The sequence below is a fragment of the Pseudophryne corroboree genome, chromosome 11 (genome assembly GCF_028390025.1).
Source record: "Pseudophryne corroboree isolate aPseCor3 chromosome 11, aPseCor3.hap2, whole genome shotgun sequence".
Classification (NCBI taxonomy): Eukaryota; Metazoa; Chordata; class Amphibia; order Anura; family Myobatrachidae; genus Pseudophryne; species Pseudophryne corroboree.
Window position 1 is genome coordinate 311,597,131 of NC_086454.1, and position 226,741 is coordinate 311,823,871.

At 48.0% G+C, this 226,741-nt stretch overlaps 2 protein-coding genes and 2 pseudogenes across 6 annotated transcripts in view; 2 read left to right on the top strand and 2 right to left on the bottom strand.

Moving 5' to 3' along the window:
- The window catches only part of LOC134969576 (fatty acyl-CoA hydrolase precursor, medium chain-like), a 52,367-nt gene extending 765 nt beyond the window's left edge, over positions 1–51,602 (top strand). The window contains exons 2-13 of the mRNA XM_063945621.1: positions 11,286–11,490; positions 11,708–11,846; positions 15,004–15,137; positions 15,719–15,872; positions 16,422–16,532; positions 18,730–18,825; positions 48,141–48,281; positions 48,363–48,440; positions 49,782–49,929; positions 50,208–50,357; positions 50,910–50,982; positions 51,080–51,602. Coding sequence (XP_063801691.1) covers positions 11,286–11,490; positions 11,708–11,846; positions 15,004–15,137; positions 15,719–15,872; positions 16,422–16,532; positions 18,730–18,825; positions 48,141–48,281; positions 48,363–48,440; positions 49,782–49,929; positions 50,208–50,357; positions 50,910–50,982; positions 51,080–51,257 — 1,607 coding nt within the window. The 3' untranslated portion in view covers positions 51,258–51,602. The remainder of the gene's footprint in view (positions 1–11,285; positions 11,491–11,707; positions 11,847–15,003; positions 15,138–15,718; positions 15,873–16,421; positions 16,533–18,729; positions 18,826–48,140; positions 48,282–48,362; positions 48,441–49,781; positions 49,930–50,207; positions 50,358–50,909; positions 50,983–51,079) is intronic.
- Positions 51,603–82,828: 31,226 nt separating this feature from the next.
- On the bottom strand, positions 82,829–213,992 carry LOC134969577 (fatty acyl-CoA hydrolase precursor, medium chain-like). Of its 5 annotated transcripts, XM_063945622.1 has the most exons (13): positions 213,833–213,992; positions 163,501–163,696; positions 136,106–136,244; positions 132,801–132,934; positions 131,382–131,535; positions 129,109–129,222; positions 112,591–112,686; positions 110,706–110,846; positions 103,377–103,454; positions 101,657–101,804; positions 100,689–100,838; positions 87,242–87,314; positions 82,829–83,539 (listed from the first exon to the last, which is right to left on the bottom strand). In XM_063945622.1, exons 1-13 carry the CDS (start codon positions 213,894–213,896, stop codon positions 83,353–83,355), a joined length of 1,674 nt encoding a protein of 557 aa, XP_063801692.1. In that variant the 5' UTR covers positions 213,897–213,992; the 3' UTR covers positions 82,829–83,352. The 5 variants fall into 5 exon arrangements, with proteins under 5 accessions (XP_063801692.1, XP_063801693.1, XP_063801696.1 ...); XM_063945623.1 differs by lacking the exon at positions 103,377–103,454; XM_063945626.1 differs by lacking the exon at positions 163,501–163,696 and having other exon boundaries at positions 213,833–213,913.
- On the bottom strand, positions 142,718–142,836 carry LOC134970546 (5S ribosomal RNA; annotated as a pseudogene).
- Positions 153,894–154,012, top strand: LOC134970559 (5S ribosomal RNA; annotated as a pseudogene).
- Positions 213,993–226,741: the final 12,749 nt, after the last annotated feature.

A 226,741-nucleotide genomic window follows, 5' to 3' on the forward strand; every position in this document is an offset into this window, starting at 1 on the left:
AACAGTCACCCACTCCTGGCCTTTCGGATCGTCTGTGGCATCGTCCCTGTCTTCAGGGGGTGGTACCGACCACCACCCAACAGTGGAATCCTCCGGGGCATCCGTTTCCTCCTGGGCAACAACCACCGTTTGCCGCATCTCCTCGTGGGGCATCTCCAAAGGTCCCCTGTCTTCCTCTGAAACGGGTCCTCCCACGGCATCGCGATCCTCTCCCCGTATGTCCGTCCATTTCGGCACTTCCGGCAGATATTCTTGCTCCAGGACTACCTCCTCCTCTTCACGGAGGGCATTCAACTGGGAGCACGACTCCACCCGATCCTGCCAGTCACTCTCTTCGGCGCTTCCGATGCCAGAGTCGTCCTCCATCTGTTCTTGGAGGGATTCGTCGGCGGACAGCTCACCGTAGTCCGAGTCCTCCTCCGATATCTGGACTGGGGTATTATTTTCCTCCTCAGCGTACTTCTTCGCTTCCGCTGGCACCTCTGCTTCCTCAGCGTACTCCTTCGCTTCCGCTGGCATCGTGACCTCCTCAGCGTACTCCTTCGCTTCCGCTGGCATCTTTACTTCCTCAGCGTACTCCTTCGCTTCCGCTGGCATTGTTACTTCCTCAGCGTACTCCTTCGCTTCCGCTGGCATCTCTAGGTACCCAGGACACATCTGTTCCGCACGTCCTGGACGTGGACGGTTCCATCACGGGGAGATCCCGGACGTCTCAGTCACTGGGTCTTCACGCTTTTCTTCGCAGCATGGTCTCTTCTCCTCCCAGTAGTCCACCTCCGCCTGCTGCGGGAAAGTATCCTTCGTTACTGGGGTCACTTTCTTGGGACAGAGTAGGTCCGCGGCATCTTCCCAGGGGCACTCACTGGCCGCATGTCCTGGTCGCCGACACTTCCAACAAGGAAGGGCCACTGCCACCTTCTCCAAGATGGGTTCCTGGTCGACCTCCTTCACTAGGGAATCTTCACCCGTTGGTTCCGGCTCAGAGGAAATGGGCACCTGTGAACTAACTTCAAGCAAGGCCTTCCGCTCCATTTCCCTGGTTTCCTCCTCCCATCTCTGGGCGCGACCATCCGCAATCATCCGGTCTTCATTCCACGGACAATCGGGAAGCGCATATCCTCTCGCCTCGCAGAGCGCACACACAGGCTCTGCAGCCACCCGGTCCCAAAGTTGCTGACGAGACCCCGTCATCTGCTTCACCGTGGCCTCTTAGTCCGTCCTGTCTTCCGTCCATGGACATTCCAGGAGCCGATGTCGGGGATCTCCACAGTTTTCACACCAGGAATCAACCTCGTCTTCGCTCAACTCTTCGTCCCAGGGACAACTGTTGTGCTCATGCCCGTAGTTTCCGCAGAGCAAACACCAGGACTCCTTCTTTGCTTGGCCCTTCTGACGTCTTCGGTCCGCTTCCTGGACCACCTTCTTTGGGGACGTCTCTCGCCAAGTACACTCGCTGGCAAAGTGCCCTGTTTGCCGACATTTCTCGCAGGGCATCACAGCGGCTTTCTTGCGCCCCTTCTCCCGGCGCTCTTCCTTTCCACGCTGGACCGACCGCTGCACCATCTTCAGGAGGTCTGCCCCAGATACCGTCACCCATTCGCTCTGGTCCGCACACATCCGGGGGTGAGTCTTCTCCGGAGCCGTCCGCAGGGAGGTCTTCTTGGTGGCGTTCCACATCGTGTCCGTGATCCGGTCTCTTTGATCCTGCCGACTACGCCAAATGTGAGAGGTGCGGCTGCTGTGCGTGTGGTGCCTGCTGCCGTGCAGGTGTAGACTCGGTACTCACCAGGCGCCGCTCTCTCTCACCTTCAGGTACCGGAACCTTCAACGGTCCTGGCAACTCTTCCGTCGGACCCGGACACGACGACCTAGGAGGAAGGAAATTTCTGAGTGCTGTCCTCCGGACTGTGGACCGAAATGCCCTCCGTAGTCGAGGAAAATAGTACTTTCGGGCTAGGTGAGGGTCATCCCAGGCGTCCGCCTCAGAGCCCGAATTTCACCTATTGGCACTCTCGCGCCAGGTGGAAATTCTACCTTGCACCGGCGTGCAAGGCTCACCGTTCGCCCTGAAGGAAGGGAGACAGATAGGGACACACGCAGAAGGAACACACAGACCGATGTTACTCACCGTCCTACGTCTTGTACTCCGATCTTCTCCACTTACAGGTCCCTGTAAGGAGGCAAAGAGAGAAACAGCCGTGCAGGGCCTAGAACTACCCTAGTGTGCGTCCGCTACACTAGCTGCATAAACAGAGCCCTCAAACTAGCTCGTGTGAGTGGTGCAACACAACTGTGCACAAACTTAAACACAGACACTCTGCCCTGCACGGTAACAACATACATCACAATATCGGAATACAAGATCACACGGTGTTGTCCCTTTTAAATCCCTACCTGCCGCTGGAAGGGGGTGGGCGCCGCACGGCCTACCCACCTCCTGTACCTTCCCTTATGTGGGCCTCAGGTCTGCCCTCCTAAACACCTCGGGGTGGCCTGGGCCTAGCGCCCAGGGCCACCTGTGCTCACCTCGGGGGCTCTTATTCACTGGGCCTAGCGCCCCCTAGCTGCCCCCTGATTTCACCCACGGGCCTAGCGCCCGCCTAACCTGTCACACGCGGGGTGACATGGGCCTAGTACCCAGCGTCACCTTTAGATATCCCTAGCTGGCCAAAATACTCTAGGGCCTAATGCCCTCTAATGCCCCGCAGGCCTATTGCCTGATATGCCCCCGGGCCTAACGCCCGCCTAACTGTGCCGCTTTGCGGTGGCTTGGGCCTAATGCCCAAACCACCTACTCCGATGGTGACCCCCAAACTCCTAGCTGCGCCACAGGCCTAGTGCCTGAATTGTGCCCTCGGGCCTAATGCCCGTCCCTGGTGGTCGAGGGAGGAAGAGGGGAGGGGGTGAAGGTTGCCTCACCGAGGCCTCACCTGCTCCAGGGAACTCCAGCGTCCTCTTCTGCCGCTGACCCGTCCTGGCCAGCAGCGTCGCCTCCGCTGCTCCGCGTCCAGCCGCCGCTGGACATCTTCTTCCCGGAGCCCGACCGCTTTCCTCCTCTTCGCGCTCTTCCGCACGCGCACTGACTCCGGCACCCGCCCGGCGCGACTTCTCCTCGCGCTCCTGCGCGCCGTCCTTCTTTTTGGCTCCCGCCCGGCGTCTGACGTCAGATGCCGGGGGCGGGGCCTATGACGCGGCGAGCGCCGATTGGCTCGCCGCGCCCCTCTCCTTTGGCTGCCGCTCCGGGAGCCGCGATTGGCTCCCAGAGGGCGCCAACATTCAAATGCCTCTGGTCCGGTGCAGGGAAAAGGGTAATCCCTGCACCGGACACCCGCCGCCACGCACCCAGCGCTGGGGACAGACAAACTGCCCCAGCGCTGTCCCCAGCTAGGGACAGCACCACAGATGTACCCACAGGGCACATTTCTACACTTATGCAAATTCCAGGATTTTTTTTTAATGGAATTTTGGCCCCTCAGCTAGAGGTAAATCCAGAGGGGGTGGTCGCTCCCCCCCTACACACCCGCACAGGCAGAAGAAAGCAGGGAGACTGCTGCCTCCCTGCACCACCACAGACCTGCCAACACGTAGCAGCGTGTGGTGACTGTAGCACAATGCTGGTGCTGTTGCTGGCAGGATGGGGGAGCTTCTGAGCTGGGACAGAGCTACTCCAGCCAGGGGGCCCCATAAAACTGTGGGGCCCATGGTACATACCCCCTGCCCCCCCTTAATCCGGCTCTGCTGCTGGAACCCCCCCTTAATCCGTACCCCCTGATGCCCCCTCTCCCTCTGTCTCCACTAAATTCACCGCTGCTCTAAGCAAAACAGAGAGTACAGGAGCTACCCAACTGCCCCCACCCCCAACACCACCACCACCGCAGGACACTGTGGCCCACGGGTGGGACAGCGGGACAGACCCTAAAAAATGGGACTGTCCCGCAAAATCGGGACGGTTGGGAGGTGTGGGGGTGTGTGAGGGGGTATGCCGTACAGACAGACGGGCACCGGCTCACTGTGTGCTTGACCCCCCACATCAGCATACTCAGCAGGGTCTCTCAGGCGCGAAGGAGCGGCACTTTCTGGCACACTCCACGCTTCTTAGCTGCAGTTTTGTGTGGCACCTGCCGCTGTGCAGGTTCCGTACTGCCTCTGTTATCTCCAGCCCCGGCAACCCCACCGCTAGCTGCAGTGCTGCCGCCCGCAGTGAGGTGCGCCCAGCTCCTTCACACACTTTAGCTGGCGGGCAGCGCTGCAGAAGTCTGCGCTGCTTGCAGGCTCCGACCCCCTCCTCCTTCCAGCCACAGCATCTCCTGGGGGCTAACCAGTCACTCCCAGTCTCCCCTTACCACAGTGCCCGGCAGCTGCTTGAGGTCTGCGGTGTGTGACTGAGGAGGGGGGGAGGGAGGCGGACGGGCAGAGGAAGCAGGACTCCAGCCTGAGAGAGTCAGCCATGCCAAGTCTCCACCAGCAGCAGATCCCAACAGGTTGGAGTGGAACAGCAGCAGCCAGCAGCAGTGACTCCGGTAAGACACATCTGTCTGTCACCACTGTTCTGTCCCTAATACCAATCTCTCCCATGCCCTGTGTTCTGTCATGTCCCTGTCACCGTTATCCTGGTCCTGTCACCCTTATCCTGGCCCTGTCACCCCTGTACTTGCCCTGTCAACCCTATACTGGCCCTGTCACCCCTGTCCTGGTCCTGCCGCCCCTACCATGGCCATGTCACCCCTATCCTGTCCCTGTAAATTCTGTCCTGGCCCCGTCGCCCCTGTTCTGGCCCCGTCACCCCTGTCCTGGCCCTGTCACCCCTGTTCTGACCCTGTCACCCATATTCTGACCCTGTCACCCCTGTCCTGGCCCCGTCACCCCTGTCCTGACCCTGTCACCCCTGTCCTGGCCCTGTTACTGCATACCCTCCAACTACCTTTTTGGCAGGTACAGTACCCGTAGCGCCTCCAGACCCCTCCCCAATGCACCACACCTCCGCTCCTTCCCCTCTACCACATGCGGCACCCCTCCCCCACACGCTGTGCCTCCAGACCCCCTACACCACCCGCGGCTTCCACTCCTCTGCCCCTCCACCACCCACAGCACCTCCAAACCCCCTCCACCATCCACCCCCCATATATATCTCCCCCCACACCTGCCCCCCTCCACCCGCAGCATCTGCAGACACCCTCCTCCATCCGCGGTGCCCCCCTCATCCACCCCTCCCCCACCTGCCCCTCCACTACCTGCAGCACCTCCGGACCCCTTCCCCATCCGCCGCACCACCTGTACCTGCCCCTCCGCTACTCACGGCACCTCCGGACCCCCTACCCCACCCCCGCACCTTCCCATCCCACAGCACCTCCGGAACCCTTCACCCATCCGCAACATTCCCGCACCTGCCCCTCTCCCACCCTTGGCACCCCTGCCCTTCCCCCACTGGCAGTGCCTCCGGACCCCATCCCCCATCTGCAGCCCCCACTCCTCTGCCCCTCCCCCACCCGCAGCATCTCCTGACCCTTTCCCATCCGGGCCCCCCCGCTTCCACCCCCCCATCTACCCGCAGCATCTACGGACACCCTCCCCCATCCACAGCCCCCCCCTGCACCCGCTACATTCTGTACATTGTGCCCTGCAAGTGCTGTTCACGCCGTTGCAAGGGGCTGCGCCTCCTTCACCATCGCACGCCCTTTCATTGTGCAATATTTAACCACTAACAAAGGAATGCAGGTAATACTTCATATAATACACATATTGAACCCCAGAAAGGCATGCAAGGGTTAAGGGGGCGTAGCCCCTTGCGACGGTGTGAAGAGCGCCCGTAGGGCGCGATGAAGCACCTAGTATATATATATATGATCTGCGTTGCTTTCCCATTAGGGATTTGCTATGTGTTTTATTATATTACATCCAGCAGGAGGCAGTGTTGCTATCGTTGTTTAGAAAGTAAGTTCATGTGTGGTTAAATGCTCCACACAAATACAAAGCTTCCAAATACTATACCCAACCAAAGCTTGAGCAAATATTAATTCATGCTTGCCTACCTGACCCTCTCCATGAGGGACAAAATACTCTGTTCCTGGACTTTCCTGGTAATGTATGATTGCCATCACCTGTGGTGAAACACTTTTCTTATCCATTAACTAGCTCACCACAGGTGATGGCAATCATACATTACCAGGAAAGTCCAGGAACAGAGCATTTTGTCCCTCATGGAGAGGGTCAGGTAGGCAAGTATGTATTAATTGTATGATGAAAACTATATGGTGACGTTTTCTATTAACAAATCTGAGATGGAATTTGCCCCAGCACAGATCTGGTTTCAGCATTTAAAGGGAAATCATCAACTAAAAGTTACATTTAGGGGCCTATGCAATTTACGGCACAAATATAGTTTTAAATGACATTATAAAATGCATCTTATCCTGTGACTGCTGAGTATGCAAAATGCATATTTTCTGTAATGTACACAAATTGAGCAAGGTACGCAATTTCCGTAAGCTACGCTAAAGTGTAAAGAAATACCTTATACCAAAGGTTCCCAAACGCGGTCCTCAAGGCACCCCAACAGTCCAGGAATTAGGTATATCCATGGCTCAGCACAGGTGGTTAAATCAAATTGACTGAGGTGCTAATTAAGTCACCTGTGGCCAAGCATGGATACATTTAAAACCTGGACCGTTGGGGAGCCTTGAGAACCGCGTTTGGGAACCTCTGCCTTATACTGCACAGGACTATGGTGAATTTTCTACAGTGCATTGCAGTTATTAATCTGGTACATTATCATGCATGCACTAGCAGTATTTACCAGAGACACACACCCACCCAACCCCTCAGAATCATAATCATACTTGCCTACCTGACTCTCTCCATGAGGGAGAAAATGCTCTGTTCCTGGACTTTCCTGGTAATGTATGATTGCCATCACCTGTGGTGAAACACCTTTCTTATCAATTAACTAGCTCACCACAGGTGATGGCAATCATACATTACCAGGAAAGTCCAGGAACAGAGCATTTTCTCCCTCATGGAGAGGGTCAGGTAGGCAAGTATGGTCATAAATATAATGTGCATGCCTTGTTGGGAAGGGGCATGTCATATACACACACATTTATAGCAAAATGCTAAAAAATGGATTTGGACACAAATCCTCTTTTTACCACAATCATGCACCCAATCCAAGAGCTTGCCACCATTTAGCCACATTACCCCTCATTAAATAACACATTTCAATATACTACCACACCCAGGACTCAAATCCACAACCTGCTGCATCCCAGCCAAACACCCCACTATGTAAAAAAATAACCAGCACCATAACTGAGCAGATCCATGCAGTGTGGAGCCACACATCCAATCCCTTACAGCCACACACTACATAGATCTGCCCAAATGCAACACTGATCACCGCTTCACAAAGTAAACAGAGCATTTTCTCCCTCATCATGGAGAGGGTCAAGTAGGCAAGTATGGCTTCAAATACTTCATACTCTCCAGCTTGGAATTCTCTAGCTTTCTATGCAAGGGCAGATAGCTCAATGAATAGAGTGTCCGACTGCAATATCATAGGCAACTGGTTCTATTCCTGGGGACATCAGCATCCCAAAATGTAATAAAGAATACTGCGAATGAACAACAAGGAGCTCCCAAGTCATGTCAATGAATGTTGTATAGGTATTAGCGACAAAAGGGGTGGGGGTAGAAGGGTAGTCAGGAGATGCTGGGCCTCAAAAAGGGAGGAAGCTGCAAGTGAAAGTAATTAGATAATTCATAATTGACAAATGCGCTATGTGCGGAGCACACTCCGCACACACCTAGTTACGGCCCTGGTATTTACTATATATATATATATATATATATATATATATGTATCCAGGGGCCCAGGCCATGCACTCTCTAATGGTTAGGCAAACCAATGTGGTGGCTAGCCACACCCACTATGGAGAGTGGTCACACCCTTAAACACGGTTGCCCTACCACTGCATTCCCCTGGTGGGCCAGTCTGACACTGAATTACAGTATGTACTGTATATCATATAATGGGCGGGATGTACTAATGTACATCGCTGCCCATTGCCGCCCTGCGCCACGATGCTGATCGCATATGTACTAACATATGCGATCAGCATTGCGGAGGACAGCTCTTCCGATAAGAGCTTTCCTCCGCGATGCGCAGCGGCAGCCTGTCTTCTGGGATTCGGCCTCAGGAGTCAGTCTGCGCATGCGCTGGGTGACGGGGGCGGCCGCAGGGCATGCTGGGAGGGATCCGATCGGATCCCTCACACAGCGCCGCAGAGCTAAAGCTGGTGTACCCCGCTGCGGCGCTGTCCTGCCGGCCGGGGTTAGTACATCCGGAAAATGCGGTAAACAGGGAGTTTACAGCATTTTCCGCTTAGTACATCGCGCCCAATATATAAATAATACACACACATTTATAGACCACTGCAAGAAAATGGATTTGGACACTAAACCTCTTTATATCACATTCATGCACTTAACTTGAGAGCTCGCTGTTATTCAGTTAAAAATACCCTTTATTAAATAACACATTTCAATGTACTGGCATGCCCAGAATTCAGACCTAAATCCTGTTGAATTCTAATTAACCACCTTACTCATTGAGTTACTTGATCCTGCATAAAAAGTAGAACTATGGGGGTCATTCCGAGCTGATCGTAGCTGTGCTAAATTTAGCACAGCTATGATCATTCACACTGACATCCGGGGGGACGCCCAGCACAGGGCTAGTCTGCCCCGCATGTCAGTGTCGCCCCCCCCCCTCCCCGCAGAAGTGCAAAGGCATCGCACAACGGCGATGCCTTTGCATTTCAAGAGTAGCTTCCGACCAGCACAGCTTTAGCGTGGAGGCTGGGAGCTACTCATCGCCGTGGCCTGCCCCCCCCACGCAGCCGCAGCGGCCCGCCCCCTAAATGGCGGCTTAACGCTGCCGTCAGACCCTTCCCGCCCAGTGACCGCCTCTGCCTCAGAGGCGTTTGCCTGGCACCAATGGCTGGCATGCGTCGGTGCACTGCAGCGCCGGCGCATGCGCAGTTCTGACCCGAACGCTGCACTGCGAGAAACTGCAGCGAGCGATCGGGTTGGAATGACCCCCTATGAACACTATATGAAGCTAATGGTACTTTGTAAATAAAATAATCAGCATTGTAATTGATCTACAGTATGTACTGTGCAGCTTCATATCCAATATCTTGAGCCACACACAGGGCTGTTTCTAGCCAAATGTCCCAGTGCACCCCCCCCCCCTTCATTGACATTACAAAAAATGCGCCCCCCCCCCCCCCCACATAGATATAAAAAGAAAAAGGTATGCGCACGCTCCTGGCAAAGGGGCGCGGCCTCGATACAATGAGCGTGACCTCGTCTGAAAAGACTACCTTACACCCCAGTTTTTGACCTTGCACCAGCAGATCACGGCGAGCACAGGAAAAAAAAATAAAAAAATATATATTTTGCCATACACTGCAATGCCCTTGATACATTAAATCCCCATTACAGCAGGCAAGAGTCCCCATTTTACACCTTATGGCAGGCAAGAGTCCCCATTTTACACATGATGGCAGCCAAGTGTCCCCATTTTACATATGATGGCAGGCAAGTGTCCCCATTTTACATATGATGGCAGGCAAGTGTCCCCATTTTACACATGATGGCAGCCAAGTGTCCCCATTTTACATATGATGGCAGGCAAGTGTCCCCATTTTACACATGATGGCAGCCAAGTGTCCCCATTTTACACATGATGGCAGCCAAGTGACCCCATTTTACACATGATGGCAGGCAAGTGTCCCCATTTTACACAATGGTGGGGAAGTGTCCCCATTTTACACATGATGGCAGCCAAGTGTCCCCATTTTACACATGATGGCAGCCAAGTGTCCCCATTTTACACGATGGCAGGCAAGAGTCCCCATTTTACACATGGTGGCAGTGGGGGGGGGGGGGAAGGAGAGGCTGACTTACGTTTGAAGCAGTTCTTCCCGCTCTTCAACAGCCTCTCCCTCATATGCGTGGCGCTTGGCTCCCCCTGCAGCTTGGCTCGGTTGGTTCCCTTGCCTCCCCCTCGAGTCCTCGCCTCCTCCCTCCTCCTGAGTGCATTGTGACGTCATGACGCACCCGCGTCATTCCGCGAAACTCCGCCCCCCGAGCTGGGTACTCGCGAGGAGGGGGAATCACAGACCACAAGAAGTGCTGCGGCAGGCCCCCCATGCGGTTGCACAGCTCACCCACCGCAAGAAACGGCACTGGCCACACACAACATAGATCTCCTCAGCCACAACCCATGCTGATAATTTTTTCACAAAGTACAATGTAGGCCTCAAATCTTTAGCTTAGAATTATCTACCTTTCTATGCAAGGGCAGATAGCTCAATGAATAGAGTGTCTGACTGCAATGCCACAGGCAATGGGTTCGAATCCTGGGTATGTCAGCATCTTGAAATGTAATAAAGGACAGTGTGACTGAATAACAAAGAAATCTCAAGTTGAGTTCAAGAATGTTGTATAGGTAGGTATTAGCAACAGAAGGGGTCAGGGTAGGAAACAATGGTGGTCAGGAGATGCTGGGCTTCAAAGAGGGGGGCAGCTGCAATTGAAAGTAATTAAAACAGATAATTCACAAGTGCCGCCAACAGTGCCCCCTACCCTGTAGTGCTATGTGCGGTGCACCCTCCTAGTTATGGCCATGCAGCAGGGAATCCTTATACCTGCAATTCAGAAACTATGCCATGGGGTCTGGGCTGGTGGTATCAGGTTAATGTCACCTACCAACTCAATGTTCTACTTTGGATCTTCAATGACAAGGGGTCACATCTCCTGTTAAGATGGCCAGGGACCATACCAGTGATCCCATGCCCAAAGCCTCCAGGGATTTTGCCACACTGTGAATCCACAGAATGCGGAAGATTGTGGACATCGCTCCGAGGGAGCCAGTGACTATAACTCTGTTGGGCAGGGTGCTAGTAGCTTCTTTGAGTGGTGAACCTCCAGACATATATTACTGACAACTCCAATTAAATATTTGTGTTCCAACTGTATGCTAATTTACCAGCCTACCTTGGTAACGGGGGTTTAATCAGTCGCTCTTACCAAATGCTATCCTGAGACTAAAATTCCTGCAGTCTGGCTTATAAATTGATTCCATGCCTGCCACCGGCACACATTCTCATTCTCACCCATCTGTGATAATGATGTTGCCTGCTATACGGTATATGTACATTTCTCACATTACACAAAATATCCCCACGAATAAGACTGAAATGACAAATTCTTGCCACTTACAGGAGCAGAGGATGACAGGCCACTTGTGGACACAAAGTATGGGAGCCTACGGGGACGTTTGGTGACGGTAAAGAAGACAAATAGAACTGTCCATGCTTTTTTGGGGGTCCCTTTTGCGCAGCCGCCGGTTGGTCCATTAAGATTTCAAAAGCCGGAACCTCCTAGGCCCTGGAGCTCTGTCAAAGACGCCTCCAAGCATTCCCCTATGTAAGTTTCCAATAAGTTGGTTTTGAATGATCTTTTTTTTTAGCATTGGATGTTGTGTGAGAGTCTGATAGAGTGTGAGAAGGTTCCATAGAACAGTGGCATCAGGGAGGCATGTTAGAGGTGGAGGTGAGAGACGGTTATCAGTGAGGAGGAAAGGCTTATAGGATAAGACCTAGCCAAACATACTGTGTGACCTTCACATCAATCTCCTTCCCAGATGTCTGCAAAATCCAAAAGCCCTGAAAGGGATAAAAGCTCAATTCAAGGGGAACATTGAGATACCACCAGTATCAGAGGACTGTCTCTATCTAAATGTCTTCACTCTGGCGGATCGAGAAGATAATTCAAAACTGCCGGTAAGTGCTGATCTGCTGCATTGTAGAGCAGGAGTTCATGTCTATCTCCTACTGGACTAATGCAGTCACCCCTACAGCAGTGGTAAGTATCTGACAGCATCACTGTGACATGGACAATGTCATGATTATCCAGCTCCTGACTTTGACCATGACTGTTTAATCAAGTTATGTTGTGCTTATTTGGAATATAGGGGGTCATTCCGACCCGTTCGCATGCAGTGGTTCTTCGCTGCAGTGCGAATGGGTCGGAACTGCGCATGCGCTTCATTGGCTGGCGACGGCTACAACAAAGAAGAAAGTGATCGCTAGCACGATCGCAAGAAGATTGACAGCGGGGAGGCGTTCTGGGGCGTCTACTCACCATTTTCTGGGCGTGGAGATTCGAACGCAGGCGTGTCCAGGCGTTTGGAGGGTGGATGTCTGACGTCAATCCCGGGACCTTCGTTGCTGGATCCATCGCACAGGGTAAGTCTGACCCTGGTCTTGTTTTGCAGGAATCTTTTTTAGCATAGCAGGGCTGCACAAGCGATCGCAGCCCTGCTATGCTAAAATCCACTCCCCCATAGGCGGCGTCAAGTTGATCGCACGAGAAGCAAAAGTTGCTACGTACGATCAACTCGGAATGACCCCCATAATAATGATAGTCTTAGTGACCTAGGTGAGCCATAAGTAGAGATGTGCGGCAGGCACTTTTCATGTTTTGTGTTTTGGTTCTAATTCCCCGCTCGTGTTTTTGGTTTGGGTTGGGTTTGCCAAAACCACCCTTTCGGGTTTTGATTTTGGTTTTGGTTATGGATCTGTAGGATTTTTTAAAAAAACATAAAAACAGCTAAAATCACGGCATTTGGGGGTAATTTTGATCCTACAGTATTATTAACCTCAATAGCATTCATTTCCACTCATTTCTGGTCTATTCTGAACACCTTAAATTTCACAATATTGTTTTTAGGCCAAGAGGTTGCACCGAGGTGGTTGTATGACTAAGCTAAGCGACACAAGTGTGTGGCACAAACACCTGGCCCATCTAGGGTTGGCACTGCAGTGGCAGACAGGATGGCACTTAAAAAAACTAGGCTCCAAATAGCACATGATGCACAGAAGAAAAAGAGGTGCAATGAGGTAGCTGTATGAGCAAGCTAAGCGACACAAGTGTGCGGCACAAATACCTGGCCCATCTAGGAGTGGCACTGCAGAGGCAGACAGGATGGCACTTAAAAAAACTAGGCCCCAAACAGCACATGATGCAAAGAAGAAAAAGAGGTGCAAGATGGAATTGTCCTTGGGCCCTCCCACCCACCTTTATGTTGTATAAACAGGACATGCAGACTTTAACAAACCAATCATTTCAGCGACAGGGTCTGCCACACAATTGTGGCTGAAATGACTGGTTTGTTTGGGCCTCTACCAAAAAAAGAAGCAATCAATCTCTCCTTGCACAAACTGGCTCTACAGAGGCAAGATGTCATCCTCATCCTCAGATTCCTCACCCCTTTCAGTGTGTACATCCTCCTCCTCACAGAGTATTAATTTGTTCCCACTGGAATCCACCATCACAGGTTCCTGTGTACTTTCTGGAGGCAATTGATGGTCAAGGTATTCCTGGAGGAATTTATAATTCATTTGGATGAACATCATCTTCTCCACTTTTTGTGGAAGTACCCTCCTACGCCGATCGCTGAAAAGGGTACCGGCTGCAATAAAAACTCTTTCGGAGTACACACTGGAGAGGGGGGCAACTTAGGTAAAATAAAGCCAGTTTGTGCAAGGCCATCCAAATTGCCTCTTTTTCCTGCCAGTATACGTACGGACTGTCTGACATGCCTACTTGGATGCTGTCACTCATATAATCCCCCACCATTCTTTCAATGGTGACAGAATCATATGCAGTGACAGTAGACATGTCAGTAATCGTTGGCAGGTCCTTCAGTCCGGACCAGATGTCAGTACTCGCTCCTGACTGCCCTGTATCACCTCAGCGGGTGGGCTAGGAAATCGTATCCTTTTCCTTGCAGCCCCAGTTGCGGGAGAAAGTGAAGGAGGAGTTGTTGATGGGTCACATTCCGTTTGAGTTGACATTTTCTCACCAGCAGGTCTTTGAACCTCTGCAGACTTGTGTCTGCCGGAAAGAGAGATACAATGTAGGCTTTAAACTTAGGATCGAACACGGTGGCCAAAATGTAATTCTCTAATTTCAACAGATTGACCACCCTTGGATCCCTGCAAAGCGAATGAAGGGCTCCATCTACAAGTCCCATATACTTTGCAGAATCGCTCCATCTTATCTCCTCCTTCAATTTCTCCAGCTGCTTCTGCAAAAGCCTGATGAGGGGAATGACCTGACTCAAGCTGGCAGTGTCTGAACTGACTTCACGTGTGGCAAGTTCGAAGGGTTGGAGAACCTTGCACAAGACAGAAATCATTCTCCACTGCGTATAGCGTGTTGAATTCCACCTCGTTACCACTTCTTGCTTCAGGTGATGGCAGGGCAGGTTCAGGTGTGTTTGATGGCGCTCCAGTCTTCGGCACATGATGGCTGAATGCCAAAAGTGGTCCACAATTTTTTGGCCACCGACAGCATCTTCTGCACGCCCCTGTCATTTAAAAAAAAAAATCTGCACCACCAAATTAATTGCTTGTGCAAAACATGGGACGTGCTGAAATTTGCCCAGATGTAATGCACGCACAATATTGGTGGCATTGTCCGATATCACAAATCGGTAAGCCATTGTGCAATGATGTCCAGTAGCGGATCTTGCCACGGGCAAGCAGGACTTTTGCCCGGGGCGCCGCCTTTCGGAGGGCGCAGGGCGCCGTCCGGAGGGCGCTGCACCAGGGCAAGATCCGCTGCTGCTGTGCCCCCCGCTGGCCGCCTGCCCCCCGCTGCCGCTGTGAAGGGAAACTAGACACGTCTAGTTTCCCTTCGTGGAGAGGTCCTTTACTGTGCGCTGCGCGATGACGTCATCGCGCACCGGACAGCAAAGGTCCTCTCCACGTATTCCCTAGCCATAAGCATTATGTGGTCCTAGCCATAAGCATTATGTGGTCCTATATAACTTACAGATAAATAGGTAACAACAGTGACAGGTAATAGGAAAGCCTGTGTTTGTCATTTATCTGTGGTTAGTTGTCTCATCCATGGTGTTATTGTTGTTTTCAGGTGATGGTCTTCATACACGGAGGTGGATTTATGATGGGAAGCTCCATCCAGTTTGAGGCATCTGCCCTGAGTGCCTATGAGAGTGTGGTGGTGGTGACTATCCAGTATAGGCTGGGGCTACTGGGATTCTTCAGGTACCTACTAGCACCCTGCACTGTATAACCATGGATATAATATGTTCCATGCTTTCCCTGGTACTGCACAGCGTTTGTCTTTACAGTGCATACTGATTATTATCATGCAATGTTCTCCTGTGGGCATAATGTGTACCTCAGTCTCAGGTATCAGGCAGATCAGTGTTCATGGGGTTTTCATTGTCCCTCTAAATGGGCAATGTAGGGTGCTGTCATGGCTGTATATGTATTCATTAGAGGTCATGGTACCCACATGTACTTCTGGGTCATTCAGGAAAAACACACACCCTACACAATGGACACTGCTGATCTCTTGCTGCCATGTAGTCTTCTTGATTCGGGATTAAGTGAAAGCCAGAATGGTCTGGACTCCGGAACGATGGACCAGACAAGCTACCTGCTGTAGGGAGCCGGTCCGATCCGACGTTCCAGAGTCCAGACTGCTCCGGCTTTCACCCAATCTGCTCAGATTCAGCTTTATAAGGGTGTATAGCATCTACCATGTGGCGGTACATTACTGCAAGCTGTTTAATGACCCTAAATAACAGCAATCTCTTACTCACCTCTCATCCATGTCTCAGTACCGGAGATGAAGCGGCACGCGGTAACTATGGACTGTTAGACCAAGTGGCAGCTCTGCAGTGGGTGCAAGAAAACATTAAGGATTTCGGAGGTGACGCCCAGTCTGTCACCATATTCGGCCAGTCTGCGGGAGGAGTCAGCGTCTCTGCTCTGGTGAGTGTATAGGGCAGATCTATTCTCCATTCCCATTCTCTCCAATTTATGCTGCTCTTAACATTGTTGCTCACTCGCGTCTCCTTCAGACTCTCCATTCCATTGGTCTCCGTGTCTTCTTCCTGCCTCTCTGCCACCTCATCTGGATGTTCCAGCATTTACTCAAATTAAATCATGGGGGCTGCCATTTTGTGCATGGGGGCAGCCATTTTGTGGGCTGAACCAATTTTATGCCAATTCAATTCATTACAAACTAAGCTCATTACAAATGATGATTTATGTTAAGGCATTAGAAATCTGAGCACAATAAATATATTCTGTCTTTTATGGTTTAAATTGAAATAATGACTGTTCTTTAATTTACACATTTACCCATCCTCACTCCTATTCTCGGCATAAAATATTTCAGGACAGTCACTATATAATTCTTTGGTTACCCGTTACTGGTCATTATAACCATGTAGAATTAGGTGATACATAGGAACACATAAAATATTACTCATTTAACAAAGCCTGTATTAATCCTGTCAATATTAATTTTATCTCTAGGTATTATCGCCGTTACCCAAAGGCCTGTTCCACAGAGCCATCGCTGAGAGCGGAGTAGCACTGCTTCCTGGCCTCTTCACCAATAAACCTGTAGATGTATTTATTCAAAATGTGAGTAGTCTGTTACACAACGAAGTGAATATATCATACCGGGAAATATTAGTATAAGTGTAGACACAATTGGGTTGAGAAATTCTGAACCAGGGCCTATTGTTTTGAACATTCAGATTTGATTTTTATAGGATTATTGTTTTTTTTTCTAATGCAGGGGTGAAGAACCTTTGGTCCTCCAACTGTTGTTGAACTACACATACTAGCATGCCCTGCTACAGTTTCAATGTCATATCTTGATAAGTGTATAACTTGCAACTTTATGTTCATATAATCATATGTTGCAATGGTTCTATAAGTAAAAGTCTTGTGCTTTATCTTGACCTAAACCACAGCTTCTTTTAATGCCATCAGTAGTCTTGGATTGAAAAAGCAAACAGTGAAACGCGTGCAGTGTTGCCGAGGTACTAATTACCCAGGCCCAGGTCTGATGGAGGGGCCCAGTTCCTCCAACCCTCCACCCCTTAAATGGCAGCAACAGATGCAGCTCTTCTTCTCAGCTGCAGTGTGCCCCCCCCCCCCCCCCCTGAGAAGTACCTGGGCCCTGTCAGGCTCCCTACTGCCATAAACACATGTTGCATGTTGCCTGCATATGTCCTCAACCTGCCCTTTACTCTCACAGTGAATGCCTATGTTTTGATATATAAATTTTCATCGGGGGATATGCAGCTGGAGGCAACTGATATTTACTCTATGCCAACGATAATGGGCAAAAAGTGGGAGCATTGTACACGCAGTGAGTCTGAGAAATCAGCCAGCAGAAAGAACAATGGAAGCTTCACCATAATTCTCAGGGGTAGTCCTTATAGGATGATGTGTTGTACGGCAAGAAACCATAAATGTGTCGCCAATACTTATAGCTAGAGACCTAGAATGTAAATAGAGACCGTTAACAACTGCAGACCGATTGAACGGCTGATGATGATGATAAGAGGAGAGACTGCAGTAGTTTAGTGACCAGAGTTCTATGGGCTACAAACGGTTCTAGCAGAAAGATTGAAACACTTAATGAAATCTGTAATATCTGAGAAATGTTTTCTGGAATACTAGTACTGGAGAAAACTCCCTTCATCTGTAATCATATACTGTGTCAGCAGGCATTTTACACAAGTGTTACACACTGCAACAAACATTGCCAACAACAAAGCAGAAGGAGCTGGGACCCGCTAGTGAAGGCTTTGAGGGTCACCTGTTGCTAAGCATGGCGGATATTTGCTGGTGTGCTGAGTTGTACACATATGTTTGTTCATGTCTATGGGAGCCCGGGTCAGAGCTAGATTTCATGTTTATGGGAGCCCGGGTCATAGCTAGAGGTTATATTTATGGGAGCCTGGGTCATAGCTAGAGTTCATGTTTATGGGAGCCTGGGTCATAGCTAGGGTTCATGTGTATGGAAGCCTTGGTCATAGCTAGAGTTCATGTGTATGGAAGACTTGGTCATAGTTAGAGTTCAGGTTTATGGAAGCCTGGGTCATGGCTAAAGGTCATGTTTATGGGAGCCTGGGTAACAGCTAGAGGTTATATTTATGGGAGCCTGGGTCATAGCTAGAGTTCATGTGTATGGAAGCCTTGGTCATAGCTAGAGGTCTTGTTTATGGGAGCCCGTGTCATAGCTAGAGTTCATGTGTATAGGAGCCTGGGTCATAGCTAGAGGTTATATTTAAGGGAGCCCGGGTCATAGCTAGAGTTCATATGTATGGAAGCCAGGGTCATGGCTAGAGTTCATGTGTATGGGAGCCCGGGTCATAGCTAGGTGGGAGCCTGGGTCATAGCTAGAGGTCATGTTTATGGGAGCCTGGGTCATAGCTAGAGTTCATGTGTGTGGGAGCACGGGTCATAACTAGAGTTCATGTGTGTGGGAGCCTGGGTCAGTGCTATAGCTCATGTTTATGGTCTTTGTTTATATCATATATTTAGATTTTAAAATTAGTTTCAAAACATTTTTGATACAGTAATAGCAGTGTAATAGTATCTGGTGATACACAAAAAATAATAACTGTGGAGCATAACAATACCTGAGGAAATACAGTGCACTGGTCATTATATACCGAAATATTACATAGTTTCAGTTTGGGACATTATATGGCGAACACATTTTGAGCACTATTATTTCTTATCAACACCTTTGTTACTTTTTTAAATGTTTTGATTTACACAGAGGATCCTAAATTTCCTTATCTGCTTGTCCACACTGTAGGCGGTGGTTAATATCTCTGGTTGCCATCCTGACGCTGTGGTAGAATGTTTGAAGAAGAAAACCGCAGAGGAGATCCTGACGATATCTTCGGCCATGGTAACGTTTTATTGTCCATTTGGGAGGAATGTGCAGAATTAAGAGGGAATGTTTTGTTTACACTTCTAAAAGCTAAATAGCAGGATGCATTATAATGAATGACAAATGTTGTGGCATCAATGCAGAAAGCGTATTCTCTATAGTGATGTGCACTTGAAATTTTTCGGGTTTTGTGTTTTGGTTTTGGGTTCGGTTCCGCGGCCGTGTTTTGGGTTCGACCGCGTTTTGGCAAAACCTCACCGAATTTTTTTTGTTGGATTCGGGTGTGTTTTGGATTCGGGTGTTTTTTTTAAAAAAACACTAAAAAACAGCTTAAATCATAGAATTTGGGGGTCATTTTGATCCCAAAGTATTATTAACCTCAAAAACCATAATTTACACTCATTTTCAGTCTATTCTGAATACCTCACACCTCACAATATTATTTTTAGTCCTAAAATTTGCACCTAGGTCGCTGGATGACTAAGCTAAGCGACCCTAGTGGCCGACACAAACACCTGGCCCATCTAGGAATGGCACTGCAGTGTCACGCAGGATGTCCCTTCCAAAAAACCCTCCCCAAGCAGCACATGACGCAAAGAAAAAAAGAGGCGCAATGAGGTAGCTGTGTGAGTAAGATATGCGACCCTAGTGGCCGACACAAACACCGGGCCCATCTAGGAGTGGCACTGCAGTGTCACGCAGGATGTCCCTTCCAAAAAACCCTCCCCAAACAGCACATGACGCAAAGAAAAAAAGAGGCGCAATGAGGTAGCTGTGTGAGTAAGATAAGCGACCCTAGTGGCCGACACAAACACCGGGCCCATCTAGGAGTGGCACTGCAGTGTCACGCAGGATGGCCCTTCCAAAAAACCCTCCCCAAACAGCACATGACGCAAAGAAAAAAAGAGGCGCAATGAGGTAGCTGTGTGAGTAAGATAAGCGACCCTAGTGGCCGACACAAACACCGGGCCCATCTAGGAGTGGCACTGCAGTGTCACGCAGGATGGCCCTTCCAAAAAACCCTCCCCAAACAGCACATGACGCAAAGAAAAAAAGAGGCGCAATGAGGTAGCTGTGTGAGTAAGATAAGCGACCCTAGTGGCCGACACAAACACCGGGCCCATCTAGGAGTGGCACTGCAGTGTCACGCAGGATGGCCCTTCCAAAAAACCCTCCCCAAACAGCACATGACGCAAAGAAAAAAAGAGGCGCAATGAGGTAGCTGTGTGAGTAAGATAAGCGACCCTAGTGGCCGACACAAACACCGGGCCCATCTAGGAGTGGCACTGCAGTGTCACGCAGGATGGCCCTTCCAAAAAACCCTCCCCAAACAGCACATGACGCAAAGAAAAAAAGAGGCGCAATGAGGTAGCTGTGTGAGTAAGATAAGCGACCCTAGTGGCCGACACAAACACCGGGCCCATCTAGGAGTGGCACTGCAGTGTCACGCAGGATGGCCCTTCCAAAAAACCCTCCCCAAACAGCACATGACGCAAAGAAAAAAAGAGGCGCAATGAGGTAGCTGTGTGAGTAAGATAAGCGACCCTAGTGGCCGACACAAACACCGGGCCCATCTAGGAGTGGCACTGCAGTGTCACGCAGGATGGCCCTTCCAAAAAACCCTCCCCAAACAGCACATGATGCAAAGAAAAAAAGAGGCGCAATGAGGTAGCTGTGTGAGTAAGATAAGCGACCCTAGTGGCCGACACAAACACCGGGCCCATCTAGGAGTGGCACTGCAGTGTCACGCAGGATGGCCCTTCCAAAAAACCCTCCCCAAACAGCACATGACGCAAAGAAAAAAAGAGGCGCAATGAGGTAGCTGTGTGAGTAAGATAAGCGACCCTAGTGGCCGACACAAACACCGGGCCCATCTAGGAGTGGCACTGCAGTGTCACGCAGGATGGCCCTTCCAAAAAACCCTCCCCAAACAGCACATGACGCAAAGAAAAAAAGAGGCGCAATGAGGTAGCTGTGTGAGTAAGATAAGCGACCCTAGTGGCCGACACAAACACCGGGCCCATCTAGGAGTGGCACTGCAGTGTCACGCAGGATGGCCCTTCCAAAAAACCCTCCCCAAACAGCACATGACGCAAAGAAAAAAAGAGGCGCAATGAGGTAGCTGTGTGAGTAAGATAAGCGACCCTAGTGGCCGACACAAACACCGGGCCCATCTAGGAGTGGCACTGCAGTGTCACGCAGGATGGCCCTTCCAAAAAACCCTCCCCAAACAGCACATGACGCAAAGAAAAAAAGAGGCGCAATGAGGTAGCTGTGTGAGTAAGATAAGCGACCCTAGTGGCCGACACAAACACCGGGCCCATCTAGGAGTGGCACTGCAGTGTCACGCAGGATGGCCCTTCCAAAAAACATTCCACAAACAGCACATGACGCAAAGAAAAATTAAAGAAAAAAGAGGTGCAAGATGGAATTGTCCTTGGGCCCTCCCACCCACCCTTATGTTGTATAAACAGGACATGCACACTTTAACCAACCCATCATTTCAGTGACAGGGTCTGCCACACGACTGTGACTGAAATGACGGGTTGGTTTGGACCCCCACCAAAAAAGAAGCAATTAATCTCTCCTTGCACAAACTGGCTCTACAGAGGCAAGATGTCCACCTCATCATCATCCTCCGATATATCACCGTGTACATCCCCCTCCTCACAGATTATCAATTCGTCCCCACTGGAATCCACCATCTCAGCTCCCTGTGTACTTTGTGGAGGCAATTGCTGCTGGTCAATGTCTCCACGGAGGAATTGATTATAATTCATTTTAATGAACATCATCTTCTCCACATTTTCTGGATGTAACCTCGTACGCCGATTGCTGACAAGGTGAGCGGCGGCACTAAACACTCTTTCGGAGTACACACTTGTGGGAGGGCAACTTAGGTAGAATAAAGCCAGTTTGTGCAAGGGCCTCCAAATTGCCTCTTTTTCCTGCCAGTATAAGTACGGACTGTTGGTATAGTGCGATGGATCGATACCATAGGTGTGCAGTGGGGAGCCTTAGATAAAGTATTACCTCAGGAGTTACCTTGTATACAGACAGAACGAGACTTGAGATGTATATCTTGTTTATATAGTACTGAAATAGCAGGATCAATACAACAGGTTTCAGTATCATCAGCTTATCTCCTTCTCCCTCAGAGACTCTTCTAGAATAACACATGTGAGGTAAAACAAACAAGTACATAACATATGCAACAGACAAACACTACATCTCTGTAACTATACAGCGCCATCTGCTGCCCCTGTACGGTAACTACATGCATATAAACGAAACCATAGTCTGTTGTCCATATTTCAACACCCCTTCTCAACAGACTGGGTTTCTTCAGTTAGACCCATCTTTGACGTAAGTCTCCAATGTCTCTCTCTGGTAAGAGGCTTAGTCATGATATCAGCTGTCATATCTTCTGTTGGGCAATAGTTCAACTCTATAAGACCTTGTTCCTGTAGATCCCTCAGGAAGTGATGCTTGACATCAATGTGCTTGGTTCTTGGGTTCACTCTTTCTGTTTGTGCTAATGCAATGCATCCTTGATTATCCTCATATATCTTGATAGGTTCTTCTTGAGGCATTCCTAGGTCTGATAGTAGTTGCATTAACCATACCACTTCTTGACTGGCGTGAGCTGCTGCAATATATTCAGCTTCTGTAGAAGATAGTGCTACGGTAGACTGCTTCTTGCTTGTCCAGCTGATTAATCCTTCTCCAATAGAGAATAGATATCCACTTGTGGATTTTCTGTCACTTGTGTCTCCAGCCCAATCTGCGTCAACATATCCTGTTAACTTGTGACTTGTGTTTGCTGAGAGCTTAAGCTTCTTGTTAATCGTTCCCTTTAAGTAACGAATTACCCTCTTAACTGCGTTCCAATCCATCTTTGTTGGTTTTGAGACTTTTCTGCTTAAAATCCCGACTGCTGTGGAGATATCTGGTCTGGTGACGGTTGCAATGTATAGCAATTTTCCTATGGCTTTTCTGTATAGATGGTTATTCTCTAACAGGTTGCTCTGATCATTTGGTTCCTTTTCATAACTTGTCTCCATAGGAGTGCTTGCTGTCTTTGCATCTTGTATACCAAATTCCTCAATGGTTTCCTGAATTTTGTATTTCTGACTTAGTGTGAATGTTCCATCACCTTCTCTTGAGATTTGCATTCCCAAGTAATGCGTTATGTGGCCGAGGTCTTTTGTTTCAAACTGACGGTTTAGTTCTTGTAACAATTCAACTTCGTCCCCTTCTTGTTCGAAACAAACTAGCAAATCGTCCACGTAAATTAATATATAGAACCATCTTCCCTCTATCAACTTTGTATAGAGACATGGGTCTGCTTTGCTTCTGATGAATCCCTTTTCTGTCAGAACTCCATTTATCTTTGTATTCCATGCTCTTGCTGCTTGTTTAAGACCATATATACTTTTGTTCAGTTTACATACGTGATCTGGGTTCTGAGAGTTCACGAAGCCTGGTGGTTGTTCCATGTATATATCTTCCTTTAGTTCACCATGTAGGAAAGCCGTCTTTACATCGAAATGTTTCACTTTCATACCCTTTATGGCTGCTGTTAGGAGTAAGGTTCTAATGGTAGTGTGCTTCACAACTGGAGCAAACGTTTCATCATAATCTTCTCCAAATTTCTGTGAATATCCTTTAGCAACTTCTTCTCGTGATGCAGGTTCTTGCATGTTAATGGCTTTTGCTTTGTAAGATAAACGTGTAGGTGCTTTTCCCTTATTTTCTCTTGAAGAGCATCTCACACCCTCGGATGCACTCTCATGAGTGTCGCTGGTATTTGTCTTGTGTTGTACTTCAACTTCTTGAGTGATCACTACTTCATCTGTTTCTTTGGATTCAGTGCTTTCTTCTTCTTCAGTAGAGTCTACTGGAGTTATGACATCATCTCGTGTTTCTTCTATGAATGTCACACTGTTGCTTATAACTACTTTTCCAGTTCTTGGATTTAAGATTCTGTAGCCTTTTGAATGTTCACTATAGCCGACTAGAACTCCCTCTTCTGCTCGGTTCTGCAACTTGCTTAGTTTTTCAGCAGGAATGTAAACGAAGGCTCTGCATCCAAAAACTCTAATGTGCTTTAAGCTGGGTTTCTTACCGTGCCACAGCTCATATGGTGTCTTCCTTACTGCTTTGGAAAGTAGTCTGTTTTGAAGATAGGTGACTGTTGCTGCTGCTTCACCCCAATATTTATCAGGTAGTCCTGAATCTGTAAGCATGCACCTTATCATTTCTGTTAGTGATCTGTTTTTCCTCTCAGATACGCCATTTTGCTCTGGTGTATATGGTACTGTCTTCTGATGCTCAATACCGAGTCCTCTTAAGTACCGTTCTATTTTCTGTCCTGTGAACTCGCCTCCATTGTCGCTGCGTAGAGTTAGCATATTCCTCTTGAACCTGTTTCTGGTCATGTTCACATAGTCTTGCAGCTTTTCAAAGACTTCATCTTTACTTTTTATTAGATAAGTGACTGTGAACCTGGAGTAGTCATCAATGAATGTCAGCATATACCTTTTGTCTCCTACGGTTCGCGTTTTCATAGGTCCGCATACATCACTATGTACCAGGTCTAGTGGTCTGGAAGCTCTGGTTTCACTTTTCTTAGGTATTGTTGTCCTTGTCGCTTTCGCTTTTATGCAGCATTGACACTTCATCATTTCTGAACAGTCTGACACTTTGAGATCCCTGGCTAGGTCTCTCTTCTGCATTTCCTTTATGCAATCTGGGTGTCTGTGTCCTAATCTTCTATGCCACTTGTGAATACAGTCAGCGTGTTTCTGTGTACTCAGCTTTGCCTGCTGTGCTGCGATATCCAGACAGTATAAATGTTCTTTTATTCTGGCTGTAGCTAGTGTTTCTCTTCCGTTTTGGATAAAACACTTATTATTCTGAAACTTTACAGTAAGTCCTTTTTCTACTAGATTCTTTACTGATAGCAGTGCTCCCTGACAATGCTAAATTCCTTTTGTCGTAATTATAACCCTTTATGAAGTCTAAGAACACTGTACGCTGTTTGCTTAAGAAGTACCGTAATGGTACGCTAGTTGCGTAACGATCGCTCAGCCGTAGGCGAGACGCTCAAGCGTCACGTTCGCTCACGGCCCAGTGATCACAGGACACGTTATTGGCTATGACTAGAGTAATGATTCGCTATGGCGTAGCATACGCTCGAGACCACGAGGAGGTCACCAGCGGCGCAGACGCTCACAACGCTATACCTTAATGTTTAAACCTTATACCAATGAAATACACAGAATAACTTAATGTGAATACAGGGTGTAAGTGCAACCTTGTGTAACCTGACTAACTACAAAGCTGCTTGAGCGTCACCGACGCTCAAGTGAACACTTAATACTATAGAAAATACACAGATACTGGTTTAGGTTCCAAAGCCTATTAACTGTATTATATCTAATATATTTGTAAAAGGGGATAACAGTACAAATGATACACTACAATATAACAGAGACTTCCTAACCACAGAACTAAACAATAAATACAAAAAGACAATACTACACTGACCTAAATGCAATACAATACAATACTATCTAATACAATACAATACTAGCCTAGTCTAGGGGAGATATGAGAGAACAGAACAGGGAGAGAGAGAGAGAGAGAGAGAGAGAGAGAGAGAGAGAGAGAGAGAGAGAGATGAGAGAAATTGGCTCACAGAAAGACAATGATTACGGAGAGAAACTTACGCACAAAGGGTATGATCGCCTGCGCCTCGATATCCAGCTCCCGGCTATCAGCAGATAACCGTTGATGAGAGAGTGAGAGCTGGATGTGGTCGGCCTGCCTATTTATGCCCCACACACAATGCAATCTCCTGGTCCTACAATCCCATTGTCCATTGGCCGAAGGAATTCGGCCCTGCATCATAACAAAAGGTCATAGGGTGATTCATACAGGTGGGCTGTGACGATTTCCAACAGCTCAGGTGGGTGGGAAACTGGGTTTCCCGCCGCATACCTGAGTATGTGTAAATAATAGAAATGGACATAAACTTCTTATGTCCATAACTATTCGCACGAGCGATTAATACGCTCCAAACCAACACCGGAATATTACTAATTAAATACTCTTCCGATGGGTACCAAACACTGCTGTATGATTCCTGTCAGACCCTTCGTACGATACAAAGAGGGATTCCTTTAACCAGGGACCTTCTATTTTAACCAAACTTTCAGAATCTATCAAGGGGACCATGATCTACAAACTACATTAATTGTGAAAATATGTAACGAATGAGTCGCACGCTACGACTACATAAACTCTACCGTAAATACGCATACCGCGCCTGCGAGTGCACGCTATCGCGGGTATGCGCCTTCACGGGAGAGCGTACGCATGCGCAGCGCGGACCAGTGTGCGGTGCAAATATGGCAACGTGCATAGAGACATTTTTCTGACTTTGACAGTCCACCCTTTGGCAGTCAATAATAACTGCCACCTTCTAAAATATTTAAGGAGAAAAATGTAAGTCAGGGGTTAATTGATTTCCATGGTTGGGTAGGGGAGAAGAGTGGAGTAGGTGTGAAGAGGGTATGACCTAGTGAGAAAGCAGAAGCATGTGTGTATGAGTCCATGTTTGGAGGGTCATGTATCATCGTGCCGTACGTGTGGTAAATCAAGCTTCGAGGTATTGCGAAGTATACATTTGAATTCCTTCTTATCCTGTGGTACAGGTCTGTGGATGGGCTGTCAAACTCTACCGAGCTCATTTCGGCTGTGGTTGTAACAAAATGGGGATGCACATTTTAGTTGATGATACATGAATGGGGGAGGTATGTGGTTGCTGCTATCTGTGCCTGTATTCCCTATCGTCTATGTGTGTCGTTACCTGAGGGTTGTAGAGATGAAGATAAAGAACACTTACGAAAAATGCAATGATATTCTATGTCAGGGAAATGTACATCTGTTGTTGAAGTTGTGTTCGGTATCTGTTGAGAGTCGTCTTCTTTGCGCTGTATTGCTCCTTAGGCATGAGCAACAAGCTTTGTCAGTGCCATCAGATTTACAAAAAATGTTGGGCTAGCGTGAGTTTAAAAGTACTAGGGAAACTGGGGATCCATGGCAAAGTTCATCAAGTGTCCATATTTAAAGTTGTCAAATCTTCTTCTTTGGTCAATCCGTTGTCTGTATACATCTCGTCTCGTCAGCTTCCTCGTCCAAGGGGGTCTTTGTATCTGGGAGAAAAGCAGAAAAACAGGTGAAAGAAACGGACCGTATAATCGCATTTTCATCACATTCTGGTTTCTATCATTGGGTCATAAATCAAATCCAGGTTAATTACAGTTTCCTCGCTCCTCAAGCTCATCACTTTTGTACTTTGTTTGCACCTCATTAAAGCCTGCCCGCATCTAAATATCAATCCAATCGATATAACAACACCCAAGATACATAGGAGAAACTTTCCAACATCCATTATGACTCCTTGAGCCCAGTCTCCTAAACCGGAGAACCAATTTCGCGGGTTCAACCATGACACCCAACCAGTCAGCTCATTACCTACAGCAGCAAGGGTGAGATTGTGTTTTCGACGAAATTCCCACTTCAATTGGAGAATATCGTCCATCTTTTGGTCTATGACCTCTACCGGATCCTCGGTGCTATTTGTGATATACGTGCAACACTTTATGCCGTACTGTGTTGCCAATGTAACACAATATCCGCCTGTTACTGCTGTAAGATAATTAAGAACCATCCTATGCTGAACTAGTTCTGTTTTGTAAGCTTGAAGTTCTCTTCCAGTGTATCTAAACGTGTCATCATACATTTCAGTGATATTATCTAACAAATTGGCGAGTGCGGAAATGTATCTATAATTCATCACACCTCGAGCGGTGCGAGTGAAATCTAACGCTACCAGAACCTGAATCCCGGTGGATTCATGGATAAGATCAGAGGCCGGATGCTCTAACCTTTCTGACAGTTGTCTTTTAACTCGGTGCTCGTAATGAGTGTGAGTATAAGGAGCTTGGGCACCACGGTGTATGTCCTTCATTTTGTCATGTGTAACAGTCATCACTTCAGGCAATACTTTTCCAATATAACACAATCCTTCAGAGTTTGGGGCAAGCCACTTGTACGCCTTTCTCCCGCATATGAAATATGCATCATCGGGGAGAACATAAGGGACGGAGAAGGACATGACCATGTTACAAACCTTCCAGGTGAAATCTCCTGACCCTAATTCTTCCATCTGCTTAATGCACGTATCAGTTTGTACGATATGTGCACAGTATCCTGGTGATACCTCTCCAACTCTAGTAATCCTATTTCCTAAGGTATATCGATACCGGAAAGATTTTCCTCTACTGGCTATGTGGCGTACGAGCTCTGTATCTGTAGGCATTCTATCTGCTCTGTGTGAAAAGGTCATGGTAAGGTTGCTCCATGACACTTCCCAATTTCCCGGTTTTCTGGGATTGGAGATGTTAAAACATATGAGGGACCTATCCACATGGTATTGGTGGAGCTTCAAACTAGGAGGGCTGGAGATGTTAAACCTCCGATCCACCGGTCTCCCACCACTTAGCTCAAGTACCTCCCCTAACGTTAAAGGAAATGGTACTAGCCCTGATTTGCTGTGACCCTGAGGTACTTGAGAGCATACCCAACAATCTGTTTGGTTTAACACGTTACCCACTAAGGAGTGATAGTCACTCAATGGATGCCGGTCCATATGGATATTAAAACTAGATTGGCATTTCTTTATGCATCCATCTTCAACCAGATTATCACAGAGCCTACAGATACAATTTTCTTCAGCTAACAATCCATCACAATTTCTTCTATCGGATCGTTTTCTGATACTCGCCTTTGCTTGTTGGTTTGGTTGATCTTGGAAAACTACGCCTCCATCATCATAATCGGAACCCATTCCAGAACCTCTTTCGACCTCTATGGTACTCTCGCCGGAACAGACTGCTCTGGTCAACATCATGGTTAACATCAAAATCCGGATCACAGTCTCTTGGGGCAAGTCCATCTTTGAGGAGGAAATAGAGAAGAATGAGAAGGGGGAAAAAGAAATTTTTAAGGGAGAGGGGCTGGGAAGTGGAGAAAAACAATAAAAGGGAGAGGGGAGTCGACAACTGCTTCCGGTCTTCAAGGCTCAAGTGCCGCCTCAGTCCTCCTGGAACAGACACTCTAGTGATACAACCTCTACCGTCTGTTCCTTATCACGGGACTTCTCTGGATCAGCAACCTTTTTGCAGTGGGATGAATGGACCCAAGTCTCTCTCTCAGCAACCTTCAATGCTGTGGTGCTAGTCAATAAGACCTGGTATGGTCCTTCCCATCTATCAATAAGACAACCTGAGCGTAGAAAATTTCGTATCATTACATAATTCCCAGGTTCAATGTCATGACAATTACTATCTGGTAAATCAGGAATCATCAACTTCAGATTATCATTTTGACTCCTCAACTGCTTACTCATGTTAATCAAGTACTTTACAGTTACTTCATTGTTACATTTCAAATCATCCTGAGGGTTAATCATGACATGCGGTTGTCGACCAAACAAGATTTCAAAAGGAGACAGATTAAGAGGGGACCTGGGAGTGGTTCTGATGCTATACAAAACAATGGGTAAAGCTTCTGGCCACGTCAATCCTGTCTCTGTCATTACTTTACTCAATTTATTTTTAATAGTGCTGTTCACTCTTTCGACCTTCGCACTCGCCTGTGGACGGTACGGAGTGTGCAGCTTACTATCAATTCCCATCAACTTACACATTCCTTGAAAGACATCACCTGTAAAATGGGTACCCCTATCACTTTCAATGATTCTAGGGATACCATATCTACATACAAATTCCTGCACAATTTTCTTAGCTGTAAACATAGCGGTATTTGTAGCTGCTGGAAAAGCTTCGACCCAATTCGAGAAAACATCTATACAAACAAGTACATATTTCAAATTTCGACATGGGGGTAATTGAATGAAGTCAATTTGTATTACCTGGAAAGGGCCGCCGGCAGGTGGGATATGGGATGGTTCTGTAGGTATTGCTTTTCCAATATTCTTTCTCAGACAGGTAAGGCATGACATTGCTCTTTTACCCGCATGAGAGGAGAATCCTGGGGCGCACCAGTATGCTCTTACCAATTTGCACATCCCCTCCTTGCCTAGATGAGTCAGCCCGTGAGCTGCTTCAGCCAGACATGGAAGGTATGCCCTGGGGGCCACTGGTTTACCATGTCCATCCGTCCAGAGCCCTGAGGACTCCTGGCCATATCCCTTTGCCTTCCAGACTGCTCTTTCCTGTGTGGAACACAAATTCTGCATCTCACACAACTTTTGTGTGTTGATGGTATTAAATACCATCAGTTGTGTGGTGTCTGTCTGTATGGGGGTAGCAGCTGCAAGCTTTGCGGCTTCGTCTGCTCGGCTGTTACCAAGGGATACTGGGTCTTGACTATATGTATGTGCTTTACATTTGATAACAGCCACTCTGTCGGGTTCCTGTATCGCTGTTAGAAGCCTTTTTATATGAGCTGCATGCGCTATCGGTGTGCCAGCTGCCGTCATGAAATTTCTGAGCCGCCATAGGGCTCCGAAATCATGTACTACCCCGAAGGTGTATCTGGAATCGGTGTAGATATTGGCTGACTTACCCTTAGCCAATTCACATGCTCTGGTTAGGGCGACCAGTTCAGCAACCTGGGCTGAGTGAGGTGGGCCTAGCGGTTCCGCTTCTATGGTGTCTTGGTCATCTACGACTGCGTATCCAGTACACAAGTCTCCCGAGTCTGACTGTCTGTGACAACTACCGTCCGTGTAGAACGTGAGTTCTGCATCTTCCAGTGGATTGTCACTGTCAGGCCTTGCGGTAAAATTTTGGGTCAAATATTCCATACAATCATGTGTATCTTCCTTTGCATTAAATCCTCCTTCCCCATCACTCTCACCTTCCACCCTTTGTGCCTGACCAGGCACACCTGGGAGAAATGTTGCAGGATTTAATGCACTGCATCTCCTTATGGTGATGTTTACTGGGGCCATTAATGCCAATTCCCATCTTGTAAACCTTGCTGATGAGACGTGTCTGGTTTGGGCAGAATTCAATAAGGCAGATACCGCATGCGGTGTATGGATTGTGAGGTTGTGGCCTAGCACGACATCTTCGCTTTTTGTCACTAGCAATGCTATCGCCGCAACGCTACGCAAGCATGTGGGGAGGGATCGCGCTACCGTGTCTAGCTGAGCGCTGTAATATGCAACTGGCCTGCTGGCATCACCGTGTTTTTGTGTTAGTACACCTGCTGCGCACCCAGCACTTTCTGTTCCGTATAGTTCAAAGGGTTTCCCATAGTCTGGCATACCTAGTGCTGGTGCCTGCGTTAGGCATTGTTTGAGTCTCTCAAATGCTGTTTCGGATTCGTCTGTATGCGAAATCCGATCAGGTTTGTTTGAGGAGACCATTTCCTGCAAAGGTAGCGCCAATATGGAAAACCCTGGGATCCAATTACGGCAATACCCACACATTCCTAGAAACGTCCTGATCTGTTGCTGGGTTTGTGGCAGTGTCATGTCTCTAATGGCTTGGATTCTATCAGCGGTCAGGTGTCTCAGTCCTTGTGTTAGACAGTGTCCCAAATATTTTACCTTAGTTTGGCATAATTGTAACTTGTCTTTGGAAACCTTGTGACCTGTGTCTGAAAGATGAAACAGGAGCTGTTTCGTATCCTTCAGGGAAGCTTCCAATGAATCAGAACACAGTAGTAGATCATCCACGTACTGTATCAACACTGATCCACTCTCCGGTTGGAAAGACTGTAAACAATCATGCAAAGCCTGAGAAAATATACTTGGACTATCTATGAAACCTTGGGGTAACCGAGTCCACGTGTATTGGACTCCTCTGTATGTGAATGCAAACAAATATTGGCTGTCAGGGTGCAGAGGTACCGAAAAGAATGCGGAGCAGAGGTCAATAACAGTGAAAAATTTGGCAGTGGGAGGAATTTGCATTAGGATGACAGCTGGATTAGGCACTACGGGGAACTGACTCTCAACTATTTTGTTAATCCCCCTTAGATCTTGCACTAGCCTGTAACCCCTCCCCCCACTCTTTTTAACAGGGAAGATGGGACTATTTGCTGTGCTGGACGTTCTTACTAGAATGCCCTGTTGTAGCAAGCGCTCTATTACTGGGAAAACTCCTAACTCCACCTCTGGCTTCAGAGGATACTGTGGGATTTTTGGAGCTATCCTACCATCTTTTACTTGTACAACTACTGGAGCTACGTTTGCCATTAATCCAGTGTCCTGTCCATCTTTTGTCCAAAGTGACTCTGGTATCTGAGATGTCATCTCTTCTACTTGGGATGGATTCCTATTTGTCATAATGGAATGTGACATTAATTTTGATGGGGAGTCTAACATGTCTCGTACTTCCTGAGCGTGATTCTCAGGTATGTCCAAGAATACACCTTCAGGAGTACAATAAATGACGCAACCCATTTTACATAGTAAGTCTCTTCCCAGGAGATTAGTTGGTGCCGATGCAGCCAGCAAAAAGGAATGCTTGGTATGCAAAGGCCCTATTGTAATCTCGGCTGGTTTGCTAACAGGGTAGTGCTGGACTACTCCTGTTACTCCCATGGCTGGAATTGTCCTACCAGTGGTTCTCATGCCCACTGTCGAATTTATCACTGACTTGGCCGCCCCTGTGTCTACAAGAAAGTTTAAAGTTTTACCAGCTACATTGATTGCAATCTCTGGTTCGCTTCCAAGACTAGCAATCAACTTAACTGGGTGCAGATTACAGGTATGGCCACACCCCTATTGGGTATGCTGACCTCCCTGAATCCCGCTGGCAGCGACTACTTGTGAGGGAGTTAGCTGGGAACTACCAGAGGCATGCCAATCTCTGTTCGGGGGATATCTTTTTGTTTCCCCTGTATGTGGCTCAAAACTCCGCCTCTGTGGACCCTGCTCCCAATGTCGTGTGTTGTGTTGTTGTCTAGGGGGTTGAAAAGATCTTTGTACATTCTTTGTTCTACATTCTCGTGCAAAGTGTCCCGGTCTGTTACAAGAAAAACATGTTATTACACTTGCCTTACCCACAGGATTCGGTGGTACATACGCAGGCTGCCTTGTGGTCAGCGCCTGTATACTTACGGACATCAACTTATCACTTTGCGATTCCCTGTGCCTAGTGATGTTTCTGTCGTGATCAATAGCAGCCTCTCTCAATGTGGACACTGACAGACCTCGCCAGCATGGTTGCGTGGTCTGTACCCTAGCTTTCAATGTTTCTTTCAAACCATCCATCAGTACAGATACTGCTACTTCTCGATGGTTTGGGTTGGTCTTAATGTCTTCTATACCAGTGTACTTTGCCATTTCTAATAGTGCCCGGTGAAAATATTCTGTTGCCGTTTCGGACTCCTTTTGCTTAATGGAAAATATTTTATTCCATTTAACAACGGCTGGGAAATACTCCTTTAGCTGTAAATTTATCCTTTTTACATTATCCTTGTTGTACACGTCTGTAAGCGGTACATCTTTATCCAATGCACAGTCAGCTAAAAATTGAGTTGCGTCAACATTGGAAGGTAAACAAGCTCTTAGCAGTATCTGCCAATCCTTGTTGTTGGGTTCTACAGTGTTACCTAGATCCCTGATGTATTTTTGGCTAGCAACTAAATCCTTCCTGGGGTCAGGAAATTCGGACACTATTGTTCTTAATTCCATTCTGGAAAATGGAGTGTACATGGCAATGTTCCTTATGGGAGTGGCTCCAGACACATCTGTTTTTCCATTGGGAACTGCTATTACCCTTACAGGAGCAATTCTAACAGCCTCTTCCTGTGTAGATTCTACTGCTTGTTGTGGTACAATTGTTTCAGTGTAGTGCATGGTGCCGTACTTACCCGTTGACACGACCTCACCTATCCCTCCGCTAGGGGCTTTCACTAATCTCGTGGGTGTCGCTGTGCCTACTGTGGTCTCTGCTATGGTGGCTGCAAGAGAGAGAGCTGAAATTGTTGCTGAATCGTCTTCTTGATCACACTCCTGAGGAAGGTTCAAAACAGGGTACATCTTGCACGGGTTAATACTTGCATGAGTTATTTGGTTAACATCATTAACATTTACAAGGTTACTAAGAGTTTTTGTTTTACAACCCAGTGTGTTTCTCTCCGTAATCAACTTCTCTCCTGCAATGTATGGTGGAGGAGGAGCTGTGGCTATCAGCTTCCTGACTGCCCCAGATCCTGCCGCCAGAGCCAAACCTCTCTGTATCTCACCTTCCTGGTGCCATAACTGTAAATAATCATGATGCTGAATTCGTCTCTTTGCTGATTTTACGAGACATATCCTCCTCCTTAAATTTTGTAACACTTCTGGACTAAAGCTACCTATTCTTGGGAATTTGTCCCTGTCTTGTACAGTCATTCTCTCCCATTCATCACATAAAGATTCGGTGTGACTTCCATATTTTTCACACATTACATATCGTGCCGACCCAACTGGTCGGTTCACAGAATCAACCTGAACCAGGGTTGATCGCCCCCTACCTGAGCAACTGGCCCCCATAGTCTGCAGGTGTTGCTTAGTCCTCCTTGGATCTCTGTATCAAGGTTTTCAGCAAGCCTTTTCAGACAACCAAATTACTCCACAGTAGGCCGGCGGTGGCGGTTTACCGAGTACCCCACTCACTCGCCCACCTCGACCAATACGACCTGATCACACCGACGTGGTGCTGGCGTACTCGATACAGGGCCCCTATGGAACCTTCAGTTTACTGGAACATATGAGGGTTACCCGCAGGACACTTACTCTTTCCAGTAAAGGTGGGGTTGTTAGATAGTTCCTGAGTGACCAGCGAACTTCCCTTCCAAAAATAAATAATTACACAAATCACGTCAGAATGTACAAATAGCGTTTGTGACCACTTTACTCTAATGGTATTAGGTCAGATTACTAACTACTGCACACAATTACGTGTGGTCCAATCGTTCAGTACACAAGCACTACTTGTTATGTACTGAAAGATCAATGGAATCGATGTTTCCGGCCGCGATTCCTTCAGCAAGAGCTTGTATGGCCTATATGGGTTCTGCACCAACACCCCAGGCGTTGTGCCACTGGACTTTTATAGCGGACCTTTTACCTTACGACCTCCTGGTCTTGTTACCTTATGACCTCCTGGTCTTGTTACCTTATGACCTCCTGGTCTTGTTACCTTATGGTCCGCTATACTCTAATGCTCAAATATTATTTAACCAGGGATGCCTCCCTAGCCACCGTATATGTCACTTACACGTATGTCCCTTGACGAGTACCCGGCTTTCCTTTTGGTTCCACCTTAAAGTTGTATAAACTTATGTATACAAAACCACACTCACTCAACACATGTACACTTTGTTTCTATATCTATTTCTGCGCAGAAATTGTCTTCAGTCCAACAGTGTTACCAATTAGGAGCAGGATCTGTTAAACTAAATTTCAGATTTTTCCAAAAATAGATTTGCGTTATTTACCGCGTCGCGTTATCTACCGCTGTGCGTTACTTATCGCCTTTGCGCTAATTCAACTTTTCGTGACGAGCTACGTGAGCGTAACCGGACGCTACGTTGCGTAATGTACGCTGCGTGCGTCTGCCTTTTGGATTGCGTACGCTAGTCTTTGTTAGCGACACGTGTACGCAATGCAAAGATCCACCGTAACACAATATATACTTTTATCAATGTAAATGATCCCTGATCATCTACCGCAATCCACACTGACTGCCTTATCTCCCAGGCAGATCGTGTGTTGTTCTATACTTGAACTATTACCTTTACTATGAAATGACAGCAAATCTCTTTTTAGCACTTTCTATCAACTATAAAAATTGGCAAACAGGAATAGTGATATACGAAATTGAAAAAAAAGAAATGCAGATAAATGTATGCGTGCGTGTATACGCAAGACAGAAGAGAAATAAAACAGTTTTTTTTTTAAAGACACAAGCGTTTTGTTCTTACTTCCGGTTCCCGGATTCCTTCAGCACTCTTTATCTAAGCGAAGCAGACGCTTATCCCGTCAGCACTGGGAGACAACCTCCCACCCTTTGCTGGGGGATAATGTCTGCTGATCTACCTAGTGCAGATATGAGAAGGATAGGACGAGTCCCCAATTGACAATGCTAAATTCCTTTTGTCGTAATTATAACCCTTTATGAAGTCTAAGAACACTGTACGCTGTTTGCTTAAGAAGTACCGTAATGGTACGCTAGTTGCGTAACGATCGCTCAGCCGTAGGCGAGACGCTCAAGCGTCACGTTCGCTCACGGCCCAGTGATCACAGGACACGTTATTGGCTATGACTAGAGTAATGATTCGCTATGGCGTAGCATACGCTCGAGACCACGAGGAGGTCACCAGCGGCGCAGACGCTCACAACGCTATACCTTAATGTTTAAACCTTATACCAATGAAATACACAGAATAACTTAATGTGAATACAGGGTGTAAGTGCAACCTTGTGTAACCTGACTAACTACAAAGCTGCTTGAGCGTCACCGACGCTCAAGTGAACACTTAATACTATAGAAAATACACAGATACTGGTTTAGGTTCCAAAGCCTATTAACTGTATTATATCTAATATATTTGTAAAAGGGGATAACAGTACAAATGATACACTACAATATAACAGAGACTTCCTAACCACAGAACTAAACAATAAATACAAAAAGACAATACTACACTGACCTAAATGCAATACAATACAATACTATCTAATACAATACAATACTAGCCTAGTCTAGGGGAGATATGAGAGAACAGAACAGGGAGAGAGAGAGAGAGAGAGAGAGAGAGAGAGAGATGAGAGAAATTGGCTCACAGAAAGACAATGATTACGGAGAGAAACTTACGCACAAAGGGTATGATCGCCTGCGCCTCGATATCCAGCTCCCGGCTATCAGCAGATAACCGTTGATGAGAGAGTGAGAGCTGGATGTGGTCGGCCTGCCTATTTATGCCCCACACACAATGCAATCTCCTGGTCCTACAATCCCATTGTCCATTGGCCGAAGGAATTCGGCCCTGCATCATAACAAAAGGTCATAGGGTGATTCATACAGGTGGGCTGTGACGATTTCCAACAGCTCAGATGGGTGGGAAACTGGGTTTCCCGCCGCATACCTGAGTATGTGTAAATAATAGAAATGGACATAAACTTCTTATGTCCATAACTATTCGCACGAGCGATTAATACGCTCCAAACCAACACCGGAATATTACTAATTAAATACTCTTCCGATGGGTACCAAACACTGCTGTATGATTCCTGTCAGACCCTTCGTACGATACAAAGAGGGATTCCTTTAACCAGGGACCTTCTATTTTAACCAAACTTTCAGAATCTATCAAGGGGACCATGATCTACAAACTACATTAATTGTGAAAATATGTAACGAATGAGTCGCACGCTACGACTACATAAACTCTACCGTAAATACGCATACCGCGCCTGCGAGTGCACGCTATCGCGGGTATGCGCCTTCACGGGAGAGCGTACGCATGCGCAGCGCGGACCAGTGTGCGGTGCAAATATGGCAACGTGCATAGAGACATTTTTCTGACTTTGACATCCCTCAAGCTTGGGAACATATAGCACATCTGTTACGGGTATTTCTGTATAGCTGCCATTACCCTTGGAGCATAGGAATTGACCATTCCCTTTCCCTTCTGCAATGATATTTGTTCCATCTGCTAGGTAGATTGTTTCTTTATGGTTCAAATCAAGTTCAGTAAAGAAGTCCTTGTTATTTGTCATGTGACTAGTCGCTCCTGAGTCTACATACCACTTTTCTGATAATTGGTTTACTGTCGCTTTAAATGTTCCATTCCACTTGTGTGCTCCTGTATCTGTAAGTGTGGCTTTGGCTCTTTGTTTGTGTAATCTTTCTGGTGGTTTGTGCTGCTCTGTCTTCCATATGGTGCAATCTCTTTTCAGGTGACCCACTTTCTTGCATCTGAAACATGCTCTTGTTTCCCTGGTGTGTGGCTTAGTGTCCGCCATTTTAAGTGCTTTCTCTGTGTCACTTTCAGTATTGCACTCTGTAAGCTCCTTTCTGCGTTGATACTCCTCTATGAGCCTGTTCTTCACAAAGTCTAGTGTGATTTCTGCTTCAGGTCTCATTTCTAGTGCGTTTATTAGTGCACTGTATGTATCTGGTAAACTGCAAAGGAGGATGGTTACTATGTGGTTGCTTTTGATTTCTTGTCCCATTGACCTGAGCTGTATGGTTATCTCTAGTAGTGCACTGATGTGTTCTTGCATTGTCTTGCCTTTATTAAATCTCATTTGATATAATTTTCTTAATAGGAATAGTTTGCTGTTCAAACTTGCTCCTTCATGCACTCTCTGCAAAGCACACCACATGCCTTTAGCTGTACTCTCTTGTCTTATGTGTATAAGCTGTTCATCTTCCACTAGTAAACTTATAGTGGCTCTTGCCTGTCTGTCCTTCTTAATCCACTGCTGATCCTCTCCTTCAGGTCTGTCTGCATTTATAACATCCCATAAATCATCTCTGGTTAATAGCATTTCTACTTTAAACTTCCATGTTTGATAGTTCTCATTAGAAAGCTTGCTTGCAGTTAGTCTGAGATCTGTGTAATTTGCCATAACCCTTCCTTGTATAGATCTCTCTATTCTTCTGTGGTATTAAACTTGTTTTACTCACAGTTTTCTTTCCAAGGTTCTCCTGGGTTGTTTCTTGTGCGTTACACAGTCTGCTGTCTGCGCCTGCTGGGACTTGCAGTGCGACTCGTGATCTGGATGCTGCTTGGGATGCACTCCTGAAAACTTTATCTTATACAGACTCCAGTCTGGGCCCATAACCTGTTGGTATAGTGCGATGGATCGATACCATAGGTGTGCAGTGGGGAGCCTTAGATAAAGTATTACCTCAGGAGTTACCTTGTATACAGACAGAACGAGACTTGAGATGTATATCTTGTTTATATAGTACTGAAATAGCAGGATCAATACAACAGGTTTCAGTATCATCAGCTTATCTCCTTCTCCCTCAGAGACTCTTCTAGAATAACACATGTGAGGTAAAACAAACAAGTACATAACATATGCAACAGACAAACACTACATCTCTGTAACTATACAGCGCCATCTGCTGCCCCTGTACGGTAACTACATGCATATAAACGAAACCATAGTCTGTTGTCCATATTTCAACACGGACTGTGTGACGTGCCTACTTGGATGCGGTCACTCATATAATCCTCCACCATTCTTTCAATGTTGAGAGAATCATATGCACTGACAGTAGACGACATGTCCGTAATCGTTGTCAGGTCCTTCAGTCCGGACCAGATGTCAGCATCAGCGGTCGCTCCAGACTGCCCTGCATCACCGCCAGCGGGTGGGCTCGGAATTCTGAGCCTTTTCCTCGCACCCCCAGTTGCGGGAGAATGTGAAGGAGGAGATGTTGACAGGTCGCGTTCCGCTTGACTTGACAATTTTCTCACCAGCAGGTCTTTCAACCCCAGCAGACTTGTGTCTGCCGGAAAGAGAGATCCAAGGTAGGCTTTAAATCTAGGATCGAGCACGGTGGCCAAAATGTAGTGCTCTGATTTCAACAGATTGACCACCCGTGAATCCTTGTTAAGCGAATTAAGGGCTCCATCCACAAGTCCCACATGCCTAGCGGAATCGCTCCGTGTTAGCTCCTCCTTCAATGTCTCCAGCTTCTTCTGCAAAAGCCTGATGAGGGGAATGACCTGACTCAGGCTGGCAGTGTCTGAACTGACTTCACGTGTGGCAAGTTCAAAGGGCATCAGAACCTTGCACAACGTTGAAATCATTCTCCACTGCGCTTGAGACAGGTGCATTCCACCTCCTATATCGTGCTCAATTGTATAGGCTTGAATGGCCTTTTGCTGCTCCTCCAACCTCTGAAGCATATAGAGGGTTGAATTCCACCTCGTTACCACTTCTTGCTTCAGATGATGGCAGGGCAGGTTCAGTAGTTTTTGGTGGTGCTCCAGTCTTCTGTACCTGGTGCCTGTACGCCGAAAGTGTCCCGCAATTCTTCTGGCCACCGACAGCATCTCTTGCACGCCCCTGTCGTTTTTTAAATAATTCCGCACCACCAAATTCAAGGTATGTGCAAAACATGGGACGTGCTGGAATTTGCCCATATTTAATGCACACACAATATTGCTGGCGTTGTCCGATGCCACAAATCCACAGGAGAGTCCAATTGGGGTAAGCCATTCCGCGATGATCTTCCTCAGTTGCCGTAAGAGGTTTTCAGCTGTGTGCGTATTCTGGAAAGCGGTGATACAAAGCGTAGCCTGCCTAGGAAACAGTTGGCGTTTGCGAGATGCTGCTACTGGTGCCGCCGCTGCTGTTCTTGCGGCGGGAGTCCATACATCTACCCAGTGGGCTGTCACAGTCATATAGTCCTGACCCTGCCCTGCTCCACTTGTCCACATGTCCGTGGTTAAGTGGACATTGGGTACAGCTGCATTTTTTAGGACACTGGTGACTCTTTTTCTGAGGTCTGTGTACATTTTCGGTATCGCCTGCCTAGAGAAATGGAACCTAGATGGTATTTGGTACCGGGGACACAGTACCTCCAACAAGTCTCTAGTTGGCTCTGCAGTAATGATGGATACCGGAACCACGTTTCTCACCACCCAGGATGCCAAGGCCTCAGTTATCCGCTTTGCAGTAGGATGACTGCTGTGATATTTCATCTTCCTCGCAAAGGACTGTTGGACAGTCAATTGCTTGGTGGAAGTAGTAAAAGTGGTCTTACGACTTCCCCTCTGGGATGACCATCGACTCCCAGCAGCAACAACAGCAGCGCCAGCAGCAGTAGGCGTTACACGCAAGGATGCATCGGAGGAATCCCAGGCAGGAGAGGAATCGTCAGAATTGCCAGTGACATGGCCTGCAGGACTATTGGCATTCCTGGGGAAGGAGGAAATTGACACTGAGGGAGTTGGTGGGGTGGTTTGCGTGAGCTTGGTTACAAGAGGAAGGTATTTACTGGTCAGTGGACTGCTTCCGCTGTCACCCAAAGTTTTTGAACTTGTCACTGACTTATTATGAATGCGCTGCAGGTGACGTATAAGGGAGGATGTTCCGAGGTGGTTAACGTCCTTACCCCTACTTATTACAGCTTGACAAAGGCAACACACGGCTTGACACCTGTTGTCCGCATTTCTGTTGAAATACTTCCACACCGAAGAGCTGATTTTTTTGGTATTTTCACCAGGCATGTCAGTTGCCATATTCCTCCCACGGACAACAGGTGTCTCCCCGGGTGCCTGACTTAAACAAACCACCTCACCATCAGAATCCTCCTGGTCAATTTCCTCCCCAGCGCCAGCAACACCCATATCCTCCTCATCCTGGTGTACTTCAACACTGACATCTTCAATCTGACTATCAGGAACTGGACTGCGGGTGCTCCTTCCAGCACTTGCAGGGGGGCGTGCAAATGGTGGAAGGCGCATGCTCTTCACGTCCAGTGTTGGGAAGGTCAGGCATCGCAACCGACACAATTGGACTCTCCTTGTGGATTTGGGATTTCGAAGAACGCACAGTTCTTTGCGGTGCTACTGCTTTTGCCAGCTTGAGTCTTTTCATTTTTCTAGCGAGAGGCTGAGTGCTTCCATCCTCATGTGAAGCTGAACCACTAGCCATGAACATAGGCCAGGGCCTCAGCCGTTCCTTGCCACTCCGTGTGGTAAATGGCATATTGGCAAGTTTACGCTTCTCCTCCGACAATTTTACTTTAGATTTTGGAGTCCTTTTTTTCCTGATATTTGGTGTTTTGGATTTTACATGCTCTGTACTATGACATTGGGCATCGGCCTTGGCAGACGACGTTGCTGGCATTTCATCGTCTGGGCCATGACTAGTGGCAGCAGCTTCAGCACGAGGTGGAAGTGGATCTTGATCTTTCCCTAATTTTGGAACCTCAACATTTTTGTTCTCCATATTTTAATAGGCACAACTAAAAGGCACCTCAGGTAAACAATGGAGATGGATGTATACTAGTATACTTATGGATGGACTGCCGAGTGCCGACACAGAGGTAGCTACAGCCGTGGACTACCGTACTGTGTCTGCTGCTAATATAGACTGGATGATAATGAGATGAAATCAATATAATATCACTAGTACTGCAGCCGGACAGGTATATATATTTATTATGTAATGACTGATGACGGACCTGATGGACACTGTCAGCTCAGCAGCACCGCAGACTGCTACAGTAAGCTACTATACTATAGTAGTATGTACAAAAAAGAAAGAAAAAAAAAAACCACGGGTAGGTGGTATACAATTATGGATGGACTGCCGAGTGCCGACACAGAGGTAGCTACAGCCGTGGACTACCGTACTGTGTCTGCTGCTAATAAAGACTGGATGATAATGATATGAAATCAATATATATATATGTATGTATATATAATATCACTAGTACTGCAGCCGGACAGGTAGATAATATATTTATTAGGTAATGATGACTGATGACGGACCTGCTGGACACTGTCAGCTCAGCAGCACCGCAGACTGCTACAGTAAGCTACTATACTATAGTAGTATGTACAAAGAAGAAAGAAAAAAAAAAACCACGGGTAGGTGGTATACAATTATGGATGGACTGCCGAGTGCCGACACAGAGGTAGCTACAGCCGTGGACTACCGTACTGTGTCTGCTGCTAATATAGACTGGATGATAATGATATGAAATCAATATATATATGTATGTATATATAATATCACTAGTACTGCAGCCGGACAGGTAGATAATATATTTATTAGGTAATGATGACTGATGACGGACCTGATGGACACTGTCAGCTCAGCAGCACCGCAGACTGCTACAGTAAGCTACTATACTATAGTAGTATGTACAAAGAAGAAAGAAAAAAAAAACACGGGTAGGTGGTATACAATTATGGATGGACTGCCGAGTGCCGACACAGAGGTAGCTACAGCCGTGGACTACCGTACTGTGTCTGCTGCTAATATAGACTGGATGATAATGATATGAAATCAATATATATATGTATGTATATATAATATCACTAGTACTGCAGCCGGACAGGTAGATAATATATTTATTAGGTAATGATGACTGATGACGGACCTGCTGGACACTGTCAGCTCAGCAGCACCGCAGACTGCTACAGTAAGCTACTATACTATAGTAGTATGTACAAAGAAGAAAGAAAAAAAAAAACACGGGTAGGTGGTATACAATTATGGATGGACTGCCGAGTGCCGACACAGAGGTAGCTACAGCCGTGGACTACCGTACTGTGTCTGCTGCTAATATAGACTGGATGATAATGATATGAAATCAATATATATATGTATGTATATATAATATCACTAGTACTGCAGCCGGACAGGTAGATAATATATTTATTAGGTAATGATGACTGATGACGGACCTGCTGGACACTGTCAGCTCAGCAGCACCGCAGACTGCTACAGTAAGCTACTATACTATAGTAGTATGTACAAAGAAGAAAGAAAAAAAAAACCACGGGTAGGTGGTATACAATTATGGATGGACTGCCGAGTGCCGACACAGAGGTAGCTACAGCCGTGGACTAACGTACTGTGTCTGCTGCTAATATAGAGTCTAGACTGGATGATAAATTATTGATAATGAGATGAAATCAATATAATATCACTAGTACTGCAGCCGGACAGGTACTATATATATTTATGATGTAATGACTGATGACGGACCTGCTGGACACTGTCAGGTCAGCAGCACCGCAGACTGCTACAGTAAGCTACTATAGTAGTATGTATAAAGAAGAATTAAAAAAAAAAACCACGGGTAGGTGGTATACAATATTATATATATATATATTATATATATATATTATATACAATTATATATATATATATATATATATATATTAAACTTGTGGTGATTGATTATTAAACTGGTGGTTAGGTCACGTTGCAACTTGCAACTAGTACTCCGAGTCCTAAGCAGACAATCACAAAATATATTATTAATTATACTGGTGGTCAGTGTGGTCACAACAATGGCAGTGTGGCACTGACTCTGGCAGCAAAAGTGTGCACTGTACGTTATATGTACTCCTGAGTCCTGCTCTCAGACTCTAACTGCTCCCCACTGTCAGTGTCTCCCCCACAAGTCAGATAATACAATACACTTACAGTCACACTATCTAATCTATATCACTTCAGCAAGTAGTATAGTAGTATAGTAGTACTCCTCCTAATAATGCTCCCCAAAATTACTACTACTGTGTCTCTCTCGTCTCTACTGTGTCTCTCTCTCTTCTCTAAACGGAGAGGACGCCAGCCACGTCCTCTCCCTATGACTCTCAATGCACGTGTGAAAATGGCGGCGACGCGCGGCTCCTTATATAGAATCCGAGTCTCGCGATAGAATCCGAGCCTCGCGAGAATCCGACAGCGGGATGATGACGTTCGGGCGCGCTCGGGTTAACCGAGCAAGGCGGGAAGATCCGAGTCGCTCGGACCCGTGAAAAAAAACATGAAGTTCGGGCGGGTTCGGATTCAGAGGAACCGAACCCGCTCATCTCTAATTCTCTATACTGTATTTATATATTTTTTTATAATATATAAATCTCAGAAAATACATTTGGGTGCAGCTACAATTATAAGCAAGGAACACATCCCATGGAAACAATATCCATGCAACGATGGAGTGAAGTGACCTGCACAATAATGGACTTGTAGTACGGCCTAATTTTGTCTTGGATTTTATGGAAAAAATAAATTATGACTGAAGGTGGACTGGGGTGGATAGAAGGACATACACAGACGAAGGAGGGGATCTAAGAGGGCCATCACTACTCAGCTTCATCTTTGCTTATACACACCATTTCTCAGCTTCCTCTTGCTTCCATCAGTTCTCTGCTTCCTCCTGCTCATACCAATCACTTCTCAACTTCCTCCTTCTTATACCCAGCACTTCTCAACTTCCTCCTGCTTAGACCCATCACTTCTCTACTTCCTCCTGCTTAGACCCGTCACTTCTCTACTTCCTCCTGCTAATATCCATCACTTCTCTACTTCCTCCTGCTTATACCCATCACTTCTCTACTTCCTCCTGCTTAGACACATCACTTCTCTACTTCCTCCTGCTTATACCCATCACTTCTCAACTTCCTCCTGCTTATACCCATCACTTCTTTACTTCCTCCTGCTCATACCCATCACTTCTCGACTTCCTCCTGCTTATACCCATCACTTCTCAGCTTCCTCCTGCTTATACCCATCACTTCTCAAATTCCTCCTGCTTATACCCATCACTTCTCTACTTCGTCCTGCTTATACCCATCACTTCTCAAATTCCTCCTGCTTATACCCATCACTTCTCAACTTCCTCCTGCTTATACCCATCACTCCTCAGCTTCCTCCTGCTTATTTCAATCACTTCTTAGAATCCTCCTGCTCATACCCATCACTTCTCAACTTCCTCCTTCTTATACCCATCACTTCTCTTCTTCCTCCTGCTTATACCCATCACTTCTCAGCTTCCTCCTGCTCATACCCATCACTTCTCTACTTCCTCCTGCTTATACCCATCACTTCTCAAATTCCTCCTGCTTATACCCATCACTTCTCAACTTCCTCCTGCTTATACCCATCACTTCTCAGCTTCCTCCTGCTTATACCCATCACTCCTCAGCTTCCTCCTGCTTATTTCAATCACTTCTCAGAATCATCCTGCTCATACCCATCACTTCTCAACTTCCTCCTTCTTATACCCAGCACTTCTCAACTTCCTCCTGCTTAGACCCATCACTTCTCTACTTCCTCCTGCTTAGACCCGTCACTTCTCTACTTCCTCCTGCTTATATCCATCACTTCTCTACTTCCTCCTGCTTATACCCATCACTTCTCTACTTCCTCCTGCTTAGACACATCACTTCTCTACTTCCTCCTGCTTATACCCATCACTTCTCAACTTCCTCCTGCTTATACCCATCACTTCTTTACTTCCTCCTGCTCATACCCATCACTTCTCGACTTCCTCCTGCTTATACCCATCACTTCTCAGCTTCCTCCTGCTTATACCCATCACTTCTCAAATTCCTCCTGCTTATACCCATCACTTCTCTACTTCGTCCTGCTTATACCCATCACTTCTCAAATTCCTCCTGCTTATACCCATCACTTCTCAACTTCCTCCTGCTTATACCCATCACTCCTCAGCTTCCTCCTGCTTATTTCAATCACTTCTTAGAATCCTCCTGCTCATACCCATCACTTCTCAACTTCCTCCTTCTTATACCCATCACTTCTCTTCTTCCTCCTGCTTATACCCATCACTTCTCAGCTTCCTCCTGCTCATACCCATCACTTCTCTACTTCCTCCTGCTTATACCCATCACTTCTCAAATTCCTCCTGCTTATACCCATCACTTCTCAACTTCCTCCTGCTTATACCCATCACTTCTCAGCTTCCTCCTGCTTATACCCATCACTCCTCAGCTTCCTCCTGCTTATTTCAATCACTTCTCAGAATCATCCTGCTCATACCCATCACTTCTCAACTTCCTTCTTCTTATACCCATCACTTCTCTGTTTCCTCCTGCTTATACCAATCACTTCTCAATTTCCTCCTTCTTATACCCATCACTACTCACCTTCCTCCTGCTTATACCCATCACTTCTCTACTTCCTCCTGCTTATACCCATCACTACTCAACTTCCTCCTGCTTATACCTATCACTTCTCTACTTCCTCCTGCTTATACCCATCACTTCTCTACTTCCTCCTGCTTAGACCCATCACTTCTCTTCTTCCTCCTGCTTATACCCATCACTTCTCAACTTCCTCCTGCTTTTACCCATCACTTCTTTACTTCCTCCTGCTCATACCCATCACTTCTCTACTTCCTCCTGCTTATACCCATCACTTCTCAGATTCCTCCTGCTTATACCCATCACTCCTCAGCTTCTTCCTGCTTATTTCAATCACTTCTCAGAATCCTCCTGCTTATACCCATCACTTCTCAACATCTTCCTACTTATACCCATCACTTCTTAGCTTCTTCCTGCTTAATCCCCATCAGTTCTCAACTTCCTCCTGCTTATACCCACCAATCCATAGCATCCTCTTGCTTATACCCATATTTCTCAGGCAGAGGCAATCGCTAGGGAACGACAGCCTTAGGCCGACGGGCATGCACCAGCGCACCGCGGTAAACTGCAGCGAGCGATCGGGTCGGAATGACCCCCTATGTGCGATTTTGGCTAAGTGTCAATTTTGACTATCTGTTCTATAGAGATAGTCAAAATTGACTTGCCTGCACTGTCTATCTATTCTTGCGATGCCGACAGCGCGGGACCTCGCTTCGGCATCGAATCGGGATTGCAAGGTGACTTTCACCTTGTGATCTGCACTAACTTTTCTTACAGTTTTGACTATATAGTCAAAATCGTAAGAAAAAATCTGACCGTGTGTACATACCATAAGAGTGATAGCATAACGCTTTAATAAGCAGCAGATGTCTCACTGAGAAGTTCAGGGCTTGGCGGGAAATATTTTTATTGGTGAAGCGTGATACAAGCCTGCAGGTGTCATCTATGAAGAGGTCACCACAACAGAAACACTGCAATGGTGTAAGTGTGGTTACCAAACATACACCTAACCCATTGGTTCCTAAACTTTCTTGAATTAAGGTGCCCTAGATTAGGCCAAAGGCTTCTTATTGATGAATTTGGAAAAACATTAAATTAAGGAAATTGTGCCTACCTGGCATCCTTAGGATCAGTTATGTGGTGATGGACAGGGTTGTACTTCTGATTGTCCACATGTTTTATGATTGGCAGCCACTAGCACTGGTTTTGCCTATCACTTTGACCATAAATAACTTGATTTGGTCCTGGACCCCCAGTCTGTTGCACCCCTGCAAGAGCCTCGTCATTCGTGGCACCTCAGGGTGTCAACCACTGACCGAACCACAAATATAATGACTGCCACACCCATGACATAAGTAAAGTGAAATTCTCAACTATCTTCTTAATATGACGTTGTGATGAAAGTTGGAACATAAGACTTCTTTATTAACACTATACCAGCAGCATCATAAGTCAGTACACTGTGGCTCTTGACAGAGAAAAGACTCCGAACCCCCGAAACCTGGGAAAAATAAGGGAATGGCATCACTGAGGAATGGCTCCATGCTATTAAATAACACCTACAAGTCTGCATAATGTATACAATAGTGAATATTTATGATTGCCAGTAAAAGTAGCTTTCATTTATTTTCACATAGCCAATACCTGCCTTTCCGATCTGTGTGGACGGCGTCATTTTACCCAAACCGCTGGAAGAGATATTGGCGGGACATGGAGGCAGCCCTGTCCCCTTTATGATTGGAGTGAATGAACAGGAATTTGGTTGGATGATTCTAAGGGTAAGAGGTCGGTATGTGTTTCCTACAAGTCGTATTGTAGGAGAAATGTAAATTAACTGATCCTCTCTGTTTTTGAGCCAGACCTTGAATCTAACTGGACTAGCTGACGGGATGGACATGGACACCGTTGTGGCAACTTTTCGTCGGCTTCCTCTCTTAGTAAGAGTCTTGCTTTTCGCAAAACAAAAAAAATAATGAAATAGCTACAATATGTATTCAATAAGGCATAAATCTAAAGACCTGCTTATAAAGAGCTGAGAAATGCACAAAAATATTACCAAGGGGGGAAGGACAGGAGGCTTAGGAAGACACACAAGTCTTGTAATTGGCACCATGGTCTGCTGCGGGACTGGTTTATTTTGTTGACAGTCATCATTTCAACATTCATGAATGTCAACATATCAGGCAGCTCCAGTGTTGTTTTCTGGGTCTGGTGGTGACATCATGATGACTTCCGGTGGTTCCTGCGGCGCTTCTGGCAGTGAGTGCCATTAATCCTAACTACTAGCCCTTTCCTACCACAGCCTAACCCTTCCCTTAGTGCCTAACCTCACTCTCCCCCAGTGCCTAACCCTCCCCTTCCCCTACCACAGCCTAACCCTCAACCTAATGCCTAACCCTAACCCTCACCCTAGTTCCTAACCCATCCATCCCTCAGCCTAAGCCTCCTCTTAGTGCCTAAAACTAACCCCTCCGCAGCCTAACCCTCCCCCTAGTGCCTTACCCCAACCCTTCCCCTAGTGCCTTACCCTAACCCTCCCCTCCCGCAGCCAAACCCTTCCTCTAGCAGTGACGTGTGGTGAGGTAAATGGTTGGGGAGGCACTGGCTAGTACCAGAGCCAGATTTACTCGTAGTATATAAGCCCAAAGGGATGGTTCATGTGGGCATTATACACAGGTGCAGCAGTATATACTGCACAAAATTTGTCGAGTTTTGAACAAATGTGCAGAAAAGATTGGCAGGAATTGGGGGGGGGGGGGGGGGGGGGGGGGGGGGGCAACTCCCCTTTTTACTCCCGAGTTTTGACTATAATAATCATTAGTATAATACAGAAAATATATTCTTTGTATATTTCATACACTGACACTCACTCCCTCAAACACCCTCTCTCTCCCTGATGACCTCTCTCTCTCTACCCCTATCACCCCTATTTCTCTCTTTCACCCTGACACACTCTCACTTACTCCTTTCTCTCTCTTATTCCCTCCATTTTCATGAAACCCTCTCTCCCTCCCTTACCCCTCTCTCTCCTTCTTTCTTGCTCCTCTCTCCCTTTCTCTCTCTCTCTCTTCCCCTGACACACTCGTTATTTCTCTCTCACGCTCCTCACTTCTCTCTCTTATTCCCCTACGGGACATTGTACTGACAATTATGGGGGATCTTTTGCTATGGGGCCTTCATTGTTCTAGTTGCGCCCCTGGTAGTAGGCCTTGTCACTTTTGTGATTTACTTACTAGAAGTTAATTGGTTCCTGAGTGTTCTCTTTGTCAATTTTGCAGAATTTTGTTTTCAACTTTATGTCGCTGGTGATGGAGGAATACTTTGGTGACACAACTGACCCTCACGAAATACGAGACCGGTTTGTGGATTTGTGTGGCGATTTGGTGTTTGTTATACCAGCCCTGAAGACTGCTAACTATCACAGAGGTAAGAGGTAGCTACAGTGTGCAGGCTTCGTTAGGGGCCCCCAAGTGAGTTCTGCAACGGTGCTGCTGCGCCACAGGACGCCAGAGGGTAAGTACGCACCACACACACTGCACCCATTATAAATACACCAGTGTACAGCTCATCATAAACTTGCTGAGGAGGTCATGTATCATTATGGTAAATGAGAATTGTAGCGCGGGATCTAGGGCAGGAGAGAAGTGAATGTCCTGTATTACAGTATACTATATGTACTGTTCCTTATACCTTTTACACGCTAGACGCCGGGCATCCTGTGTTCATCTACGAATTCCAGCACCGCCCCTCGTTATTCCATGACACAAAGCCGGACTTTGTGAAAGCAGACCACAGCGATGAGCTCATCTTTGTGAGTGGCGCTCCATTCTCGACAGGAGAACATGTATATAAAAGTAGGTCATTTAATGTTACACCCTTGCTTAAGGTGCATACACACGGATAGAGTTGACAAACGATGTGGGCGTTCCCGATCGATGGGAACGTCCAATCGTTCAAATCGTTCCGTGTGCATGAACGATGACAATGCCAATGCGTGCTAGGGACAGTCTCAGATCTTTTGGACATGCAAAAATATCTGAGGCTGTCGCTAGCGATGCCATGCTGCCAAATGCAGCATGCCCCCCCCCCCCCCCCGTCGTTGCTCGTCGCCGCCGGCAACTGTGTATGCACATGCCGATGCCAGCCCTGCCGCCGGGTCCCGTCGATGACGATTTTTTTATCGTCTCATGTGTAGCCACCATTAGGCTTTGTGTGACGTCATTAAATCTATTTCATTGAATGGACTGATGGCAAACACAGGGCCTGACTGATGCTGATTGAATATTTTCACCCCAGATTAATGACTTTCGCCTCCTAAGTTTGTCTTCTATGATCACTGATTACAATATAAAACAATAATCCTTACACAAATACACTGATTCTCATACCCCTGCTGCTCTCCCGAGGTGAGTTCACAGAGGAAGAAGAGGTTTTAAGCAGAACAATGATGAAATACTGGGCTAACTTTGCACGATCTGGGTAAGGAGCTTGCCTTATGTTTTCTCTCTTTAGATAGACAGACAGACTGTGTATTTAGTTACAATGCAACATCCACTGATATTCTCATCACCCGCAGGAACCCCAATGGACCTGACCTGGTACAGTGGCCGGCATATGACGGAGATGAAGGGTACCTTGCAATCAGCTTAGAGCAGAAAGCAGCTACGAGGCTAAAGAGAAACAGGCTCAGATTCTGGACAGAGACCTTCCCTCAGAAGGTGTCGGTGGAACAAGGAGACCACGTAGAGTTGTAGGTTGGAGATTTGTGCAACCTGTGGTCTCTTCCGTTGTTGAGGAAATGCAAGTGCTATAGCGGCACAGCTGCTGGGGGGGGACACAGGTTACCTGCCTTGGATATATTTAGATATGGGAAAATTACCAATGGATTCAAATATTTGTCAAGTTTGGTAAAGCTCACAGCGTTCCCTGTTATTTAGATTTAGTCAGCACAGGTCATGTCATTTAAAAGACAAACAGACAAATGGACAGCAGTTTTGAGAATTCAGAGAAAAAAATTCTAATTCAGTCTTTTATAAAATATTTTTATGACATTTTAAAATTTTTATTAAATTATAATATAATTAAACATTGAATAAAAATGTGTATATATTTTATTGTTGCGCTTGTATGACCTGTAGGTGTCGCTGTTGCCACCGCTGTTCATAATGAGGCAGATTGGAGGCTGGAAACAAGCAGTGGGGCCCCTGATAATACCCCTGGCTGGTGGGTACCAGGGTAATACTCAAATAAATAAAAATAAAAAAGCTCACTCTTGTGGCTTTTCAAGTGATTTTCTTAGATTTGTTCCCCCATTGAAGAATAAATAAGTCATAGTGTCCTTTGATGATTAATTATATTTCCCCTATTATATATATATATATATATATTTATTAATAAATCAATATTGCTGTGTTAAAGAAATTAATATGGGCCCAGTAATTTCTAAGGAAATGTTGATCCCAAATAATTACCTTAAATCTTCTCTCCTTGTTGTGAGGTCATTTTTAGTGAAGATGGATAATCCATTTGATTTGTGTACATGTGAAATGCTTGCCTTCTTCTTCCCTACCTGGAGACCAGTCTTCCAGCTCGAGCATTTTCTCTATGTCCTCCAACCCATGACACTCATGCATCTCCTCAACAGGTTACTTAGGCATTTGCAGGAGATCTGCACAAGCATAGATCCTCGAAGGTGGATGGCTGACATCAGTAGCGGATCTTGCCACGGGCAAGCAGTACTTTTGCCCGGGGCGCCGCCTTCCGGAGGGCGCAGGGCGCCGCCTTCCGGAGGGCGCAGGGCGCCATCCGGAGGGCGCCGCACCAGGGCAAGATCCGCTGCTGCTGTGTGCCCCCCGCTGCCCGCTGCCCCCCTGCTGCCGCTGGGAAGGGAAACTAGACGCGTACGTGTCTAGTTTCCCTTCGTGGAGAGGACCTTTGCTGTGCGGTGCGCGATGACGTCTTCGCGCACCGCACATCATTTCAGTCTGTACAGGGGGCGTAAATGACCACACCCCCTGCACGAAGCCACGCCCCCTAATGCCGCCCGGGGCGCCAGAAGCCCCTGAACCGGCCCAGGCTGACATGGGTTAATATTGGAGGTAAAGAGATGATGAAGTTGCATGTATTGGTAAAAGGTAGTCCATGGGAGGCTGCATCGCTCTCTGGTGGTCATTCCGAGTTGATCGCTAGCTGCTTTTGTTCGCTGTGCAGCGATGATGCAAAAAAAAACGGCACTTCTGCGCATGCGTATGTGGCGCAATGCGCACGCGCGACGTACTATTACAACGAACGATGTAATTACACACAGGGTCTAGCGATGCTTTTCAGTTGCACTGGTGACCGCAGAGTGAGTGACTTGAAGTGGGCGTTTCTGGGTGTCAACTGACCGTTTTCAGGGCGTGTCAGGAAAAACGCAGATGTGGCTGGGTGAATGCAGGGCGTGTTTGTGACGTCAAAACAGGAACTGAACAGTCTGAAGTGATCGCAAGCGCTGAGTAGGTTTTGAGCTACTCTAAAACTGCACAAAAATACTTTGTAGCCGCTCTGCGATCCTTTCGTTCGCACTTCTGCTAAGCTAAGATACACTCCCAGTGGGAGGCGGCATAGCGTTTGTACGGCTGCTAAAAACTGCTAGCGAGCGATCAACTTGGAATGACCACCTCTGTTCAGAGAACTCAGGAAAATGGCTAAGGGGATGATGTCCAGAAAGAATCTTACATCATGCTTCATCCCAGGGCCGGCCCCAGGCCTATTAGCACCCTGAGCGAGAAAATGTAAAAGCGCCCACCCCCCCATGCGCGCGCCGAAGGCGCGCGCTCCCGGAAAAGTGGGTGTGGCCTCTGGAAAAGTGGGCGTGGCCTCGACTTCATATCATCAAACTATAAACATATTTTCACACAATTAGCAGCCTTACACATAGCCACAGTAGTGTTCCTTACACACAATGTCTCCAGTATAGTGCCAGATACACATAATGTGCAGTGCCAGATAGACATGACATGCCCCCCAGCAGTGCCAGCTACACATGACATGCCCCCCAGCAGTGCCAGCTACACATGTTCACTTTTTAGGGCATGGTGCTGATCACAGGGAGGGCACATTTTTAAGTTAGGAGGGCAAAATGATGTACATACTGCTTGTTGTTCCCATACCCAAACGTTAAAGCATGGACAGTGCGCGCCGAAGGCGCGCAGCAAAAATTAAGGGGAGTTACTTCGTGGGGAAGGTACGTGGCCACATAATAGTGGCAATTTGCATTACACCACACAGTAGTGCAGCTAATACACACTGCACCAGGTAGAACCTCCTATACACTTTGCGCCAGGCACAGCACTGAGACACATTGCACCAGGGAGAGCACTGAGACACATTGCCTAGCCACAGACGCCTAGCGGGAACACTACATGACATGCTCCCCAGCAGTGCCAGCTACACGTGACATGCCCCCCAGCAGTGCCAGCTACACGCGACATGCCCCCCAGCAGTGCCAGCTACACGCGACATGCCCCCCAGCATTGCCAGCTACACGCGACATGCCCCCCAGCAGTGCCAGCTACACGTGACATGCCCCCCAGCAGTGCCAGCTACACGCGACATGCCCCCCAGCAGTGCCAGCTACACGCGACATGCCCCCCAGCAGTGCCAGCTACATGCGACATGCTCCCCAGCAGTGCCAGCTACACGCGACATGCCCCCCCCCCAGCAGTGCCAGCTACACGCGACATGCCCCCCCCAGCAGTGCCAGCTACACGCGACATGCCCCCCCCAGCAGTGCCAGCTACACGTGACATGCCCCCCCAGCAGTGCCAGCTACATAAATGGCCACACAGTGCCAGATATGCCCCCACAGTGCCAGATACATTAATGCCCCCACAGTGCAGATATACCCCCACAGCGCCAGATACATAAATGCCCCCACAGTGCAGATATGCCCCCACAGTGCCAGATACATCAATGCCCCCACAGTGCAGATATACCCCCACAGTGCCAGATACATAAATGCCCCCACAGTGCCAGATACATAAAATGCCCCCACAGTGCAGATATGCCCCCACAGTGCCAGATACATTAATGCCCCCACAGTGCAGATATGCCCCCTCAGTGCCAGATACATAAATGCCCCCACAGTGCAGATATGCCCCCACAGTGCCAGATACATTAATGCCCCCACAGTGCAGATATACCCCCACAGCGCCAGATACATAAATGTGGGTGGCTGTGACTAAGCAGAACTGGTCTGGACTGGTCTCTGTGTGACTCACGTGTTAAGCAGCTGCAGCAGGAGGAAGGGAAGGCGGCGGCCAGGCAGTCTGCAGCAGCGTCCCGCCTCTAGGCTATCAGTGGCTGCCTGTGCCGATGACTCATCTCTGAGGGGGAGTACTGTGGTCTGTGGGCGGTCCGCAGACGGCAGAGGCAGAGACTAAGCTGTAAGGTCTGATGATCGATTCGGCTATGTGCGCTGTGCAGCGGCACCCGGCGTCTGACGTCAGACGCCGGAGCCGCTGCCGCCGTATAGCGTCAGCGCGCACAGCCTGTGTAGTTTACATTCAGTCCGCGACCCGCCCACAGGCAGCACTCCCCCCTCATGATGAAGAGTCATCGGTACGGGGCAGCAGGGCGGCACGCACACACCACACACAGTCAGCCGCGGCCGTCCACTGCTACTCGAGGCTACTACTATACTACCACTATTAGGAGGCGGGCGGGCCGGGCCAGGAATGGATAAAGGGACGGATCGCTGTGTGCTGCAGTCACGGGTGCTCCAGCCAGGTTCCAATATGGCGGCGCAAGCATGCGGCGCCCATTAAGGGTGGCGCCCTGTGCGGCCGCTCTATTGGAACATGCCTGGAGCCGGCCCTGCTTCATCCAACAATCTGAGACAGGACGGTTGGTAGATGATGTATTTGGAAGCAAAGTAACTGAAGAGCTCTTCCCCTAGCATGCCTGTAGATCCCCAGGCTGACCATATTATCCATATACCTGGGACACTCATGAATTACACAGATTCTGTAGCTGGCTGACAACAAGCCTGCATTTCACCTGGTTTTGAACAGACACAGAACCTGTGTAATTCATGAGTGTCCCAGGTTAAAGGGATAATATGGTCAGCCTATTAGAGGACTCTCAGATTGACTATCACCCTCCTACCAACCCGCTGAACCATGAGTTTCTTTTCTGGAGACCTCTAAGAACAGTAGAGATGAGCGGGTTCGGTTCCTCGGAATCCGAACCCGCCCGAACTTCATATTTTTTTCCACGGGTCCGAGCGACTCGGATCTTCCCGCCTTGCTCGGTTAACCCGAGCGCGCCCGAACGTCATCATCCCGCTGTCGGATTCTCGCGAGGCTCGTATTCTATCGCGAGACTCGGATTCTATATAAGGAGCCGCGCGTCGCCGCCATTTTCACTCGTGCATTGAGATTGATAGGGAGAGGACGTGGCTGGCGTCCTCTCCGTTTAGAGAAGAGAGAGAGAGACACAGTAGAGAGAGAGACACAGTAGAGAGAGACGAGAGAGACACAGTACTAGTAGTAATTTTGGGGAGCATTATTACTTAGGAGGAGTACTACTATACTACTATATAATATACTACTTGCTGAAGTGATATAGATAAGAAGATTAGATAGTGTGACTGCAGTGTATTGTATTAATTATCTGACTTGTGGGGGAGACACTGATAGTGGGGAGCAGTTAGAGTCTGAGAGCAGGACTCAGGAGTACACATATAACGTACAGTGCACAGCACATTTTTGCTGCCAGAGTCAGTGCCACACTGCCATTGTGTGACCACACTGACCACCAGTATAATAATATATTTTTTATTTTGTGATTGTCTGCTTAGGCCTCGGAGTACTAGTTGCAAGTTGCAACGTGACCTGACCACCAGTTTAATAATCAATCACCACCAGTTTAATATATATATATATATATATATATATATATAAAATTGTATATAATATATATATATATATAATATTGTATACCACCTACCCGTGGTTTTTTTTTTTTTTTATTCTTTATACTATTACATACTACTATAGTAGCTTACTGTAGCAGACTGGCAGTCTGCGGTGCTGTGCTGCTGACCTGACAGTGTCCAGCAGGTCCGTCATCAGTCATTACATAATAAATATATATAGTACCTGTCCGGCTGCAGTACAGTGATATTATATTGATTTCATCTCATCAATAATTTATCATCCAGTCTAGACTCTATATTAGCAGCAGACACAGTACGTTAGTCCACGGCTGTAGCTACCTCTGTGTCGGCACTCGGCAGTCCATCCATAATTGTATACCACCTAGTACCTACCCGTGGTTTTTTTTTCTTTCTTCTTTATATATACTACATCTCATTATCATCCAGTCTCTATTAGCAGCAGACACAGTACGGTAGTCCACGGCTGTAGCTACCTCTGTGTCGGCACTCGGCAGTCCATCCATAATTGTATACCACCTAGTACCTACCCGTGGTTTTTTTTTCTTTCTTCTTTATATATACTACATCTCATTATCATCCAGTCTATATTAGCAGCAGACACAGTACGTTAGTCCACGGCTGTAGCTACCTCTGTGTCGGCACTCGGCAGTCCATCCATAATTGTATACCACCTAGTACCTACCCGTGGTTATTTTTTTTCTTTCTTCTTTATATATACTACATCTCATTATCATCCAGTCTATATTAGCAGCAGACACAGTACGGTAGTCCACGGCTGTAGCTACCTCTGTGTCGGCACTCGGCAGTCCATCCATAATTGTATACCACCTACCCGTGGTTATTTTTTTTCTTTCTTCTTTATATATACTACATCTCATTATCATCCAGTCTATATTAGCAGCAGACACAGTACGGTAGTCCACGGCTGTAGCTACCTCTGTGTCGGCACTCGGCAGTCCATCCATAATTGTATACCACCTACCCGTGGTTATTTTTTTTCTTTCTTCTTTATATATACTACATCTCATTATCATCCAGTCTATATTAGCAGCAGACACAGTACGGTAGTCCACGGCTGTAGCTACCTCTGTGTCGGCACTCGGCAGTCCATCCATAATTGTATACCACCTACCCGTGGTTATTTTTTTTCTTTCTTCTTTATATATACTACATCTCATTATCATCCAGTCTATATTAGCAGCAGACACAGTACGGTAGTCCACGGCTGTAGCTACCTCTGTGTCGGCACTCGGCAGTCCATCCATAATTGTATACCACCTACCCGTGGTTATTTTTTTTCTTTCTTCTTTATATATACTACATCTCATTATCATCCAGTCTATATTAGCAGCAGACACAGTACGGTAGTCCACGGCTGTAGCTACCTCTGTGTCGGCACTCGGCAGTCCATCCATAAGTATACTAGTATCCATCCATCTCCATTGTTTACCTGAGGTGCCTTTTAGTTGTGCCTATTAAAATATGGAGAACAAAAATGTTGAGGTTCCAAAATTAGGGAAAGATCAAGATCCACTTCCACCTCGTGCTGAAGCTGCTGCCACTAGTCATGGCCAAGACGATGAAATGCCAGCAACGTCGTCTGCCAAGGCCGATGCCCAATGTCATAGTACAGAGCATGTCAAATCCAAAACACCAAATATCAGTAAAAAAAGGACTCCAAAACCTAAAATAAAATTGTCGGAGGAGAAGCGTAAACTTGCCAATATGCCATTTACCACACGGAGTGGCAAGGAACGGCTGAGGCCCTGGCCTATGTTCATGGCTAGTGGTTCAGCTTCACATGAGGATGGAAGCACTCAGCCTCCCGCTAGAAAAATGAAAAGACTCAAGCTGGCAAAAGCAGTAGCACCGCAAAGAACTGTGCGTTCTTCGAAATCCCAAATCCACAAGGAGAGTCCAATTGTGTCGGTTGCGATGCCTGACCTTCCCAACACTGGACGTGAAGAGCATGCGCCTTCCACCATTTGCACGCCCCCTGCAAGTGCTGGAAGGAGCACCCGCAGTCCAGTTCCTGATAGTCAGATTAAAGATGTCAGTGTTGAAGTACACCAGGATGAGGAGGATATGGGTGTTGCTGGCGCTGGGGAGGAAATTGACCAGGAGGATTCTGATGGTGAGGTGGTTTGTTTAAGCCAGGCACCCGGGGAGACACCTGTTGTCCGTGGGAGGAATATGGCCGTTGACATGCCTGGTGAAAATACCAAAAAAATCAGCTCTTCGGTGTGGAGGTATTTCAACAGAAATGCGGACAACAGGTGTCAAGCCGTGTGTTGCCTTTGTCAAGCTGTAATAAGTAGGGGTAAGGACGTTAACCACCTCGGAACATCCTCCCTTATACGTCACCTGCAGCGCATTCATAATAAGTCAGTGACAAGTTCAAAAACTTTGGGTGACAGCGGAAGCAGTCCACTGACCAGTAAATCCCTTCCTCTTGTAACCAAGCTCACGCAAACCACCCCACCAACTCCCTCACTGTCAATTTCCTCCTTCCCCAGGAATGCCAATAGTCCTGCAGGCCATGTCACTGGCAATTCTGACGATTCCTCTCCTGCCTGGGATTCCTCCGATGCATCCTTGCGTGTAACGCCTACTGCTGCTGGCGCTGCTGTTGTTGCTGCTGGGAGTCGATGGTCATCCCAGAGGGGAAGTCGTAAGCCCACTTGTACTACTTCCAGTAAACAATTGACTGTCCAACAGTCCTTTGCGAGGAAGATGAAATATCACAGCAGTCATCCTGCTGCAAAGCGGATAACTGAGGCCTTGACAACTATGTTGGTGTTAGACGTGCGTCCGGTATCCGCCGTTAGTTCACAGGGAACTAGACAATTTATTGAGGCAGTGTGCCCCCGTTACCAAATACCATCTAGGTTCCACTTCTCTAGGCAGGCGATACCGAGAATGTACACGGACGTCAGAAAAAGACTCACCAGTGTCCTAAAAAATGCAGTTGTACCCAATGTCCACTTAACCACGGACATGTGGACAAGTGGAGCAGGGCAGGGTCAGGACTATATGACTGTGACAGCCCACTGGGTAGATGTATGGACTCCCGCCGCAAGAACAGCAGCGGCGGCACCAGTAGCAGCATCTCGCAAACGCCAACTCTTTCCTAGGCAGGCTACGCTTTGTATCACCGCTTTCCAGAATACGCACACAGCTGAAAACCTCTTACGGCAACTGAGGAAGATCATCGCGGAATGGCTTACCCCAATTGGACTCTCCTGTGGATTTGTGGCATCGGACAACGCCAGCAATATTGTGTGTGCATTAAATATGGGCAAATTCCAGCACGTCCCATGTTTTGCACATACCTTGAATTTGGTGGTGCAGAATTTTTTTAAAAACGACAGGGGCGTGCAAGAGATGCTGTCGGTGGCCAGAAGAATTGCGGGACACTTTCGGCGTACAGGCACCACGTACAGAAGACTGGAGCAACACCAAAAACGCCTGAACCTGCCCTGCCATCATCTGAAGCAAGAAGTGGTAACGAGGTGGAATTCAACCCTCTATATGCTTCAGAGGTTGGAGGAGCAGCAAAAGGCCATTCAAGCCTATACATCTGACCACGATATAGGAGGTGGAATGCACCTGTCTCAAGCGCAGTGGAGAATGATTTCAACGTTGTGCAAGGTTCTGATGCCCTTTGAACTTGCCACACGTGAAGTCAGTTCAGACACTGCCAGCCTGAGTCAGGTCATTCCACTCATCAGGCTTTTGCAGAAGAAGCTGGAGACATTGAAGGAGGAGCTAACACGGAGCGATTCCGCTAGGCATGTGGGACTTGTGGATGGAGCCCTTAATTCGCTTAACCAGGATTCACGGGTGGTCAATCTGTTGAAATCAGAGCACTACATTTTGGCCACCGTGCTCGATCCTAGATTTAAAACCTACCTTGGATCTCTCTTTCCGGCAGACACAAGTCTGCTGGGGTTCAAAGACCTGCTGGTGAGAAAATTGTCAAGTCAAGCGGAACGCGACCTGTCAACATCTCCTCCTTCACATTCTCCCGCAACTGGGGGTGCGAGGAAAAGGCTCAGAATTCCGAGCCCACCCGCTGGCGGTGATGCAGGGCAGTCTGGAGCGACTGCTGATGCTGACATCTGGTCAGGACTGAAGGACCTGACAACGATTACGGACATGTCGTCTACTGTCACTGCATATGATTCTCTCACCATTGAAAGAATGGTGGAGGATTATATGAGTGACCGCATCCAAGTAGGCACGTCACACAGTCCGTACTTATACTGGCAGGAAAAAGAGGCAATTTGGAGGCCCTTGCACAAACTGGCTTTATTCTACCTAAGTTGCCCTCCCACAAGTGTGTACTCCGAAAGAGTGTTTAGTGCCGCCGCTCACCTTGTCAGCAATCGGCGTACGAGGTTACATCCAGAAAATGTGGAGAAGATGATGTTCATTAAAATGAATTATAATCAATTCCTCCGCGGAGACATTGACCAGCAGCAATTGCCTCCACAAAGTACACAGGGAGCTGAGATGGTGGATTCCAGTGGGGACGAATTGATAATCTGTGAGGAGGGGGATGTACACGGTGATATATCGGAGGATGATGATGAGGTGGACATCTTGCCTCTGTAGAGCCAGTTTGTGCAAGGAGAGATTAATTGCTTCTTTTTTGGTGGGGGTCCAAACCAACCCGTCATATCAGTCACAGTCGTGTGGCAGACCCTGTCACTGAAATGATGGGTTGGGTAAAGTGTGCATGTCCTGTTTATACAACATAAGGGTGGGTGGGAGGGCCCAAGGACAATTCCATCTTGCACCTCTTTTTTCTTTAATTTTTCTTTGCGTCATGTGCTGTTTGGGGAGGGTTTTTTGGAAGGGCCATCCTGCGTGACACTGCAGTGCCACTCCTAGATGGGCCCGGTGTTTGTGTCGGCCACTAGGGTCGCTTATCTTACTCACACAGCTACCTCATTGCGCCTCTTTTTTTCTTTGCGTCATGTGCTGTTTGGGGAGGGTTTTTTGGAAGGGCCATCCTGCGTGACACTGCAGTGCTACTCCTAGATGGGCCAGGTGTTTGTGTCGGCCACTAGGGTCGCTTATCTTACTCACACAGCTACCTCATTGCGCCTCTTTTTTTCTTTGCGTCATGTGCTGTTTGGGGAGGGTTTTTTGGAAGGGCCATCCTGCGTGACACTGCAGTGCCACTCCTAGATGGGCCCGGTGTTTGTGTCGGCCACTAGGGTCGCTTATCTTACTCACACAGCTACCTCATTGCGCCTCTTTTTTTCTTTGCGTCATGTGCTGTTTGGGGAGGGTTTTTTGGAAGGGCCATCCTGCGTGACACTGCAGTGCCACTCCTAGATGGGCCCGGTGTTTGTGTCGGCCACTAGGGTCGCTTATCTTACTCACACAGCTACCTCATTGCGCCTCTTTTTTTCTTTGCGTCATGTGCTGTTTGGGGAGGGTTTTTTGGAAGGGCCATCCTGCGTGACACTGCAGTGCCACTCCTAGATGGGCCAGGTGTTTGTGTCGGCCACTAGGGTCGCTTATCTTACTCACACAGCTACCTCATTGCGCCTCTTTTTTTCTTTGCGTCATGTGCTGTTTGGGGAGGGTTTTTTGGAAGGGCCATCCTGCGTGACACTGCAGTGCCACTCCTAGATGGGCCAGGTGTTTGTGTCGGCCACTAGGGTCGCTTATCTTACTCACACAGCTACCTCATTGCGCCTCTTTTTTTCTTTGCGTCATGTGCTGTTTGGGGAGGGTTTTTTGGAAGGGCCATCCTGCGTGACACTGCAGTGCCACTCCTAGATGGGCCCGGTGTTTGTGTCGGCCACTAGGGTCGCTTATCTTACTCACACAGCTACCTCATTGCGCCTCTTTTTTTCTTTGCGTCATGTGCTGTTTGGGGAGGGTTTTTTGGAAGGGCCATCCTGCGTGACACTGCAGTGCCACTCCTAGATGGGCCAGGTGTTTGTGTCGGCCACTAGGGTCGCTTATCTTACTCACACAGCTACCTCATTGCGCCTCTTTTTTTCTTTGCGTCATGTGCTGTTTGGGGAGGGTTTTTTGGAAGGGCCATCCTGCGTGACACTGCAGTGCCACTCCTAGATGGGCCCGGTGTTTGTGTCGGCCACTAGGGTCGCTTATCTTACTCACACAGCTACCTCATTGCGCCTCTTTTTTTCTTTGCGTCATGTGCTGTTTGGGGAGGGTTTTTTGGAAGGGCCATCCTGCGTGACACTGCAGTGCCACTCCTAGATGGGCCAGGTGTTTGTGTCGGCCACTAGGGTCGCTTATCTTACTCACACAGCTACCTCATTGCGCCTCTTTTTTTCTTTGCGTCATGTGCTGTTTGGGGAGGGTTTTTTGGAAGGGACATCCTGCGTGACACTGCAGTGCCACTCCTAGATGGGCCCGGTGTTTGTGTCGGCCACTAGGGTCGCTTATCTTACTCACACAGCTACCTCATTGCGCCTCTTTTTTTCTTTGCGTCATGTGCTGTTTGGGGAGGGTTTTTTGGAAGGGCCATCCTGCGTGACACTGCAGTGCCACTCCTAGATGGGCCAGGTGTTTGTGTCGGCCACTAGGGTCGCTTATCTTACTCACACAGCTACCTCATTGCGCCTCTTTTTTTCTTTGCGTCATGTGCTGTTTGGAGAGGGTTTTTTGGAAGGGACATCCTGCGTGACACTGCAGTGCCACTCCTAGATGGGCCCGGTGTTTGTGTCGGCCACTAGGGTCGCCCAGCTTAGTCTTCCAGCAACCTAGGTGCAAATTTTAGGACTAAAAATAATATTGTGAGGTGTGAGGTATTCAGAATAGACTGAAAATGAGTGTTAATTATGGTTTTTGAGGTTAATAATACTTTGGGATCAAAATGACCCCCAAATTCTATGATTTAAGCTGTTTTTTAGTGTTTTTTGAAAAAAACACCCGAATCCAAAACACACCCGAATCCGACAAAAAAAATTCGGTGAGGTTTTGCCAAAACGCGTTCGAACCCAAAACACGGCCGCGGAACCGAACCCAAAACCAAAACACAAAACCCGAAAAATTTCAGGCGCTCATCTCTAAAGAACAGTAGAGGGAACGCTTACTCGCAGAGCTTAGAATTGGTAGAGAAGTCACAGAATTGGCTATCTCATGTGTGGAAATCCTTTTTAAGTGTATTCATTAGAAAGGGGCGGGGGCATACTTGCCTACCTGACCCTCTCCATGAGGAAGAAAATGCTCTGTTCCTGGGCCTTCCTAGTAATGTATGATTGGCATCACCTGTGGTCAGAGGCGGATTGGCCATAGGGTTTACAGCATACTTGCCTACCTGACCCTCTCCATGAGGGAGAAAATGCTCTGTTCCTGGACTTTCCTGGTAATGTATGATTGCCATCACCTGTGGTGAGCTAGTTAATTGATAACACAGGTGTTTCACCACAGGTGATGGCAATCATACATTACCAGGAAAGTCCAGGAACAGAGCATTTCCTCCCTCATGGAGAGGGTCAGGTAGGCAAGTATGGGCGGGGGGGTTGCATCGGACACTATAGTTCTCCAAATACCTGAGTATTTTTGTATTTGGAGTTGCCACCTGAAGTTAGTTATACATTGTTGCCCATCTAGCGGAGTATATAGCCAAAATAAATTATATTTTGAACACATTATATTTTCAGAAAATAGCATTGTTCTGCTTATTTCTCCTCACATGGCAAAGACAGTCTACCCAGAATGAGAAACTTGTTTTTTTTTTTTCAATTGAAATTGCAAGAAATTGAAATAAAAGCAAATGTGAATTTTCTTTTTTGTGACAACCACTACAAAGTACTTTGTTATTTTTGCAGGGGTTTTACCTAGAACTTTGTTCTCCACAGCAACTTTTTGAAAGAGCCCCCAGTGCTTCTAAAGGGACACTCTCTCCACAGCGGTTATTCATTTTATGCCACATAATAGTTCCCAAGTTGAATTAATGCCCCTTAGTAGTGTCCTAGTTCAGTTCATACCCCAGATTAGGGCCATAATTCACATTATGCCACACAATGTCTCCAGCTCAAATTATACCACACTGTAGTGCCACCAGTTTCGGGGAGCTGGTGCCGTTACTGGACAGCAGGTGTACTGTATGAGGTACCAAAGGGGTTTGTGAGGTGCCAGTCACAGGCTATACTATAAGGCTAGGTACGGGTACTTTGCGCCCGCGGCCAAACACATGATGCGTCTATTGATACGGAGGGTGGCACACAGCAGAGAGGCCAGCCGTTCTGCCAGCCTTCCATCTCCTTTGTAATTGCTGCTGCATTGCTGTTGAAGATGCTGTGTGCTGTGGCCGGGTATGGCGGGCGAACTGACTGATGCCGATGTGAGTTGGGTTATAGATGTACTGTAAATCAGGTAATACTCATGGACTCTGGAGTGCTGAATAACACATTTACTTGGTTTCACATCAGGAACTGAACTGACTAACAAACAACACAAAAGATGATAATATATTATCAGAGAGCGCATATAACTGTATATTTCAATTTATTACATATATAATAAAAATAGAATAAACACATGTACATATAAAAATAAATAATCAATTAACAAACAGGAAACACCCTCCCATCATGCATAGCCCCAGGTAGACTCCCATCCTGCAGGGTCCTAGCAGGATACACATCTACATCCCTCCCTTCATTAACATAGTAAAAGGGCAACAAGGTGTAAGGAGAATAATGAAGAGGAGGAGAATGGGTGAGGGGAATTTATGTAACATAGTCCTGGAATCGGGAATTAGGTTTGCATAAACGTCCTGACTTGGTGGTATATAGGTGTGTCATGGGTGGCTGTTCATTGAGAGTACTGGCTGGAGGTGCCATTGAGTCAGACGGTGTTTCACTATCGACTGAGGAAGACATAGCTGACAACCCAGAATGTGGTGTGGTGTGAGTAGGGTCTCTGACATCCACTGTTACACTTGGTGCAGTAATAGTTTCCTCAGGTAGATTCAACAGGTGGCAACGATTACGCTCATACATAGGCCCCTATTTATCAAGCATTGGAGAGTGATAAATTGCACGATGATAAAGTACCAACCAATCAGCTCCCAACTTCCATGTCACAGGCTGGGTTTGAAAAATGGCAGTTAGGAGCTGGTTGGCTGGTACTTTAGCACTGTGCTATTTATCATTCTCCAAGGCTTGATAAATCTAGGCCATAGTTCCATCTGCCTAAACAACATAACTGTTGGGCCGGCTGGCTTCCTTTAAGATGGTGGCAGGCTTGTCATATCCTCGAGTGGTCTGTATTCGAACAGCTTGCCCTGGAAGCAGCTGAGGGAGGGCATCATTTATTTTATTAGACATGCACTTAGAGGCAAGCTCCATCTGCACTTGCATCTTGTAATTGAGGTTGTAATTGATGTATTAATAATTGGAATTTGGGTTCTGGTGCAACGTGATAATAACCGCTGGGCAGGGGATGGTATTCTGTCCCATGGTGTGTTGCGTAGGTTTAAGAGCGCTAAAAAGATGTCAGTCTGGTCTCATGTGCATTTCTCCAATAGATGTTTGGCTGAGTGGACAGCTCTCTCTGCAAGCCCATTGCATTGAGGATATAGTGGACTGCAGGTGATGTGTGTGAAATCCCAAGTGCGAGCAAACATCTTAAACTCATTGCTCCTGAACTGTGTGGCATTGTCTGTGATAAGTTTCTGAGGTATTCCATGTGTAGCAAAGTGTCCTTTGGGCTTGGTAATAATGGTGGTGCTTGTAAGAGTGGGCAAATGATCAATCTCGAACCACCTTGAGTAAGAGTCTACAAGAACTAAGTACTCCTTACCCCTCCATACAAAAACATCAGCTGCAGTGATGGACCACGGAAGACCTGGGATGTCATGTGGATGCAGAGGCTCATGTGGTTGGTGTACATGAAGTGCCGCACATGGGCCACAAACAGAGAACTCCCTCTTAAGGTCATTGAACATGACCTGGCCCTGCGTTTGGTGGCCTCCAGGTTGGGGGTGTCCTTGGTGCAATTGCTTGGTATAGTACTTTTGTAAGGTGTAGGGTATATCAAATCTCTGACCTCTCAAGATGATCCTGTCTGACAGAGATAACTCATATCTCATGGCAAAGAATGGGCATAAGTCTTGGGGAAGTTCCTTGAAGGACTGAGGCCATCCTTGCAGGACAACCTGAGATAGACATTGACACAAATCATCTGCCAGAGATTCTCTTTGCAGCTACTTCAGTTGGGCAGGGGACAGGATTTGCACAGACATCACATCATAGTCATCGTCAACCTGTAGAGGAGCAGAATGGGGAAGGAATGCTCTGGACAGGGCATCAGCCACAAACATTTCTTTGCCATGCTTGTAGATGATGTCTAGGTGGTACCTCTGTAATTTGAGCATCATCCACTGGATACGGGCAGATGCATTGTGCAGAGGCTTTCGCATGATGGTGATGAGCGGCCGTAGATGAAGTCATGGAATTTGTGGGAAGCAGAAACCAGCGCCAGCAGCTCTTTTTTGATCTGTGCATAACGGGATTCTGTTTCCGTCAGTGCCCTGGAATGAAAAGTAATTGGTCTATTCTTTTGAAGGCAGACTGCACCCAATCTGTGCTGTGAGGAATCAGCTGAGATAACCACCGGCAAATGTACATTAAAGTACTGCAGTACAGTAGAGCTGGGGAGCATGCTCTTCAAACTCGAAACCGCAGCATGGTGTGGTTCCAACCAACACCACTCTGTATCTTGGTGTAGAAGTTGTCGTGTGGGTGCAGTGATCTCACTACAATTGAGGATGAATTTGGATAGGTAATTAGTCATGCCTAAGAAACGTTGGAGACTGAGTTTGTCCACTGGCAGAGGCATGTGCTGGATGGCTGCCGTTTTGCAAGGGTCGGGTTTAACACCTTGGTCTTTGAGGAGGTGACCCACGTATGGAACTTCAGCCACTTTGAGGGCAGGATGTATTAAGATACATCGCCGCCCCTTGCCGCTTACCGCAGCGATGTTGTTCGCATATGTACTAACATATGCGATCAATATCGCAATTTGGTGACGGAGGCCCCCCACGATACCTGTGAGGTGGTCTGCTGGGGGTCTCCATCACCTCCCTGGGATCTTCACACTGCCTAGACGCCGGGAAGCAGCAGCAGGCTGCCCCGGCATCTCCTCCTCCCCTCTGCAGCCGGAAGGACGTACGGCTGCGTTTCTAGGAGGAGGAGGAGATTACCTTCTGGGTCCAGGGCAGCCTGGTGGAAGGTATGCCCGGAGGGAGGGGGGTCGGCGTCTGCGGCGGGTTGCAGCGGTCGGCGATAAGTAGCCCATAGGCTTCTATAGGGTATCACCATCCAAAGATGACGATAGCCTGGATGGCAAAAACGCGGCAGTAGGGTCTTAGTTAGAGATGAGCGCCTGAAATTTTTCGGGTTTTGTGTTTTGGTTTTGGGTTCGGTTCCGCGGCCGTGTTTTGGGTTCGAACGCGTTTTGGCAAAACCTCACCGAATTATTTTTGTCGGATTCGGGTGTGTTTTGGATTCGGGTGTTTTTTTCCAAAAACACTAAAAAAACAGCTTAAATCATAGAATTTGGGGGTCATTTTGATCCCAAAGTATTATTAACCTCAAAAACCATAATTTACACTCATTTTCAGTCTATTCTGAATACCTCACACCTCACAATATTATTTTTAGTCCTAAAATTTGCACCGAGGTCGCTGTGTGAGTAAGATAAGCGACCCTAGTGGCCGACACAAACACCGGGCCCATCTAGGAGTGGCACTGCAGTGTCACGCAGGATGTCCCTTCCAAAAAACCCTCCCCAAACAGCACATGACGCAAAGAAAAAAAGAGGCGCAATGAGGTAGCTGTGTGAGTAAGATTAGCGACCCTAGTGGCCGACACAAACACCGGGCCCATCTAGGAGTGGCACTGCAGTGTCACGCAGGATGGCCCTTCCAAAAAACCCTCCCCAAACAGCACATGACGCAAAGAAAAAAAGAGGCGCAATGAGGTAGCTGTGTGAGTAAGATTAGCGACCCTAGTGGCCGACACAAACACCGGGCCCATCTAGGAGTGGCACTGCAGTGTCACGCAGGATGGCCCTTCCAAAAAACCCTCCCCAAACAGCACATGACGCAAAGAAAAAAAGAGGCGCAATGAGGTAGCTGACTGTGTGAGTAAGATTAGCGACCCTAGTGGCCGACACAAACACCGGGCCCATCTAGGAGTGGCACTGCAGTGTCACGCAGGATGTCCCTTCCAAAAAACCCTCCCCAAACAGCACATGACGCAAAGAAAAAAAGAGGCGCAATGAGGTAGCTGTGTGAGTAAGATTAGCGACCCTAGTGGCCGACACAAACACCGGGCACATCTAGGAGTGGCACTGCAGTGTCACGCAGGATGTCCCTTCCAAAAAACCCTCCCCAAACAGCACATGACGCAAAGAAAATAAGAGGCGCAATGAGGTAGCTGTGTGAGTAAGATTAGCGACCCTAGTGGCCGACACAAACACCGGGCACATCTAGGAGTGGCACTGCAGTGTCACGCAGGATGTCCCTTCCAAAAAACCCTCCCCAAACAGCACATGACGCAAAGAAAAAAAGAGGCGCAATGAGGTAGCTGTGTGAGTAAGATTAGCGACCCTAGTGGCCGACACAAACACCGGGCCCATCTGAACCACTAGCCATGAACATAGGCCAGGGCCTCAGCCGTTCCTTGCCACTCCGTGTGGTAAATGGCATATTGGCAAGTTTACGCTTCTCCTCCGACAATTTTATTTTAGGTTTTGGAGTCCTTTTTTTACTGATATTTGGTGTTTTGGTTTTGACATGCTCTGTACTATGCCATTGGGCATCGGCCTTGGCAGACGACGTTGCTGGCATTTCATCGTCTCGGCCATGACTAGTGGCAGCAGCTTCAGCACGAGGTGGAAGTGGATCTTGATCTTTCCCTAATTTTGGAACCTCAACATTTTTGTTCTCCATATTTTAATAGGCACAACTAAAAGGCACCTCAGGTAAACAATCGAGATGGATGGATTGGATACTAGTATACAATTATGGACGGGCTGCCGAGTGCCGACACAGAGGTAGCCACAGCCGTGAACTACCGCACTGTACTGTGTCTGCTGCTAATATATAGACTGGTTGATAAAGAGATAGTATACTCGTAACTAGTATGTATGTATAAAGAAAGAAAAAAAAAAACACGGTTAGGTCACTGGTATATACAATTATGGACGGGCTGCCGAGTGCCGACACAGAGGTAGCCACAGCCGTGAACTACCGCACTGTACTGTGTCTGCTGCTAATATATAGACTGGTTGATAAAGAGATAGTATACTCGTAACTAGTATGTATGTATAAAGAAAGAAAAAAAAACCACGGTTAGGTGGTATATACAATTATGGACGGGCTGCCGAGTGCCGACACAGAGGTAGCCACAGCCGTGAACTACCGCACTGTACTGTGTCTGCTGCTAATATATAGACTGGTTGATAAAGAGATAGTATACTCGTAACTAGTATGTATGTATAAAGAAAGAAAAAAAAACCACGGTTAGGTCACTGGTATATACAATTATGGACGGGCTGCCGAGTGCCGACACAGAGGTAGCCACAGCCGTGAACTACCGCACTGTACTGTGTCTGCTGCTAATATATAGACTGGTTGATAAAGAGATAGTATACTCGTAACTAGTATGTATGTATAAAGAAAGAAAAAAAAACCACGGTTAGGTCACTGGTATATACAATTATGGACGGGCTGCCGAGTGCCGACACAGAGGTAGCCACAGCCGTGAACTACCGCACTGTACTGTGTCTGCTGCTAATATAGACTGGTTGATAAAGAGATAGTATACTACTAATATTATATACTGGTGGTCAGGTCACTGGTCACTAGTCACACTGGCAGTGGCACTCCTGCAGCAAAAGTGTGCACTGTTTAATTTTAATATAATATTATGTACTCCTGGCTCCTGCTATAACCTATAACTGGCACTGCAGTAGTGCTCCCCAGTCTCCCCCACAATTATAAGCTGTGTGAGCTGAGCAGTCAGACAGATATATAATATATATAGATGATGCAGCACACTGGCCTGAGCCTGAGCAGTGCACACAGATATGGTATGTATGTGACTGAGTCACTGTGTGCTGTGTATCGCTTTTTTCAGGCAGAGAACGGATTATAAATAAAAGTGGTGGTCACTGGTCACTATCAGCAAAACTCTGCACTGTACACTACTGAGTACTCCTAATGCTCCCCAAAATTAGTAAATCAAGTGTCTAAACGGAGAGGACGCCAGCCACGTCCTCTCCCTATCAATCTCAATGCACGTGTGAAAATGGCGGCGACGCGCGGCTCCTTATATAGAATCCGAGTCTCGCGATAGAATCCGAGCCTCGCGAGAATCCGACAGCGTCATGATGACGTTCGGGCGCGCTCGGGTTAACCGAGCAAGGCGGGAAGATCCGAGTCGCTCGGACTCGTGAAAAAAAACATGAAGTTCTGGCGGGTTCGAATTCAGAGAAACCGAACCCGCTCATCTCTAGTCTTAGTAAATTTTAAAATGCAGTAAAACCCCCGTTTTTGGGGGTTTTACGGCAGTTTTTCTTTAGTACATCCCACCCTGAATCTGCACTTATCTGGGTTGAGCTTTAAGTTGATTGCACGTATTATTTCCAATACCTGGTGGAGACGCTCATCATGCTCTTGCATATTACGGCCCCAGATGAGTATTTCATAGACTATAATGTCACAGGGGTATCCTGCAAACAATTGTTCCATACCCCTTTGAAACACCTCACTGCCAGAAGTCAGGCTGCATGGCATGCGTAAGAAGGCATATCTCCCAGCTGGTGTCATAAAAGCAGTGAGAAGTGACGATTCTTTGTCCAACGGAATTTGCCAAAATCCACATTTGGCATCTAATGTGCTGAAGACCTTGGCTTCTGGCATGTCAGCAATGAGTTGTTCCACAGTTCTCAATTGGTGACGGGGTCTTAGTAATGCTTTATTGAGGTGCACGGAGTCTATGCAGATCCTTACAGTCCCATCTTTTTTTACAGCAGCTACCAATGCAGATGCCCACTGGGTTGCTTCTTCAATAGGGGTTATGACGCCAAGTGCGATCATACGCTTCAGCTCAGGTAGGACTTTCATAGCGATTGGAACCCGCCGAGGTGCACACACTGTAGGGATAACAGATTCATCCAAGAGCATGTGGTAGATAACAAGTAGCTTTCCAATGGTGTCACAAGTGAATAAGTCAATGAAAATCTCACCTTGTTTTGCAATTAGATCTATGCTTTCACAATATATGGTCTCAGCAGTGTGTGGTGTGGACTCCGTGCCCACGTGATTGACTTCAAGCATTTGTCTTTCTCCCTGCATCACATGTGGCTCACTGTGTGTCATGGTATGCCTGGATCTGCAACACTTTGCAAAGTGGTTGAGCTTGTTGCAGTGGTTGTAGCGGTTGCAGTGTTTGTTAAAAGCATGGCAGATCTCCCGTGCAAATGCATGGCGTCCCTCACAGTCAGGGCCGGTGCCACCATTAGGCAGCTTTAGGCAGCTGCCTATGGGCGGCGGCCACTGGAGGGCGGCACTAAACACTGGCGATGAGCGGATGCTGTCTTTATTATTATACAGTGTGACTCTATCCTCAGCTCAGTCAGCCACGCTCCACCTTTTTTTAAAAAGACGAGGAGCAGTCATGGATGTCATCACCGCCAAGCTGCCACTGGGTCTGTGAAATGTGAGTGAAAAAGTCAGGTGAAAGCATTGTGAACACTGACTCTATCCTCTCTCTGCCATCCTGCCACCCACCTCCACGATAGCACTTGGCTGTCTCGGCATATTGCCGCCCCGCGCTTTGACTGCACCTGTTCTCGAATAGTCAGACTACCCGCATATGCATCCCCCCACGATTGGGCTCCTCATATATAACCCTTCCCGCCCTCCGTTATTGGGCTCCCGCACAGTGCATCATTATGTCATCAACCGTACCCCACCCCGCGATTGAGCTCCCGGGACTCCCGTATGTCACCTGCTCCTCCTCCATAACTGAGCTCCCGCATGCCACATCTTGTAATCCGCTCTCTCCCCCCCCTCCCCCTTCCCCTGCACTCCTCTCTCTCCCCCCGCGACTCTGCTCTCGCTGCCTGTTACCCGCGCCCACGTACCTCCCCACTGGGTTCCTCATCTTGTAAGTTGTAACCCGCACCCGCAACATCTTGTAACTCTCTCTCTCCTCTTCCCCCCCCCCCCCCCAACCCCCCCGCAACTCTGCTCCCCCTGCTGCTTGTTACCCGCACCCACTGGGCTCCTCATCTTGTAACTCGCACTCCTCTCTCTCCAACCCCCCCCCCCCCCGCGACTCTGCTCCCTCTGCTTTACCCGCACTCACTGGGCTCCTTTATCTCATAACCCGCATTCCCCCCACCCCCCACCCCACGCGACTCTGCTCCCCCGCTGCTTGTTACCCGCACCCGCTGGGCTCCTTCTACTCATAACCCGCCCCCCCCCCCCCCCCCCCCCCTCCGCGACTCTGCTCCCACTGCCTGTTGCGCTGTAGTAAGTCTTCAGGGAAGAAGGGACAGACAGAAGAAAGTGTGCAGTCTCTCTCTGTCCTGTGCATGGGTCATGACAGCCTGTCTTTCCTATCAACAAAGCAAAAGCCAGGCTGTATTATGGTTTTGTTCTCCAGTCACCAATTACATTTGAATATCAGGCTCTGGGTTTATATATATATATATATATATATATATATATATATATAAAATAATACACACACATACAGTGCTCAAAGTGGTCAGGCATACCGGCACTTCTTCGAGCACTGAGGGCGGTATGTACTAAGCGACGCTACTTTTACAAATCTGCTGCGGAGCGGCCATGCTGGGAGTTCGGGGGGAACGATCCAGTTACCCAGCTGCCCAGCTGTGGCACAATGTACGTCCCGTGTACTCGGGGTGGCGGGGGCGATATGACCGTGCCGGAGCTGGGCACCTGTAGCTGGGTGCAGAGTGAAGCTGTGCTTGTAATACGCCGGACACTGCCCAGCTACCTCTACACTGCTGCCCCTGCCTGGGTGAGAGTAGCATAAGGGCTCCTGGCAGGGTGCTGCTGATTTTATGTAGTGTGTGTCATTTCCTGTGCATCTTACTGTGTCATATTTTATACTGTGTGTGTCACTGCATAGGTTACTTTGTGTGGGTGTCACTCTATAATCTACTGTATAGGTTACTGTGTGTGTCACTGTATAGGTTACTCTGTGTGCTATAATGTAAATTTCAGCTCATTCTGTGTGCTATAATGTGAATTTCGCTTGTACCGTGTGCTATAATGTGAATTTCGGCTCATACTGTGTGCTATAATGTGAATTTCGGCTCATACCGTGTGCTATAATGTGAATTTCGGCTCATACCGTGTGCTATAATGTGAATTTCGGCTCATTCCGTGTGCTATAATGTGAATTTTGGCTCATACTGTGTGCTATAATGTGAATTTCGGCTCATACCGTGTGCTATAATGTGAATTTTGGCTCATACTGTGTGCTATAATGTGAATTTTGGCTCATACTGTGTGCTATAATGTGAATTTCGGCTCATACCGTATGCTATAATGTGAATTTCGGCCCATTCCGTGTGCTATAATGTGAATTTTGGCTCATACTGTGTGCTATAATGTGAATTTCGGCTCATACCGTGTGCTATAATGTGAATTTTGGCTCATACTGTGTGCTATAATGTGAATTTTGGCTCATACTGTGTGCTATAATGTGAATTTTGGCTTATACTGTGTGCTATAATGTGAATTTTGGCTCATACTGTGTGCTATAATGTGAATTTTGGCTCATACTGTGTGCTATAATGTGAATTTCAGCTCATACCATGTGGGGTAATGTGTATTTCGGCTCATACTGTGTACTATAATGTGAAAGGGTCATCAGTACTAGATAGTATAATGGGTCCTATGTGTATAAGGGGTATATGGTGTGGTAAACTACACTGAAGGACATGCCCCCTTTTGAGTGGCCACGCCCCCTTTCTGGAGCACACGTGCGCTAAACTACAACCTTCACTTTTCCATACCCCCACTTCAAAATTTCCACTTTGACCACTGTGTGTATATGAGTATATATACTGTGTATATAGATATGGATATATATATATATTACATGTGTGTGTGTGTAGCTTTATATATATATATATATATATATATATATATACTCATCTACACAGTATATATAGCTGGTAGCAGGTCCGGATTATAAGAAGGGCAACAGGGGTGGTAGCGGTGGGGGGGGGTTATGGCTAAAGTTTTGCCTAGGGCGCAAAAAAAAACCTTGCACCGCCCCTGCTCACAGTTATAACATGGCCTGTGCTGCGTTTGTGTGCGCTGCAGACTGCATATTCCAGCTTCCCTCCGTAACTTCTTTGTGCCCTGTTCTGATTGCTCGTGCAGCATGCATATGTGATTAGCAGAGTCTAAGGTCAGATTCTTTTCCCGTACTAAGGGGCTAATCAGACCTGATTGCTGCTGTGCATTTTCGCACAGTGGGCGATGAGGTCTGAACTGCACCAGCACATGCCAGAGATGCGATCAGCATCTCAGCCCAGCGATCGCCTCTGCCTGATTGACAGGCAGAGGCAGGGTCGGACTGGCCCACAGGGGCACAGGGGAAACCACCGGTGGGCCCCACTGCCTGTAGGCCCACCTTCTCCTTTAGGGATTAGGTTCCAAGGATGTATTCTAGTGCACTTTAATGATACATTATAAATATGTTACCTTATACTGCACAGGACTATGGGCCCAGCCCATGCACTCTCTCACGGTTAGGTGGGCCTCTGCGGCTGCACCTGCACTATTGCCTGGCCACATCCTTAAGTATGGGCCCGTACCACTGTATTTACCCGGTGGGCCCTTCTTGCCCCAGTCCCACACTGGGAGGGCCGGCAGCATTTGGCCACCGTTTTGGGGGAACCATGCGGGAAGGGGGCTGCCTGCAGCTGCTGCGACCCAGAGAGCGACGGGTAGCTCCCTGCCAGGTACAAAATCATTGCCACCGTGCAATGCTTTTGTACCTGTGCGGCGGGGGAAGGCCAGACATGCGGGGCGGTCTAGCTCTGTGCTGGGCGTCCCCCCACATGTCAGGGTGGCTGATCGCAGCTGTGCAAAATTTTGCACGGCTACGATCAGGTCTGAATTAGGCCCTAATTGTGCACGGACTGCGTCACTATGGGTGCTACATACAATGCGTTCTCTGATCAGCTCATCGGTTATGGTTCCAAAATTTAGTTTTTGCTAACAGTGGACCATACTTGCCTACCCTCCCGGAATGGCCGGGAGGCTCCAGAAAATCGGGTGACCCTCCCGGCCCCCCGGAAAGGTGGGCAAGCCTCCCGCTTTACCCCTCGGCCGCCCGCAGCAGAGAACAAGTGGGCGGCCCGAGGGGGTCCGATGACGCGATTGCGTCATCGTAGCTCCGCCCCCCGCTATGCAGAGCCTCGTTTCTCGGCACAGCACAGCGGGGGGTGGAGTCATGATGACGCAACCCTGATGCAACGCCCCCGGACCGTCCATCCTGCTGCCCGCCACGCCCCTATGCACCTACAATGCTGCCTCCTCCCGGAGGAGGAGGCAGCAAAGTAGGCAAGTATGCAGTGGACACATATGATTGTATATTTTCCCCAGTTTTCTGATTCATAGAATTAAATGTGTGTCTGTCCATTATTACGTTTTTAACAGGCATACAAATCTCTTCAAACTTTGCAAGCAATATATCTGGGTCTTCCTTGTCTTCCTCCTGTGCATATGTAAATGTGTCTGCTTTAATAACTGCTTCTGCCCCTGCCAAGTTTAGCAGTGTGTAGGCTTGTACCTTATGTGATTTGTCAGACTGTCCAGCAATGCGGTACACAGCCTATTCTCTCCCGAACTGCACCCATCTGTCAGCGATGTTTTCATCAAACACAAGGGGGTCAATCCGGTGAAGTCTTTGAGCCATGGTTTCCCACTTCTGTCACCATGTAGATGTACTGTAAATCGGGTAATACAATACTCATGTACTCTGGAGTGCTGAATAACACATTTACTTGGTTTCACATCAGGAACTGAACTAACAAACAAACAAACAAACAAACAAACAAACAGGAAACTCCCTCCCATTACACATAGGCCCAGGTAGAGTCTCATCCTGCAGGGTCCTAGCAGGATACACATCTACATGGGTGCAGTGAAGGTAGGCCCCTACGCCTCCAAGCATCATTGCAGCAGCACCCACTATGGTTATACCCTTCGGTCTCATAGGCAAATGCAGGGGGAGGAGGGGGTTCTAGTTGCCTGGAAACCCCCCTCTTCTTGGCGAGCAGCTCTAATTATGACCACAATAGCAATAGTATATGATAGGGATACACTAGCAGCCGCCACATCATGCAGTTTGAGGGACAGAGTTGAACTGCTGCACATGCCCAGTGTAGCAGCTCCTTCTAACAAGTTTTCCGTGTGTGGATCTGAGTCCTCAGTCAGTGCACTGGACCGGGCAGTAGCTGCCAGGAAGAAGAGACAGGAGCCTTACCATGACTGTGTGGTTAGAAAGTGCAGTGGCGCTGCGAGGGAAGGGGGTAAGTGGGTCCTAATTACCAGGGCCCAAGCTGCTGGAGGGGCTCAGCGGGGTCTCGGCTCTGCTGCCCTCCCTTGAGTATACTTATTCCTATGGCCGGTGCCATTTTTCCAGTGACATCTTTGAGAAAATAGCGCCACACATTGAAAGAAAAGACTCTGGCACCAGAGTCTTTGCTCTATAGCGCACAGGCGCCAACTTCCCAAATATCACTGGGAAGGTGGCTCCGGTCATAGTGAGGGACACATTTCTTGGAGCAAGCACAGTAGGAAGCAGGTGCTCCCCCCCCCCCCCCTCCACCAGTATGAGAAAGGCGGCCATCTCAGCTTCCCCTGCATGAGAATTATTATATTTTTTAATGACATACAGTAGTGCCTAATTCCGCATGGATTGCAAATCAGCAAAATTAGCACCAAAAAAAAACGTAAAAATGCAAATTCTGCAACTTAAATAGCAAAAACTGAGAAAGAAAAAACAATTTCTGAGACTTAGCAAAAACTGCGTATGCACAAAAGTAGGCGTGTAGGGGGCGTACTAAAGGGCTGGACTCGCAAAAACTACGATCAGAGGCGTGTTGTGAGCGTATGCTAATGGTCGGTGGGCGGTGCATTCGCAATTTTTACAACAGATTGCACATTTCTGATGTGCAGTTTCTGAGTAACTACAGGTCTACCTTAAAAATTGCACAAGCTGACCTCAGTTGCAGACTGCAATCATTGCTTCATTACATCCAGCTGAAGAAGCTCACGCCTCAGACCACAAATCACTTCATTCAGCTGTATTGGAACTTAGAAACATGTAAGGTATTATTTAACTCTGTAACACATGTTGATTGTGAAAAAATATGTTACTAACCGATTTGTGTTTACACTAATAGGCCCTACACATTCGGCGATGTGCCGCCGAGCTACCCGACCACCGATACGGGCGACGGGCGACCCGGCGGCGGGGGGGCAGTGACGGGGGGAGTGAAGTTTCTTCACTCCCCCCGTCACCCGGCTCCGTAGACTTGCAGGCAAATATGGACGATCTCGTATAGCCGACATGGCCCCAGCGATGAACGAACGTGGGGCCGCACATCGTTCATCGCTGGTGCCTCCACACTGCACGATATGAACGTTATCTCGTTCATTAATGAACGAGTACGTTCATATCGTGCAGTGATATCGGCATGTGTGTAGGGCCCTTTACTAACAATCGAGGTTTGACAACCACACTATTTGATAGAAACAAATGTAAAATAACCTTTACAAGCATTTTGCTTAGTAGTATCTGCTGAATGACATTTAGCTTCCTAACATTTTTGTGGTTTTTTTTAAACAACCAACATTTTTTTGTTAAACAAAACATACCCACATACATTTTTTTATTTTTTAAATTTGATTTGTGCACTACACACATAAACATATGTTGAAGAACAGCAACGCCATCTTTTTATTTTCAAGTTTTGCAAATTCTGCTCCGTTTGTATACTTATTGAAACAAATATTTACACATAATTCCTTAAAGTAAGGTTCTGTATGTAATACCCCTTTCACACCGCAGCTATAACCCGGTAAATTGACGGTTTTTAAGCCTTCCAAAACGGGTCTAGCTGCGGTCTGAAAGTGCCACATTGAATTTACCGGTTACAGAATACTGGTATTTTAAAACGTGCAAAAAGCAGGGTCCTACGCGGTTCAAACCCGTTTTATTGTGCAATGTGAAAGTCTCAGAAACGGTATTTCCAAGCCACAGAAGGTGATAGGCTGTCTCCATGTGTGATGTCACCAGGCAGAAGCAGGAAATAAACTGGAGGAAACACATGAGAGTGAAGAAGCATTTTATGCTGTTTTATTATACAGAAGAGAGTTTAAAATGGCAAATTGGAGTGATGAGGAGGTTAGGGAGCTGCTTAGGATCAGGGGATGAAGAAAAGGCTAGACAAATCACTGGGACAGTGAAGGATACAATAATGTACAAAAACTTGGTAAAGATGCTTGAAGCTGCTGGGTTCCAGCGTACGACTAGCCAAATTATTAATAAGTTTATTGTGTAAAATTGTCATATGTGTGGGCCAGAAAAGTCCATTTAAAATGACAACCACTGTTTTCTATGGGTGAAACGGGTTCAGTGTGAAAGGTACCAAAATGGTAATGAAACGGTAATATACCGGTTACAACATGCGATGTGAAAGGGGTTTAACTGCTCAGACCTGTTTTAAGAAACGTTTTAAAAGCAGGGTTTGCGATGTGAAAGCAGTATCAATAAAAGCAAAGAAACAATAATATGTAATGTTTGACCACTTCACAATAAAAAAACAACACTTTTTTTATATAAAAATGTTACTATTTTTTCCAAATTAAAATATTTTGACTCCAAAAAAAGTGTGTTTGTTAAAACATATACCAATAATTGCTGTTGCGTAGGGTTTAGAGCAGAGGTTCTCAAACTCTGTCCTCGGGGGCCCACACAGTGCATGTTTTGCCGGTCTCCTCACAGAATCGCAAGTGAAATAATTAGCTCCACCTGTGGACCTTTTAAAATGTGTCATTGAGTAATTAATACACCTGTGCACCTGCTGGGTTACCTGCAAAACATGCACTGTGTGTGCCCCCGAGGACAGAGTTTGAGAACCTCTGGTTTAGAGGCTAGAATTCACACTCTCTCTAGTTGAATATATTTGAACACAATGGGCATTAGTCAATGTTTGAAGAAAAACACTATGGTGTCTTTAAGATAATAATTGCTAAATTACCACAAGATCATTTGACCAATTAAGTGATGATTGCATTGATTTACAATTGTTGAGTAGTTTCTTTAATTTGGGTGCAGGAAAGTAGGTTGTGCAATTTTTAAGGAAAAAACAGTTGCTAGCAAAAAATGCAACATCAGAAACATGTACACAAAAATTGCAATTATTAGGATGGTTTTCAAAATATTTGCACATTTCACAAGGCCACCTTCTTTTTGTTAAATTAAATTAGTGTTGCAGTTTTTCCGTTTGGGCGTGCTTTCGCAATTTTGCTTTTGCTCGCAATTTTTGCTAATTTGTAATTTTTGCAATCCTTACTGAATTTGCCCCATTATTTTTATTAGATGCGGACATGCCAATTTTATAGGCCATGCCATCTATTAATTACCGGGGCTCTCTACGCCCCTGAGAGAGTGCAGTTCTGTCTCCTACAGGTTCTATTATGTTTGTATATTTACTTATTATGGGATGTTTAACCTTTTGCTGACCATGCATATTATTTATGTTAGTTCATACTTGCCTACCTGACCCTCTCCATGAGGGAGAAAATGCTCTGTTCCTGGACTTTCCTGGTAATGTATGATTGCCATCACCTGTGGTGAAACACCTTTCTTAGCAATTAACTAGCTCACCACAGGTGATGGCAATCATACATTACCAGGAAAGTCCAGGAACAGAGCATTTTCTCCCTCATGGAGAGGGTCAGGTAGGCAAGTATGTGTTAGTTTAATATGTTTGATACAGTCTATATACCATACACTATCTATACTGCTCATTATTAAAACAGGACTGCATACCAGGGGCGGATTGGGAACAAAAAGCGGCCCTGGAAAAATTTGTACTAGTGGCCCCACATGGGCAGCACCAGAGGTGTAAGGCATACTTGCCTACCTGACCCTCTCCATGAGGGAGAAAATGCTCTGTTCCTGGACTTTCCTGGTAATGTATGATTGCCATCACCTGTGGTGAAACACCTTTTTTTTATCAATTAACTAGCTCACCACAGGTGATGGCAATCATACATTACCAGGAAAGTCCAGGAACAGAGCATTTTCTCCCTCATGGAGAGGGTCAGGTAGGCAAGTATGGTGTAAGGTCTAGCCATGGGCCATGGCAGCAGCACCCTCCCCCCAAGACTTTCCAGATAGTGGGCATGTCCAGCATCAAGGGGGAAATTAGAAGGAAATAAAATTAAATATTATGAGCACATTATATGATTGTTATGATTCCAGCACTCCTGGCCAGAGGAGATCTTATGATAATGACCGGAGCACTGGAATGGAATGCTGGTAATGGGAGCAGGAAAGAATAATAGCCCCTGGCGCCCTAACTCTGTTGTCTCACCCGTGCTATCGGAAATCCCTTGCGAGACTATGGTTTCTTGAGCCCTTGGCAGCCACGTTTGAAGGGCGGATTATGTCTGCCCAACTCCGGTGCCCCCCGGTCTTAATGAGAGACAAAGGGAAATCCGAGGCAGGATGATAACAAGAGGACCTCTAACTAACAAACAGGCCAGGGGCTACGAGCTAACTAACAAAACCTAAAGTATGTGCGGAAAAACCGCCAGGAAAAAAGACAACCAAAATCCACTTGTCCAATACTCCTACCCAGCACCGCCGGATACCAGAGTGGACCTGTGGAAGCTGAACCCTCCGCAAAATGCTCCAAACACAAATAATAAAGGGTAAAGCGGCCAAGCCGCTACACACGGCAAAGCCGCGACTCACGAACACCACTGGATGTTAAACGGTGATCAGTCAGGACTCCAGGGACGAGATGACTTCTCCCAAGTACAGGACTTCAGAAGACTGGAACGACCGGATACAGCAGGACTGGATACAGACTCTCAGCAAACAAAGGCAGCATGCAGGAAGCTATTACCGGCGTCTGTGAGAAGCCCTGAGAGTGTATTTAAACAGGAGTCCTCCAATCAGCTGCTGACAGAGCTGATAGCATAAATGCCGTGCAGCTGCCTTGCTGCACGGCCAGAGAACAGGTGCACCATAAATTCAAATGGACCCAGCAACGGGGAACGCGGTCCGCCAGTGGCGTCCCCGTTGCTAGGGTCCGTGCGGCTCAGCGCGCCCGGCGTCTAGCGTTGCCAGGGAGCCGGTGGCTGTACGCGCACGGCGTCCCTGGTTGCTAGGCGCCGGGCCGCGCAGACGAGCGGACCCCGGCGCCTAACAATGATACACATTTAGAATTTAGGAAACTATATCATTCTGTAGAAAGATATATTTTCTTGCTTATTACACCAACAGTATCTCAATCACTATTCCCTCAATCTTATATGTCAGCCAAGCAGGCAGACAGAGCATACACTAGATCACAGGTTCTCAAACTCGGTCCTCAGGACCCCACACAGTGCATGTTTTGCAGGTCTCCTCACAGAATCGCAAGTGAAATAATTAGCTCCACCTGTGGACCTTTTAAAATGGGTCAGTGAGTAATTAATACACCTGTGCACTTGCTGGGTTACCTGCAAAACATGCACTGTGTGGGGTCCTGAGGACCGAGTTTGAGAACCCCTGCACTAGATCATCTGCAATCACAGGCTAAGTGGCAAAGTAATTTTCATATATGCAAATTATTTAGCATCTTATTCATTATGTCTATAAAAAGGACCACATGTTCTCAAACAAAACAGGCCCCACAGGTGCGTCGGCCCACCGGGAATCTTCCCTGTAAACCCTATGGCCAATCCGCCTCTGCTGCAGACACTACCCAGTATATAAAGAAAATAGGTGTACATATATGTCCAGGGTCGGTACTAGGTTCTTCTACCACTCCCCAAACTCCTGCACTTGCTCCAAAGTTCCGCAGAGGGCGAGATTGTGGAATGTATTTTCAAATCTTCCTCTCGAAATCCTGCGTTTGCCTCTGGGTTTTCGCTACTGCGTTAATGAACATTTCCATAACAACAAAAGCACGGATTTTACACATCTGTTTCCATAATAATATCTGCACTTTAAATTTATTATGCAATTTTCTTTATTTTAGGTGTTTGTATGAGACGCATAAAATGTGTAGTTGAAAAATAGACAAAAAGACAACTTACTGCATCAAATGTGCCTTTATTGACGTCAGAATGTGCAAGATATGGACTCTATAATTCCCCATCCCTGGACTACATAATGATCTCTGCAGTGCTGGACTATTATCAGCAGTCACAATGTGTAAAAGACGAGTCCTTACCCCAAGTCTGTGGGTGCCAGAAAGGGGGAGATAGAGCACTTCTAATGCTTTCTCCTACAGTAGATGACTTTTCAAAATGTTTGCAGGTTTCCCTAGAAGGGGCAGGGCTTAGTGATGTAATCACATTCCTGATGCAATGACATCATCAAGTCCCTCTCCTACCAGATCTGACCGACAGCAACTATAAGAGGGGAAAGCTTTGTTTCCTCTCCTATTAGATTAGTTTCCGCTATTATTTGAATCCTTTCAGTGCTTAGGACAAGTCCCACTCATCCTTAGCAGTGAACGAGTTATGATAACAGTTTCACTTTAAAAGTATCCCATATTATAGTACAGACAGACAAGGATATTATAATAGAAATAAGCAAGGATCACGGAGAGATCTACAGTTCTGTATGGTCTCCTCTTTCCCCTGACAGTGCTCGGATTTTCTCATTAAGGATCTCGGTCCAGAATTTAAACTTGTCCTCCTTTAGCCTCTTAGATGATTTCTGTTTCTTGTTAATTTCCAGATAGCCTTCATCTATGTTGTAGAGTGCCCATTTTACCAGGCCAGGCCCATTCGGATCGCTGCAGACAATAAAGGCAATCACTTTCCATTAATCTTGGTTCTATTTTGTGGCGTGAAGGATAAATGTGTATAACACTTGATGAAGAAGGTGCAACGGATAAGATGCGTAACACAAGAGTTACAGTGGTACTGTGGTGTCAGTGGTACTGTATGTCGGTGGTACTGTAGTGTCAGTGGTACTGTATGTCGGTGGTACTGTAGTGTCAGTGGTACTGTAGTGTCAGTGGTACTGTATGTCGGTGGTACTGTAGTGTCAGTGGTACTGTATGTCGGTGGTACTGTAGTGTCAGTGGTACTGTATGTCGGTGGTACTGTAGTGTCGGTGGTACTGTAGTGTCAGTGGTACTGTATGTCGGTGGTACTGTAGTGTCAGTGGTACTGTATGTCGGTGGTACTGTAGTGTCAGTGGTACTGTATGTCGGTGGTACTGTAGTGTCAGTGGTACTGTATGTCGGTGGTACTGTAGTGTCGGTGGTACTGTAGTGTCAGTGGTACTGTATGTCGGTGGTACTGTAGTGTCAGTGGTACTGTATGTCGGTGGTACTGTAGTGTCAGTGGTACTGTATGTCGGTGGTACTGTAGTGTCGGTGGTACTGTAGTGTCAGTGGTACTGTATGTCGGTGGTACTGTAGTGTCGGTGGTACTGTATGTCGGTGGTACTGTAGTGTCAGTGGTACTGTATGTCGGTGGTACTGTAGTGTCGGTGGTACTGTAGTGTCAGTGGTACTGTATGTCGGTGGTACTGTAGTGTCGGTGGTACTGTAGTGTCAGTGGTACTGTATGTCGGTGGTACTGTAGTGTCGGTGGTACTGTATGTCGGTGGTACTGTAGTGTCAGTGGTACTGTATGTCGGTGGTACTGTAGTGTCAGTGGTACTGTATGTCGGTGGTACTGTAGTGTCAGTGGTACTGTATGTCGGTGGTACTGTAGTGTCAGTGGTACTGTATGTCGGTGGTACTGTAGTGTCAGTGGTACTGTATGTCGGTGGTACTGTATGTCGGTGGCAGCTCTATGTCCCCACACTACTAGTTTATATCATAACAGCTGGAGAGCCGCAGATCCAGGGCTGGGACAGGGGCAGGCAGAAGAGGACCAGCCCTGAATACGTTTTCAGGGTTTTATCGCATTTTCGTATGTATTAACACCACCGCGTTTTCACTGCACAGGGTATCGCCATCTGTGTGATAACGCTCATGGTGCATATCGCAGTGTGTACCCTCCTTTACTCCTATTAACAATTACACACACACATTGGGGGTCATTCCAAGTTGATCGCAGCAGGAACTGTGTTAGCAGTTGGGCAAAACCATGTGCACTGCAGGGGAGGCAGATATAACATGTGCAGAGAGAGTTAGATTTGGGTGTGGTGAGTTCAATCTGCAATCTAAATTGCAGTGTAAAAATAAAGCAGACAGTATTTACCCTGCACAGAAACAAAATAACCCACCCAAATCTAACTCTCTCTGCACATGTTATATCTGCCTCCCCTGCAGCAGTGACGTGCGGTGAGGTCAGGGGCTGGGGAGGCACTGCAGCTAAACCCCCCCCCCCCCCCCCGGGAAAAAAAAGTGCAGTCCCCCCACACCACTGAAACCAGCACCAGGCAGAACCAGCCAGGGGGGATAATGCCATAGCAGGGGAGACACTAAGTGTGGGGTCCCACTGCCACGCCATTAAACACCCCCCAAACCAGTCAGCCCAGGGCTGGAATTCCTCGGAAAGTGGGGCCCCCAAAAAATCAAAATGGGGTCCCCCCTCTCGAGCAACAACCGCTATGCCCCGCACCCCTGGTGGCGGTGGGTGCAGGGTTCATTGTATGCTTATACTGTTCTTTACAGGTGGCCTACAGATCCCAGCAAGCCTGCCCCAGCACGCTGGCACTTGGAGAACCACAAGTGCCAGCATGCCCGGACATAAATGGCCCACTGGCACCTGTAGTCCACCTGCAAGGAATAGTAATATTGTTCTTTACAGGTGGCCTACAGGACCCAGCAAGCCTGCCCCAGCATGCTGGCACTTGGAGAACCACAAGTGCCAGCATGCCCGGACATAAAGGGCCCGCTGGCACCTGTAGTCCACCTGTAAAGAAAATATATATAAAAAAAAACACTACACATTCTTTAAAAAAACCTTTATTAAACTGGGTCTTCACCTGGGGGTGGCGGCCTTTAAGCTCTTTTGCGTGGCCGCCGCCTTCACAGGGCTTCCGGCGTCTTCACCTGGGGGGGCGCCACCTCCCCAGGGCTTCTGGCGTCTTCCTCCGGCGTCTTCACCTGGTGGGCGGCGGCTGCTAAGCTCTTTTGCATAGCCGCCGCCCATCCAGGACTTCCAGCGTCTTCACCTGGTGGGCGGCGGCTGCTAAGCTCTTTTGCATAGCCGCCGCCCATCCAGGACTTCCACGACGTCTTCGATCTTCAGGAGCTCTTCTCTGCTCCTCCTCCGCCATCGGACTGACAGCCGCTGCCTCGCGCTGACTTATATAAGTCAGCGGGAGGGGGCGGGGCGATGACGCGGCGAGCCATGATTGGCTCGCGGCGGCCATCTTGAATTAAAAAAATTACGCTGAGGCGCCATTTTTCAAATAGGTACCGCTTCCACTGCCAAACTCTGCACATAAGCCTGAATGCCGCGTCCCGCTGCTGCATCCCGCACCTCCGTCGCCTGCACCTCCGCCGCCACCGACGCCCACACAGTGATTGACAGCGGATCCAGTGACGGATCCGCTGGCCAATCACTGTGGCCTCACTCACAGGGACGTGCTTTCATAGGTTGAAAGCACGTCCCTGTTGGAAAGCCGCACCTCTAATGGTGCCGCTTTCCCATGTTATTTCAATGGGCTTTTCCTGCCCATTGCTAGGCCCCGCCTGCGCCCGCCCCTTGCTCCCATATATTTTCCCAATCACTACGGGAGGCACCACGATCGGTGCCTCCCAAACTGATTAGGAACACTTTAATGATGAGCAAAATAATAAAGAAGATACTTATGTGTCATAAGTATCTTCTTTGTATTATTTTACTCATTAATGACAGGGGAGGCACTGCCTCCCCTGACTGCACGTCCCTGCCCTGCAGTGCACATGGTTTTGCCCAACTGCTAACAAAATTCCTGCTGCGATCAATTTGGAATTACCCCCATTGTGCCTAAATCCCAGTTGATCGCAGCAGCAAATTTGTTAGCAATTGGGCAAAACCATGTGCACTGCAGGGGGTGCAGATATAACATGTGCAGAGAGAATAAGATTTCGGTGGATTATTTTGTTTCTGTGCAGGGTAAATACTGGATGCTTTATTTTTACACTGCAATTTAGATTTCAGTTTGAACACACCCCACCCAAATCTCACTCTCTCTGCACATGTTATATCTGTACCCCTGCAGTGCACATGGTTTTACCCAACTGCTAACATATTTGCTTCTGCGATCACCTCAGAATTAGGCCCTAAATCTCATAAAACAGAACACCAATCCCCTCGCTCCCAACAGAGCCTATACTGCTAACACTGCGTATGTGACCCTCCAGTTTCTCCTTCTTAATGTAAGATGTGAGCCATAAACCATAACTGTAATATATAAGCCCCCCAATGTAACATTACGGCAGCAGCTATGAGCGGTTTGGCATATTTGCCCTGTTTCGGCATTGCACAGGCGGCCTATGCCTGGCGTACAGACAATGATATAACAGCATTAAGTTCTACGCTCTTACCCATTACGGGCAAAGTTTGCCCAATAACCCATGATTGTTCTGCTTAGGGCTTTTTCTTCATCGGTAGCGTCACCTTGGGAAGAAATGAAAAAGATTTTTTAGTGGTTAAAATTCTAATAACTATTAAAAGGACTTTAAAAAGGAACAGATATAAACCCCCCCCCCCCCCCCCCCCACAATACAGGTTTTTTCTAAACGCATCTGTTTCAGTGCGGCTTAAAACATTTATTAACATTTGTTGGTGTCAGTTATGAAACCCCTGTAAAGGGGAACTGCCCATTCATACTGTGACGTCTGCACCGGTCCCTGCACCTGCCGGATTCACTGCACAGGTGCTGGGACTCTAGGACTGGCTGTCTCCTCTCCGGGCAAGGGGGCAACAACAGCCCCCGTACCAAACGTATGTAGGAGCCGCCACTGGAAAATATCAAAGATGTGCGGCGGGCACTTTTCATGTTTTGTGTTTTGGTTTTGGTTCTAATTCCCTGCTCGTGTTTTGGTTTTGGATTGGTTTTGCCAAAACCACCCTTTCGTGTTTTGGTTTGGATCTGGATGATTTTTTTTAAAAACATAAAAACGTCTAAAATCACCTAATTTGGGGGTAATTTTGATCCTATGGTATTTATTACCCTCAATAACATTAATTTCCACTAATTTTCAGTCTATTCTGAACACCTCACACCTCACAATATTGGCCCTCATTCCGAGTCGTTCGCTCGGTAATTTTCATTGCATCGCAGTGAAATTCCGCTTAGTACGCATGCGCAATATTCGCACTGCGACTGCGCCAAGTAATTTTACAATGGAGATAGTATTTTTACTCACGGCTTTTTCTTCGCTCCGGCGATCGTAGTGTGATTGACAGGAAATGGGTGTTACTGGGCGGAAACACGGCGTTTTAGGGGCGTGTGGATAAAAACGCTACCGTTTCCGGAAAAAACGCAGGAGTGTCCGGAGAAACGGGGGAGTGTCTGGGCGAACGCTGGGTGTGTTTATGACGTCAAACCAGGAACGACAAGCACTGAACTGATCGCAGATGCCGAGTAAGTCTGAAGCTACTCTGAAACTGCTAAGTAGTTTGTAATCGCAATATTGCGAATACATCGTTCGCAATTTTAAGAAGCTAAGATACACTCCCAGTAGGCGGCGGCTTAGCGTGTGCAACTCTGCTAAAATCGCCTTGCGAGCGATCAACTCGGAATGAGGGCCATTGTTTTTAGGCCAAAACGTTGCACCGACTAAGCTAAGCGACACAAGTGTGCGGCACAAACACCTGGCCCATTTAGGAGTGGCACTGCAGTGGCAAACAGGATGGCAGAATTAAAAAAAGGCCCCAAACAGCACATCATGCAAAGAAGAAAAAGAGGTGCAATGAGGTAGCTGTATGACTAAGCTAAGAGACACAAGCGTGCGGCACAAACACCTGGCCCATCTAGGGTTGGAACTGCACCAGCATAGTTGTTATGGCCTCAGTAAACCGCTTTGCAACAGGGCATATATATATATATATATGGGTGTGGTTCATCAAATCGACAGTATCTAGGTCGACAATGTGTAGGTCGACCACTATAGGTCGACAGTCACTAGGTCGACATGGATGGAAGGTCGACAGGGTTTCTAGGTCGACATGTGCTAGGTCGACAGGTCTAAAGGTCGACATGAGGGAACTATGGCGGGATGCGATGACGGGGGAGGAGCAGGATGACCCTCGTTTTACACATATGATGGTGAGCACCTGGACACTGATTGAATGGACAGGTTTTTGCACTTTGTTAATTGGTGATTGTATTGGTATATATATATATGTGGTGTTTGGCTATGGCCGAGTACACTGATGGCTATTCCCATGATGAAGGTGCTTCAGCACCGAAACAGCTGTAGGAGCTGCCACTCGTTTGATGCATTGAACTGCTAAGTATCATTTGATTATCTATGCCTATGCTTGCACATTGGACTTTTGGAAAATTGATATGGATTAAATGAATTAAAATTTTTGCTACTTATGGTTTATGTGGAAGGTCCACAAACTACTTTATACTGATTGTCTCACCGTGTACCCAGCAAAAGATTGGAAAGTATGTGCGATTTATCTCGCTTCTTATATATATATATATATATATATGGCAGTATCACTGGAATTATATGGCAGTACCACTGGACATATATGGCAGGATCCCTGGACTGGATTTATACGCCTGTACCACTGGAATTATACGGCAGGATCACTGGAATTATACGGCAGGATCAGTGGATTTATACGGCAGTATCACTGGACATATACGGCAGTATCACTGGACTGGATTTATACGCCTGTACCACTGGAATTATACGCCAGTACCACTGGAATTATACGTCAGGATCACTGGATTTATACGTCAGAACCACTTGAATTATACAGCAGGATCACTGGAATTATACGGCAGTATCAATGGACATATACGGCAGTATGACTGGATATATGCGGCAGTATCACTGGACTGGAGTTATACGTGAGTACCACTGTAATTATACGGCAGGATCACTGTAATTATACGGCATGATCACTGGATTTGTGCGGCAGTACTGCTGGACATATAAAGCAGTATCAATGGACATATACGGCAGTATCACTAGACATATACGGCAGTATCACTGGACTTATACGCCAGTATCACTGGAATTATACAGAAGGATCACTGGATTTATATGCCTGTACCACTGGAATTATATGGCAGGATCACTGGAATTATACGGCAGTACCGCTGTTCATATACGGCAGTATCAATGGACATGTACGGCAGTATCTCTGGAATTATACGGCAGTATCTCTGGAATTATACGGCGTTATCACTGGACATATATGGCAGTATCACTGAATTTATACGCCAGTACCACTGGAATTATACGGAAGGATCACTGGATTTATACAGCAGTACTACTGGAATTATACGGCAGGATCACTGGAATTATACAGCAGTTTTATTGGACATATACGGCAGTATCACTAGACATATATGGCAGCATCACTGGACTGGATTTATACGCCAGTACTACTGGAATTATACGGCAGGATCACTGGGATTATACGGCAGGATCACTGTGTCACGATCCAGGTAATTCCTTATTAGTATTTACCTTCCAAATGCCTCCTGAGACTGTCCCTGTGGTCGCTGTGCGTGTCTGGGTGCATGTGATTCTGCTACTGCGGCCTTCATCACCATTGTTACACCTTTCCTATAGTAGTTTATTCCCCTTCTGTGTGTGTGTTCATGGGCGCAGCCATGTTGGATGCAATCACATGTTCCAGCTCCTCCAATCTACTGGCTCTGAAATCTGCATAATTGCCCAGCCAATGCCTGCATAGCTGCAGGTATAAGTATCCTGTGTCTGGGCCAGATAGATGTCAGTGCTTCAATGGTCTTCAGTGTTTCCAGTGAGCAGTTCTCCCATGGACTTTCTCTGCAGTACAGCATGACTCCCTGGTGATTACACTCTGCAGGGTAACCCGACTCTCCAGTGATTAACCCTCTACAGTCCACCCTGATTCACCTGGGTCAGAACTTTGGCTTTCCAGCAGCCTTCCTCCATTTACATTCTCTGTATTCCTGCGCACTCCAGCTTCATTACTCATCTTCCAGCGAACCCCAGCTTAATTTATTGTTTACAGAACTTTCCTCCATATTCCAGGTTACTGGTCTTTACCAAATGTGCACCTAATTATCACGTGTGACTTTCTATTGTTCTTTTGCACGTTATTTGACTTTTTATTTAATAAAAGCACTTAAGGCATTTCCAGTTGTCGTGGTCACGCCCTCGGGCATTCATTGCTGCTGTCATTACGCATGTCCAGGAGTCACATAGTTCCTCCTAAGTTCAAATACCCGTCAGCCCCTACAACTGAGGCTCCCAGTCACGGTCTCCAACCCTCAGTTGTGACAGTAAGCACTGACCTAATGGATCTGGCCGGAGACCAGGCCCAAGCGTTTAACCCGATGCAACGACTTGCAGCACGCTTAGAACTTCTGGAGGCTGCACAGGGTCAAGTTTTTCGCTGTCTCCAGGGCCTTTCCACCCGGCTGGATGTAATCCAAGTAACCCTTAATGGTTCAGGGGCATCCAGTGTCCTGACTCTCAGTCAACTGTTGGTTCAGTTACAAGACCTTCTCTCTAGCATCGTTCCAGTAATTTCAAAGTGTCTCTGTGATACTCCTATTATCTCTGCTCCCATCTCCATGAAAGCCTACCCACAGTTTGCTGAGAACACAGATGCAACAGCTGCCAATCTCTCTATGTCCAAGTCGTTTCCCCTTGCTCCAAGTAAAGATAAGTTCCAGCGTAAGCCACGGTCTAGACTTTCTGAAGAGGAACGCAAGCGTCGCATGCAGTTTCAACTCTGCTTCTACTGTGGGGGTTCTGATCACTTTATTAAAGACTGTTCTCTCCGTAAGCCAAGGAAGTGGGATAGATCTCCACATCACAGCATTCATAGTTACAAACCTTCCTATGTGGAATCTTCAGCTCCTTCTGAGCCAGTCAAGAAAAATATAAAAGTTGATCAAAGAAAAACCCAATTCTACAATTGGGGTCCTGTGTCCAGGAGCCCCATTTCCAATTCCGGGAAACAAAAGAGATTTAATGAGACTTTCTTCACCAAAGGAAAATCTAATTCCGCAGCCCAAGACGGGGTGTCTGTTTCTGCAGCCCAAGACGGGGCGTCTGTTTCTGCAGCCCAAGACGGGGCGTCTGTTTCTACAGCTCCAGGAAAGGTATCCAATGTTCAAGCTCTACTAGGGGCATATGAGTCTTCTCAAAAAGGAGTTTCTGATCTGTCAACCCCAGGAGGGGTGCTGGAGAAAACAACCCTGAGAGAGGTGTCTGATTCGTCAACCCCAGGAGGGGTCACCGAAATTTCAGCCCCAAGCGAAGTATCCAGAGCCGAGTTCCCAGATGGAAATTTTGTGCTACAGAAGCAGTTATGAACTCCTGTTTGCCATTTTCAGAGAGCACCACCCTGTTGGCATCCAGCATGGACCAGGTCCAGGATGGTCTAACTGAACACTTGGATACCACTCATTCCGGTTCCAACCGGATTCTGACTCCTTCGGTTCCAGCCGATTCCAGTAAGCCTCCTTCGGTTCCAGCCGATTCCAGCACCTTCGAATCTAATCAAGTCCTATCCGTCAGTCCAAAGACTCCTCTGGTTCCAGCCAGTTCAAGTTCATCAGGATTCAATTCACATTCCGAAGGTGAATTTGTTAATGACTCAAGCTACATTATGGGAGGTCCTGCTCTTTCCTGTTATGCCTTCACGCATGAAGAGGTTCCAGAATTACCAAAAAGCTCTACAGGTCTCTGTATGAAAAGTCCTCGTTCTAGAACAAGATTTAATTTAAGCCTTAGTGGAGTGCTAGCTTCAAAAGCACAATTTTCTCGTACTTCTAATCCAGGAAAGGAACCTTCTACAGGTTATTCCTCAGTCCTTTCAGATGAAGAAGATTGGGAGGACTTCTAGCAATCCAGTTGCTTCAGGATTTCCACGCCAGATTTCCTCCTCAAGCCTAAGAAGTGTCCTGGGGTCACTCCTAAAGGGGAGGGTACTGTCATGATCCAGGTAATTCCTTATTAGTATTTACCTTCCAAATGCCTCCTGAGACTGTCCCTGTGGTCGCTGTGCGTGTCTGGGTGCATGTGATTCTGCTACTGCGGCCTTCATCACCATTGTTACACCTTTCCTATAGTAGTTTATTCCCCTTCTGTGTGTGTTCATGGGCGCAGCCATGTTGGATGCAATCACATGTTCCAGCTCCTCCAATCTACTGGCTCTGAAATCTGCATAATTGCCCAGCCAATGCCTGCATAGCTGCAGGTATAAGTATCCTGTGTCTGGGCCAGATAGATGTCAGTGCTTCAATGGTCTTCAGTGTTTCCAGTGAGCAGTTCTCCCATGGACTTTCTCTGCAGTACAGCATGACTCCCTGGTGATTACACTCTGCAGGGTAACCCGACTCTCCAGTGATTAACCCTCTACAGTCCACCCTGATTCACCTGGGTCAGAACTTTGGCTTTCCAGCAGCCTTCCTCCATTTACATTCTCTGTATTCCTGCGCACTCCAGCTTCATTACTCATCTTCCAGCGAACCCCAGCTTAATTTATTGTTTACAGAACTTTCCTCCATATTCCAGGTTACTGGTCTTTACCAAATGTGCACCTAATTATCACGTGTGACTTTCTATTGTTCTTTTGCACGTTATTTGACTTTTTATTTAATAAAAGCACTTAAGGCATTTCCAGTTGTCGTGGTCACGCCCTCGGGCATTCATTGCTGCTGTCATTACGCATGTCCAGGAGTCACATAGCTCCTCCTAAGTTCAAATACCCCACAGCCCCTACAACTGAGGCTCCCAGTCACGGTCTCCAACCCTCAGTTGTGACACACTGCAATTATACAGCAGGATCACTGGAATTATATGGCAGGATCACTGGATTTATACAACAGTACCACTGGAATTATACGGCAGGTATCACTGGAATTATACATCAGAATCACTGGAATTATACGGCAGTATCAATGGACATATACGGCAGTACCTCTGGATATATGCGGCAGTATCACTGGACTGGATTTATACACCAGTACCACTGGAATTATACGGCAGGATCACTGGAATTATACGGCACGATCACTGGATTTATACGGCATGATCACTGGATTTATACGGCATGATCACTGGATTTATACGGCAGTACTGCTGGACATATACAGCAGTATCAATGGACATATACGGCAGTATCTCTGGAATTATACAGCAGTATCACTGGACATATATGGCAGTATCCCTGGATTTATACGCCAGTACCACTGGAATTATACGGAAGGATCACTGGATTTATACGGCAGTACTACTGGAATTATACGGCAGGATCACTGGAATTATACAGCAGTACTGCTAGACATATACGGCAGTATCTCTGGAATTATACGGCAGTATCACTGGACATATATGGCAGTATCACTGGACTGGATTCATACGCCAGTACCACTGGAATTATACGGCAGGATCACTGGAATTATACGGTAGGATCACTGGAATTATACAGCAGTACCACTGGACATATACTGCAGTACCACTGGACATATACGGCAGTACCACTGGACATATACGGCAGTATCAATGGACATATACGGCAGTATCACTGGACATATACGGCAGGATCACTGGACTGGATTTATAAGTCAGTACCACTGGAATTATATGGCAGGATGACTGGAATTATACAGCAGGATCACTGGACATATACAGCAGTTTTATTGGACATATATGGCAGCATCACTGGACTGGATTTATACGCCAGTACCACTGGAATTAATACGGCAGGATCACTGGAATTATAAGGCAGGATCACTGGATTTATACACCAGTACCACTGGAATTATACAGCAGATATCACTGGAATTATACATCAGGATCACTGGAATTATACAGCAGTATCAATGGACATATACGGCAATACCTCTGGATATATGCGGCAGTATCACTGAACTGGATTTATACGCCAGTACCACTGGAATTATACGGCAGGATCACTGGAATTATACGGCATGATCACTGGATTTATACGGCAGTACTGCTGGACATATACAGCAGTATCAATGGACATATACGGCAGTATCACTGGACATATAAAGCAGTATCACTGGACTTATACGCCAGTATCACTGGAATTATACGGAAGGATCACTGGATTTATACGCCAGTACCACTGGAATTATATGGCAGGATCACTGGAATTATACGACAGTACCGCTGGACATATACGGCAGTATCAATGGACATATACAGCAGTATCTCTGGAATTAAACGGCAGTATCACTGGACTGGATTTATACGCCAGTACCACTGGAATTATACGTCAGGATCACTGGAATTATACAGCAGGATGACTGGAATTATACGGCAGGATCACTGTACATATACAGCAGTATCAATGGACATATACGGCAGCATCACTGGACTGGATTTATACGCCAGTACCACTGGAATTATATGTCAGGATCACTGGAATTATACGGCAGGATCACTGGAATTATACACCAGTAACACTGGAACTATACGGCAGGTAACACTGGAATTATACGTCAGAATCACTGGAATTATACGGCATGATCACTGGATTTATACGGCAGTACTGCTGGACATATACAGAAGTATCAATGGACATATACGGCAGTATCACTGGACATATACGGCAGTATCACTGGATATATACGGCAGTATCACTGGACATATACGGCAGTATCACTGGAATTACACGCCAGGACCACTGGAATTATACGGAAGGATCCCTGGATTAATATATGCCAGTACCACTGGAATTATACGACAGGATCACTGCAATTATACGTCAGTACCGCTGTACATATACGGCAGTATCTCTGGAATTATACGGCAGGATCACTGGACTGGATTTATACGGCAGTACCACTGGAATTATACGGCAGGATCACCGGAATTATACGGCAGGATGACTGGAATTATACGGCAGGATCACTGGACATATACAGCAGTATCAATGGACATATACGGCAGTATCACTGGACATATACGGCAGCATCACTGGACTGGATTTATATGCCAGTACCACTGGAATTATACGGCAGGATCACTGGGATTATACTGCAGGATCACTGGAGTTATATGCCAGGATCACTGCAATTATATAGCATGATCACTGGATTTATACACCAGTAACACTGGAATTATACGGCAGGTATCACTGGAATTATACGTCAGGATCACTGGAATTATACGGCAGTACCGCTGGACATATACGGCAGTATCAATGGACATATACAGTAGTATCACTGGACATATACGACAGTATCACTGGACTGGATTTATACGCTAGTACCACTTTATATATACGGCAGGATCACTGGAATTATACGGCAAGATCACTGGAATTATACGGCAGTACCCATGGACATATACAGCAGTATCAATGGACATATACGGCAGTATCAATGGACATTTAAGGCAGTATCACTGGACATATACGGCATTATCAATGGACATATACGGCAGTACCACTGGACATATACAGCAGCCCAGGGACACCACCACTGGACTGATGCAGGACAACACAGCACCACTGCAGTGGACTGGACTTATACAGCAGCACTGGACATATGGCAGCAGAGGACACCACCACTGTGACTGGACTGATGCAGCACAAGACACCACTACTGTATGATGCAGGACAACATAGCACCACTAAAATGGACTGGATTTATACAGCAGCATTGGACATATGGCAGCAGAGGACACAACCACTGTGACAGGACTGATGCAGCACATGACACTAACTCTGAACTGATGCAGGACACTGAGGACGGAGACACGTCCTCTCTCTACACTCTCCAATGCTGTGGTGAAAATGGCAGGGACACGCGGCTCCTTATATGGAATCCAAACCCGCGAGAATCAGACAGCGGGATGATGACGTTTTGCCTCATTCTAGTTTCCGAGTCAGGTGGGAAAACTGTACCCGCTCATCTCTAATCCTCCATTATACGTCACCTGCAGCGCATTCATCAGAAGTAATTGTCAAGTTCAGAAACTTTGGGTAATAGCGTCAGCAGTCCCTCAACGTCAATTTCCTCCTCAGTCAGGAACGTCGGTAGTCCTGCAGGCCATGTCACTGGCATGACTGACGAGTCCTCTCCTAACCGGGATTCCTTCGGAGGATCCTTGAGTGTAATGCCTACTGCTGCTGATGCTGTTATTGCTGCTGGGAGTCGATCGTCATCCCAGAGAGGAAGTCGGAAAACCACTTGTACTACTTCAACTAAGGAATTGACTGTCCAACAGTCCTTTGCTAGGAAGATGAAATATGACAGCAGTCATCCTGCTGCAAAGCGGATAACGGAGGCCTTGACAGCTATGTTGGTGTTAGACGTGCATCCGGTATCCGCCATTGGTGCAGTGGGATTTAGACAATTGATGGAGGTTGTGTGTCCCCGGTACCAAATCCCATCTAGATTCCACTTCACTAGGAAAGCGATTCCCGGACTGTACAGGGACATTAAGTAAAGGTTCCTCAGTGTCCTGAAAAATGCGGTTGTATCCAGTGTCCACTTAACCATGGACATGTGGACAAGGGGAACAGGGCAAACTATGGACTACATGACTGTGACAGCCCACTCGGTAGATGTATTGCCTCCCGCAGCAACAACAGCAGCGGCACCAGTAGCAGCTTTTCATAAATGCCAGCTCATTCCTAGGCAGGCTACGCTGTGTATCACCGGTTTCTGTAAGAGGCACACTGCTGACAACCTCTTACAGAAACTGAGGAACATCATCGCACAATGGCTTACCCCACTTAGACTCTCCTGGGGATTTGTGATATCGGACAACGGCACCAAAATTATGCGTGCATTACATCTGAGCAAATTCCAGCACGTCTCATGTTTTGCACATACAATTAATTTGGTGGTGCAGAATTTTTTTTTTAAATTACAGGGGTGTGCAGATGCTGTCGGTGGCCCTAAAAATTGTGGGCCACTTTTGGCATTCAGCCACCTTGTGCCAAAGACTGGTTCACCATCAAACACTCCTGAAACTGCCCTGCAATCACCTGAAGCAAGAGTTGGTAACGAGGTGGAATTCTATGGGGGTCATTTCAAGTTGATCATAGCTGTGCTATATTTAGCACAGCTATGATCAGGCACTCAGACATGTCAGTGCCGGCAACCCCCTTCCCCGTGAAGTGCCAAGGCATCACACAGTGGCGATGCCTTTGCACTTCAAGAGTAGCTCCCAACCAGCACAACTTTAGTGTGCTGGCTGGGAGCTACTCGTCACTCCCTGGCCCGCAGTGGCTCCCCGCACTGCCCGGCCACGCCTGTGTTGGCCAGACTTCGCCCACAAAACGGCGGCCAAATGCCACCATTCCGTCCATTCCCGCATCGCGATTGCCTCTACCTGTCAATTAGGCAGAGGCGATCGCAGCCCTGCTACGGCCTTCGGCCGCCTGGCATGCGCTGGCGCACTATGGTGCCGGAGCATGCGCAGTGGGTACCCATTTGCTCGGCTGCGATAAAAAGCAGCGAGCGGGTCAGAATGACCCCTATATGCTTCAGAGGATGGAGGAGCAGCAAAAGGCCATTTACGCCTATACATCCACCTACGATATAGGCAAAGGAGGGTAAATGCACCTGACTCAAGCGCAGTGGAGAATGATTTCCGTCTTGTGCAAGGTTCTCTAACCCTTCGAACTTGCCACACGTGAAGTCAGTTCAGAAACTGCCAGCTTGAGTCAGGTCATTCCCCTCATCAGGCTTTTGCAGAAGCAGCTGTAGAAATTGAAGCAGGAGCTAAGACAGAGCGAAGTATGTGGGACTTGTGGATGGAGCCCTTCATTTGCTTTTCCAGGATTCAAGGGTGGCCAATCTGTTGAAATCAGAACACTACATTTTGGCCACTGTGCTTGATCCTAGGTTTAAAGCCTATGTTGTATCTCTCTTTCCGGCAGACACAAGTCTGCAGAGGTTCAAAGAACTGCTGGTGAGTAAATTGTCAACTCAAGCGGAACGTGACCAGTCAACAGCTCCTCCTTCATTTTCTCATGCAACTAGGGCTGCGAGGAAAAGGATAACATTTCAAAGCCCACCCGCTGGCGGTGATGCAGGGCAGTCTGGAGCGATAGCTGACATCTGGTCCGGACTGAAGGACCTGCCAACGATTACTGACATGTCTACTGTCACTGCATATGATGCTGTCACCATTGAAAGAATGGCAGAGAATTATATGGGTGTCAGACAGGCATGTCAGGCATGTCAGACAGTCCGTACGTATACTGGGAGGAAAAAGAGGCAATTTGGAGGCCCTTGCACAAACTGGCTTTATTTTACCTAAGTTGCCCCCCCCCTCCAGTGTTTACTCCGAAAGAGTGTTTAGTGCAGCCGGTCACCTTGTCAGCAATCGGCGTACAAGGTTACTTCCAGAAAATGTAAAGATGATATTCATGGATATTAATTATAAATTCCTCCAGGGAGACATTTACCAGCAATTGCCTCCAGAAAGTACACAGTGACCTGTGATGGTGGATTCCAGTGGGGACAAAGTAATAATCTGTGAGGAGGAGGAGGATGTACATGCTGAAAGGGGTGAGGAATCGGAGGATGAGGATGAGGATGACATCTTGCCTCTGTAGACCCAGTTTGTGCAAGGAGAGATGAATTGCTTCTTTTTTGGTGGGGGGATTAATTGCTTCTTTTTTTGTGGGGGCCCAAACAAACCAATAATTTCAGCCCCAGTCGTGTGGCAGACCCTATCGCTGAAACGATTGGTTTGATAAAGTGTGCATGTCCTGTTTATACAACATAAGGGTGCGTGGGAGGGCCCAACGACAATTCCATCTTGCACCTCTTATTTTTTTCTTTGCATCATGTGCTGTTTGGGGCCTAGTTTTTAAAAGTGCCATCCTGTCTGCAACTGCAGTGCCACTCCTAGATGGGCCAGGTGTTTGTGTCGGCCACTTGGGTCGCTTAGCTTAGCCATCCAGTGACCTTGATGCAAGCTTTTGGCCTAAAAACAATATTGCGAGGTGTTCAGAATAGACTGGAAATGAGTGGCTATGAATGTTATTGAGGTTAATAATACAGTAGGATCAAAATTACCCCCAAATTCTGTGATTTTAGCTGTTTTTATGTTTTTTTTCAAAAATCATCCAGATCCAAAACCAAAACCCGAAAGGGTGGTTTTGGCAAAACCAAATCCAGATCCAAAACATAAGCGAGGATCCAAATCCAAAACCAAAACACATAACACGAAAAAAGTGCCCGCCGCACATCTCTACATAGAACATTAAAACAACAAGATCTTTTTTTGCATGTTAGTCCATTATTATCACAACCAGTAACACTTGGTGGGTTTTGCACCTGGGAAATACTATCCAATCAGCGACCACTTCCTGGTGCCCTCAACAAGCCGCAGACAGTTTACAGCTGAATGAGGATGAAAGGGTATGGTTGGGAACCTCTGATCAAGCCTCGCCCAGTGCCCTGACATACTACATCAGCCTGCGCACCCTGAAACGTGTGGAGGTTTTACTAGATGGACAGGGGCAGATGAAACAGGGAGGTGACCATTACAGGTATAGAGTCATGGTATCTCTTTTAGGGGGAGATGTATGAAGCAGTGAAAAGAGTGAGCCAATGGAGACATTACCCATGGCAACCAATCAGCTACTACCTATAATTGTATAGAATGTACTTGATAAATGCTGCTTCAAAGCTTACTGGTTGCTATGGGCAACCTCTCCACTATTTTCACTGCTGATACCGCTCCCCTATATGATAAGAAGCACGCCATTTTCCATAAAACAATGTGCTCTGTATAATGCTCCTCCTGACAGTCTAGAACAACATAACTGATCGTCGTGTGTCTTGCTGCTTACGTGACTTACCAGCGAACACCACACCGTTCCTCAGATAAGGACCTCCCATCACATAAATGAGCTCGTCCGTGTGATCGGCTTTCACAAAGTCTGGTTTCGTGTCCTGAAACATTGATGACCGGTGCTGGAATTCATAAAAGTAGACGGGGAGGCCAGAATCTAACAGGGAAGGATAAGAGCAGGCGTCAGGTGCGATGCGGGATCTGTGTCCATAGAACGTCAGCAATAATAACTAAAATACATGTGTATATAACGCTATGATGACAATACCCTTGCTGGAACCCATTGCTCATCATTACCACCTATGTCCATACACAGTGGGGGCATCACTGGGGGTTTATCACACGAACGTGCTGTTTTCCCAAATGCTTTGCGTCATCCATACACTTGGGCAACGGCAATCAACAGGCAGTATTACATAACCTTGGGGGGAATAATGGGGGGAATTCAGAATTGATCATAGATGTGCTAAATTTAGCACATCTACGGTCATTTACTCCGACATGCGGGGGGACGCCCAGCACAGGGCTAGTCCGCCCCGCATGTCAGGCCCTAACCCCCCCCCCCCCCCCCCCGCACAAGTACAAAAGCATCGCACAGCGGCGATGCTTTTGCACTTGATAAGTAGCTCCCCACCTGCGCAGGGAGCTACTTGCCGCATCTCGGGTCACAGCGGCTGCGTGTGACGTCACACAGCCGCCACGGCCCGCCCCCCGCATGGTACGGGCACGCCTGCTTTGCACAGATACCGCACCCAAAACGGTGGCAAAATGCCGCCAGCCCGACCCCTCCCGCCCAGCCAACGCCTCTGCCTGTCAATCAGGCAGAGGTGATCGCTGGGCTGAGATGCCGATCGCATCTCTGGCATGCACATGTGCATTGCGGCACACGCGCAGTTCAGACCTGATATCATATAAACAGTAATGGAACAACAGGAACATAATGAGCATCACTGATGTCATAGCTGTGCCTCGTACCTCGGTGGTATTTCGCAGCCTTTAGCACAGGTATAACAAACATCACATCTCCGCACGCGTCAAGCAATCGGTCACGGAGCTCAGACGGATCGCTTGTGCCACCAAAGAACTCCTCCATAACAAAAGGAATGCCACTGGAATTCAAACCCTGCAAAATTGGTGGTTAAACATACAGAGTACACAATAAACTGGTATGTAGTGAACTAGTAACACGCCACCGCGTCCTAAAAATACCTGAAAAGTACATACAGTAGAAACAGAACAGCTCTATATAATATATATAATTGTATGAAATGCAACTAGTGCATTGTGTAATTTAAGTGTTATTATTACACATCATGGGGGTAATTCCAAGTTGATCGCTGCAGGATTTTTTTTAGCAATTGGGCAAAACCATGGCCCTCATTCCGAGTTGTTCGCTCGGTAAATTTCTTCGCATCGCAGCGTTTTTCTGCTTAGTACGCATGCGCAATGTTCGCACTGCGACTGCGCCAAGTAAATTTGCTATGAAGATAGTATGTTTACTCACGGCTTTTCCTTCGCTCCGGCGATCGTAGTGTGATTGACAGGAAATGGGTGTTACTGGGCGGAAACACGGCGTTTTATGGGCGTGTGGATGAAAACGCTACCGTTTCCGGAAAAAACGCAGGAGTGGCTGGAGAAACGGAGGAGTGTCTGGGCGAACGCTGGGTGTGTTTGTGACGTCAAACCAGGAACGACAAGCACTGAAATGATCGCACAGGCAGAGTAAGTCTGAAGCTACTCTGAAACTGCTAAGAAGTTTGTAATCGCAATATTGCGAATACATCGTTCGCAATTTTAAGATGCTAAGATACACTCCCAGTAGGCGTAGGCTTAGCGTGAGCAACTCTGCTAAATTCGCCTTGCGAGTGATCAACTCGGAATGAGGGCCCATGTGCACTGCAGGGGAGGCAGATATAACGTGCAGAAAGAGTTACATTTGGGTGGGTTATTTTGTTTCTGTGCAGGGTAAATATTGGCTGCTTTATTTTTACACTGTAAATTAGATTGCAGATTGAACACACCCCACCCAAATCTAACTCTCTCTGCACATGTTATATCTGCCTCCCCTGCAGTGCACATGGGCCCTCATTCCGAGTTGATCGGTCGCAAGGCGAATTTAGCAGAGTTACACACGCTAAGCCGCCGCCTACTGGGAGTGAATCTTAGCTTCTTAAAATTGCGACCGATGTATTCGCAATATTGCGATTACTAACTACTTAGCAGTTTCTGAGTAGCTCCAGACTTACTCTGCCTGTGCGATCAGTTCAGTGCTTGTCGTTCCTGGTTGACGTCACAAACACACCCAGCGTTCGCCCAGGCACTCCCACCGTTTCTCCGGCCACTCCTGCGTTTTTTCCGGAAACGGTAGTGTTTTCAGCCACACGCCCCTGAAACGCCGTGTTTCCGCCCAGTAACACCCATTTCCTGTCAATCACATTACGATCGCCGGAGCGAAGAAAAAGCCGTGAGTAAAAATACTTTCTTCATAGTAAAGTTACTTGGCGCAGTCGCAGTGCGAACATTGCGCATGCGTACTAAGCGGATTTTCACTGCGATGCGATGAAAAATACCGAGCGAACAACTCGGAATGAGGGCCATGGTTTTGCCCAAATGCTAACAAAAATCCTGCTGCGATCAACTTGGAATTACCCCCCATGTAATTATATAAATGTGATTATTGCACATCTTATCTTACCAGCATGGGAATACTTCCAAGTGCCGATGGCAGCAATTCTCTGTGTATTTTTTTTGTTACTGATGTCATTTTAAACATCTGCACGACAAAAAATAAAACAAAAAAAGACAATACAATATACTGTAAATTAATAATATCAAATTCTAAGTTAATAAAATATCTTTCTCTTACGTCCTAGGGGATACTGGGAATCCATTTAGTACCATGGGGTATAAACAGAGCCGGCCCTACCCAATATGATGCCCTAAGCAAGATTTTGGCTGGTGCCCCCTAGCACCAACGTTAGTTCCCCCTCTGGCCCTGCACCCCTTTCCCAGCACCATCACCCCTCACCCATAGCAGTCCTTTTTTTGGTTTTCCTACCCCCTGTAACTTAAATAAGAACAATGTGCACATTCGGCGCACAGCCCAAAAAGGTATGTGTTCTTGCTGGGAAGGGGTATGGCCACACAATAGAACTACCAATTAAAATTATGCCACACAGTACTGCAACTTTGTTCACAATTATCATGCGATAGTGTCCCTTATTCACATTACATCACACAGTAGTACCACTTTACCTTATATACATTACTCCTCACAGTAGTGCCCCTCATTCACATAAGATCATACTGAATTGCTCCTTATTCACATTACACCACACCATATTGCTCCTTATTCACATTACACCACACCATATTGCTCCTTATTCACATTACAACACACCATATTGCTCTTTATTCACATTAGGCCACACAGTAGTGCCCTTTCTATATGTTACGCCACACAGTAGTGCACCTTATACACATAATGCCACACATTAGTAATGCATTTATACACATAATGCACCATACAAATTATGCCAACCCTTATTAATGCCCTTATACATATAATGTTCCTTACACATATGACGCACAGTATTAGTGCCCTTATAAACATAATGACACACATAGTGCTCTTTACGCATTTGCTGCACATAATTAATGCATTTATACACATGAAACGCATAATGACCCTTACATATATGCTGAATACTATTGCACAACTAACCCACACACACACACACACACACACACACACACACACACACACACACACACACACACACACACACACACAGCACTCACACGGCCGCTAACACTGTGACCTCTGCTTCTGCTTGGATACAGATGTGTCCTCATAAATCTTGTCTCCATACACCATGCAACAGGAAATGCCTGATGCGAGTCAACTGGTAGCTCTGCTAATGTCGGGTGCCTGTTTTTGATGGAAATGTAAATTATTTGCATTGCTATGTGGCTAGGATTCACAAGCAGCTTCTCCTGATTAAAATGATATGTGGCATGCCTATATACTGTGTGTGACTGTGGCTGTATCTGCATACGAAATGCTACACACAGAATATAGGCATGCCGCATATCATTTTAATCAGCAGAAACTGCTTGTGCCCCTAGGCATACCAGATGCCCTAGGCAATTGCCTAGTTTGCCTATACCTAGGGCCGGCTCTGGGTATAAACGGGTCCACTAGGAGCCATGGGCAATTTAAGAAATTGGTAGTGTGCGCTGGCTCCTCCCTCTATGCCCCTCCTACCAGACTCAGTTTAGAAAATGTGCCCGGAGGAGCCGGTCAGGTCTATGGAAGCTCCTGAAGAGTTTTCTGCATTTATTTTCTGAGTTTGTTATTTTCAGGCAGGACTGGATGGCACCAGCCTGCCTGCTTCGTGGGACTTAGGGGGGGAACGGCCCAACCTCTTCAGGGTTAATGGTCCCCTTTCCCCGCTGACAGGACACTAGCTCCTGAGGGAACTATTCGCAAGGGAACCACCACAGCGAGCGTACATTCCCGCAGCATGCCGCCACCCCTAACAGAGCCAGAAGAATGAAGAGTGGTGAGTACTAACCCAGCGTCCCGGTTAGCGGGTTGCTGGCCATTATGGCGGCATGAGGGTACGGAGACACACAGCCTCTAAATGGGGCAGACTGCGTCTCCCGCTGTGTACGGACACAGAAGCTGAACAGCGGACACAGTACCCAGACTGGCAACATAAAAGGAGTATGTCTCCATTTTATGCACAAGACACATACAGCCAGTATAAAACAGAGCGGAAAGACCGTGCGCCATTGAAGGGGCGGGGATTCACTATGAGCGGGTCCAGCAGCTCACCAGCGCCATTTTCCTTCTGCAGCTCACACAGACGCTGACTGACAGGGATGCGCAGCTCCTCCGGAGAGACTCCAGATTACCTCAGCGGCACCAGGGGGCCATAGCGGGAGGATGGGGGGGAGGGGGAGCGATTATTAGTGTACTAAGGGGGACATTTACTAAGCAGTGATAAGAGCGGAGAAGTGAGCCAATGGAGAAGTGGCCCCACCAACCAATCAGCAGCTCTGTATCATTGTATAGTATGCAAATTATAAATGTTACTTCAGTGCTGATTGGTTGCCATGGACAACTTCTCCACTGGCTCACTTCTCAGTTCTTATCACTGCTTAGTAAATGTCCACCTAATTCCCTAATCTAGATACGTAGTCTTCGATCTGGCTAAGCTTGGCATTAGCGTTAAGGGCGCTGTGTGCTGGGTCTATACTCCCTGGAAGGGCTCTTTGTAGGTTAATTGTGCATTTAACCTTTTCCTGCATGTGTGCTGTCACTGTTACAGTATGTGTTTCATGTAAGGCACAGTGTTCCTCGTCCCCAGGGGGTTCACTAGTGTGTACTCAATGTAGTGTCCCTTCCTAGCTAGTGGAGCAGTACCAGCATGGCTGGACTCCATTTAGGGGAATGATTTCCACAATCTCTACTAAGTTATCTCAGAATGAGAAAGAGACGCAATACTTAAGACAATCTATGACTGAGTTTATGAAAAGAGACTCCGTACCCAAACCAGCGTCTCAGTCCCCTGCCATTTGTCCGCAAAAATGCACTGTGGCCCATATCCTGCAGTCTGACTCAGATAATGAAGGGTCAGACATGGAGGAGGGTGAGGTGGACTCAGAGGTGGGGGAGGGTACACTGTCGCAGGGAATAGAGGTTTTTATAGAAGCTAGCAGAGAAGTTCTGAGTATCCCTGATAAGGTGACAGAGGAGAGTGAGGAATCTTATTTTAATATAATAAAGAAATCCTCAGCCACTTTTCCTGTGTCAAAGGAATTAAATACCCTGTTTGAAGAACTGTGGGTTAATCCTGATAGGAAATTTCAAATCCCTAAACGGTTGTTATCATCCTTACCTTTTCCTCTGGGGGATAGGAAAAAATATGGGAACATCCACCAATAGTGGATGCATCAGTATCCAGGCTCTCACGGAAAATTGTATTGCCTGTCCCAGGTGCAGCCTCCCTGAAAGACGCAGCTGACCGCAAAATGGCGACTATGCTCAAATCTTTATATACAGCTGCGGGGGTTGCCCAGAGACCTACTATAGCATGCGGGTGGATTACACGAGCCAATGCTATATGGCCGGGTAACCTAATTGAGGGGTTAGATACCTTACCTCAAGGGGAGATTGTTTTGCTCCTGAAACATATACAAGGATCTGCAAACTTTATGGTAGAAGCCATAAAAGAAATAGGCTTGCTTAATGTACGCACTACAGCTAGCAGCTGCACTACGCAGGGGTCTATGGCTACGCCAGTGGACTGCAGATGTTGACTCCAGAAAAGGCGTGGAAGGCCTACCTTTCACAGGCAAGGCCTTATTTGAAGATGAACTAGACAAATGGATCTCCAAAACTACTGCGGGTAAGTCCACATACCTTCATTCTGCAGCTCCCCCAGCTAGGAAGGCCTACTCTGGACACAATTTGCAGTCCTTTCGGACTGCCAAGTTTAGGGGTAAGCCCAGAGGTTATTCTACCGCCACCAGAGGCACTATAGGTTAACCACGCAAACCAGCAACTGCCAGTTCACAGGAACATCTGCTTCCTCAAAACCTTCAGCATGACGGTGGACCGAGATGCCTGGAAGACTGGCAGGTGGGAGCCCGACTAAAATTCTTCAGTCACATCTGGACAACATCGTGCCAGGATCCCTGGGTCATAGATCTTATATCCCAGGGCTACAGACAGGGGTTCCAAGAGCTCCCACCTCACAGATTCTTCAAATCAGGCTTACCAGTTTCACAAGAGGCAAGTATAACTTTACAGGACGCCATTCAAAAACTGGTACAGACCCAGGTAATTGTTCCAGTTCCACCTCATCTGCAAAACATGGGTAACTATTCCAACTTGTTTGTAGTACCGAAACCGGACGGTTTGGTGAGGCCGATTCTGAACCTCAAGTCGTTGAACTCATACTTACGAGTGTTCAAATTCAAGATGGAGTCTCTGAGAGCGGTGATCTCAGGTCTGGAGGAGGGGGAATTCCTAGTGTCTCTGGATATCAAGGATGTGTACCTTCACATTCTGATCTGGCCGCCTCATCAGGCTTATCTACGGTTTGCACTGCAGGACTGTCACTACCAGTTCTTGGACCTGCCTTTTGGTCTCTCCATGGCACCGAGAGTGTTCACCAAGGTGATGGTGGAGATGATGTTTCTACTCCGCAAACAGGGAGTGAACATAATTCCGGACCTGGACGATCTTCTGATAAAGGCACCGTCCAGGGAGCGGTTGTTGGACAGCATTGGCCTCTCAACCAGACTACTCCTGGATCACGGGTGGATTCTGAACCTACCAAAATCTCACCTGGAACCGACACAGAGGTTTCCTGTCCTGGGAATGATACTGGACACAGAGTCTCAGAGAGTGTTCCTTACCTTGGAAAAGGCTATGGTAATCCAGTCGATGGTTTGGCTGTCCTGAAGCCAACCTGGATCTCTGTGCATCTGTGCATTCGCCTTCTGGGGAAAATAGTGGCCTCTCAAGGCGCTTCAGTATGGAAGGTTTCATGCGAGGTCCTTCCAGCTAGATCTAATGGACAAATGGTCCGGATCGCATCTTCACATGCACCAGAAGATCCGTCTGTCGCCAAAAGCCAGGATCTCCCCTCTGTGGTGGCTACAGACTTCTCATCTCATCGAGGGTCGGAAGTTCGAGATTCAGAATTGGATTGTGCTAACCACAGATGTAAGCCTCAGAGGTTGGGGAGCAGTCACCCAGGGGGTGCAGTTTCAGGGAAGATGGTCAAGTCAGGAAGACATCCTTCCAATAAACATCCTGGAACTCAGGGCTATCTACAATGCCCTTCTGCAGGCCTCATCTCTACTTTGGAATCAGGCCATTCAAGTCCAGTCGGACAATCTGACGTGGGTATCGTACATAAACTGACAGGGCAGAACAAAAAGCAGAGCAGCGATGTCAGAGGTGTCAAGAATTGTCCTCTTGGCAGAAAAACACACCGTGGCATTGTCGGCGGTTTTCATTCCGGAAGTAGACAACTGGGAAGCAGACTTCCTCAGCAGACACGATCTAGAACCGGGGAAGTAGTGCCTTCACCTGGAGGTTTCCGGAGGTTGACACGTCGGTGGGGATATCCACAGATCGGCATGATGGCCTCTCGACTCAACAAGAAGCTCAAGCGGTATTGTTCCAGGTCGAGAGACCCACAAGCAGCGGCAGTAGACGCTCTGACATCTCCGTGGGTCTACCAGCTGGTGTACGCATTTCCTCCACTTCCTCTGATCCCAAGAATTCTAAAAATAATGAAAAGGGAAAAGGTTCAAGCAATATTCATTGCTCCAGACTGGCCTCGAAGGGCCTGGTATGGGGATCTTTTTGAGATGCTGATCGAAGATCCATGGCCTCTACCTCTGCGCGAGGATCTTCTGCAACAAAGCCCGTTCGTCTATCAAGACTTACCGTGGCTATTTTTAACAGCATGGAAGTTGACCGGCTGATTCTAGCCAGGAAAGGGATTCCTGATAACTTCATTCCGACTATGATCCAAGCCAGGAAGGGGGTAGTGTCTAAATATTACCATCATATCTGGAAGAAATATGTCTCTTGGTGTGAGAGCAGACAATATTCTACGGTGGAATTTCATCTGGGACGTTTCCTGCTCTTTCTGCAGTCGGGAGTGGATGTGGGCCTACGTCTAGGCTTCATTAAAGTCCAGATTTCAGCCTTGTCCATTTTCTTTCAGAAACAATTGGCTTCTCTCCCTGAAGTCCAGATGTTCTTGAAAAGTGTTCTACACATCTAACCTCCCTTTATGCCTCCCACGGCACCTTGATCCTCAATTTGGTCCTCCAATCGGACTGGTTTGAACCGTTACAGGAGGTAGGAGTAAAGTACCTAACGTGGAAGACCGTCACACTGTTGCCCTTAGCTTTAGCAAGACATGTGTCGGAGCTAGGGGCATTGTCTCACAAGAGCCCCTACCTAATTTTTCATGAGTACAGAGCTGAACTCAGGACTCGTCAGCAATTTCTTCCTAAGGTGGTGTCCGCGTTTCACATCAACCAACCTATTGTGGGTCCGGTTGTTACGGACACCTCTGCTACTTCAAAGTCTTTGGATGTTGTGAGGGCTTTGAAGCTCGTCACAGGAAATCGGACTCACTGTTCGTTCTCTATGATCCCAATAAAATTGGGTGTCCTGCTTCAAAGCAGTCTATTGCACGCAGGATGAGGCTCACTATCCAGCATGCTTATTCCACGGCAGGCTTGCCAGTTCCAAAATCTGTACAGGCCCACTCTACTAGGTCGGTGGGTTCTTCTTGGGCGGCTGCCCGGGGAGTCTCGGCTTTACAGCTCTGCTGAGCAGCTACTTGGTCAGGTTCGAACACGTTTGCTAAGTTTTACAAGATCGATACTACATGAGGACCTTCAGTTTGGTCAATCAGTACTGCAGGAACCTCTCACTCAGTTTGGGAGTACTTATCCATGGTACTAAATGGATTCCCAGTATCCCCTAGGATGTAAGAGAAAATAGTATTTTAATCACCTACCGGTAAATCCTATTCTCGTAGTCCGTAGGGGATACTGGGCGCCCGCCCGGTGCTGCGTTCTTCCTGCATGGATACTTGTTTAACTACTGTTGTTTGGATCAGCTGATGCTGTTCCGGTTTTCAAGTTTGGTTAGCATGACTTTCCTCTTGTTCTGTGTGTGCTGATTCGTAATCTCACCACTTTCCTCATCTATCCTTCTCTCAAAGTATGCCCGTCTCCTCGGGCATAGTTTCCTAGACTGAGTCTGGTAGGAAGGGCATAGAGGGAGGAGCCAGCGCACACTAGCAATGGATCCGTCTATACCCCATGGTACAAAATGGATTCCCAGTGTCCTCTGAGGACTACGAGAAAAGGATTTACCGGTAGGTAATTAAAATCCTATTATTTTCACACATAAACTCTGATTTTTTTGTGCGTAGGCATTTTATGTTTTTCCGTATGTGCCCCCACAGTGTCCTACCTGAGGCAGTGTCCAGCCAAACTCCTGACTGTTCACTCCAAGGAGAAATGGGACCTTATTGCTTTCCTTGCCGACCAAAATCTCTTCTGCTGTTTTGGGTAAAAAGACGCCGTCCACAGAAACAGGAAAGGGCAGGAATCCCTGTGCAGAGACAGCGGCATCTATTGTACATTATTACATTCTACAGCAGGGGTATTTAACATGTAGAACTACACATCCCAGCATGCCCTGCCACAAACATGCTGCAACAATACGGCATCATATTACAGGTAATCAATTGTATTTTATAACAAACCACTGTTGTGCATAAAAACACATATTAAACATTATTCCGTAAGAGCTAAATTAACAGAAAGCAATGTAAGCCCAAATTGACATTTTGGTCTTTCCAATTGGACTCGCACCTCAGAAATTTTAGAAACCTATCACCACCATGGATTGTAGCCATAAGGAACGAAGATTGTGACAGCTTGTGCAAAGTGCCATACAACAGACTGATCACGGGCTGTGGGGGTCATTCCAAGTTGTTCGCTCGCTAGCAGTTTTTAGCAGCCGTGCAAACGCTATGCCGCCTCCCACTGGGAGTGTATTTTAGCTTAGCAGAAGTGCGAACGAAAGGATCGCAGAGCGGCTACAAAATTATTTTGTGCAGTTTCAGTGTAGCTTCTGACCTACTCAGCGCTTGCGATGACTTCAGACTGTTCAGTTCCTGTTTTGATGACATGAACACGCCCTGCGTTTGCCCAGCCATGCCTGCGTTTTTTCGAAAACGGTCAGTTGACCCCCAGAAATGCCCTCTTCCTGTCAATCACTCTGCGGTCAGCAGTGCGACTGAAAAGCTTCGCTAGACCTTGTTTGAAACTACAACAGTCGTTGTAACAGTACGACGCATGTGCGCATTGCGCCGCATATGCATGCGCAGAAGTGCCATTTTTTTGCCTGATCGCTGCACAGCGACCGAAAGCAGCTAGCGATCAACTTGGAATGATCCCCTGTATACAACAGTGTTTCGGTATACGATACAATTGATTACCTGCAATATGATGCTGTATTGTTGTAGCAGTGATGTGAAGTATTGATGTGCCCTTTTTATACCATTGTGATACTACTGCTGTATTTATTATTGTTTTATATTGTTGCTTTATATTGTTCCTTTGTATTGCTCTCTTAAACTTTGCTCGGGTGATGTACATTTATTTAGATGTTAATGTGATGCATATACAGTATAGCTGGAGCGATTCTGGTTTTTAATAATTCTGGCTAAGGGCACCGTCATCTGTGGGCGTCATGATCCGGATCACGGACGCCGCTGATGCATGTGTGGTATGTGTGGGGTCAGTTTGTATATTATGTTTTATATCCTGATGATGATGGAATAAAACATTGAAACGTTGACATACTTCTGCATTTATGGGGGGGTATTCAATTCAAGTCGGAACTGCCATCTTGTCGGAAAGACAGCGATTTCCAACTTTTTTAGGTCAGAAACTGTCCCACCTATTAAATTGGGCTGCCGCACCCCCCGCAACCGGCTTGTGACGCCACAGCCCCTGTATGTTCTTATTACCTTATGTAACCCAACGATAGTGATAATGCAGCCGTCTGGTGATTGTGACTCTATAACATGTCATGACTCGGTCAGATAGAGAGAAATCTACAAAGGTTCTACAATACAGCAACATTAATTGCAAAAACTGAACCGTCATCATACTGCTTCTGTCTACACTGCATCTAAAAAAAAGCAGAACCAATCCTACTTTCCTTACACTTATGTGTAAACCTAATTACAAGCGTACACAGTTACGGTAATGTCCTGATAATTATAATCTGTTTATAAACTTTGCATTTATCATTGTAGTCTGGATGAAGCAATGAAAGAACGTACCGTTTGAGTCACAATGGAGAGAAGTTCCTCCTCTGATTTGCTCTTCAGGCACTCTGCCACCGAGGCCGGGTCACAGCCTGAATGATGAGCCACTAACTGCGGATAGAAATATAGATTATATTTACATGGGGCCCTACAAGACATGAGCCAAATGCTTCATCCAAGACTGAGGCCAGATGTAATATCCTGCGAATTGAAACAAGTGGCAAGTTTGCAAAACCTGGTTGGTTTTGCCTTTAAAAAATTGTCCGCTTTACATCTTGCTGCTAAATGCCAGCCTTTAATACAAGCACTTAGTACAAGCTTCACAACTAGCGATATGGAACAAATACTGGAAATACTGGACTGTCTTTAAGCAGGGTCGGACTGGCCCACAGGGATACCAGGGAAACAACCGGTAGGCCCCACTGCCTGAGGGCCCACTCCTTCCTCTAGGGATCAGGTTCCAGACTGTGCACTTGTATTATACATGGTAGATATGTTGCATTAAACTGCACTAAACTATTGTGTATTTCAAGCATCTGTGGAGGCTGGCCACACCCCCTTTGTAGGCTGGTCACACCCCTAAGTATGGGCCCCTATAACTGCATTACCCCGGTGGGCCCTTCATGCCCCAGTCCGACACTGTCTTTAAGCATACTTGCCTACTATCCCGTATCGGCCGGGAGGATCCCGAAAATTGGGTGGTGCTCCTGGCACACTTGGTAGGACAGGCAAGTCTCCTGGAGCCAGCATCACCTCCCCGCAGCTTCCTAGACCCAGGGCCATCTTATCTGCAGTGTAGGCCCCTGGGAAAAGCAATGCACTGGGGACCCTACCAGTCCCCCAGCAGTAGGGGTGGGGGTAGGTGCTATCAGCAGCAGCTTTGATGTCCTGCGGGCAATAGGGGGTGTTCTATCTTCTGCTCAGCATGTAGGACCGGGAGCAGTAATTTCTGCTAATTACTCCTTTACTGCACAGATGGTGGGAGATGGGGCGGGAGGGAGAAAAGTAAACTGTAAAAATAAGATTTTACTTACCGATAAATCTATTTCTCGGAGTCCGTAGTGGATGCTGGGGTTCCTGAAAGGACCATGGGGAATAGCGGCTCCGCAGGAGACAGGGCACAAAAAGTAAAGCTTTTCCAGATCAGGTGGTGTGCACTGGCTCCTCCCCCCATGACCCTCCTCCAGACTCCAGTTAGGTACTGTGCCCGGACGAGCGTACACAATAAGGGAGGATTTTGAATCCCGGGTAAGACTCATACCAGCCACACCAATCACACCGTACAACTTGTGATCTAAACCCAGTTAACAGTATGATAACAGCGGAGCCTCTGAAAGATGGCTTCCTTCAACAATAACCCGAATTAGTTAACAATAACTATGTACAATTATTGCAGATAATCCGCACTTGGGATGGGCGCCCAGCATCCACTACGGACTCCGAGAAATAGATTTATCGGTAAGTAAAATCTTATTTTCTCTATCGTCCTAGTGGATGCTGGGGTTCCTGAAAGGACCATGGGGATTATACCAAAGCTCCCAAACGGGCGGGAGAGTGCGGATGACTCTGCAGCACCGAATGAGAGAACTCCAGGTCCTCCTTAGCCAGAGTATCAAATTTGTAAAATTTTACAAACGTGTTCTCCCCTGACCACGTAGCTGCTCGGCAAAGTTGTAATGCCGAGACCCCTCGGGCAGCCGCCCAAGATGAGCCCACCTTCCTTGTGGAGTGGGCCTTTACAGATTTAGGCTGTGGCAGGCCTGCCACAGAATGTGCAAGTTGGATTGTGCTACAGATCCAACGAGCAATCGTCTGCTTAGACGCAGGAGCACCCATCTTGTTGGGTGCATACAATATAAACAACGAGTCAGATTTTCTGACTCCAGCTGTCCTTGCAATATATATTTTTAATGCTCTGACAACGTCCAGTAACTTGGAGTCCTCCAAGTCACTTGTAGCCGCAGGCACTACAATAGGCTGGTTCAGATGAAATGCTGACACCACCTTAGGGAGAAAATGCGGACGAGTCCGCAGTTCTGCCCTGTCCGAATGGAAAATCAGATATGGGCTTTTGTAAGATAAAGCTGCCAGTTCTGACACTCTCCTGGCCGAAGCCAGGGCTAGAAGCATGGTCACTTTCCATGTGAGATATTTCAAATCCACCTTCTTTAGTGGTTCAAACCAATGAGATTTTAGAAAGTCCAAACCCACATTGAGATCCCACGGTGCCACTGGAGGCACCACAGGAGGCTGTATATGTAGCACTCCCTTAACAAAGGTCTGGACTTCAGGGACTGAAGCCAATTCTTTTTGAAAGAAAATCGACAGGGCCGAAATTTGAACCTTAATAGATCCCAATTTGAGACCCATAGACAATCCTGATTGCAGGAAATGTAGGAATCGACCCAGTTGAAATTCCTCCGTCGGAGCACTCCGATCTTCGCACCACGCAACATATTTTCGCCAAATTCGGTGATAATGTTGCACGGTTACTTCCTTCCTTGCTTTAATCAAAGTAGGAATGACTTCTTCCGGCATGCCTTTTTCCTTTAGGATCCGGCGTTCAACCGCCATGCCGTCAAACGCAGCCGCGGTAAGTCTTGAAACAGACAGGGACCCTGCTGAAGCAAGTCCCTCCTTAGAGGTAGAGGCCACGGATCTTCCGTGATCATCTCTTGAAGTTCCGGGTACCAAGTCCTTCTTGGCCAATCCGGAACCACTAGTATCGTTCTTACGCCTCTTTGCCGTATAATTCTCAATACTTTTGGTATGAGAGGCAGAGGAGGAAACACATACACCGACTGGTACACCCAAGGCGTTACCAGCGCGTCCACAGCTATTGCCTGCGGATCTCTTGACCTGGCGCAATACCTGTCCAGTTTTTTGTTGAGGCGAGACGCCATCATGTCCACCATTGGTCTTTCCCAACGGGTTACCAGCATGTGGAAGACTTCTGGATGAAGTCCCCACTCTCCCGGGTGAAGATCGTGTCTGCTGAGGAAGTCTGCTTCCCAGTTGTCCACTTCCGGGATGAACACTGCTGACAGTGCTATCACATGATTCTCTGCCCAGCGAAGAATCCTTGCAGCTTCTGCCATTGCACTCCTGCTTCTTGTGCCGCCCTGTCTGTTCACATGGGCGACTGCCGTGATGTTGTCCGACTGGATCAACACCGGTTTTCCCTGAAGCAGAGGTTCTGCCTGGCTTAGAGCATTGTATATTGCTCTTAGTTCCAGAATGTTTATGTGAAGAGACGTTTCCAGGCTCGTCCATACTCCCTGGAAGTTTCTTCCTTGTGTGACTGCTCCCCAGCCTCTCAGGCTGGCGTCCGTGGTCACCAGGATCCAATCCTGTATGCCGAATCTGCGGCCCTCCAATAGATGAGGACTCTGCAACCACCACAGAAGAGACACCCTTGTCCTTGGAGACAGGGTTATCCGTAGGTGCATCTGAAGATGCGACCCTGACCATTTGTCCAACAGATCCCTTTGGAAAATTCTTGCGTGGAATCTGCCGAATGGAATTGCTTCGTAAGAAGCCATCCTTTTTCCCAGGACTCTTGTGCATTGATGTACAGACACCTTTCCTGGTTTTAGGAGGTTCCTGACAAGCTCGGATAACTCCTTGGCTTTTTCTTCCGGGAGAAAAACCTTTTTCTGAACCGTGTCCAGAATCATCCCTAGGAACAGCAGGCGAGTTGTCGGCATTAACTGGGATTTTGGAATATTCAGAATCCACCCGTGCTGTTTTAGCACTTCTTGAGACAGTGCTAATCCCATCTCTAGCTGTTCTCTGGACCTTGCCCTTATTAGGAGATCGTCCAAGTATGGGATAATTAATATGCCTTTTCTTCGAAGAAGAATCATCATCTCGGCCATTACCTTTGTAAAGACCCGAGGTGCCGTGGACAATCCGAACGGCAGCGTCTGAAACTGATAGTGACAGTTTTGTACAACGAACCTGAGGTACCCCTGGTGTGAGGGGTAAATTGGAACGTGGAGATACGCATCCTTGATGTCCAAGGATACCATAAAGTCCCCCTCTTCCAGGTTCGCTATCACTGCTCTGAGTGACTCCATCTTGAACTTGAACTTCTTTATGTACAGGTTCAAGGACTTCAGATTTAGAATAGGCCTTACCGAGCCATCCGGCTTCGGTACCACAAAAAGAGTGGAATAATACCCCTTCCCTTGTTGTAGAAGAGGTACCTTGACTATCACCTGCTGAGAGTACAGCTTGTGAATGGCTTCCAAAACCGTCTCCCTTTCGGAGGGGGACGTTGGTAAAGCAGACTTCAGGAAACGGCGAGGTGGATCTGTCTCTAATTCCAACCTGTACCCTTGAGATATTATCTGCAGGATCCAGGGATCTACCTGCGAGTGAGCCCACTGCGCGCTGTAATTTTTGAGACGACCGCCCACCGTCCCCGAGTCTGCTTGAGAAGCCCCAGCGTCATGCTGAGGCTTTTGTAGAAGCCGGGGAGGGCTTCTGTTCCTGGGAAGGAGCTGCGTGTTGCTGTCTCTTCCCTCGACCTCTGCCTCGTGGCAGATATGAATAGCCCTTTGCTCTCTTATTTTTAAAGGAACAAAAGGGCTGCGGTTGAAAAGTCGGTGCCTTTTTCTGTTGGGGAGTGACTTGAGGTAGAAAAGTGGATTTCCCGGCTGTAGCCGTGGCCACCAAATCTGATAGACCGACTCCAAATAACTCCTCCCCTTTATACAGCAAAACTTCCATATGCCGTTTTGAATCCGCATCGCCTGTCCACTGTCGCGTCCATAAAGCTCTTCTGGCCGAAATGGACATAGCACTTACCCGTGATGCCAGTGTGCAGATATCCCTCTGTGCATCACGCATATAAAGAAATGCATCCTTTATTTGTTCTAACGACAGTAAAATATTGTCCCTGTCCAGGGTATCAATATTTTCAATCAGGGACTCTGACCAAACTACCCCAGCACTGCACATCCAGGCAGTCGCTACAGCTGGTCGTAGTATAACACCTGCATGTGTGTATATACTTTTTTGGATATTTTCCATCCTCCTATCTGATGGATCTTTAAGTGCGGCCGTCTCAGGAGAGGGTAACGCCACTTGTTTAGATAAGCGTGTTAGCGCCTTGTCCACCCTAGGAGGTGTTTCCCAGCGCTCCCTAACCTCTGGCGGGAAAGGGTATAATGCCAATAATTTCTTTGAAATTATCAGCTTTTTATCAGGGGCAACCCACGCTTCATTACACACGTCATTTAATTCTTCTGATTCAGGAAAAACTATAGGTAGTTTTTTCACACATAATACCCTGTTTAGTGGTACCTGTAGTATCAGCTAAATGTAACGCCTCCTTCATTGCCAAAATCATATAACGTGTGGCCCTACTGGAAAATACGGTTGATTCGTCACCGTCACCACTGGAGTCAGTGCCTGTGTCTGGGTCTGTGTCGACCGACTGAGGCAAAAGGCGTTTCACAGCCCCTGACGGTGTTTGAGTCGCCTGGACAGGCACTAATTGATTGTCCGGCCGCCTCATGTCGTCAAACGACTGCTTTAGCGTGTTGACACTATCCCGTAGTTCCATAAATAAAGGCATCCATTCTGGTGTCGACTCCCTAGGGGGTGACATCCTCATATTTGGCAATTGCTCCGCCTCCACACCAATATCGTCCTCATACATGTCGACACACACGTACCGACACACAGCAGACACACCAGGAATGCTCCTAACGAAGACAGGACCCACTAGCCCTTTGGGGAGACAGAGGGAGAGTTTGCCAGCACACACCAAAAGCGCTATATATATATCAGGGATAGCCTTATAATAAGTGCTCCCTTATAGCTGCTTTGTTATATCAAAATATCGCCATAAATTTGCCCCCCCCTCTCTGTTTTACCCTGTTTCTGTAGTGCAGTGCAGGGGAGAGACTTGGGAGCCGTCCTGACCAGCGGAGCTGTGAGAGGAAATGGCGCCGTGTGCTGAGGAGATAGGCCCCGCCCCTTTTCCGGCGGGCTCGTCTCCCGCTATTTAGAGAAATCAGGCAGGGGTTAAATATCTCCATATAGCCTCTGGGGGCTATATGTGAGGTATTTTTAGCCTTTATATAGGTTACATTTGCCTCCCAGGGCGCCCCCCCCCAGCGCCCTGCACCCTCAGTGACCGCGTGTGAAGTGTGCTGAGAGGAAAATGGCGCACAGCTGCAGTGCTGTGCGCTACCTTTAGAAGACTGCAGGAGTCTTCAGCCGCCGATTCTGGACCTCTTCTGACTTCAGCATCTGCAAGGGGGCCGGCGGCGCGGCTCCGGTGACCATCCAGGCTGTACCTGTGATCGTCCCTCTGGAGCTTGATGTCCAGTAGCCAAGAAGCCAATCCATCCTGCACGCAGGTGAGTTGACTCCTTCTCCCCTCAGTCCCTCGCTGCAGTGATCCTGTTGCCAGCAGGAATCACTGTAAAATAAAAAACCTAGCTAAACTTTTTCTAAGCAGCTCTTTAGGAGAGCCACCTAGATTGCACCCTTCTCGGCCGGGCACAAAAATCTAACTGGAGTCTGGAGGAGGGTCATGGGGGGAGGAGCCAGTGCACACCACCTGATCTGGAAAAGCTTTACTTTTTGTGCCCTGTCTCCTGCGGAGCCGCTATTCCCCATGGTCCTTTCAGGAACCCCAGCATCCACTAGGACGATAGAGAAAGAGGGCATTGAGCTGAACGAAGGGGCCCCAGTACATGACTTACAGGGTGGTAGGTGGTGTTTAATATGCAGGGAAGGGGTGGATAGTGGAGTGTGCTTAATATTCATAATTTTCCAGTGGGAGGGCAGCTTACTTGACTGCAGATATCTCCAGTTTCTGGAAATAGTTTTCTCTGACGTCCTAGTGGATGCTGGGACTCCGTCAGGACCATGGGGAATAGCACAATAGGGCACAAAAGTAAAAGCTTTAGGATCAGGTGGTGTGCACTGGCTCCTCCCCCTATGACCCTCCTCCAAGCCTCAGTTAGATTTTTGTGCCCGGCCGAGAAGGGTGCAATCTAGGTGGCTCTCCTAAAGAGCTGCTTAGAGTAAAAGTTTATTAGGTTTTTTATTTTCAGTGAGTCCTGCTGGCAACAGGCTCACTGCAACGAGGGACTTAGGGGAGAAGAAGTGAACTCACCTGCGTGCAGGATGGATTTGCTTCTTAGGCTACTGGACACTAGCTCCAGAGGGACGATCACAGGTACAGCCTGGATGGGTCACCGGAGCCGCGCCGCCGACCCCCTTGCAGATGCTGAAGAGAGAAGAGGTCCAGAAATCGGCGGCTGAAGACTTCTCAGTCTTCATGAGGTAGCGCACAGCACTGCAGCTGTGCGCCATTGCTCTCAGCACACTTCACACCAACGGTCACTGAGGGTGCAGGGCGCTGGGGGGGGCGCCCTGGGCAGCAATGAAAATACCTATACTGGCTAAAAATACATCACATATAGCCTCTGGGGCTATATGGATGTATTTAACCCCTGCCAGGTTGTCAGAAAAACGGGAGAAGAAGCCCGCCGAAAAGGGGGCGGGGCCTATTCTCCTCAGCACACAGCGCCATTTTCCCTCACAGAACTGCTGGTGGGAAGGCTCCCAGGCTCTCCCCTGCACTGCACTACAGAAACAGGGTTAAAACAGAGAGGGGGGGGGGCACTTATTTGGCGATATGATTATATATTAGGATGCTATAAGGGAAAACACTTATATAAAGGTTGTCCCTGTATAATTATAGCGTTTTGGTGTGTGCTGGCAAACTCTCCCTCTGTCTCCCCAAAGGGCTAGTGGGGTCCTGTCCTCTATCAGAGCATTCCCTGTGTGTGTGCTGTGTGTCGGTACGTGTGTGTCGACATGTATGAGGACGATGTTGGTGAGGAGGCGGAGCAATTGCCTGAAATGGTGATGTCACTCTCTAGGGAGTCGACACCGGAATGGATGGCTTATTTAAGGAATTACGTGATAATGTCAACACGCTGCAAGGTCGGTTGACGACATGAGACGGCCGGCAAACAAATTAGTACCTGTCCAGGCGTCTCAAACACCGTCAGGGGCTTTAAAACGCTCATTTACCTCAGTCGGTCGACACAGACACAGACACGGACACTGACTCCAGTGTCGACGGTGAAGAAACAAACGTATTTTCCTTTAGGGCCACACGTTACATGTTAAGGGCAATGAAGGAGGTGTTACATATTTCTGATACTACAAGTACCACAAAGAAGGGTATTATGTGGGGTGTGAAAAAACTACCTGTAGTTTTTCCTGAATCAGATAAATTAAATGAAGTGTGTGATGATGCGTGGGTTTCCCCCGATAGAAAATTATTGGCGGTATACCCTTTCCCGCCAGAAGTTAGGGCGCGTTGGGAAACACCCCTTAGGGTGGATAAGGCGCTCACACGCTTATCAAAACAAGTGGCGGTACCGTCTCCAGATAGGGCCGCACTCAAGGAGCCAGCTGATAGGAGGCTGGAAAATATCCAAAAAAGTATATACACACATACTGGTGTTATACTGCGACCAGCGATCGCCTCAGCCTGGATGTGCAGCGCTGGGGTGGCTTGGTCGGATTCCCTGACTGAAAATATTGATACCCTTGACAGGGACAGTATTTTATTGACTATAGAGCATTTAAAGGATGCATTTCTATATATGCGAGATGCACAGAGGGATAATTGCACTCTGGCATCAAGAGTAAGTGCGATGTCCATATCTGCCAGAAGATGTTTATGGACACGACAGTGGTCAGGTGATGCAGATTCCAAACGGCACATGGAAGTATTGCCGTATAAAGGGGAGGAGTTATTTGGGGTCGGTCCATCGGACCTGGTGGCCACGGCAACAGCTGGAAAATCCACCTTTTTTTACCCTAAGTCACATCTCAGCAGAAAAAGACATCGTCTTTTCAGCCTCAGTCCTTTCGTCCCCATAAGGGCAAGCGGGCAAAAGGCCAGTCATATCTGCCCAGGGATAGAGGAAAGGGAAGAAGACTGCAGCAGGCAGCCCATTCCCAGGAACAGAAGCCCTCCACCGCTTCTGCCAAGTCCTCAGCATGACGCTGGGGCCGTACAGGACCCCTGGATCCTACAAGTAGTATCCCAGGGGTACAGATTGGAAATTCGAGACGTCTCCCCCTCGCAGGTTCCTGAAGTCTGCTTTACCAACGTCTCCCTCCGACAGGGAGGCAGTATTGGAAACAATTCACAAGCTGTATTCCCAGCAGGTGATAATCAAAGTACCCCTCCTACAACAAGGAAAGGGGTATTATTCCACACTATATTGTGGTACTGAAGCCAGACGGCTCGGTGAGACCTATTCTAAATCTGAAATATTTGAACACTTACATACAAAGGTTCAAATCAAGATGGAGTCACTCAGAGCAGTGGTAGCGAACCAGGAAGAAGGGGACTATATGGTGTCCCGGGACATCAGGGATGCTTACCTCCATGTCCCAATTTGCCCTTCTCACCAAGGGTACCTCAGGTTCGTGGTACAGAACTGTCACTATCAGTTTCAGACGCTGCCGGTTGGATTATCCACGGCACCCCGGGTCTTTACCAAGGTAATGGCCGAAATGATGATTCTTCTTCAAAGAAAATGGACGATCTCCTGATAAGGGCAAGGTCCAGAGAACAGTTGGAGGTCGGAGTAGCACTATCTCAAGTAGTTCTACGACAGCACGGGTGGATTCTAAATATTCCAAAACCGCAGCTGTTTCCGACGACACATCTGCTGTTCCTAGGGATGATTCTGGACACAGTCCAGAAAAGGGTGTTTCTCCCGGAGAAGAAAGCCAGGGAGTTATCCGAGCTAGTCAGGAACCTCCTAAAACCAGGAAAAGTGTCAGTGCATCATTGCACAAGGGTCCTGGGAAAAATGGTGGCTTCTTACGAAGCGATTCCATTCGGCAGATTTCACGCAAGAACTTTTCAGTGGGATCTGCTGGAAAAATGCTCCGGATCGCATCTTCAGATGCATCAGCGGATAACCCTGTCTCCAAGGACAAGGGTGTTTCTTCTGCGGTGGCTGCAGAGTGCTCATCTACTAAAGGGCCGCAGATTCGGCATTCAGGACTGGGTCCTGGTGACCACGGATGCCAGCCTGAGAGGCTGGGGAGCAGTCACACAAGGAAAAAATTTCCAGGGAGTGTGATCAAGTCTGGAGACTTCTCTCCACATGAATATACTGGAGCTAAGGGCAATTTACAATGCTCTAAGCTTAGCAAGACCTCTGCTTCAAGGTCAGCCGGTATTGATCCAGTGGGACAACATCACGGCAGTCGCCCACGTAAACAGACAGGGCGGCACAGGAAGCAGGAGGGCAATGGCAGAAACTGCAAGGATTCTTCGCTGGGCGGAAAATCATGTGATAGCACTGTCAGCAGTGTTCATTCCGGGAGTGGACAACTGGGAAGCAGACTTCCTCAGCAGGCACGACCTCCACCCGGGAGAGTGGGGACTTCATCGGGAAGTCTTCCACATGATTGTGAACCGTTGGGAAAGACCAAAGGTGGACATGATGGCGTCCCGCCTGAACAAAAAATTGGACAGGTATTGCGCCAGGTCAAGAGACCCTCAGGCAATAGCTGTGGACGTTCTGGTAACACCGTTTGTGTACCAGTCGGTGTATGTGTTCCATCCTCTGATTCTCATACCCAAGGTACTGAGAATTATAAGACGTAGAGGAGTAAGAACTATATTCGTGGCTCCGGATTGGCCAAGAAGGACTTGGTACCCGGAACTTCAAGAAATGCTCACAGAGGACTCATGGCCTCTGCCGCTAAGAAGGGACTTGCTTCAGCAAGTACCATGTCTGTTCCAAGACTTACCGCGGCTGCGTTTGACGGCATGGCGGTGGAACGCCGGATCCTAAGGGAAAAAGGCATTCCGGAAGAGGTCATTCCTACCCTGGTCAAAGCCAGGAAGGAGGTGACCGCACAACATTATCACCACATGTGGCGAAAATATGTTGCGTGGTGTGAGGCAAGGAAGGCCCCACGAAGAAATTTCAACTCGGTCGATTCCTGCATTTCCTGCAAACAGGAGTGTCTATGGACCTCAAATTGGGGTCCATTAAGGTTCAAATTTCGTCCCTGTCAATTTTCTTCCAGAAAGAATTGGCTTCACTTCCTGAAGTCCAGAAGTTTGTCAAGGGAGTACTGCATATACAAACCCCTTTTGTGCCTCCAGTGGCACTGTGGGATCTCAACGTAGTTCTGGGATTCCTCAAATCACATTTTAAACCGCTCAAATCTGTGGATTTGAAATATCTCACATGAAAAGTGACCATGCTGTTGGCCCTGGCCTCGGCCAGGCGAGTGTCAGAATTGGTGGCTTTGTCTCACAAAAGCCCATATCTGATTGTCCATTCGGACAGGGCAGAGCTGCGGACTCGTCCCCAGTTTCTCCCTAATGTGGTGTCAGCGTTTCACCTGAACCAGCTTATTGTGGTACCTGCGGCTACTAGGGACTTGGAGGACTCCAAGTTGCTAGATGTTGTCAGGGCCCTGAAAATATAGTTTCCAGGACGGCTGGAGTCAGGAAAACTGACTTGCTGTTATCCTGTATGCACCCAACAAACTGGGTGCTCTTGCTTCTAAGCAGACGATTGCTAGTTGGATGTGTAGTACAATTCAGCTTGCACATTCTGTGGCAGGCCTGCCACAGCCAAAATATGTAAATGCCCATTTCACAAGGAAGGTGGGCTCATCTTGGGCGGCTGCCCGAGGGGTCTTTACAACTTTGCCGAGCTGCTACTTGGTCAGTGGCAAACACGTTTGCAAAATTCTACAAATTTGATACCCTGGCTGAGGAGGACCTGGAGTTCTCTCATTCGGTGCTGCAGAGTCATCCGCACTCTCCCGCCCGTTTGGGAGCTTTGGTATAATCCCCATGGTCCTGACGGAGTCCCAGCATCCACTAGGACGTCAGAGAAAATAAGAATTTACTTACCGATAATTCTATTTCTCGTAGTCCGTAGTGGATGCTGGGCGCCCATCCCAAGTGCGGATTGTCTGCAATACTTGTACATAGTTCTTGTTACAAAAATCGGGTTATTATTGTTGTGAGCCATCTTTTCAGAGGCTCCGCTGTTATCATGCTGTTAACTGGGTTCAGATCACAGGTTGTACAGTGTGATTGGTGTGGCTGGTATGAGTCTTACCCGGGATTCAAAATCCTTCCTTATTGTGTACGCTCGTCCGGGCACAGTATCCTAACTGAGGCTTGGAGGAGGGTCATAGGGGGAGGAGCCAGTGCACACCACCTGATCCTAAAGCTTTTACTTTTGTGCCCTGTCTCCTGCGGAGCCGCTATTCCCCATGGTCCTGACGGAGTCCCAGCATCCACTACGGACTACGAGAAATAGAATTATCGGTAAGTAAATTCTTATTTTCTTAGGTTTCAATGGAATACAAACTAGATAGTCCCACCTTTCAGGAGGTACTGGGGACACCTTTCAGGAGGTACTGGGGACTTGGGGAACAGAGTTCAGGAGCCGCAGCGATCCACCGATGAAAGTATAAAACTGCATACCAGGCGTGTGGAGCTGGAGCAGGGACCAGCTGCTGGAAGGCTGATATCTCTGTTTCTGGGCATAGTAGAGACAAGCTACCAGTATCCACTGAAAGGGAAGAGTCACAGCTTTTGGAGTCTACCCTCAGAAAAACTCTAATACCCCTTAGCTCTTAGCTCTTAGAAACACAGGTAAATGTGCGGGGGCGCGCATTTACCCGGGTTTTTCCCTAGTGGAAAAGGGTCCCTCTGCAAATTCCCAGATCAAGTGATCCGGGAATCCTACCCGGGTAGCTAGCCGGGTTGAACACTTGTTCAACCCGGCTAGCTGTCTAGTGTGAACGGGAGCCGTGTCGAGGCGGCACGGCTCCTGTTCACAGTGTGTGGAAGGGCGGCGCTGGGAGATCATGTGATCTCCCAGCACCGCCCCTGCCGCGTCAGCAGCAGCGTCACCAACCCGGTGATATGCCAGGTTGTGAGCGCCGATGAAAGGGGGCTGTAGCACGGGTCGCAGCCTTGTCAGGCGACACGGCTGCGACCCGTGCTGGCAGTTGAAAAGGGGTATAAGTCAGACAGATCCCGAGATATCTGGATGGGAAGAGCAATTAAAAGGCTCAGATGGAGACCACTGCTTTCAAATCCGACATCTCCGGTTCCCTAGGGACGATTTTCAAAAATCTGGTACCCCTGGAAAAAGGGGACCTTCAGCTATCAGCCTAAGACCCTTATACTCCTGGAGCCCTTGGGTAACTGTCCATTGAGCCCATACGAAAAGGCAACCCTGCCCAGACTTCCCCGCAGCTGTCCTTGAAAGTGGAAGGTTCAGGGACACTGATGACGCGATTCACGCTGAATTGCGTCATCGTAGCCCCGCACCCTGCTATTCAATGCTGGTAATCTGGGCATTAAATAGCTGGGGCAGGGCTACAATGATGCAATCGCGTGTTCATGCCTTCATGTCCATGCCTTCACTCCGCCCACACCCACTATTATACCGACCTCACTGCACCCTCTCGCATGGGGCAGCCAGAAAGTCGGTAAGCATGGGTATTTAAGCTCGTAGAAAGGTAAAATTGTGAGAGATAAAGTACTAGCCAATCAGCTTCTGTTTTACATTTTACAATGACAGTTGTGATCTGATTGGTTGGTACTTTAACTCTCAAAAATGTTTCTCGTTTTGATAAATAAAATTTTTATTTTTATTTTTATTAACAATACATTGGGGAGGGGAAGATGGAGATGTTATTGCAACAACGGCAGACAGTTCTTAGACCTTGAGCCTTTACATCTAGAGCACACAGGGCAGGTACAGGCTGATTGCAAATCACAAATGCAGAAATGTGTACATAACTATTGCTTAGTGCATGCATTGTCACCTTCACTGGAACATGAAGGGTCCAGCTTCAGTGGTAGGTGTTCACAGTTACGATGAGTGGCCAGCCACTGGATGACGTGTGGTCAGCCCCCACAGATACATTTAGCTAAGCAGTACAGAGGAGAATAGGATCACTTTATAAAGGAGTCATGTATCAGGGCCACCCACTCTGATTGACAGGATAGTTAAGCTTGGTTTAATTTTCATAGAAGTAAACCAAACACCCAAGTTCATCTATGATCCTGCTCCCCCAAGTTATTGACCCCTAGAGGAGAATGAGGGGCCCTCAGGCAGTAGGACCCACTGGGAATGTCCCTGTACACCAGTGGACCAGTCCAACCATGAGCGCAGGTATACACAGGCTAGTGTAAAAGGAGATGCATATGAATGTACTGCCCCAGCTCTCTATAAACAACACATCCTCCATCTTATGTGGTATAGCCACCGGCTAAGAAAATTTGTGGGGCAGTCATGTGACATCTTATATATGCAATGAATTGGTCTGTTTGTTTGTCCGCTTATGCATTCGGACATCCTTGGACCTATTGGGGCGACACCAATGTGAAGTGGTCCAGTTTCATCTTGACCAGATTTTAGGTGGGTTAGTGTCCCAGTCGGACCTCCCGTTGGTGTACGGTGGGCAGCACTTTGACACAGGAAGCCTGTTCTGGGCCTTCCACTGGATGGTTTTGGATAAAAGCTTTAATGAACTGTAATAACTGACAGAAATAACCATAATTCAATTAACTAAGTTGACAGAAATGGAGGTGGGAAGACAAAAAATGTTGTGTACCCAAAGGCCTCGGAATAGCAACATTGATAACAGAAGGAAAACTTTAAACCCATCTTGCAATGTAAAAGTTGTTATAAAACTGAACAGAGGAAAGCTGGGGATCAGGGCTACTGACAACACCCCAAAAATTACACTGGGCAGCTGCCTCATGGGTGTGTTGGGAGAGCTGCTAATTATTTTTAAACTGTTGACTGTTCCATCCAACTCATTGTAGGAAAAAACTGTGTTCCCTAATGCACACCGAGTGAAAAATATTACTACATAATAGTCAGATAATACGGAGATCTTAGTTGCGTATAACTGCAGATATAGGGTTAAGCCCCCAGGCCGATCGACAAGGCTTCTCCGTCACTGGGGGTCCCTAATACTAGGTATGGGTCCGGGGTGCAGGACCCCACGATGTTGGCACAGGTCGGCCACCCCAGGTCAGCACACAGGTGAGAATTAATAGGGGTTAATAAGAAGCACAGAAGTGCTATGTAAGTGGTGTGATTAAAATAATATATACAAAGTGACAGGGAAAATCATAAGTGTTAATAAAGTGTTAGGGTGTGCCGACCTGAAGCAGCCCAGCCATACCGATACAGGGGCCACCGCACCCCACACCCACCCCATGAATAATTACAAATATGTCTGGGTTAAATTCCCAGTGTAAGGCCACATGGTAATGGCTCCTATAGCATCTGAGAGCCAGCTTACCTGGGGATACCCCTGGCTTCCCCTATGGCACTCGGGACCCATACCTAGTATTAGGGACCCCCAGTGACGGAGAAGCCTTGTCGATCGGCCTGGGGGCTTAACCCTATATCTGCAGATATACGCAACTAAGATCTCTGTATTATCTGACTATTATGTAGTAATATTTTTCACTCGGTGTGCATTAGGGAACACAGTTTTTTCCTACACAGAATTACCCCTCCCTTTTAGCACCTGAGTGACATTACAATCTGATTGAGCAGCTTTCCATTTTGTGTATTGTATTTAGAGAGGTATAGATGGGTCAGCATTAGGAGGGATTGCTGACTCCCGAGTGCCATAGGGGAAGCCAGGGGTATCCCCAGGTAAGCTGGCTCTCAGATGCTGTAGGAGCCATTACCATGTGGCCTTACACTGGGAATTTAACCCAGACATATTTGTAATTATTCATGGGGTGGGTGTGGGGTGCGGTGGCCCCTGTGTCGGTATGGCTGGGCTGCTTCAGGTCGGCACTCCCTAACACTTTATTAACACTTTTGATTTTTCCTATCACTTTGTATATATTATTTTAATCACACCACTTACATAGCACTTCTGTGCTTCTTATTAACCCCTATTAATTTTCACCTGTGTGCTGACCTGGGGTGGCCGACCTGTGCCGACATCGTGGGGTCCTGCACCCCGGACCCATACCTAGTATTAGGGACCCCCAGTGACGCAGAAGCCTTGTCGATCGGCCTGGGGGCTTAACCCCATATCTGCAGATATACGCAACTAAGATCTCCGTATTATCTGACTATTATTATGTAGTAATATTTTTCACTCGGTGTGCATTAGGGAACACCGTTTTTTTCCTACACAGAATTACCCCTCCCCTTTTAGCACCTGAGTGACATTACAATCTGATTGAGCAGCTTTCCATTTTGTCCATCCAACTCATTGGTCAACTTAATAACTGGGAAATTTAAACCCGGGCAATGCCGGATACTTCATCTAGTTATGAATAACGATCTTCATCTTTTTTCCTGGCCTTCTCACAAGACAATTTTATCACTTTAAACACACATGAGGACACACTGGCTTCTATCTAAGTGACTGTGGGATTAGTACCGTGGATGTTACAGTGCACCACATGATTAATAAGACATAGAAAGGAGTACTCACATTTCTATAGAAAATGAGATCTTCATCCTTGCTGGCCACTAAAACAGACATGGTCATGGCCCCACTCTCAGCGATGGCTCTGTGGAACAGACCCTTAGATAGAGGCGACAGCACCTAGGAGGAGAGACAGGAATGATTATGTGTCACACGTATGATCAGAGGGCCAGGATGGAATACTGACATACTGTACAGCCCTATACCCATGGATATGGGAAAGGACCTGGTGCTTTCAACACAGGGGAGCCACATTTTGTTTTGTGGACCAATGCCCCCAGTAAATTCAGTCCTATGCTGACCAAGCTGGAGATGGTTAATATCATGACTATGGGACCTGACTACCTTTGTTATAACATCACCAGCCCAGGCGGTCATTGCCTAAAGGTACTTGAGGCCAGAGGCGTCACTTGGTGTGGGGACACCTGGTGCGCACAATGTCGCCACCCAAAAGTGGGCAAGTGGTGTGGCCTCACAAACACCCACTGTTTTCATCATTCCCGGGGCATGCCCAGTATTCCCTGAGATTCTGTCTGCACTGCCAGCTCGTCCTCAATGACAGGAACCGGGCACTGCAGATAATCCCACAGTGCAGCCCCCACCTCCCTATCATTGTGAAGGAGACACAATTTTGGTGTCACCCCCTTCAAGGATGACACCTGGGTGTGGTTCGCGCTCCACATAGTGACACCTCTGCTTCAGGCATTTGGGGTTCCCCATGGCATTTACCTACCATATCTTGCTGCCAAGGAAGGCCCTGACCAATTTGGTGCCTTAGCCAACGTCTTGTCCGGATGTTCCCGGGCAACAGACCGGCATCTGACCGCATCCGTGTGTACAGTACTCAGGCTACATGTACCCACCCCCCTTCATCCCCATAGGAGCCAATCTGCATTCCCGTACATGTGTGCTGCCTCTCTTTCTGGATAATTCAAAGTTGTGCGCCCTTTTGTGAACATGCGCAATACAAATTCACACATTTTACACTAGGCAAATTGGCGCACTACTGACTCTGCAGTAACCCCAGTGTCTTGTAGTAACATTGGTGGTCATTCCGAGTTGTTTGCTCGTTATTTTTCTTTCGCAACGGAGTATTAGTCGCTAATGCGCATGCGCAATGTCCGCAGTGCGACTGCACCAAGTAAATTTGCTACGCAGTTAGGTATTTTACTCACGGCATTACGAGGTTTTTTCTTCGTTCTGGTGATCGTAATGTGCTTGACAGGAAGTGGGTGTTTCTGGGTGGAAACTGACCGTTTTATAGGTGTGTGTGAAAAAACGCTACCGTTTCTGGGAAAAACGCGGGAGTGGCTGGAGAAACGGAGGAGTGTCTGGGCGAACGCTGGGTGTGTTTGTGACGTCAAACCAGGAACGACAAGCACTGAACTGATCGCAGATGCCGAGTAAGTCTGGAGCTACTCAGAAACTGCTAAGAAGTGTCTATTCGCAATTTTGAGAATCTTTCGTTCGCAATTTTACTATGCTAAGATTCACTCCCAGTAGGCGGCGGCTTAGCGTGTGCAAAGCTGCTAAAAGCAGCTTGCGAGTGAACAACTCGGAATGAGGGCCATTGTTATTACTGTAAAGTGGTTTGTGTGCAAATCACCACAGGACTCTGGAGAACTGCAGAAGTATAACTTTACTAGCTGCAAGTCATGCAGAACAATGGCTGCAGAAGCACTTCCTATATAGCAAACACTTCTTCTTGTATAACAAACATTTCCTATATATATATATATATCAACAATCACGATGTGGATTTTCTAAATACTAGTATTTACATTTAAAACATAATACTAAAAAAATCCAAATGATGATGTAATTTGCACTTTTGTGGCAGGTTCTTGCGATTTGTGGATGGATTTTGCGCTGTAGCTTAGCATATGTAATTACATGCGATTAAGACTGGTGCGCAGATAGCGATGGTGCGCTATTTTAGTAAGCAGACAGACTGCGGCGGTAACCTCTGAATACAGACAGAGACTTATTTCGGAGCACGCAATAGGTCCACATCTGCGGCCAACTCTGAAATCAGTACTTTGTGAAGATGCAGCAAGAAAATTCACGCAATTTACACTAGGCAAACTGGCGCAGTGCTCATGCTGCAGTCGCCCCAATGCATTTCATACAATAACATTGTTAAAAAAAAACAAAGATTTAATTTGATGATGTAATTTGCAATGTTTCTTTAACGCAACTTTTAAACGTTATTATTTTTCTTTTTACCGATCTTTACCAAGGAGCCCCATTTAATATACTGTATAATAGATAGGACTCACATGAGCTGAGACGCTTGCTCCACCGGCTGATTCACCGAATATAGTGACAGACTGAGGGTCACCCCCGAAATCTGCAATGTTTTCCTGTATCCACTGGAGGGCGGCAACTTGGTCGAGTAGTCCATAATTGCCGTGTAATTGGCCGTCCCCTGTGCTGACACACAGAATGACACAGTATATTTACAAGCGCAGATGGACAAATAGAAGACGTGTGGCATTGTGAGACCACAAAACTTACAATGAGTTGCCCTATGTATAGTGTTAGTACTGAAGCATTCATAAATACACTCAATTGCATTCCATGATAGTAGTCCAGCCTCTTGGATCTCAAACACGGGTGTGGATCATAGGGTTGACAGTAACTAGGTCGACAGTCATTAGGTCGACCACTATTGGTCAACAGTGACTAGGTCGACACCTGAAATAAGTCGACACGGTCATTAGGGGGGCAACATGGAAAAGGTCGACATGGACAAAGGTTGACATGAGGTTTTTTTATATATTTTTGGTGTCGTTTTCTTTGTAAAGTGACGGGAACCCCAATTAGTGCACCATGTGCCTTGCTTAGCTACCGCCGGCTCGGCACAGGTTACTATTCCCAATAGTAGTCCAATAGTAGTCCACGTGGATCGCAAAGTATGTAAAAGTAAAAAAATAATAATAATTTAAATGCATGTCGACCTTTTCATGTGTTGACCTTTGCCATGTCGACCTAATGCCTGTTGACCAATACTGGTCGACCTAATGAGTGTCGACCTAATTGCTGATGACCTAAAGACCTGATACCCCACCACTAGGACCCCCCTGTCACAAATTGTGCCACTACTCAGTGGGAGACTGGGCCACGAATCACAGTACCATGACCTCTCAACTCCCGGTTCTACATAATCCTGGAGGAGAGAATTTGAAAGCAGTCAGGATGGTTTCTCTTATGCGTAAATGGGAGACTGATTTAGGTTTTCTCCAAGATGATCACTGGCCTCAGAACTTGGCTTGGGACATCTCTGGTAAAGATCCCCGTGTTTCCAATGTCAACAACTTCATTATTTTATCTTTCAGAGATCTTTCCGTACTCCTGTTGCTCTTACCAGGATAGTTGCTACTAGTCCTTCCACTAATTATCCTAAATGCCAGGCTCTGGGTGTGACTTTTAGCTTTATTCTTTGGGCTTGCCCTGGGGTTCAAGATGTTTGGTTTAAGTTTGGTTTGATATTCTTGGCCATCCTGACAGTGTGCCATGTCTAAGTTGGGATGAAGCATTTTAAGCAAAGGGCAGATACCATAAAGGGATCCGGTCGGAATACCGACGCCGAGGAGGCTGACTGCAGTGCATAGAGAAATATCTACCCTCACAATCACAATTCAATATTAAAGTACTGCTGCATGATGTAGCATACAACACAATGATGGTAATTGTACCCGAGGAAGCCCAGGATTCCCAGCCTGTACTGTATAGACACAAATACGACATCTTCATAGGAGCTGAGCGCAGACCCATCATACATGCTGGCTAATCCGGTCATTAATCCTCCGCCGTGTATGAAGACCATCACCTGGGTAAAGCAGAAGAGTGTATGGGCCCAATTATACTTTATAAACAGCTGCAACAATTCCCATATAATCTGTAATTATAGTGACATCACACGTCTAGCCTTAAGGTAGAACTGATCATGAGAAATGATCTTAATATGCTGCAAAGGATAAAAATCTGCACTATTATTATATTACACTTCCGTAAATGTATATAAACATGGAGTGTAATATGCATATACAGTAAGTTGTTGTTGTCCCCCCTCCCAGACACACTCCACCACATTATCTGTAATACATACTTGGTAACTTTTGAAAAGTAGTTTCAGGGAGATTATAGTTGGAACTTGGTAATAGAATGTGTTGCCCCTTTAAGAGGGCATGTCTCGCTCCACCCAAAGGGTGTGTCTAGCTCCACCTATGGGCGTATTTATTGCCACTCAGTAAATAGAACAATTGTACGTTATACTGATTATTTTTAATGTTAAAGCTTTAATGACGTATGGTTCCAAGAATGTACCTGTCATGATGAATTCATGGCTGACTAAGAGGGGAGCTATACTAAGCCTTGGAAAGTGATTAAGTGGCGAGAGATAAAGGGGCAGATGTATTAACCTGGAGAAGGCATAAGGAAGTGATAAACCAGTGATATGTTGCAAGGTGATAAAGGCACCAGCCAATTAGCTCCAATGTGTAAATTAACAGTTAGGATCTGATTGGCTGGTGTGTTTATCAACTTGCACATATCACTGGTTTATCACTTCCTTATGCCTTCTGCGGGTTAATACATCTGCCCCAAAGTACCAGCAGATCAGCCCCTAACTGTATTACAGGCTGTGTTTGAAAAATTGTCATTTAGGAGCTGATTGGTAGTTTATCTCTCTACTATCAGAAGCAGGCCCGACAATAGGGGGGGACAAAGGGAATACTTGTACTGGGCCCCAAGATTCCGAGAGGCCCCAGACCCTCAGGAATCTCCTGTGTCCTGTATCCCCTTTCCTGTGGGTGCCACGGTTATTAGCAGAAGAGCCAGCTGGCCACCGGTGGACAACAGTAGCAAAATAAAAAGTTTATTTTGGGCTGACTCACGCTCGTGACGCCATGATGTTGCGCTGGGACAGCACAGCCGACAAGCTGACCGAGCCGCCAGTCTGTCCGAGAACTGAGCATGGAGCAGCAGGAGGTAAGTGTGTGGCTGAAAGACACGGGGGGGCTGAGAACACATTGCCAGACTGAGAGACAGGAGGAGGTTAAGAGACACAGGGGGAGACTGAAAGTAATGAGAGACACAGGGGCAGGCTGAGATGTACAAGGGGGCAGATGGGGAGACTGAGAAGAAACATGGGGATGGGGAGGCTGTGAGACATGGGGGTGTTGCTGAGAGACATGGGGGAGCTGAGAAGTGGGGAGAGAGACAGGGGAGGCTGAGAGAAACGGGGAGGGGGGATGAGGAGGCTGAGAAACATAGTAAGGGTCGGGGGGAGAGGATGAGAGACAAAGGTGAAATGAGTGCTTGGCTGGAGATGGAGAGACATGGGGGGGTGAGGCTAGAGACACAGGGATGGAGCTAGAGAGGCACAGGCGAAGATGAGGCTGGAGCGATTTGGGTGAGGTGTGAAGGTAGAGAACAAGGGGTGAGGCTGGACAGAGATGGGGGATGAGCCAATTGCCAACTGACCTGTACCTACCGGGGAGGGATGGGGGCCCCAAAAACATTAGTGTACTAGGCCCCAAGATTTCAGTTGCTGACCCTGATCAGAAGAAAGTCAGAGCCAAGCCTTGCTGTCACCACCATGAGAGATTTTTATTTCTTCTCTCTTTCAAAAACCCCATGCAAGTCTTGATTCAACAGGACTGGCTGTAAGACAGTACCCAGGGTTGCCGAAATTCCTGCTTCTCCCTGTGGGAGAGGGCAGCCAGCTCTGTGCTGCTGGGGGTGGGGCGGACTTGATCCAGCATGGGAGAATGTTGTGGGTGTGGCTCAGTTCAAGAGGCAGCACAGGGGGCGTGGTGTTCACAGTCGCTTCACCGTGGCCACGCCGCTGCTACAAAGAGCATTGTACAGTACGATGATGCAATTCAGCACAAATCACATTATCGGTTCCCCTTGGACCACCCACCTGCACTCTGTAAGTGGGTGGCCAATGGGGTGTGTGGGGATGAGCGAGACTTGCCCACTTTTCAGGGAGGGTGGGAGTGGCACCCGATTTTCGGAAGCCTCGCGGCTGTTCTGGGTGGGTAGGCAAGTATGACAGTGACTTGGTGGAATGTCTGTGAGGTGCAGAGGCTAAGTACAGACAGAGAGTGGGAAGTGGATATGCTTTCTCCCAGGCTCGGACTCCAGAGTCGGTTCTGCTGGGTGAGGCGGCCATCGCTACCCACACAATCTGTGGTAGCTGTCTAATACTGTAAGTATACCAACGTCACGCGTTCAGACCCCACCCTCGTCACATCCAGATTTGTGCATGCGCTGTCCGGAATTCCAATGGGGCAGTGGGGAATCCTGGGTTATAATTAACTTTCTGGGACAGCAGGAGACTCTACGCTGAACCAGGAGTCTCCCGCAGTATGTGGGATTATTGGCAAGTATGCTGTAATGTATTACTCCACCACTCCATTATAGATAAGCTGCATCTGCTCCCAAATATTTAGGACAGTGAGATGCCACACAGCCACATCAGTAGATGCCAGCGAACCAGGATCAGAAGACTGGTGCCAGACAGCAGAGGAACAACACCTGACTGCTATACAGCAACAACTGCTTGGGAGGAAACACCGCTCTGCCGGACCCGGAAAGAATGTTGCGCTTATCAAGCGGTCTTAATCACACCATAAAAGAAAACGGGTAATGTCTTACAACAAGAATATTGCATACATTCACCACTTAGGTAGAGATTTATCAAATCTTGGAGAGAGACAAAATGGAGAAGTTGTTTATGGCATCCAATCAACTTCTGTCATTTTTCTAAAACAGATTGCAAAATGACAATAATAAGATGATTGGTCGCTATGGGCAACTTCACTACTTGTCATCTAAGATTTCATAAATCTCTCCGTTAATATTGACAAAATACAAAGATAACAGGAAAGGTTCATCTGATTACCCCCCTGAAATGTGGCTAGATGTAAGAGAACTGAAAGGCAGCATCGAGATACCTCTGGGGCAACCGGTTATATCACAATACTGTACGTACCGGCAGTGGAGAATTCCTGGCTCTGTCGGTTGGGGTGAAGACGTTCAGGTACAGGCAGTCTTCTGAAAGTGGGGGCAACTCAAATGGAGTTTTGTACATTTTTATCCATTCCTCTACAGAGTCTCTGGGCTGCAAACACCTAATTCATAAAAGATACAACACTATAATGTAAAAGTGATACACACGGTGAGATTCGGGCTAACCCCTAATCTCACTATGCGACAGGGGCTAGGTCCGTATCGCAAGCACATATTGACTGTGCTTGCGATACTGACTATGGGGGTCATTCCGACCCTATCGCTCGCTGCAGTTTGTCGCAGCGCAGCGATCGGGACGGAACCACGCATGCGCCGGTGCCGCAGTGTGCCGGCACATGGCAGTCGTCGCTGCCTAACGATCCCCTCTGAGACAGAGGCGGCCACTGGGCAGGAGCCTTTTTCAAATGCTTGTGACCAACCTTTTGCTTGCCACTGTCTGGTGGCAAAGCATGGGGTGACAAGTATTATAGCCATCCTCATTGACCATACTCCCCCTACTTTGAGGGGTGGCAACAGGGACCGACTGCTCTTGCAGAAAGAGTCTAGGTGGATATTTAGCTTGGGCACACTGTCCCCTGGTGGTCTTAACGAAAACTTAGGATTGCATTGTTTTTAATAAAGTACTTCTAGCTTTGTACTCATGTACGACTTTAGTATATATACTTATCCTCCAGGACAGGGTTGTTATTTACATATATATATATATATATATATATATTCCCTCATACAGTAATAATTACTTGGCTTTGCCATTTAGAAATAGCCAATTATAAGGATTATCATGTTGATTAAAACCGCTATGTAGGTGGTTATTAATAGTTGCTAAACATACAGATGCACTATTACGTTGTTTTATGTATATTTTAAATGTATTGTCTTTTTGTAATTTTGGTTTCACGCAGGCTTCGAAGTTCTGACTGAGCCGGTGGATGTTGTTTTGATGATCACTATGGAAACCTCCCTGCCGCATGGTGCGTCGTGCCGTCATGACCCTGCGACGCGGATGTGAGCTGTGCATGCTGGCGGGCGGCCGCGCCGTGTGGACAGGTGAGCACAGTTAGAGCACTAATGTCTTTGTATGTGTACTGTATAAATGCTTTGTGTGTTGGTTAACATGGTTGTCTGGCCCTGAGGACGGGGAGTTTCCCCGAAATATGTAGGCAATAAAAGGACACTTTTCTTCATACTACTGAAACAGCCTGCTTGAGTGCCGCCGACTACTCTCTACATTATATATACATATTATACATATATATAACATACAGTATCTCCATACATACAGCGCTCCAGTTTCCCTACTCAACTTTTGGCTCCTGCTGCACTGCTGTATGGATGTTCTTTTGCTGTATAACCTTGATAAAGGTCCCGGTGAGGACCGAAACGTTGGACATTACCTGGAAAACTGTGAGATAAAACTTGAAATAAATATTCACTTTTTTGATTTTCAATTTGGAGAGTGCTGTCTTTCCACATAGTGGAGATACTGTATGTTGTACTATGGGCCCCATCCCCTAGGGATAGGACTCTGATTGGCACCCCACCATTTATTTATATGAAGTGAGAGTGCAGAGACCCCCCAATATATATATATATATATATATATATATACACACACACATACATATATATATATATATATATATATATATATATATATATACATACACATACACACACATACATACATACATATATACACACACAAGCTTTTTACTTTCACAAATTGCCTCCAGTGCCGTTCTGTTTGGACCATGTATGTGTATATTATATATTTATTCCATACAATACATTTCCAACATTGACCAGCTTCTTCAAGACCGAACCACCTATCAGCAGCTCCCCCATAACCCCACGGTGGGATTCAAGCGTGACCTGGATAACGTCCTTTTGGAAGCTCATCAAGCAGGACATTTAGATAAAAGAATCTACAACTCATTAATCACCAATTTCCCTATCACTCCTGTGTTGTACACAATCCCCAAACTTCATAAAAATCCAGTGGACCCTCCACCCCGACCAATTATTTCAGCCAGGGGGTCACTCCTTCAGCCAATCTCACAGTTTCTCGACCAGCTGATCCAGCCATATATCATGGAACAACCTACGTTTCTTAAAGATACCACACAACTCCTTAACAAATTGAATTCCATCAAAACAGTACCGACCAACATGTTGTTATGCACCCTAGACGTCAAAAATCTTTACACAGTGATTCCTCACGACAGCGGCCTAGCAACCATGGAACTGTTCTTGTTCCGACACCATTTTGATGCCATTCCTATTCCTTTGTTCCTTTCACTGTTGTCCAAAACTTTAACACAAAATTATTTCATGCATAACGGTCAGTACTTCATTCAAACCACCGGGTGTGCGATGGGGTCCTCAGTGGCCCCATCGTTAGCCAACGTATATATGTTTCAGCGAGAAGTCGAATTCTTTTTTTCATCCACTGAGATAGTGAAGAAAATGGTGCTATATACACGGTATATAGACGACTTGCTGATCCTTTGGTCTGGCACTGAAAAATAATTAATCACCCTCATAGAACACATTAACACAGCTGATTCACTTATCAATTTTACGTATCTGACGAGCACCACAAGCATTAATTACCTGGACGTTACCATTGAGATTAAAGACAACCGCATTCACACCAAATTGTTTTCAAAACCCACAGACCGTAACACGCTTCTGCATCACAGTAGCTGTCATCCTTCTGTATTAATACGTGGATTACCCAGATCACAAATGCTCAGGGCAGCACGCATCTCTAGTGACCGAGCCACTCTAGTCACGACGTTGGATCACATGATCCACAAATTCGCCCATAGAGGCTACAAATTACGGGACCTCATGCGCTCTAGGGACGAAGTACTTAAAATCCCTAGAGAACAATTGCTATACAAAACACCACAACAACCGTTGCAATCTCGTATCCCATTTGTCACTCGTTTTTCGACAGCCAGTAAAGTCATCCCACGCGCCACTAAAGGCCTGTGGCCCATTGTGACGGGCGATAAAGAATTGCCTTGTTTCAAAGGCACCTCTCTTATGCCCAGCTACAAGAGGGGACCCAATCTCAGAGACCTTCTGGTGAAAACCAACATCACCTCAATTCCACATGCCTCTTCTATACAAGTTAAAAAACCAGGGTGCTACCGGTGTGCCTCTTGTACCACATGTAAATATCTAGAAACCGGTCACAGTTTCAATAACCCACATACTGGTCAGCAATATGAAATTAAACACATGCTCACGTGTACGACATCATTCATTGTGTATACCATCATATGCCCATGCGTCTTATCATATGTGGGACAGACCATCAGAAACCTCCGTGACAGGATGGCGTTACACCGATCGGCCATCAAAGCATCGCTTGATGGCAAACCAGTGGACCAACCGCTCGCACGCCACTTCAAACAACAGGGCCATCCGCTATCCAGCCTGCGGTATAAAATCATCGATCCCATTCCGAGCCCAGTGAGAGGAGGCGACCGTCACACAGCATTATCCAAATGTGAATCCAAATGGATTTTTTTACTGGATACCGTGTCACCGAATGGACTAAATGAAAAATTAACTTGGAATGTATTCCTCTAATACTTGCCAACAGATTTGACGGTCCTGGTCCAGATTTTGTTCCCTCCCCTTCCCTTGTTTATGCCTTTCCTCTCCCCCCCCGCTTCCCCTTCCCCTTCTCTTATTCTCCCCCCCCCCCCCCCCAACAAACCCCCCCCCTCCCTCTCCCCGTGATGCCGTGAAGTGACAGATTTGCAATCCAGTTCATTTACCCAGTAACCCCGTTAGTCCAATAACTGATTTATTTTTCAGATGCTATATGATTTGTCTTATATGTTGCCATGGTAACCATTTGGGCTTCTCTCTTTACACTGACTATTCTTCAGCTGATGATAAGTAACTTTTTTAACCTCTATTTAAGTTTTAAATGTCATGCACTTTTATACACTAGTCGCCTTCCTTTGGGTGTCATATGCATGTGTTGTACATGCTCGATGTTCACTGTTTTTAGCTCTCCACAGCACCTTGACCGGTTCTCCCGGCGCCTGTCAGCGCAACCGTTGCTTGGCAACGGACGCGTCACCTATGCGCCGGCCACGTGATGCACCCGGAAGTCCCGCACTCAAACGCCGGGAACACCTGCTCCTGCACATCTCTTAAATAGGTGAGTGATTCACACTTCGGTTTTGGTTCTTTTTCACTCTGTATATTCTCACCGCACATGGGTATACTTACCTGAGGAAAAGGCTTAATGCCTTGAAACGTCGTAAGCCTGCCATGTTTTGTTTTGTTTTTTTATGAACACGATTGCCTTGTTTGCACCATGATTTGAATACAAACGTTTGCTAAGACCTTGGAGTGCCGCCTCTGTTCCTTTGCCGCACACACCTGAGCCACAGGTGGGGAAGGAAATATAACTATATATATATATATATATATATATACACACACACATACATACATACATATATATATATACTAGATGCTTCATCGCGCCCTACGGGCGCTCTTCACACCGTCGGAAGGGGCTACGCCCCCTTAACCCCTGCACGCCTTTCTGGGGTTCAATATATGGAGTATTACCTGCATTCCTAGTTTTGTTAGTGTTTGAATATTGCACAATGATAGGGTGTCCGATGGTGAAGGGGGCGTAGTCCCTTGCAACAGGAAGGGGTTTGGAGAGTGGGGACCGCGGATGGGGAGGGGGTATGAAGGCGCTGTGAGTGGGGTAGGAGCAGGGGTGTCACAGGTGGGGGATGGCAGCTGCAGGGCTGTTGCGGATGGAGGAGGGGTTCCGAAGGCGCTGCAGATGGGGAAGGGGTGGGTGCGGGTGTGCAGTGGATGGGGGAGGTATCCAGGGGGCGCGGTGGGTGGGGGAGGGGTGGATGCGAGGGTAACGTGGGTGGGGGAGTGGCGGGTGCGGTGCTGTTGCGAATGGTGTAGGCGATGCGGATTGGGAAGGGCCTGCTGCGTGGGTGGGGTAGGGGATCCAAAGGTGCAGCGGGCTGGGGAGAGCCAGATGCGGGGTGTGGCGGATGGGGGAGGGGCTGCTGCAGATGGGGGAGGGGTTTGGAAGACACTGCAGGTGGGGTAGGGGGTCCGAAGGCGCAGTGGGTGGGGGTGCCACGGGTGGTGGAGGGGCAGGTGCGGGGGTTTGCGGGGGATGGGGAGGGGTCCAGGGGCGCTGCAGGTGGTGGAGGGGCAGATATCAGTGCACATAGGCCCTCATTCCGAGTCGTTCGCTCGGTAATTTTCATCGCATCGCAGTGAAATTCCGCTTAGTACGCATGCGCAATATTCGCACTGCGACTGCGCCAAGTAATTTTACAATGAAGATAGTATTTTTACTCACGGCTTTTTCTTCGCTCCGGCGATCGTAGTGTGATTGACAGGAAATGGGTGTTACTGGGCGGAAACACGGCGTTTTAGGGGCGTGTGGATAAAAACGCTACCGTTTCCGGAAAAAACGCAGGAGTGGCCGGAGAAACGGGGGAGTGTCTGGGCGAACGCTGGGTGTGTTTATGACGTCAAACCAGGAACGACAAGCACTGAACTGATCGCAGATGCCGAGTAAGTCTGAAGCTACTCTGAAACTGCTAAGAAGTTTGTAATCGCAATATTGCGAATACATCGTTCGCAATTTTAAGAAGCTAAGATACACTCCCAGTAGGCGGCGGCTTAGCGTGAGCAACTCTGCTAAATTTCGCCTTGCGAGCGATCAACTCGGAATGAGGGCCATAGTCTCTGTGGTAGTTTGTGAGGGATGGTGATGGTGTGAGAGGGGTGAAGGCCAGTACACAGACAGGCAGTTAGAGAGCAGGATGAGGGTGACAGGGCATAGTGACGGGGAGTACTTAGCAGATATAGGGGTGGGCTACAGGTGTGATGTCACAGTGTGTGTACCTTTGCTCTCATGTGTGAGGTATGTGAGGTAACCTCCAGGCTGCTGCTGTGAGATGGTGACTGCAGAGGGAGGGAGCTCAGACCCAGCAGCAATGGGTCGTGCTTAGGAGGGAGAAAAAGAAAGCTCTTGTGTGGGCGCACTCTTATAAAAAGATTAACAATGAATTATGACAGAAACATTAAAACGTATGTTTATTAGTCAACTTTAAAATTGAAAGATATTCCCTATGTGATCCTAAATAGAGGTGTACAAATTAGAAAAATATGAGAGAGAAAAATAATTGATATAGATTATCTATATAGCCTTAGAGAGATAAAAATGTTCTGGTCTGTTGAATCACACAAAAAGGATTTTAGAAAGGTTGCAGACACAAGATAGTCTAGCAGCCATTTCACCTGACCAGTACAGATAATCTGTATTGATGAGACCAACCAAGGAGATCAGTGATAGATATTGGAGAGCCGCTTGGATTGGGTTAATACCAATTAATTAGATATTATCCCGTTAAGGAATTTTATTCAAGCAAATTAAGAATGTTAAGATCAGACAACCCTGGACACTAGTAGAAATGAAAGAAAAGAGTTGGAAATAGTACGTAGTGGTGATACTGCTGTTGGTGTCCACCCTTAAAAAAGGGGAATAGTTCGTACTCTACAAAACCGGGTATTCCCAGGGAGTCTCCTCTCAAGGTACTGACCTGGCCCGACGCTGTTTCGCTTCCAAGATCGGACGAGATCGGGCATTAGCAGCGTGGTATGATAGTAGAGAGACTATCTACCAATGAGAGTGCACCTATATAGGAATAATAGGAGGATTTATAGAAAAGATAAGACCAAAAAGGTGTATGGATCTGCTTTCCACGTTAGGCAGGGTAAAAGGGATTGCCACACAGTGGCACCCTTAACCCTGGATCGAGGATGAGAGTCCACAGAATATTAGTAGAGATGAGGAAAGAGTAAGATATAGATAGAGAAAGAGCTAAACGATAAGTTAGAATAAATTGATTTAATCTGCAATCTGAAGGATTAATGAGCTGTAATAAACACAGAGAATCCTAGCTGTATAAATCACATATACCTTTCTGTTTTCATTAACCATTCGTGGGGGCAGTATTGCAGAGGTAATAATTATGACTGTAGTTGGAAAACGATATCCAATTATTTAGTGTACCCCACTGTTTCTCATGCTGAAAAATGGGTGTAATATTGTGAAAATATCTAGTCTGCAAACTAGAGGATAATCTGACTATAATAGGCACAAAAATTCTAGCAGCCTGATATACAGTATAAATCAGAATGTCTAAATAAGGTATGCACTAATGACGAAAATAATAATGTAGACTCCAAAGTCATATATATGCATAAAAGGAGTAAACAATATTCCAGATGTCAGGTATGGAGACAGATGGCAGTAAATACTGCTCCAAGGAAGGTCTCGTCCTGAAATCACAAAAATTCTAACAGCAAGATGTGCAGTATAGATCAGAGTGCCTGAATAGAATAGGTACCAATAGCAAAAAAATATAATAATAAATAATGGAGACTCCAAAGTCATATAAAATTATGAAAAGAAAGGAAATAAATGATACTCAAGATGTCAGGTATGGAGGCAAATGACAGTAAGTACTGCTCCAAGGAAGGTCTGATCATGAAGTCCGTGGAAGGTATGGAGACAGATGACAGTAGGTACTGCTCCAAGGAAGGTCTGGTCGTGAAGTCCGTGGAAAACGCGTTTCGCCCGTCGGGGCTTGTTCACTTCCGGGATCTCACTGTAGAAATAGCAGATGGGGTTTAAAAACCCTGCTGATAGAGGTCGCAGCCAATGAGGTATGAGTGGGGGCGGGAGTATGAATAAATTCGGCGTGACGTCGAATGTGCGGCGTGTCTTGACCAATTGGCGCAGACGGTGCGTCGGTGTGTGGGCGGGGAGAGGCGTTCTGTAGTAAAGGTATCCGGATGTCCGTCAATCCAGGGATTAGGGGAAGATCAGCTGAGTGGAGACTGGCCATCTTAGAAGAGGGATTGCCCTTATGTCTCTTTCGATAATGACTGTTGCATATAATGTTTTCAATAAAATATTAATTATTGAGGGTCCGATTATTGCTGAATGGGGAATGAAAATGCTGTGCTGCGGACAGGGGGTTGCCGGCTGGAAGCTACTACCATAGGAGACGGAGGAGTTACTTATTGGTGATTAGGGGCGAATGCAAAGCGCCTCTGCCAGTAAAAACATAACTATATATAAATAGGAGGAAACTATAGATTATTGTCAGGGGAGTGTGTCCTTGTAATACCTGAATGTTATCCGATAACAGGAAGGAGATCACGGGATAGGATGCCGTGGGCGCCATTTTGGAAAAGGGAAAACAGCCCTTATAATGGGAATAGGGGCTGAATTATTGTTGGGGGCGGAGGAGTTATTCCCTGGTACTTAGGGCTAATGCAAGGCGTCTCGGCCAATGAAGAGAGAGGATATTCTTGACCAAAATTAGGTGGGTGTGTTGTGTAGTGCTTGGATATTGTCGGATGACATGAACATGGTCACGGGGTGCCGGATGACATGAACAGGGTCACGGGGTAGGATGCCATGGGCGCCATTTTGGAAAGGGGAATGACAGCCGTTGTTGTGAGGGCAAGGATGACGGTGTTTGGAGAAAGTGTGAATTATATTGGAAAACAATTAGTGATAAGTGATGTGAAGGCTGGAATGTGAGAATGAGGAAAAATGGGGTTTATGAGGTGAATGAGATGGGAGTAGAAAATGAAATAGATGATAAAAATTTAGATGTATAAATAGTAAAATATAGGACATTGGGAGTTCAAGAATATGGGGGTACAGAAAATAAGAAATAAAAAGTAATAAAATGGAGGATAATGAATATTAGAATATGCCTGGTTGATGGGTGAAATTAGAATAGTTCGTATTAGTAGTGGGGTGACTGTGAAAAAGGAGGTGTAGGAAAGCAAATAGTGGATTATTGATGAAATATCGTAAGGCAATTGGATATAATAGATGAGTTCATGAGGTGTAAGAAATCACATATTTGAAAAGAAGTTAGTCAAATTTTGAGTGGAAAAGGAAAAATGGTGAGGTGAGAATATAGGTGAGTACAATAGATGGTGTAGGAGGTGTTGGTGAGTAATTGATTGTTCTGGGATTTGTGATCTCTCTGTGGGGCTGATCATCACACTGATACTCGTTGTGTGAAGAGAAACAGAGACAGGCGAGTGAAAAGAAAAGTTAGGAGGAGTGGATATTGGTGATGAAGTATGTAGGGAGAACTTGGTAGTAGGATTTGAAGCAATGTTACAAGAACACACCATAATTTATATTTTCATTCAACCCGAGTGGTCTAAGGCTCCCGAGGCGAAAGATCCATTCGCTCTCTTTCTTATATAGTTCTTTGGTTATGTTACCTCCTCGAATACCCAGGTAGATACGATCTAAACCAAAGACTTTTAGTTCCTTGGTGGATCCTTTGTGTTGTAGATGAAAGTGTTTTGCAACCGTGTTTTCCAGCCTTCACATCACTTATCACCGTCATCCTTGCCCTCACAACAACGGCTGTCATTCCCCTTTCCAAAATGGCGCCCATGGCATCCTACCCCGTGACCCTGTTCATGTCATCCGGCACCCCGTGACCATGTTCATGTCATCCGACAATATCCAAGCACTACACAACACACCCACCTAATTTTGGTCAAGAATATCCTCCCTCTTCATTGGCCGAGACGCCTTGCATTAGCCCTAAGTACCAGGGAATAACTCCTCCGCCCCCAACAATAATTCAGCCCCTATTCCCATTATAAGGGCTGTTTTCCCTTTTCCAAAATGGCGCCCACGGCATCCTATCCCGTGATCTCCTTCCTGTTATCGGATAACATTCAGGTATTACAAGGACACACTCCCCTGACAATAATCTATAGTTTCCTCCTATTTATATATAGTTATGTTTTTACTGGCAGAGGCGCTTTGCATTCGCCCCTAATCACCAATAAGTAACTCCTCCGTCTCCTATGGTAGTAGCTTCCAGCCGGCAACCCCCTGTCCGCAGCACAGCATTTTCATTCCCCATTCAGCAATAATCGGACCCTCAAGAATTAATATTTTATTGAAAACATTATATGCAACAGTCATTATCGAAAGAGACATAAGGGCAATCCCTCTTCTAAGATGGCCAGTCTCCACTCAGCTGATCTTCCCCTAATCCCTGGATTGACGGACATCCGGATACCTTTACTACAGAACGCCTCTCCCCGCCCACACACCGACGCACCGTCTGCGCCAATTGGTCAGGACACGCCGCACATTCGACGTCACGCCTAATTTATTCATATTCCCGCCCCCACTCATACCTCATTGGCTGCGACCTCTATCAGCAGGGTTTTTAAACCCCATCTGCTATTTCTACAGTGAGATCCCGGAAGTGAACAAGCCCCGACGGGCGAAACGCGTTTTCCACGGACTTCACGACCAGACCTTCCTTGGAGCAGTACCTACTGTCATCTGTCTCCATACCTTCCACGGACTTCATGATCAGACCTTCCTTGGAGCAGTACTTACTGTCATTTGCCTCCATACCTGACATCTTGAGTATCATTTATTTCCTTTCTTTTCATAATTTTATATGACTTTGGAGTCTCCATTATTTATTATTAGATTTTTTTGCTATTGGTACCTATTCTATTCAGGCACTCTGATCTATACTGCACATCTTGCTGTTAGAATTTTTGTGATTTCAGGACGAGACCTTCCTTGGAGCAGTATTTACTGCCATCTGTCTCCATACCTGACATCTGGAATATTGTTTACTCCTTTTATGCATATATATGACTTTGGAGTCTACATTATTATTTTCGTCATTAGTGCATACCTTATTTAGACATTCTGATTTATACTGTATATCAGGCTGCTAGAATTTTTGTGCCTATTATAGTCAGATTATCCTCTAGTTTGCAGACTAGATTTTTTCACAATATTACACCCATTTTTCAGCATGAGAAACAGTGGGGTACACTAAATAATTGGATATCGTTTTCCAACTACAGTCATAATTATTACCTCTGCAATACTGCCCCCACGAATGGTTAATGAAAACAGAAAGGTATATGTGATTTATACAGCTAGGATTCTCTGTGTTTATTACAACTCATTAATCCTTCAGATTGCAGATTAAATCAATTTATTCTAACTTATCGTTTAGCTCTTTCTCTATCTATATCTTACTCTTTCCTCATCTCTACTAATATTCTGTGGACTCTCATCCTCGATCCAGGGTTAAGGGTGCCACTGTGTGGCAATCCCTTTTACCCTGCCTAACGTGGAAAGCAGATCCATACACCTTTTTGGTCTTATCTGGCGCTACTGTTAAATGGATTTCCTTTGTCATTAATCCTCCAATTTCTCAATCTTTCAAATCGTATCCACCCAAAAACAAAATGGAGTTTGGATATAGTGAAGTACAGTTTTTAATGTATATTACATTGAGTGTCACATAAAAAGGCACAATAAAATGTCACAATAAAAATCACATAAAAGCTTCACACATAACAACATAAAACAAGTGTTAGCCTTAATGCTTGTGATTTATAATGAAATTACCAGAAGTAGCGAACTGACAAAGCAGTTCAGTCACAGCATGTTAATGTGAGTCCCGGGCTCCCACCGATGTTATAGCCACGCTGGATCAGCTTATCTGGATCTCATCAATCACAGTCACGTCCGGCTGCCCAAGTTATCAATGTCCCTGCATCCAACGCGTTTCCACCCCTGCACTGGGGTCTTTTTCAAGGAGTTCCAGGATGTATGTGTGAAGCAATCCTCCCAGACTATTTAAAAGGGGCATCCCCCAATAGAAACCCTTGTTTCCCAGCTGATACTGATAAAGTGATGAAACTACATTTCCCATGATGCTTCTAGTGTCAATTATCTACACCTGTTTTCATGATGTTATTTCCTCTCCATTACATCACTTCCGCCCTGATCTCTATATAGATGGTTCTAAAATGGTATTTGGCCTCTACAAAATACACTATATTAAGCCCAGTATAATGATACATGTATTCTCTATCTCTGGACAGTGTATAAATTCTGAATTTTAAGCTATTCATTGCTCCTACAGTGCTCATTGTAATAGCCACCGCATATTATGTCCGTCGCGTCATTTCCGGTTTTGTTGCCTAGCAGCCGTTATATCGGGCCGTGATAGACTCAATAATTCCTTATATGCAGGTCAATTTATTGCTGCAGATGTTCATATTAGGGTCTGCCCGCTCGTAAATATAAATATACTACTTGTCGCCCTGGTGCGTGTCACCATGGCAACCGCACTCACCGTCCGTTACATCACTTCCGTTTTTGGTTGCCCCGGCAACCACCATACGCGATCGCGGTGGACTCAATGTCCTGAGCCGTCTTCCCTTGCTGTCACTAGATCTGTCTGACCTGTGCAGCAATAATACTTCCTATTTCCAACATAAATGTACATACCCATAATGATAATATCCCTCGTGTCTGTCATCTCAGTTTCCGTGTCAATTACCTTAATCACAATACAGTTATAAACATAATTAACCCTTCACATCTGTCCATATAGATCTTTCATAGTATAACGAGAGAGTCATATTCTTTCAGATTTCCATATGATTGCTCTTGCCAACCCATCGATTCTGATATAAATTCTCCGTCATGAACTCCATGGTGAATCTGTATTGATGTAGTCCATTCTATATCCATGTATAGGATCAGGATATATTATCTCACAGTCCAGAACTTTCATGTATAAATATCATAATATGTCCATAGCTTCAGGATACTAAAAAGGCAAAACATATTATGAATATATAAATTCAATAATCAATCTCAATATAAACATAATTAGCCTCTTATATTGTCCTCACATGGATCCTATCTATATGGTTATACGCCCACCCTTCTCGATGACAAAAAAGAAAAGAAAAATAAATATTGTGATTGGAAATCATGAATTATTGAAAAATTTGTCATGATACGGGCCCCCTTTACAGAAACCACTTTATATCGAAGTCTTTGTTGAGTCCACCTGGTCTCAGGGTTCCCAACTCAAAAATGGTTTGCATTTCAGACTTGGCTAGCTGACTAGCCAAGTCTCTATGTCTCCAATGTCCTGCCACCCATTTCAGACCACAAAAACTTTTTATTCCTGATATATCACTACCGTGTTTCTGTCTAAAGTGTTCCGACAGAGCATGGGTCTGTAGACCGTTATTTATATTTCGTAGATGTTCGCCTATGCGAATTTTGAGAGCCCTAGACGTTCGGCCTATGTAGAACAGTCCACAGGTACACTCTATACCATAAATCACATTTTTTACATTACATGTGATGAATTTATTTATCTTAACTGTCTTCCCATTTATAACTACTTCTGTTAGTTTCCTACTATCTCCCTTTATTCTTTTACATCCTAAACAGGATCCGCATCTGAAAAAACCTCTTGTTCTCACCATATGTCCCATTTTCTTTGGTGGGCACATACTCCTTACTATTTTTGAACCTATGTTGGGTGCTTTTCTGTAAATGCATTTAGGTTTAGCTGGTATTACTTTTCCGATGATGGGATCGCCTCTCAGTATGTTCCAATGTTTCTTGAGAATCCCTTCTAGAGTTTTATACTGACTGTTGAAAGTTGTTATAAATGCCCAGTCTTGGTTGACAGTCTTAGCGGATGTTTTGGTTCTCTCGGTCAACAGATCCTCTCTGTTGAGGGTTTCTACTATATTTACAGTTTTATCCACGTTTGTTTCTCCATATCCTGAGGCCGTGAATTTGTTCTTCATCCGAGAAGCCTCTTCATTATAACTCTGAGGTTTGGAGCAGTTGCGCTTAATTCTTCTGAATTGTCCCCCAGGAATAGCACTTATCCAATTTGGGTGATGACAGCTATCTGCTCTCAAAAAAGTCCCTGAGTCAGTGGGTTTGGTGTAGCATTTTGTCTGTAGAGTATTGTTTTCCACATATATGGTTACGTCCAAAAAGTTCACAGAAGAGGTACTCTTTTCGAAAGTAAATACAATATTCAGCTCATTATGATTGAGGTATGTATAAAAGTCCATAAGTATGTCCTGCCCACCTCTCCAGATAAAAAACACATCATCAATGTATCTACGCCATGCCACCAGGTTCGCCCCAAATGGGTTATGTTTCCAAATGTGCTCGTTCTCCCAGGCACCCATGAAGATATTGGCGTAACTTGGGGCGAACCTGGTGCCCATGGCGGTTCCGACTTTCTGGAGGAAAAATGTATCATGAAATAAAAAATAGTTGTTGGACAAGATGAAATGTACCGATTCTGAAAGAAAGTCCTGTAATTTCTCATTCAATGTACTATTCTCTAAAAAGGACTTTATCGCTTTTTCTCCTTTGTCATGTGCTATAATAGTATACAGGGATCGGACATCCGCAGTGACCAGAATCATATCCTCCTCCCATCTGATTGTATTAATAAAATTTAGTATATCTCTTGTGTCTTTTAAGTGGGATGGATTGGATAATACAAGGGGTTGTAAATAGTGATCTATGTATTCGGACAGGTTTGATGTTACAGAACCAATGCCCGACACAATAGGCCTGCCTGGGGGATTCGTTGGATTTTTATGGATCTTTGGAAGGATGTATACTGCAGGAGTAGTGGGTTCCTCATTAAATAAAAATTTATATTCCTTTTCTCCTATCACTTCCAAGTCTCCCCAGGTTCGCCCCAAGTTACGCCAATATCTTCATGGGTGCCTGGGAGAACGAGCACATTTGGAAACATAACCCATTTGGGGCGAACCTGGTGGCATGGCGTAGATACATCGATGATGTGTTTTTTATCTGGAGAGGTGGGCAGGACATACTTATGGACTTTTATACATACCTCAATCATAATGAGCTGAATATTGTATTTACTTTCGAAAAGAGTACCTCTTCTGTGAACTTTTTGGACGTAACCATATATGTGGAAAACAATACTCTACAGACAAAATGCTACACCAAACCCACTGACTCAGGGACTTTTTTGAGAGCAGATAGCTGTCATCACCCAAATTGGATAAGTGCCATTCCTGGGGGACAATTCAGAAGAATTAAGCGCAACTGCTCCAAACCTCAGAGTTATAATGAAGAGGCTTCTCGGATGAAGAACAAATTCACGGCCTCAGGATATGGAGAAACAAACGTGGATAAAACTGTAAATATAGTAGAAACCCTCAACAGAGAGGATCTGTTGACCGAGAGAACCAAAACATCCGCTAAGACTGTCAACCAAGACTGGGCATTTATAACAACTTTCAACAGTCAGTATAAAACTCTAGAAGGGATTCTCAAGAAACATTGGAACATACTGAGAGGCGATCCCATCATCGGAAAAGTAATACCAGCTAAACCTAAATGCATTTACAGAAAAGCACCCAACATAGGTTCAAAAATAGTAAGGAGTATGTGCCCACCAAAGAAAATGGGACATATGGTGAGAACAAGAGGTTTTTTCAGATGCGGATCCTGTTTAGGATGTAAAAGCATAAAGGGAGATAGTAGGAAACTAACAGAAGTAGTTATAAATGGGAAGACAGTTAAGATAAATGAATTCATCACATGTAATGTAAATAATGTGATTTATGGTATAGAGTGTACCTGTGGACTGTTCTACATAGGCCGAACGTCTAGGGCTCTCAAAATTCGCATAGGCGAACATCTACGAAATATAAAGAACGGTCTACAGACCCATGCTCTGTCGGAACACTTTAGACAGAAACACGGTAGTGATATATCAGGAATAAAAAGTTTTTGTGGTCTGAAATGGGTGGCAGGACATTGGAGACATAGAGACTTGGCTAGTCAGCTAGCCAAGTCTGAAATGCAAACCATTTTTGAGTTGGGAACCCTGAGACCAGGTGGACTCAACAAAGACTTCGAAATAAAGTGGTTTCTGTAAAGGGGGCCCGTATCATGACAAATTTTTAAATAATTAATGATTTCCAATCACAATATTTATTTTTCTTTTCTTTTTTGTCATCGAGAAGGGTGGGCGTATAACCATATAGATAGGATCCATGTGAGGACAATATAAGAGGCTAATTATGTTTATATTGAGATTGATTATTGAATTTATATATTCATAATATGTTTTGCCTTTTTAGTATCCTGAAGCTATGGACATATTATGATATTTATACATGAAAGTTCTGGACTGTGAGATAATATATCCTGATCCTATACATGGATATAGAATGGACTACATCAATACAGATTCACCATGGAGTTCATGACGGAGAATTTATATCAGAATCGATGGGTTGGCAAGAGCAATCATATGGAAATCTGAAAGAATATGACTCTCTCGTTATACTATGAAAGATCTATATGGACAGATGTGAAGGGTTAATTATGTTTATAACTGTATTGTGATTAAGGTAATTGACACGGAAACTGAGATGACAGACACGAGGGATATTATCATTATGGGTATGTACATTTATGTTGGAAATAGGAAGTATTATTGCTGCACAGGTCAGACAGATCTAGTGACAGCAAGGGAAGACGGCTCAGGACATTGAGTCCGCCGCGATCGCGTATGGTGGTTGCCGGGGCAACCAAAAACGGAAGTGATGTAACGGACGGTGAGTGCGGTTGCCATGGTGACACGCACCAGGGCGACAAGTAGTATATTTATATTTACGAGCGGGCAGACCCTAATATGAACATCTGCAGCAATAAATTGACCTGCATATAAGGAATTATTGAGTCTATCACGGCCCGATATAACGGCTGCTAGGCAACAAAACCGGAAATGACGCGACGGACATAATATGCAGTGGCTATTACAATGAGCACTGTAGGAGCAATGAATAGCTTAAAATTCAGAATTTATACACTGTCCAGAGATAGAGAATACATGTATCATTATACTGGGCTTAATATAGTGTATTTTGTAGAGGCCAAATACCATTTTAGAACCATCTATATAGAGATCAGGGCGGAAGTGATGTAATGGAGAGGAAATAACATCATGAAAACAGGTGTAGATAATTGACACTAGAAGCATCATGGGAAATGTAGTTTCATCACTTTATCAGTATCAGCTGGGAAACGAGGGTTTCTATTGGGGGATTCCCCTTTTAAATAGTCTGGGAGGATTGCTTCACACATACATCCTGGAACTCCTTGAAAAAGACCCCAGTGCAGGGGTGGAAACGCGTTGGATGCAGGGACATTGATAACTTGGGCAGCCGGACGTGACTGTGATTGATGAGATCCAGATAAGCTGATCCAGCGTGGCTATAACATCGGTGGGAGCCCGGGACTCACATTAACATGCTGTGACTGAACTGCTTTGTCAGTTCGCTACTTCTGGTAATTTCATTATAAATCACAAGCATTAAGGCTAACACTTGTTTTATGTTGTTATGTGTGAAGCTTTTATGTGATTTTTATTGTGACATTTTATTGTGCCTTTTTATGTGACACTCAATGTAATATACATTAAAAACTGTACTTCACTATATCCAAACTCCATTTTGTTTTTGGGTGGATACGATTTGAAAGATTGAGAAATTGGAGGATTAATGACAAAGGAAATCCATTTAACAGTAGCGCCAGATAAGTTTACCCTTTTTTTCTGTGTGTATTGACTTGTGGTGGAGGTGACGGGAAACCCTCCGTTTTGGGTACGACTGTCCGGCTGCACACTGTTCTCTAGCGCACCTGCAGTGATCACATTACGATTGTATTTACCTTTTTGGTCTTATCTTTTCTATAAATCCTCCTATTATTCCTATATAGGTGCACTCTCATTGGTAGATAGTCTCTCTACTATCATACCACGCTGCTAATGCCCGATCTCGTCCGATCTTGGAAGCGAAACAGCGTCGGGCCAGGTCAGTACCTTGAGAGGAGACTCCCTGGGAATACCCGGTTTTGTAGAGTACGAACTATTCCCCTTTTTTAAGGGTGGACACCAACAGCAGTATCACCACTACGTACTATTTCCAACTCTTTTCTTTCATTTCTACTAGTGTCCAGGGTTGTCTGATCTTAACATTCTTAATTTGCTTGAATAAAATTCCTTAATGGGATAATATCTAATTAGTTGGTATTAACCCAATCCAAGCGGCTCTCCAATATCTATCACTGATCTCCTTGGTTGGTCTCATCAATACAGATTATCTGTACTGGTCAGGTGAAATGGCTGCTAGACTATCTTGTGTCTGCAACCTTTCTAAAATCCTTTTTGTGTGATTCAACAGACCAGAACATTTTTATCTCTCTAAGGCTATATAGATAATCTATATCAATTATTTTTCTCTCTCATATTTTTCTAATTTGTACACCTCTATTTAGGATCACATAGGGAATATCTTTCAATTTTAAAGTTGACTAATAAACATACGTTTTAATGTTTCTGTCATAATTCATTGTTAATCTTTTTATAAGAGTGCGCCCACACAAGAGCTTTCTTTTTCTCCCTCCTAAGTACTTGTACTTTCTGGCTCTGGGCGCACCACCAAAAGGGACCGTAATTGAAAGGTTAATTGTCCAACTTTGGTTTTTCATAATTCTTCTGGAATTTATTGTATACCAGTGCCTGGTCGCTCTTTCGCTTGGTAGCAATGGGTCGTGGTCAGCATTCCTTCCTGGCCCCGTTCCGCCGCACACTGTCCGCCCCGTCTGACGGGCGTCATTCCTCCATCCTGCATGGCAGCGTCAGCTGCTGTGATCGCGGAGCATATGTAAGCGTCCGGAGCCCTGTGGGCGGGCAGGCATGGTGTTTCCCTGGAGAGGTGCGGCGCGCGTCCTTAGGCTGCAGACGGAGGGAGCTCCGGCCCAGCAGCAATGTTGATTAGTGCGTGTCCCGTCCTGGCGCTGTCCCGCTGCACATGCTCCGCACCGCTTGCCGCTGAGCACGGCAGCCCTTGTCTGTATGCTGCAGATGCTGATCTAGCGGTGCCTGAGCTAGCGCCCTCTCCCTGGGGTGTGGGTGTCAGGCGGCAGGTATGGTGTGTAGGTGGGAGAGGAGCTGCGGGCGGCGAATCGCTGCCTGCAAGTACCCTCCATATCAGCGCTGTTCCCCTCCCTGCAGATAGTGTCAGTGGCCGTGGTGTACTTTTGCTACTGGTGGCCAGGGCCGGTGCTAGGGTGTTCGGCGCCCCCTGCAAACTATGAATTTTGCGCCCTCCCATATTCCTTTGTTGTGCATCGGGAAAAGTGGTGTGGTCTCACAACTAAGGGGCATGGCCACACAATAGTACCCCCATTTAAAATTACGCCACAATGTAGCACAATCTTATTCATCTTATACGTAATGCCCCACCCGTAGTAGTAGCGTCCTTATACGTAATGTCCCACCCGTAGTAGTAGCGTCCATATACGTAATGCCCCCCCAATAGTAGTAGTGTCCTTATACATAATGCCCCCCCCAGTAGTAGTAGCAGTTATAATAAGATTTTACTCACCGGTAAATCTATTTCTCGTAGTCCGTAGTGGATGCTGGGAACTCCGTAAGGACCATGGGGAATAGCGGCTCCGCAGGAGACTGGGCACAAAAGTAAAGCTTTAGGACTACCTGGTGTGCACTGGCTCCTCCCCCTATGACCCTCCTCCAAGCCTCAGTTAGGATACTGTGCCCGGACGAGCGTACACAATAAGGAAGGATTTATGAATCCCGGGTAAGACTCATACCAGCCACACCAATCACACCGTACAACTTGTGATCTGAACCCAGTTAACAGTATGATAACAGAGGAGCCTCTCGAAAAGATGGCTCACTACAACAATAACCCGATTATTTTACAATAACTATGTACAAGTATAGCAGATAATCCGCACTTGGGATGGGCGCCCAGCATCCACTACGGACTACGAGAAATAGATTTACCGGTGAGTAAAATCTTATTTTCTCTGACGTCCTAGTGGATGCTGGGAACTCCGTAAGGACCATACGGAATATACCAAAGCTCCCAAACGGGCGGGAGAGTGCGGATGACTCTGCAGCACCGAATGAGAGAACTCCAGGTCCTCCTCAGCCAGGGTATCAAATTTGTAAAGCCGAGACCCCTCGGGCAGCCGCCCAAGATGAGCCCACCTTCCTTGTGGAGTGGGCATTTACAGATTTTGGCTGTGGCAGGCCTGCCACAGAGTGTGCAAGCTGAATTGTACTACAAATCCAACGAGCAATAGTCTGCTTAGAAGCAGGAGCACCCAGCTTGTTGGGTGCATACAGGATAAACAGCGAGTCAGATTTTCTGACTCCAGCCGTTCTGGACACCTAAATGTTCAGGGCCCTGACAACGTCTAGCAACTTGGAGTCCTCCAAGTCCCTAGTAGCCGCAGGCACCACAATAGGTTGGTTCAGGTGAAACGCTGAAACCACCTTAGAGAGAAATTGAGGACGAGTCCTCAATTCCGCCCTGTCCGAATGGAAAATCAGATAAGGGCTTTTACAGGATAAAGCCGCCAACTCTGACACGCGCCTGGCCGAGGCCAGGGCCAATAGCATGACCACATTCCATGTGAGATATTTTAACTCCACAGATTTAAGTGGTTCAAACCAATGTGACTTTAGGAACCCCAAAACTACATTGAGATCCCAAGGTGCCACTGGAGGCACAAAAGGATGCTGTATATGCAGTACCCCTTTTACAAACGTCTGAACTTCAGGGACTGAAGCTAGTTTTTTCTGGAAGAAAATCGACAGGGCCGAAATTTGAACCTTAATGAACGCCAATTTCAGGCCCATAGACACTCCTGTTTGCAGGAAATGTAGGAATTGACCTAGTTGAAATTCCTCCGTCGGGGCCTTCCTGGCCTCGCACCACACAACATATTTTCGCCAAATGCGGTGATAATGTTTTGCGGTTACATCCTTCCTGGCTTTGATCAGGGTAGGGATGACTTCAACCGGAATGCCCTTTTCCTTCAGGATCCGGCGTTCAACCGCCATGCCGTCAAACGCAGCCGCGGTAAGTCTTGGAACAGACAGGGTCCTTGCTGGAGCAGGTCCCTTCTTAGAGGTAGAGGCCCCGGATCCTCCGTGAGCGTCTCTTGAAGTTCCGGGTACCAAGTCCTTCTTGGCCAATCCGGAGCCACGAGTATAGTTCTTACTCCTCTCCGTCTTATAATTCTCAGTACCTTGGGTATGAGAGGCAGAGGAGGGAACACATACACTGACTGGTACACCCACGGTGTTACCAGAGCGTCCCCAGCTATTGCCTGAGGGTCCCTTGACCTGGCGCAATACCTGTCCAGTTTTTTGTTGAGGCGTGACGCCAACATGTCCACCTTTGGTTTTTCCCAACGGTTTATAATCATGTGGAAGACTTCTGGATGAAGTCCCCACTCTCCCGGGTGGAGGTCATGCCTGCTGAGGAAGTCTGCTTCCCAGTTGTCCACTCCCGGAATGAACACTGCTGACAGTGCTATCACATGATTTTCCGCCCAGCGAAGAATCCTTGCAGCTTCTGCCATTGCCCTCCTGCTTCTTGTGCCGCCCTGTCTGTTTACGTGGGCGACTGCCGTGATGTTGTCCGACTGGATCAACACCGGCTGACCTTGAAGCAGAGGTCTTGCTAAGCTTAGAGCATTGTAAATGGCCCTTAGCTCCAGGATATTTATGTGAAGTGATGTCTCCAGGCTTGACCATAAGCCCTGGAAATTCCTTCCCTGTGTGACTGCTCCCCAGCCTCGCAGGCTGGCATCCGTGGTCACCAGGACCCAGTCCTGAATGCCGAATCTGCGGCCCTCTAGAAGATGAGCACTCTGCAACCACCACAGAAGAGACACCCTTGTCCTTGGTGACAGGGTTATCCGCTGATGCATCTGAAGATGCGACCCGGACCATTTGTCCAGCCGGTCCCACTGAAAAGTTCTTGCGTGGAATCTGCCGAATGGGATTTCTTCGTAGGAAGCCACCATTTTTCCCAGGACTCTTGTGCATTGATGCACTGAGACTTGGCTCGGTTTTAGGAGGTTCCTGACTAGCTCGGATAACTCCCTGGCTTTCTCCTCCGGGAGAAACACCTTTTTTTGGACTGTGTCCAGGATCATCCCTAGGAACAGAAGACGAGTCGTCGGAATCAGCTGCGATTTTGGAATATTGAGAATCCAACCGTGCTGCCGCAACACTACCTGAGATAGTGCTACCCCGACCTCCAACTGTTCCCTGGATCTTGCCCTTATCAGGAGATCGTCCAAGTAAGGGATAACTAAAACTCCCTTCCTTCGAAGGAGTATCATCATTTCGGCCATTACCTTGGTAAAGTCCCGGGGTGCCGTGGACCATCCAAACGGCAGCGTCTGAAACTGATAGTGACAGTTCTGTACCACAAACCTGAGGTACCCTTGGTGAGAAGGGTAAATTGGGACATGAAGGTAAGCATCCTTGATGTCCAGAGACACCATGTAGTCCCTTTCTTCCAGGTTCGCAATCACTGCTCTGAGTGACTCCATCTTGAATTTGAACCTCTGTATGTAAGTGTTCAAAGATTTTAGATTTAAAATCGGTCTCACCGAGCCGTCCGGCTTCGGTACCACAACAGTGTGGAATAATACCCCTTTCCCTGTTGCAGGAGGGGTACCTTGATTATCACCTGCTGGGAATACAGCTTGTGAATGGCTTCCAAAACTGCCTCCCTGTCGGAGGGAGACGTTGGTAAAGCCGACTTTAGGAAACGGCGAGGGGGAGACGTCTCGAATTCCAATTTGTACCCCTGAGATACCACCTGAAGGATCCAGGGGTCTACTTGCGAGTGAGCCCACTGCGCGCTGAAATTCTTGAGACGGGCCCCCACCGTGCCTGAGTCCGCTTGTAAAGCCCCAGCGTCATGCTGAGGGCTTGGCAGAGGCGGGAGAGGGCTTCTGTTCCTGGGAACTGGCTGATTGCTGAAGCCTTTTTCCTCTCCCTCTGTCACGGGGCAGAAATGAGGAACCTTTTGCCCGCTTGTCCTTATGGGAACGAAAGGACTGCGCCTGATAATACGGCGTCTTCTTATGTTGAGAGGCGACCTGGGGTAAAAACGTGTATTTCCCAGCTGTTGCCGTGGCCACCAGGTCTGAAAGACCGACCCCAAATAACTCCTCCCCTTTATAAGGCAATACTTCCATATGCCGTTTGGAATCCGCATCACCTGACCACTGTCGTGTCCATAACCCTCTTCTAGCAGAAATGGACAGCGCACTTACTCTTGATGCCAGTCGGCAAATATCCCGCTGTGCATCACGCATATATAGAAATGCATCTTTTAAATGCTCTATAGGCAATAATATACTGTCCCTATCTAGGGTATCAATATTTTCAGTCAGGGAATCCGACCACGCCAACCCAGCACTGCACATCCAGGCTGAGGCGATTGCTGGTCGCAGTATAACACCAGTATGTGTGTAAATACATTTTAGGATACCCTCCTGCTTTCTATCAGCAGGATTCTTAAGGGCGGCCGTCTCAGGAGAGGGTAGAGCCCCTTGTTTTTACAAGCGTGTGAGCGCTTTATCCACCCTAGGGGGTGTTCCCCAACGCACCCTAACCTCTGGCGGGAAAGGATATAATGCCAATAACTTTTTAGAAATTATCAGTTTTTATCGGGGGAAACCCACGCTTCATCACACCTCATTTAATTCCTCAGATTCAGAAAAACTACAGGTAGTTTTTCCTCACCGAACATAATACCCCTTTTGGTGGTACTCGTATTATCAGAAATGTGTAAAACATTTTTCATTGCCTCAATCATGTAACGTGTGGCCCTACTGGAAGTCACATTTGTCTCTTCACTGTCGACACTGGAGTCAGTATCCGTGTCGGCGTCTGTATCTGCCATCTGAGGTAACGGGCGCTTTAGAGCCCCTGACGGCCTATGAGACGTCTGGACAGGCACAAGCTGAGTAGCCGGCTGTCTCATGTCAACCACTGTCTTTTGTAAAGAGCTGACACTGTCACGTAATTCCTTCCAACAGTTCATCCACTCAGGTGTCGACCCCCTAGGGGGTGACATCACTATTACAGGCAATTGCTCCGCCTCCACATCATTTTCCTCCTCATACATGTCGACACAAACGTACCGACACACAGCACACACACAGGGAATGCTCTGATAGAGGACAGGACCCCACTAGCCCTTTGGGGAGACAGAGGGAGAGTTTGCCAGCACACACCAGAGCGCTATATATATACAAGGATAACCTTATATAAGTGTTTTTCCCCTTATAGCTGCTGTATTGTTAATACTGTGCCTAATTAGTGCCCCCCTCTCTTTTTTAACCCTTTCTGTAGTGTAGTGACTGCAGGGGAGAGCCAGGGAGCTTCCCTCCAACGGAGCTGTGAGGGAAAATGGCGCTAGTGTGCTGAGGAGATAGGCTCCGCCCCCTTCTCGACGGCCTTTTCTCCCGCTTTTCAGTGTAATCTGGCAGGGGTTAAAATTAATCCATATAGCCCTGGGGGCTATATGTGATGTATTTTCGCCAGCCAAGGTGTTTTTATTGCTGCTCAGGGCGCCCCCCCCTTAGCGCCCTGCACCCTCAGTGACCGAAGTGTGAAGTGTGCTGAGGAGCAATGGCGCACAGCGGCAGTGCTGTGCGCTACCTTGGTGAAGACAGGATGTCTTCTGCCGCCGATTTTCCGGACCTCTTCTTGCTTCTGGCTCTGTAAGGGGGCCGGCGGCGCGGCTCTGGGACCGGACTCCATGGCTGGGCCTGTGTTCGATCCCTCTGGAGCTAATGGTGTCCAGTAGCCTAAGAAGCCCAATCCACTCTGCAAGCAGGTGAGTTCGCTTCTTCTCCCCTTAGTCCCTCGATGCAGTGAGCCTGTTGCCAGCAGGTCTCACTGAAAATAAAAAACCTAAAACTAAACTTTTCACTAAGCAGCTCAGGAGAGCCCCTAGTGTGCACCCTTCTCGTTCGGGCACAAAAATCTAACCGAGGCTTGGAGGAGGGTCATAGGGGGAGGAGCCAGTGCACACCAGGTAGTCCTAAAGCTTTACTTTTGTGCCCAGTCTCCTGCGAAGCCGCTATTCCCCATGGTCCTTACGGAGTTCCCAGCATCCACTAGGACGTCAGAGAAATGTAATGCTCCCCAACAGTAATAGTAGCGTCCTTATACATAATGCCCCCCAGTAGTAGTAGCATCCTTATACATAATGCCCCCCCAGTAGTAGTAGCATCCTTATACATAATGCCCCCCCAGTAGTAGTAGCGTCCTAATACATAATGCCCCCCCAATAGTAGTAGTGTCCTTATACATAATGCCCCCCCAGTAGTAGTAGCAGTTATATGTAATGCCCCACAACAGTAATAGTAGCATCCTTATACGTAATGCTCCACCCGTAGTAGTAGCGTCCTTATACGTAATGCCCCCCAGTAGTAGTAGCAGTTATATGTAATGCCGCCCAACAGTAATAGTAGCGTCCTTATACGTAATGCCACCCCTGTAGTAGTAGCATCCTTATACATAATGTGCCCCCAGTAGTAGTACCGTCCTTATACATAATGCCCCCCCAGTAGTAGTAGCATCCTTACATGTAATGCCCTCCCAGTAGTAGTAGCACCGTCCTCATACATAATGCCCCCCAGAAGTAATAGAGTCCTTATACATAATGCCCCCCCCCAGTAGTAGCGTCCTTATATGTAATGCCCCCCAGTATTAGTAGCCTCCTTATACGCAATGTCCCCCTATAGTAGTAGCGTCCTTATACGTAATGCCCCCCTATAGTAGTAGCGTCCTTATACGTAATGCCCCCCTATAGTAGTAGCGTCCTTATACGTAATGCCCCCCCCCCTATAGTAGTAGCGTCCTTATACGTAATGCCCCCCCCTATAGTAGTAGCGTCCTTATACGTAATGCCCCCTTATAGTAGTAGCGTCCTTATACGTAATGCCCCCCTATAGTAGTAGCGTCCTTATACGTAATGCCCCCCATAGTAGTAGCGTCCTTATACGTAATGCCCCCCTATAGTAGTAGCGTCCTTATACGTAATGTCCCCCTATAGTAGTAGCGTCCTTATACGTAATGCCCCCCCATAGTAGTAGCGTCCTTATACGTAATGCCCCCCCTATAGTAGTAGCGTCCTTATACGTAATGCCCCCCCTATATTAGTAGCGTCCTTGCATGTAATGGCCCCCCCAGCAGTGGCGTCCATAAAAGTGCGCACACACAGACATACCTCACACACACACAATTCACACATATATACAAACACACACACCCCACCATATACACACACACACACACACACACACACACACACACACACACACACACCACCATGCACCCCCCCCCCCCACTATATACACACACACACACACACACACACACAGACATACCTCACACACACACACAATTCACACATATATACAAACACACACACCCCACCATATATACACACACACCCCCCCCCCCCCCCCCCACTATATACACACACACACTATATACACACACACACACACACACACACACACACACACACACACACACACACACACACACACACACATTTCTCTCTCACCCTCCACTTACCAAGTCTGGCTGGCCGTCACAGCAATGCTGATTCCACCATTGTTCAGCTGTCTGGTCCCGTGTAGCTCCGCCCCTCTATTCCGTGTAGCTCCGCCCCTCGTGACGCCGTAGCCCCGCCCCCTTTTCGGGTCCCGCACTGCACAGCACACAGCCCGCTGTCACAGGTGATTGGGGGGTGGGGGGGGGGCGGGGGGAGGACAGGCACAGCAGCCGGCAGCTAGTGGCATCCTCACCTCCTATACTGTAAGGTAGCGGTAGGGTCTTGCACTTGACTGCTGCTGGCACTGGGTATGGGGTAGCTCCCTGCAGCAGATGCAGTTGACTCCGCCCAGCTCTGTGACTCCGCCCAGCGTTACGAGCACAGAGTCACAGATTAAGGCAAATATATAGGAGATATATATACATACACATACACATACACACACACACATACATTATATACACACACAAGCTTTTTACTTTCAGTACAAATTGCCTCCAGTGCCGTTCTGTTTGGACCATGTACGTGTATATTTTATATATATATATATATATATATATATATATATATATATATATATATATATATATATATATATTTACACATACATACATACATACACACACACACACACAATACATACACGTTATGCTGTATGTAATATATCTGCTGGCTGTTTATCCTGGGGATCGGCAGCGCTGTGTATATTTAGCTGTTGTGTGGCACACGGGACTCGGCACTCAATTTCACTCTCCAGTCCTCCCATAGACTCCTGTGAAACTAGCCAATGGCAGTCTGGGAGGAATATAGTGAGACTATAATTTACTGTAAGGACCTGACACTGACCTCAGATTTGGTGCATTTATTGCAGAAAATCTACACAGCCCTGAATTTAAATGCATTCCTTATGGCTTATAACCGATCCACTCAACTCACACTGGAGGGTATTCCGAGGCATCTCTGATAGAGTCCCAGGGCACTGGAGGTTCCGGACTTTCAAACCTTAGTGGTGGCTTTGCAAAGGGGATTCCAAAAAATGCATCCACTGTTCTAGATGTTTCTTTTACCGCCACCGTAACGCCCCGTAGTTTTCCGTACTGCGTGCCCACCAGCGGTCTCTCATCCTCTGGTGCTGAAATAGAGACAATTAAAGCTGTGATTTACATACAGCCTGCAGGAGTAGCGGAGAGAGGTAATTCAGATGCAGAAACTCAGATAGAGCTTTCCTTTTCCTAATGCTGTGCTGGAGAAGTACAGGTTGAGTATCCCTTATCCAAAATACTTGGGACCAGAAGTATTTTGGATATCTGATTTTTCCGTATGTTGGAATAATTGCATACCATAATGAGATATCATGGTGATAGGACCCAAGTCTAAGCACAGAATGCATTTATGTTTCATATACACCTTATACACACAGCCTGTTGGTCATTTTAGCCAATATTTATAATAACTTTGTGCATTAAACAAAGTGTGTCTTCATTCACACAATTCATTTATGTTTCATATACACTATGGCCCTAATTCTGAGTTGATCGTAGCATCAAATTTGTTAGCAATTGGGCAAAACCATGGCCCTCATTCCGAGTTGTTCGCTCGCAAGGCGATTATAGCAGAGTTACACACGCTAAGCCGCCGCCTACTGGGAGTGAATCTAAACATCTTAAATGTGCGACCGATGTATTCGCAATATTGCGATCAAAACCGAGTTAGCAGTTTCTGAGTAACTCCAGACTTACTCTGCCTGTGCGATCAATTCAGTGCTTTTCGGTCCCGGCTGACGTCATAAACACACCCAGCGTTCGCCCAAGCACTCCCACCGTTTCTCCAGACACGCCTGCGTTTTTTCCGGAAACGGTAGCGTTTCCAGCCACACGCCCCTAAAACGCCGTACATCCGCCCAGTAACACCCATTTCCTGTCAATCACAATGCGTTCTCCGGAGCGACGAAAAAGCCGTGAGTAAAATTACTTTCTTCTTAGTAAAGTTACTTGACGCATGCGCAGTGCGAACATTACGCATGCGCACTAAGAGAATTCTCACTGCGATGCGATGAAAAATACCGAGCGAACAACTCGGAATGAGGGCCCATGTGCACTGCAGGGGGGGCAGATATAACATGTGCAGAGAGAGTTAGATTTGGGTGGGGTGTTTTCAAACTGAAATCTAAATTGCAGTTTAAAAATAAAGCAGCCAGTATTTACCCTGCACAGAAACAATATAACCCACCCAAATCTAACTCAGCAAATGTTATATTTGCCCCCCCCTGCAGTGCACATGGTTTTGCCCAATTGCTTACAAACTTGCTGCAGCGATCAACTCAGAATTACCCCCAAAGGGGGTAATTCTGAGTTGAAGGGGGTAATTCTGAGTTGATTGCAGCAGGAACTTTGTTAGTAGTTGGGCAAAACCATGGGGGTAATTGCAAGTTGATCGCAGCAGGAAAATTTTTAGCAGTTGGGCAAAACCATGTGCACTGCAGGGGAGGCAGATATAACATTTGCAGAGAGAGTTAGATTTGGGTGGGTTATTTTGTTTCTGTGCAGGGTAAATACTGGCTGCTTTATTTTTGCACTGCAAATAAGATTGCAGATTGAACACACCCCACCCAAATCTAACTCTCTCTGCACATGTTATATCTGCCTCCCCTGCAGTACACATGGTTTTGCCCAACTGCTAAAAATTTTCCTGCTGCGATCAACTTGGAATTACCCCCCATGTGCACTGCAGGGGGGGTAGGGGGGGGGGCAGATATAACATGTGCAGAGAGAGTTAGATTTGGGTCATACTTACCTACTTTGCTGCCTCCTCCTCCGGGAGGAGGCAGCAAAGTAGGTGTATGGGGGGCGTGGCTGGCAGCAGAATAGCCGATTCGGGGGCGTGGCCGGCAGTAGGATGGGCGGTCCAGGGCGTGGCATCGCGCTCGCGTCATCGTGACTCCGCCCCCCGCTGTGCTGCGCCGAGAAATGAGGCGCTGCATAGCGGGGGGCGGAGCTACGATGACGCGATTCAGCGCGAATCGCGTCATCGGACCCCCTTGGGCCGCCCGCATGTTCTCTGCTGCGGGCGGCCGAGGGGGAAAGCGGGATACTTGCCCACCTTTCCGGGGGGGCCGGGAGGGTCACCCGATTTTCGGGAGCCTCCCGGCCATTCCGGGAGGGTAGGCAAGTATGATTTGGGTGGGTTATTTTGTTTCTGTGCAGGGTAAACACTGGCTGCTTTATTTTAACGCTGCAATTTAGATTGCAGATTGAACACACCACACCCAAATCTAACTCTCTCTGCACATGTTATATCTGCCTCCCCTGCAGTGTACATGGTTTTGCCCAACTGCTAACAAAATTCCTGCTGCGATCAACTTGGAATTACCCCCCATATACACACAGCCTGAAGGTCATTTAATACAATATTTTTAATAACTTTGTGTATTAAACAAAGTTTGTGTACATTGAGCCATCAGAAAACAAGGGTTTCACTATCTCACTCTCACTCCAAAAATTCTGTATTTCGGAATATTCCGTATTTTGGAATATTTGAATATGGGATACTCAACCTGTAGCATGAATGTACAATCTCTAGATGCAAAAAGGACAGGGACCCTTGTTATGATGAAAGACCTAAAACTGAGAGACATTTAGGGCCGGATTCTGACGCAGTTGCGCATGTGTGTGGCTCTTTTGCTGCAGTCGCATCCTTGACTCTATGCTAATACAATGCCCTACCCTGGAGTACAGACCTGTATCCGAATGTACAAGGGCTGAGATGCCCACTGTCGCTTGGTGCACCCAATACATTCAGAGACTGTGCCTTGGAATCAGTGCTGCCAGTCTGTGCACAGAAAATCACAATTAATGATAAATGGGACCATAAATGAGCTCTGAGGGGGCAGGGGTGCCCTTTCCTGGGGTAGATGGGCACATCTAAACACACAGCAGCCAGGAAAACAGCACACCAGTCCAGGGTTTATGTGCAGTCTAGCCGTGGCTAGTTTCATTGTGCAGTACTAAAAAGGAGATTTATGGTAGACTTACCATGGTTAAATCTTTCTGCGAGGTATATTGGGTTCCAAAGGGAATACATCAGGGTGTAGAGATGGATCTTGATCCAGAGGCAACAACAGGCTAAAGCTTTAGACTGCCCCAGAACGCATTGCGGGGCCTCCTTTATAACCACACCTCCAGGCACCGTGAACTCAGTTTTGTTAACCAGTCCAATGCAGAAGCAGGTAAAAAAGAAGGCAGATGTTAGTCACATAGAACCATGTTCCCACGACAGGAGAAGGGGCTAGCGGCTAATGCCATACAAATCCATAGAAGCTAAGTGAGTCAGGGTGGGCGCCCTGTGGAACCCAATGTACCTCGCAGAAAGATATTTAACACTGGTATGTCAAAGTCAGAAAAATATCTCTATACACACTGCCATATTTGCACCTCATTCTGATCCGCGCTGCGCATGCGTACGCTCTCCCGTGAGTGCGCATACTCACAGTCGCGGGCACCCGCAGGCGCACGGTATGCGTATTTACGGTAGAGTTTATGTGATCGTAGCGTGCGACTCAATCGCTACATATTTTCAGTAATAATGTATTTTGTAGATCATGGTCCCTTTGATAGATTCTGAAAGTTTAGTTAACATAGCATGTTCCTGAACAGAGAGATCCCTCTTTGTATTGTACGAAGGGTCTAACAGGGGTCATACAGTGGTGTTTGGTACCCATCGGAAGAGTATTTAAATAGCAATATTCCGGTGTTGGTTTGGAGCGGATTAATCGCTCGTGCGAATAGTTATGGACATATGAAGTTTATGTCCATTTACTATTATTTGTTCTTACTTAGTCATGCGGCGGGAAACCCAGTATCCCACCCACCTGAACAGTTGGAAGCAGTCACAGCCCACCTGTATGAATCAACCTATGACCTTTTGTTATAATGCGAAGCCGAATTCCTGTGTCCAATGAACAATGAGATTGTAGGGACCATTGAATTGTATTGTGTGTGGGGCATAAATAGGCAGGCCGACCATATCCAGTTCACTCTCTTCAACGGTTCTCATTGCTGATAATCGGGAGCTGGATATCGAGGCGCATGCGATCGTTTCCCCTTGTGCGTAAGTGTTTCTCCGCAATCATATTGATCTTCTTGTTGTTCTGAGCCAATCTCTCTCAATCTCTCTCTCTCTCTCTCTCTCCTTCTCTTTCTTTCTTATTTTCCCTTAAATAGTGATTGTATTGTATTGTATTTCCTGTGTAGTTATCTGGTTAGGTAGTCTATGTTATATTGGAGTGTATGACTTGTATTGTGTTTAACTCTTTTTGCAAGTATAGCATTCATAATATATATTTTAGGCGTTGGACCCTGAGCACGGTATCTGTGTGTTTCTTATAGTATTAGGTATTCTCAGAGCGTCGGTGACGCTCAAGCAGCTTTAAAGGTAATAAGGTTATACTGTGTTGCATTTACACTTTATCATTACACTAAGGTTTTACTGCACAAACACACTGTTTATGGTTTAGATACAAAGGTTTAATATTGTGAGCGTCAGCGCCGCTGGTGATCTCCTCGTGGTCCCGAGCGTCCGCTACGCTATAGCGAATCATTACGCTAGTCAACAGCCAATAACGTGCCTGCCTGTGATCTCTTGGTCGTGAGTGAACGTGACGCTTGAGCGTCTCGATCACGGCTAAGCGATTGTTACGCAACTAGCGTACCCTTACGGTACTTCATACGTAGATAGCGTACAGTGTTCTTAGACCTCATAAAGGGTATTATATACGATAAATATTTAGCTTTATCAGGTAAGTCTACCGTAAATCTCCTTTCCTGCAGCAGGTTACACTGTGTTCCACAGGGAATACATCAGGGATATCCTAAAGCAGTTCCTCAAGGGAGGGGTTGCACCTTAGCGGTTATGAGAACCCGGCGTCCAAAGGAAGCATCCTGGGAGGTGGATGTATCAAAGGCATAGAACCTAATAAACGTGTTCACTGAGGACCACATAGCCGTCTTGCACAATTGCTCTGCGGACACGCCACGACGAGCCACCCACGAGGGTCCAACAGATCGAGTAGAATGGGCCTTAATAGCAGCAGTAGCTGGGAGACCAGCCTGTGCATAAGCTTGTGCAATCACCATTCTAATCCATCAGGCCAAGGTTTGCTTATTCGCAGGCCAGCCACGTTTGTGGAAACCAAACAGTACAAAGCGGGAATCTGACCTCCTGATAGAGGCAGTCCTCTCCACATATATACAGAGAGCCCGTACCACATCCAAAGACCATTCTTTGGAGGACAAGTCTGAAGAGATGAAGGCTGGAACCACATTTCTTGATTATGCTGAAAAGATGACACCACCTTAGTTAAATAACTAGGGCAAGTTCGAAGAACTGCTCGGTCATGATGAAATATCAAAAAGGGTGAACGACAGGATAAAGCACCTAAGTCTGACACCCTTCTAGCAGAGGCAATAGCCAGCAGAAACTGAACCTTGGCTATAAGCCATTTAAGGTCTACTGACTCAAGAGGTTCAAGTGGAGACTCTTGCAGGGCACTGAGTACAACAGACAAATCCCATGGAGCCACAGGAGGGACATAGGAAGGCTGAATCCACAGTACGCCCTGAGTGAATGTCTGAACGTCAGATATAGACACAATTTTTCTCTGAAACCACACCGACAAGGCAGATGTGTGAACCTTGAGGGAGGCCAGACCTAAATCCAGGCCTTGATGCAAAAAAGCCAGAAGTCTGGAAGTACTAAACTTGGAAGCATCATAATTCTCAGCAGCATACCAGGTGAAGTAAGAATTCTAGACCCTATAATAAATCCGTGCAGATGCTGGTTTGCGGGCCTTCAGCATAGTTTGGATGACCGCCTTGGAGAATTCTTTGGCCCTCAGGAGTAAAGCTTCAAGAGCCACGTTGTCAAAGCCAGTCTGGCCAAGTCAGGATAGACACAAGGGCCCTGAACGAGGAGGCCTGGGAGTTGAGGAAGTAGAAAAGGACGCTCTATTGATAGACCATGCAGGCCTGAAAACCAATGCCTTCTGGGCCATGCTGGAGCGACTAGAAGTAGTAATCCTCCTTCTTGTTTGAACTTTCATAGTACCCTGGGCAGGAGTGACACTGGAGGGAACACGTAGGGCAGCCGAAAGTCTACATCTGGTAGGCCCCACTTGTTCACTAGGAGTTGAAAAACTCCCTGATGAAGGCTCCACTCTTCGGCTTGCATGTCCTGACGACTGAGGAAATCACCTTCCCAGTTGATGACTCCCGGAATGAACACTGCCGATATTGCCAGACGAAGGCATTCCGCACAACAAAGGATTTTTTACACTTCTATCATTGCCATGCGGCTTCGAGTGCCACCTTGATGGTTTATGTACACCACCGTGGTGGCGTTGTCTGACCTATAAGAGGCAGGGTGAGAGACAAAGTATTGAACACTGCCTGCAATTCCAGAATGTTTATCGGGAGGAGTGATTCCTCCATGGTCCTCCGACCCTGGAAAGAGTGTTGCTCCAACACTGAGCCCCAACCCTTCGGACTGGCGTCTGTAGTCAGTAGGACCCAGTTGGGGATCCAGAAGGGGCAGCCCCTGCTCAACTGCTGGTCCTGTAGCCACCAGGTCAGCGACACGCAAACCTCCGGAGTCAACGAGATCATGTAAGACCTGATCCGATGAGGCAGGCCATACCACTTGGAAAGGATTGACCTCTGTAGAGGGCGGGAATGAAATTGAGCGTACTCTACCATGTCGAAAGCCGACACCCTGAGGCCTAGTACATGCATCGCTGAGTGTACTGACACTCTTGGGCGAGAGAGGGAGTATCTGATCCTGTCCTGAAGTTTCAGGACCTTCTCTGGAGACAGAAACTGTTGACTGTGTATATTCGGTAGTGCCCCCAGGTGCACCATGCTTCGAGCAGGGACCAGCGAGGACTTCTTCTAGTTGATGAGCCACTTGTGGGCTTGTAGGAAGTTTACTGTCAGTTGTAGATGACTGAGGAGGACATCGTGGCAGTTTGCCAGAATCATCAAATCGTCCAGATAGGGCAGGAACCCAACTCCCTGGCGACGGAGATGAACCGTCATCACGGCCATAACCTTGGTGAAGATCTGAGGGGCCATGGCCAGTCCAAACGGCAGAGCCTGAAATTGACAGTGAAGGTTGAAAATAGCAAATCACAGACATTGCTGATGCGATATGGCAATAGGTAAATGCAGGTAAGTATCCTGTATATCCAGGTATACAATATAGTCTCTGGGTCCATGGCCAGTACAATTGAGCGTAGTGTTTCCATACGGAACTTGGACACTCTTACAAACTTGTTCAGTGATTTGAGATTGAGAATAAGCCAGAAAGACCCATCAAGTTTCGGGACTAGAAACAGGGTCGAGTAGTATCCTCTGCCTCTCTGGGACAGAGGTACCGGCACTACCACTACTGAATCCAGAAGGGAACTCACAACCATCAGAAGAGCTTGCGCCTTTAACGGATCCAGAACTGGCAAGGGGGACGTCTCTGGGAAGAGACTGTGTACCCGTGAGAGACAACGTCTCGCACCCATGCGTCTGAAGTGGTCATTAACCAGATCTGGATGAATCATAGAAGTCGGCCTCCCACCCTGGGATCCCCTAGGGGGAGGCCCGCCCCGTCATGCAGCAGGTTTGTCATGAGAAGCAGGCTGACAAGCAGCCCAGGAATGTTACGCTTTGGGATTAATGGTTGTTGGGAGCACGAGACAATCTCGGGTATGACTGACCTTCGCATTCCCTTAAGGCCGAAAGCAGGAAAAAGTGGTACCTTTTGCCTTCTGTGCAGAAGGAGAATCATTTGGGAGAAAAGCAATCATTGTAGCCGCCAATTAAGACACAATTTTTAATTAGGTCTTCCCCAAATAAGATGTCCCCAGTAAAAGGGGAATACCTCCAAGGATTTTTGGAGTCCAGGTCCACCATCCATGACCTCAACCACAGAATACGGCGAGCCAGGACAGACGTATTCGACGCCTTGGTAGCCAACACACACGCCTCAGAGGATGCCTCCTGGTGTAGAAAAAGGTGGCGGTAGTATTGTGAGACAGGGAAGGTCTGGCATTGTCAGATATATCCTCGGGCAGCTCGTCCTCTAATGCCTGATCCAGTCAGCAATCTGTTTTGCAGCCCCAAGAGGACGCAATCGTGGTCTATGTACAACACCCGTAAGGGAGTAATAGACTTCAGGCATCCCTCCACACTCTTACCTGTCGGTTCCTACAGTGAGGGGACAGTGGTGAGAGGCAGAGTGGACGACACCCGATGGGTGACACATGAGTTCACTAGCAGTGAATTACATACTCGTTATATAATTCTGCAGGGGGAGGATATCGATACCGTTGTAGACAGGGGGAATGTCTTCCCAGGATTAGACCAGGGTTCTTGTCTGATGTACACTTCATGGTCAGATTGTGGTAACAGAGTTTTAATTACCCTCTGACGTGTGAACATACAGTATTAGTTTGCTTAACCACAGTAGGGGAATCCTCTTATCATCAGTAATTTGTATGATTTGTTACCCAGTAACCACAAGGGCAGTGGTATCATTTAGCAATGGAAAATCCTTGTCAGGGACACCTAATATAGGGACTGACAGGACAAAATGATCCCCCTCTCTTCAGATAAAATATCAGAGAGAATATTGGATAGGGAGGAGGAAGCAGCCCGCTCAGATGTCCCAGAGACACGAGAGTGACCTGGAATAGGGTTTTGCCTGACCAAGGAATGAGTCATACGATAGCATCCGTGGGGTAAAATTTTCCCGCCCAAAGCGGAGTAACCATGGAGACATCAGTGACTGTAATGGTCCCATAGGGGGCATAAAGCGTTCAACTAGAGAACCCAGTAGGTTTGAGAACGCATCCCAGGTTGGCTCCTGACTGATTACAGAAGCAGCGGACTGACTGGGAGATGTATGAGAAATAGCACACAGACCATCACACAAAACTCCCCCTCAGGTAAATCCACTGCGCATGCTCTGCAGAATGCAGGAGCGTCCCCAGATTTACTACCCTACATATTAAACATTATACACAAATGCAACAGAGAGCGGTTTAGTACGATGAAGCCAGAGAGAGTACAGTACTTGCGAACAAATCCGGTATTATGTGACTGAGTACAAAGTAGAATACACATACAGTAATAGGTAAATACTGTGACGCATTATATATGGACCCAGACGCACCTAGTCCCCTAGGGTACAGTATACAGTGATAGATATATCTGGAATACACCGCAGTGAAATCACATAGCAGATACAGGCACACATAGTCATGTTTGCAGTGCAGATATTTATTTTCATGACAATAAAATTGCATTGGATCATTATATGAACACATATATAAATATATATATATATATATATATATATATATATATATATAAAACAATGCGCTGTCTGAGACCGGATGTATATATCAGAATACTCGTACAATATATTCTGGCACAGTTTTTGTACACTTGTTCTTAATTAACGCTGCCTTATTATCGACATGTAGAATACTTAAGTGTTTTTGAAAACCACAATGCTGATGTACAGGCGGGTTTGCAAAGGAGACCGTACCCTGCAGTCCCGGAGACCAGTCACATCTATTTTAGAAAATGGCACCCAGCGTCTCAGTCAGGGAGTGAGGGAGAGTGTGAAGCAGATCCAGGGCGGGAACACCAGCAGTAGATAGCGCCCGAAGCTGGGGTAGGGGCTACAGGTCAAGCGCATTTTCTCCTATGCTGGTCCTCACCACTGGGAACTATGGAGCCTTATTAAAGTGGATATTTTACTATCCGACCTGTGCTCCCATGCCTGGTGGATATAGTGGGGTCCCTGCTCTGTCACAGTGTACATGCCAGCATCGCGGTTCATCTCCTTAAACCGCGACCGGAATGCGATTTAATGACGGGTCCCGCCTTGGGGACCCTCTTACCTCCTCCCTTAGTACCAGCCACGCGATCCAGGAAAGCGTCTGCGGTGGTGTGCCTAGGAACCGGAGCGCCTCCGCCGCAAGTACCCTGGAACAGAGCCAGCGGGAGAATGCAACGCCGCTAGGGAGGTGATGGAGCCGCAGCACAGTATGTCACACTGACATATGAAGTGCTACAGCCCCTGAAGTCTCCTAAAAAGGTTTTTCAGGGCTGCCTAGTGCAGCCTCCCTGTTAAGTGACCTGCTTTCTTGTTATTGAGCCCCTGCCCTAATGGAGCTTACCACTCTACAGTCGAAACTCATTGTAGTATCTATGTAAATAGTTTATGTGCATTAGCTAGATGAGGTAGTGTACCTTTAAGAATCTGGCTGCATAGATGAACATGTGATCAGGAAGTAGAAGGAAGTAGGAAGTAGAAGGAGAGTAAGGAGGAGAGCAGCATGTGGAGTTGATGTCTATCTATAACCATGCAAGTACTACTTACCAATAAGAAATAAAATACATAATCTTCATACTGTATGATTCATTAAAGTAAAGATATGTACATCAGGACATAACACTCATTTCATACTATAAGTAGGACTGTGGGAGGAAGCAATGCTAACCTCTGTGCCCACAGCATCTTCCTGGCTATAAGCCACCATGAGACTCCATACAGGGCCTTATTCAGTAACTGTTTGTGCCTCACAGGAGCTCCTGGTCCATCTAGCGCTGCAGTGCAATGGAAAGCTGATGCATTGCAAGATCACTGAAACTCAGTTCTTCTAACACCGAGAGGTCTTGTGATAACCTTATGCAGCCCTTAGGAAAAGAAGATTCCTGTGCAACAAATGCGCATATTCTAAATAAATAAACCCAAAATGTATCAATAATAAATCAAAATTAAGGTTGGCTGATTGGAGCCATTCATTTGAGTGAGTCCCTCACATTAAATAATTGAGAAGAACCTCTCTCTAATACTCCGGCAGAAAATATCACTTTTACCTCTCCGGTAGTTGCGCTGGATTATGATTCAGTGGGGGGAATTCAATTGTTTAAAAAGTCTATTAGACTTTAAACAACTGCACCCCTGAATTTTTACAGCATACAAGACTGGGCTAGCACCCCTGTATTTTCACAGCATACAGGACCAGTGTGCTTTAATTTAAAAACTGCACCCCTGAATTTTTACAGCATGCAGGGCCAGTGTAATATTATTTTAACAGCAGTACCCCTGAATGTTTACAACATATAGGACCAGTGTGCTTTTATTTTAACAACTGCATCCCTGTATTTTCACAGTACACAGGAACAGTGTGCTTTCATTTTAACAATTGCACCCCTGAATTTTTACAGCATACAGGACCAGTGTGCTTTCATTTTAAAACAGAGGGACTCCTGAATTTTTACAGCATACAGGGCCTGAGTGCTTTTATTTTAACAACAGCACCCCTGAATTTTTACAGCATACAGGGCCAGTGTGCTTGTATTTTAACAACTGCACCTCTGAATTTTTACAGCATACAGGGCCAGTGTAATATTATTTTAACAGCAGCACCCATGTATTTTTACAGCATACAGGAACAGTGTGCTTTTATTTTAACAACTGCACCCCTTGATTTTTACAGCATACAGGACCAGTGTGCTTTTATTTTAACAACAGCACCCCTGAATTTTTACCGCATACAAGAGGGCAGTGCTCCTGCCCCATGTACAACACAGTGACAGCCAGGACAGCAACAACACCCATGTACAGCTGCAGCACCCTCAACAGCACATGAAACACCAGTGACAGCCAGGACAGCACCCCTAACATCACAGTAACAGGAACAGCACCCCTAACAGCACCCCTAGAGAGCACACGCTGATCCCACCCTGACACCATTAACCACAGAGAAACAGAGGTCTGTCTCCCTCGCTCTCCAAGTCTGGAATGAAAATGGCAGTGACGGAGCGTGAAGTTCAGAAGAACCGAACCCACTCATTTCTAAGACTCGCATGTACCTGACGAAGGGACCCTGCGGAGCCCGAAATGCAGCATTGTAGAGATTGCTTGTGCTTGGGGATGTATACACATTGTTTTCATGTGTTGATATAAAGCATTTTTTTCACTATAAAGTCCTGGAGTGCCGTGCCTGTTCTGAAGAAAACTTGTTCTGAACAATTGCATGTATACACCATTCAGCAAAGGCACACAGGCGGTTAATCGTTGACTAACAGAGCGCCGGATTTATTCCAGACTATATATGTATGTACAGTGGGGATTGAAAGTTTGGGCACCGCAGGCAAAAATTCATTTTAATGTGCAAAAAGAAGCCAAGGAAAGATGGAAAAATCTCCAAAAGCCCTCAAATCACAGATTAGACATTCTTATAACATGTCAAAAGAAGTTTGATTTTATTTCCATCATTTACACTTTCAAAAGAACAGAAAACAAAAATTGGCGTCTGCAAAAGTTTGGGCACCCTGCAGAGTTAATACCTTGTACTGCCCCCTTTGGCAAGTATCACAGCTTGTAAACGCTTTTTGTAGCCAGCCAAGAGTCTTTCAATTTTTGTTTGAGGTATCTTAGCTCATTCTTCCTTACAAAAGTCTTCCAGTTCTTTGAGATTCCTGGGCTGTCTGTGACGCACTGCTCTTTTAAGGTCTATCCATAGATTTTATATTATGTTGAGGTCAGGAGATTGTGAAGGCCATGGCAAAACCTTCAGTTTACGCCTCTTGATGTAATCCACCGTTGATTTTGAGGTGTGTTTAGGATCGTTATCCATTTGTAGAAGCCAGCCTCTCTTTAACTTCAGCTTTTTCACAGATGGCATCAGGTTAGCGTCCAAAATTTGCTGGAATCTTATTGAATCCATTTTTCCTTCTACTCGTGAAATGTTCCCTGTGCCACCGGCTGCAATACAACCCCAAAGCATGATTGATCCACCCCCATGCTTAACAGTTGGACAGAGGTTCTTTTTATTAAATTCTGAGCCCTTCCTTCTCCAAACGTACCTTTGCTCATTCTGGCCAAAAAGTTTTATTTTAACCTCATCGGTCCACAGAACTTTATTCCAAAATGCATCAGGCTTGTCTATATGTTCATTTGCAAACTTCAAACGCTGATTTTTGTGGTGAGGACATAGAAGAGGTTTTCTTCTGATGATTCTTCCATGAAGACCATATTTGTACAAGTATCTCTTTATAGTGGAACAGTGTACCACAACTCCAGTGTCTGCCAGATCTTCCTGGGGGGATCGTGCAGTCAAACGTGGATTTTGACTTGCTTTTCTCACAATCCTGCGAGCTGTTCTGTCTGATATTTTTCTTGGTCTTCCAGATCTTGCTTTAACTTCCACTGTTCCTGATGACTGCCATTTCTTAATTACATTCCGAACAGAGGATATGGGCATCTGATAACGCTTTGCTATCTTCTTATAGCCTTCTCCTGCTATGTGAGCATCAACTATTCTCAGTTTCAGTGTTCTACTCAACTGCTTAGAGGAACCCATGGTGCTGATTGTTGGAGCAAGGTCAGATGAGTCTGGGCTTTTAAAACCTTTGAGATTGACATCACCTGGTCTTTCCAGACGATGATTAAGAGCAATCCATGACACTGCCAGGTCTCAGCTGTCCAAAGGGGGCAGTACAAGGTATTAACTCTGCAGGGTGCCCAAACTTTTGCAGACGCCATTTTTTGTTTTCTGTTTTTTTGATAGTGTAAATGATGGAAATAAAATCAATCTTTTTTTGACATGTTATAAGAATGTCTAATCTGTAATTTGATGCCTTTTGGAGATTTTTCCATCTTTCATTGGCTTCTTTTTGCACATTAAAATGAATTTTTGCCTGGGGTGCCCAAACTTTCACACAAACCCCCCCATAGTAAATCCTGCATTTGCCACTGCCTAAGCTTACACAGTGTGACTACTGGAACTCCTCTTCCGGGGCTGGGCACGCCCCCACTTGACAAATCATGCTGGGGCTTGGGAGCGATCTCTCAGATGGAGACCTCAGATGGAGACCTGCACGTGCTCTGATCTCTCAAGTCACATGTTCCGGAGACTAAATTTCTACTGTGCATGTGCGGTGGCCATTTTGCCAGCGATTTCATACCGCAGCCGGAGCTCTGACACTGGAATGGTAAGTAACACAACATGGGTGCAATGTGTGCAGTGTTGGCCCTTCTTGTACCCATTATAGAAACGCCAATGGCACATACTACATAACTTACTGTAACGTGCTCTGCAAATAATCCCCACCCTGTGACCTGCTGCACAAGGGTCATGCACTGTTACATATGTCTCACCTGTCCCATCCCCATCCAGTGACCTGCTGCACAAGTGTCATGCACTGTTACATGTGCCTCACCTGTCCCATCCCCACCCTGTGACCTGCTGCACAAGGATCATGCACTGTTACATATGCCTCACCTGTCCCATCCCCATCCTGTGACCTGCTGCACAAGTGTCATGCACTGTTACATGTGCCTCACCTGTCCCATCCCCACCCTGTGACCTGCTGCACAAGGACCATGCACTGTTACATATGCCTCACCTGTCCCATCCCCACCCTGTGACCTGCTGCACAAGGGTCATGCACTGTTACATATGCCTCACCTGTCCCATCCCCATCCTGTGACCTGCTGCACAAGTGTCATGCACTATTACATGTGCCTCACCTGTCCCATCCCCATCCTGTGACCTGCTGCACAAGGACCATGCACTGTTACATATGCCTCACCTGTCCCATCCCCATCCTGTGTCCTGCTGCACAAGGATTATGCACTGTTACATGTGCCTCACCTGTCCCATCCCCATCCTGTGACCTGCTGCACAAGGGTCATGCACTGTTACATATGCCTCACCTGTCCCATCCCCATCCTGTGACCTGCTGCACAAGTGTCATGCACTATTACATGTGCCTCACCTGTCCCATCCCCATCCTGTGACCTGCAGCACAAGTGTCATGCACTGTTACATATGCCTCACCTGTCCCATCCCCATCCTGTGACCTGCTGCACAAGGACCATGCACTGTTACATATACCTCACCTGTCCCATCCCCATCCTGTAACCTGTTGCACAAGTGTCATGCACTGTTACATGTGCCTCACCTGTCCCATCCCCACCCTGTGACCTGCTGCACAAGGGTCATGCACTGTTACATATGCCTCACCTGTCCCATCCCCATCCTGTGACCTGCTGCACAAGGATCATGCACTGTTACATGTGCCTCACCTGTCCCATCCCCATCCAGTGACCTGCTGCACAAGGATCATGCACTGTTACATGTGCCTCACCTGTCCCATCCCCATCCAGTGACCTGCTGCACAAGGACCATGCACTGTTACATATGCCTCACCTGTCCCATCCCCATCCTGTGACCTGCTGCACAAGGATCATGCACTGTTACATGTGCCTCACCTGTCCAATCCCCATCCTGTGACCTGCTGCACAAGGATCATGCACTGTTACATGTGCCTCACCTGTCCCATCCCCATCCAGTGACCTGCTGCACAAGGACCATGCACTGTTACATGTGCCTCACCTGTCCCATCCCCATCCTATGACCTGCTGCACAAGGACCATGCACTGTTACATATGCCTCACCTGTCCCAACCCCACCCTGTGACCTGCTGCACAAGGGTCACACACTGTTACATATGCCTCACCTGTCCAATCCCCATCCTGTGACCTGCTGCACAAGGACCATGCACTGTTACATATGCCTCACCTGTCCCATCCCCACCCTGTGACCTGCTGCACAAGGGTCACACACTGTTACATATGCCTCACCTGTCCAATCCCCATCCAGTGACCTGCTGCACAAGGACCATGCACTGTTACATATGCCTCACCTGTCCCATCCCCATCCTGTGACCTGCTGCACAAGGATCATGCACTGTTACATGTGCCTCACCTGTCCAATCCCCATCCTGTGACCTGCTGCACAAGGATCATGCACTGTTACATGTGCCTCACCTGTCCCATCCCCATCCAGTGACCTGCTGCACAAGGACCATGCACTGTTACATATGCCTCACCTGTCCCATCCCCATCCTGTGTCCTGCTGCACAAGGATCATGCACTGTTACATGTGCCTCACCTGTCCAATCCCCACCCTGTGACCTGCTGCACAAGGACCATGCACTGTTACATATGCCTCACCTGTCCCATCCCCACCCTGTGACCTGCTGCACAAGGGTCATGCACTGTTACATATGCCTCACCTGTCCCATCCCCATCCTGTGACCTGCTGCACAAGGACCATGCACTGTTATATATGCCTCACCTGTCCCATCCCCACCCTGTGACCTGCTGCACAAGGACCATGCACTGTTACATGTGCCTCACCTGTCCCATCCCCACCCTGTGACCTGCTGCACAAGGATCATGCACTATTACATGTGCCTCACCTGTCCCATCCCCATCCTGTGACCTGCTGCACAAGTGTCATGCACTGTTACATGTGCCTCACCTGTCCCATCCCCATCCTGTGACCTGCTGCACAAGGGTCATGCACTGTTACATATGCCTCACCTGTCCCATCCCCATCCTGTGACCTGCTGCACAAGGGTCATGCACTGTTACATATGCCTCACCTGTCCCATCCCCATCCTGTGACCTGCTGCACAAGGATTATGCACTGTTACATGTGCCTCACCTGTCCCATCCCCATCCTGTGACCTGCTGCACAAGGGTCATGCACTGTTACATATGCCTCACCTGTCCCATCCCCATCCAGTGACCTGCTGCACAAGTGTCATGCACTGTTACATGTGCCTCACCTGTCCCATCCCCACCCTGTGACCTGCTGCACAAGGGTCATGCACTGTTACATATGCCTCACCTGTCCCATCCCCATCCTGTGACCTGCTGCACAAGTGTCATGCACTGTTACATGTGCCTCACCTGTCCCATCCCCACCCTGTGACCTGCTGCACAAGGACCATGCACTGTTACATATGCCTCACCTGTCCCATCCCCACCCTGTGACCTGCTGCACAAGGGTCATGCACTGTTACATATGCCTCACCTGTCCCATCCCCATCCTGTGACCTGCTGCACAAGTGTCATGCACTATTACATGTGCCTCACCTGTCCCATCCCCATCCTGTGACCTGCTGCACAAGGACCATGCACTGTTACATATGCCTCACCTGTCCCATCCCCATCCTGTGTCCTGCTGCACAAGGATTATGCACTGTTACATGTGCCTCACCTGTCCCATCCCCATCCTGTGACCTGCTGCACAAGGGTCATGCACTGTTACATATGCCTCACCTGTCCCATCCCCATCCTGTGACCTGCTGCACAAGTGTCATGCACTATTACATGTGCCTCACCTGTCCCATCCCCATCCTGTGACCTGCAGCACAAGTGTCATGCACTGTTACATATGCCTCACCTGTCCCATCCCCATCCTGTGACCTGCTGCACAAGGACCATGCACTGTTACATATACCTCACCTGTCCCATCCCCATCCTGTAACCTGTTGCACAAGTGTCATGCACTGTTACATGTGCCTCACCTGTCCCATCCCCACCCTGTGACCTGCTGCACAAGGGTCATGCACTGTTACATATGCCTCACCTGTCCCATCCCCATCCTGTGACCTGCTGCACAAGGATCATGCACTGTTACATGTGCCTCACCTGTCCCATCCCCATCCAGTGACCTGCTGCACAAGGATCATGCACTGTTACATGTGCCTCACCTGTCCCATCCCCATCCAGTGACCTGCTGCACAAGGACCATGCACTGTTACATATGCCTCACCTGTCCCATCCCCATCCTGTGACCTGCTGCACAAGGATCATGCACTGTTACATGTGCCTCACCTGTCCAATCCCCATCCTGTGACCTGCTGCACAAGGATCATGCACTGTTACATGTGCCTCACCTGTCCCATCCCCATCCAGTGACCTGCTGCACAAGGACCATGCACTGTTACATGTGCCTCACCTGTCCCATCCCCATCCTATGACCTGCTGCACAAGGACCATGCACTGTTACATATGCCTCACCTGTCCCAACCCCACCCTGTGACCTGCTGCACAAGGGTCACACACTGTTACATATGCCTCACCTGTCCAATCCCCATCCTGTGACCTGCTGCACAAGGACCATGCACTGTTACATATGCCTCACCTGTCCCATCCCCACCCTGTGACCTGCTGCACAAGGGTCACACACTGTTACATATGCCTCACCTGTCCAATCCCCATCCAGTGACCTGCTGCACAAGGACCATGCACTGTTACATATGCCTCACCTGTCCCATCCCCATCCTGTGACCTGCTGCACAAGGATCATGCACTGTTACATGTGCCTCACCTGTCCAATCCCCATCCTGTGACCTGCTGCACAAGGATCATGCACTGTTACATGTGCCTCACCTGTCCCATCCCCATCCAGTGACCTGCTGCACAAGGACCATGCACTGTTACATATGCCTCACCTGTCCCATCCCCATCCTGTGTCCTGCTGCACAAGGATCATGCACTGTTACATGTGCCTCACCTGTCCAATCCCCACCCTGTGACCTGCTGCACAAGGACCATGCACTGTTACATATGCCTCACCTGTCCCATCCCCACCCTGTGACCTGCTGCACAAGGGTCATGCACTGTTACATATGCCTCACCTGTCCCATCCCCATCCTGTGACCTGCTGCACAAGGACCATGCACTGTTATATATGCCTCACCTGTCCCATCCCCACCCTGTGACCTGCTGCACAAGGACCATGCACTGTTACATGTGCCTCACCTGTCCCATCCCCACCCTGTGACCTGCTGCACAAGGATCATGCACTATTACATGTGCCTCACCTGTCCCATCCCCATCCTGTGACCTGCTGCACAAGTGTCATGCACTGTTACATGTGCCTCACCTGTCCCATCCCCATCCTGTGACCTGCTGCACAAGGGTCATGCACTGTTACATATGCCTCACCTGTCCCATCCCCATCCTGTGACCTGCTGCACAAGGGTCATGCACTGTTACATATGCCTCACCTGTCCCATCCCCATCCTGTGACCTGCTGCACAAGGATTATGCACTGTTACATGTGCCTCACCTGTCCCATCCCCATCCTGTGACCTGCTGCACAAGGGTCATGCACTGTTACATATGCCTCACCTGTCCCATCCCCATCCTGTGACCTGCTGCACAAGGGTCATGCACTGTTACATATGCCTCACCTGTCCCATCCCCATCCTGCGACCTGCTGCACAAGGGTCATGCACTGTTACATATGCCTCACCTGTCCCATCCCCATCCTGTGACCTGCTGCACAAGTTTCATGCACTGTTACATGTGCCTCACCTGTCCCATCCCCATCCTGTGACCTGCTGCACAAGTGTCATGCACTGTTACATATGCCTCACCTGTCCCATCCCCATCCTGTGACCTGCTGCACAAGGACCATGCACTGTTACATATACCTCACCTGTCCCATCCCCATCCTGTAACCTGCTGCACAAGTGTCATGCACTGTTACATGTGCCTCACCTGTCCCATCCCCACCCTGTGACCTGCTGCACAAGGGTCATGCACTGTTACATATGCCTCACCTGTCCCATCCCCATCCTGTGACCTGCTGCACAAGGATCATGCACTGTTACATGTGCCTCACATGTCCCATCCCCATCCAGTGACCTGCTGCACAAGGATCATGCACTGTTACATGTGCCTCACCTGTCCCATCCCCATCCAGTGACCTGCTGCACAAGGACCATGCACTGTTACATATGCCTCACCTGTCCCATCCCCATCCTGTGACCTGCTGCACAAGGATCATGCACTGTTACATGTGCCTCACCTGTCCAATCCCCATCCTGTGACCTGCTGCACAAGGATCATGCACTGTTACATGTGCCTCACCTGTCCCATCCCCATCCAGTGACCTGCTGCACAAGGACCATGCACTGTTACATGTGCCTCACCTGTCCCATCCCCATCCTATGACCTGCTGCACAAGGACCATGCACTGTTACATATGCCTCACCTGTCCCATCCCCACCCTGTGACCTGCTGCACAAGGGTCACACACTGTTACATATGCCTCACCTGTCCAATCCCCATCCTGTGACCTGCTGCACAAGGACCATGCACTGTTACATATGCCTCACCTGTCCCATCCCCACCCTGTGACCTGCTGCACAAGGGTCACACACTGTTACATATGCCTCACCTGTCCAATCCCCATCCTATGACCTGCTGCACAAGGACCATGCACTGTTACATATGCCTCACCTGTCCCATCCCCACCCTGTGACCTGCTGCACAAGGGTCACACACTGTTACATATGCCTCACCTGTCCAATCCCCATCCTGTGACCTGCTGCACAAGGATCATGCACTGTTACATGTGCCTCACCTGTCCCATCCCCATCCAGTGACCTGCTGCACAAGGACCATGCACTGTTACATATGCCTCACCTGTCCCATCCCCATCCTGTGACCTGCTGCACAAGGATCATGCACTGTTACATGTGCCTCACCTGTCCAATCCCCACCCTGTGACCTGCTGCACAAGGATCATGCACTGTTACATGTGCCTCACCTGTCCCATCCCCATCCAGTGACCTGCTGCACAAGGACCATGCACTGTTACATATGCCTCACCTGTCCCATCCCCATCCTGTGTCCTGCTGCACAAGGATCATGCACTGTTACATGTGCCTCACCTGTCCAATCCCCACCCTGTGACCTGCTGCACAAGGACCATGCACTGTTACATATGCCTCACCTGTCCCATCCCCACCCTGTGACCTGCTGCACAAGGGTCATGCACTGTTACATATGCCTCACCTGTCCCATCCCCATCCTGTGACCTGCTGCACAAGGACCATGCACTGTTATATATGCCTCACCTGTCCCATCCCCACCCTGTGACCTGCTGCACAAGGACCATGCACTGTTACATGTGCCTCACCTGTCCCATCCCCACCCTGTGACCTGCTGCACAAGGATCATGCACTATTACATGTGCCTCACCTGTCCCATCCCCATCCTGTGACCTGCTGCACAAGTGTCATGCACTGTTACATGTGCCTCACCTGTCCCATCCCCATCCTGTGACCTGCTGCACAAGGGTCATGCACTGTTACATATGCCTCACCTGTCCCATCCCCATCCTGTGACCTGCTGCACAAGGGTCATGCACTGTTACATATGCCTCACCTGTCCCATCCCCATCCTGTGACCTGCTGCACAAGGATTATGCACTGTTACATGTGCCTCACCTGTCCCATCCCCATCCTGTGACCTGCTGCACAAGGGTCATGCACTGTTACATATGCCTCACCTGTCCCATCCCCATCCTGTGACCTGCTGCACAAGGGTCATGCACTGTTACATATGCCTCACCTGTCCCATCCCCATCCTGTGACCTGCTGCACAAGTGTCATGCACTATTACATGTGCCTCACCTGTCCCATCCCCATCCTGTGACCTGCTGCACAAGGACCATGCACTGTTACATATGCCTCACCTGTCCCATCCCCATCCTGTGTCCTGCTGCACAAGGATTATGCACTGTTACATGTGCCTCACCTGTCCCATCCCCATCCTGTGACCTGCTGCACAAGGGTCATGCACTGTTACATATGCCTCACCTGTCCCATCCCCATCCTGTGACCTGCTGCACAAGTGTCATGCACTATTACATGTGCCTCACCTGTCCCATCCCCATCCTGTGACCTGCTGCACAAGTGTCATGCACTGTTACATGTGCCTCACCTGTCCCATCCCCATCCTGTGACCTGCTGCACAAGGGTCATGCACTGTTACATATGCCTCACCTGTCCCATCCCCATCCTGTGACCTGCTGCACAAGTGTCATGCACTATTACATGTGCCTCACCTGTCCCTTCCCCATCCTGTGACCTGCTGCACAAGTGTCATGCACTGTTACATATGCCTCACCTGTCCCATCCCCATCCTGTGACCTGCTGCACAAGGACCATGCACTGTTACATATACCTCACCTGTCCCATCCCCATCCTGTAACCTGCTGCACAAGGACCATGCACTATTACATATGCCTCACCTGTCCCATCCCCATCCTGTGACCTGCTGCACAAGTGTCATGCACTGTTACATGTGCCTCACCTGTCCCATCCCCATCCTGTGACCTGCTGCACAAGTGTCATGCACTGTTACATATGCCTCACCTGTCCCATCCCCATCCTGTGACCTGCTGCACAAGGATCATGCACTGTTACATATACCTCACCTGTCCCATCCCCATCCTGTAACCTGTTGCACAAGTGTCATGCACTGTTACATGTGCCTCACCTGTCCCATCCCCACCCTGTGACCTGCTGCACAAGGGTCATGCACTGTTACATATGCCTCACCTGTCCCATCCCCATCCTGTGACCTGCTGCACAAGGATCATGCACTGTTACATGTGCCTCACCTGTCCCATCCCCATCCAGTGACCTGCTGCACAAGGATCATGCACTGTTACATGTGCCTCACCTGTCCCATCCCCATCCAGTGACCTGCTGCACAAGGACCATGTACTGTTACATATGCCTCACCTGTCCCATCCCCATCCTGTGACCTGCTGCACAAGGATCATGCACTGTTACATGTGCCTCACCTGTCCAATCCCCATCCTGTGACCTGCTGCACAAGGATCATGCACTGTTACATGTGCCTCACCTGTCCCATCCCCATCCAGTGACCTGCTGCTCAAGGACCATGCACTGTTACATGTGCCTCACCTGTCCCATCCCCATCCTATGACCTGCTGCACAAGGACCATGCACTGTTACATATGCCTCACCTGTCCCAACCCCACCCTGTGACCTGCTGCACAAGGGTCACACACTGTTACATATGCCTCACCTGTCCAATCCCCATCCTGTGACCTGCTGCACAAGGACCATGCACTGTTACATATGCCTCACCTGTCCCATCCCCACCCTGTGACCTGCTGCACAAGGGTCACACACTGTTACATATGCCTCACCTGTCCAATCCCCATCCAGTGACCTGCTGCACAAGGACCATGCACTGTTACATATGCCTCACCTGTCCCATCCCCATCCTGTGACCTGCTGCACAAGGATCATGCACTGTTACATGTGCCTCACCTGTCCAATCCCCATCCTGTGACCTGCTGCACAAGGATCATGCACTGTTACATGTGCCTCACCTGTCCCATCCCCATCCAGTGACCTGCTGCACAAGGACCATGCACTGTTACATATGCCTCACCTGTCCCATCCCCATCCTGTGTCCTGCTGCACAAGGATCATGCACTGTTACATGTGCCTCACCTGTCCAATCCCCACCCTGTGACCTGCTGCACAAGGACCATGCACTGTTACATATGCCTCACCTGTCCCATCCCCACCCTGTGACCTGCTGCACAAGGGTCATGCACTGTTACATATGCCTCACCTGTCCCATCCCCATCCTGTGACGTGCTGCACAAGGACCATGCACTGTTATATATGCCTCACCTGTCCCATCCCCACCCTGTGACCTGCTGCACAAGGACCATGCACTGTTACATGTGCCTCACCTGTCCCATCCCCACCCTGTGACCTGCTGCACAAGGATCATGCACTATTACATGTGCCTCACCTGTCCCATCCCCATCCTGTGACCTGCTGCACAAGTGTCATGCACTGTTACATGTGCCTCACCTGTCCCATCCCCATCCTGTGACCTGCTGCACAAGGGTCATGCACTGTTACATATGCCTCACCTGTCCCATCCCCATCCTGTGACCTGCTGCACAAGGGTCATGCACTGTTACATATGCCTCACCTGTCCCATCCCCATCCTGTGACCTGCTGCACAAGGATTATGCACTGTTACATGTGCCTCACCTGTCCCATCCCCATCCTGTGACCTGCTGCACAAGGGTCATGCACTGTTACATATGCCTCACCTGTCCCATCCCCATCCTGTGACCTGCTGCACAAGGGTCATGCACTGTTACATATGCCTCACCTGTCCCATCCCCATCCTGTGACCTGCTGCACAAGTGTCATGCACTGTTACATGTGCCTCACCTGTCCCATCCCCATCCTGTGACCTGCTGCACAAGTGTCATGCACTGTTACATATGCCTCACCTGTCCCATCCCCATCCTGTGACCTGCTGCACAAGGACCATGCACTGTTACATATACCTCACCTGTCCCATCCCCATCCTGTAACCTGCTGCACAAGTGTCATGCACTGTTACATGTGCCTCACCTGTCCCATCCCCACCCTGTGACCTGCTGCACAAGGGTCATGCACTGTTACATATGCCTCACCTGTCCCATCCCCATCCTGTGACCTGCTGCACAAGGATCATGCACTGTTACATGTGCCTCACCTGTCCCATCCCCATCCAGTGACCTGCTGCACAAGGATCATGCACTGTTACATGTGCCTCACCTGTCCCATCCCCATCCAGTGACCTGCTGCACAAGGACCATGCACTGTTACATATGCCTCACCTGTCCCATCCCCATCCTGTGACCTGCTGCACAAGGATCATGCACTGTTACATGTGCCTCACCTGTCCAATCCCCATCCTGTGACCTGCTGCACAAGGATCATGCACTGTTACATGTGCCTCACCTGTCCCATCCCCATCCAGTGACCTGCTGCACAAGGACCATGCACTGTTACATGTGCCTCACCTGTCCCATCCCCATCCTATGACCTGCTGCACAAGGACCATGCACTGTTACATATGCCTCACCTGTCCCATCCCCACCCTGTGACCTGCTGCACAAGGGTCACACACTGTTACATATGCCTCACCTGTCCAATCCCCATCCTGTGACCTGCTGCACAAGGACCATGCACTGTTACATATGCCTCACCTGTCCCATCCCCACCCTGTGACCTGCTGCACAAGGGTCACACACTGTTACATATGCCTCACCTGTCCAATCCCCATCCTATGACCTGCTGCACAAGGACCATGCACTGTTACATATGCCTCACCTGTCCCATCCCCACCCTGTGACCTGCTGCACAAGGGTCACACACTGTTACATATGCCTCACCTGTCCAATCCCCATCCTGTGACCTGCTGCACAAGGATCATGCACTGTTACATGTGCCTCACCTGTCCCATCCCCATCCAGTGACCTGCTGCACAAGGACCATGCACTGTTACATATGCCTCACCTGTCCCATCCCCATCCTGTGACCTGCTGCACAAGGATCATGCACTGTTACATGTGCCTCACCTGTCCAATCCCCATCCTGTGACCTGCTGCACAAGGATCATGCACTGTTACATGTGCCTCACCTGTCCCATCCCCATCCAGTGACCTGCTGCACAAGGACCATGCACTGTTACATATGCCTCACCTGTCCCATCCCCATCCTGTGTCCTGCTGCACAAGGATCATGCACTGTTACATGTGCCTCACCTGTCCAATCCCCACCCTGTGACCTGCTGCACAAGGACCATGCACTGTTACATATGCCTCACCTGTCCCATCCCCACCCTGTGACCTGCTGCACAAGGGTCATGCACTGTTACATATGCCTCACCTGTCCCATCCCCATCCTGTGACCTGCTGCACAAGGACCATGCACTGTTATATATGCCTCACCTGTCCCATCCCCACCCTGTGACCTGCTGCACAAGGACCATGCACTGTTACATGTGCCTCACCTGTCCTCTCCCCACCCTGTGACCTGCTGCACAAGGATCATGCGCTATTACATGTGCCTCACCTGTCCCATCCCCATCCTGTGACCTGCTGCACAAGTGTCATGCACTGTTACATGTGCCTCACCTGTCCCATCCCCATCCTGTGACCTGCTGCACAAGGGTCATGCACTGTTACATATGCCTCACCTGTCCCATCCCCATCCTGTGACCTGCTGCACAAGGGTCATGCACTGTTACATATGCCTCACCTGTCCCATCCCCATCCTGTGACCTGCTGCACAAGGATTATGCACTGTTACATGTGCCTCACCTGTCCCATCCCCATCCTGTGACCTGCTGCACAAGGGTCATGCACTGTTACATATGCCTCACCTGTCCCATCCCCATCCTGTGACCTGCTGCACAAGGGTCATGCACTGTTACATATGCCTCACCTGTCCCATCCCCATCCTGTGACCTGCTGCACAAGGGTCATGCACTGTTACATATGCCTCACCTGTCCCATCCCCATCCTGTGACCTGCTGCACCATTACCATGCACTGTTACATATGCCTCACCTGTCCCATCCCCATCCTGTGACCTGCTGCACAAGGATTATGCACTGTTACATATGCCTCACCTGCCCCATCCCCACCCTGTGACCTGCTGCACAAGGACCATGCACTGTTACATATGCCTCACCTGTCCCATCCCCATCCTGTAACCTGCTGCACAAGGGTCATGCACTGTTACATGTGCCTCACCTGTCCCATCCCCATCCTGTGACCTGCTGCACAAGGATTATGCACTGTTACATGTGCTTCACCTGTCCCATCCCCACCCTGTGACCTGCTGCACGAGGGTCATGCACTGTTACATATGCCTCACCTGTCCCATCCCCATCCTGTGACCTGCTGCACAAGGATTATGCACTGTTACATGTGCCTCACCTGCCCCATCCCCACCCTGTGACCTGCTGCACAAGGGTCATGCACTGTTACATATGCCTCACCTGTCCCATCCCCATCCTGTGACCTGCTCCACAAGTGTCATGCACTATTACATTTGCCTTACCTGTCCGATCCCCATCCAGTGACCTGCTGCACAAGGATCATGCACTGTTGCATATGCCTCACCTGTCCCATCCCCACCCTGTGACCTGCTGCACAAGTGTCATGCACTGTTACATGTGCCTCACCTGTCCCATCCCCATCCTGTGACCTGCTGCACAAGTGTCATGCACTGTTACATATGCCTCACCTGTCCCATCCCCATCCTGTGACCTGCTGCACAAGGACCATGCACTGTTACATATGTCTCACCTGTCCCATCCCCACCCTGTGACCTGCTGCACAAGGGTCATGCACTGTTACATGTGCCTTACCTGTCCCATCCCCATCCTGTGTCCTGCTGCACAAGGACCATGCACTGTTACATATGCCTCACCTGTCCCATCCCCACCCTGTGACCTGCTGCACAAGGGTCATGCACTGTTACATATGTCTCACCTGTCCCATCCCCATCCTGTGACCTGCTGCACAAGGGTCATGCACTGTTACATGTGCCTCACCTGTCCCATCCCCATCCTGTGACCTGCTGCACAAGGGTCATGCACTGTTACATATGCCTCACCTGTCCCATCCCCACCCTGTGACCTGCTGCACAAGGGTCATGCACTGTTACATATGCCTCACCTGTCCCATCCCCATCCTGTGACCTGCTGCACAAGGGTCATGCACTGTTACATGTGCCTCACCTGTCCCATCCCCATCCTGTGACCTGCTGCACAAGGACCATGCACTGTTACATGTGCCTCACCTGTCCCATCCCCACCCTGTGACCTGCTGCACAAGGATCATGCACTGTTACATATGCCTCACCTGTCCCATCCCCATCCTGTGACCTGCTGCACAAGGGTCACACACTGTTACATGTGCCTCACCTGTCCCATCCCCATCCTGTGACCTGCTGCACAAGGGTCATGCACTGTTACATCTGCCTCACCTGTCCCATCCCCACCCTGTGACCTGCTGCACAAGGGTCATGCACTGTTACATGTGCCTCACCTGTCCAATCCCCATCCTGTGACCTGCTGCACAAGTGTCATGCACTGTTACATATGTCTCACCTGTCCCATCCCCATCCTGTGACCTGCTGCACAAGTGTCATGCACTGTTACATGTGCCTCACCTGTCCCATCCCCACCCTGTAACCTGCTGCACAAGGATCATGCACTGTTACATGTGCCTCACCTGTCCCATCCCCACCCTGTAACCTGCTGCACAAGGATCATGCACTGTTACATGTGCCTCACCTGTCCCATCCCCATCCAGTGACCTGCTGCACAAGGACCATGCACTGTTACATATGCCTCACCTGTCCCATCCCCATCCTGTGTCCTGCTGCACAAGGATCATGCACTGTTACATGTGCCTCACCTGTCCAATCCCCACCCTGTGACCTGCTGCACAAGGACCATGCACTGTTACATATGCCTCACCTGTCCCATCCCCACCCTGTGACCTGCTGCACAAGGGTCATGCACTGTTACATATGCCTCACCTGTCCCATCCCCATCCTGTGACCTGCTGCACAAGTGTCATGCACTATTACATGTGCCTCACCTGTCCCATCCCCATCCTGTGACCTGCTGCACAAGTGTCATGCACTGTTACATGTGCCTCACCTGTCCCATCCCCATCCTGTGACCTGCTGCACAAGGGTCATGCACTGTTACATATGCCTCACCTGTCCCATCCCCATCCTGTGACCTGCTGCACAAGTGTCATGCACTATTACATGTGCCTCACCTGTCCCTTCCCCATCCTGTGACCTGCTGCACAAGTGTCATGCACTGTTACATATGCCTCACCTGTCCCATCCCCATCCTGTGACCTGCTGCACAAGGACCATGCACTGTTACATATACCTCACCTGTCCCATCCCCATCCTGTAACCTGCTGCACAAGGACCATGCACTATTACATATGCCTCACCTGTCCCATCCCCATCCTGTGACCTGCTGCACAAGTGTCATGCACTGTTACATGTGCCTCACCTGTCCCATCCCCATCCTGTGACCTGCTGCACAAGTGTCATGCACTGTTACATATGCCTCACCTGTCCCATCCCCATCCTGTGACCTGCTGCACAAGGATCATGCACTGTTACATATACCTCACCTGTCCCATCCCCATCCTGTAACCTGTTGCACAAGTGTCATGCACTGTTACATGTGCCTCACCTGTCCCATCCCCACCCTGTGACCTGCTGCACAAGGGTCATGCACTGTTACATATGCCTCACCTGTCCCATCCCCATCCTGTGACCTGCTGCACAAGGATCATGCACTGTTACATGTGCCTCACCTGTCCCATCCCCATCCAGTGACCTGCTGCACAAGGATCATGCACTGTTACATGTGCCTCACCTGTCCCATCCCCATCCAGTGACCTGCTGCACAAGGACCATGTACTGTTACATATGCCTCACCTGTCCCATCCCCATCCTGTGACCTGCTGCACAAGGATCATGCACTGTTACATGTGCCTCACCTGTCCAATCCCCATCCTGTGACCTGCTGCACAAGGATCATGCACTGTTACATGTGCCTCACCTGTCCCATCCCCATCCAGTGACCTGCTGCTCAAGGACCATGCACTGTTACATGTGCCTCACCTGTCCCATCCCCATCCTATGACCTGCTGCACAAGGACCATGCACTGTTACATATGCCTCACCTGTCCCAACCCCACCCTGTGACCTGCTGCACAAGGGTCACACACTGTTACATATGCCTCACCTGTCCAATCCCCATCCTGTGACCTGCTGCACAAGGACCATGCACTGTTACATATGCCTCACCTGTCCCATCCCCACCCTGTGACCTGCTGCACAAGGGTCACACACTGTTACATATGCCTCACCTGTCCAATCCCCATCCAGTGACCTGCTGCACAAGGACCATGCACTGTTACATATGCCTCACCTGTCCCATCCCCATCCTGTGACCTGCTGCACAAGGATCATGCACTGTTACATGTGCCTCACCTGTCCAATCCCCATCCTGTGACCTGCTGCACAAGGATCATGCACTGTTACATGTGCCTCACCTGTCCCATCCCCATCCAGTGACCTGCTGCACAAGGACCATGCACTGTTACATATGCCTCACCTGTCCCATCCCCATCCTGTGTCCTGCTGCACAAGGATCATGCACTGTTACATGTGCCTCACCTGTCCAATCCCCACCCTGTGACCTGCTGCACAAGGACCATGCACTGTTACATATGCCTCACCTGTCCCATCCCCACCCTGTGACCTGCTGCACAAGGGTCATGCACTGTTACATATGCCTCACCTGTCCCATCCCCATCCTGTGACGTGCTGCACAAGGACCATGCACTGTTATATATGCCTCACCTGTCCCATCCCCACCCTGTGACCTGCTGCACAAGGACCATGCACTGTTACATGTGCCTCACCTGTCCCATCCCCACCCTGTGACCTGCTGCACAAGGATCATGCACTATTACATGTGCCTCACCTGTCCCATCCCCATCCTGTGACCTGCTGCACAAGTGTCATGCACTGTTACATGTGCCTCACCTGTCCCATCCCCATCCTGTGACCTGCTGCACAAGGGTCATGCACTGTTACATATGCCTCACCTGTCCCATCCCCATCCTGTGACCTGCTGCACAAGGGTCATGCACTGTTACATATGCCTCACCTGTCCCATCCCCATCCTGTGACCTGCTGCACAAGGATTATGCACTGTTACATGTGCCTCACCTGTCCCATCCCCATCCTGTGACCTGCTGCACAAGGGTCATGCACTGTTACATATGCCTCACCTGTCCCATCCCCATCCTGTGACCTGCTGCACAAGGGTCATGCACTGTTACATATGCCTCACCTGTCCCATCCCCATCCTGTGACCTGCTGCACAAGTGTCATGCACTGTTACATGTGCCTCACCTGTCCCATCCCCATCCTGTGACCTGCTGCACAAGTGTCATGCACTGTTACATATGCCTCACCTGTCCCATCCCCATCCTGTGACCTGCTGCACAAGGACCATGCACTGTTACATATACCTCACCTGTCCCATCCCCATCCTGTAACCTGCTGCACAAGTGTCATGCACTGTTACATGTGCCTCACCTGTCCCATCCCCACACTGTGACCTGCTGCACAAGGGTCATGCACTGTTACATATGCCTCACCTGTCCCATCCCCATCCTGTGACCTGCTGCACAAGGATCATGCACTGTTACATGTGCCTCACCTGTCCCATCCCCATCCAGTGACCTGCTGCACAAGGATCATGCACTGTTACATGTGCCTCACCTGTCCCATCCCCATCCAGTGACCTGCTGCACAAGGACCATGCACTGTTACATATGCCTCACCTGTCCCATCCCCATCCTGTGACCTGCTGCACAAGGATCATGCACTGTTACATGTGCCTCACCTGTCCAATCCCCATCCTGTGACCTGCTGCACAAGGATCATGCACTGTTACATGTGCCTCACCTGTCCCATCCCCATCCAGTGACCTGCTGCACAAGGACCATGCACTGTTACATGTGCCTCACCTGTCCCATCCCCATCCTATGACCTGCTGCACAAGGACCATGCACTGTTACATATGCCTCACCTGTCCCATCCCCACCCTGTGACCTGCTGCACAAGGGTCACACACTGTTACATATGCCTCACCTGTCCAATCCCCATCCTGTGACCTGCTGCACAAGGACCATGCACTGTTACATATGCCTCACCTGTCCCATCCCCACCCTGTGACCTGCTGCACAAGGGTCACACACTGTTACATATGCCTCACCTGTCCAATCCCCATCCTATGACCTGCTGCACAAGGACCATGCACTGTTACATATGCCTCACCTGTCCCATCCCCACCCTGTGACCTGCTGCACAAGGGTCACACACTGTTACATATGCCTCACCTGTCCAATCCCCATCCTGTGACCTGCTGCACAAGGATCATGCACTGTTACATGTGCCTCACCTGTCCCATCCCCATCCAGTGACCTGCTGCACAAGGACCATGCACTGTTACATATGCCTCACCTGTCCCATCCCCATCCTGTGACCTGCTGCACAAGGATCATGCACTGTTACATGTGCCTCACCTGTCCAATCCCCATCCTGTGACCTGCTGCACAAGGATCATGCACTGTTACATGTGCCTCACCTGTCCCATCCCCATCCAGTGACCTGCTGCACAAGGACCATGCACTGTTACATATGCCTCACCTGTCCCATCCCCATCCTGTGTCCTGCTGCACAAGGATCATGCACTGTTACATGTGCCTCACCTGTCCAATCCCCACCCTGTGACCTGCTGCACAAGGACCATGCACTGTTACATATGCCTCACCTGTCCCATCCCCACCCTGTGACCTGCTGCACAAGGGTCATGCACTGTTACATATGCCTCACCTGTCCCATCCCCATCCTGTGACCTGCTGCACAAGGACCATGCACTGTTATATATGCCTCACCTGTCCCATCCCCACCCTGTGACCTGCTGCACAAGGACCATGCACTGTTACATGTGCCTCACCTGTCCTCTCCCCACCCTGTGACCTGCTGCACAAGGATCATGCGCTATTACATGTGCCTCACCTGTCCCATCCCCATCCTGTGACCTGCTGCACAAGTGTCATGCACTGTTACATGTGCCTCACCTGTCCCATCCCCATCCTGTGACCTGCTGCACAAGGGTCATGCACTGTTACATATGCCTCACCTGTCCCATCCCCATCCTGTGACCTGCTGCACAAGGATCATGCACTGTTACATGTGCCTCACCTGTCCCATCCCCATCCAGTGACCTGCTGCACAAGGGTCATGCACTGTTACATATGCCTCACCTGTCCCATCCCCATCCAGTGACCTGCTGCACAAGTGTCATGCACTGTTACATGTGCCTCACCTGTCCCATCCCCATCCTGTGACCTGCTGCACAAGGGTCATGCACTGTTACATATGCCTCACCTGTCCCATCCCCATCCTGTGACCTGCTGCACAAGGGTCATGCACTGTTACATATGCCTCACCTGTCCCATCCCCATCCTGTGACCTGCTGCACAAGGGTCATGCACTGTTACATATGCCTCACCTGTCCCATCCCCATCCTGTGACCTGCTGCACCATTACCATGCACTGTTACATATGCCTCACCTGTCCCATCCCCATCCTGTGACCTGCTGCACAAGGATTATGCACTGTTACATATGCCTCACCTGCCCCATCCCCACCCTGTGACCTGCTGCACAAGGACCATGCACTGTTACATATGCCTCACCTGTCCCATCCCCATCCTGTAACCTGCTGCACAAGGGTCATGCACTGTTACATGTGCCTCACCTGTCCCATCCCCATCCTGTGACCTGCTGCACAAGGATTATGCACTGTTACATGTGCTTCACCTGTCCCATCCCCACCCTGTGACCTGCTGCACGAGGGTCATGCACTGTTACATATGCCTCACCTGTCCCATCCCCATCCTGTGACCTGCTGCACAAGGATTATGCACTGTTACATGTGCCTCACCTGCCCCATCCCCACCCTGTGACCTGCTGCACAAGGGTCATGCACTGTTACATATGCCTCACCTGTCCCATCCCCATCCTGTGACCTGCTCCACAAGTGTCATGCACTATTACATTTGCCTTACCTGTCCGATCCCCATCCAGTGACCTGCTGCACAAGGATCATGCACTGTTGCATATGCCTCACCTGTCCCATCCCCACCCTGTGACCTGCTGCACAAGTGTCATGCACTGTTACATGTGCCTCACCTGTCCCATCCCCATCCTGTGACCTGCTGCACAAGTGTCATGCACTGTTACATATGCCTCACCTGTCCCATCCCCATCCTGTGACCTGCTGCACAAGGACCATGCACTGTTACATATGTCTCACCTGTCCCATCCCCACCCTGTGACCTGCTGCACAAGGGTCATGCACTGTTACATGTGCCTTACCTGTCCCATCCCCATCCTGTGTCCTGCTGCACAAGGACCATGCACTGTTACATATGCCTCACCTGTCCCATCCCCACCCTGTGACCTGCTGCACAAGGGTCATGCACTGTTACATATGTCTCACCTGTCCCATCCCCATCCTGTGACCTGCTGCACAAGGGTCATGCACTGTTACATGTGCCTCACCTGTCCCATCCCCATCCTGTGACCTGCTGCACAAGGGTCATGCACTGTTACATATGCCTCACCTGTCCCATCCCCACCCTGTGACCTGCTGCACAAGGGTCATGCACTGTTACATATGCCTCACCTGTCCCATCCCCATCCTGTGACCTGCTGCACAAGGGTCATGCACTGTTACATGTGCCTCACCTGTCCCATCCCCATCCTGTGACCTGCTGCACAAGGACCATGCACTGTTACATGTGCCTCACCTGTCCCATCCCCACCCTGTGACCTGCTGCACAAGGATCATGCACTGTTACATATGCCTCACCTGTCCCATCCCCATCCTGTGACCTGCTGCACAAGGGTCACACACTGTTACATGTGCCTCACCTGTCCCATCCCCATCCTGTGACCTGCTGCACAAGGGTCATGCACTGTTACATCTGCCTCACCTGTCCCATCCCCACCCTGTGACCTGCTGCACAAGGGTCATGCACTGTTACATGTGCCTCACCTGTCCAATCCCCATCCTGTGACCTGCTGCACAAGTGTCATGCACTGTTACATATGTCTCACCTGTCCCATCCCCATCCTGTGACCTGCTGCACAAGTGTCATGCACTGTTACATGTGCCTCACCTGTCCCATCCCCACCCTGTAACCTGCTGCACAAGGATCATGCACTGTTACATGTGCCTCACCTGTCCCATCCCCACCCTGTAACCTGCTGCACAAGGATCATGCACTGTTACATGTGCCTCACCTGTCCCATCCCCATCCAGTGACCTGCTGCACAAGGACCATGCACTGTTACATATGCCTCACCTGTCCCATCCCCATCCTGTGTCCTGCTGCACAAGGATCATGCACTGTTACATGTGCCTCACCTGTCCAATCCCCACCCTGTGACCTGCTGCACAAGGACCATGCACTGTTACATATGCCTCACCTGTCCCATCCCCACCCTGTGACCTGCTGCACAAGGGTCATGCACTGTTACATATGCCTCACCTGTCCCATCCCCATCCTGTGACCTGCTGCACAAGGACCATGCACTGTTATATATGCCTCACCTGTCCCATCCCCACCCTGTGACCTGCTGCACAAGGACCATGCACTGTTACATGTGCCTCACCTGTCCCATCCCCACCCTGTGACCTGCTGCACAAGGATCATGCACTATTACATGTGCCTCACCTGTCCCATCCCCATCCTGTGACCTGCTGCACAAGTGTCATGCACTGTTACATGTGCCTCAGCTGTCCCATCCCCATCCTGTGACCTGCTGCACAAGGGTCATGCACTGTTACATATGCCTCACCTGTCCCATCCCCATCCTGTGACCTGCTGCACAAGGGTCATGCACTGTTACATATGCCTCACCTGTCCCATCCCCATCCTGTGACCTGCTGCACAAGGATTATGCACTGTTACATATGCCTCACCTGTCCCATCCCCATCCTGTGACCTGTTGCACAAGGATTATGCACCGTTACATGTGCCTCACCTGTCCCATCCCCACCCTGTGACCTGCTGCTCAAGGGTCATGCACTGTTACATATGCCTCACCTGTCCCATCCCCTTCCTGTGACCTGCTGCACAAGGACCATGCACTGTTACATATGCCTCACCTGTCCCATCCCCATCCTGTGACCTGCTGCACAAGGATTATGCACTGTTACATATGCCTCACCTGCCCCATCCCCACCCTGTGACCTGCTGCACAAGGACCATGCACTGTTACATATGCCTCACCTGTCCCATCCCCATCCTGTAACCTGCTGCACAAGGGTCATGCACTGTTACATATGCCTCACCTGTCCCATCCCCATCCTGTGACCTGCTGCACAAGGACCATGCACTGTTACATATGCCTCACCTGTCCCATCCCCACCCTGTGACCTGCTGCACAAGGACCATGCACTGTTACATATGCCTCACCTGTCCCATCCCCACCCTGTAACCTACTGCACAAGGATCATGCACTGTTACATATGCCTCACCTGTCCCATCCCCATCCTGTGACCTGCTGCACAAGGATTATGCACTGTTACATGTGCCTCACCTGTCCCATCCCCACCCTGTGACCTGCTGCACAAGGGTCATGCACTGTTACATATGCCTCACCTGTCCCATCCCCATCCTGTGACCTGCTGCACAAGGATTATGCACTGTTACATGTGCCTCACCTGCCCCATCCCCACCCTGTGACCTGCTGCACAAGGATCATGCACTATTACATTTGCCTTACCTGTCCGATCCCCATCCAGTGACCTGCTGCACAAGGATCATGCACTGTTACATGTGCCTCACCTGTCCCATCCCCATCCTGTGACCTGCTGCACAAGGGTCATGCACTGTTACATATGCCTCACCTGTCCCATCCCCACCCTGTGACCTGCTGCACAAGGGTCATGCACTGTTACATATGCCTCACCTGCCCCATCCCCACCCTGTGACCTGCTGCACAAGTGTCATGCACTGTTACATGTGCCTCACCTGTCCCATCCCCATCCTGTGACCTGCTGCACAAGGATCATGCACTGTTACATGTGCCTCACCTGTCCCATCCCCATCCTGTGACCTGCTGCACAAGGGTCATGCACTGTTACATATGCCTCACCTGTCCCATCCCCACCCTGTGACCTGCTGCACAAGGATCATGCACTGTTACATATGCCTCACCTGTCCCATCCCCACCCTGTAACCTGCTGCACAAAGATCATGCACTATTACATATGCCTCACCTGTCCCATCCCCACCCTGTGACCTGCTGCACAAGGGTCATGCACTGTTACATGTGCCTCACCTGTCCCATCCCCATCCTGTGACCTGCTGCACAAGGATCATGCACTGTTACATGTGCCTCACCTGTCCCATCCCCATCCTGTAACCTGCTGCACAAGGGTCATGCACTGTTACATATGTCTCACCTGTCCCATCCCCACCCTGTGACCTGCTGCACAAGGATCATGCACTGTTACATATGCCTCACCTGTCCCATCCCCACCCTGTGACCTGCTGCACAAGTGTCATGCACTGTTACATGTGCCTCACCTGTCCCATCCCCATCCTGTGACCTGCTGCACAAGTGTCATGCACTGTTACATGTGCCTCACCTGTCCTATCCCCATCCTGTGACCTGCTCCACAAGGGTCATGCACTATTACATGTGCCTCACCTGTCCCATCCCCATCCTGTGATCTTCTGCACAAGGATCATGCACTGTTACATATGCCTCACCTGTCCCATCCCCACCCTTTGACCTGCTGCACAAGGGTCATGCACTATTACATTTGCCTTACCTGTCCGATCCCCATCCAGTGACCTGCTGCACAAGTGTCATGCACTATTACATATGCCTCACTTGTCCCATCACCTTCCTGTGACCTGCTGCACAAGGATCATGCACTGTTACATATGCCTCACCTGTCCCATCCCCACCCTGTGACCTGCTGCACAAGTGTCATGCACTATTACATATGCCTCACCTGTTCCATCCCCATCCTGTATCCTGCTGCACAAGGGTTATGCACTATTACATATGCCCAGGGGCCGATTGGGAACAAAAAGCGGCCCTGGAAAAATTTGTACTAATGGCCCCACATGGGCAGCACCAGAGGTGTAAGGTCTAGCCATGGGCCATGGCAGCAGCACCCTCCCCCCAAGACTTTCCAGATAGTGGGCATGTCCAGCATCAAGGGGGCAGTAAAAAAGAAATAAAATGAAATATTATGAGCACATTATATGATACACCTTCAGAATTTAGGAAACTATATCATTCTTTAGAAATTTATATTTTCTTGCTTATTACACCAACCGTATCCCAATCACTATTCACTCAATCTTATATGTCAACCAAGCAGGCAGACAGAGCATACACTAGATCATCTGCAATCACAGGCTAAGTGGCAAAGTCATTTTCATATATGCAAATAATTTTGCATCTTATTCATTATGTCTATAAAAATAAGATTTTAAACCTACCGGTAAATCTTTTTCTCCTAGTCCGTAGAGGATGCTCTGGACTCCGTAAGGACCATGGGGTATAGATGGGCTCCGTAGGAGACATGGGCACCTAAAAGAACTTTTCCTATGGGTGTGCACTGGCTCCTCCCTCTATGCCCCTACTCCAGACCTCAGTTAGAGAACTGTGCCCAGAGGAGATGGACAATACAAGGGCAGGATTTTATAAATCCAAGGGCAAGGTTCCTACCAGCCCACACCAATCATACCATGTAACCTGGAACATACATAACCAGTTAACAGTATGAACAAACAACAGTAGCGGTCCAAGACCGATTGCAACTGTAACATAACCCTTATGTAAACAACAACTATATACAAGTCTTGCAGAGTTTCCGCACTGGGACGGGCGCCCAACATCCTCTACGGACTAGGAGAAATAGATTTACCGGTAGGTTTGAAAATCTTATATTCTCTTACGTCCTAGAGGATGCTGGGGACTCCATAAGGACCATGGGGTTTATACCAAAGCTCCCAATCGGGCGGGAGAGTGCGTATGACTCTGCAGCACCGACTGAGCAAATGCTAGGTCCTCCTCAGCCAGGGTATCAAACTTGAAGAATTTAGCAAAAGTGTTTGACCCCGACCAAGTTGCTGCTCGGCAAAGCTGTAATGCCGAGACGCCCCGGGCAGCCGCCCAAGAAGAGCCCACCTTCCTAGTGGAATGGGCCTTAACCGAATGCGGTAACGGCAATCCAGCCGTAGAATGAGCCTGCTGAATCGTGTTACAGCTCCAGCGAGCAATAGTCTGCTTAGAAGCAGGCGCGCCAATCTTGTTGGCAGTATACAGGACAAACAGAGCCTCTGTTTTCCTAATTCTAGCCGTCCTGGCTACATAAATCCTCAATGCCCTGACTACATTCAGGGACCTGGAATCCTCCAAGTCACTCGTAGCCACAGGCACCACAATGGGTTGGTTCAAATGGAATGAAGAAACCACCTTAGGCAAAAATTCCGCTCTATCAACATGAAAAATCAAGTAGAGGCTCTTGTGAGACAAGGCCGCCAATTCTGACACTTGCCTTGCAGATGCTAAGGCCAACAACATGACCACCTTCCAGGTAAGAAATTTCAACTCAACCTTGTTAAGTGGTTCAAACCAGTGTGATTTAAGGAACTGCAACACCACGTTCAGGTCCCATGGTGCCACTGGAGGCACAAAAGGAGGCTGGATGTGTAGCACTCCCTTTACAAAAGTCTGGACTTCTGGAAGAGTAGCCAATTCCTTCTGAAAGAATATCGAGAGGGCCGAAATCTGTACCTTAACAAAGCCTAATTTCAGGCCCATATCCACTCCTGTCTGTAGGAAGTGGAGAAAACGACCCAAATGAAAATCTTCCATAGGGGCGTTCTTGGTTTCACACATAGACACATATTTTCGCCATATATGGTGATAATGTTTTACCGTCACCTCCTTTCTAGCCTTTATTAGAGTAGGGATGACCTCCTCCAGAATCCCCTTCTCAGCTAGGATCCGGCGTTCAACCACCATGCCGTCAAACGTAACCGCGGTAAGTATTGGAACACGCAGGGACCCTGCTGCAACAGGTCCTCCCTTAGAGGAAGAGGCCAGGGATCTCCTGTGAGCATCTCCTGAAGATCTGAGTACCAGGCCCTTCGAGGCCAGTCAGGAACAATGAGTATTATCTGTACTCTTTTTTTGCCTTATGATCCTCAACACCTTTGTGATGAGAGGAAGAGGAGGAAACACGTAGACCGATTGGAACACCCATGGCGTAACCAGGGCGTCTACTGCTACTGCCTGAGGGTCCCGGGACCTGGCACAATACCTCCGAAGCTTCTTGTTGAGGCGTGACGCCATCATGTCTATTTGAGGATTTCCCCAAAGACCCGTTATCACTGCAAAGACTTCTTGATGAAGTCCCCACTCTCCTGGATGGATATCGTGTCTGCTGAGGAAGTCTGCTTCCCAGTTGTCCACTCCCGGAATGAAGACAGCTGACAGAGCGCTTACGTGATTTTCCGTCCAGCGAAGAATCCTGGTTGTTTCCGCCATCGCGGCTCTGCTTCTTGTCCCGCCTTGGCGGTTCACATGAGCCACTGCTGTGACATTGTCTGATTGAATCAGAACCGGTAGGCTGCAAAGAAGACTCTCCGCTTGTCGAAGGCCGTTGTATATGGCTCTTAGCTCCAACACGTTGATGTGTACACAGGACTCCTGGTCTGACCACAGTCCCTGAAAATTTCTTCCTTGGGTGACTGCTCCCCATCCTCGGAGGCTCGCATCCGTGGTTACCAGGATCCAGTCCTGAATTCCGAACCTGCGACCCTCCAGCCACCATAGAAGAAACACACTGGCCCCGGGGGACAGTGTTATTTTCCGATGTAAATGTAGATGGGACCCGGACCATTTGTCCAGAAGGTCCATTGAAACGTCCTTGCATGGAACCTGCCGAAGGGGATGGCCTCGTAGGCTGCCACCATTTTCCCCAGAACACGAGTGCATTGATGAACTGACACTCTTTTTGGCTTTAGCAGGTCTCTGACCATGTTCTGGATGTCCTGGGCTTTTTCCAACGGGAGAAAAACCTTCTTTTGTTCCGTATCCAGGATCATACCTAGGAACGTTAGTCGAGTTGTCGGAATCAACTGTGACTTTGGTAGATTTAGAATCCATCCGTGTTGCTGGAGCACTCTCAGAGAGAGTGTCACATTGCTCAGCAATTGCTGTCTTGATCTCGCCTTTATCAGGAGATCATCCAAGTATGGGATAATTGTGACTCCATGCTTGCGCAGGACCACCATCATTTCCGCCATTATCTTGGTGAAAATCCTTGGGGCCGTGGAAAGCCCAAACGGCAACGTCTGAAATTGGTAATGACAATCCTGTACAGCGAATCTCAGGTACTCCTGATGGGAAGGATATATGGGGACATGAAGGTAAGCATCCTTTATGTCCAGTGACACTATAAACTCCCCCTCCTCCATGCTGGCTATTATCGCCCTGAGCGATTCCATCTTGAATTTGAATCTTTTCATGTACAGGTTTAGGGATTTTAGATTCAAAATAGGTCTGACCGAACCATCCGGTTTCGGGACCACAAAGAGGGTTGAATAGTACCCTCTTCCCTGTTGGTTCAAGGGAACCCTGATAATTACTTGCTGTTGACACAGCGTTTGAATTGCAGCTAACACTACATCCCTGTCTGGGGTAGAAGCTGGTAAGGCCGACTTGAAAAATCGGCATGGGGCACCTCTTCGAATTCCAGTTTGTAGCCTTGGGAAACTATTTCCAATGCCCAAGGATTCAGGTCTGAGCTGACCCAGACCTGGCTGAAGAGTCGAAGACGAGCCCCCACCGGTGCGGACTCCCGCAGGGGAGCCCCAGCGTCATGCAGTGGGTTTTGTAGAAGCCGGGGAGAACTTCTGTTCCTGGGCACCAGTCGAAGCAGGTGTTCTTTTCCCTCTACCCTTACCTCTGGCAAGGAAGGAGGATCCCCGACCTCTTCTGGACTTTTATGACCGAAAGGACTGCATCTGATATGTTGGAGTTTTCTTCTGCTGTTGGGGAATAAACAGTAAAAAGTTAGATTTACCTGCGGCAGCTGTCGTAACCAGGTCCGCTAGCCCATCCCCAAACAACACATCTCCCCTATAGGGTAGAACCTCCATATGCTTTTTCGAATCCGCATCACCTGTCCACTGGCGGGTCCATAAGGATCTTCTCGCTATAGCCATGGCATTGGCTCTGGAAGTCAGTAATCCAATGTCCCTTTGAGCGTCTCTCATATACAAGACTGCGTCTTTGATATGGGCTAGAATTAACAAAACAGTATCTCTATCCATGGTATCAAGGTCAGCCGACAGGTTATCTGTCCAGGCTGAAATTGCGCTACATACCCATGCCGACGCAAATGTCGGTCTTAGCAAAGCTCCAGTATGTGAATAAATAGACTTTAAAGTATTCTCTTGTCTGCGATCCGCAGGATCCTTGAGGGCCGCTGTGTCTGGAGACGGTAGCGCCACTTTCTTTGACAGGCGCGTTAAAGCCTTGTCCACAGTGGGAGGGGATTCCTAACGTACCCTGTCCTGTGTAGGGAATGGGTATGCCATATTAATTCTTTTGGGAATCTGCGGTCTCTTATCCGGAGTCTCCCAAGCTTTTTAAAAAAACTAATTATGTTCATGAGATGGGGGAAAGTTTATTATCTGTTTCTTTCCCTTAAACATGTGTACCCTCGTGTCAGGAACAGAGGGTTCATCAGCAATATGCAGCACATCTCTTATTGCTATAACCATACAATGAATGCTCTTTGTCACCTTAGGGTGCAATTTAGCTTCATCATAGTCGACACTGGAATCAGAGTCCGTGTCAGTAGTTGTGTCCACAATTTTTGCCAAGGGACGCTTTTGAGACCCCGACGGGCCCTTTGAGTCGGTCCAATCCGAGGATTGACCCCCTGACGCCTCCCCAAATTCAGCCTTATCTAGCCTCTTATGTAAAGATGTCACACTTGCATTCAACATATGCCACATGTCCATCCATTTCTGAGTCGGCACTACCGATGGCGACACACCACTCATCTGCTCTACCTCCTCCTTGGAGAAGCCGTCCGCTTCAGACATGTCGACACGCACGTACCGACCCACCACACACACAGGGACATGCCTATAAGGGGACAAAACCCCAACCAGGCCCTTAGGAGAGACAGAGAGAGAGTTGCCAGCACACACCCAGCGCCCAAATGACACTGGAAAAACCAGATAGCGCTTTTATATTATATATATATATATATATATATACATATACAATTTCCCACTCACTGCGCGCCAATGTGCCCCCCCTTTCTTTTTTCCAACCTCTGAAGCGTTCAGCAGGGGAGAGTCCGGGGAGCCAGCGTTTCTCATGCAGCTCTGTGGAGAAAATGGCGCTGGTTAGTGCTGAGGGATCAAGCTCCGCCCCCACAGCGGCGGTCTTCGGTCCCTCTTCAATATTCACAAAAATGGCGGGGGACCATCTATTTGCTGCCTCCGCAGCCTAATAGCACCTTATTGCCCAAAAACAAGGTTTATTGCTGCCCAGGGTGCCCCCACACTGCGCCCTGCACCCATCAATGCTATCTGTGTGTTGTGTATGGGAGCAATGGTGCGCAGCTTACCGCTGCGCGCCTTACTTCATGAAGATCTGAAGTCTTCTCACGCCTGAGATGTCTTCTTGTTTCTCATACTCACCCGGCATCTATCTTCCGGCATCTGTGAGGAGGACGGCGGCGCGGCTCCGGGACGAACCCCCAGGATGAGACCTGTGTTCCGACTCCCTCTGGAGCTAATGGTGTCCAGTAGCCTAAGAAGCAGAGCCTATCAGTTAAATAGGTCTGCTTCTCTCCACTCAGTCCCACGATGCAGGGAGCCTGTTGCCAGCAGGACTCCCGGAACATAAAAAACCTAACAAAATTCTTTTTCCACAGAAAACTCAGGAGAGCTCTCTGCAGTGTACCCAGGCCCGGCGCTACCCGCTCAGCAGAGTCTGCAAAGCAGGTAGGCGCCGGGCATATGAGGCGCTTTCCCTGCTCTCTCTGTGACCCTGCTGCTGCCGGACGCCACTGCTCCTGTCAGACAGGCAGCAGCGTCTGGACGGCAGCATGAAGCTCCTGTTCTCCTACTGATCTCCCCACCCCTCCCTCCCTCCCTCCCACACAGTAGCACACACAGGAGGAGTTTCACTTAGAGCCTGAAACTCCGTCGTCCGTCCGCATGGGCTGTCGGAAGTATCTCCTCTCTGATGCTTTCTGTCCCTTCTGGTGATCATAGCAAGGAACCTTTCTCCCTGCAGTGCACTCGGGTTTCTGGACACTCCCCCTCTGCATGCTGATGAATAGGAGCTGCCTGTGCTCAGGGCAGCCTGACACTCACAACAGTGAGTTTAACTCTTTAAAAACCTTGTTTTCTACAGTGATTACCAGTCACTGCCTCCTAAATGTGAGCTGTGGCTGCCATACTAATAGATCAGGGGGTAGGTGGCACTAAACTGTGACAGACTCTCTCAGCCCGCCTGCCCTAATCCACCTCCGATGGCGCTAGGCTGCAGCGTGAATGAGACCATGTGAAGAGGAGCAGCCAGCGACACACCTAGGAGACAGGACCCGCGCGGACGCTGATAGGAAACACCAGTGACATACGAGGCAAGTGGAGGTTGGCATTTATTATGTGTATAAGTGCCACTGTGACCATGGACATGTGTATAAGCAACACTGATACCGTGGCAATTTAAATAATCAGCACTGATACCGCGGGCATGTGTACAAGTGGCACTGATACCGTGAGCATGTGTACAAGCGGCACTGATACCGTGAGCATGTGTACAAGCGGCACTGAAACCGTGGACATGTGTACAAGCGGCACTGATACTGTGGGCATGTGTACAAGAGGCACTGATGCTGTGGGCATGTGTATAAGCAGCACTGCCATCATGGACTTTATTATGTGTATAAGCAGCACTGCCACCCTGGGCATTATTATGTGTATAAATGGCACTGCCACCGTGGGTATGTGTATAAGCGGCACTGATATTGTGGGGCAATGCCCCTTCCTTGTGATACCATTCCTGTTTTTTTGCAGCGTGTGTCTTCAGCGTGCAACTGTTCCTTTAGACAGTATGGGGGTTAGGGCACTGTAGTTTGCAGAGGGCGCTGAACACCATACTTGCCTACCTGACCCTCTCCATGAGGGAGAAAATGCTCTGTTCCTGGACTTTCCTGGTAATGTATGATTGCCATCACCTGTGGTGAAACACCTTTCTTATCAATTACCTAGCTCACCACAGGTGATGGCAATCATACATTACCAGGAAAGTCCAGGAACAGAGCATTTTATCCCTCATGGAGAGGGTCTGGTAGGCAAGTATGCTGAACACCCTACTATCGGCCCTAACACAACTAATAGGAAGGGAGTAGTTGGCGAGGGAAATGAGTTCCACAACCTCTTCAGGACCACTTTAAGCCCTGCAGAAGAGGCTCTACTGTATGTTGTAAAGTAGTACATACTTGCCTACCTGACCCTCTCCATGAGGGAGAAAATGCTCTGTTCCTGGACTTTCCTGGTAATGTATGACTGCCATCACCTGTGGTGAGCTAGTTAATTGATAAGAAAGGTGTTTCACCACAGGTGATGGCAATCATACATTACCAGGAAAGTCCAGGAACAGAGCATTTTCTCCCTCATGGAGAGGGTCAGGTAGGCAAGTATGAAGTAGTATGATATGAATCAAGAGCACTGTATGCGGTGTAATGTGAACTAGATTGTGCTACTGTGTGGCGTAAAATTAGGAGTACAATTGTGTGGGAACAGCCCTTCCTTCTGAAACCACAATCCTTTTATGCTGCATGCGCCTTCGGTGGCACGCTGTCCCTCTCTTAAGTATGGGAAAGAGGGCGCAAATTTACAGTTTGCAGGGAGGCGCCAAACACCCTAGCACCAGCCCTGAGTGTACCCTTCTCCTCTGGGCACAGAATCTAACTGAGGTCTGGAGGAGGGGCATAGAGGGAGGAGCCAGTGCACACCCATAGGAAAAGTTTTTTTACGTGCCCATGTCTCCTGCGAAGCCCGTCTATACCCCATGGTCCTTACGGAGTCCCCAGCATCCTCTAGGACGTAAGAGAAAAGGACCACATCCTCAAACAAAACAGGCCGCACGGGTGCGTCGGCCCACCAGGAATCTTCCCTGCCTCCCCTGCCCCATCCCCATCCAGTGACCTGCTGCACAAGGGTCATGCACTGTTACATATGCCTCACCTGTCCAATCCCCATCCAGTCAGAGGCGTAACTAGGGTTTTCGGAGCCCAGGGCAAGATGGAAAATGCCCCCCCCCCCCAAAAAAAAAAAAAAAACCCACCAAAAGAAGCATGTGCGCGCGGCAAAAAAATGGTCGTGGCCACACACCAGAAGGGGTGTGGCTACGCTCCAGAAGGGGTGTGGCCACTGAAAATGGCCCACAGTGCCAGTTACATTGCCCCACAGTGCCGGATACATGCCCCACAGTGCTGAATACATGCCCCACGGTGCCGGATACATGCCCCACTCAGTGCCAGATACATTGCCCCACAGTGCCAGTTACATTGCCCAACATTGCCAGTTACCTTGCCCCACAGTGCCGGATACATGCCCCACGGTGTCGGATACATGCCCCACTCAGTGCCAGATACATTGCCCCACAGTGCCAGATACATTGCCCCGCAGTGCCAGATACATTGCCCCACTCAGTGCCAGTTACATTGCCCCACAGTGCCAGATACATTACCCCACTCAGTGCCAGTTACATTGCCCCACAGTGCCGGATACAATGACCCACAGTGCCGGATACAATGCCCCACAGTGCCAGTTACATGCCCCACAGTGCCAGTTACATTGCCCCACAGTGCCAGTTACATTGCCCCACAGTGCCAGTTATATTGCCCAACTCAGTGCCAGATACATGCCACACTCAGTGCCAGATACATGCCACACTCAGTGCCAGATACATGCCCCACAGTGCCAGTTACATGCCCCACATTGCCAGTTACCTTGCCCCACAGTGCCGGATACATGCCCCACGGTGCCGGATACATGCCCCACTCAGTGCCAGATACATTGCCCCACAGTGCCAGATACATTGCCCCACAGAGCCGAATACATGCCCCACGGTGCCGGATACATGCCCCACTCAGTGCCAGATACATTGCCCCACAGTGCCAGTTACATTGCCCCACATTGCCAGTTACCTTGCCCCACAGTGCCGGATACATGCCCCACGGTGCCGGATACATGCCCCACTCAGTGCCAGATACATTGCCCCACAGTGCCAGATACATTGCCCCACAGTGCCGAATACATGCCCCACGGTGCTGGATACATGCCCCACTCAGTGCCAGATACATTGCCCCACAGTGCCAGTTACATTGCCCCACATTGCCAGTTACCTTGCCCCACAGTGCCGGATACATGCCCCACGGTGCCGGATACATGCCCCACTCAGTGCCAGATACATTGCCCCACAGTGCCAGATACATTGCCCCACAGTGCCAGATACATTGCCCCACTCAGTGCCAGTTACATTGCCCCACAGTGCCAGATACATTACCCCACTCAGTGCCAGTTACATTGCCCCACAGTGCCGGATACAATGCCCCACAGTGCCAGATACAATGCCCCACAGTGCCAGTTACATGCCCCACAGTGCCAGTTACATTGCCCCACAGTGCCAGTTACATTGCCCCACAGTGCCAGTTATATTGCCCCACTCAGTGCCAGATACATGCCACACTCAGTGCCAGATACATGCCCCACAGTGCCAGTTACATGCCCCACAGTGCCAGTTACATTGCCCCACAGTGCCAGTTACATTGCCCCACTCAGTGCCAGATACATGCCCCACAGTGCCAGTTACATTCCCCACAGTGCCAGTTACATGCCCCACTCAGTGTCAGTTACATGCCCCACTCAGTGCCAGTTACATTGCCCCACTCAGTGCCAGTTACATGCCCCACAGTGCCAGTTACATGCCCCACAGTGCCAGTTACATGCCGCCCCACAGTGCCAGTTACATGCCGCCCCACAGTGCCAGTTACATGCCCCACAGTGCCAGGCCCCACTTGGTGGCAGATACTTGCCCCCCGTGCCGCCGAACCCCCCCCCCCCCACCCGTCACATACCTCTCCGGCCGCTGGCTTCGTCGCCGCTCCAGGTCTCCGGCGGCTCTCTGGCGCCGGTTCGCTAGCCAATCAGAGCTTGCGGACCGGCAGCCAATCAGGAGCCGGTCCGCAAGCTCTGATTGGCTAGCGCCGGAGACCGGACACGGCAGCGCTGCTAGTGCTCCCAGCGGCGGTGAGGGGAGGGAGAGACGCTGCGCTCTCCTCCCCTCACATTTAGGGTTAACGGGGGCGAGTGGGGCATGATGCCCTGGACGCCGGCGGCGCCCCCCTCTCCTGGGCCTGCCAGGGCGCCCAGGGCACGTGCCCCACTCGCCCTACCCTAGTTACACCTCTGCATCCAGTGACCTGCTGCACAAGGGTCATGCACTGTTACATGTGCCTCACCTGTCCCATCCCCATCCTGTGACCTGCTGCACAAGGGTCATGCACTGTTACATGTGCCTCACCTGTCCCATCCCCATCCTGTGACCTGCTGCACAAGGGCCATGCACTGTTACATGTGCCTCACCTGTCCCATCCCCATCCTGTGACCTGCTGCACAAGGGTCATGCACTGTTACATGTGCCTTACCTGTCCCATCCCCATCCAGTGACCTGCTGCACAAGGGTCATGCACTGTTACATATGCCTCACCTGTCCCATCCCCATCCTGTGACCTGCTGCACAAGGGTCATGCACTGTTACATGTGCCTCACCTGTCCCATCCCCATCCTGTGTCCTGCTGCACAAGGGTCATGCACTGTTACATGTGCCTCACATGTCCCATCCCCATCCTGTGACCTGCTGCACAAGTGTCATGCACTGTTACATATGCCTCACCTGTCCCATCCCCATCCTGTGACCTGCTGCACAAGGACCATGCACTGTTACATATACCTCACCTGTCCCATCCCCATCCTGTGACCTGCTGCACAAGGGTCATGCACTGTTACATATGTCTCACCTGTCCCATCCCCACCCTGTGACCTGCTGCACAAGGGTCATGCACTGTTACATGTGCCTCACCTGTCCCGTCCCCATCCAGTGACCTGCTGCACAAGGGTCATGCACTGTTACATGTGCCTCACCTGTCCGATCCCCATCCTGTAACCTGCTGCACAAGGGTCATGCACTGTTACATGTGCCTCACCTGTCCCGTCCCCATCCAGTGACCTGCTGCACAAGGGTCATGCACTGTTACATGTGCCTCACCTGTCCGATCCCCATCCTGTAACCTGCTGCACAAGGGTCATGCACTGTTACATATGCCTCACCTGTCCCATCCCCACCCTGGACCTGCTGCACAAGGACCATGCACTGTTACATGTGCCTCACCTGTCCCATGCCCATCCTGTGACCTGCTGCATAAGGGTCATGCACTGTTACATGTGCCTCACCTGTCCCATCCCCACCCTGTGACCTGCTGCACAAGGGTCATGCACTGTTACATGTGCCTCACCTGTCCCGTCCCCATCCAGTGACCTGCTGCACAAGGGTCATGCACTGTTACATGTGCCTCACCTGTCTGATCCCCATCCTGTAACCTGCTGCACAAGGGTCATGCACTGTTACATATGCCTCACCTGTCCCATCCCCACCCTGTGACCTGCTGCACAAGGACCATGCACTGTTACATGTGCCTCACCTGTCCCATCCCCACCCTGTGACCTGCTGCACAAGGATCATGCACTGTTACATGTGCCTCACCTGTCCCATCCCCATCCTGTGACCTGCTGCACAAGGGTCATGCACTGTTACATGTGCCTCACCTGTCCCGTCCCCATCCAGTGACCTGCTGCACAAGGATCATGCACTGTTACATGTGCCTCACCTGTCCCGTCCCCATCCAGTGACCTGCTGCACAAGGGTCATGCACTGTTACATGTGCCTCACCTGTCCGATCCCCATCCTGTAACCTGCTGCACAAGGGTCATGCACTGTTACATATGCCTCACCTGTCCCATCCCCACCCTGTGACCTGCTGCACAAGGACCATGCACTGTTACATATGCCTCACCTGTCCCATCCCCATCCTGTGACCTGCTGCACAAGGGTCATGCACTGTTACATATGCCTCACCTGTCCCATCCCCACCCTGGACCTGCTGCACAAGGACCATGCACTGTTACATGTGCCTCACCTGTCCCATGCCCATCCTGTGACCTGCTGCATAAGGGTCATGCACTGTTACATGTGCCTCACCTGTCCCATCCCCACCCTGTGACCTGCTGCACAAGGGTCATGCACTGTTACATGTGCCTCACCTGTCCCGTCCCCATCCAGTGACCTGCTGCACAAGGGTCATGCACTGTTACATGTGCCTCACCTGTCCGATCCCCATCCTGTAACCTGCTGCACAAGGGTCATGCACTGTTACATATGCCTCACCTGTCCCATCCCCACCCTGTGACCTGCTGCACAAGGACCATGCACTGTTACATGTGCCTCACCTGTCCCATCCCCACCCTGTGACCTGCTGCACAAGGATCATGCACTGTTACATGTGCCTCACCTGTCCCATCCCCATCCTGTGACCTGCTGCACAAGGGTCATGCACTGTTACATGTGCCTCACCTGTCCCGTCCCCATCCAGTGACCTGCTGCACAAGGATCATGCACTGTTACATGTGCCTCACCTGTCCCGTCCCCATCCAGTGACCTGCTGCACAAGGGTCATGCACTGTTACATGTGCCTCACCTGTCCGATCCCCATCCTGTAACCTGCTGCACAAGGGTCATGCACTGTTACATATGCCTCACCTGTCCCATCCCCACCCTGTGACCTGCTGCACAAGGACCATGCACTGTTACATATGCCTCACCTGTCCCATCCCCATCCTGTGACCTGCTGCACAAGGGTCATGCACTGTTACATTTGCCTTACCTGTCCCGAGAACTGCCCCAGTAAACAGGCCTAGGACAAACACCTGAATGCAGCCAAATCCCATGTCTAGAAGTGGAAAAAGTTTTTGCCTTGTGCGTTGTCCTCACTTCACAGAGAATGATTCCTGGCTCCCCGAATCCCAGATCAGTAATGAGAAACACACACAGGAATGTAATATTATAGCAATGCCAATCGCTGAGCCTTTTGTATTATTAGCTGTCTTAGCAGTCACACCCTTGTGTACCAGCTTTTAATCGGTATGCCAGGCAGATAAGAGGTCACCTGCAGCATGTAACAAAGGAAGGTAATCCTACATATAGTACCCAACAAAGATTCTCTAACTGACTGGTAAACTGCAATCAAATATAATACCACAGTCAGGGCTGTAACCAGGGTGTGCGAGCAGTTCTGCTGCCAAGGGCACAAGTCCGAAGGGGTGGCACCATTGCTTGCAGAGTGCCTGGAGATCTGCCCAAGAGCCAAAGGACGCGTCTTTGAGACATTCCCGGCTCTCAGTTACCTGGTCACGGCCACCCGTCATGACGTTTTGATGTCCCATTTGGGGCGGGGGGGGGGCAGGGCCAGCCCAGAGGTCAATATTTCCCAGCTGCGGCGCTGACCACAGCTTTAATATTTTGAATCATATAACTCCATTTTCCTATGGGGTGTAGAGTGGATCTTGATCCAGAGTCACCAACAGGCTAAAGCTTTAGGCTGTCCCAGGATGCATTGGGGCCTCCTCTATAACCCCGCCTCCAGGCACTGTGAGCTCAGTTTCGTTAACCAGTCAAATGCAGCAGGTAAGAGAGAAGGAAGATGTTAGTCACATAGAACCACATTCTCACAACAGGAGAAGGGACCAGCGGCTAATGCCATACAAACCCATAAAAGCTAAGTGCGTCAGGGTGGGCGCCCTGTGGAACCCAATGTACCTCGCAGAAAGAGATTTAACAATGGTAAGTCTACCATAACTCTCCTTTTCTGCAGCAGATTACATTGGTTTCCACAGGGAAACATCGGGATGTCCTAAAGCAGTTCCTCAAGGGAGGGGACACGCCTTAGTGCAGACTGCAGAGGTTCTCAAACTCGGTCCTCTGGGGCCCACACAGTGCATGTTTTGCAGGTAACCCAGCAGGTGCACAGGTGTATTAATTACTCACTGACACATTTTAAAAGGTCCACAGGTGGAGCTAATTATTTCAATCCTGGGACCTGCATCGCTGGAACGATCGCACAGGGTAAGTAGGTCTGACCCTGGTCTTGTTTTACAGGAATCTTTTTTTGCATAGCAGGGCTGCACAAGTGATCGCAGCCCTGCTATGCAGAAATACACTCCCCCATAGGCGGTGTCTAGTTGATCGCACGGGCAGCAAAAAGTTGCTACATGAGCTCAACTCGGAATGACCCCCCTAAGGCCGGAACTACAATCTCTTGGTTAAGGTGAAAAAATTACACCACCTTATGTAAATAACCTGGGCAAGTTCTAAGAACTGCCTGGTCAAGATGAAATATTAGAATGGGTGGACGACAGGACAATGCGCCTAAGTCCGACACCCTCCTAGCAGAGGCAATAGCCAGTAAAAACAAGACCTTGGCCGTGAGCCATTTAAGGTCCACCGTCTCAAGAGGTTCAGATGTAGACTCTTGCAGGGCATTCAGGACAACAGCCAGATCCCATGGAGCCACAGGAGGGACATAGGGAGGCTGAATCCGTAAGACACCCTAAATGAATGTATGAACGTAAGGTATAGATGCAATTTTTATCTGAAATCACACCGACAAGGCAGATACTGTATGTGAACCTTAATTCTTATCCGCACACCAGGTGAAGTAAGAATTCCAGACCCTGTAATAAATCTGAGCTGAAGTCAGTTTACGGGCTTTTAACATAGTTTGGATGACCGTCTCAGAGAATCCTTTGGCTCTCAGGAGTGATGCTTCAAGAGCCACGCCGTCAAAGCCAGCCTGGCCAGGTCCGGATAAAGACAACGGCCCTGTACGAGGAGGTCTGGGTGCTGAGGAAGTAGAGGAGGACGCTCTGTCGATAGGCCCTGCAGGTCTGAGAACCAATGCCGTCAGGGCCATGCTGGAGCGACTAGAAGTAGAAATCCCCCTTCTTGTTTGAACTTCCGCAGGACCCTGGGCAGGAGTGACACTTGTTCAGTGATTTGAGATTGGGTATAGGCCGGAAAGACCCATTGAGTTTCAGAACTAGAAACAGGGTCGAGTAGTAACTTCTGCCTCTCTGGGCCAGAGGAGCCGGCACTTCCACTCCTGTATTCAGGAGGTAACCCACAACCTTGCGCCTTTAACGGATCCAAAGGGATAAGCATGGTGCAAAACTGGCGAGGGGGACATCTCTTGAAGGAGACTGCGTACCCTGTGAGAGACAACTTCCCGCACCCATGCGTCTGAAGTGTTCTTTAACCAGACCTGGATGAACTGCAGAAGTCAGCCTCCCACCCTGGGGTCCCCCAGGGGGAGGCCTGCCCCATCATTCGGCAGGCTTGTCTTGTTTAGAAGCAGGCTGACGGGCTGCCCAGGACTGCTTTGCCTTGCGATTAGTGGTTTGGGAGTACGAGATTATCTCGGGTATGTCTGACCTTTTGCTTTCCCTTGAGGCCGAAAGGAACGAAAAGTGGTACCTTTAGCCTTCTGTGCAGAAGGATTAGTATTTGGGAGAAAGGCAGTCTTAGCAGCCGCCAATTCAGACACAATTTTATTTAGGTCTTCCCCAAAAGAAAATGTCGCCCTTAAAGGGGAGTACCTCCAAGGTCTTTTTGGAGTCTAGGTCCACCTTCCACGACCTCAAACACAGGCGGCGGTGGTAATATGAGACAGGTATCGTCTGGCATTGTCAGATACTGTATATCCTCGGGCAGCTCTTCCTCTAATGCCTGAACTCATGCTTCAATTCCTTTTGCAGCCCAAGAGGCCGCAATAGTGGGTCTATGTACAGCACCTATAAGGGAGTAAATAGACTTCAGGCATCCCTACACAAGCTTATCTGTCGGATTCTTCAGTGAAGTGACAGTGGTGACAAGCAGAGTGGATGACAACACTAGGCGGGTGACATGAGAATCTACCGGTGGTGAATTTTCCCACTTGTTACATAACTCTGCAGGGAGGAGATAGCGAGCCAAGGCCCAGTTAGACAGAAGGAATTTCTTCCCTGTATTAGACCAGGGCTCCTGCCTGATGTCCACCAAATGGTCGGAATGGGGTTATAGATTTTTAACCACCTTCTGCTGTTTAAACATATCAGTTTTCTTAGCCACAGTAGTGGAATCCTCATCATCAGTGATTTGTAGGATTTGCTTAATAGCAACCACAAGGGCAGAGAGTCCTCGTCAGAAACACCTGATTCAGTGTCTGACAGGACAGTATGCTCTCCCTCCTCTTCAGATGAAACATCTAAAAGATTAGTGGATTGTGAGGAGGAAGCAGCCCGCTTAGGTGACCCAGAGACACAAGATTGACCTGGAGTAGATATTTGCCTGACCAAGGAATGATTTAATTGCTGCAACTGGTTAGACAAATTTTCCGCCCAAGGCGGATTAACCATAGGGACAATTTGTGGCTGTAATGGCACAGGTGGTCCCATAGGGGGCGTAAAGTGTTCCACCAGAGTACCCAGTAGGTTTGTGAACGCAGCCCCAGGTGGCTCCTGATTGCTTGACAACAAGAACAGAAGAGAAGAATCTGCACTCTCAAATATCCAATGAATTGATTGTGGTGAGGAAAGAAGCCTCACCAGAATGCCCCAACGGGTATCATGAGGGATTCCTTGTACATGACTCCTGGGGGTGCTACCTAGGACAACCAAACTAACATACAGTATGGGAGAGAGAATGGGGTTGTACTAATAAGGTGCACAAATAAATGTAATAAAATATAGCTTTTATTGGTTGATAAAAAAAAACGCTATTCGGTCAACATGCAAAATATATGGGTGAAAAAAGAAATAAAAAATTACAATATTGTGCTCTAAGATAGAAAAGTGATAAAGATTAAAAATTGCTCCGTTCCGATGATTGCATTGTCTATTAAATCTATTGATATATTATATGTGTGTACCGCAGTAGAATATTAAACAAACAAATAAACACTAGATGTGTCTCATTTTATTGGAATACCAGTCGCAGTCTGATACCATTGAGTTATCTGTCAAATATAATGTACTGCAAATCTATGCACCCTTCACCAGTCACTTGGCAATGAAATATCAGGTTATTGGTTCTTATGTGTGAACCACAACAAATTATTTAATAAATGAATAAACACTAATTGTGTCACTTTGGATTTGAATACCAGTAATTTTTTGATGCTCTTAAATTATCTATCAGATGTAACGTGCTGCAAATCTATGCATCCTTCACCCGTCACATGATAATGGAATAACCAATTATTAAATAATAAATGAAATGAGGTTGCGATTATACAGTACATCTAAATATATATTGCTCCTTACGATGGATAAACTGTAATTATGTTGCTGTGCTTAAAAAACAGATGTGCTGGCGATGTTTGCTGCTGGTAACCCCATATTTTGCCAGGCACAGTCAGTACTGATCACTGATTATTGTGTAAGGACCAGTAGCGGATCTTGCCACGGGCAAGCAGGACTTTTGCCCGGGGTGCCGCCTTCCGGAGGGCGCCGCACCACGGCAAGATCCGCTGCTGATGTGCCGTGCGTCCCCCGCTGCCCGCTGTCCCCCGCCGCTGTCCCCCGCCGTGAAGGGAACTAGACGCGTAGCGTCTAGTTTCCCTTCGTGGAGAGGACGTTTACTGTGCGGTGCGTGATGACGTCATCGCGCACTGCACAGCAAAGGTCCTCTCCACGAAGGGAACTAGACACGAAGCGTCTAGTTCCCCTTCGTGGAGAGGACCTTTGCTGTGCGGTGCGCGATGACGTCATCGCGCACCGCACATCTTTCATCGGCGCTACTACTGTACAGGGGGCGTAAGTGACAAAGCCCCCTGTATGAAGCCACGCCCCCATCGCCTGCCCGGGGCGCTCAAAACCCTGGAGCCGGCCCTGGTAAGGACTGCCCTTGGGGAAACGGAATATCCGTATCCTTGACTCCGCAGTAGGAGGGTGTCAGCACTACAGTATTGTAAGATAATCAATGTGTGATAAATTCTAGTATATTGCCATAATAATTGCACTTCAACTGAGTTGTCCCTCATTCATTTTTCATGTAGTATACACTTGAGACTGTCTATTCTTAAAACGGGGACAGCCACGCTGCAGCAATATCCCACATCACACCAATATAGTTGGTAAATATTGCCTTGTACGTGCCAGAATAATCAAGTGACCTCTAAAGCAACCAAAATCTGTGATGCTGTAAATAGTAACAGTAATTGTTGGTGACAGGTCAATACCTATATCGCAGCAGCTGTAATAATTCAGCTAATCCTATTATCAGGTGTTCCTATGTTGACCGTATAATGGTCAACTATTCCGACATAATACAAGACCACTTATGATAGAATCGAATAAATTAGGCACGACTTGTTTGTCGTAAGTGTAACTGGGAACTACAATTAGTGCAAAACGTCCCCTCGCATGGCTCGCTTCGCTCACCATGCTTCAGGCATGGTGCCTTCGCTCCGGTATCGCTTCGCTCGGCACAGATTACCGTTCCAATCGTAGTCCACGTGGATCGTTAAGTATGAAAAGGTTCAAAAAAAGAAAAAAAATTTGAAAAACGCATGTCGACCTTTTGACCCGTCGACCTAGAACATGTCGACCTAGACACCCTGTCAACCTAGTTACTGTCGACCAATAGTGGTCGACCCAGACATTGTCGACCTAGTTACTGTCGACTTTCAATCCGGATCCCATGTGTACCTGGCACTGGGGGTATGTGTGTAGCTGGCACTGTGGGGAAATATGTGGCACTGGGGGAATATGTGGCACTGGGAGCACAGCCCTAGCAACAAGCATTACCCCCTGGTTACAAGCACAACACCCAGCTCATGAAATCCCTGACAACAAGCATTACCCCGTAGCAACGAGCATGACACCCAGTGCATGAAACCCCTGGCAACGAATATTACCCCCTGGCAACAAGCTTGAAATCCAGCACATGAAACCTTTGGCAACAAGCATAACACCTACCGCATGAAACCCCTGGCAACAAGCATAACACCAGATAATGTTTTGCCTTGGGGGGGGGGGGGGATTTCTAGCTACGCCACTGTGTAATAGGTAAACTATTTCTTAACAAACGCTGTCTGTATAAAGACATGTAGAATACTCAAGTGTTTGTAAAGTCACAGCGCTGTATACAGGCGATCTTTACAAGGGAGACCTTGCCCTTCAGTCCCAGAGACTAGCCGCAACTATGCTTATAAGATGGCGCCCAGCGTCTCAGTCAGGGAGTGAGGGAGAGTGTGAGGCAACTCCAGGGCAGGAAAATCTGCAGTAGATGTCGCTTTGGGCTGGGGAGAGGCTATAGGTCAAGCACCAGCTCCCCTATGCTGGACTTCCACCCCAGGTATTAGCAAGCCTTATTAAATGGGGCGTCAGTACACCCGACCTGTGCTCTATTGCCCTGGTGGTCTAGTGGGGTCCCTGCTCGGTGACAGTGTCCACTCCAGCGCCGTGACCCTTCTCTCTAGTTAGCAGACAGAACATGATTTAATGGCGGGTCCCACCTGAGGGACCCTCTCATCTCCTCCCCATAGCAGCCACGCGAACCAGGAGAGCGACTGCAAGTCTATGCCTAAAGCAGGAGCATCTCCTCTGCAAGTACCTGGGAACAGGTCGCGGGAGTATTCAACGCCACTTAGGAGGTGATGGAGCTGAAGCGCTGAAGTGTCACCATGACATATAGCGCTGACAGCCCAGTTTTGAAGAAATTTTCTGTCAGAAAAAGCTTTTTCAGGGCTGCACCACCTGTTAAGTGACCTGCTGCTGCAGACACCAAGTGAAACTAAGCTCACAGTCCCTGGAGGCAGATAGACGAGGCCCCAATGCATCCTGGGACAGCTTAAAGCTTTAGCCTGTTGGTTCCTCTGGATCAAGATCCACTCTATACCCCGATGTTTCCCTGTGGAAACCAATGTAACCTGCTGCAAAAATGTTCTTATGGCGCCATTATGTTACAGTTTACTCAAGTCTGGAAAAGGGTCTAAGCCTTAGCCGTGGAGAGAAAGACCCCCCTCAACCCCAATGGGTTCTGGAATTACTGGGTTCTGGAAATACTGTATGGGCAAAACGTGTCTTCTCCAGCTGGATTCAGTGTAATTGGTGTCATGATCTGACTAGCTGATTCTCCAGATGCGTCCATGTGAAAATCGTCGCTAGTGACTTATGGTTGTTTCAGCATGTGCCGTTAATCATACACGGTACTGCTACCAGTAAAGACAAAAATTCAGTCATATGCCACTAGCTAGCTCTTTACATCTACCTACATACACAGTTATTATTTCACAAAACAGGTAACATGAGCCGCACAGGGTCGTAGGTCTAAGAACACAGAATTTCAGAACTAGAATTTAGTTTTTCATTTCAAGAATAACTTCAAAGCATACAGTTATAAGAAAGAATTACACAGAGTATGGTAATTCTTTAAAAATACACACAGATCACTGACAATTTCAAAGAAAGTCAAAAGAATAAAACAGAGTTCAGGGATCACCTTTGAATGAGCAAAGTCCTGGGGGTAAGGTCTCTCTGGATAGGAGTTGGGCATCCTAGCCAGTGTGGCTTCCTTAAGCGAATGACCCAGTCTGTAGTGTTTTGCCTGGCTAATATACCCACTCTGTTCTATCATGGACTCTTCCTGATCACAGGGCATGGCCAGGAGAGAGACAGAACAAATGGGAATTAATTGCTTCCTGGATTAAGACCTTGTGACATTGATTTTGTGTGTGTGTGTGTGTGTGTGTGTGTGTGGGGGGGGGGACGACAGTTAACATACTGCCAGTCAGGATCCCGGCGGTCACAATAACAATGCAGGAATCCTGACAGAGGGTGAAATGCCGCTACTCTGCATTGGCTTGATTATTATACTGGGACCATGCCCTTTGCCAAAATTCTGTTTGGCACACAGCTGGGCCAGGTCTCTGTGGCAGATCAGAACCCTCATATATGTCTCTGCAGTTCACGATCCAAGCAGAGCCTCGCTGGCATTTCCTACACCTGTACCTGCCAATCAGGACCTCTGCAGCAGCAGAACTGCATACCTTCTTGGCTCACGATTGCCCATAGTTGTGAGACATTCTTCGTCTGGGCTACACAAGTGATCTATGCCTGCAGATCAGAAACTTGCAGATGCGTACGGGACTCTGCAGTTTACGATTCAAGTAGAGCGATGCTCGCATTTCCTACCGCTGAGCTATTGGGACTGTATTCACCTGAGGTGTGGGGGAGATCAGACCACCTCATCTTATCGGCTCCTCTCTCTGTGTGTACGACGTGACAAGTAACACTCAGGCAGCATAACACAGTGGAGAGCAGGAGAGGAGACAGAGCGACAGACGGGGCAGCTGTCCAGAATCAATGCGCTGACAGTCTGCCAGGACCCGGAATTAAAAATGCATTCATTAAACAGCCATCTGGCGGGCCCTCTGGGACCCGCCGGGCCCTTAGTGGCTGCATAGTGGTAAATCCGCTACTGGTACCAGGTGTAATGGTCTGATCATTTTCTTAGAATAGTGGTGGTCATTCCGAGTTGTTCACTCGTTATTTTTCTTTTGCAACGGTGCGATTAGTCGCTAATGCGCATGCGCAATGTCCGCAGTGCGACTGCGCCAAGTAAATTTGCTATGCAGTTAGGTATTTTACTCACGGCATTACGAGGTTTTTTCTTCGTTCTGGTGATCGTAGTGTGATTGACAGGAAGTGGGTGTTTCTGGCCGGAAACAGGCCGTTTTACGGGTGTGTGCGAAAAAAACGCTACCGTTTCTGGGAAAACCGCGGGAGTGGCTGGAGAAACGGAGGAGTGTCTGGGCGAACGCTGGGTGTGTTTGTGACGTCAAACCAGGAACGACAAGCACTGAACTGATCGCAGATGCCGAGTAAGTGTGGAGCTACTCAGAAACTGCTAAGAAGTGTCTATTCGCAATTCTGCTAATCTTTCGTTAGCAATTTTGATAAGTTAAGATTCACTCCCAGTAGGCGGCGGCTTAGCGTGTGCAAAGCTGCTAAAAGCAGCTTGCGAGCGAACAACTTGGAATGAGGGCCTGTGTTCCCTGCCCAGCAAATGGCGATGACACCTTGGGCGGCGTGGAATATGAAATAATCAAAGGATCTCTTCTGCTGCTTCCTGCTCTGGCATACTGAGGACACCGACATAGATTACAGATCACCTACAAGTGTTCTACTTCCCATTCAGTCCCCTGCTAGTCACACCACTTATACCATACACTGGCATGTTTCTCGGGCATGAAAAATGGACACAGGACATCAGGTCTGGCTCTACTGCACAGGTTCTCAAACTTGGTCCTCAGGACCCCACACGGTTCATGTTTTGCAGGTTACCTATAGATTTTTAAAATGTGACAGTTGGTGATACACAGTGCAGCTGCCGGGTGACATGGAAAACGTGAACCGTGTGGGGTCCTGAGGACCGAGTTTGAGAACCACTGCTCTACTGGAAACAAGTCTATCAGCCACATCCTCTGCAGCTTAATTAGTTATTGCGTAACTGTAAGCATTCCGGCCACAGCACCCACGTTTGAGTCGTTTAGTTAGCTGACACAATTTTAAAAATGTTGTTAGGGGTTGCACTGCCAGAGGGGCGTGTCTAGCACCGCCTTTTGGGTGTGTCTGGCATTGTTTTTCATTCTCTCAGTAAAATCACATGGCTTAATCTAATTTCTCCTTAGTTCCTAAAAATACAAGTAGGTATAATACACCAAAGAGAAATAAAATGAGACATAAAGGTGTGACCACCGGACGATATTGACTGTACACTATGACATAACCCTGAGTCCTAGCTGCCGCTGCAGTCAATCGCTTATTACACTTCCCCAACCTATCTCTGACCCAGTGGCGGAACTAGAGACTGGTGGGCCTAGGTGAATATGCAATTTCCCCACAAACACACCTTGCACATTACGCCACACAGTGTGAACCGAAAATCACATTATGCCACAATGTATGAGCCGAAATTCATGTAATACGACACAGCATGATCCGGAATTTATATTATGCCACACAGTATGAGCCAAAATTCACAGTATGACGCATGATATGAGACGAAACTCACATTATGCCACACGGTATGAGCTGAAATTCACATTATGCCACACGCTGTGAGCTGAAATTCACATTATGCCACACGGTATGAAACAAAATTCACATTACGCCACATGGCATGAGACAAAATTCACATTACGCCACATGGTATGAGCCAAAATTCACATTACGCCACAAGGGACGAGGCGACGTTCACATTACGTCACATGGTATGAGCTGAAATTCACGTTATGTGAGACAGCATGATCCGGAATTCACATTATGCCACACGGTATGAGCCGGAATCCACATTATGCCACACGGAATGAGCCAAAATTCATGTTATGCCACACAGTATAAACCCAAATTCACATTATGCAACACAGCATAAACAGAAAATTCACATTATGCCAAACAGTGTGAGCCGAAATTCACAGTATGCCACAAAGTATGAGCCAAAATTCACGTTATAATGTTCACAGTGACAGACAGTGGCGTAAGTTCTCCCCAGTCGCCCGGAGGCATGATAAATGTTGGTGCCCCCACTACATACTGTATACACACACACCCTTCATATGTAGCTATCCGGCACTCATGTTGAACAGCGTGCTCAGGTGCCTTTCCAAATAGTAATATACATACACTTATAAAGTGGATGGCACTCCAAGTCAGTCATCACAATAAAATAGACACCAGCATACCTTTATAGCACACCGACAGTACTCCCTCACCCACCAGCGTGTCACAATGTAGATGATTTGGCGCAGTGGTGTGCCGATATACAGTATATATATAAAAAACACACAAATGCCTCTTTCACTTAAACACACACATAAACACCACTTTCACTTAAACACACACAAGCCTGTCACTTACACACACACCTCTCACTTACACACACACCTCTCACTTACACAAACACCTCTCACTTACACACACCTCTCACACACAAGCCTCTCACTTACACATGCTTCCTTCACTTAAACTCACACACACGCCTCCTACATTTAATCTCACACACATGCTTCCTTCACTTAAACACACACACATGCCTCTTTTACTTACACACACACACACACACACACACACACACACACACACACACACACGCCTCTTTCACTTAAACACATATATGCCTTTCACACACATACACACACACATCTCCCTTACACGCACAAACGCCTTTCACTTAAAAACACACACACACAAACAAAAACAAACAAATGCTTCCTTCACTTACACATACACACACACACACACACACACACCTCACTTAAACATGCACACATAAAACACAGTGCTACCAACATTTATTAAAGACCCCCCAGCATCCCTCCCTTTTCCAACTACACCCCCCCCCCTTCCCCACAGTGCAGCTTGAGGCAAGTGCTGCCAGTGCATACCTGCTGCTATCACTCCCAGCCAGCTCTCTGTATATTCTAGGAGGCAGCTTCCATGTCACTGACACGAAAGCTCCGCGCAGCGAACGATCTTCAGAGTCAGGCAGCTGGAGACAATGGAGGAGATGTGCCCCCTTGAGGTCAGGAACCTGGCGGCAGCCGACTCCACTGCCTCCCAGAGTTCTGCCCCTGGTGACAGACAGTACTGCTGAACAACAGCTGGCTGACTCATTAAGTCAATGGGGCCAATTCAATTGTTTTTGCGCCCCCTGTTTGGCATCTTTAGCAATGGCAGTTTATTGGAGCTCTTCAGTTATTGCTCCTATTAGACGCCCATTGCTAGTTAAGGCACCTGTTAGCCTAATAAGCCTGAATGGGTGTCCAAAGTTCATTTAGCCCTCAAATTACAGACTTTTTAACACATTTTTTTCTTGCACAAAAAAATGTGTCTGCAGCAGCTAATGGGCTGATGCAGACACATCAATCAGCAGAACAATTCAATCAGCAGAACAACTGAATTGGCCCCCTAGTGCCCCCAAACCGATTATGTGGCACATAGTGCCCCTCAAACACATTATATATAGTCACAGAGCTTGTCTTCCATTACCTCTCTGTTCCACCATGGTTGGCACTGCCCTCCTGTACAAGGTGGGCAGGGCTGTGTGGAGGGACACATGGGCAGCACAGGGTGGGCAGGGCTGTGTGGAGGGACACATGGGCAGTTCAGGGTGGGCAGGGCTGTGTGGAGGGACACATGGGCAGTACAGGGTAGACAGGACTGTGGGGAGGGACACATGGGCAGTTCAGGGTGGGCAGGGCTGTGTGGAGGGACACATGGGCAGTTCAGGGTGGGCAGGGCTGTGTGGAGGGACACATGGGCAGTACAGGGTAGACAGGACTGTGGGGAGGGACACATGGGCAGTTCAGGGTGGGCAGGGCTGTGTGGAGGGACACATGGGCAGTTCTGGGTGGGCAGGGCTGTGTGGAGGAACACATGGGCAGTTCAGGGTGGGCAGGGCTGTGTGGAGGGACACATGGGCAGTTCAGGGTGGGCAGGGCTGTGTGGAGGGACACATGGGCAGTACAGGGTAGACAGGACTGTGGGGAGGGACACATGGGCAGTTCAGGGTGGGCAGGGCTGTGTGGAGGGACATATGGGCAGTTCTGGGTGGGCAGGGCTGTGTGGAGGGACACATGGGCAGTTCAGGGTGGGCAGGGCTGTGTGGAGGGACACATGGGCAGTTCAGGGTGGGCAGGGCTGTGTGGAGGGACACATGGGCAGTACAGGACTGTGTGGAGGGACACATGGGCAGC

Bases quoted from the DNA above. Each gene is read 5' to 3' on its own strand.
- LOC134969577 (XM_063945622.1), bottom strand. From the start codon at position 213,896: ATGGGATTTGGCTGCATTCAGGTGTTTGTCCTAGGCCTGTTTACTGGG. The intron at 132,935-136,105 runs GTACGTACAGTA...TGCTTTACCCAG, and splicing joins CCAGGAATTCTCCACTGCCG to GTGATGGTCTTCATACACGG. The intron at 131,536-132,800 runs GTACAATTACCA...TCTGTGTGTCAG, and splicing joins GGAATCCTGGGCTTCCTCGG to CACAGGGGACGGCCAATTAC.